The sequence below is a fragment of the Metopolophium dirhodum genome, chromosome 4 (assembly GCF_019925205.1).
Source record: "Metopolophium dirhodum isolate CAU chromosome 4, ASM1992520v1, whole genome shotgun sequence".
NCBI lineage: Eukaryota > Metazoa > Arthropoda > Insecta > Hemiptera > Aphididae > Metopolophium > Metopolophium dirhodum.
Window position 1 is genome coordinate 5,098,259 of NC_083563.1, and position 283,263 is coordinate 5,381,521.

Sequence of the window (283,263 nt, forward strand, 5' to 3'; positions counted from 1 at the left end):
GATAAAATATAATAATGTAGGCACTGTAAGTTGTAACCTAACCTTAAATATTATAATCAATTATTATAATTATTATTATTATTATTATTATTATTAATACAGCAATACTAGCTGAGAAGTGTATTCTGTTCTGACAATTATTATTTTATACTTGTATTCGTGTAATAAACTAAGATACTTTAATAAAGTTGTTTTAAATTATTCACCTATAATAGTAATAATAATAATAATACATCATACCGTGACCCAAACCAGTCATAATATCCAAATAAGTCGTGGTTATAAATTACAATCAATTTCCTACTACAGATAGGCTAAACTCTCATTACGAGTCGTCGATAGATTCTCTACACTCGTCAGTCATCACAGTCAAATATATATTTCTGGAAAGCCGACAATAATCTATACCTAACTATAAACATGAACTCCAACTTTCAGAAACTCTACGAGAAATCCTCACATCAGTCGTATCTTCAACAAAAGCTGTCAATATACTAACCAAATATATAAATGAAACTGAACTCCGTCAGATAATTTAATAATACACCCATAAATAATATAATAAATGTATCTGCTAATATCCTCGTAATCGGTACCACAAAATAAATGTATCACAATATAATATTAAATTGAAAAAAATAATAATAATAGTAATTATTTGCAATATCATTCTCTTTTATAGGGAAACAATTATTTTATCGAAAAGTATCAACATTTTTGGAAATAAAATGTTTAGATAATTTAGTCATTTATAATTAACTAAACTACATTAAAAAAAAAAAAATTATATAGGTAGTTAAGCATTTTATTTATTTGAGTGATAGTATCTGTAATTTCATATTCGTAACCAGAATATTTTCATAGAATAAATATATAAAAAGGTGGGTAAGTGGATGTCCCTCTGCTATACAGTAGGTTACAAGTGGGTCACTGTAATGGATGGTGTTAAATTTGAATTCAATGATATAATATCATTGTATAAGAAAAACGATTCTGAGCGAAATCGGACAGTCAGCCTATGATATTACCAAGCAAATTCGATGATATTATTGTGAATAAAGTAATTTATATATAACCTATTTACGTGGAGCCTTGCTTTAAATTTTCAATCCTTAGCTATAAAAGTTGAACATTTTATAAATTTTTAACTACAAAATAATTATTAAATTTTAAAATTGATAAATTTTGTCAACATTTGAACTTTAAATGCTTATAAAAAAAACGGTGCTTATGTATTTTTAATATTTTTCAACTGCTGTAAAAATTTATCAGGAGCCTTGCAATACATTTTCACGCTTTTTTACCCAACAAATAAAATTTTATAGAAAAAAAAAACTAAAAAAATTGAAAACTGACAATGTCAGTAAACAGCTCAAAAAGAGTCAAAATATTTTCAAAATCGTATGGTATATAGAAAATGAAAATATAAACATTCAGTAAAATTTTCATGTATCTATACAGTTATTCGTTTTTGAATAACAACAAAATAGCAAAAACGTTACATGAGAAATCGAGTGAATATCAAATGTTGCAGAAATATGAATTTCAAACGCTCATAAAAATTTAATTTTTTTTTCTTGTAGACATTTTTTTTTTTGATAAATGTAGACAAACTTATGGAGTCTTGTATTACATTTTAAAATCTTAGATTTAAAAAGAACATTTTTTATGAATTCTCAACTCACAATTATTTGCTAATTTTTGTGATTTTTCCGTATCTTGTCAAAATTTGAACTTTAAATGCTTATAAATAAAAACTGTGACTAAGGATTTTTAATTTTTTTCATCTGCCTTTAAAACAATAACCTAGGAGCCTTTTATTCAATGTTCAAGCTTTCTTATCTAACAGATAAAATTTTATTGATATTTGTAGAAAAAAAAATGTCCGTAAACAGCTCAAAATAAGTCAAAATATTTGGAAAATGTTATGGTGTATAGAAAATGGTATATAAACATTCAGTAAAAATGTCATGTACCTACTATCATTTGTTTTAGAGTTGCACCAAAAACCAAAATCGATTTTCTCGAAAATAGATTTTGTGAAAAATTCCCGTTTTTCCTTAATTTTTCTTTTGTTTTTCACGCCGCTTTTGAAAACTACTGTGAAATGTTTGCTTTTGACCCCCCGAGGTACCAACTAGATTCACTTTCCTATCAAAAAAGTTACTGTTGAAGAAAATCCAAGCATTTTTACTGTCCTAAAAGGTGATGACAGACACAAAAAAAAAATAAAAAAATAAAAAAAAACACACATCATTGTAAAACCAAATACATTCTTCGCTTCGCTCAGAATCTAAAATTATGCGAAAAATATTTCTTATGAGGTTAATACTTATTAGATAAAATGTTTGTATTACTGTTTACCTTTAAAAGAATCACCTTGAATATTGTCTTGTATAAAACGTACGAGTACGGCCAAAATGATGTATTGATGTTCAGTGGGTGTCAAAAATACGATATTTAATTAATTTATAATAAACTCTTTTTGTTCTACCCGAGATTTCTAGATAACTACCTATGGATGTAATTATGTATTATTTTTAGTAGTATTCATGTGAAACTGTACCACGTGTTGCCCCAAAAACCCTTCGGTTTAACATAATTCCACCGTGATCGTGTATTTTCCAATTTCCATTATATGGTAGGTATATAATGTACGTGTAGTGTGTACCTATCAATTACCCACGTGACACGTGTGTTTTATTATAATAGTAGCTTATATTTATAGGTTATTACATAATATAATAATGAACTCGTATTTTGGCGACAAACAACAAAACCGTGCAATATTACCATTCATGTTATGAGTACCGCATTGTTCCTAATATAATGTGTTTCGTAAATATTGAGTATCAATATACATTTTTCCGCACAAAGGAAAACATTTGTTGAAATAAAAAAAAACCGTTAGTTATAATAATAATTGATATTGTTTCTGTAATGACGTACTTAAAGCCTACTAATTTGTCGCTGAATGAATATTTATGAAACGGCAGAAACTCTAACGATTGTAAATTACTTGGAGTGGCTTGAGTTTATTTATTATTTGAACTCCTCCAAGGTTGTATAAAAAAATACTTAATTTTAAAGTCAAATGTACATAAACCTTCCAGAATATAATACCATAATCTATACGAATTGTTTTTTTTTGAGGCACATAGTGTTGTTACGTATAATTTAATTATAGGTAATATTATAAATAAGGTAAATTATCATTAATTCCTATACAATGGTGTAATGTAGTATATTATATGGGAGGAGGATGTCCATTGTCCAAACAAGAAATTTATTTCCATTAATTTTTGTTTTTATTATCTTGCATTTAAATATCATAATTCATAACCCTACAATGAACAAATTAATTTTTATATCTAAATTATGACTTTAAAAAAATGTAATTCTGATGTAAAAGGGGCTAAATATTTTTAACTTGGAATTTTCAAAATCGTACTTGGAAATTAATTTTTGTTAAATGTATCACACATGATACATTACACATATTTTATGAGTTTAAAAAAAAAAATAGCTACATTAGTTTAACATAACACTTTATATTTATTTTATTTTTAAAAATTTAAAATTTGAATACTAAAATTAAAAAGCGGGCAAGTGGGTAACGCTCTGCTGTACATTAGGTGTCTAGAAAATATATTGTAATGGATGTATTAAATTTTAATTCAATGATATAAAATCGTTGTATACGAAAGATGACTCTGAGCGACAATCTGTTAGCTTATAATATTACTAGGTCCCTTAGTATATTTTATGATTTTATTGTGAATTGATATTAAAGTATTTTATTTTACTATTAGTACTATACATTATGTTAAATTATTTTTTGCCGAAAAACATGACAATCGACTTAGTTAAATATGCTTTCAGTACACAACTTATCTCTTTTTTAGTTCCGGTGCAAATGACATAAATATGTCTATTTTTTTGGTATTTCATATTATATAATATTTTTTTAATACAGTAATTCAATTATATTAAAACAATAGACACGGCACTTTAGATAGGCAAATTAACTACACCACTTTTGTAAATACATTTTTTTTTGAAATTATCTCTTAGGACGAGGACAATAAGCACGACGAGTCAACAAGTCGTGGTATACCAGTTAAGATTTAAAAACCTAGATAATCAAGGTTGTATATTGTGTATAAAATACAGTCACTGTGCAACAATTATATTATTAATATTTAATATATTATTACGTCTGTAATTCACAGATTTGAATCGCGCCAAACAAATTCGTATAAAATGAGGTGACGTCGAGCGTTAAAAAGGATCGCTTAATAGCCGTTCTATGCTCGCAACGCAGTGTCGCAGTGACGGCCGTAATAAAATATATTATGGAATAAAAGGTATAATATACTCTCTCAAGCTTAATGCCGAGTGTTTTGACCCGGCCGCCGACCCATCCCCGTGGTGTGTATATATATAGATATATTATATAGTTTATACTACGCGTTTAGGGCTAAGTAGTTTTAAATTCTATCGAATTGATAGTGTAGTATGGCGTTTATTAAATCGAATAAGTCCGCCGTCTCTAATATATTATACTTGTATGTACGACCTGCAGCTGTATACCATATAATATACACGACGAAACTGTTTTCACAACTGCAAGTTCGCAGTATATATAACGGCGCCGACAACTATTCCTATTTTATAATGAGTTGTGTGTGGTCGTGTGTATATAGGACTGCTCTAGCAGTGTTTTGGCCGGAATAACTCGTTACTGCGACGAAGCGTTAATTTTATTTGAAACTTCCTGTTGTCACACATTTGGTTTTAACCGGAGAGCTGTACCTAAGTCCTGTGATAGAAGACTTCGGTGGGCCGCAAACCAAAGTGTACCTATATACTTATACGTAGCTACGTTTATACAAAAATGTAAATTATCATTAAATCGTTTTCAGAATTAAAACAAACATTTTAAAAGCCATAAGAAACATTGCAATTATTTACATGACGTGTTCACATTTTGGACAGTGTTGGCTACCAAAATTGAAAACTTTGTGATTAACCGATGGTTAAGGGTCATAAGTGTTATGCAAACATTATGTTTATTATTTAAAAATTAAAATTCATAAGTTTAATTAATTAATTAAATTTTTCAGTATCATGCCATTTAAGTTAAGTACATATTTGGCTGCAATTTCAGACCGGTGTGTGTACATTAAACACAAATTACATGATTTTCCAATATATTTTCGTTTTCAACATTAAAGCGTTTCTTAAATTCCACACCAAGTTATTACGTAGATACCTACAAAAAAAAAAGAACTATAATAACGAATGGTACAGCTATATATGGTTTCATTATATGAAACTTCAATCTCAAGTCAGTGTGAACGATTAATAATCGTCTACCGAGTAGTTAAGTCGTCAGCTTGTCATGTCAAAATGACAAAGAATGCTTATCGTCAAAGTTAATTTTTTGAAATTGTTTCTATATTTTTTAAGTCAGATAATCTTAAAAAAAAACGTTCGGTAAAATATCGATATCAATTTAAATCGTTTGTTAAAAAAGTTATTAACGATGTAATTTGTCTAAATCGATATTAACAACATAATTATTATGACATTATTTTTATTTAGAATAATTAATATTGATTTGTGAAGCATATTCAGGGTATGAAAAATCGGTAACGTTATAATAACAGATATGAGACAATATTTAACGAATATTTTCATAACATAATTTATTTGCTATTAATAAATATTTGATATTTTCGACAAAACAATATTGGATTTCGACCACACGTTATTTTAGAAATTGTGTCATTCTTTGAAAGTGACAGGACCGTAGTTGTGTTCCGTCTTCCGTGTGCCGAAAAGCATCCCATAAATACATTGACAAGTAAACTAATTGGACATTGCGTCATATTGTTTTCCATTTTTCTATAAATGTTGGTCCGAATCATGTGCTATTCACGATATGATCTTAATATAATAAAGTCTGTTCTGTTTCTGATTGTCTACATAAAGAAACTTAATACTAAGAATTCTTATGAATCCGATAATATTATTTAATCTAAAAACGTAAAATTGATATGGTTAGGTTACCTTGCCAAAGCCCTTGCCAATAGCGTTTGGTTGTGATAGAAAACCAATAGCACGCCATCGACGAGGGTATCGAGTTTTCCATTGCATGCTGTCCCATGCCCTTCAGTAAGTGCGTTCATGGAAATTCTTAGAATTATATCTAGATGGTAAACACTCTGTCTTGACGTATATACGTTACAAATTTGAAGTTATTATATGTTTTAAGCAAGGTTTCTAGATTATAATTTCTAAGAAATCAAATGTCTCCAGAAAATTGACAAGTATAAAAATTCACTGGTCACAGAAAAAAAAATATTTTTAAACATATTATACATAACTTTAGATAATACATAAATGTTGTGAATAATCTAAGTATTCGAAATTCTAGTCTTTCACAAAATTTAAAATTCCAAAATCCCAAAAATACAAAAATCGGAATTTGAATTTATGTATGTTTCAAACATAAAAATGGGGTTGGCTTGTTTAAAAAATCATGCTGTATAATAAAATATCTTTTAAAAAAATATTGGCTGAGTTTACAAAAACTTGTACAAAATGTCATAATACAATATAAAAAAGGTGGGTAAGTGGATGTCGCTCTGCTGTACAGCAACGGTGCTGTTACAAGTGGGTCACTGTAATAGATGGTGATAATTTGAATTCAATTATATAATATCATTGTATAAGAAAAACGGTTCTGAGCGAAAACGGTCAGTCAGCCTATGATATTACCAAGCATATTTGATGATATTATTGTGAATTAAGTAATTTATATATAACCTATTTACGTGGAGCCTTGTTTTCAATTTTCAATCCTTAGCTATAAAAGTTGAACATTTTATACATTTTTAACTACAAAATAATTAATAAATTATAAATTTGATAAATGTTGTCAAAATTTGAACTTTAAATGCTTATAAAAAAAAATTGTGCCTATGTATTTTTAATATTTTTCAGCTGCTATAAGAACGATATATCAGGAGCCTTTTCACGCTTTTTTACCCAACAAATAAAATTTTATTGATAATTATAGAAAAAAAAACTAAAAAAATTGAAAACTGACTATGTCCGCTAACAGCTTAAAAAGAGTCAAATTATTTTCAAAATTTTATCGTGTATAGAAAATGCTAATACAAACATTCAGTGAAATTTTCAAGTATTTACAGTCATACGTTTTTAATTACAACAAAATAAGAAAATCGTTACACGAGAAATCAAGTGAATATCAAATGTTGTAAAAATATGAATTTCAAACGCTTATAAAAATTGAATTTGACTTTCTTGTAGACATTTTTTTTTTGATAAAGGTAGACAAACTTATGGACAATTTTGTATTACATTTCCAAATCTTAGATTTAAAAAAGAAAAATTTTTATAAATTCTCAACTCAAAATAATTTAAATGCTTATAAATAAAAACTGTAACTAAGGATTTTTAATTTTTTTCATCTGCCTTTGAAACAATAACCTAGGAGCCTTCTATTAAATTTTCAAGCTTTTTTACCCAACAGATAAAATGTTATTGATATTTATAGAAAAAAAAACTAAAAAAAATGGAAACTGAAAATGTCCGTAAACAGCTCAAAATAAGTCAAAATATTCGGAAAATGTTATGGTGTATAGAAAATGCTAATATAAACATTCAGTCAACATTTCATGTACCTACTGTCATTTGTTTTAGAGTTGCATCAAAAACCAAAATCAATTTTCTCGAATTAGATTTTGCGTAAAAATTCCAGTTTTTCCTTAATTTTTCTTTTGTTTTACTTTTGACCCCCCAAGGTACCAACTAGATTCACTTTCCTATCAGATAAATTACTGTTGAAGAAAATCCAAGCATTTTTACTGTCCTAAAAGGTGATGACAGACACAAAAAAAAATAAAAAATAAAAAAAACACACATCATTGTAAAATCAATACATTCATCGCTTAGTTCAGAATCTAAAATTAAAACTTATATTAAAATTCACTAACATAAATTATAATATTGATTTTTTCTACAGTTTTAACAATACGTAGTTTGATGTTTGTATCATATTATAAGAATAAATACATCATTAATGATAAACTTAATATTATATTTTTTGCTTCAGTGAGACTTCCGTTATTTCTCTAACGGTATGTGTAATGTAACCTTTAATGCTCTGTTCAACACTTTTATAGCTTAGTGAATGCATCATTTGAGTATTTTCAGTTTATTAAACAGTTTACAAATAAAAAGACTGGGATCCAATTATAAAAATGTAATTTTAAATTGTACGTGTTTCACTTACAATTGTTGTTTCACTTTCGTTATATCAGATCGTATTATGCAGTGCTAACAATATGGATAGGTAAATTTGTATCAACAAGATATTTTAAGTAGCCACAGACGATGTATGTAAATTACAGTGCAATTTATTTTGAAATATTAGTAGAGATAACACACTCACGCGTCACACACGACTATACTCTTAGTATATTGTTATTTACCCACAATATTAAATAGGCCTGTATAAGCATGATTTTTAAGCTTACGACGGATTATAATAATAATACAGCCGATAACCAGCGAAACAGTTGCACAGAATAAAATGTATAGGTTGAAGATATGGAAACACATTATATCATTTAAATGCAGCCAACGGCACGAGATGAAGTGTGTTCAATCCGAAATAGCAGTTCATTACACTCAAGCATTATTATTCTAATTCCACCAAATACGCGAGTGGGGAACTGCAAATGACATATATAAAGTGAACCGACGTGACGGAGAACAACCCTCCATGCACGATACTAAGTACCTGTACACTGAATATGAACGCAGCTCGAGAAATACATCAGAGACGCCGCACCTGCATATGATGGTCCCGTTTTCCAAATGTATACAACACAGAAAATTTGTGTTCAGTAGTTCCAATCTTGTGTTATTAGCTGTTATTAGCTTTGTTATTATAGTGAATTTATTTGTAACCAAACTCATTCTAACTTAAATGCAAGTACATTGTTATTGTTTGTGTTCTCTCGTTGGTTTTTTACAATATTTTAATTTTTAAACTATGAGCTGTGATATTTTTAAATTTAAAGAACTAACATAGGTACTCCTTGCTTAGCAATTTAAATATCGGAAAAACAAACGTAAGAACAGAATGATGTGCTTAGCTTTAAGTTTAATAATGAGTCAATTTTAAATCTCAAAAACGGAACTGCTGAACGCGAATATGCTATGTAAATTAATAATCTATTATTATTCAAAACAAAGTATTTGATAGTACTTTATAGAAGAAATTTAGTTTTGTCAAACATTATTTTATATTAATAATCACTTATCAGTTATCACCCTTAAATACTATTGCATAAACACCTGCCTATTTATATAATAATCTATACTTTGACATAATATATGATTATTTTGATTGCCTATTGCCTTTTAATAATATTTATTATTATTATTAATATTTTCAAATTGTATTTAAAAAAAATAATAATTTTTCCTTAGTGGATTAAAGATTGTCATGCATTGTGTTAAATATACATCTCAAATTACGACCATTCGAGTTCATGTCGTATTAAAAAATAACACACACGAGTCATATATATATAGGTACTATTAGAAGGAAAACAATTTGGTATTTTAAGAATAATAGAAGGGGTCTAATTTATCTTGTAACATGCAGCCGATGAAGTGGTATTTTTGTCATAATAAGAAATAATAATGAAAAATTGGGATGTAGAATAGGAGAGATTATGCGTATGAAATTGTTATAATAATTGTCGGCGATGAATTATTATGTGGTGTGTGGATGCTGTTTGAACTGACGAGCAAGGCAACACGTCATTTCAGACTTCAGTATACCTACCTATAACTCGAGGACAGACTTCTCGATGTATGGTTGTCGAGCGAAATTGATTTTATGTCTCAGTGGTGTGTCCATGGTGGCTGCAACGGAGATTTCAGAAACAGAATATCTGCAGCAATACGTTATATAGTATGTGTATGTACGTACTTATATATTGTTTGTATAACAATATAATATATTATAAACCTACGCCTTTATTTGCTCAGTAAAGGTATTCGTCATGGACTCGACGTGCAACGTTACAAATCAGCCGGATGATCGGCGCTTTATTATATTTCGGATATTTATACTGTGGGTGCCTTTATATAATACAATATTCTCGGAGTGAAATATTTTTCTCGCCGTTTATTTATTTTGGCGCATGTGTACCGTAGCCGTAGTGAAAAATATCATCTCCTATTCAATTTAAATACATATTATATCAAATCTCCAACAAAGAAGAAAGCGTATAAGTCCGTTTTTTTATAATTTTTTTGGTTTTTCGTATGTAAGACGATGTTTATTTTTTTTTTATGATGGAAACTCCTCCAAGGAGGTATTGTAAATCGAACAAAATATTAAGTGCAAATATTATCTGGTTTACCGGAGAACAAGGACTTACTTAAATGTATGCCTGCAGAACAGTTGTAAAAATGGAGTGGCGACTTGTAACTTGTATTTTTTTTTTGAAAGTATTCGAAATTTTTTGTTTACCACTAAGTTATTAATACTACTTTATCAAATATTTTTTTGATTTCAAAGTTTATTCTATCTGTAATCCTTGTTAAATATGCCTTTGAATATCAACGTTATGACGATAATATATCACAGCCTCACCGGGTACATAATATACAGTCTCCATAGTTCCATATTTTGTGTGATATAAATTATGGTGATCGTGTAAGAACCAACACAATCTACGCCATTTTTGTTGTATGAAATATGGAAGACCTTTTATAAACTATAATTATTTATGGACTATTAAGATTATGACGATTTATTGTACGTCTTTTCTCATTAATCCCATTTATAAATTTGATGTTTACTTACATCGCGAGTGGGTATTTCAAAATGATAACACGTGCCACATATTATTTTGTGTAGTATTCGTTTTCATAGATCTCGTAATTTGTGAGAGGGTAGCGAGACTAATTACCATCGTATTTGTACTTCATATCATATCGTGTGTTCAGGTTAAGACTGTTGATTGTTGACGTACCTATTGTTTAGTATTAAAGATAAACCCTTAACATTTTGTTTTTACTATTAAAATTATTAAAATTTTTTTCAATTTTAACACAATGAGTGATTGCATTGCTTTTTTTAAAATACAATTATTACATTTCTGATTAAAATAAATTATGTTCAGTACCTTTTTCTTTGTTTTTTAAGATTATTTCAAATACTTTCTTTGAAAAGCATTTTTACAGCACTGGTTTCGACCCTCTTTGCTTCGGAGTGGGGACGTTGGTATATTGTGTGTTTTTATCCACTATGTTCAATATAGTGTCTCTGTATGATTGTATGAATACATTAATTTATTGTTGTTAGCGTCGCTGACGAACTATATTCAGTAACGGTATTAAATCTAGATATCAAGTATACATTTTACCAATCGTATAGATTATATTTTCGTCCTGTTAAATCGAGTGAAATATCTGATCACGGTGTGATTCACCTAAACGGCCAGTAATCGCGTTAGGCATTTGGTGAAAAAAGAAGTATATATATTATATAAATCGAAACAACGACGATAGTGGATGCTGCTTTTTCCGTTGCTCCTGTTACTTTGGACGACAGTCCAATTTGTTGAATAACATAAACGATAGTAATTCAATATACATCATGGCTGTGGTTTGCAAAAAACTGGAAAAGTTCATAAAATCTTCATTTCATCGTTCGTCAAACACTGTAATACCAAAAACCATATTATTTTATAATATAATAGGCACCTATATAAAACCGACCGATAGATATAACCTCTCAGAAACGATTCCCTACACAATAATAATAATAATAATAATAATAATAATAATAATAATGGTTATATACCTGTGGTACACTATGCATGTACTTGCCTAATAATACTTTATTCTCCCGATAGTGAAGATCCGGAAATCTAGTAGACGCATGTAATGAAATTAATTCACTGAATTTGGGAGCTCTTATAAGCACTATCACTCATCAACTGCTATGGTTTTAACACAGCCTACAAGTATTTATGTGTGACATTAAATGTTATGCTCTTAGCCTTGCTCGCGGAGAGTCGAAAACAATTTGTCGAGACTGCCATGGCGATCGATTGGAAATCGCTAGAGCTCACGTCATTGTCTATCATCATTTGTTCAACAGTCTATCATCGCCCTTATTCCACCACCCCAGTCATTTATGACGGGTAAAATACACATTTTTCCACAGAAATAATTTTTTTCCCTTCTTGTTTTTTTTAAAAAATATTTTCTGAAAGTGACTTGACATTCCTTTCAAGCATTTTGTTGACAAGGCAAACCACAAACACTTATTCTAACATCTAATAAACGTCTATATACACATAATATACCTCTATATAATATTTATGTTTATATTATATTATTATATATGAGTGTTATTCACCATCCGCGTTTTCGATAAAAAGATTTCTGAAATTGAATACGACCACGACGTCGTACGTACTACATCCCAATGTCAGCCAATACGTTCACGTTGTGTGCATTTTTTATACTCCAAAGTGTTCCATTTCATTGAACAATCTTTCAAAAACTAATATTTATGTATAAAAGATTTTATTTATTTCTAGGTTATATTACTGAATGGTGCTGTCCTCACCATAGTAGGTAGGTAGGTATTTTATAATATAGTTACTTTAAACAAATCGTAATTTCTTTAAATAATAAAAAAAACTAACTGATAAATTAGTATTTAACTATAAAATTAATAAAAAAAATATCACAGTACCTAGTAAAAACACTAACTAAAAATCAAATACTTGTGTTAAGTAGAATTAAAATATTTAGGTTAGTCCTTTACAGTCTTTAAAAAATCTAAATAAATCTCAGCGAGTGGTCTCAAACTCTCAACTAAGCTGGGGTTAGAATAGCTTATTTAAATACGATGGACTACCATTGCTTTCGAATATGGAACTTACATGTTACCATATCGATATCGGGAAGGTCTATAAAGGAATAGAGGTAGGTAGTGCAGGTGCAGAAGAAATATTTTTCTTTTATGTTACCAATCATATATTACGGCTTTTATATCAGAAGGCAGAAATAAAGACATTATTTAAAATAATTTCTATTTTTAACGCATGCACAATTTGTGGCTTGCCACAGAGAACAATGTTAGTGCCTTTATTATTCATTATATATTTTATAAATGATCTCCTTGAAATTGAAATTAATAATAGTACTAAATTAATAAGTTTTGCTGAATATAGATGCTTTATACTATGAGTCGACAAAAATTTCAAATTTGGTCTATGTATATGGTTTTATAAAGACAAATTAGTTAAATCTATTAAAATCGAAATTTATGTGCTTTAAGCGAAAGACTCAGATACTGTAAAAAGTAATAATTTAGTAGTTTATTCATTAAATTGTATACCAAAACTTAAACTATACGTGATCCAAAATTTACTAAGCTTGAACATGTTAAAGAGATAAAATACCTTGGTGTTATTCTAGATTATAAGGGAAAATGCTAAAATAGGATAAACATATAAATTATATTAATAATATCATACGAAAGTTTTTTTACATATTTAAAGAAGCAAGATATATTTTTATAATTTATATAAAAGAGTTATTTTTTTAACATTAGTACAATCTGTATACTTTTATTGTATATCAATCTGAGGAGGTACTTGTAATAATCATTCGTCCAGTCTTATTACTAGGGACTATAAACTGTATTATTAAATATTTATTATTTCTACCAATACGAACTAATACTATTTAAATTCATAAATAACTAGATGTGAAGGACTTTAGATTTAATTTTAATTTATCTGTTATGATTCTATTGTATAAACATAAACATTTAATTCCAACAATAAATCATGAGCACAGCTTGAAACACCTTGATCTATCTAAGATTTAAATTTCATTTCATTTGTATACAATTTTTATCATCTTAAATTATAATTAGATTTTTTTATTAATATTATTGTATAATTATATAATTGAAAACTTTTGTTTAGTTTGACTTTTCTTATGCATTCAGAAAATCGATAAGAATTGGTCCCTCAGCACAAGGAGGTACTGCACTATTGTAAACTTGTTAAAATATAACCTAATATGTATTAAGTATTGTATATTATTGTCACAAATATATTATTATTAGGAAAAAAATATATATACTATTATTATTCTTATTATTATTAATTTAAGAATATAAATATCTTATATATCCTTATTTATCATGTAGTCACACAATTTTCTCATTGTTTCAAAAGGCACATACAATTGGCTAAATACGTTAAAAGCAATATTGCATAGTATAATAATAAACCAATATGGTTACAGCCGGTAGAGGTAAAATTATTTTAAAAGTACCTTTCTACGAAAATTGAAACAAATTCACATTTAAGTAAAATGTATATAAATCAAATATGTTTGACATTTGCTACAGTTCAAAATGGAAATCATAATAATATGTTATTAATTTCCACGAATTGTTAAACATTTCAGTTGTCAAACTACGATAACTTATATAACTTAGTGAATTGTATGTATACCATTTAAACATTGTCAAAATCCTCATTATTAAAAAGAGGGTAAGTGGATGTTGCTCTGATGTACAGTAGGTTAAAAGTGGGCCACTGTATAATGGATGGTATTAAATTTGAATTCAATGATATAATATCATTGTATACGGACAGCGATTCTATGTGGAGGCGGTTTGTCAGTGTAGATATTTTATATTATATTTATATATAATGTTATTACTTATTATTATTACCTGCAGTAGCAGGTAAGTTGAATTAATATTATAAAATTACAACAAAATAACTAAAGTCGTTATTCTTGGTTATTTAATATGTGATTTCGTCCAAATTTGAACATAAAATAACTATAAAAAAAGTTAAAATTTGAAATTCGATAAATGTTGTCAAAAATCAAACTTTAAATGCCTACTCTTTGAGCTAACTGTGTAGTATGCACTTCTGCATTAGTAACTCCTAATGACTCAAATCTGTCTATAAAACTTTTTTAGTTCTAAATAAAGTAAGAAATGTGTTTTTACATGTTTGTTAATTTATCATAATTATTTGAAACAAATCTATTTCACAAAATGTCAATCATAAAGATATCAATTATAATATCATAACAAAACAATAAATTACTCTATGATGTTGTATAATATAGTGAAGTTCAGTATAATAAGTTTAATCCTAAATGTAATTTACGAGATTTATAGAAATCGTGAGTCATGGATGGTTCATTAAAAAAAAAAATAATAGTTTTCATATGTTATAGGTACTCATTACTTGTATACCTATCTCGAGTACATCCCCAATGACGTTATTTATCGTTCAACTATAACCGCAATAATAATACAATTGTATCACATTACCATACTTCGTCTCAATATATATTTTTTGGAGAAAATATAATTTTGAATACCTACGTCTTAATTTCTAAAAATCACCAAGTATCTTTACTAAATTATCTTTAGTATCTAATATAATTGGGTACGGCCGATAAAATATTCGTCCCATCGGTAAGTGTAAAATATTACAAGACATCCCTAGTCAATTATTTTTCTTGAATATATATTTCACACCATTAATATAAAGCCACAAGAATATGACATTCGTTAAATTTCGTAGTATAAATGTTAAATAACAAGTAACAAAATAAAAATAATTAAAAAAATTATTATAAATAAATATTATATAGTTGTGAATTATGTTTGTGACGACCATGCATATTTTTAAAATATAGGATGTCTATTGTCTACAATATAGCTTTTATACTTTTATCGTTAAAATAAACTTTTATTTTGAACTCAGAAATAATGTTTTTATTAATATTACAATATATTTAGTACATTATTAAAACAAATATTATTTTTATTTATTTTAATAATGTTCACAATAATAGCTATTCAATTTTTTAAAACGTGAATTTACGAATATATTGAACTATACAAATATAAATATTTAATATCTATATATAGTTACGTAAACCAAACTTGATTTTTTTTGTTGATCTTAAGCCCGGCATCTATAGCCTTTAGCTGTATAGGTTTTGTATGTTCTAATGTCGGTAGGGGGGGGGGCACGCATGTGTTGGGTTTGACAGAGTTTTTGATTGGGCACCCGTAGGTATCTGCCATGCCCGGGTGGAGGATGGCGGCACTTGTTCTCCGGACACCGCGACTTGTCCGAAGAAAAATGCCGCCCGTGACCAAGGAATCGAGCCGGCGACGGCCGCGTCGCAACCGATGTCTTAGACCGCTCGGCCACTCGGTCCCCCCAAACTTGATTATAAATTGTTGCACTAAACTAAAATGAAGCTTATTACATTTTTAAAAGTATATTTTGTTGTTGTTTTCATACAAAGACAAAAGGATTAAAAATGAATACAAAATTAATTAACTTATTGTGCATAATTATGTTTAAAAAAATTGAGAGAGGAACAGGAGCGTCTACGGGCGAATGCAGTTTAGGAAAAAAAATAATTAAATTAATTATAAAGTTATGTGGTAGTGGAAGCTGAAAAGTGAAAACTGTAGGCTATTCTAATTTTAAAAGCCAATAAATTATTTACAATTAAATTCACTAATGAAAGATTTTTCAAAGCTCATTTGAGTATCACTGGTAAAAGTAAATAATAAAATAACCTGAGTAATACTCAGTGAATTAGGAATAACTAAAACTTAATAAAATTAAATAAAATATGGAAAAAATTCAACTAAAAAATTATGTGTCAGTGGAAGGAGAGACTGCAGTCTATACTGATTTTTAAGCCTTATTAATTAAATTAATAACTATTAAGTTCCAGATAACACAGAGATCACTTAGGATCGATGGCAAAAATAAATAAATTTGAGTTTATTAAAAAAAACAAATTTGAGAAAAACTGAGGCCCCCACAGGTTAACCCGTTTTATGAATCAAAAATATTTAATTAACTATACAATATTATTGTAATTGAACAAAGACTACAATATTTGTAAAGGATCATTCACATAAGTATGAAAAATTAATTAACTTGAGTACAAAATAAATATAAAATACCTATAATAGCAAGAAGAACAGATGTGCTCGCCGGAAAATGCATTATTTATTTAATGCATATTTTGCATAATTCATAAAAATAAATTAAATCTAATGTATCTACTATAAATACCGAATCAACGAAAAAAAGGGAGAATAGGTCCAGTGGCAAGTGTATTTTAGGAGGCAACAATATTTAACTATAAAATTATGTAGTAGTGAAACTGTGAAAGCATATTGACTGTAGTCTATTATAATAATACTTTCACGGCGGGTGTGGTACTGCGCACGTAAAATGGGTTGTTTGACAATAGCATTTTTTTTTTTTTTAATTTCACTGATGCCTTGAAATTAAAAATATATTTTTAAAAACGGTAGTATTTTTATATTTGTATATAAAATTAGTGTTTACCTTTGAATGAATTACTTTGTATAGGTGTGCATCTGTAATATAATGTAACGATATTTTTTTTATGTATAAACCAAAAATCAATCTCAATTCAAATTCGGTTTAATCACATTTAGTTCCCATTCAGTCACACTTAAATGTTCTTTGTGGAGTTTAACAGCTAATGATTGTATATTTTAATATATTCATCCTCTGTGTAATTTTAGCTAGACTTTCAATAATTATTAAAATAATTAATAGATAATTTATAAATGCACTTAGGTATTTCCATATTGGTTCCATTGATTGTAAATCAAATTTTTTTTTATTTTATTATTTTCATTTTTAGAGAGTAAAAATATCAAAGTCCATCTGTTCAATTTATTGTCTGATATGAACCAAGTGTTGGTGTCACAGCATGTATTTGAAGTAAAAATGTTGATATATTAATTTCATAAAATTAATAATAAATGTAAAATAATTTACTGAAATTAATAACACGAGATTATTTTGACGTACCTGTTAGATATTATGATTATCGTAATTGTTTTCGTGATGAAACTCTAGCTATTCAACTTAATAAGCATAGTTTAAGGATGTATTTTTGGAATAAAAATGCAAATAGTACAACAGTCTCTCGTTATATTTTAATTTTCTGAGGACTGCATAATGTTAGTCGTTCCTTCTAATTTAACATCATCTTTTTATAAAGTGTAAGTCACTGTAATGTATGTGTTAAATTTGAATTCAATTAATAGCATATTGCATATGAAAAACGATTCTGAGCGGGGACAGTCTGTCAGTCTATATTACTAAGCATATTTTATATTGCTATTATAGTAATATTTATATTACTATTATGAATACGGTAGGATGAATTAATCTTTAGCAAAAATATTGGAATTAAAAATATTATTGAATGCGTAAAAAATAGTAATATACGTTACAAAATATTATAATATATTATATACAATTTAAAAAATTTACTTCTGATACACCTCATAGAAATTGTTTTACAATGCTAAGCATTGCCACTGTGCCTATAATAACGAATAATAAAAACACACTATCACACACCGATATGATAAAAGCACTAAGACAAGTTTTGTAAGACATGACTGTATAAATTCCATGTCCTGCTTCAAAATACTATTTACATTAATATAGTGTAACACGGCGTGTTGTGTAGGCAATACAGGTACATTACTTTAACAGAATAGTGTAATGTTCAATACTCCAATGTGACATAATATACTTATCGTATTTATTTCATGCTTATTATTTTAACACAATAATTTTACATTTTTGAGTTTTGAGCTAGCCAGCTGGATACTGATTTTAAAATACAGTCCTGAACAATCACGATGATACATTCTCGTAGAATCACAGACGACCACATTCTACCAGTAACAAACCAGCGGGAATAAATGCAACAATATTTAACAGAAAACTATATTACTTTGCATACCACTGATTATATGCCTATTGCCTATACATATGTAAATAGGTAATAAAACAGAATGTTATAGATATTATATTGTTTCAATTTACGAGCTTTGAGATCGGTCCCATCTCACGTTGTCGCTCTTCTTTTTCTACCGTTCATAGAGAAGCACATGGACTACAGATTTATTTACAATATCGTATTTCACGCTTTCCAATTACATAAATTAGCCACCGACTAAGCCTACCCAATTTTGTGTTATGAGTTTTATTTGATTATCACTGCTAATATTTATATCCATAATATGTTCGTAGCTAATTCTAAAATCCACAGTATTTTGGCCTTTTGAGTATTGGCTCGTAGTTGGCAACCTTTCCCAAATCGTCAGGTGATCACATGACTTTCGGTCTTGAACAGACGAATTATCAAATGGTCAGAGTGTATATGGTAAGTAATAATATTAAATTTAATAGGTAAAAAGTTACAAGACCCTACGAACAATATTTTTTGAATCATACTAAAATAATTAAAATAGATAATTCCCAATTAATTTTGACTAATTTTGACAAAATATGATATTGGAAAATAAAAAATATGTATTTTTGAGATTTTCAGGTTGCTATACGACTAACTTATGTGAAAACTTGTTTTCAACCCTTAGCTTTATCAACTAAAAATTGAATACATTTTAAAACTACATAATATTTGAAAAATGTTACCAATTTTATCTGGAATTGTCAAATTTTATCAAAGTCAACTTAAATAGCTTTATAAAAAAAAATTTCAATATCAATTTTGATAATCATAAATTTCTATAAGTAAAACGTATGATGATTCATATTTTACATTTTCAAGTTCTTAAAATTGTTTTGAACATTAATAATAAAAAAGTTAAATTTAAAAAATATGAATATTTTAAATTCCTATAAATAGCATGAAACTATTATATATATATTGTTAATTGTTATAATAGTAAGATTGAATTGTGCATAGTAAATGATAATTTATGTTATAGTTGAATGTTTCGAGTTTCTACGATTAATAGTTTTTGAAATAATAACATTTTTTTGTACTTTATATAATATGCTATTTATAAGTTATAATTGTATTACAATTTTGCACAATAATAAACCTACTTTTTATTTACAATTGTTTTTTTAAGAAAACAAACTATTCAACAAAGTTTTTAAATGTAAAATATGGAATAAATACTTAATTTTTTTTTATCATTTAAATGTTCAATTCTTATACCTGCGTCATACTTTTTATTCTTTATTTTTCATTAAGTGTTTTACTTTTTTTAAAACGACACCGTGTATTCAACTTTATATTTTAAAGCAGAATATTTTTTCAAACATTTAAATGAATAAATATGTACTAAACTAATGTCTAATTGTATATGGGTATTTTCTGATGTTAAGATGAGCGAAATAGTGAAGTTAAGTCCACCAACAGCTCACATGATATTCCCTATAGTTATGTTCTCACTATCCCCACATATTATTACTTGTATTATTAATAACTAATAGATTATAGGCAATAGCAATTCGTTATACGTTATTAATTATTATGTATATATTATATTATATAAGTATAACAAAACAGCTTTTCTCTCCTGAAATGTACTTCAAGTTATAAAAAAAATATAACAATAAAACACAAGCATTGACCGATAAATCGGCTACTTTTATTAAACAAATAACTCTAACGCCGTGTTCAATATAATATAATCTAACTAATCACTGTTACGTTTAATACTAAAGCTGCATTGACTAAAGCAAATAATAACAACTGCGTCAGTTAAAGCATAGCACGTAGCAACTCCCAATTACTAATTTAATTAATGATTAATTTAAAACTAAGGTACGTAATGATTTCCTTAATGATACATTTCGGATCCTAACTAAAATACAGAAAACGTTTTTTGGAAAACAGCTTTCACCTAAGTCTAAACTATTAAGTTTATTACGATTTACCATGGTAAACACCAACAGTGAATAACTATGTGGAAGTGTGAAGTGAAGGAATAAGTGAACATAAGTTTATAACAACTATTAGGCAGTTGTATAAACTATCAAGTCATACGATTATATTCATTCAACGAAGTACATAATAGAGCTAACTTATAGTTACACAAAATACATTATAACTAGGCCAGATGCATTGACTGATTTTATTATCATGATAAAATTACATTTATTTTATGGTGTTTTTATCCAGGGGTGAATTGGCTAGGGTAATCCTCGCCTGAGTCTGGTGAAAATTTGTGGCAACTTGAATAAATTTGGGCCAATAAATTATAAATATTTTATTTTTAGCCCAAAATTGGCCAATTTTGATTCTCAGACTGTCCCTACTTTTATCACATTTTTATCATACTAATCAACAGGTTAATATCGGATTCAAACATTTTTTCCTCATAGTTATAGATAGTAAAACTATTAACTATGGATACATGATATATCACACATAGTAATAAGTTTGTTTAGGCATTGACGTACTCTGTTAAGGTTTATTTTGAAGAGGTCTATTTAGGTAGAATGGAAATGGCTTTTTTATGAATTATAAACCTAATAAAATATTACTAATCATCATTTTCCAATAGCATAACGCCATAACTTAATAAGTACCTAAGTTTTATGTTGTATAGGAAATAATATATTGTTAGTAAGATGACTCATCCAGAAATAAACAAAGTAAATCCACATTTTCATGTAATAACTTGTAAAACTAATTATTTCGAATCCTAATACATTATAGTGTAATGTAAATTGTATATTAATACGTACGTAATGTAATGTAATGTATGTAATGTATAACGTAACGTAACGTAATGTATATTAATATGTACGTCATATCATTTATAGTATTATATGTAATCATTTAATTAATGTATAAGATAACTGACATTATTTTATTGATAAAGTTGTATGATTAATTTGAACATTTTACTGTGTAAAAATAATACGCTGATTACCTACCTACAATAGCACTATATTATATTATTATATATGCAAATATTTTTTTTATATTTCACCACGAAAATAGAGGTATTTTTTATTTTGTTAAATAGGAGTTTTAATTGTGTCGGAAACGACTGCTGTGTTTACCTTAATTTGTATTCAATTTATTTATGGTTTAAACTATAATACGTATTGTATATTTGTACCAATTCTATTGTTTTTGTGAAATAGGTATATACAGAATAAACAACAAAATGCTTCACTGGAAAAAAAATATCCCATCATGTGGTTTAGGAAAACCAATTAATCGGATGTGTTAAATTGGGTGTGCGGTCTTTAATAAATTTTAAAATAAACACGATTATTTTAACAATATATCAAATACATCCCAGATACTTGCAATCCCGTTCATAATATAACCATAGTCTGTGTAGCCATTAGCCAATAGGTGACTTATGTTTAGCAACAGTGTACTTAAATTAATTGTACAATAATTGATGACAAAGTGCCAGGAAAAATAATAAACTTATTAATTGTGAGTATCTATTTACATGGAAGAAACTGAACTATAATTAAAATTATGAACCACATATAGACACATATTAATAGTCGGAGACGGATTTGGGGGGGGGGGGAGACTTACGACACCTGGTTCATTTTAAGTCGGCAAGTCAACTATTTTGATTTTATTATGATTTATGAATTTATGATTATATTATGAATATTCAAATATTATTTATTATATGACATAATATAATAGTAAATAATATGTAGGTAATAATTTTAAATAGGTAATCACCAACAGGTGTTACTTTAATAATTCTAATGAACCTAACTCCACCTTCGGTATCCACTATATCCACTCTCAGCTAGTCTCAACTCTCAAGGGCCTCCGAGTTTCAAAGGCAGCTAGTATTAAGAGGATGTCAGCGCCACAATTTGTTTTCTTTCTCTGACCCACGCGCCAGCCACATACCAAATTTTACGTTCACAATAATGATTATAATCATTAATCATATTAATTAATAATTTGTGAAATTACTTCTTATAAAATTTAAAGGTAAGATTATTATCTAGGACATCATATAGGCGTTTTATTATATTTTAATTTTAAAGCGAGTTATGACTATTTTAAAATTGTAAATTGTTTGCACATCTTAAAATACTCTTAATTCGCTTTAAAATTAAAATATAACAAAACACCTAAATGATGCCCTAGATAATAATCTTTCTTTTAAATTTTATATGAGGTCGTTCACTTTAATTTGAGAAATTAATATGATTATAATCTTTATTGTGAACGTAAAAGTTGCTATGTGGCGGGTGGGTCAGAAAGAGAAAACAAATAGTGCGATAACATCCTCTTAACAAAATAATATTTGATTTGATAGTTGATATCAAAGTTAATAGATTATTAGCTGCGGCCACGAATTAAGATATAAGGAATATCTTAATTCGTGGCTGCGGCTGATCTAAGATAAGTACAACCACGAATTAAAATATAAATAAAGTATATTTTAATTCATGGGTACAACGAAATATGAAAATAGATCGCTTACAAAATGTTATACTATTAAATTGTAACAAAGATTTAACTGAAGCAATTGATTTCATCTCATTTGGCTCTTCTTAGAAAGCCAACTAACATATTATAAAAATTTTAATTTTGTTTTAAAAATATGGGGCTTTTTAATAAACACTGTGATCTAAAGATTCAGCAAACTTACATTAAATTATTTAGTAACTTATTAAATCTAATTGCGTGGATCATTAATTCATTAGACAGTATCTCAACGAATAACGATACAAATATCCCGTTTTCACAGGACGAAATAGTTAGATGTATTTATTAGAAATATGACGTGAAGTATGTAAATTACGTGAGTTATTGTGTATGTTGAAATAATATAGTCGGCAATCTTTTAATTATTAGTCGGCAAATAAATTATAATAAATACGACCCCTCCCCCCTGAAGAAATGTACAATGCTGACCCTGGTAATAAATAATCAACATATATCTATATTCTATATGACTATATTATGTACCTACCTATAGGTATGTATATCATTATTTCTTCTCACAATATGTATACTCTATGAACCACTGCTGAAATTAAAAACCAACACATTCCAAGCGTAAACTGGGAATCCACAATACTATATTATGGGATAATAAGAGACACAAAAGTTATGTTTTTATAAGGTAAAAGATACAGACAGATGGACAATGTTACTCATTAATCAGAAGGACCAAATTAAATAAATTGCATAATAGAATGTTTTACACATATACAAATATTAGAACTAGGACTGGTGTGCTCTATTATATGCATTGTGGAAAATATAAAACCAGGAAAGGCTGTCGTGTTAAAAAATATTTTTTTTTTGGATAAATCTAAATTAAATGTATTTATTTTTTGTTTATTTAAGTGCTTTTACTGAATTTATTGTTTATATTATTTATTTGTGTATACTTTTATTATACATATTGTAGTCACCAAAATATTACTTTCCTCTAATAAAGCTAAGATAGACTTATAGTCCATTAAGTCTTATTTGTTTTAAGCCTATGTTCTTAGTTATTATTATGCTCAAGACGTCTAAACGGATAAAGGGTTAAGTTATTCAGAATCTCAGATAATAAACCATTGTTTTCGTTGGAAATTATTATTATATTGTTAGACGCCGGTCTCAGGTCGATTAATCAAATTCTTATAAAACGAAAATCTAATTAATTTTTCAATTTAAATTTTTAAACAAGTTTAGTGTATAACAGATTTATTTAATTACCCGATCTACTCAGAAGTAAAAGATAAATAAATAATATAATGATTAAGTAAGATATGTTTTTATACACAAACAATTTAATCGCAAGGCCAGTTTGTCACCTGTCATCACCATGACTGATATTTTGTATTTACTTATAAGTTAGAATCTATAACCGATTCGCTGATATTTTAAAACTTAAGCTTATGTAATAAATAGGTTTTTTTGTTCCATGTGCAAAGGCATGATATATATTACGTAGGTACCCACTAAACCCACTATGTAGGATAATATTATGTATTTATTTTATATTCATTCATACCGAAAAAATAACAATATTTATCAGTTATATCATCATACAAATTGACTTAAAAATAAGTATGGGTTTTTTTATTTAAAATATATTGTTAAGAGAAAACTATAGTAAAAAACGTTAAGGTAAAACTATCCAAGTTTCTCGAGCTCAGTAAACATCACCCGTTCAGCGACCGTTCTTGAGTTGAAAAATCTTTCCAAGTATTTATAAAGGGATAACATATTTTCCTAGTCAATTACTTAATACAACCTAACGAGTTGAGTTTGGTGTTTCTTAATTGAAGACACAATTAATATAACATACTAGTATACTACCTGTGGACAAATTTCCAATCATTATTTTGGATATAAAGATTGTGTTGGATACATAGATATTGATGATTAATATATATATAATATGATTGTGAGTAAAGCTTTTGAAATTTAAATCAAAAAATATCGTTGAAAAGATGCATTCATCCACAACCAAATGATGCAATATTCAAGTGGGAAAATTAATAGATTTATACGGGGTGTATCAAACAAGTTTTTTCCACAAAAACTATGAAGACAATATATTTGTAAAAAAACATATTTAATTTAAGAATAATTTAGATTTCTCTTTTGCAAGACACAAATATTTTTGTGCCCAACTGACAATTTTTATGGTACCTTGTCCAAAATTCTGAAAAAGTGGTGAAGGGAAATATTTGTGTCAGCAACTCGCATTACAAGGTTGACCGTTGACCTAACTTGATATCCGCAATTTGTATTTTGATAACGAAACCTGTGTCCACAGTCGTTATATTATAATATTGACCTGAACAATTCATCCGCAACTAGTATGCAGCCGCGCGTTGAGTTGACCGGTCTCGTTTCCAGGACAGCACAGAGTTTTTTATGTCCGTTGAACAAATACGATACAAATGAACCAGTCAATTGAATAAAGAGTAAATTACGATTGGATAACAACTAAACAGTTAGCTTAAATACTTAGATAGAGAAAAACAATGTTATTTAAGTTTCCTTGCGTTCAAATAAAGAGTACCTACCTACGTTTAACAAAAATTATAATACCATTATACTAATATATGATTATAATAAATAATAATAGTTTAGTAGTTTTATAATATGGTATTAAACATGACGTTACAGGTTCTATAAGTTTTTCAGTTTTTATAATAGGCACCTATATCTATTGCCTACAAGTAAATAGTGAACAGAGTCTAAAATCAATCGTAATAATATTACCACACTAAGCAATGTTGTTTTTTGTTTGCATTATTAACAAAAACAGAAATATAGGTAGCCCTAAAATTTACCATAAGTATATACTTAAGGCTTATGGTACATATTTATATTTTAATTAATTTCTAATATATGTGTATCTACTTACTCATTATTATTCAAACACATTTTAATTTTGTATTCAAATGGTAAATTGGTTTTTTCATCCAATTAAATAACTGAATTTAATTTTAAATTTATAGAATAGTTTCTTGAAAACATGAAGAGAAATATAGTTCTTAGAGCAATACTATTGTACAATCATCCAAAGAACATGAAAACTAAAACAAAATTTGAGTATCTATATTAATAAGTAATAACTAATGAATAATTAATAAATGAACATACAAGGTTAAATAATATATAATTATTATTATTCATCATTTAGTTTTAATATATCGCCCACCGCAGCGAAGAAGGTTGTATATCCGTTTTTACAAACTTATTTTTTTTTTCAAGTTGTCATAACTTTTTTTGTGTAGTTCCCGCGAAGACGGTAGTAACTGCATTTTATTGTATAGAACGTCTTTGATTGTTTTATGCTACTATCAGTTTCGCGGGAACTACACAAAAACAGATGACAACTTGAAAACAATTTTTTCGTAAAAACAGAGATACGACTTTCTTCGCTGAGGCGGGCGATATGGAACAGGAATATAAATATAAATAAAAGCTATATTTTTATAAAAAAAACAGTACAATACTCATAAAACAAAATTTAAAATGTCATATATTGAAGTATATGTTATCTCTATCGTACACACAGGTACAAACATTCAAAATGTTTGATCAGAAGAACCAATGTTGTGTTTACATTAATATTAGGGTGAACTGGATTATTATCAAATTTTAAAGTCAGAATAAATTATTATCTTTGTTTGTATATTGTTTTTTAATATATTTAAATTTTTAAGTGAGCTGTGAATTATGAGTAAGTAGTTATGTAAAATATTACATTTTAAAAATTCTGGCAACTTATATGATGTTGTCGTAATTTTCAGATACAAGTGCATACTGCATTCATTTTGGCAATAAGCAACTACTTGTCTGTGAAATAATTTTAAAATAATAACTATTTGAATCTAAAAAAAAAATAACAATAATAATAAATAATAACACAATAACTATTTTCTGTACAAAAAAAACTATAGGATGCAATATTATGTCAGTAATCAATCATAAGTACTCATTTAAATATATATTTATATAATATATTATTCAATGTATATGGACATTCAAAAATATATATTTAATCATTTATTTTAGATTAACACAGTTTAGACTATTAATTTTCCTACCAAGATGTGGAACTGATTAATTTACTATAAAAATAAAGATAATTATTTAAAATAAAAATAACATTTTTACTGCATATTTAGTGACTTTTTAGGGCATAAATGCAGTTATGAATGATATGTTATTTAGGGTATAAAGTTTTAAATTACTTTAAGCTACAGGGGTTTTTAGAATATATATTCAGGGGGAACATTTAATTCCCAAATGCATTGTTTCAAACAATTTGTACAATATAGACAAGATGTCTATTATTTATAACTTATTAATTATTATATAATATTATATCCAATAAAAATACAATTTTTGTAAATCCATTGGGTTGCTTAGTCTAAAATGCTCGCTCATGGTCAATTTAAAGTGGACATGTACTGATGTATTCATAAATACAAATATTCCTTTTTATTGCACTGCAACATAAATATATATTCTACACACCTAAAAAGATTGTTTTGATATATGCTTTGTATCCTTGTATATCAGGTATGATACAATATGCATAAAGAAGTCTGATACATACAATGTAATTTTAGGATCGGTTGTAAAATCAATAAGTCTTGCGTAAAAATTAACATTTATTGCATTAATAATAATAATAATAATAATAATAACAAAACATAATACACTCATATGTATATAGGCTAAAATAAAAAATGAATTAGTGCGCCTGATTTTAAAACAGAACGGACACAGGTTTTCTGTGTTTGTGTGTGTATCTACTTGAACTTAAGAGTATTTGTATGGACATTTACAATTTTAGATATTTATAAATTATTTATAAATTATACAATCAAAAATAATAATATAAATTGACATACATTTCATGCAATTAAAATTTTTTAAGAAGAACAAACATTTGTGCAAAACAAAAACACATTTTATATGTAAGTATACACGAGTATTATAATATTAAAATGTTAGGTGCGTATTTTTTAAATTAGACTACCGTTATACCTATAAATTAATACTGTTAAAATAACCATAATAATACTATTATAGTCTATTATAATCAACAATATAATATTAACTAAACTTTTTTATTCTTATTTTTCCTCTTCCCGATAAATTTTTGACAAAAACACAATAGACTTTACAAAAAAGTTTAATAGACACAAGAATTATATCATTGATATAATATTAGTTCCTTATCACTATATAAATACATGCACACTTATGCGCTTTTATTCAAATAATGAGATAATGAGTACACATAGGACATTTACTTCATAGAAATAACCATATACATATCAAACAAGTGAATTGTTAAAAAAAATACTTAAAAAAAAATTATATATATTAATAGTAAAATGTATAATGCATACATTGGTTAGGTATTATTACGGTGGTAATTTCTATATGATTCGAAAATGAAAATGGAATAAATAAATGTATAATATAAAATTATATTATAATATATGCTCAAATTTGTTTGCACCGACATGTAAATGGTAATATTTTGTTAAGTTTTTTTTACTAATACACACTTAAAAAAAAACCCTTAGACTTAAAACTATGTAATAATTGTATTTACAAATTTTCGTGACGTATAGGATGAATTTTACAGTCAATAAATTATCAACCAATCAAATTAATTAATTAACATAAAATTGTGTGATTACGTCATGATACACGATGCTATTTTGACACTAGTGAATTAACGTTGTCGCGCGGAATTTAGTGTCAAATAATTATTATTAAAACGTCAAATATTAATACTTTGGTATATGCTTTACAGAATATTTTTGTTTTTTCTTAACGATTAGAAGCACAATTAAAAATAAATATAATAGTGGATTTACATTATTAACGCTAATTTTAGTAGGTAAATACAATCCAACATAGATTAATAACGATAATTTCAAATCGTTTTGAAAATAATAGTTATATAATATGTAATACTTTGGTATCGCGTTACGCTATATTATTTCCATCCTGTAAGACGAAATATTGTTATTCGCCGGTGGCCATATATGGTTGTCCCAGAAGAAATAACCGTCACAGAAAGTGAATAATTTTGCAACAGTGAGAGAAAACGTCAAGTGTCAGTTTTATCTTCGTCACAAAATCAGTAGGTATCCTGAAAACGCACAATAGTTTAGAAAATTTCAATTCACACATATGAAAATCAAACGCAACGTCAGTTCCCTGTCACATAAGAGTATAAGACCCAACTAGATTGCAAATAGACCATGGTAATGAATAATTAACATAACATTGGTGGCAGCCAAAATAAATAATGCGCCTCCTTATAGTACAATATATTGTAGTAATAATAATAATTTGAATTTGTCGAATAGTTCAACATAAATTAACAAATATTAAAAAATTGGCATAAATGTAATACAAAATGATTAGATAGTTTTTAGTAAACATTTACGGCAATCTAGTTTGGCAAAGTAAGTACATAATTACGGATTACCATTTACCTATGTTCAAACAGTCGACGAGTTGGGGTTGGTGGTGTAGTTTTTCAACAGTTCCCTCAACCTAAGAATCTCCTTGGATGCGGACGTGAGTTCCGACTGCAGCACCAGTTCCTTCTCTCGCAATCTCTTTATTTCATGTTGACAACTCTGGAATATAGATAATATAATATAAAAAAAGATAAAAAGATGAGCTAATCAAAAAGTAGACGGATGAACGGACAATGGCGATAATGGATCGTGAAGTGAGAATGTGAGTCGTGAGAGGTAAGGAAGAGAGAGAGAGAGAGAGAGAAAGAGAAAGAAGAGACTTACCACGTTCTGTCTCAACAGCTCTAGTTTGTCACATTTTAACCTGGTCACGTCTTGCCGGAGACCTTCCACCCGGGAGTCGTTGTTCGGCGCGTCACAACAGCACATGCTGCAAGGCTTGCCACTGGGCGTCTCAGCCGACGACATGCTCTCCAGACCGGTGTCGCTGTCCACGGCCCCAGCCATGCCCAGGCCGTCAAGCTCAACGCTGTTCAACGACGACGAATCGCTTTCCGACATGGCCACGCGGCTAGCTCCACTGCGAAAGCACAAGAAATCACAGAGATTAAGACCCACCACGTTGATTACGATTATATCCGCATTTACGGTGCACTATTTAATTGTATGGTGGACGTACCTGGAAGTCCTGTGCACTGGATGGATGTCCGGACTGGATATTGGTGACGAGGGCGAACTCTTTTTGCTGCTTTTCGACAACGATCTGCCAAACTGCACGAAACATGAAAGAAAACACCCGTGTACATTTCGTTAGTCACGATGATAATAATAATTATAGACGCAAAAATAATAATAACAATGGACAGGTGTGGTTCAACTCACGCTCGGTATGGACCCGTCGGCCGAACAGCTGCTAGTCTTCTTGGATAGGCCGCCCGAAACGTTGTTGTTGGCCTCTGCGTTAGACAGTGTTTGCGTCTTGACCCGGGCAATGAGCGCTTTGCGTACCGTGTCTATGAACCTGCTGCCAGCCCCCGAGATGGTACCGTTGCCGCATTCCGACGAAGACGACGACGACGAGGCCGCCGACGATTTGGTCAGCTCGGCGCCCAGGCCGCCGCTCGTGCCGGCCGCTCCGGCATTGGTGCCGCTACTGCCGCCTTCGTTGTGCCCAAGGAAGTCTTTGGTCTTGTCTTTCAGCTCCTCGCACAACGAATGCAACAAAGACGTTCGGGTTCTCAGCTGGAAACACGTGATAAATTAGTAAAAAAAAAATATTTATAACTATAACCCGACACACGATCGAAGACATATACAATCATGCTGCAACTTATCGCAAGACTCACCTCCAACTTGGCGAATTTGTGGGCCTTGTAACAGGCATTTTCCGCGTTTACAAGCTTGGTGAGAAGGAACTGTTTGAAATCTGGACCGTGTCTGAACACGGCCGGGTTGGGTAACGTCGGTCCGAAGAAGGGCACGTCGTCCCGGGCGGTCACGCTGACCTTATACCTTAAACAATAATAATAAAAATAAGTCATAACCGGTCGTTAAAAAATGTACATACTAATTTAATAATTGAGACATTAAAATTCCACATACCTAACGTTGGGAGTGTTGGGTTCGATCACTTGGACGATGATGTAGGCGTGTAGGAAATGTGACGCTATCATGTCTGGGGTGAACGGGGTGTTGGATTCTTGAAAAACTATTGCTACGATGTCATTACCTAGAAAAAATGTATTTATTATTAAAATTAATAATCCAATATCCAAATTATGTAACCATCAATAATTTTATTCATTATGTTGGCAATTATTAAAACTTAAAATGCGCGTATATACACTTACCGATATGTCTTTTCCTTTGCAATTGCTGAGGATCGTTATCGGTGTACGGAAGCAAAGAGGATACGTGGAATATGATTTCCCTGTCTTTGAACACTTGGTAAACGGCTTCGTCACCGGTCTGACCAAACTGCGTGTCTAGGCCTCCTCGGTACCTAAATCAAGGGTAAACAAATAATTATTATTAATTACCGTGTTAATGTTGCTAGTAAAGCGTCGTGTGTGCCTACCCTTTATGGTCTTTCAGTTGTATCCGCTGACCGAGTAATTGGAGAAACTGATCAAACGCGGGTGAAGTATGTTGGTTGGAAAATAATTCTTCCTCACTAGTTTGGCCATACTTTTGATATAATACACCAAATTTGAAGTGCGACACTAGTACGTGTTCGTCGTAGGCGGCAATTAGTTGAGACGTTTTACAACTCAAAACGGGTGACATATTGGTAACTGATAGCTGATCGTTTAGCAGCTAAGAAACATAAAAAGCATAGTTTATAAGAAAATTAATTTCACAGCCATTGTTAACATAGTTTATGGACTTTATCGTAACATAATACAAGTTATATACACGCAACTATGTATTCTTGAGATTAATTGATATATTATTACATTTGAAATAACATAATATAAAAATTAAAAACCTTTAAAATCGTTTCTCGTCTATAACAGAGAGATACAAAATAAGCATACAATTTTAATGGTACCAAGTTATATACAATTTAGGTAACTTTAAAAAAAAAATCACTATTATTTAATAGTAGTCGAGTGAATTTAATCATTGAGCAAGTCACTGCAATGGATGTGTTCAATTTGAATTAAATTATAAATCATTAGGGTAGGTACAAAAAACGAGCGGAGGCGGTCCATCAGCCTATTTTTCTAAGGATATTTCACTAAAGATTTATATTGCTGTTAATAATTTTTTTTTTATATACATAATACGTTATGATGAATTCATTATAGTAAAACACTTCACATTTATTATATTATTATTAACATAAATTACTATATAAGTCAAACTTACAAGTATTAAAGTTAACTAATAAGCTAGTATTGTATACTTTTCTATAGAACAGTGTAAATAAGTTCGTGGTATAAATTTCTTAAAATTAATCTAATTATTTTTAAAATATCATTAAAAATTATGTATCTAGAAAATGTTAATATAAATATTTAAAAAATTCAGGCCTCTACCTACAGTAATTCATTTTACAACAAAAAAACAAAATGTTGTGATGAATAACTGGTTATGATGCGTAAAAATTCCAGTTTTTGCTATTATCAATATTATTTACCAAAAACCCCACATAAAGTTGAAAACTGAAAATTTTGCTGCGCCGAAAGGTGATAAAAGACACAAATAAAAAAATACACACACCAACATTGTAAAGCCACTCAGAATCTAAAATGTACCCATAAAAAGGTGGTCAAGAGGATACCGCTCTGTTGTACAGCAGATGTCAAGTGGGTCACTGTAATCATTACAGTGTAATGGATGTGTTAAATTTGAATTCAACGATAAATCATTACATACCTACGAAAAACGATTCTGGGCAAAGACAGTAACTGTTTTTTTTACAAACAGTTTGTTAGCCAGTATTATTATTGTGTATAAAATATAGCAATAAACTTAAAATGTTTCAACTTTCAAGTGCCCAATAATTATATTCTTAAATTACAACAACATAATTAAAAACGTTATTCTATTTAATTTCATATGTAATTTAACTTTGAAAGCTTATAAAAAGAATTGTGCCTATGTATTTCTGATATTTTTAAATTTAATATAACAATAACTTTTAAGAAACCTTTTGTTAAATGTTTATGCAACATCAATAATAATTGTATTATATTTATTATTTAATTATTTATAAATTATCGTAACTTGGATTTGATTAAAAGTAACTCGTTATTTATTAAGTTTAGGTATATCAATAAAAATCAATGAAGTTAATGAAAATTAAATTTAAAAAAGTTAAAATTAACTTAACTGTTAACCTAACATTAACTTTTTAACTCGTTTATGCCCAGGTTTATCTAAAAGAGTCAAAATATTTTTTTAAGTATCTACGCCCTACAGTTATTCGTTTTTGAGTAACATCAAAAAAATAAAATAAATTTTGTTAAAAACTGGTATTGCGTATTTACGACTTTTTGTCTTAACATAAATAAAATATTTTTTTTTTTAACACATCCTAGTAAAATCAATAACTCAGAATCGAAAATTAACAATATAATACTGTAGTGATTTAAAATAAATATAAGCCTCATTTGTAGCCTTGTTTGCGCCCTATAGGTTTAATAAAATTGGAATAATACAATATTTATTAATTTTAAATACCTAATATCGAAGGTCACCATAAGATATTTACAACGTACATAATTGATAGACGATAGTGAGTAATAGTTTTTGTGATTTGCGAATGAAAATGACCTTAACTGGGCGTTTGAATACAGTAGTTTAAACGGGTTTTTGAAGGGAATACGACAAACGAAACAAAAATGTTTTGTACGAATCAATAAAAAAAATATGCATATTAAGTGGTCTACCGACATTTTAAGCGCAATGTAATCTTATAGTATATATTGTAATCTTATAACGGCCTAAACCTCTTAAAATTTAATTTAGTGATAACGATCGTCTATTTACATCGAAATAATACTAACTGTGCAGGGAAATAATAATAATATATATTATGACTCGTAACGTAACAGCGAGAGCACTGCAGCAGCACGTGGTACTGAAATTCAGTAATAATAATAAAAACACTAGAACGAGAATGCGCATTATTGTTATTATTAAAAACCGTCCTGCCGTCAACAGATATAGTCTGGACTATTTTTATCCAGGCCAGTGCAGAGATCCAATGATGTTTATTATGATATTTATCGTGTTTCCATTCACGGGCCGGTCGCCAACTATCCTAGAATATTGCTTTTCTTTTCGTTTATACCATTATTATTATTATTTTTTTTTTATTATGCATCTGCACCGAGTGCACCGTACGGTACTGTGGTCGTAGTTATAAAATCTAAACATCGCACGGATGGCGACTAAAGGGTGATTCTATAGTAGATGCACCCGCCTTTATCCATATTCCACAACCCAATTAGATGTTAAGAGGACATCATGATGATCGCATAAATTATCCCCGTCTTGCAAACATACAACATGGGAAATTTACGTTCAGCAGAATATTGTGTTGTTAGTTTTAATATTACCAATTAAGCTTTCATCAAAAATGTAAGAACATTTTTCAATTCAGTAATTTATAATATACCTACTCAATATTATACTAATAACAAAAAAAAAATACTCATAACTCACTTGAATGTAGCCAACGAAGAATTGTATGAAACCAACGAGAGAACACAGATAATGTTCTTATGCCTTTAAGTTTAATAATAGTTTGGGAGTAAATTATCATTCATTCTAATATTAAAGTTAACAACACAAAATTGGTTCTGCTGAACAGAGACAACACAACTAGGGTGTAATGTTCTAGCAGGAATCGCCCATTTGTGCCAAAAAAATTAATTTGTTTTTGGTACAGTCTATTTGAGCCAAAATAAAATAGGTATGTTTTTTCCGACAACCCATTTTTTTTATCCTGTATACAAAATGTCTACCAGAAGGAGTGTCTCGATTTCAACATATTATAGTTTCTTATCTTTTACCAAACTGGATCAAGATGGTACTTTAGAGAGGTCATTTTTTCGATTTTCTCAATAGATATTTAATGCCACAGGAAAAATCACCGACAAATTACGAAAAACCGCTAAAAATAAGATTTTAATTTTCAACGCTTTGTTGTTTATCACCATAGAAACGAATAAAAAATTATAATATTATAATAATATTAATTCAACTTACAGACTATAATAAATAATAACAATATAAAATATCCAGACTAACAAACCATCTCCACTCAGAATCGTTTTTCGTATACAATTATATTATATCACTGAATTCAAATTTAATACAATCCATTATATAGTGACCCACTTGTATCCTACTGTACAGCAGAGCAACATCCACTTACCCCCTTTTTTTAGTTATTATGTTTATTTTAGGGTGTTTTGTATTCAATTATAGTAATAGGAAATACAAATTATGATTAATACAAGGTATTAATTCTATTTGTTAAAGTTAAGCAATAATGTATTGGCATTCATTATAAATATTAAATGTTTTATAAAACAATTAATAATATTATTACAATAATTAGGGACGCAAGTATGTTCAAAAAAAAAGGCAAGAGGGACGTAAGTTACCAACGGTGTTTCCTGTACTTTTTATATTCAACCACAAGTAGTATGCATTGCCGTATTGGTGAAAATATTATCAATCTGAAATTTTAAGATGTATGATATAATATTTGGAATTTACTGCTATGAGTTTTACCTGCTATAAATTGTGTAGCCTACAATTGATTTTGTCTGTTTCGTTAATATTATAAAAACTTTTTCGTTTCCAAAAATACTTCAATTTTCACTTCAAATCCATTCTCCGACTCGCGAGTACAGTGTTAAGACTTTTAAAACAATTTAAAAGAAAAACTATCTCCTGAAAGACCTTGACCATTCCACGAAAATTCAATTTTCAATAACTATTTCATATTGTTGAAAAGTTTTATACGAAGTGAACCTTTATGAGCATTATGAAATGGAACAGTACTAAAACATAAATTCTTTGTCTATAAATTTCATATGACAATATGATATTAAAATACAGTCCAACTAGAAATTAAACGAAGTGTAGTATGATGTCGTTACACGAATGATGTGTTTTTAATGAGTTACTGGCACGTGTGCAATCTATGCGTGTGCATAAAACAACATTTTATATTAAAAAAATAATATAATAACGCAACAGCGTTCATTAATTTATTATTTCTAAATTTTCTCTCTGGTGAATTTTTTTAGAAATTATTAGCAAAACACATCTCTAAAGTATGAATAATATATTATAATATGATATCATCAAGACACTGAAAATTGAAAATAAAAAAATTACTGTTTCTATCATTATGATTAACATATTGTTTGATTTATAGTATATTTTTATTATCATCTTTCATTTAACGGTCTTCGAGTGACGAACCTATAATATTATTGGATTGGACTAAGAGAGGATAATATTTCTGTAAACAATTATGCGCATTTGTGCGTACAGTGATACTATATCCTGATATCAAAATTACCTAACTACGACAGAAATGATTGAAATTACCAATATGTTTCGTCTTCGACCATATATTTTGTAATAATATTATACAATATAATTGTATTACTACTTACCCTGGCCATGTGGTGAGGCGCTGAAGTGGCGCATGATGAAGGCACCAGTTCGTGCGTGGTGCCAGTCCGGAGCCGCAGCAAGAGTCTCGTTTGCTCTTGGGAAGCCAGGCTTTCGGTTTTCACGCTCAACAGCACAGGGCCCAGTTGATCGTCCGTTCCGACAAAGTTGAAGTGTTCCTGAAACCAAACAGACGACAATAAGAGATGAGTCATATATACGCATACATTTCATCCATGACCGTGGCCGGATCATAACAATATAATTATTATGTATGATTTTCGTAATCGATTGTGTCCGGGAGGATCGATGGACAGGTCGCGTACCTAAACTATATATATACATTAAACGGCTAGCTATTATAAAGTGGACTAATCAATTCTAGAGAAAGAAAGATGGATAGTTATAAATATAGAGTGAGATAAAGGAAGAGAGAGGGGGAGAGAGAGAAAGAGAGAGAGAGAGAGAACAATGAAATGGAATTGCGCTCGAGCCAATCGATGGAGACTGCAGCACTGGTTGACACACGATATCGTGAACATTTCGCAAACTTATAAGTTGCATAATAACGATATTGTCCCGACTATGTTTGTATTTATAAAAGTATTGTATATTATAGGTATATTAAGTATATTGTTGTCCTTGAAGCGTCACGTTGCGACCGTGGACTTTATCGGTACCTTTAAATATAAGCCACAAGTACGCAGAGACAACCGGTTATAGGCTTATAGCTGTATACGTTATATGTTATGAGTCACGTGAAGACGGTTTTTTACATGGATAAAATAATATATATTTATTATTCACCAACGGGACAAACCCAAATCGAGTAGAACATCCAGCCCCCTTTGAAGATTCGTAGGTGGTATATAAATTATATTTAGGGACTGTGCCAACAATTCTCCGTTAGGCAAACAGCGTCGGAAGCCATTGCGATACGGTCGTTTTCCTGAGCTTTATCCGTTAAATCGAATTAAAAGTTCATAAAAAAAAATACCATCGTTTTATTATGTATATTACGAACAATTATCTCGGTGTTAAAAATATTATGTTATTAAACGCTTAATTTTACGGTGATATTAAACAATAATAATATTATGTATATATTATATTATTATTATAACTTAAAATTAAAATATAAGTTAAAACATATTACGTGGAGCGGTGCGGTGAATAATAAGAAGATGGTTAAAACAAAAACTAATGTTAGATAAAAATAACTGTTATATTTTTGTAATATATTTTGCACTCGAATTTTGCTTTTACGAGATTTTACTACACAATTGTTTGATTTATAAAAAAAAAACACAATTATGTGTACGAACGGTTAAAACGCCAAATGTTTGCTTGTCCATCAGCATTAATTGATGATGTACCATGTACCTGTACGGTTTTTTTTTTTGGCAAAAATCTTTTTTTTATACTAAAAGTCTGAATAATATAATATATATATATATATTAGATACACACTGTTAATTATTTTTACGATATTGAATTATGAGGAGAGTATCCACTATGAATATCGACTATACCGTTATACGTAGGTATAGTTGAACTGTACAAACAAAATAACAATTTTATTTAATCGAAAAAGTGATTAAAAATTACATGAAATAGTAGATTTTTGTTAATTCAACCTAACATAATATATTATAATAATAATATGTAATTGTGATATTGAACTGTTTTTATATTTTTTTCGTGTTACACAATAATTCAAACTGTGTTGACGATTTTTGACGGCGTATGAAGTAAAAAACAAAACTATAAAATCAAATCATAAAATATGTAATGTTATAATTGTATTTGTACAGAGCAGATAATATTTGCGAATTATATTAAATTATCTACCTATAGTTAGCTAACAGCTATAAAAAAAGGTAATAATCACAAACTTATTTTATTACATTGGAAGCTTTTATTATTTTGAATACAAAAAATATGATTATTCATTTTTCGTGTAAATAATAAATTATGACTTATATCGTGCAGCGTTCACGTAACGAAGTTATTATTATTATGATTTGTTAACACTTAATATTTGGAAATGTTTATATAAATATAGTAATATTTAATTTGTATAATATAAATACAACCCGTGGATTTCGTGCAAAAGGAAATCTTAAAAATAATTTAAACTCAACGAAAATATACACTGGTATTTTCTTAATTATAATTTGTGAAAGGTTAACCTAATTTAAACGTACAACATTACATAGCTAATAGTATATATTATTATTATAGGTATACCCGAGTCACAAAGTATAAAAACGATAAATTAAAATATGCAGATATCACGTCAACCCGAATTGGTGTAACAAATTAGAGATAAATATAATAATTTTTACTAAAAAAATATACATAAAAGCGATATTATATTATCAGTTGGTAGTTGACTACGCACATTACATACAATTATTACTATCGTTCTAAAAACCATATGAAAAAAAAAAATTATTATAGCTACTTATTTCAATATTACACATGTATAACACTAATCAAATCAAGCATTTATTTATAAAGTACTTTAGTTTTTTAGGATCAAGTAAAATAGGGAAAACTAACCGCATAAATTCTTTAATTATTTCTGTAGAATAAAACAATAAGACGTATGAAAAAAAATCATTGCTCTAGACTCTAGAGTTTCTGAAAATAATATTTCAATTTCGAACGTTTCAGGTATTGCATAATAGCTGTATATAGTCAAAACCAATTCAAATTTTCTCGCGCCTGAATACATGACGTGTATTATGCATACTGATTGCAATATTTTTAATAATGACTCGCTCCGCGCGTATAAGTGTACTCAAAACAAAACAGTCTCACAAAATATAATATAAACGCAACATCTGCAGCGTATAAGTTATTTCGCCGTTAAAAAGAACCATTAAACAGTCGTCGGGAGTTCTGTATACCTGGGCGACGGTGAATGGAAACAAAGGTGTACGTACGTAATACAACGACAAAAGACCAAAAACCTAATAATTTACAATTTTGTTTTGAAAACGATCGAGACAGAGGAGTTATAGGGTAGAGCAGTATTATTCACGAGTGCACACTAGAGGATATTATAATATAATGTAATATTTATATTTAGTAAATTATTATTATTATCATTATTATTATATGGGACCAGTATATTATGTATTTATGTACGTTTTGTTGTCGTGACTAATGACTATGTTAGTATGTTATATTATAAACCAATTGTTTAAACGATTTCCCGCCAACTGAAAATCACGGAAACCCACCCTCGTCATTAACGGGCTCGTAAAAGCACTACTTCAACCACACAACTATCACGGTAATAAGAATAATGATTTAGATGAAATTTGTATTTACTTTTAGAAGCACACCGTCGTACTTATAATAATATATTGTTTGAACTCGGTAAGGTACTTTACTTTAATAGATTCAAAAGAAGAAGGAAAGAATAACGACTGGGGACAACCATTACCGTATTATACACATAATATTATGTAGACTGTAGATGTATATGAATATGCTACCCTCACCTCTGCTCGGAGGCATAACTTTTCACCTATTTAGATGGCTTGAGTTTAAAAGAAAAACAAACGGTCCTCTGTCAAATCACGGTTAAATATGTATCTCAATATCGTCTACATAGTGGGTTACCTACCCCTCAGTATATAAAAACTATACATAACTTGTAACTTGTAAGTTAAAATTATTATTATATTTTTTTTCAGTTGCATTGTTACAAGGACATTTTTCAGAAACAGCGTGGTGTGACGCATACAATAGATTTGTGGTACCTATATAATACATGGAAGGTGTCGTTATCGTATAAACTATAAAGGCATTTATAGTAAACTACGGGCAATATAGATATATGCAGTATAGGATAATAAAATATAAACGTCCGACAAATGTGAAATGATCGGAATTTCGTATTGAACAGTAGCCGAATCGTTGTGACCGGTAAAGTCCAAATTAAAAACCATCGTAGCTTTGCTGACGTTGTGTTTTTGTTTGAAACAGGAGGGAAAATGTCTATTAGGAATACTACAACTATATAATATTATGGCCTATAGCTGCGGTCTGCGATGGACACGGCGTGGTTGCGTTGTTTCACGGTCGGTCGACGATAAACGGCTGAATTGCGGCGGTATTCACATTCACGTAGGTGCGTGACGTCACTGAAACGTGAATATTCGACGCACCACCCATTATGAAAATACAATAATAACAATAATAATAAAACGAAAAAACGTACAAATATTACATAAAAAAAAAAGTATCATTATACATGTTTGGTTTTTCTTTTTTCGTCGTGCGAACCGCGTACACGCACACACGCACACACACACACACACACACACACACACACACACACACACACGCCAACACGTGTTATACTATATCACAACGTTACAGTGCAATACACATAATAATATATAGGTACATCCCATACGTGTGTAGTAATAATAGTTGCGCATAATATTATTGTGATGTCCACAAACGCGTCGGGTTGCCACGGAAATGAACTCGAATGGATGGGGAAGAAAACGGACAAATTGTATACAAACGCGCTCGTGGGTGTGTATTTTTTCTACGTGTTATTACAGGTAATGTATAGTGTTGTTATGACAGCCTACAGGTAAGTATAGTGGGTACGTTCATACTCCGTATTATTGTTATTGCGACGCGTGATATTTAATTAATTATATGAGTATGATTTTCATCGATCGTTTATGCATAGGACATACCAACTTGACAAAAGTTTACACTTTATGGTAGCTTCGCAACAATTATTCGCCATGTGTAACGCGAGGAGTTGTATGCTTACGTTTGACAATTGAAGTAATTGTCACTGTATGTTGTAGATATGAAGAGAAAATAAGACTTTTCCACATCCCTGTACAAATAATAACCAGGACCAGAGTTTATGTTCAAGTTTCAAAGTAAAAACGTAACGAAAGCGTTTCACAATAACGCAGAGCATTATTATTTATTACTTACTTCAAAAAAAAAAAAAAACGTTGAATCTATAAATCGCATCTATAAATAATGTTTACTAAATGGTCACAGTTGTCTGTGTATTTCGATCAATAAATTTTTTTTTCACAATATTATTGCTATTGTCATCGTTGTCCGTATATACGATTGCCTCGGCGGTGGAGCGAGACGCGTTCGTCGCGCAAAAATAATATTCTTTTTCTGTAGACTGCAGCGCGCCAAAGATACAAAAAACAAGGAAAATCGAGTTAGACCCGAAACGCGTGTCGGAATGTATAAAAAATCTGCAGATATACAGTTATTGAAGAGGCTAAATCGGATTGGCGAGAATCTATTATATAGGTAGCTAGGAACAATGGCCCGTCTGCACACACTCAATCAATCTTTATAGGTATAGGTTCTATACGTACATGTAAAAACCGTCTCAAAAACAAAATATAGCTATACGAATTACAATATTAATTGCCACGGGAACGTTTTTAGAATAATGGCTGATTTGTCACGACCTGGTGATCACGTAGGTACATAATATAATAGTATATTATATTATTGTATACGATTTCGAGTAGGTAACGATAGACGTTCGTCTCGTATTCGCACTCATTTCAGTTCGTTATTTTTTACAGTATATACATATATGAATAAATAAAATATATTTTAAATTATCGTTGATTTCTGTTTTAAATCTCCTACCGTCGTATAAATGACCTTCCACTCTATATAGGTACTTATTATTACATCAAAATCATCTATGTAAAGAAAAAAAAAATAGAAGAAAAAAGTGTAATGAATTGCGACATTCCGCAAATATAGTACGCTCGTGTTAATAAGACTCAATATACGCGTTAACTAGGTATAATATAATCACACTATACACAATGAAGATATAATTAATAAAAATGCGTAGGCAAAAAATTATACGCCACCAATGGCTACAACCGTATAATTATTAATAATTCTATAAGGTTTTATTACAACAATGCACCTTAACAAATTAACGAAATCGGGTATAATACACGTGTTATTAAAAACAATTTAAATTAATGTCGTATTATTATGTTTTTTTCTCATCAACCGAAACATCGCAACTGCAGGCGCGACTCTTGAATGCTAATAATTCAGTATCGCATAATAGGTACGTAATAATATATATATATATAATATTCATTCAATAAAATTTCATAATACAGTGTGCAGAGCGAGAAAGCCGCATACGAATTCCAAAATATGCGAAATGCGTTTATTCTCATGTACATTTTTACACCGCGAGATTTCATTACACGACGATCTCAATCATATACCGCACGCCACAACCGCGGTCAAACGGTCGTAGTCTACCATGTTTAGGCGGGGGGGGGGGGGGATACGACGCCGGGCATCTGCACTGTTGCGTCGGTGATGCGCCGCGATTTTTCGTCTCGGAGAATACCTAGGCAACATCGTCGAGTGGGCGAACGAGAAACGCGAGTTTCGGCTGATCTCTATATTCTCATACACGCGGCGTTCGTCGGTTAGCATCATTGCACCTTATACATTTGTATCGTCTCGAAAAGTCTGCGTACAACACAATATTATAATATAGTACAGTATATACTATTACGATATATATTGTGTACCTGTGTGTACCGTAAACGCACGGATTATTGTTGTACGATTCAATATCATTGTTTTTCGCCGTGGTACAGAAATGTTTATGGTACAATCGCACGAGATATGCACAATATAACGTTTACGATATTGCATCAAGTACGGTGTTTTTGTTTATGGGACTACCACAGAGAGGAATGAAAAAAATACGACTTTGACATTGCCGTATTATAAAAAAATACGCCCATTGTTTTGAGAACTCGGCTCTCGCCGGTCGTTGATATTACGTAGGTACCTGCAGTATATAATATCAACGACGCCGCTTTTCCCGTGCACACTCCATTAGATACTGCAGTTCTCTGTTCGATAAACGCATTGAAAAACAATAAGGCACTGCAGTACTGCGGGTATATCCTCGAAGATTGGAGAAAAAACGTACAATAACATCGGTGGCTTTTGAAAAAAAACGACGGCGAGAGACATAGTAATATAGTATAATATAATATATTAAACAAAAACCGAAAGACTCGAAGTGCTATGTAATTATGCGCTGCGACAAAATAACATAATAATATATATATATTATATTATGCACTGCGGTTTTCCCTGCATCAGCACACCCCCGATGCGAGTCAACAGACGTGCCATCCGAATAAGTTAACGTTTTATTATGTATTTATATAGGTAGGTGTATAATATAATCACGGTTGGTCCGGAAGGTAGGACAACGTTTACGACGGGGTTCGACCAGCACGACGTGATGGGGGTGGGGGCGGCGGGTCGGCGGCGGCACTAAAGGGCAGACCGACATTTGATCGTGATAATAATATCACTATTATAATAATGGCAATGTGCATAGTGCATACATATCGGCTAAATCTCACCGAAAACGGCTGTTGCGTTTGCAGGTTTGCATACTAAACAGCTATTTCCCTCCGTCCACCCCACAAAACTGTCGGGCGTGTACACCATAATATAGTGTTGATCGTGTATTATAATATCACATTGTAATCATACATTATACATAGCAGGGACTTAACCGACCTGTGCAGTAAACCGACGTGGGCCCGTTTTCCCGTGTATATATTTACTATGATGCCCTCCCGCGGTGCGCAATCAGGTAAAAGCGCATAACCGGCCACGTGAAAACAATTATGGTTGGTCAGTGGAGGGGGTAGGGTGCACTGTAACAATGGATTATATAAGACGACCGGCAAACCATATGGTGCTCGCGTCTTTATAGACAATGTCATCACAATGGGCTGTGGAGGAGGCACACATTATGTCGTCGTCGCAGTCGTGAACGCCGACGCGTGACAACTGTAGTTCGCAGCAGCAGCAGCAGCTAGCAGACATCGGTGATCACAGTGATACAGGCACATGAGTTACGTGCCACGTATACATGCCATAATAATACAATATACCTATAATTTGGCTGTGCGTCGTATCTAAACGACCCGCAAGATATCGTCGAAAGTAAGTGCATATATTATATGCCGAGGACTGCGGGTAAATTTCCATCCAAAAACTTATCAAGTAAAAGATAGATTAATAGAAATAGCGCAACGCTACATATTATAATATACGTTTTTTGATATTATAATATATGGGAGGGTCATAGACCTCCGGCATACTATACATGTAGGTACTACTACTAATACAGGTATTTACAAAGAAATCACGACGTGTGTCGGGAACGACCACGACTACAGGGAAACGTGTAGGCGCGTGTATACAGGCTGCAGACTGCTGTAGCTATATTGTAACACCACAATACTGCAGGTCGTCCCACACTCGCAAGTTTATAAATTTATAATTTACCCGCGGTGACGTTGCGTATAGTCGTCGGGCATATTATCAGTCGTTATAATATTGGTCGCCGTTGGTTACGTCCAAAAAAAGAAAAATATCGAAATTACGAACGATGGTCCACGATGGCGGTCGGCGGACACGCGGTATATATACTATAATGTATTATAATAGAAATGACAATAACATATTATAATGTACACTGGACAAAAAGGAGACGCCGCCGCCGCCCGCCATGTGCTTCATATAATGATAACAATCATCAATTACGCACTAACGAAGTCAGAACGATTACGTTTCAGATTTTACCGACCGTCTAATGAAGGACTCTTGTTAATAATATAAAATATAAGGCAATGAATTGTCGGGTACGACAAAATTATGATATATTTTTTTTAGCATTAGAAATTTTTCTACTTTAGAAAAGAATACGGTAAAAGTCTACATAATATGTTGGGTTAAAGCAATTTTAATAATTAAATAAAAGAATGAGATAATTTCAAACTTTAGATGCCTAACTGATTGGTAATTACAATTTTTAGATTCTAAGAGAAGCGATGAATATATTTTATGTTCTCATTAGGCACATGCATTTAAAAAGTTATTAATATTTTCTTTGTTCGATAAATTATTAAGCTGCAATATTATAACCCACAAAAACGTTAAATTAATTAATTTATGGTTTAAACCTTGGGAATATTTGAATAAAACGATATAAAACGATAGTAAATCTGATAAAACTAACCCGAAATATTACTATTAATTTAACAAAAAATATATCTTCTATAACGCGAAGGACCGACATTGTATGACGCGTATTGATAAACTATCACTATTGATTATAAATACTAGTATTTACATTTTATAATTATTGCTTCATTGCTACTGTGCTGCAGTGGCGTGGGGTTTCATGGCGCCTGGGTTAATATGGTGTAATTTTTTTTTTGTTGGGGATGAGGTTGTTTGATTTATTATGGTTAGGAATAACATAATAAAAAAATTAAAACATTTACTGTCCCATAATAATTATATCTATTAAGAGTAGTTAGGGGTACTAAAATACGTAGGTAGTATATTCCGAGCATTATGGTTTATAACTGTTCACCACGCCACTACTACTATGTATGTACATTGGAATTTAGAAAACGCACTTAAATAAATAATAATTAATATGCATTATGCATACATACCATACTTTAATTATATGTAAGATCGACTAAATCGTGCACCGAGTATCGAGTACCTTGCTGATTTATTTTTACCTTTACTCTAGCATAGTTTAGGATAATTACCTATACGTATCTCATTTTATTTATATAATAATATCTATAACGAAATTCACTTTGACTGTCGTTTTAATATAGCTGCTGTATTGTTTAGACTGAGTTTAAATTGTCACATTACCTCTGCAAAAAAAAATCTCTGCAATTTTCATTATCGCTGGTCTATTTCATTTTATTTTGTATTTATAAATAGTATATTATTATAAGCCATATTTATGGTGGTGTAATGAGAAACCCGTGTAGTGTGTACATCACGTTGTAAGCCCGCTCCGCACGATTTAATATAATATTATGATTTTAATGAATCAATATATTATCATGGCTGCACGTCATTATTTTCCAACCCCGACCTGTCTATTTGCGATAATCAAACTATAAATCATTAATGCGGTTTAGAAAACGAGCTTTTGTGCATAATTAAAGTTCATTGTTCCCTATGTAAATATATACATAGAGCTTTTAACGATTAAAAAAAACTAGAGAAAGAAAGAAAGTAATATATTATATGTTTAAAGTTTTATATTTATATACAAATATAAAAGTATATGCCTATTATACATCCAAATACGGTCGAAGATAAAAGGTCGTTAAAGAATTTCAATTCGAACAAAGGTCGTTGTTCAAACAGAGAACTTGGAGCGGGTTTTTCACAGGGTCGAGGGACCTTTTTTTCTGGGTCACCTAGTGTGCCACGGGGTTAATACAATTTTTATTCGAATACCTACTGAGTAGACACTCTACGATCAATAATATATTTATACTTTGCCTTATGACGAGCAAACTTTAAAAAAACAGTTTTTCATTTTTTAGGGAATGTTCGAGCGTTTTAAATGCGTAAACAAACGAGGAAAACATTGAGCGTGTACAGCATCTTCCTACCTGTATAGGCTACACCGTTTACCCTCGATGATGTTGCCTGCATTAACTTAATTCATTATCGCAATGCGGTAATCAGGATTTTTTTTCTGGTTGGTGGGGGGGGGGGATTGTTAGAATACTACCGGCTTATTACAATAAAATAAGTTGGTCAACATTTAAGAATAAATGATTGCTAATTTAAAAATCTCCCATACTTAATGATTTCCCACTACTGAAGTTAAATATTACCTTTTTATTACTTACTGTCAATTTAAACTTTTTTTTTAAAAAATACATGACGTGTTATATTACGTTTATTGTTTATATGTATTATTTCGTATGTCTTATGTATTTCAGTGCTATCGCCTATCGGATTGTAATTTTTTAAAGATTCGTGTCCGCGATAGGGAAATATACAATTTCCAATTTGATATTTAGGGGGGGGGGGCTTAACTGCCTAAACTCCTACACCCCTCCCTCCCCAGCTACATATCAAAGGCAATCGGCCACTTAACCTATAGATGGACTTCCGAGACATATATTTTTGCTGCAGGTGGAAACCGAAGAAAAATTGTGAAAAAAAAACCGTTCTGTCAGCTGGTGTTCGAAAAACGTTGATCGTAAAACCGAACAAACGTATATAATACGCATCGTATATATATATATATATAATGTATATAGGCAACTCCAACCACCCTCTACCTGCGTCTTAACATACTCCTATGTATATACACATATACAGTATGCACGCATTATACTTCGGCGACTATTGTACACATTGTGGCGATAGCATACGCCGAGCACGTTCTTGTAGACGATATTTCTCGCCTAAACCCGATGCACACAAACACCACCTGCCCCCTTTGTGTGCGCAAACACTGCAGTACCTATCTATACCTTGTCCGTAATACCTGCTCGCCGCTCCCTCTTATCCGGCCGGAAACGGCACGCACTCACCGAAAACGCCGACCCGCGTATATGTGTTTACGTTTACTGGAAACCGAAGAAAAACCAACCGATTTATCAGGTGAAAAATGGTCAGTGCTGGTCGGTGTACCGCGGTGGTTGTAACATCTAGTTACGACGAGACGAGTTCTCGTCCAGCCTATATTGTGTAGAACCTAAATAACGATTGCGGAGAACAAAAACGCGTATTGTCTGTAGTATATAAATATTATAGTATCATCGACCGACGCCGGACCACGCGAGGCTATAGATTTATATTATTTTTTATCGTCTATTTAAGACAACGCTGTCAGCCTGCAGAATACAATATCTAATACCATTATTATTATTGTATACCGTCCAAATGGCTACCATTTAGAGGATTATTTTTCACATTTTTATTATACCGTAACCCAGAAACTATATTCGGTGAAATAAATAATCAAAAAAAAAAAAATCTCTCAGCCATTATGAAAATAAATTATTCTTGACCGTCTTAACTTATTGTCAACGTTAATTCGCTTTGTTTGGTCGCGGAAGCTTGCACGCAAACACGACATTATAACGAATGACCACAGATAAAATACAACGACGAACGAGAATTATTGTAGGGATTACGACATTTAAAGATGCGTGTGATAAATGCTCAAAAGTTGACTGGGTAGTAGCTAGGTACACGACTCGCTTAAACTATAAACGGGACTCGAGCTATAATGTTATATCAAATAGAAAACAACTGAAAATATAACTGAAACAATACGTTTTTTTTCACCATTTACTTTTTAGCCTTAATTTGTCGTTTACGAAAATACTGTACGCCAAGTACGAAATACTTAATACACGTTCTATAATATATTGAAATCGAAGTTTAATCCGAACATTACATAATTCTGCATATATTAATAATGCGTGAGATGTGAAGCCATAATTTTATAAAAAATATTTCCATAGCGCCGTGTACTAAGTGGAAAACACAATCAGATAAATAATTATTCACCGGGCGGTTAGAATATACGCGGGATTCTTATGGAAACACGTCGTGTTCCGTTTCGTTTAATTTAGGTTTACGTATTAAATATAAATTGTTATACAGTATACTAATTAAATACGCATTAAATTATGGTTTATTTGGCGTGCGGCTATTAAAAAATCGTGAGCTCTGAGTTACGAACCGTATGCGCTGTACATAATCGTTTCGTTTCGCTACGAGTACGACGTCTCACGTGACAGCTTACAGTAGGTATATTAAAGGCGGGGGGCGGCGGTCGAAGAGGAATAGAAACGTTTCTGCAGACTTCTCCTGTCTGTCTGACGGCCGGTGTTGTTGACGCGTACGAAGACGGAGCGGAGTAAGACAACGTAATATATAGATATCATGTAGGTGCACATTCGGTCGGTCATCGGTGTTAAAATATTAAGAGTGGTACTTCGGTACTTGTGGCGGTCGGGGTTTTAATTAAATTAAAACGACCGGTCGGTATAAAATATAAAATTAACGCGAGCACATACATAGTATTTGAACACGTCCGTGTCGAAAACTAGAAACTACAACTGTCGTTCGCCGATCGCCGATCGTGATACGAGACAAATAATAACCACGTGGGACGGACAAAACGATAATTGCAGTTTCGAGTTACCTCTCTTCAAGAGACTTCTCTCTACAGTGCTATATAAGAATTAAAAAATTACGACGAAGGTCGGAATAGAAGTGCGTTATGGTATGGAAAAAAAATGTTATGATATTATAATATAATTATTATTATGTATAATGTTCTCGCGTGCGCGCGGCGGTCGTTTGTAGCGAGGTTTAACATAATGTGGACCCGACACGAGCGTTATGATATATTATTATAACTGAGTGTGTGTGTGTGTGTGTGAACGAATAATACATATGCTCTTCCGAGTGTGTTCACTAAACATTAAAACCATCCACACAAACCGTACTAACGCTCGAACGGTCCCCGGCAGGCAATAAAAATGCGTCTCAAATATGAAGTGGTTATATTTTTTATTTTTGAAAATAAAATAGAAATTAGATGAACGCGATGCCGAGGTCACGGACCTACGAGAACCAACAAAAATCGTTTAACTAGGAAATATAATATTATACTCTGGAACGAGTCATTTTTTCTATATAATATATTATTATAATATTATGATTATTGTCAGGCTGCAACGACCGATTATTGTATTTAATATTTAAACTGGCTACGTCACTACAATATAGTATAAAATGACTGTAGTCTTTAAAGACCATAATATGTAGATGTATTTAAAGAGCCGTCCGAACGAATTCACATAATACCATTCAAAATAACATTATTTACTCGAAATTCTTAAAAAAACAAACAATTTTTTTTAGGAAGTTATTTAAAATTAGACTCGATTTCGAATATATTAGCACTTTTCGGAGTAAACATGGAGAAAAACATTAGTCATTACTGAATGTTTACGAATACACTTTTTTTTTAATACACACGTTCTACTACAACAGTACAACACGTTGACTACCCGATACGCTTTTTAAGCACACCGTGATTTAACTTATCGCAACGATCCCAATCGAGGACATAAACAAAAATCCTAAATTATGTTTGTAAAAACTGAATATCAAAACCGTGCATGTTTCTCCCGTAGGTAAATAATTATAAATTGCATTCGTTCTCGTTTGAGTTTGCGCAACACGTTATCAAAAAACGCGATCGGTGCACACACGCGGGTGTGAGGTCATCAACTTCTATACGTGTGCAGAGCAAGTTTGACCTGTGACGACGAGGTCTATATTATCATCAAGACAATACTAAAATATATAATATATAAATAATATATTATAATTTATATAATAAAATTTATAACAGTATTATATTATTATTATCGTCCATAACTTGCGCTTGGAACATAATGTATTATACATAATATAATACTGTATTGTTATATTATATAAACGCGTTCCCCTAACGGTCTATAATAATATTACGTACATAATATAATATATAGGTAAATAGGTGATATACTTCGTCGTAAAGCGCGAGTGTTCGAGCGGTGAATTATAATGATAATAATACACCGCAAAACGATTAGTTCGGACAGCGCGGGTGCGCGCACATAAGTCACAGTCACGCAAAAGGTAAAACACATCACGTCATTAGATCGGAAACAAATTTTAGAGCTGGCAAAGTTAATCTGTAACGGCGAGGCGCGGGAGAGCTCATAAATCATTCCTGCATCCAATGTTGTATACGATGGCGAAACGAAATTTTAGCGCGGTAATCGACTCTGTGGAGTGGGGGGGAGGGGGGTGGGGGGGTTACGTGAAGGATTCCGATATATATATAATATTACGTAGGTACACATTACATGCGTCATGCCGTCATGCATATAAAATATGAATGGCGGCGAAGAAAAAATTGTATCGCTTGTATAAGTTGTAAGTTTAAAAGTCTACATCGATTGCTCGTCCACGCCATCGTATAAATATTATATTATTATATCGCATACGTTATGGCCCAACTCACGATGGAAAAAGTATTAAATTGAATGCTTGGCGTGTTTGTTATTCATTTAGCCACAAAAAAATGGATTTCTCGGGAAATGCGCCGTTTACGGTAAACACGAGACACCGTCTTCGGCAAAACGCACGTTCAAATTTATGAGGTCGCAGAACAATATTTTATTGTGTCTGGGGCATACGAAAAGCACGTAAAATAAAAGCAATTACCTTGGACTAAATCGAACGAGACGTCCATAGAAGAAGGTACCACTATCATTATACGTTATTATTATGAATTACTAATAATTAATCTAAATTGTAAATAAACACACCACGCAGACTGACTACCCGCAGCGGTCGTGTCCTACTTTATCCCGTGCACCACCGATATGGTAAGCGTTTTTTTATTTTCAAAATCATTGTTATTATTGTTTGTCCGCAACTATAACTTAACTAATGTTTATGTCGATGTTCGGAATTCGATTCGATCGTAGGTCTTCAATATACATTTATCTATAATATTATATATATTTTCCAATCCAGCCATCCAAAATTTACTTTTATTTGGAAATAATGGTTATACTATGTAGGTATAAGAAAAAGAAAGAACTAGCAATTTTGATAAAAAAATTATAACAAAATAATGTTACTACAATAATATTATAATAGTTAACGCGAAAACATAATAAATGCGCTCTATTTGATAAGTGCAACACTCACCCTTCCCATGTAGTATCTGCGATAAGCTTTCGCCGTGTCATCGGTTTCGATTTTATTATTCCACGTACAGGCTCCGCCGGAGGAAGCAGCAGGCTCGTACTCGTTTTGGTCCTGGCCATCAATCCAGAAACCACCACCGGTCGGTAGAACGATGTTGGGATATGGTTTGGGACCCTTCAACGTCTCCTCTAAAAGTTCCCGGGATCCATTTCCTACCGCTTCCGGCGTCGGGACGCTACTCGTCCGCTCGTCTCTAGATGCCTGTAAACAGTTTCACAGTAATTATTATTATGATTAAAATTTAAAACAAGTATTATACATTTACACGTAATAATTACGTACGATTTACATAAAAACAATAATAACATATATTATTATATCATAATGTTATATTTTAGAGTTCATCGGCATAATATTATTTAATTATTATAATTATGTTATATTATAACTTATAAGTATATTAGAAGGACGCTTACACTACAATAATAAGATGTCCGATACTGTAAATAATAATATAAAAAAAACCTTGAAACGTGCGTTGTATACATAATAATATTAAATTATAACCTAAAATTAACCATCCAACTATGTTCAAAATTGAATTAACTGTAAAACAAATGATTAGTATTAAGTATATACCAACAAGTCGAATTGGCCATTGCCCGTTTCAAATGACTGTAGTAAGCAGCATAATATTTGTATTTTACACAATAGTTATATACTTATATATACATAATACTTAAACACCCGCTGTCCTTGTGTGAAGTTGGTTTCCATTAAGCATTGAAATGGAAATTCACGATAATTAACATTATTTATTTTACTCATTACACCCTAATTTATCTCCAGTAGTTTTTTATTGTTTATTACAAGATGAATTGTTTTTCTTTAGTTCTTGTTAATTCAGTTAGATTTTATTTTCATTTTTGAACATCTGAATTCAAAAATTCCAAACAATGAGGTTGTTAACATTAAATTCTCCACGAAGCTATTTGATTTGTATCTAACGTTTAAATAGAGTGCATACCTACAATAATATTATAACTTTAACGTCAGTTTAAAAACGTACTATGGGAACAAAGATAATATTTTACAAACACAACAGACCCCTACCTGGTTACTAGACCGTGAGCTTGATTTCCTGTGCCGCACAGGAAATCCAGGTACTTTGGTCAGATAAAAAACTAAAAAGGTAAGTTAGTTAATGGTAATGCAGTTGTTAGCAATTTCCATTTGTTATTCACTTTTTATTAGTGCCCCGAAAGGATAACTTTTATTTTGTCCCTTTTTCAGTAATTCATATTTAAAATGAAATGTTTCTACGAGGCAACCATGTATATAGGTATTATATTCTAAATTATTATTTACATTTTTAACAAATCATTTCATCGCCATAAATATTTATTATTTAACAATTAATTAAATTTTAACTCAAAGATTTTACATAATCTGTGTGCGTAAAAAGTATACACACCGATTTATCGGGAGGTATTACACAAGATGAATTTTATTTACTTTATTAATAACAGTAATATGATACATACAGTATACATATTATATTTCAATGGAAATAATTATTTTCAGTGGGCGTGTACACTGTATCTAAGTGAAATGTTTGAATTATTAATATACGTATTATATATGTATACCTATATAATAATTGGGAACACGAATAAAATGATAAAAACAAAAAAATTAACACAAATAAACTGTTCGTCTTGTTTATACTTAATTTATAATATACCAAGCACAATTATACGTCCGGCATATATTTAAACGACACCAAACTATGTTGGTGAGTACAGTAATTGTTAGTTAAAAATGTTCCCCATAAGCCATATCAAGTAGTAAGTACGAATAACGTATTATTAAAGTGATTAATGAACATAGGTATGAAAAACGAAAATATCCGTACTCTACGCGAGTATTATACGTTTTAACAATATTGTTTCAACTCAAAATATCCCGTCGTACCATGCATGACGAAGGCAGGAAAACAGGTAGGTATGTGGCTCCCATAATGTTGTGTTACTTGGTACATGTGAAATATTGCTTTAATACAATTTATACGTATGCAGTAGTATTTTGGTCAGACATTTTACGCATATTACAGGACCACGGGGTGTTTTTCCTAGGTTAGGGAGGAAAACATATATTACCCACACAAAGTACCCGTGTCACGGGCGAGGCGCGTGTGCTATCGTAACTGATATATTATTTTTCCGCGATGGAAACTGTCAGATATTTTATATACATTTGGGTACGATTGAAAAATGCTCCTTCTTATCGGAATAACCGTATCGCTTTTTCACTATACGAGTGCATAGAGTACCTACCTGTTCATGCAACATTCGGCAAGCCGACACTAATCAATTATTATTATGATGGTGGTGGCTGGCTAGTGGCTACAGAAAAGTTTACCAATTATTATAAAATATAATATTGTTTCGAAAAAAGACTATTTTTGCCACAAACCTAAAGATAACAAATTACATAATATTTAATACCTATTAATACTTATAGATATTTATTATGTAATAAATTTATACTATTATTTCATGTAGGTACCTAATTTAATGGACATTGAACAGTAATCGTCATAATATAACTTATAAGTATATTTTGTATAGTGTTATTATTTTACCCTATTGACCGGTACGTAACTAACTTCGATGTAGGTATGAAATTTTTACAATGGCTAAAAAGTTTTTAAAAAGTTAATAATTACTTGTTATAAATAACACAAGGCATGCCGCTTTCAAAGTATTGTTGTATTGATTAAATTCAGACGAATTGTATTATTTATAAAAAAATAAAGATAACAATAGCTACTAGTTTTTTTTAAAAATTATTTCGGATAAATCGCAACACCGCCATCGGTCGCAGTTGGTTTTCATACGCAATTTGTGTGTGGAAAATCGTATATATACTTTCCTACCGAGTATCTGCCTTACCGACAAACGTCTAGATAAGTATTATTATAATAATTTAATAGAAAATCATCCTTATACCGGTTTACAGCGGCAGTGTCTCGCGTAACGGACTTGTGGGCGACGTGCGTATACCGGTGTAGCGCGAAACTAGTCTTTTACAATTATTTAAATGTCCCTTCTTTAGAGAAGACAGCGAGATGCGGTGGCGGGGAGGGGCAGTCGACCCCGGTGTTGCAGATGAGTGTACGGTGGCGGGTGGACGAGAAGAAATGAACGCGTATCATAACGACGTTGAATTATTCATGGGCACGTAATCGTCACCAGAGAAAGAGCGGTACGTTCGTCGTTCTGAATATAATGTATGTGTAATTCAGTTCGCCAATATATATTTTTTATACCGCTGCTTCAGTTCCGAGAGAGCACTAGCCCACTAAATGATTGTGTAACAGTTTTATAGCACGTTGAACGCACGAAAAAAGAAAAAAAAAATAGAAAAAAGAAAAACCTCATACCTACATTATAATATTATACTGCACACATCTACATAATATATGTGTAATAATATGAGTATAATTTTCCGGTTTCGCGAAAATATTGTGTCAGTGGAGGGGGGCAGTGTTGTAAATATAAATTGCACAGTCGGAAACCGAGAAACGCCACCGTAAAAGAAACAATATTGAACGACAGGGGGTGGGTGGTGGCGAAAATAATAACGGGGGATTTTAATAAGAAGACATCTGGAAAGCGATGCCGGGGGATTGTGTGTTGTGTGTATGATTTATGATGAAGCTCGGATAAACGAAATTGTTCCTATATATGTATACTAAAAGATATATATGAAAAAAAGAACTTGGTAAAAATCTCATCGTGCTACAACTGCACTGTAAATATTTCTTATTCTTATGTGTAATGAGAAAAGTTTTCTTTTTATCCATTACCGATTGTCCGCGTCACTACGGAACATCATTTATAATGAATTTGTGCCTAATTTTTTTTTTTCATAAAGGTTTTTTCCATTTAAAATAATATAGTACAAAATCGAATCAACAATATTTTTTGTACGAACCATTGTAATTCTTGAGTTGAGCTAATATTTACCTCGGTGTTTATTAGAACAAAACATAAAACTATTTTATGAGAACCAATACGTCCAATAATCAAATAAAATTCAAAAACAACATAAATTAACAGCTACCGGGTTCGGATGTTTATACCGAGTGGTTCTGGTTCACTCTTAGATGGAACAGAGTATAGTATCAGATTTCCCTATATCATACAACGTATTATAATATTATTTAAACATTCAACGCTGAATATAGAACCTAATATTATGTTTATTAGGTTTCATATGTGATTCTAGTGATTTTTAAAACTTTCTCTAATGATATACTGGATTAGAGCAGCAATATAATTAGTTATTATTAGGTACCCATACCACCTACTTCGTAAATCAAAACAAAATATCGTTATATTTTATCTCAATCAGTCAATTCCACACGTCATTTCGAGTGTTGGCAGTAATAATAATAATTATAGAATATGGACTTTTGCTGTTGAACAGAAAATAGATAGTAATATTAAGCCAGTATTCGGAACTCGGTGACGGCTACCGGGAAATTGATAACAGCATAATTAGAGATAATTGTATGTGCTACATAAATTGGATAATATAATATCTATGGCTCCGGTTTCAACAGGAAATTAAATTGATTTTCACTATTGTTGTTGTTATTTACAGTACGGCGATAGCGTCTAACGTGATTCTATATCAATAATAGACTATATTATTATTAATATTATAATATTACATGAATACATATTATTATACACTAAGTGCCACAAACTATGGGAGTACTGAAACTCGTGTATGCTATGTGCATGGTATAAATACAATTTTTGACTTATAACGACAAAATATGTAGTAAATATTGTAATATATTATGAATTTACGCGACACACTGCAATGTCTGTAGGGGGTTACCCACGCGCTAAACAAAACGAGCAACTCTTTCAACAACGGCTGTTTGGTAGATTAAATTTATCTCTCGTATACCTAACTTACCGTATAAAATATAAAATTCGGCTGTACGTTAAAAATAACACTACAAAAGGAATATGAGTCCCTTGAGTCCCAGTAGTTACTGCACACAACTGATATTTCATTTTAATCCTCGTCTTTTGTATCTATGCTTTTTCTATTTTACTGTCCATACGGTATTATTAAAGGGGAACGGGGATTAGGGTCGCATGTAAGTTTGAACATAACGAATAGCTCCCAATCACAGACCTACCTATATCAATACCTAGCTAGTTTCCATTTTGGAATTATTACAAATCTTTTTTTTCTTCATTTAATATACATGATCTGCAGGTAAAATAAGAGTTGGTGCTTATTGAACAATGAACATGTATTTCTTGACAAAAGAAGACACTGGTCACACTTCCTATTTGTTCTTATTTTGTATTTTTTTTATTTATTTAACTTAATAAGTCTCTCTTATTATTATATAATAACACCTAAGTAAAACCAAAATGTTGTTAAAATTATCGAAACCAATGAAAACACCTGACGGTTAGGTGCACCTACATCGTATAACGGTACGCAGGTCGCAGAGGTATAGCGTGTAGGTTATACCTATGTATACCTATACTCTCGAGACACGACATTTGGCCGGATGTATTCGGAGTACAACCGTCTCGGATGTCCTGATAACTCGTGCGCGCCAAGTCTCTCTCGTCAACTGTCAAGTCGTGAAAAAATAATTAGTACGACACTCGATACGTCTTGCAGCCGTAAAACGTTGACCGTCCAAACAAACAGTTTCCTTAGGGCGATAATGGAATTTCGCTTAATTAGGTACTACATTACTACAAACGGCAGGTGTGTTGGCCTCGTGCTCGTCGAAGGGCCATAACGCATAATTTACCGAACCAACCCTCTCCACCAACCCCGCGAGATACGAGCGTCGGATTTCAACCCGTGCTGTACAAACAACTGGTCTGTTTTTTTGACTGGACTAAATATGCATGAAACGCTACAGATCTACATTACCTACAATACAATATCCACCGATGACATGCATCGAATACTATAAGACATGAGCAAATGTGTAAAATATACTTTGGATTTAGAGAAGGGGAGGGGGGGGGTGTTAATGGTTTTGTAAATATTTATGTTTTTGAGGATCCGCGGACTGGGATTACTAGCTGCGGCGAACTGCTGGTGCATTACTATATATAGTATTATACCGTAGCACCGCGAGCATATGATATTTTATTGTGTTTATTTTGTTGCTCTCGGTTATGGCGAAATCTGACAATGCACAATACGCGTTGTATATGTATATTAAACGAACCTTTCACGCCGATGTATACCCTGATACAGTTGGTATAGTAGTTTGCCACTTCATCGGCTTTCTCCGAAATCCCAATACTAATGATAATTTTTTATTATCATTATAATTTTTTTTTTTTTAAATATATCGTTTCTCTTCTCGGTTCTCGCTACTGCCTCCATACGGCCGTATAACATTTATATACCTGTGTTTACGTTTTATATTATTGTACTAGATCAATTGTAGAGACTATAGCGAGTTGTTTGTCGTTCTAGTTCGCTGGTTACCTACCGACACCATCACATCGCCATAACAGCGAACATCAGCTTCTGTGCGAGATACGACTACAACGACAATGGTGAGAATCGAAACGTGAGAAACGCGCGCGCCAGCGCAGCTGGGAAACGTCGACCGGATACACATTACCCCTCTGCGCTAGCTACGCATATAATATTAATACATAATAGGGGTGGATAGGAAATATTATTTTATACGTATAAAATATGTATAGTACACAATATGTAATAATATATAATATATATTATGTGTAGCAGTTATAATATACTTAATGGGTCTAAGTTTTTGATTCCAACACTTTATGTGAATAAATCGCAATACGAAGTTTAACAATACGATTGTACTTGTGCACTCTCGGTACCGGAAACTGCAATGGGTATATTATAATATAAAGGTAACCGAAACGCAGAATAGAAAAAAATGCCCATTCTGCAACACCTCGCGCTTTTAAATCGCAACGGCCGATCGGAACACCGCGATTTCAGTATACGAAATTATTATTCAAGTGATACACTGTTTATTCATCAGACTTCGAATCCAGGTCGAGCGTTTGATAAATAAATAAATAAGCAATGTAGGTAGGTTGGAGGTATATTATACATATAATTTATGTGTTTCCCCGTCCGCTGTTAGTACAGTCGGTGTATAGCCGTATAGAGGTGTCTATGCTATATACTACCTATAAATCTATACTATTGTACAGTAATGTTTGATTAAACTCGTCACGAATGTTGTAGGTGTACGTTGTGCGACGCTGTGTGACAACAAACGAAAAATGTGAGGCAAGTCACGGTGTGACATTATATCGTGTTATTGATATTATTATTATATCATGTGTCTGCCGCTGCAGCTGCGGCAGAGATTTTGATTGGAAATATCGACTAACCTACACGGAAAACATTAAGTCGTGTCAAACTCAAAACGTATATTGTTGTATTACGTAATTATTGTGAACTTTGAAGTTATCGGAATAGGTAGGTCTTCGATGAATATTTTATTAGTTTCATACTAATTCGAGGAGAGCTGGTTCGATTTTTGCATTCCGCATTTCCGCTGATAGTAGTATTTGGGGACGCCGGACGCAATTACATCGAATAGGATTAATCGCGCTACATCATACAGAGTCATTTGAATTCCAAATCATACGTCACGTAGGTATACATATCGAAGATTGAATAAGAGCTGCGTATATTAATAATGTATAATATAACTTATAACGTACAATTTGGACGACTTTGGTGGGTAATCACTAATCACCAGATCACCTGTATAAAAAGGCCGCACGAGCACTAAGTATAAACTGACATTTTATTCGCACGTGCTACGCACGCATTCAATAATTAACGCGTTGACGCATATTGTAAATTATTATTAGGTATCTTTATCTGGTAGGCATAATAGCACGACTTATGAGGCACGGAATCACTGAAGATATAACATATTATATTTTCTAGGTACCTGGAGTCCTTTGACGTTATCCGAACTCTGACTGTGCCGACTGCCATGCCTCTCACGCCACTTTAACACACCCATGACCGAATGAATCCAACCCGGAGAGGAGTCGCGGACGTCCACGCAGGACGTTTGCCGTGCCGTTTTCAGCGCCGTCGTGCGTCCGTCGACCACAACAATGTTGAACGAGACCGAATGACGATAATTGATTGAATTGAATAAAATAAATAAAACACACAACGCCACAATAACCGTGTAAAATAACGATCTGTACAACGTTGTACCGCACTCGGGGGACGTTTGTAATTTAAATCTGCGATCGGCAGCGAAATAAAAAAATTCTACGGCGTCGGACGATCGGCGAACGACCACAAGCACGACATGTCCGGACGGGTACGTGCGCGCACGAAGGACACCGGTCGGGTAACTAGACCAGCCGGCACGAACAACCCGGCACCCGCCGCCGTCGCCGCCGCCGCCGACGCTGCTGCGCGTCCCCACCACGGCAGGTCGAAGGCGATAAAAAAGCGACTGGTCGCGCCGCAGACGCGACGGACGGGTTCACACTGCACGCTGCAGGTACGACGACGACGACGACCAGGTGACGTGTACCCCCCTCCTCCCACCACCGTTTGACATAGTTGAGCGCCGGATGCGTGGGCGACCAACGCCGTTCTCCACCGCGACACGCTGCACTAGCGATTGACACACAAAATAATAATATCATACTTAACAATAATATGTTCCGTCCAATGTTGCGCTCTGTTTTAATAATATGATAATATTATATTATTATATTGTTATTTATTATGTTGTTATAACTCCCTACCACCGCGCTCGGTCGCGAACATGTACCAACTAAATGATAATAATTAATAACGATAAAGAACCGTTCCGAAAAATCTTGCCGAGTTGAAAGTGGTTGGTTTGACGAAACTGCCATTGCTACCTCGCGCGTACTATATGGGTATTACAGCGACGTATCACTTTGGTACAGCTATATGTGCGATACAAGTCGTGTTTGTATTTCGATTGCTGCGCCCACAAGGCGTAATACAACCCTACGGCGGTTATATAAGTTAGATGGCTATAATAGGTGACTTACCATTATATAATATATATATATATATTATATACTTATATAGGTCACGACTCACGACGATATTATATGTTTTGTATCATGGTGAAAAATATTATAATCTGTTGCCACTACTATTATAGAATCTGTATAATTTGGAATCCCTATTAATACAAACTTATATAATAATAGTATTCATAAAATACGCTGCACACTGAAGAGATGTATTGATCGAGTTCAAGAAAATATTATTTCAACTGACTTTTAATAAACACATATCTATATAATATAGAAGTAATATATTATAGTACGTGTATATAGCATGTATACGCGTGACTTGAAATAGATTATTAACGTGCATGCGCAACGGTGTGGCTTGGTGAAGAAAAATCAAATTGCAATATACTTCCATTTTTTTTCATAAAAAAATTAAATTAAATAATGAACCTATTATCTAAAAATTTCATAATCTGAAAAATTAAATTCACATGTTTATAATCAATAATTAATTTAGATTCTCGGCAGATTTAAGTTTCAACATTCCATTTTATATACGATATAAATAATATTCTACACATTTTGATGAAATTGTTTGTTTTAATCATTTTTTTTTCTCATCAAAACGTTTGTATTACAAAGTAACTGTGGCGGAATAACGAATACACAGTGTACAACAGGTGTAGGCGTATAGCCGTACAGGTTTAAAAAATGAATATAATTAACTTACAATCAAAAACATAATATATTATATGACAAATAAAAATTCAACTTGTTTACATTAGGTGGTTTGGATGTATGCGGGGTACATGGTACATTCAGCGCGTACGTATTATGTTATGCATATAATATAATAAATTAATATTTTTTTTATTAATTTTAGTGTCTATACTACGTCATAATAGAATTCTTATACCTACGTGGTAGTTACTACATTATATTCAAGTGAAAAAAAATACTTTAATCATTTGCTTATTGTTAGTATAATTAGATCTTAAAAAATCGTATATAAGAAATAAGAACTATAACGGAAAAAATATATAATACGAGTTCAAGCGAAATAGGTAGTATAACACATATTATACGCGTATGGTGTAGAATGCACAACGCGAGTCTTGACCGCGTCGCACATTTATCCGTACCGCGCGCGAAAAGAAAGAGTTAACAATATACCTAGTATTATTATAATAGTCGCTATATTGTTACTATAGATCCTGCTGGCGGACCGCCAGATTTTTGCGTTTGGTTTTATTCCATGACCATTTTTTTTTTCGCGGGACAGTCGCCACCGGGGGGTTTACGTGCACAGATTGCAGCTGCGGTGTACATTTTTTTTTGCAGTTTAATCTCGCAAGACCCACGGGGGGGAGAGGGGAGGGTTTACGGGATCGAACCGCGCACACTTCAGCAACATTGTAATGTTTATAATATATATTCATATTATATTTCTAAACGACGTACGCGTCCGACGACGTATTATAAACGATATTGTCACGCGATGAATAATATTATATACGTACGACATATCATATTAATATATTATACGCTCGACGGTTCGAATGTTTAATAATAATAATCGATGAGCGCGGGACAGTCGTCGTGGTTATGGCTTGGCGTATAATATGACTTTTAGGGATGACGGTCATAATATATTATAAATGTTTACGATGAAATACAATTATTATCATATCCAGCTCCGATGCGTGTACTGTGTGCATAAGCTGATATCATAATCATATATGCATATAATATATTATATTTTATAATGTACTGATAGTACTGACCTACAACGTATTATGTACAACGTTGCCTACCTATGTGCCCTATATATGCCACTCGTGAAAACGCTCAATATATTATAGTATACAGGATGATCCATTTAACCTGCCACGTACACTTCCTCGCGGTTCAAATTTGTGATTTTGAGAAAAATTGTTTTTAAATAATTAGAATTTGTATTTATTATAGGTATAGTTACTTCGTTTATAAACATCGAAATCTTCACACAAATATTGTGCTTAAAATTATGAAATTAACCTATATCTGTCATCATTATGGCATCCACCCAAAAATCAATTTAAAACCAAATACATCATGATATCAACTAAAATAGTTTTTTTATGCTCAATATTATAAGTATTTTAAACTAAAAAAATTGAAACCGCATAAATGTTTTGAAAAAGCTGCTTGGTAAGTTGGAGTGTTAGAGCATCCAATGTTTGAACGAATCCGTAATCACACTGTATATTATAATATTATACCACCGCGATGTCCCGTCGGTGTATGGTACAGCGTACGTTTCTCACGCGTACATCGCGGAGAGTTGTGACGATATTATAAACATTACAAGCACATGGACACGCGTGGGAAAACGATATTCCGCAAAAGCTCGTCGAGAATCGTGTTTGTTCAGCCCGCTTCTAGTTGTTATGCACCCTACAATATGATTACGCAACCGTGTGGTATTAACCGTATGTACCTATATGTGTTATATTTATAATATCGCGAACGCATCACAATATGTATCGTGCAGTATAAAACACTGTAAACAATAGTGCGTATTCGTTTTAAAAACAGTATTATATATAGTGTTAATAGTAGACACGGTAGTTATTACTAGACTATGCGTAAGATGCACACGAAAAGGAGAATTTATATTTCTCAAGAAAAACAAAAGATATTAAATGTTATAAATTATAATATTGTGTTGTTGATGTTTTATAAACATAGATACACCGTACACACAACCACGTTAATTTTATCACGCATTATGATTAGATTGTATTATATAAATTATGTAAATAACCATTTTTCAGTTTTTCTTCTCTTCGTCAAATTAATATAATACGGTGATAACTTTTCATGAACTGAATAGATAGTTTTCGACATGGTAAATTGTTTAAACTTATACCATGCGGTTACTGGTCACCCATGCACATTGTTAACACTGCTGTTTATAAATAAGAGTGTAATATTACTCTATATACGTGTTAACCTAATAATAATTATTATGTACTTCAACAAAATATTATGCAGGCGTTTGCCAAAATTGCCAAAATAATAATTTCAATTCTGAATTTTCAATAATTAGTATGTATAGTATGAATAGTATGAATATAACCGAGGTTTCGGCATTAGGTAACGTAAAACTAAAATTACTATAACAAAGAATCAATATGCAATAAACGTTTTATACCAAATGGGTAATTGCAATATTTACCAAGGATTTTAAAAGTAAAAATCATCACAATTACACAATGTGATTGTAAACTACTGGTAAATTGTAAAGTAAATTAAAATAGATTTTTGATATTATCCGTTCGTACAAATAGGTAACCTAGTAACGATCGTAACTATACTAACAAGTTTATAAAAAAAAATATCATATGTATATTGGTGTATGTTATATTATACTTATATATTATATATAGGCTGTAATATATTATGTTAAGAGGATGCCACACCCACATGTGTTGTCTCCGTCTTACAAAATGTATAACATAACAAAAATTGTTTTGAGCGGGACAACTTTTAACTTTCTGTGTTTGTAGTAGTGGCTCCAAAATTTCTGAACATATAGTGTGGAAAATTATCTATGCAACAGTGTGCCCATATTTTAGATAACATAAATACAATACAAGTTATTTGCTTCTAAACATTTGGTTTTTTTTTCTTTAGCTTATAAAAAATGATTGGATAGTGCTATTAAAAAAAAGCACGCTGTTGCACAGATAAAGTTCTTCTTTACGTGTTGGGAAAATTTGGTAATTCTACAAAAAATATGGTGCGAGAAAAGTTGTCCCACGCAAAACAGTTTTTGCTATGTTGTACATTCGTAAGACGGAGACAACACATGCGGGTGTGACATCCTCTTAACATAATATATTACAGCCTATATATATATAAGTATAATATAACATACACTAATATACATATGATATTTTTTTTTATAAATTTAATCAAATTACCTGATAATCAAACATAATAATAATTTAAATTTTGACTAAAAGTTGACTAAAATATTAATGGATATATTGTGTATGTTCCATAGTGATGAGTGATGACTTATAGATAAGTCACGATGAATAACATATTTGGTGTTGACTGTTTACCTATATTATTGATTATAAAATAGTATAGTCTTTATTATAAAATCAATGCATCGTGGATACTATAGTATACTATTAAAAAAAAAATATTATTTATAAACTCATTAAGTTGTAAATAATAATAGACGACTAAGTGCCCTCAAAATCAATTGTTAAGTGTTTTTATTATATTTAATGATGCAATAAGTAAAAACATAATTACCTATATATAAATCATAATAAAATAATTGTAGCACGAGTAAAATCTGAACTAAATTAATAAAAAAAAAATCCATTTTATTGTATTTATCATTGTCAAATATGAATTCAACACATAGATTTGTCAATGACAGTTTAATAACAAGGGTGCTAAATCTGTATGACTGTCTAAAATCGTTATAACATAATTATATTTTTAGTACAAAAACCAAGTAGTCAATAATTATGTTACGTATACGTAATCTCTATCATGACATAGTTTATATTATATATATGTATATACAATAGTATTAACAAATAATAAATAAATCATTTTCCATTATACTATTTCAGTATTAAAAGTTCAGATCATATTATATCGAGTTTTTATTTTAAAAAGTTATGTTAATATTTCATTATTTGCAGTGTTGGTAGGTACCTACCTATTAATAATAATAAACAAACAAGTAATAACAGCTCATTTTTACTTGACTTGCACTCCATAGTATATATTATAGTGCTATAGTAGTACGCGTATATCATATATATGTATAATTCAGGAAACCATATTTCTTTAAACAATTCAAATCGTGACAATAACCATTCAACTTCACTACTTCAGCCATGAATAAATCTTACGTATAAGTAGGTATCTATGCTGTCATTCGTGTAATCATGTCTGATGTCTGAAATATGATAGTATATTTTATTTTCGTTTTTTCTTCGTGTGCATATAGTATTATATACTATATATATTAATCCCGCCATCGCCCGAGGTAACACGTAAGTCTAAATTACTTCCTATTTAAACACAATGCTTATGCGTGGATAAATGCAGGACAGAATGAAACGTTACTATAGTTTGTCCATACGCAACGCCGCGGCCGTAATAATTACTATCCAGACCATTCATTGATTGTGATAAATTTATGGCACAACTCGAAAAGTCGAGTGTGTCTACTCTATGTAGGTTAGGTTGCCACCAACTACTTGGTACAAGTATATAATATAGTAAACAATAGGTAGATACCACCGGAGTACAATTCATCGTTTTTCTATATATTATATTATTTTTATCGAATAAATAATAATTGTCCCATCCACAATAAAATAATAGATTGTAAATATACCTAGTAAATATCACCTACCTAGTATAATACAATATTATATAAATATTGAGTATTTTCTCTAGTGAAAAATAATTATTATGTGCAATTTAGTATATATTACTATTCACTGTTACAAATTTCAATCGTACAATAGTAAAATTGATAGTTTTTATTTGAAATGTTTACGCATGCGATGATGGATTATGATAAAACACGTGTAATATATGGAGCATACTGATAAGTATACAATTATTATTTGCAATGATAGCCACGTGACATATGGTAAAAAAATATTATTGATTGATAAGTTGATATTATGAACTATTTATTTACTATAACTTAGGTACTATAAAAACATACCAAAATATACTAGGAAATAAATAAGCATAATATATTTATATATCATTATATATTTATATAGCTTACACGGAGTCCTTCAATATCAGTTAATATCAATAAAGTGAAGTAAACCAAACGAGATCCATTGAATGTTCTTAGAAAGACAATTACACCGTAGATTCCGTGACTAAATTGAGTTTACTACTTTTTAAATAAAATGCCTCTCGGCAGCTTTTGGTTTTGACATGCTATTTAATGATAAAATAATTGAGCATCTAGACAGTTTCATTAACTAAAGTAAATGGAAAAAAACGAACGTTAAAAAAACATTATGATATTAAAACTATAAAATCGATATTTTCAAATTGAAAAATATTAATTGTTATATTATTATGATAAATTAATAAATGGTAACACCTAACAATCATAGAATTTAAATGGTTAAAATAAATCAATTTTTATTTGTCAGTTTTAATTTAAAATTTAAATATATTATTTCTAAAAGATACTGATGTTTTGAACACTTTATAATAGATTTTATTTCAAAAAGTTAAAATAGTTTTGTTTACTTTTTTACATGTCTTATTGAATACATTTAATTATTGTGCCATCGAAAAATATTCGTCAAGGTACCCGATAGTTGAAACCTACTAATATAAACGGCATTCAAAAACAGTATTAAACATACTAAAATAAATATTATTCTAATAACGTCAGTTATATAAATTTGAAATACGTTATTATTATTTAGGTACTTACTACCTATACGCTAATAAAAAATTAATTCGTCATAGGTAGTTCATTATTCGGATACTTAAGTTCTGAAAATAATGTTTATAATGTTTATACAAAATGGTTGACAGTGAAGTACTTACTATATTATATATTACTTAGTAATAGTAAATTACTGTACACTAAAAATTCAAATAAAATAAAAACGTGAACCTTTGAAAATGGAATTGATTTTTTTTTTTATGTGGTTGTATACCTACTATTTTTGAAATTGAAAAATAAAGTATACCTTATTTTTATACTTGTTTTGTCAAGCGTGTATTATTATTTATTATTATTATTAAAGTGTTTATGATGGAGATGACGTGTCTCCTTCGAACATTTACAAACAATGAGGTGCAACATAATAAAGACATGTTGAAATAACGGATAACGGTAGGAACATATCAAAAACTAACTACTGTATAAGCAGTTAACCTGTAATCTGTAAGACTACACTCCTAATTTATGTACTTTTGTATAATATTGTATCTTATTGTTTAATAAATTTGGTAAAACGATACAGATATGTTATAGTTAAAACGTAAAGAACAATAATATTTGTTTTCCTACTGAAGTCGATGCACTGAATTTTCAAAATATATATATGATAATATTATGTACTGAATAACTGAAATAAAAAGTGGATAATTGCTCAATAAAAACAAAACATTATAAACTGATAACATTGTAGTTTCAAACAATGGTGAACAATATACTAAAATTACTAGTTTTAATAGCTTTAAAATTTATCTTCCTCAACTTTTATCTTATTTTATACCATTATTATAACAACATTTTTTTTTTTAGTAACTTGGTAAACGTAAAACGAAAAACGGATATAAAGTCTAGATGCCGCACAAATAGTCCAACTAACAAACTTTTTATTAATATCAACGGATATACATAACTTTTGTTTAACGTCAAGATTAGTAGTATGTAGGATGTACCAACTTATATGTATAATGTATATATATTTTATGTGTAGAAAAGTTTCTAAGTTTACGAAATATTAATTCATTATTAAAAATTAAAATAGTAGGTAAATTATAATAACGCAGCAATACAAAACAGAAGAAAATACTTGTATGTTATCAAAATAAATCGTTGATTAAAATATTATCATTTTAAATAATTTATTTAGATTTACAACGACTGCGTGTTTACAAAAGACCACTTTGCGGGGGCGTTGATGGATGAAAAAAGTTACTTGGGATAAACTCGGATTAAATGACGCGTTACGGTAAAAGTCGATAGGGAAAGAAAATACCCGCAGTAAACAACGGTTAGCGCCCCTGCAGTATAGCTGACGACGACAAACAAGTGGCTCCCTAAAGTATTATATAGGTACTATTAGCCATTAGGCAGTTAGGTATATTATACTATATAAACGTTTACAGCACGGGAAGCTATTATAACGTTGGTCGTTACGCCTTCGTCCCCCATATATTATACTCGTTTTATAAGAACTCAAAACTGCGATATTGGTGGTGATGATGGGTGGAGGCTGTAAATGGGGTTGTTGTTCAGTGATGATTGCTCGCGAGCCGAATAAGTCCCGCGCACACGAACACACGGTTGTGCAGGTATAATGCCGTGGGAACTGCAAACAACATTCAAAGTTCTCTACATACCCGTATAATATATTATTAAAATTATTGAAATGCAGGTACAACTTGCAACTGCAGTTACAGTTGCGCGAGTCGAAATAGTATAGGTGCGCCACCGGGTGCTATTGAAGTAGGCAGTGAACTGTGCACGACGTCGATGGCCGATTATTGCAATCAAAATACGCGTATCGGGTTATCTATCTGTACTCGTCGTCGGCGGAAGATAATTTTATAGTGTATACGCTAAAAAAACCGAAGGTAAACAAAATAATAATAAACCGTTCGAATTTACCTATGTGCATTGTGCACGCCGTACTTTACATACCTAGTGGTTTAAAATAAAAAAATTAACTTTACCACGGCGGCGATGACCGTTAGAGATAATAATGTCGCTATATATAGTGGGCATCTAATATTCGTGACCATTGAGCTGCACCGACGGTTAAAATATTATTATCATTACATATATATTATAACTAAGTAAGTTAAATCATGTTATAACTATACATGTTGTATAGTGCGGTAGGTGTATTATAACCGACGACGCGGACTTGTACTATACACACGACTATATTAGTACGCATATACACGGTCTAAGGACTACATAATATACACCTATACTCTATTCTGTTATCTCTGTTGTAACCACTTTTACTTTATTATTGTTATTACTATTATACAGTGCTGTTGCGGTGTGGCCGCGTAGGTATATAGATATACTATATTGTAATACACTCGCCGCCGTAAACAACAGTCGAAGCAATATTATCCTCGCACGTGACTGCGCTGCAGATGTGCGCCGTATACATAATACACCAAAAGTGCCGGTTTCGTTTTACCTAAACGCCGTTGCTTTTAAAGGATGATATAATATAACATCCGACAAAGAACAACTATTCAAGTTTTGTATACCGTATCGCATGTACCACTTAGGGGGAGGGGATATTTGGTTGTGTCGGGTACAACTACGTGTGGCTTGCGTATATATATATATATATATATATATTATTATGTACGTGTTATATTATATTATTTTAAAAGTATTGTGGTTTTTTTATTTTTTTTTTGTTTTTCGGTCACAAAAACCTAATATGGGTACGCATTCATAACGCGGTGGCGTCGCGGCGCGCCCAGTGGGGGAAAACTAAACTTTATTGCGCTTAATATAATATGATACTATAATATACGCTGCAGAGAGATATGCTCAAACCCCCCCGGGAGTGTTGTCTAGATAAGTAGGTACTACAGTTGACGACATTAGCTGATAAATACCAATATAATGTCGTTTTTATCGTATTAAATCTTTTCTGTGAAATCACTTCGTATGTAGGTGCGTGAAACCGAAACGTCTGACGAGTAACGCAACCGCCGCAAACTTCAGCAGTGAAGCACCTACATAATGTATATAATATAATGTATAGTGCAGTACACCAGGAAGTTAGGTTTCGCGCGTACCATGATATTAATATATACCTATGTTCTATACGTATAAAAATTATATGGCATCGATAAAACGCAATTTGAAACCGCGATTGTAATTTTATCCTCTTCGAGAGCAGTCGAGGGGAAAATTCCAATCGCTTTTTATTCGATATTCCGTAATTTCACAGCTGCAGGTTCTCAAGTATCGACTACCTTAACAGTGACAACACCAACTCGTGCGAACTACCAAGTGGCAACTGTGAATATATTATTATGCTTCCTGTTATGTTTGATAGGTACTGTACAATTACAGATTGGGGTCATAGCCAATATAGTTTTATACAAACACACTATACACTACCTATATACCTATATTATGTTTATTCTTGAGCAATAATTTTTCTAGTAAAACGTCGTTCACGAAGTTTCCATGGGACTTCCACTTAAGTTTAAGAATTTGGCTCGTATCTTAACTCTCTGAAATAATTATTGATTATTATTTATTCCGGGATGTCCCAATAAATTCAAATTTCAATAAATTAGTTTCTGTAGTAGACTGTAGACTAAGACTGTACACTGTTAAACAATAATTACTTATTATTGAATATTTGTGTTGATTATTAACTCACAGTTAATAATTATTATTAGAAAAATGAAGCTAAGCCGAGCTGAACAAAACTATTATGTTATATTAATAATTAAAACATTATCAAATTAAAAAATTAATTTATCCGTTCTGTTGCATAAAAGTATAATGCAGGTGAAAACCTTTTCATACATTTTACTTAGATTTTACATGAAAATATTTTTATAAATATATCAATATTTTTAATTAATTATTATAATATTAGGAATTACATTTATTACTATCAATACTAACTGTTAAAAAATAATATAACGAATAGTAAAATTTACATTAGAAAATGTTAAATCGAATAACAGCGTAACTATACTTTTATAAATTATATATTACACTAAACATTGACTATTTGTACCAACAAATCTGACTTCAGACCACCCAGGCATTAGTAATTTTTGTTTTGACAAATATATAACATACTCGTATAAAAAAATTGGTTTCTATGAACAAAAAACCACTAAAATCATAATAAAATATTCATATTAGGTATAATATATTTTGACTTTTTATGTTGATAACAATATGACTAATAGATTTACGGTTTTAAATTAAAAAAATATGATAATTTATAAATGTACCTACGACTAGCTTACTTAATAGTGTTAATAGATTAATAGATCCGTGTACGATATTATACTGTAATGTTAGTTATTCACGCAGTATTTTAAAAGTTCTGCACTTTCCTCATATTAATTTAAAGACTGTAAAACCCTGTGACCGCAAAGGTGATGTTGAAAATGTTGGAAGACGACAATGCGCGTTTTAATTAACTGCAGATAAGACAAGAGTTTCAAAGTATAATTATATTGCCTAGACGCTTTGTGTGAGATACATTTAATATACGCTTTGCCGCGCAATTTGTTTCGGGAGCATTACTTCCTTTGAAAATATGTCGTTAATAATGATAACAAAAAAAAAAAAAAAATGAATTAAAAACACCCCAATGCTCTAGTAACAAACTGATTACCTTCTCGGCAAAGCTTTTACATTTCAAAATAAAATGAGATTCGGAAAATGTATAGTTTGCTTCCCCGCAAATACGTTACTAATTTTCCGGGACAGATGAAAAACTGTCAGACATCTCGTGAAATTAATGATGTAGTGTCCGAGATTGGCATGCCCATGGGAACTCTTTTCTTATTCCTAAATTAATGGTTGTTCAAAAACAATATTGGCTAATCAAAAGAACAAAATAAAAACAATACTAGTGAAGAGCTGGCGAAAAATATATTTTGGGCATCTCTAGTGAAGTCATAGAAAAGGAGAAGCCGGACCGATCTACTCCCGGCGTACGAAACGGGTCTTGTAAAATATAAATTATAAATACATCAAACGAGATTGTATGCCCTACTAAAGGTTGCAATTGTATACAAGTTGCACATTCATTTTAAATGTATATACATCGAAAGTCTTAAACAAGAAGTTTCCTAATGAATTACTGAAAAATTAAACTTGGCGATCAGTTTTAGTGATAGAACTATAGAGGGGTCAACGTTCGTGCCATTGTGGGCAGATTCTTATTGTTTTCGGAAACAAGCTATAGGGTTTAAGTTATTAACGATACACGTGCTGTATTATTTACTGTAAATATGATTCGAATGTATTAGAGGTGAGTTTAAAGTGTTTAAACCATTATTACTATTATTGTTGTGACCCGCGGAATTATAGGCCATTGAGATCCAAGAAGTCTTACGGTTGTGTTTATAATCACTAATTAATAATAATAGTATATAGGTAAAAAAAAATAATTAAATAACAATTACATGATATAGTTGTAGCTTTCAGTTATACAATAAGTAATTATCATAATTATTTGTTTAAGAGTTTTGAAGTGAATTTTAAATTGATTATGGATCTGATCGAATTGGGGTGTATATTATATAGTGAACAATATATTTCATTGTACCTACCTATATTACGTGCGTGAGTACAGTGTACACCTACTATATTTTACATGTCAGATAATAAAATACAAAATTATATTTCCGACGATGTAAATTTGTAATCATTAATCATCCTAACCATTACCGGCATTATACCTTAGCTTTAGGTATTATATTAATACTATAATATCATGTTATAATATTGTTTAGATTCATCTAAAAATAAATAATATAATAGTTAGGTATCACCTGCAAGTAATGGAGATATTCGTAAATTAAAACTAAAACTCCCGAAAAATAAAAAATTGAAATAAAAAACGTTAAAAAATGATTTCAATAACATTATAACAATATAAACATAGGTAAATTATTTGTAGCAAATTATTATTATATAGGTAGATTATTTAGGTCTATGGATAATAATATGAATTTGATGTGTAATACGTAAACATATTATTATACAGTTACACCAGATGAATGTCCTAAATAATATATGATTGCACTAAAAATGCGTTTTACAATTTATTGTTGCTCAAAATACCTACTATTGAAAATAAATATTTAAAAAAATGCGAAAACTATTAGTTCATTTATCACGCTTAATTTGAACCGGTACTAACAACGAGTTCCCATTGTTATTATTTTTCGAACAATACATCCTCCATTCCTTCAGAGTCCTGGGGTCTCTATAATATGTAATTGTAATAAGCTACTTATTATTTGAGGAAAATCACTATTCCCTATTTAATACTATTTTTTTTTTTGTACAATGAAAAATAAGAAAACTACGCTACCGGTACTATTTAAATACTGTTGCAAAATATATCCAAGCAGAAGCAGTTAGATACATTATTATAATAGTTTGTAGTTAGTAGTTACCGTTATAGATGTTATTTTTTTCACACGAATTAAAAAAGATTTTACTCAACAAGTAACTATTGCGAATGAAATTGATTCAATTTATACGCATTACAACATTAGCCTTGGAATTTTTTTTCAATGGAAAATTGCAGGTTTGACATTAAAGTAACTATTAAAATAAATATTTAATCACTTATTAAGATTACAAATTAGTATATTATATTTTTTAAGCTTATCAATATAAATGATATAAAACCATCTATAAAGAGAGAATAACAATAATTATCTCATATAATTTGATAAGAATTAACCAATTTTGTAGAGTATAATATGTAGTTAAATATGTAAATTTGTCGTATACATAATAACCCATTAAGTATCAACTAAAAAATTCCAAAGAAGCATAAAATTACAAATATTTCCAATTGAAAAAAATGAAACTAAGATAAACCAAATTTATTATGTTGTTTCTATTACTTGCTAATAACAAAATTGACCTTGTTTAAGACGCGTGAAACACCTAATGAAATGACTCATATCGGAAATAAAATATAATAGCCAAGCTATTTCCATATTATAAGTGAATGTTATAGTATTATATAAGAACAAAGAACATAATGAAACCAAATTTAATGGAAACCTGATGGAAACAAACATCATCAATTGGAGACAATTTGAAGATTTAATAAATTTATTGATATTAATTGAATGTTCTTAATAAAAAAAAAAAATCATCTAATATTATAAATTATAATGTAACAATAAAGAATGGATTGGCTATTTTTTGCGTTCCTGAGTTAACTAGGTTCTAACATATTTTCATTAATATTTCATACACGAACAGAGACTAAACTTTATATTATATTACGTTAATGTATGACATGAAAATACGATTCAATATTAAATAAACAACTGTGACTTGTGAGTTACCGACTAATTAATGTGTTGTATGTTTAGGCGCTCATCCCGCTAATTTTAAAAGCTGTCCGTCATTTAAGAAGCTAAAATATTATTACGAAAAGAAACACTTTATTTTTTGAAATAAGGTTTAAGCAAATAAAAACTTATACAAAAGTTCCGTTAGCCAAGGTTCTAAATACTCAACCCAAAAAGAAATCATAAACCGAAACAACACGTAGACAGTGTACAAGTACAAAATTCACCTTTAGAATCTATTTTATCAAATTTTATCACCATTCTGAATTTATTTTAAATTTAAATGCAATAATCATAGTCTACTATAAGTTCCTTTCTTTCCTCTGTACTACATTCTAAATGCATTTATCACTAAAGGCACTATTTCTCCCTAGTCTATTTTTGTTTAATATTTCCACATTTATAATAATCTCCATCGCCGGCTATTAATGACGTTATTACTTATGTGAGTTATGACTTTATGTTATACGTATTGTAATAAATGTTGAACTATCATGATTCATAGTTTTTTCTAGTAGTTAATAATAAAAAAAATAAAAAAAATAAAAGTAAAATATAAACAACAATATAATAATATGTACACACACGACTATGGCGAACTATAGTGTGCGGGGAAGTGCGTAATGCTATCGGTTTTTAATTTATTTCCAATGGTAAACGAGAACGACGCCATCGCCGCGATATGATGTATATAACAAAATACGTAAATCATTGCAATAACGCAGCACAGTCGGCGCAGCAGCAGTCAAAACTCGCCGAACTTTCGGGGATTAGAGTCGACGAAATAATCGATGGTCGTTTTAATATCGCGCGCTGTTCTATTATAATATTATATAGGTGTCATTAGCTATCGTAAATTATGAAGCGCTAAAACGTCCGCGCCACACAATACACTACAGGTACAACCACTCACTTCGCAGTTTTGCTCTTCGGCGTCTTCGAACAGCGGATGCTTGATGGACGATCTCTTGATGGAGCCCGTTAGGGACTTTCGCGTTTTGGGCAACATATCCTGCACCGGTGCAGTGGACCAAATTTAGCGTTTAATAATACGTGGGTGTGACGACGACCGAATGCACAGATATTGTGGCTTTAACGTCGACTGCAGTCTCGGATTGCACTCAGTCGTATTTAATATTATATTGTTGTACGTGTACGGTCGTAGAGTTGCGGTAAATCGTGTGTTTCTGTGTGTTTTTTGTTTCGCGCGACGGCGAGAGACGGTGCCGCCGCTGATATCAGTCGGGTTACTGCGCGGAGAACGATAATAATAATAATAATAATAATAATATTACATGTTATAATATTATTATTTACCTCCACAACACGCGCGTGTAATACCATCGTTGTCGTGTGTACGTGGTGCGCCGGAAGGTTTCCCCGTAAAGTGCCCAGAAACCGTTTTGCGAACCTCTCGGTGCCGGCCAACTGTGCAAACGCTGCAGTGTGTCGCGTTCCTGCTGCTGCTGCGGAGGCGGCGGTGATGAATGGTTCGCCGCAATAGTATTATAATATAGGTAAAAATATATTATTCAATTATTGTTCATATACGTGTACACGGCACGTACAACAGTCGTATTATAATGCTGTACATCGCCAAAATACCTATATATGCGAGTGTACCGCGTGATGCGGATAGTCGGATTTTTTGCCTTCCGAGACACGAGATGGTTAATCCGGTGAGATGCCGAGATAAGTCGTCACGAGCGGGCGTATATTTAGATATATAGGTCAGGCAATAATAACGAATAATATGTATATACCTATAAAATATTATTTTAGTGATATATCGTCAATTATGCATTTCTGATGCATACGCAGTACGCAATAACTGATGCATAATCATAACAATAATATAGTTTAGGTGACGAGGATAAATGGATGAGCATGCTACTATATTTTGCACACCGAACCCCGGAAATTATACGAAGCAGGATTGTGTTCCCCTGCGCAGTATTGGGGAAGAAATATGATAATATTCATGGATTGTTGTCATGGAATAGGCATATATTGTAATGTACCACACGTACCTGTATAATTAAAATATAGTTTTTAGTATGAGTTTGGCGAACATGCTCAGAGATAGGAAAAATTGCTTTTCGGCTAGCACGCCTATTTATTTATCCATCCACCCACCTGCACATTCCGAGATGACGCGATCAAGTCGTTTTCGCGATCCGGCGGCACAGCATATTATTGTACATATAGTATCTAACTATACAGTGCATACATACTATTGCACATAATTATAACATTCCCCGCGCAATAACACTTTCTTTTTTTTGAATATACCTCATTCGATTAGGCGCTGACGATTCACTAATACTCAATAATATGTACAGGCGTCATTCTGTAAATATTATAGTATTATTATTGTCTATTTTCCATTTGGAATAGTACAAACTTAAACATCTCCAATATTTCCTAATGGAATTCGTATTATTCGCATCACATAAATCTGGTCAGAGATTATAAAATACAATGCGTATTATTACAATATTATACATTTCGCGATATGTGTTGCAGAATATTACACTCGGTTTCGATGTGATTTACAGAACATTAACAGTGTAGTGTTATTATAAGAGATAAGACTGCGTCAAAATATTTTCTTTTTGCAAACCGCACAACAAGTCAACAAAAACAAGCGCATCTCATTCTCATATAATATTAAAACAATTCAATGGAAATATATTCAACTGTATGAAACTCGACGAATTACATTTACAAAGTTTCCGCACATTTTTATTAAATTCGTTGTTTTTTCGGGAAAAATAATAAAGCCGCAACATAAACAGTCTACATAAAATAAGTGTTTTTTCGACAGCTGAGTATACAGCGATTAAAATATTGATTCAAAGCAGTGTTCGGCAATATTTTCTTCAACACGTATGTACGAAATGTTTGTCCCGAAATCGATAAAATACCAATGAGAAATAAAATCAAGTTGTTTTCGTAATAAGTTTATTTCAATATATATTGACAAATTTCAGCATAACTCATAGTCGAAATCGGAAACTTTATAAATTTAAGAAGGTGACATAATTTAACTAGAAATTGACACTTTGTATTCTAATTCAATACAGAAGGCCAATGATCGATACCTCTATTGCGTAGGTAAATAAAGTATCCATATATTTCAAAGAGCTATAACTATAATAAATATATACCGAGTTGTTTATTACCTCGATGGCTCGATCGTCACTAATATCATATTTCTATTTGACAACACATATTGTATTAAGGCACCGAGGCGCCTGGTGCTAATGTAATTTTGTCTTCAAAAATACGCACTCTACGGAAATAATGGTCCCGTCCTGTAGAATCAATCAAAGTAGATATTTTTTTCAAATTTTATAAAATGTTTTTAAAAAAGATATTTTAAGCTTTTTTTACAAATTATTTTGTACAATCTATTATTTGCAATAAAATAAAAACCAGATATCAATGTGGGTTGTAAAAAGCCGCCCTTTTCAGATAAAAAGAACCGTTTTCAAAAATCGAAATCCGACTATTCCTTTAGGCCCGAAAGTTTTTTCTCTGAATTCGTTAAAATAATAATTGTTAATACAATACACCGTGACAATTCCTTTCTAAATAGGTATGGGGCAGTAGATTAGTGGAAAAGTATTATAAATAAGGTGGCAACCAATAATCAGACGATCTTAAATGTAGAATATTGGTAATGTATACCAAAATCCAATAAATTTCAAAACAGATGTATTTTTAGACACTAATAGGTAGGTAAAATATTCATGGTAAAAATCTGTTACATTTGTATTCAAACACACAATGTGAATGACATTATTATTTCCTTTCGGAATTGTGCTATTGCGGACAATTTGAACACAGGTTCTACTAAGCTAATTAAATGCAATAATGATCAATTTAATACATCAGTAGTGTAAATTGATACAATAATTTTAATAGCAATAAAGACTAAAAGTAACAACTATGACCAATTGAAGAATTTTACATACTAACAGACATTCGTCAATCGTCAATAGGTACCTAATAATATTATATTTTCTATAGTTTCATTTTTCATGTTATCACTTTAAATAAAATATCTATCACGCAATTAAATTTATATAAGTAAAAACTGATTATGATTTTCGACAAAATTATGAAAACACGTATTAATTGTTATAATAGTCAATATAAATCTGGAATGAAAAGTATTATAAAAATATGAACCCAAGTAAATAATGCTCAATTTCTCCTATATGCATACATCAATACATGTATTATAATTATTACTTATTAGTTATACTGACTGCTGTGGTAAAAATAACTAAAACAAACGTGAGTATAAATATTTTTTTTAAACGCACATACTAGAATAATAAATTGTTACCTATCGACAATGTGTGTACTTAATATTTATTATCTATCCAAATACTAAGTAATTTTCGCATTTCCTTGTAGTGTTAGGCATCAAAAAATAATGTTGATTTGATGGATTGTTAAAATAAAAGGTATTTTGTGGAATGTTTAACGAAATGAAATGGAAATATTCAAATATGTCGGTTAGCAAGTAAACTTTGAAACAACTTGATTATTAGATACTCTACTAGGTAGGTACTTCGTAAGTATTACGCTTACAACACAGTATAAGCAAATAAAAAATTAGGACAAAGAACTTTTTAATTTATTCTCGAGTAAAATAATATAATATCATACTTCGATCTAACTATACAAAGAAAACCGTTTATCTTCAGGAAGTCTCGTTGTTCCGCCAAAATGTATAAGTATATTATACTTAAAATAGGATAGTTGGCGACTCGAAAAAATTCCTTTTTCCAAACCTGCTGAATTCAATTAACTTTCCGACCCTGGCCCGACGACATCATAATATTATGATCTATGTTTTGATGTTTTATATTTATAATATTTTTCTTACGTGTTTATTTACACAACGGCCATGCCTATAATAATTGCCTGCCAATTCCCGACTGTTCTTATCAGTTTTCGGATAACGGCTCTTCAGTTGTCTGTAGTTACCTACTATACCACGTGTATTTAATATTTTATTATCGATCTTTATAGATTACATTTTAAGCAAGCCACGACGGTCTTTGATCGATGATACATAATTGCAGCACTTGCTAGCTACTATCTATTTCCAAGATGAAGATGTGCATCACTTTGTATATTTTTGTCATATCATATTCGCGTTAACAAATTCTTAAGATTCGGTACAGGTTGTAGAATATTTTTTCATCTAGTCACCGGAATACCTAGGTTAATATTGTATTATAATAATAATTATTATCATTATTACATTGTGATCTTCAAAAAAAATGGTAAATAGAGGATGCCGCACCCACATTTGTTGTCACCGTCTTATACAAGTACTTGTACATCTCAAATTTACGATAGGTAGTTCACATATTGTAGCTTCGTTGGTTTAAAAATTAGAATGAATCGACATAATATCATATGAGACTTAATGGTAGGAAAATTATCTGTGAATTTTTTACGATAGTTCGATTTTTTAGCGAGTTCAGCGTACATTAAATATCGAAATTTAAAAATGTTCACAACTCCCTTAAAAACTAAATTATCATCGTAAAAAAAGACACACGAACTTGCAGAAAAATGAATAATCTATTACCATTACATTTCGATCCGCTCTAATTTATAGACTGGAACCACGGAGACAATCGATGCGGGTGTGGCTTCATCTTGATAATAAAAATATCGTTACCTCTAACCACTGATATAGATAATATTATATACATAATAATATATATTATATTATCTAGTGCCTATAACCATTGAATACTACTGTAGTATTCATAATCAATGGCTAACGACTTGTAAATAATTATATTTTACAAAGAGCAACGTAGTGCGCGCTCTCGCGGACGACTAAACGAGTAACGACGGTGTAACTGCGGCAAGACCGTCAGAGGGCGCCAACGAACTGTTACCGTCAACAATTCGCCGCGCCGCTGGCTGTGAATATTTCGAGACGCTACGACCTCCGCGATGGTTGACAGGGTGAGCGCTTCTGGGGGTTTTTTTTTTTTAAGTATTTCTCAGTAGTTGCCCGGTACAGAATTTAATTTATGCACCAATGTTTACCCAACTCTACACTGCAGAGTGACCATATATTTTGTCATGTTTCGTATTACGCTGCACGTTTATTAGTATCATCTTAATTTCTATATAAACGCGTCCGTACACTTGGACGCCCAAATATTTTTACAAATTACAATTACTCATCAATTTAAATCCCGCCATGAATTAGTAATTACTGATTGTGCATTGCACTGCACTTTATGATTTCGTACTACACAAGTGCACTACAACTGCCATCATAATCTATCGACTATTTCTTGTATTATCACACCACACCGCGTTCCACACAAAAACAAGCGCCGTTAGACTTTTCACGGGGGCAAATGCCCAGGACTCTGGTTCGGACATTGTTTTGTTCTAAGCGGCGATGTGAACATAATTTATATAGTTTTCGAGGTGGCCTGCTGCGGCGAGCTGCGATTCGTCCGGCGCGCTTTTAAAACGAATCGAAATGGCGCCCCCGCGTCGTCTTCGTCCAAATTACTGTGCAGTAACAATGAGACGCGTGTATAGAGAGTGCTTCAACCCCGATGTGATTTCGGTCAAACCGAAGATTTATCGGTATCGTGTAAAATATGCTCTGTACGACAGAATGGATGCGAATCGTATACGGTGCGCTCGCACAACTGCGTTGAAAGTATAATTTAATAATATTATACACAGCAATATTATACTGTATACGCTACGACGATATGGAGAGACGCAATTTAATGGACTGCGCGGGGAGTGGAATTAATGCAGCAACGAACGACCGGCGGCGATGTCATTGCGATGTACATAATAATATAATATTATAGTCTATTGTATTCCGAAAAACGGCGGGGTGACCAAAGTTTTTTTTCTCCTTAAAGTTTTGTGATTAAAACAGACTAAACACAGAGCAATGCGGATGTCGTTGTACGCGTTACGTTACTATATACAATATATTGTTGTGAATGTAGTTGTCTGTTGACTGTTGTACCTATATAATACGGTATGACTGCGAAATAAAAATGAACGGGTCGCGCGCCCTGCTCGAATAAGCGTGTTATAATAATAATAATAATAATGATCATCGACTAGGATAACATTATTATGTCATGATACAACTACGTGACGACGATGATGACGACGGCGACCTGTATAATATAGCGACGAGACCGGATAACGACGTACGATTATTCCGGATAGATCAATATAATATAATATTTTGGAGGTGTAGACGTATAGTAAAAGATGAATTAATTTTCGTCTAGATAAATTCGATTTTAATTTTGAAATATTGTTATTACTACATTATATTTTTTTAATATCGAATAGCTATTATTAGGGTTTTTTGAAAATACCTGTTGTTTTTAATCTCGAACTCCAAAAGTCAATGAACATATTAATATGTATAATAGGAACATTATATTGTAATCATTGAATATTGAAATGTATGTATAAATAAAAATATATTATACAACACTTGTTCGCTCTCTTATTTGTGTATAGAAAAATGTACAGTAATTTTAATCTTAAAACAATAATAATAATAAAAAATGTTTTTATATAATTATATAATATATAATGTGTAACTAGCTAAAACTGTATATCTAGTCTCTAATATATAAATAAATATATAAAATAAAGATACTGGAACTTTAACAAGAGTTTTGTTTAGGTGACTTGATAATTATTTATAATAAAACTATAAAAGATAAAAATTATTATCTTAGAGTTCCAAACTTAACTTATTCTTGCAAATCGTCCGTCGTCTTAGAACCACGAGCGTTGAAAATAAATCGTTGAAATTTGTTAAAATGATAACCACAGTTGGTATTTGGGTAATGTAGATATTATAATAATAATAACCGTGTGACGTATGTCACTGTTTGAATACCAAAAGTCGATAGGCACCGACGACAGGCTTATTATTGTATTACGTCAACATGACAACGTGGTTATGCACTTATGTATATTATCTCGACGGGGTACACACACCGCTCGCTTTTATGTTGCAATTCAAAAGCCGAATTAGTATACGGACATACTACGCCACTACGGTATACTCATCATGGCGTTCAAATTTCGAACAAAAAAACAAAATTATATTCAAATCGGGTTTTTGATAAAATTAAGGTCCGAATAATTTGGTCCGAGTCATTTTGCGTGGGATTCCCTAGAGCTTGCGGGAGTATAGTATTCGTAATACTTTTATTTCGTATATATGTATTTTATAGTATATATTATATATAGGTTCCTACACAGAATAGGCCACTCAAATCAATAATCACAACTACTACCACCACCCTAACAACACCTTTCCGCGAAACGAATAATTATTGTTCGCAAATCGCAATCATATATTAGTAACCGTCGATCGGGAAGTACCTACAATGCATTCGCACGATGAATATTATTTACGATTTAGTGCAATATTGTATTTTGTGCACACGGGGTCCGGGGGATAGATTTTTTTATCATAACACATTCCTACCGAATATGCATGTATAGGTTTATGCTCTGCCACTCCATCTAATCCAACTGATGTCTTTTTAACCAACAGTCCGACTTTAAGATGATGTTCGTACGTACAGTTGAGATTTTCGAATAATTATAGTAATAAGACGAATATAGTGAATCCGTTTACCCACCGCCCTCCAAAATTATCCCGCCCGAGGCTGTGCATAGACTAAACGGACTATATAGACGGTATTACGAGATTAATATTTAGTCTGATGACGTGCCCCTATTATAATAATACATACCACGTTCCATAATACGGCGCCTATAATTTGTGCTTCGCTGTAGCTTTCATATATATATCTACTTTATGTCGTGGTACAACAACCCGTCATGCGGCTCAGAATTTTCCGGCGTCTGAATATTATTCGTTCCTCTCGACGTCTATACATATACACTTCCAAATCGTACGAATAATTAAATTCCGCGTGCACACTAGCTACAGCAGACAGCGTGTTATGGCACAAAGAAAATTGTTTTGACGCACAGCTCTCGGCCCTTCAAATTCATCCCCCCCTCCTCCCCCCACCACACAACTCACCGCCATGAGGTAATTTTTGTGCAGCCAGGTACGCCGAGGTAGGCATAAGCTGCGAGCGTCGTCGTGCCATGATATAAAATAATAATTGAAAGTTTATTGTTGCATCGCGGAGGCGTAATAACCGGGTCGTGTTCGCGAGCCACGAATGACACCGGTACCGCCATATAATATTATCGTGTTATATAGATACGTGACGAGAGTGTATAAAATAACGACGGGACGTATAGCGTATTATAATGGCACATAATATTATATTATCTAGGCCGATTTGAGGACGAAATCATCGAGGCGAGCGCACTCTAAATAAATACGATTATTACGCGTCCGACGTGTAAAAGACTTGTATATAGGAACTATTATCGCCATTATTGTTGTACAGCGTTGCATGCCGTCCATCGGCGAGATAGTAATTAAACGATAAATCGCGGGCAGGTACTTTATTCCTCGCCCCCTCGATCGAAATCAGTGTCCGCGGAAATCATATTACTACGCTGCCGGATCGATATTATATTATGCTTTCCCGATACGAACGGTGTGCGGAAAAACACATATAGCTGTGTGCCTACACATAGTACCACCGACGAGTGTTTCGCAGTCAGTTTCGATGGGCATCGGACGCCCCGCGCAAATTAATTGCACGCCGTTCGAAAAAAAAAAAATATATTTCATAAGAAAATTAATTTCAAAAGAAACGTCTCCCAATTATTTTTAGTACCTCCGCCGCGCCGTTGGTTTAATTACACGGTTCACAGGTTCAGTCTACTCGGCGGACCGGAAAGTGGCGAGTTTAAATATTGTTACACTCCGCACAAAATAATAATAATAATAATAATAATATCAAACGGTCCTTATAATTGTATTTATTATCATTGTTATTTGTGCTGGAATAAGAAATTACAATAGTGGTTCAAAGTAGTCGGGAAAATGGGCAAAATGCTTTACGTCGAAACCCGCGGTGGTTAGAATATTATCATTATTATTATTTCATACCACATTCGGTTTTAAGTTTTTTTCACATTGCTGAGCATAATGTGTTACGTAGTGTATACCTTATAAACATCGTCTGCCAGCACGGCCACACAACACGCGTGTAACAATTTATTATGTACCGCATAATAATAATTATTAATATTAATTATTCGTAACGCAAACCATATCGTCGGGGTAACGAACATAATATTATTATGCGGTGCAGCGACTAAACTATACATATTATGCGTTTTCGCCGTTTTCGGCAGTTTTCCGTGACGCAAGTCACAACTGCCAAAATTCAGAAATGTAATTACAATTAAATGCTGATAATGAAATGTGGTGTTCGTTTTGAAACTATTGTTTGTCGATCGGGTTTAAAAGTGTTTCCGATCGGGAAATCTCTTCGAGATACGATAGTATAATAGCGTTTGCAATATGTCAATACAAATAAAAAGGACAAATTAAATGGATTCGGCGTGGTTTAATAAGATTCGTATTGTTTTATTAAATCCTATAATATAGAATCGAAGAAATGCCAGCACCGATCGCAGGTTGAAAATCCAATGTAACGTCGTTTCATTTCCTGGGATAAATGTCGGATCTACACTGTGACCCTGTCGCTGATTCCCGGTAAACCTTATTTGTATTTTTCATCTTACCGTTTTTATATTATCAGCACACACACCCCCACACGCTGTAATCAGTCGTTTTTCCCTCAGGAACGTTGTAAATACGAAGGTAAAACGAACAATTGTCACTACTACCCATATAGCTGTCATTATAATTGGCATAATGCGCTTTGGTAACGAAATGACACCCTCAGTTTTATACACGTAAATACTATAAATGGATAATTGTCTCGCAGGTGGTAACCATTTTTAACCGGGCTTCAAATATACTTGTCATATTATTTATTGTTTATTCAAATGCGATAATATTATAGTAGCGTACAAGTTCAAATTAATAACGATTGGCCCCATTATCCTGCGCAGGGATGAGCGAGACGAGACGAGTCGCCTAAATATAATAGAGTAGATGTGATTTTTTTATTACTATATTCTGTAGTGCTGGTAATTTCTAATCGATATTGTCCGGAGCCATTTCATAATTTAATATAAAGAACGCCAAATAAACCAAGCCGCACGTATACATACATGCGTGGGATAACTTACCCAAGGAAATTGAACATTTTATACTATAGACGCAGTAGATGGCCGTGTTTATATGAATTCCTTTCAACAAAGATATCGTTAAAAATAAATCAAATTTATTATCAAAAATTATATTTTCATAGATTTTGTTTCTTTAGTGTTAATTAAAAAAAAAAAAATGATCCAAAAAACAAATCGCCGTAGACCAAATCTGGGAAAACGTTACGTTCTCATTATTTTAAAACCAATATTTATCATGCGGTTTTAAATTTCATAAAATAGAGAAAGATAAATATTGTTTATAGGCTTATAGCCTTTCGAGTGAATTATGAATATTGACATATTTTATATTGAGAAGTTTTGATACCAAATACTTTGGACCTTGTAAATTAAAGAGAGGTAACTCTATTAGTTGTTTATCTATAATAATAATACAGCTTATAATAATATAAGTTGACTATACTATAACTATATGTATATATCTGATATACTCGTAAACTAATCAGCATATATTTATTTTTACTAAAACCCCTAAATTTAAGTACCTATACGGCTATACGCTGTCTAAACGAGTTGAGTCGTCTCCGTTGTTTAATAAACATATTATTCCATAGCGATATCCGATACCGTGACAAGACTAAATATTTTAGTTGGCGCCTGTTACTATAAATACATAATAATATAATGCATTTCAGACACACACGAGCTGTTTAAGATAACAAACATGTTATACGACTATAATATTATGCTGTATGTTGTGCAGAATATAATACACATTATTATACAGTCGTACTCACTCGGGGTATTGTAAAAGAAAATGAAAAATATATTTCAAGAATTAATAAATAAAACTATATGGTATAATATGCGTCTTAAATCTTAATTGTATAGTTGCATGCAATTTAATCAAGTATAATATAAGAGTATATCTGGACGTGATGTTTGCTTACTTGAGCGAAGTACGGCGGTAGAACACATCTCTGGTCATCCAATCGGTTGCTCTGAACTCTTTCGAGTAATTCGAATAAATCTTGAGTCGCACACTGAAACACATCAAAATCGATTTACTTAATACATTTTATTATTTTCTCCAATAAACAACATGAATACCAGAATACCTAAGAAGTATTAATACATTTATAAACGAATTGAATTAATCCCAAAACCAATTTCCCGTCTGGACTCGAAATTCCAGATTAGTGTAGGGAAATGACCTGAATAATGCAATTAAATGGCATTTTGACCTGTATAATTACTCGACTGGATCGTTCGTTTTGAAACATACCTATGCAATGCCCTTTCCAGAAAAGGTTATAATTAATAATGCCTTTTGATTATACAGATTTTTATTAGCAAGTATTTCGCGAGCGTTTGTTATAGAAATGAGTGGAAAATCAGTTTTTGTTTTTGCCCACTCAGGCAGTTATGCAAAGCCGCTTTACAAAATAAATGGAGTAAATGGAATTTTCATCGATGTCCCTCATGATGATGGAAAGCATGCACGTACATATTAAACAACATTCGTGAAATGTTCGTTCACTCACAATTTCATATATTCACCGTCATCGTCGTTAACGCAATAAATTAGAAAACCTTCCAAACATTGCAAGAGTTTAACCATTGTACTAAAGTTCTGCTCCTATACGATCGACACACGCAGCTACGATTATTTAAACATAATATAATATTTATTACACACTGTGTCTGAGTATAGTTAAAGTATATAATAATTAATTGATGACAAAAAAAAATACCGTCGATAGGTAGGTCTGTCCGCACACAAACGATTTGTCGTCCGTGATTAATAACCGCGTAACTATAGGGTAGGTAATTGCTTTTATTGAAATATATCGCCGCTCGTTTAAACGTTAAACAACGCGTTTACATTGACAGTGACGTATACAAATATATTGGATGGATAAAATACATTTATATTTGGACGGCGAGAATTTTTGACGAACACATCCAAATTCGATATTTCGATGTACTTTGTTGCGGCCCAGTGCCCAGACAAAGGTATATCGACATATCGTATAATAATATGTAGACACCTATATACGCGGTTGTATTTTATATTTACTCGTACGAAGAATGGCCATTTTACAAAGGTGCAAATTGTCCATTTTTTGCGTTTTATTTGTATAAGAAAATGTTTTTGCGTGTTCCAAGGGGTCTGACTGCCAGAGCAGCAGACATAAATATATAATATTGTGTACCTATGTATTTTTATTTGCACCGGATGTCACGCGCTCAATCGAAATCTCAGCACTGATGTAGATATATTGTGCTGTGCTGTCCGGTCAAGCACCATAATTTATATATTATTTATTATAATACAACAAAATAATAATGGTTCTGACCACAGACTTATCGATTAAACGGGACTTCACTGCTTCTATGAAATATTTTTCCAGCTCGAGTGATACGTATTGGAATAACTAAAAAGGCATAGCGGAGAATCATTTTACAACAATGAGCAATTTTTTACCAACCAACTATTTCCTAACATTCCCATTACCGAAAATTCGGTACAATAGCCAATTGGTGTGTAGAAGGGGAGGCAACAACTTAAAATAACTAAAAATATTTATTTAAAGTAAGTTAGTTTTTTTAATACCAATTATACCTACACATATATTCCCAAACACAAGAATTTGTAAATTAATTTGTAAATAAAATTCATAAATGTTCAATTTCAATACATATAAGGCTTGAAAATGTAATATGTTACATTTAATATTTCTACAAAATGTAAGAATATAACCACAGCATAATATTATTAAGTCATGTCAAGTTTCTATAGTAACCTTAATCACTATATTATATTATTCTTTCGACCGCTTGCCGTTGAGGCGCAAATCAATAATTTTGTTTTCCTTATTTTTATCATATTAGAAATTAGTCATGATGTTAACTAACAATTTGATGAAAATAATTTTATAATATAAACACTAACTACTACGTATATTACAATGAATATTACAATATTAAATAATATTACTAATAAGTGATGTATAGAAATATAAGTCAGTAAATATAAATAATAAGTAATAACCACGATTAGATAGACACAGCCCGTTATTTGCTAGATACCATTACACCTTTACCATGATTATTGACCACTGCTAGTTGCTGTCAACCCCCCCCCCCCCCCGGCCAATGAAAAATCGATCCATGACTAAAAAAGGCACCTAGCTACGCCACTGAATACGGCCATACCTCTAATGTTAAATAATACTTATATTATATGGAATCATAAATATATTGCTTGATGAAATGAAGCCATATTATCCAATATCAAAATTAAGGAATAATAAAATTAAAAATTTACAGAAAGGTATCTTTCAAAACACCAAACCTTTGAACTTTATCAGTTATCACTCGGGCTGAATATGTGTGTGTGTTTTATTACGCATTTCTAATTTAATTAAATACATTTATAGTTTCAACGTTCAACCACAGTGTTTAATACGCTAATACCCTATATTATATGTTATAAACTTCTAACTTATAAATAAACATATTGATTTTAATTTGATTCTAATTTTTATTTTAATAAATTATTAAGTTTTTATATTTTTAATAGCAGGATACATTTTTAATTGTACATCCCGAAGCAGAATTTTTCTTAATGTATCAAAATCATTTTTCAAATGAGGAGTTTATCAGGTGTACCGTATACATACTCATAACTCAAAAATATGTATTTAAATTTTAAAGTTATGATTAGCTGAGCGGGGTGGCAAAAGGTTACTCATGCGATTATGCGAATATGTTGGTCCACTACTCCGCTCGTGTAAACTTAAATTACTTTTAACTTATCAGATTCGTATAATATATTTAAGTCTAGTTAAAGTGTTTGCGTTCACTTATAAAAAAATCACTTTATATATAGTTGCATAGTATGTATAGCATATACATAAAATATTATATATATAACGATTCAAAGTCCCCCTGAACGGCGAGAGGAGCATTTTCGATTCTTGGCTGGGCCAGACTAGGTGAGTTAGGTTAGAATTTTGTTTTCTAATAGAGAAGATAGGTATACAGTGATTGGTCGGGGAAAAAGAAAATGTAGATTTTTGGCGGAAACGGATGATGCCGATTTTACCACATAATTTACGTTATATTGTTTCGCAGAATGAACAAGCGCCGACCCGTTCGGGAAAAAAACATACAATAATATAATACCTATTATATTAACAAATACAACAAACCACCGCCTACAAGGACACAATATGGTGATGGTGTACAGCATATCAAGTGTTCCGATATGTGGGACATGGAAAAAAAATAAACCGATAAAATTAATTTCTTATTTCACGGGCATCGTAATCGTGAATGAACGTGGACGTGTGTTCCGCTGCAGAGACTCGTCATCGTCGTCGCCGACCGCCGTGATTCTTTATTTATTCATTTATTTTAAACGTTGTCCGGCTGCAGCAGTATCGTGTGAGGTATAATATCACATTACGCACGACGTATAATATTATAACTTGTAAGTTATAAATATTCTTATTTCTTAGACGAGTCGATTATTATCTTACCCACGTGTATACGGTGAAGATAATTTCAACGTTATTAGTTATTAATGTAGGCGCTGCAAACGAAACAGCAAAAGGACCCTTTTAGAATATACACCGAATGATGTCACGAGTACCTTACCTACCTATATAATATTATAGTAACCTGCGCGAGACCTCGTCCCTAACTCTCTGTACGCGCGGTGTTTTGAAACGAAATTTACCATAAAGAAATAATTCAAATAAACGCACTGCGATAGCAGAGTTGTTGTAGTACCGACGTATAATAATAACGAGAAAACCATCAATAAGTTTTCAAAAAATAAAAGAAAATAATAACAATAGTATAAAAAAAGACACACGAATACTATTATATATAGCCATATAGGTACCTGTAAAACCATTTAATAACGCTTCGTCTAATCTTCTTGAAAAAGTTTATATTCGATATAATATTATAAAACTGCAGGTATACACAACTGGGAAAACACAATGAATAAATATTGCGGTGAACTTGCAGCCTCAGCGCAGCGTAACGAAAAAGTTTTTCAATAGATATTTGCTTTATAACTTTAACAAAATGTCTTGTATTTAAATTGCCAACTGCAGTGTAAGACATAAGATCGAAACAAAAAAATGCGCTGGCTCAATACCTTACGGAATATTGCGAATCGCGACAGTCACGTTTTCTCTATTAGGACAATGACCGAATTCGCTGTTCTGAACCTTCGGTGTATAGGAGGTTACTCGTACTAAATAATATAATAATATGTACATAGCGTATGTTTATATACAAAAGCTATATATATATATACTATGTATACCTATTTATTATAGACATAGCGCAGGTAATTGGTTTCAAAGCGCGTCAACGAGTGTACACGTGTGTGCGTGTGTGTGTGTTTTTGTAACGGTAATGTGTGGGTTTAAATTTTGCACTATGCCCGTTAATTGATATGAAAGCCACAAATTTTAATTATGCAGTCGTTAAAAATAATATACACTCGCACATAATGCGCGAGGAGGTTTTTTCAACGTAATAGTCGCTAATAGACACATGGGTTGTTTTTCGTTCTATTTTTATGTTTTTGGAAAAAATGTTTCATGTACCTACCTAATATAAGTATTTTTTAAATTATAAGTTTCGACATTACATTTTTGCAAAAAAATACCATTATTATATTATAGATGTGATGAATAATGAGAGTATTTTACATTTTTTTCTTCTGGCAACTAAATATTATTAACATATTATTATGGCTGATTATTTTTCTGCAGAAAATTCAGTCTTCTTACAAGTACAGAAATATTTTTCGGAAAAAAAGCTGCGGTGCACTCTGTAATGGGCATCGACTTTCGAGTACCTATCTATATACCATCAAATAGTTGCCATCTAAATGGCATCTAATTATTAAGAATGAACAAATGATGTTTAGATATTATTGAAATAAAAATAACTACTAATTAGTAATTGCTAATTAGCTATGTATTATTTAATAAGGTTTTAAAAACTAAAATAGTAATAATATGAACTATAATATAACTGTTCTTATTTTTTATCTTTTGTGAATAATACAATTTAAAAATGGGATGGTGTGGTTTTTTAAAAAATATTTTGATAAAAAACAACATAATTATTTACATATTATACAGAATTTGTTATTATATACAAACGCACACCTTAGTAATAACGGAGAAGACGTAATTCAAACGATATATCGATTTGGTTAAGATAGGTATATCGTATATCCATCACGATGATGTCATCGGCAAATTCGTAAATAAAAAGAAAAAAACTGTTTTAAAATGAAATAATAACAAATATTTATTTAAATAATTGCTATACATTCGATATTTCAATATTTGCAAGTATTTAAAACTAATATTCATTATTATTTTAATTTGATACAATTAATAATTTAAAAAAATATATATATTACGGTACACACATTGTCGACCACACTTGGTATACAAAAATCACAAAAATAAGTCGAAAAAAAACCGTGATTATAAAACGTTAATAAAAAAAATACGCCCTTCGTGCGTGTTGTACATTTTCGGACATGCAGCCGAAATCGTAAATTTACCACTCTTGCAGTATAATATGTATGCTAGGTATATTATACTATTTAGTATGTAAATACCTATTTTTTTTTTGTAGCGTCCCAGCCACCTAGGCAATAATATTATATCATTCCCAGCCGCAGCCGAGACGTCCGCAATTCGTTTCACCATCTCTATTCATTTTTTTTATTCATTTTATAATCATTAGTGAAAAATTAAGTGCATGAACACACGCGCTCGCGTCTTACAAATAATAACACCGTTGTCCGTTGATCATCGGACGGATCTAAGCCGCTTAGCCACTTATATAGTTATAATATAGATGTACATACATACAAACACACACACGCGCGCGCGCAGGACGGTGACATCTCTTTTTTGCCGCCACCTCCCCCTTCAACTTAGAGTCGTATTTTATCGAATATCATCACACACACACACACACACACACACACATGGGACGCGCTTATTATTATGTTATTTTATGTATTCTTTTTCAATTTTCTGTCGCTACACACGATGTTATACAGCTCCATATTCTCGTCGATACTTATCTAGTCGCATAAATCCATTGGCGAGCGCGCGACAAACGACCGTTGTACAACAAGACCGACGCACACAATTTACTCCACGCGAGTACGCACCCATCTATATATAGGTACGTACTACGTACACCGCTGAGATAAGCAAACGGGTTTATGTTTGGCCGTGGCGTGATATACAAACTGTGTATATAAACGTTGGTATATATATATATATAATATAATATATAATATTATATAAAATACGATCCGGCCGGTGTCGCCATTACCGCATAGTCTGCTAATGGGTCTCTCGGTGGACGACCACGAGACAAAGGCGTGGCGGTGAGGCGGGTTGCCGGACAGCGGCTTCGACAATCGCGAAGGCTTGGATCGAATATTACATAGGTATTATTATTATGTATCATAATATTATTATTATGTTCGCCGACGATTTAATGATATCATTGCAATGTGTGCGTTATATTATGTCATCACGTTATACGAGCCTTTAATATTATTATGTTATATTTACAAACGAAACCAGAATCCGGGAAAACTGGATAATATGCACCCAGTGCCACCCACCCCTCTACACGCGACTCTGGGGCCGCGTGTAATTTCGTAATAACTATCGAGACTTTTTCTCGGACAATAAATTATTATTTTAGGCTTTATTTCTGAACGACGTATTTTTTTATAGAACTGCTAGATTTACATGGAAAGCTTATAATTATTAATTAAAACGAATTCAAATGAATATATAAATTAAATTCAGAGTGATTCACCAAGCATGCTCACCCCCATTTTTTCCTTTTATGATGAACATTTTTAAATTCTGATTTTTGGAATTTTTAAATCAACTAAAAATAATATTTTTTCAAATTCTTAAACTTTTTTGTACTACTTAAGGAGTGTCCCGAAGGCTGTGGCTATACAAACTTCTTTTACTACCCCTTTTTTACTGTAAATTATTTAGTGGATATTTTTTTGAATATGTTGATGTACCTACTTTATTCAAAATTCGAATGAGTTTCATAGTTATTAAAATGTTTGTATACTATAAGGATAATAATCCTCAAAATGGGTCTTACAAAATATAGAATAGACGTAATACTGGAACTAGTACCTATTATTATTATACTTGAGCCATTTTTACAAATTATTAATGTTGATAGATCAATGAAATATTCAAATCATCATATCTTATAAACTCATTACCACGGACCTTTTATCCTTCGCACACAAATTTAAATAACTCAAAAACGTCGTTTTATGACGTAGTACAACTTTTGAATTTGATGCGTCAAATTTTTCAGAAAAAAAATGTACCGTTGAAAAGGTTGTTCTTATTTGAAAAACGGAAGTTAGTGTCTCCAGAAGATACTAGTCTTCTTAAGTAGTACAAACAATCACAAAAATTTGAAAATATGTTCTTAAAGTATAATATTTAAAAGTTCTAATAATCAGATTTTAAATAACTGCATTATTGAAGAAAAAAAGTGAGTGAGCATATGCTTGGTGAATCAATCTGTATGCTATACGAATAGCTGTCATCTCAGAGCTAGTGTTAATTTTGAAAAGTTATGGCACCTGACAGAAGGGAGTGTTCAATGTTCTCGCTATCCATCTAGAAAAACTTGCACAGTATTAATGTGTTGCCGCACTTGCCATGTACATTTAATGTTAGATCCTCAAGTTTCACAAGTAACATTAGATCATTCACAGTCCATTATTTTAAAAGGTCGTCGTTCTCATTTTTATAATCTGTACAAGAATTCGTTTTTCTGTGTTTAGTAAATCTTTTTCATCGTGTTCATAGTTTTTACAACAACACTGAGTACCTAAGGATTACGATTGCACTTCAAGTGGAACTCTTTTTTCAAACTTTTATACAAACTATAAGGCTTTGTATACAATGATTGTTTGATGCCGGAGTAAAAAGCACTTCAGTATTTTTTTATAATTTATAACAATATTTTAAGTTTTTACTTCAGTTTCTTGACCAGTTTTCGTTCAATCAGCATGAATATTATTGAATAACATAATATTTAATTTTATACTATATAATATAATTTTATATTATTTTCGAATACCAGTAAACTAACTTATTTGGTCAGGAATATGATTATTGTGATCTATAATTATATAGGCAAGTCTAAGCAAAGTTTTAAAATACGTTTTGTCTATGTATCTAGGCTAACGAATTTTGGTTTTGATGGTTTTGTCCTTAACATATAATATTATAATATGTATAGTCAGTACTTGCGGATTGCTAACGGTGTAAAAACAAAAGTAACTATCTGACAAAGTTGTTTGTTTTTATTTTTAAACGCGCATAGAGTAAAATATAATTCCTAACTGTTAGGCAGTACTTACTATATAATGAGATTAAATGTCGAGCATTTGGTTTTATTAATTTTTTTCAGTTATACCCGCACTTATACTTACATAAATGTGTATATTATACTGTCAGAGATCGACAGTATTTTTGTTTTGTATTTCTAATACCTAATGTAATGTATTTTCCCCATTCCTGTATAAAACAATCTACCAAAGCTAGATTAGGTTGTTGGTTTATGGAGTTTTATAAACACTACTGTTACGCAAAAAAATAAAATGCTATTTAATCCCTAACGCGTAACCGAGACAAAATTTATTAAACATCTAGGTGACATTTGTTGTACGCGTATATATATTATATATAATATATATATATATTTATTTAAGAACTGGAGTTCATTTAAAACTACCCAAGGGCCAGGATAAATTATTACAACACGAAAACAAAAGAATAAAAAGTTTCATTATAATATTCAAATCTCGGATAACTGAATTATGCAAAAACGCACATAAAAAGCAAAACAAATTGTTGTATCACTAATAAATTAAATAATGTCGTTATTATTAAATGTATATTTTACCTGTGTATACTTAGTACATATTATTTAATGACGAATGTATTGTTTATAAATAAAATTAACTCTGCCATTGTGGAGGTGAAGTTTAATAAACACTATACAAGCAATTTTTATTTTTTACTTTCATGCTATTCATCATTTAGCCATTTAGGAAAATTAAAAAAAAAAAAATTTCCATTATATTATACAGCCATATTATAGGAATCTTAGTATCTAACGTGATACATACATTTTAGATAAATTACTTACTTTGGCCTTATGATGTCCAGTGGTGGCACAGGTCCTGACGTGCTGACAATAAAGCTGTCCATCAGATTGCTGCCGCCTGTAAAATAATTAAAAGTAATGTCAATACAGTAGGTAAACAAATTAAAATGCATAAATTAATTATCATTATGTGATTTAATTTCAATCTCTATATTATAATTGTTATAACATGATAATATTATACGGTTTACTATTTAGTCTTTACGAAAAATAAAACGGCCCAACTACATAATTTCTATGATGTTTGTACCAAAACATTAATACATAGCCTGCAGGGCGAGGAAGAAATTATGTTATTTAGAAAATTCAATTTAAGTATTTAATATTTTTACTATACAAATTAAATAACTACATGTTTCAATATTTGTCTTATCACGTCGTGAAAACCATTATTCATTATTTCGACGTACACATTTTGAAACGCATTAGTTAGGTATCGGTTTATATATGGGATTTTTGTTGGAATATGACAGCCATAACAATGAAAGGGTAATAATATGGTATATAATATTATATATTACACTTATATATGTTATCTATCTATTGGTACCTAATATAAAATATTGTGAAGGTTACAAAAATGAATTCGGCTACGATATATAATATACGTTTGGACATGCTGCGATACGAAGACTATCAAAACATCTGAATACCTATTCAATAACATGGCTTAATTCCTAAGTCGTGCTGTCTCAGTACTATAATGTCAAAGAAAATGGAAATAAAATATCCTTGAAACGGCTGCTGGCCGAATACAACCCATATTTGGATATTATTTATGGCAAAACTTTTGTTTTGAAATATTATACACAGTTCCGACAAAAATCGTAAAGTATCTCCATAATTTTTGGCTTGTACGAAAACAACTCCATGCCACTAGGTGTTATTTATTAGTCTGCTAACTGCACGTAGATATTTTATCTGCACATCATCTCACACTAATTCCAGAAAGAACGAACGCATTCACTCATTATATATTAACTACCTATACTACATTATGCACATTGCACAATGTAACGATGCGAAATATTAGTCGTTCCTCGATCACATTCGAAAACAAGACAAAATGAAAATAAAATAAAAAAGGAGAAAAAAAAACCCGTAGGTACATAAATTGCATTGTATTGCGTATTGTAGGTTGACCTACAACAAAGGTGTTCCATTAGGAAACCATGTCCGAGCGAGCAAAGACAACATGTTCTCTGTGTTTCAATTCATTTATTCCATTTACACATATAAACCATAATAATATATTACCTATATAATATAAAATAGGTGTATTCTTGGCACTTAGGAAAAAAAATAAATAAGAAAAGCTGTAAACAACGTAATCTTAAACAAACACACATACGATGTTTTTTATATCATATTTTTTAATCTTCAAACGAAAAAATAAATAAGATCAAATTTTCCCACGACGCGCGCTTCTTCTATCGCGCATATACACAATAAGTATACATATACACTGTGTTAGTATTGTGAGCCGTACATTACCGGATATAATAACACGTGTATTTTACAGTATTTTTAATATAATAATACACAAGTATAGGTACGAGTATAGATATCGTGGGAGATTTTCGTACACCGTGTTTAATCGATTAAACACTCATCAATTTATTGTTTGACGTGTTTAAATAAATATAAAAGCGCGAGCCATCGTCATAATATTTTACAATGAACTGTGGTATCGTTTATATTATTATAGTCCGTTTAATAATTAAATTAATTAAACTTTAATTCATTATACTCCATGCGGGTTTACCCTATTTACACACATCATTTGTATATTGTATGTGATCTAAACATTGCGTGCGTATAATATTACGGAGTTACTAATTACTATATTAAGTCCTGCAAATGTCGTACTTTATGATTTGATATTCATAATATGTTAATATGCTTGTGAATTGTGGTAACAATTCATGCAGGTACTATAGATACTCAATAGACTAATATAGTACCTATTTATAATAATGTAATATAATGTTGAACAGGGTATTTAACATTCGATAATAATTACTGTCGAATGAAATAATATGTCACATTGTCACATGGTGCACTCTATGTCAGAGACTCTCTATACATGGTAGAATAAATGTAAAACATTCGTCTATTAGGTAGTCAAAACACAAAAGTTTACCAAATACTATATAATATACTATATCAGACCTCATGGCTATTTATAAAAGAAACGATCCGTTACCTGTCATATAAGAACTTTCAGGTAAAACGACCTTTTCCTACTGAATATACATTTTATCTTGGATATTATAGTCATACAAATAATGCAATGTAATATATCAATACAATATGATCAGACGACGTATTAGATGATAAAACGTCAGGAATTGAAGACGTTTCGCGTTTCACTTCATATAATTATTACGTAGGTACCAGGTACCTATTTATACCGTGTAGATGTTACGTGATTGAAAACGAAAGAGATAGTGTGAGTGTATATGTACAGAGAGGAAGTAGGCAATTCGTTTCTATGATATTATTACCATTAAGGACATATTAACAAACTTGTAATAAGATAAATACTGTATACCCATAGATTATTAAAATACAAAAAGATCTGTTTGCTGCAGGAACATTGCAGTAAATTATTAGAATATTTTGTCATGTTTCTGCCCACCGCCATGTAGATAATAATTAATTCGAATAACACATGTATGGCATATATATAGCTGATATACACATTTTACGAGCTAATGTAAGACTCTTTCTATTATAACTGTGTACAATAACTTATAAAATAACAACGACATGATTCGATATTATGCATTATTAATTTACCCACGCGGGTGATTTCTTAATCCCATTTTTACCTCCATGCGTATGCCTTGCTGACATAACGTATGTTGCTCAATCTGTCGACCTTATTAACAACAACAACAGTCTGATGAGGGCAAAGGGCGAGTCCAACAAACAAACGGTGGCTTGAGCGATTTTCACCGCAGTGCTCGGTGAACCCGAAAACTCACATGAAGGACACACGCTCGTTTGCGTCTGTCAGAGACAGACACGTCCCACAAACGAGATACACAATGCATCCTCCCGTGGAAACCGCACACAATTGGTCAGTTTTCCTTGAGAACCAGCTCGGCGCATAGGCGTCCTTAAAATACCGCACAAAAGGCTTTCGAGGTTAAACGAAAATCGGTTTAGGGCTATTAAAGACGTGAGGACCGCATACGTATATATACCACTTATATGTATAAATATAACGCATGTATATATATTAATATATTATGCATATAGTATACAATAAATATGTCATATATACAATATACATGATGTATACGCACGTACCTATATATAAATGCATAATATAATAAATATCGAGAACAACGACGTATATAAACCACTCGATATACACATTATTATAAACACAATATCGTCATGGTCGATTATACTTCGTTAAATGCGTACAGCAGCGTGCTTAGACGCGATATTATAGATATTATATACGTATAACTAATTATTTTTTATCGTCCATGGAGTTTAGCAATTGACCGCACGACCGCCGCTGCAGCTTACTGCTGCAGTACGCGATACGCCATCCACTGACATATAATGTTTCTTATATATAATATACGAACGTGCCTAGACCGATCGTAAATAATAATTAAACCGACTGTGCCCGATATATTTTATTGTTGCCTGCAGATGCCAGGCCATCACCATTACAGCTGCTTAGCGTATTAACGCCTACGTCGTCATCGTGCGTCCGCAGAAATTGCATTATTTTTTTCTATACATTTATGATAAAGTCGCACTCGACCGTTTGGACCGAGAACCGATTAGTATTGAGTTGTATGGCTAGTATTTTGGTGAATTACACCAGGTATCGAATCACTGTTATAATAATATTATAAAGTGTGGGTTAGATAACGCGTGAGATTATAATTGTTACACATTGCAAACAACGTGAAATTTGTTCATTTCTTTATTATCCTTCGAATTAATGAATTGGCGAGTTTTAACGTATCCATTCATCGTGCCAGCGTATTTTGATTTTTAATTCGTTTACAGTTTAGTTGAGCCATTGCGATGGTTTATTTTTCAATCACTACAATATATAGGTACTATCAATAGTATAAGTACACAACTGCTGAACTGCAGTGTATATACATACCTACTTATTGAGATTTGTGCATCATTTTGTATATGTACCGATAAAGCTATAAAACATGACGCCCACTCAAACCTGGGACGTAACATGACAAACAAGGCAGGTACATACTAAATCTCCTTGAAAAAATATAGTGTGATCATAATATAGGTACTTCATAAATAATACAAAGTTTTATATTATTAGTTTAGTATTTTTTCCCAACATAAATCAAAATCATATCGAGTCGAAATAAAAATATAAATCAATCGGCTATACGATTTACGATAAAAATTAATCACTACCCATATAGCGCGACTCGTGGTTTAATTCGCAAATGGAAAACCAAGATCGAATTTCACTGCAGAGGTAAAAAAGGATCACGAAAAAAGTATCAGATTTCGGGTTCAAACAATAATAATAATATGTATAGAATTAACACCCGACTAGGATAATAGAAACCATGCATTAAAAATCGAAACGTTTTGTGCCTAAGTATATAGTATATTATACGTATAGATATTTCAGTACAATATGTAATACGATGTGCGGATATTTTGAAAAAAAAATACATACATTATCTTTGTCGAGTTTGACCTTTTGGCCGAGGTCGGTTTTCGAACTCGAGATGGTTAATTGCATTTTTTTTCAGTCGATAGCCATTGCAGCCGCAGCGCATCTTCATCGTCTATCGCCTGCGTATATTGTGTAAATCGTGCGGCTGCGATTTCAACTATAGGTGTCATCGGTCCCAAGGCTAATTATTAGCGACGACGATAAGTCAGATTGATTAATTAAAAACTACCGTTTGCATATATATATATATATATATATATAATACATCGGTGTGATTGGTGTGTATAGACTATTATAGTGTATGTAATACGTATATACACAATGGTCGAACGCGTGAAGAGAGGAAATATTCTGCTGAGGTCTTGTACTGCCACGGCAGAGTGCCGGTACGTCCATTGTTCGCGAGTTCGACGCACTCAAAACTATGATACGCGACATAGGTATATAGGTATACATTATATACAGTATTATAATACAGCTCCGACGAACGATCGATATATTGCCGGGGGTACTCGATTTGGAATATCGGAAGAATTTTCACTACTGCAGACGCGAAGGCACATGTATAGGAATACAATATGTATATGAAGCATTATTATCATCATCATCATCAAATCTATATTATTATTATTTTTCTTATATATAGTGTTTTTTGTGGATGTGTATTCTTATATGGGATCTCTAGATATGCTGTGCCACGCAAACGACTGGACGTTTCCTGCTCGTGGCGCGCATGGTAACCGTTAGCTATTGCCTATTATACCTACACGTAGACGAGGTTTCCGACGTCACGTCGCACGCCGGAGATGCACAGGAAACGTCGGGAAAGCGAACAGTGTATAAATGAAAAAAAGAGGAAAACCGACCGACTTCGCTCTACAGGCGACTGGGATTTTCGAAACGTCCTTGTAAAACGAAATCGTAAAATACAATTTGTGAAAACCGCCCGACAGATCCGACGCATTAACAGCCGCGCGCGTGTGATGTGTGCGCTTGTCCCTTAATCCCACCCTCCACGTGACCACGTACAGTGTTTGAATACGGTTTGCACTGCGTAAAAAGGTATTTTTCACTACGTAATATTATGGCATTAAATGCTTAGGTGTATGCACGTAACAATAATTTATGTCAACTCAGACCATAATGATATTATATTATGTACCGGCGCGGAGTCGCACGTGTCACCCAGCCGGTGTCCGCTCTGATCCGAAAGCATCCGCTAGGTTTAGTTTTTTTGGTTATTTATAACCGCTATCATTGCGGCGAGCGCCAAGGCGTAATATTTCAGTCATCATCGCCGCAGCGGTAATACACTAATAAGTACATAAAAAACGGATTTATCCGTTGCATTAAAATAATAGTAATATTTGTAACGCCCCCGTCGCGCCAAACAACCGCCGACGTAGGTATATAATGAAAATAATAATATAGTACTATATACCTTATACTTGAACACTGCACACAGACACAGACACGTGACTGCAGACCGTAATAAGGTTTTATTGTTTCGAGACGACGAAGATTACTTAGCGTGAACCCGTCGCCAATACGGACATCCGGAGCCGGAGGGATTAGCCGGGCCCGAGCGCATGTTGAGCGTGGCGGTCGTTTCTTATTGGATGGAGTCGGTCCAGCGCGTGCGCGCCAAAAATGTTTAAATATTATAACAACAACGACGATAATAAATAATAATAATTATGAGATGGTAGAAACGTGTAATAATATTATACATATTTTATACCGTCTTCGTCGTCGTACACCTTTACGGTCGACTGCCGAGGCGTTATAGGTTAGATGCAGCTCGTAATATTATTAACAACTGCAATATTATTACCTCCGGTGTAGCCGGTGTAGGTACCTGAGGAATACGCGAAACGTTTCATTCCAGCCGTTCACGTGCGGTTTGATTTGGCCATCTGATTTTATTGTAATCATCTTCTTCTGCTTTAGACTCGGGTATTTCGTTATAAATTTATAAATAACTAAATTTTTTCAGTCTTTTTTAGATTTTTGGAGTTGCAGGAAAATATCTCGAAATATTTTTTATGAATTACATCAACGCCAAGAAACCGTGAAAACTACAAGATAATAACTGCTGTTTTAAATAATATATACAAAACTATTAGTTATTATCTATAAATCAATCAAAACTCATCTCCGAATTATTATTCGTATGTCCCACATTTTCTGTCACCGGTCTGATATCGATTTCGTCGGTGTTCGTCCTGTATACTGTCCTAACTGTCAACTGAACACGTCATCAGGATTATTATTATCACCATCGTTATAGTCCGAAAATTGATTGATTATGCCGCTCAAAAATTAAACTGCGCTAATGCGGTCACGGCAGTTGTTTCAGCAACAACAACAGCTTCGCGTGACATACGACGTGACTCGGGGTGACGCGGGTACTTCCCACGACTATTCGTTAGCGCGACGGAAGGGCAAGTAGCTAGGGAAAGTGATAAAGAGAGCGGGGCGGACGCAAAGAGGGAGCGAATACGGTATATTAATTACGGAAATTGATATTTTAAACCGGAACATGACAGGTGGCCATCATCCTCATTCCTCACCGCTCATCCAAACAATATAATATATAAAAACACGAGTATATGATGTGGTGGTGGAAGAAAGAAAAAATGAGTAAAGATAAACCTCCCCCGATAACCCAGTATTATATAGGTATGATAATAATAATCATAATAATATAATAATAGTGTTATAAAGCGCAGGATATCCATAGGAAACGATGAAGGCTATCGGAAATCGACGGTTGTCACCGTCGCCACGAGTAACACTGAGCACGAATTATTAGTACCTAATATAATCATTTTTACCGAGGTCAGTTGTAGATTCGTTTAATGCTTTCCTGCGCGTGCATAATAATGGTGTAAATTTCTGGTTCAGTATAATATTATTAGCGCGTATACAATCTATATTTATAAAATATATTGGCGTTAAAATATACATGGGCACGAATTCGGATGTAATATTTCATTATAATGGCGTAGCGATGTGGCGTGTTGCCGAGAAGCGTTTGAGAACTCAGTCAATCTTCGTAGAAAAATATTTATCATATTATATATTATATAGATTACAAATAAACGAAGACAACAAATGTACACGACGCGTACAGTATGGTATAATATTTATGTGAATATTATGTCCGTGCTACACACTACTATCACAGAACACTACGTATACAGCCCAACAACTTCCGTCGGGGAAATACGATTATATAAATATCAATAATTATCATTATTGTTAATAATAATATAATATTATATCTTGTAATCGGACGGGCGCTGTTATTTTTGATATGCCATATGCATATTATTTATAATTTATTTAAGCGCGTGTGGCGGGTGAATATAGTGCACAGTAAACGCCGCACACCTGTTGTACGTTTGCACAACGCGCGAATACCAGTTTAGCTCGGGCGTGAATGCGTGATATATATTATAATATTTATATTCAAATAAGGGAAGGTATGTAAAGGCGATTAGCGTCATCGCCGCCACCCCCCAACTACGTACCTATATAATATATTTTATGTACCCTGCACATAAAGGGTACGAAGCGGGTGAAATGATTATTGTGACGTCATCCGCGCGCGCCGCACCGAGTCCAACGTAATTATTATATCACGGCACACCGGTTAAATCAGATAATGATATATTATATTATTATAAATCATAATCATTATTGCTATATAATATTATGGAACAGCTGAGAGCAACCGGTCGAATTTCATACGCCACCGCGATTTCGGAACGATTATTTTATACATCATAATCGCTATATCATATTATGATATCGTATTCATATATAATATTATATATTTTATGGATTTAATGTGGAAAAAATATTTATTATATTATTATTCCACTGCACCGCATCCGTCAATCAACCTAACACAATCACGAGTACGATCGTACCATACATAATGTACCACTGAGGAGGGTTGAGTTTTTTCTATAGTCCTTTTCCATTGTGGTCGTCCGCATTACGGACGTGGGCGAACGGCGTTTAATCGATCCACATAAAACGAATAATAATTAATTGTAATAATATTATACCGCGTGATGTGAAATCGGTCGGAGAGATGAACACAAGTTTCAGCCCATTTTTAATTATTTTTTTTTTCTTAGAGGTTTTTTTTTAACATCCACGCACTCGACATTTGACAATAATACGCCGCTTCCGTGTTGCAACGTAAGTAACATACTAATAATATATTAAATCGGGTAAGTACAGTCAATGCTGTGGCATAGGTACGTTTATTTTTAATTGTCATACATAAGTTAATGTGGTAATGTTTTTTTTATAAAAATTATACTCGACCGCGCCGCGTGTACCTAATGATCCGAGGTCCGGTTACAATACACTATGGTTATATAGGCTCCGATGACGTTTCGCATCAAACGCAAATCCCGTCGAAATCGCTACATCCGACGTTGTATAATATAAATATTACTGTAAGTGATAAGTGCACGCTGTGATTGTGCAAGCGCCGAGGTGTATTATATAAAAGGCATAGGTTTATTATGTACGTGTACAATAAGAGTACTGAGTAGTAATGTCAGGTTAACCTCGGCGTACGCGTGTAATATATTTGAAGTGTCGCCTAATAATATCAATATATAGGTAAGTATAATATATTATTATAAAACTGTTTACGTTTGTACTTTAATCGTGTTGTTTTATTTTGCTATTATAATAATATGCACTGCTAAACGAAATAAGCGTAAATCGGAGTTATTTTTATCGTTCGTTTACACAAGCGATTTTGACGGGTAGAGTTTTATTCTTTAACGACTCAGTTCTGGCTTGATCGACTCACTATAGTCACTTGACGACGGTTTTTCTTGGAACCTTTCTCGCGCGTCGATGTTTTTCCCACCCTAATTGCAATTATTATTAAAATGTCATTTTTTTGAAGAAAAATAAAGACCTCTAAACCAGTAGATTTATATACCTTATGATATAGACGTTTAGTAGTAAGTGTACAATGTACACAGTGAACAAAGTTGGTTGTTGAAGTTTTGACAGAATTTTTCGAGTTTACTTATATACACAACACGCCAAGATAAATTCAAAGCATTAAAAAAGCTAACGTAACTGGGAGAAAAATGATTACAAAGTCGAATGAGAATATTATATACATAATGTGAGTCTAAAACATCACGGTACATATCACGCTATGATAAATTGTCATAAAAAAAAAGTTTTGAGACAAGTTTAGTAAATAAATTGAGGTAAAACTGTTCACGTAAAAATGTATGCAAAATAATATATTTGTTTATTGCTTTAATATTCGTATAAGAATATAAATAACTTTAATAACTTAAAGTAAAGTATATCATAATACTACGTATGCAGGTTATGCAAATATCTATAGTATTATAAATTCAAATTACCTAATATAAAATTATATGTTTAAATTAATTGAATTCATATTTAACTTAAAACTTCTGACTATTGCTACAAAATTAAACTATTAGTATTTAAAAAATAATAATAAATTTAAAATTATATTTAAATACAACATCAAATTCGTATTTATAAAGTTCCATTGTTTAATAAAATTAATTATATTGTATTAAAACTAATAAAAGTTAATATAAATTATAAACAAGTACCTAATAAGAATTTAAAAAAATATTATTATACCTACTTTATACATAAGTATAATTATTAAATAATAAATATTATGATATTGAAAAAAAACGCTTTTATATATAATAGGTAATTAACTGGATTCATATTTTAAGATCTAAATTTATATATTAGAAATATCGAGGTTGACTAGCCCCATTATTTGTTTATTTGTATAAAGCTGGTTTACTTCGTAATTAATTTGGATGAGATAATCAATAGTACTTTTGAAAAACCCGCACTGTTGCATTGATAAGTAGTTGTGTTATTTTAATATCCAAGTTAGTTTATAATTTATAATTTTTTCCAATATTGTGCACATAATATTGAAATTGAAAATGAGTAGTATAAGTTGAACATTTATTTTATCAATTGAAAGTCAAATGTAATATTATATTTTGCATATTTTGAGATCTTCAGGTTTTAGTGATAGTATGTGTTATTATGTTTTATTACTTATTAGTAGTTATTAATTATTTATAATTCCATGTAAATGGTATATTATCATAGTTTTATAATAAATTCATTTCCTTGGACAGTTTTTAAATTATGCATATCAGATTATTTAAAATCGTAACTTCAGCATTAATTAATTTTAAATATTGCGATACCAAACCTTGTTTTGACATTTTTATAAATAATACATTTCAAAATATTTATTTTATTTTACAACCTTGGACTTTGATAATATCGTAGGTACTATTATTAATAGTATATTATATTATAAATTGGCACGTATAAGCATGTAGTATAATGTTATACGAAAATAAAACTATAGATTTTTAATAATAAAAAAAAATACGCAAAGTTCTATACATAGAAACTAGTTTTCGTTGCAGCGCAACTATTTTTCAACGCGTATTATTTTACTACCAAAAAAAAAAAAATAATACTTATTATAACTTTATAATGTGACGTCTTTTTAGCCGGTTGAAAAAATATGAATTATATTACGCGTGCATGACAAGCGTTCGTTCAGTTTTAACCGGAGGGCGAAGAGTGTCGCGTAATGTAAAACGCATGTTCTAATTAAATGACATTACTGTGTGTAATAGACACTAGAGTGATAATATTCTACATGATGTACGGCGTCGAGCACGCATCTATAAAACGTAATGATGATATTCTTCCGCGGAAGATCCGCCCAGTCTGCTGCCAGATAATATTGAACCAGCGTTGTTGTGTAATCGTAGACGTACCTGTGTCTGTCCAGGGAGTACGAGTCCTTGCGGCCGCCGGTAGAAAATTTCATCGGACCACAAATTTGACGATGTCGGGTTAAACGCGAGTCCAAAACGTCACATCGGTCACGCCTGCCGTGTAATATCGTTATTATTCACACTCGCGTCGGGATGGTTCGATTACGATAATATTACGCCATCTCGAACAATTACAACAATTACAATAATATAAACACGTTGACGCGAAACGTCAAGAAGACGAGCACGGTCGAAGGCGACGACGACGATCTGCGAACACCGTAGGAAATATTGTAATGACGACAATGTTATTATAATGACAGTTTATAATGTTACTACGTATTTCGTGTCGTCGCGGCGTGTATGCTAGGCGCGCGCGCATCATCCGCATGCACCGAACAACGTGTTCGCACTGTCAATCCCGGCCGGACGCAGCGGCAGGTCCCGCACAATACGAATGCAACGCGCGTCGTGCACGGATTTTCGAAAGAGGGGAAACCGACTACAATGTTTTACGGTATTAATATAACCGTGGCGGTAGGTACCGACGCATCGGCCGCGTAGACCATATTATTATTATTATTATTACAGTGGGCATTATATTGTACGCGGTTTAACGTGTATAAAATATATGGTAATTTTATAATATGACACAATACTTACCTATATTATTATTTTATGTTAAAACCGCGTACGGTTATTGTGCGCAGTGTCTCCGGATAATCTTCCGGCCGTTGAAAGCCATTGATGCTCACGATAGAGATATTATAACGGCGGTTCATGGACTAGCCCCCTAGGGATTCGCGACACTCGTGTCCGGGGCCCGCGGCGCTGCGTTGGTGTGTCCAGCCATGGACGATAAGCGTGCAATAATGGTATTTTTGGGCGTTATACATTTTAGAGTATATTATTATATTTTTCAAAAGGTGCACGCGCGTGCTTTTACAATACATGACAATAGTAAAAGTGTGGATAACATTCCCGGTGTACACGATACTATAACGGTGTACCAACGATTTTTTTTCCGATTGAATTTTTACGTATCCTGCTCAAAAATTCAATGTAATTATATTGGCCTTCTCGTGGTATATAAAATGTAAAAATACAACTCTTTCCTGTCCAATAGGACATGGAATACCGATAATCACCGTTCTGTTGTGTGCTCAAAAATTATAAGAACTCACCAAATTATAGGTACATGATATCCCATTTAACAAAAGTTCTCCGTACCTATATGTACTTACTTGCAACGGTCGTTTTTTCTCGCGAAAAAAGAAATAACGCATTTCATTGTATATGAAAATCATTTAAGGTACCTTTAACCTACCTTAAACATTGCGGTGACGATTCGTTTTTATGTTACCGAAAATTGAGAAGGAACCGGCCCCGCTAAACCAAATCTTTTGTCAGATATAATATATTCACGAAAACCTAATCCTAATGATACTTCCTGATCATCAGTTTTGCGTTCGTAAAATCAATCACAGCATGTTTGTCACGCGAATAGGGTTGATTCGAGTACGAGCAGCATTAGTAATGGTTATACCTACTTATAATAATATACACCTATATTCTCTGTGCGTAGAATTTTGAAGGGCCGATTATAAATTACATCAAGACCCCACGTGTGAGTAGGGATAACGTAAATAATAAAATCGTATTCACACACTAATGTAATGTATGTTTGAACCATAACATTGATTGTCGCCGAATATATTTTCGGTGCTATACGCAGTATTGGAAAGTTATCTCGCATCACCAACATATGAAAGTATAATAATTTTTTTTTTACGTCAATAAATCGAAATATTATTAAAGTTTGAGTGGCCGATCTTGTGGCGAAAGGCGTGTATACGAATGTCCAATATATTCGATGAGATAGTAGTGACCAACAAGATTTAGTACCTACAAATAATCTCCTTTTTATGTGTCACATAAATTTTATATCCGACCATTCAATGCATTCATACCATAACGTAAAAATCAATGAAATACCTCTATTCGGTAATATATATTATATAATTAACTTTTTACATATAGATGACACTTTTATATTTTTATTATTTACTCACGCGGAATAACACGGACTTTAAGACTTTTGCACCTTTTTTCGCTATAATGTGCACATTTTTGTCCGCAAATTTACACATGATATCCACATAATAACGTATGTGAAAAAAGTCAGTACTGCTTGCTGATGAAATACAGCTACTGTATACATTTAAAGTGTGTCAAGAATAGAGACTAAAACAAACATTTTGTAGATTCTATAACTAAAAAGCAAAAATTAACATTTATAATTGTATTTTTATATATAGATAGAGAAAAGTATACGGCCATACGGACGATAATTAATTAAAACGAAATTCTATGGAGCTATTTTAATTGAATATTCTATTATTCAAATAAACCTACACCTCTGCCTGATGTAGTACCTACCTACGGTTGAAATCGAAAAAAAACTCCTAATTGGTGCAGTGTGCATAATTGCACAAATACATTATACGCCTCAATCTATTTAGGTAGTTTAATATAACTATAAATACTGACGTTAATATTGTCCGTCTGACGCGACTCTCATTACAATAAATTAATTAAAAATAATCAGTTCTGATATTCGATGTTGAACACACATATGAGTGGTATTTACTATACGTCTATACCTGATTGTAATGGTATTTGACAATACTGTTTGGTGTTCACCTAGATAATATTATGACATATTATGACATCACATAAAATTATGTAAGTTGATACTTAAATGTTTTTATTCTTTGAATTTATTCGAGTGATTTAATTTATAGTACTAAAATACTAAAATAACAATCATACTCGATACTCACTGTATTGTCATGCGAGGTTTAAATGTACCATTTTGAATTTCGATTACATAGGTATATTGAATTTGATTGGGTTGAAATGCTTAACATTGATTTTATTCATCTTGAAACGACTAATAAATAATCTTTAACGTATTTAGTATTTGCGTATAATAATACTATATAGTAACCAGGATTTTGTAATGCTTCTATTAGTTCAGTTATATCCTTCATTCGTTAGTGGTTGTTCCCTCTCGTACGGTTTGCTAATTTGGAAGTTGTGTATACACGGCAAAAGCGGCTAGGTATAATAAAATATTACCAAGTGTTGCACGAGACTATATAAGTACACAAGTAAGTATACAAGACGTATGCTATAGAACGGAATAATTTGAAACGTGACATTCGATTGAAAAACAAGTAAATAACTTTAATACCGTCGAAGCCCTGTAGTAATGTTTACCTATGGTTTTGAGTCGCATCTCGCGGATGACATGGTGAGCGACGAGCGTAAAATGAATATTTTAGATAAACACAATCGTTTGTCTTGTACATAATTTATATATGCGTTGGTTTGCCGTAAATCCTATGCATGCATATATAAATGGCACAACTTTAGTAGGCACGTCGGGTTGTCTATGCGTTTATTTACAGGGAGGAAAGAACTTTTTAATGTTTATTTTAATAATGCGGTCTTGGGAGTTGTGATTTTTCGACCAGTCAAATTTTTAAAATTTACATTTTTAGGCCAGTGATGATATACGTTCTGTAATGTTTAAATAAAATTTCAAAATGTCATCGTTGTATTATTTTAATGACGTTTTCTCGTATTTTGATATGTACCGATCAGATGTCGCTTGTTAATGCATGGATTACATATTATACTGATTTATAAATTGGATTGTCAATGTCGCGTGTTGGATGTTGAGCATGGACGTTGTACCGCCGTCGTACCTACCTCTATTCGTAAGGGCTGGCCGAGAATAAAACTCGACTAAAATATGCTGTCAGAGAAAATCCGAATCATACAACTGCAGCGAGAGGACACCACAATCATGTCGGCAACTGTCCGGACAATATTATATCTTACTCTGTGATATGTATATATATATATATATATATGTATCTAGCAGCTGTCATCTACATATTATATTATTACGCAGGTCATAATATATTTTCTAAGACCGTAGGCGCCAGCGGCTCACGACAAACAACCCTCCACCCCCCCCCCCCCCCCCCACTCAGCGACGATTGCGTTGTGTTACACATTATAATAAGCATACTGCGCAGTTCAAAGGTCATAATTTGCATCCTTATACTCTCGGACGGATAGCATTATGGCAAGTATATTGTACATAATATGCAAACGATTCAGTGCGTATTCGCGGTATCCCAACTAACGTGGGCGTACCTATGTAGACGCGCCGCCTGTGCATAATATAATATAAAATATAATATAATAGACTCCCGCGAGTACGACGAAATGATATGTTCCACGCTAACCGGTAGACTGCAATTATTATTATTATTATTATTATTATCGTTTTGACGGCTGGGGCGGACGTGAACGAATATTATAATATTATGTACCAGCTACCTACCTACCTAAACTATATATTATTATGCTATAATGTAGAGTCTACATTATATTATTGTACTGTACACTAATAAATAATAAGTTGAATACAAATATCCCGCCTGTATGATTCGTGTATTATTTTAGTGTTCCGAAAAAGAAACATATGCATTTCACCCCGCAAAAGGCAAAACACCAAACAAACAACAATATACATTATATACATTTAGTTGTGTGCGGACCGTACGTACCATTACACACACACACACAACACACAGGCATAATATATTTGCGTATTTCGTGTCAATGGTATTGATATAAATGAAAAACATATTATATATGTCATAATATTATTGCAACGATATTGTTTACGACATGAAATTCAGTTAATTTCATATACTATTGTAACGAATTGTAATATTTTATCGTGACGGGCATTATATTTATCAAAAGTATCTAATAATAAAAATCGTTGAAAATTTCAGTTGGCTATATTGTATATAAGTTCATAATATAAGTTTGTTTTACAATTTTCTAAATTATACATGACTGACAGGGGAATCGATAATCATTCTGACACGCTACTAACATAATATTTGTGTGCAAATTGCTTATAGTTCGAAAGACTCTTTTTAACGAAACTATACACCCTCCCGTCTAAGAGATTGAAACGGAGTAGCAAGTAAAAAAAAACAAAAACAAAACAGACTACAACTTCAGTGGCATGAGAATACAGTAACAAAACGTCTACACGTATTTTCGTCTATATTATACCTGCGGCGAAAACATTTTTTTTTTTTTTTCAGTCTTCAGTTTTATTTAGTGTACCTATTTATTATAAAGTGAATAGTGGAAAAATGTGCTAATCTTTATTAACATGTTAAGGTTTATCTTATTATGATTTTCCTCTATCATTCCGACATTCCATTCCGTTTTCATATATTTAATTTAACTGTACATCACGTGTAGATTAATTATTGTTATTGAACAATAATAGTTAAAAACGTATTTATTATATAATTATAATATTATTATAATATAATATAATTTATATTGACACAAGTAACGGGATGAACGTGATGGGACCGTGTTCGACGAACGGACACGCAAGAGCTTTGCGACTTGTTCACCAAAAATAACAACTGGTTGCCCTGTCGCTCCAGTCCCGGACAAATGCGCCGCAATTAACGTTAGCGCGCGCTGCAGATACTCAATGACTTGATGTGAGCTGATGTCGACATTTCGGGTACGTGTTTATACTGAATTACTCTCACAAACTCATTTTTCCAATGTAGCAGTCAATCAACGCCTCTTGCTTAGCGGACTTTTTTCGGACCTCGCTCAGTTCGATTTGTACCTCGAGCTTCCGCGCTTTGGCCCGGCACTCGTTGGCGATCTTTTTATTGCTGGCCACAACGATGGCCGCCACCACGGCGTCGTACCGTTCGACGAGCGTAACGTTCTCGCAGTCAGCTCTCTCCACTTCGGACCGCAACCACTGGAGCGCGCACATCAATTTCTTCTGTTGCATCGCGGCGTCATCGCCATCCCCGTTCGTCGACGGCGCCGCATCCGGTTCTAGTCCGGTCGCGTTACCCGTCTTCTTTGCCAGCAACACCTTGGTCACGTGCTCGTCGGGCTGTTTCAAGAACTCCTCGTACTGAAACGTCGGCATCAGCTCGCGCACGTGATCCTGGAGTATCTGCGCGCGGGTGAGCATCCGCTGCGCATTGGTCCGGTACCGGAGCAACAGGGCAACCTGTTCCTTGGCCAATGCGTCGCACAACTTTTGCGTCCGTTCGTCGAATACGGCCCCGGCCGTCCGGCCGAAATTTTCCAGGCACTCGCCGGCCACGTGGCTCAACAGCTTGGAGCCGTCACAAGTCAACGGGCTCGTGGCCGCCAAAAACTTCTGCACGGACGTCGTCTTGCAGTCTGTTCGGCACAGCAAATCGGTCAAGGCGGCGGAGGCAGCGGGCGACTCGTCCGCGGCCGTCTCCGATAGATTGATGTCTGACGTGTCAACGCCACCGCAACCACCGCCGGCCGAGGTCCTCCACTTGTTACCACTGACACACGCGGCCACCGAGTCGACCAGGGACGACCTGCTCTTCGGGTCGGCCAGCAGTCTGTCCAGCGGAGGGCTGGTGAACGGTTCTCGGAGGCCTTGGCCGTCGTCTGCACTTTTCAACGCATACTCGAGCAATCGCAAGTAGTCCGTCTTGCAGCTGCTCGGCTCGCCCGTCGTCAATTTCATCACCCAATCGTGCACGTTGGACAAATGCACCGGGTCCTTTATCTTGCACAGCAAGCTGGTTATCTGGTCGATGCACTGACTGTCTGCACCGTTATACTTGCACTTGTCCAAATCCATCTCGTTATTTATATTCGTAAAATGTTTGAATGAAAGCGGTAAATTTTCAGTAAAATTGTTTGTGTTTGTTTTTGATGTATGTCGGGTTTTGTTATACTTTCGTGTTGAATATGATTTATATGACGACGATATAGTATGATTGTTTATTTTGGTTATTTCGACGGTAATTATAATTATTGCTCAAGGCAGCTGATGCGAGTTGGTATTACTATATTAGTGTAATATATGCACAAAGATATATATTATATTTTCAACCTGTTTATATTTTTCATTAACCAATATTATTATGTTAGTAGAGTATAAAATATGATAATCTATAATTGGAATTAAAAATATACATATTTAATAAAAAGAAACTTTCATGATATTATACAAGGAAATTACAAACAAAATCAAAATAATAATTTATATAAAGTATAATAAAACGTATTTCGTTTTACAGGAATGTTACAACTTACAGGTACATATAATAAATTATAATACAGAAATGTAAATTGAAGTTTCAATTTGAATACTCTCAACAAATTATTTTCGTCTGAACAGTTTGAACGATACACTATACGAAATAACACAAATATTATAATATTATACTTCACGGATTCATAATTGCACATGAATATTACAGGATTTTTGCAGGAGTTGTATACATAAATATGTGGAAACTAGCCCACCACTTTGTGCAGATAGTATAACTATTATAGTTATGTCCAGAAGAATTGTTTACATTACCTAAGTGGCTAGGTATTAGAAAAGTTTTGTATCAAGTGTTATAAATGTTATAATATAGTTATATAATATAAGCATTCCAACATCTTAAATACATAATTATCAGAAAAGAACCTACCTACCTATCTTATTAGTGGAATAATGACTAGTTACTAAATTCCTAAATCATTTTTTACCATAATATATTATATAATAGTTAATTATGTATATAACTAATTTAATTGTCTCGTACAAAAGACTATTAAAAGCCAACTTTATATAACAATGAAAATATGATAATTTCACTATATTATTCTTCACACAAATCATTTTTTTGTACAGTACCTTCCTACTTGTACAAATTGTTTACCGCGTAGTTTTATATCTTGTTTCTTCTATAGTAAATGAGTACATGGTGTTACTTTTTGGTTAGGCTTATTTATATAGTTAAATAGACAATGATTTTTTTATTTTTAAATCGATAAATAAATGCGTATTTAAATTAGAATTCTTCCTAGTTACTACATCCTACAGAGAAACAGTAATAATTATATTATTGTTTTAATAACCTTTAGAGTTAGGTAATTATGCACTATTAATGTTGTTTTTGTTAATGACACTTAAATACTTTGAAGTTCCGAGTTCAACTTGGCGTAATGCTTCAGAGTGCCGTCGTTAACAGCATATTATAACTTCAAAGAAGACCGTGATTTTATTAGTGCAGGAAATTAAACTCATGCGTTTTGTTCGAATTTATTATTATAATATATATATATTATAAAAACCATTTTTAATGTTTAAATATTCCGTCTTACGTATACATATATAATACATATAATACCAGTCTAGGTCATAGCCCACAAGTACTTGTGCATATAATATATTACATAATATGTATTACTATTATAGGTGGTCGTATAATATGATGCTGATATAATACCTACTATAATTTTGAGACTCGTTAAGAGTAAAAATTAAAAATGTGCAAACATTGTCTTACTATTATACTAGTACATTTTGCACATGGACGAGTTTTGTTTTCTGAATTTATAACATTGAAAATGTGTGCCGATCAGATGGATATGAAGTCTGTGGCCGGAAAACGAACATCAATGGAGCTAGATTCAATGTGTTAGCGCGCATCAGTTGTAATTGAATTGGACGAGAAACGTTTGGTCGAAAACGAATATAATTGGCACGAATTCCAGATTCCTGCAAGAGCAAAATAATATGAACATATTGTCGCACGCGTTAGACGCACGCCTGAATGATCTGAGACTTACACGACAACGCCGGAAAGTTTGAAGCCTTCGAAAACGAATTTTGATTAGTATATTTGAGCGTAAGATGGGATCTTAAAGTTACATTTCTATCCGTTTCACCGAAGGAAATATGTGAATTTTATATAAATTCCGCATGGACAACTCGTCTCTTATACTACAATCGTAATGATATGTCTACAACCGAAAATCTATGACCTATTATTTTGTTGTTAATATTATTATTATTATTATTATTATTATCATCATTACAATCATCATCATCATTGTAGCTGGGACAGCGTCGTTCGTTACAATATTATATTATATAATGCACGTATATAATATTATGTGTAACGAATAGATACGAAGTGTATTACCAGTACAGAATAGTGGTAAATCTAATTGCAAAATAATATTAGATCGTGGCACGCGGTCGACGTCGACAATCAACGGTTAAAATATATTGTGGCGACGAGCGAGAACGGCGTATAGGTCGGCGGCGGGTGGGGCCGCAGAAAAATCGAATAAAGGCGCGGAATGCATAAAAATGTGTTTCGCCCTGCTGGACAAAACCGACGCACGTTCTCGTTACGAAATGAAAACAAAATAAACTCACCTCTAGCATAACTGCACATTATCTCACATCACACCCACTCACCCGCACACCCACACGGTAAAGTTTTAGGTACAACCTAAGTTCTATATAATATTCACCGCGTGTAATCGTATAACACGCACGTATATAACACGCCTTTTACATACTCGGCCAAACAGTGTCAGTCCGTCGCCAAATTCGTTGTCCAGGTAAAAACTGTTTACTTAATCATATAATTGCTGGCCTACGGTCAGCCGGTTATAATAGTATTATATTATCACAGTTTATATGTCATTGTTTTACTACACATCATAGTTAAACCATTTAAACCTTGTATTATTATAATATGTCTGTACAAATATATTATAATATATCTAATATAATTATCTAATATACACATAAAAGCTAGTATTTTAATAAGTGTTGTTTATGTATGACTACCCCTTTTAGCGAGTAATGAATAAATTTAAAAAATAATAATGCATTTTTGAGGCAACATAAATAATTGGTTATAACTTACATTATTTAATATTAAGCTCATAAATTATTTGGGATATAATAATTATACTAAATTATTTATAGTATAACAACTGGGTGTTGGAGTGTTCGTAAAGAGTGATTTTTTTGTTTCTAGTTTTTTTATAATTGTAGACGTATAATGAAAATCATTCCATCGTCTCGTTTGGCAAAAAGTGTATCTTATTAATGCTTAATAATATTTTATACAATACCAGATATCAAATATTTAGTGCTCGAGGCCAATCACAGTAAACTAAGGAAATCGTCATCAAAATAAATTAACTGACAGTCGTACACATTTATAGACAAATGTGAACCCGTTTTAATCGTGGGCGTAAACTGTAATACAATTTATTGTATATCTTATAATTGGGAAGATTAAAACTATAATGGTTATATTTAATCAAGAAATAAGTCCAAATAAGAGTTTTTACTCTACATTTAAAATGTTAATACAATAATATATAGTATACCTATATATTATTGTGTTTAGTTGTAGGCGCAAGTATAGTGAGCAACATGAATGTTTATATTTTTTTAAATTTTTTTTTTTAAAGTGTAATCTGTTTGGGAATTTCGGAGTGGGTGAATATTTTTGTTTCTTTTACGGATTCTTCGTCTTTATTTTTTTGTTTTTAATTTTTTGGTAAAGCCACAGCGGCGTCATTATCCCTTCACTCGCTCGCCGACCCTCTAGATTAGCATTGCAAGTATACGCGTCTCTCATCGCTCGAAAAGATAAAAAAAATTAAAAAGAGCTCCATTACACGGTTCACGGTTGTGGGTGGAAAACACGTGAACTCTAAAATATTATATAATATGGGCATATAGTATTATAGTACGTACATAAAAATTATCATACAATATAAAACACAATAATATTCGGTCCATTAGCCGGTATCGTATAGGTACGGTTAGATTATTATTGTTATCATCTTCACATACTATTATACATCGGAAGGAAGAGGGATAATTGATAAACACATATATTAAATATATATATAACATAACAATATAATATAATATAACCAAATAGCATAAACGTTTAGTACATGCATGTGATGCACCTATTAACCTATTATATAAGAACGTATAATATATAAAAGCCCGTCCTGCCATCGCCTGATGTAATATATAATATATATATATTAATAACGTTTTTAGTTAGGTATCGTGTAGGGGGAGGGTGTTTTTATTTGTGTATATAAATCAGCGTCTGTTTGTTAGTTGAGTTGATTTTTTTTTTTCGGTGGGGATGTGGTCCAGACACGTTTATTAACTGATTTAAAAAAAAAAATCCCCCTATTTACGATAATATACTAAAATGTGAAATTATATTATGCCGCGGGTGAATAGATATACCTAACCATTGTTATTAGTCAGTTGCCGAAAGGCATTTATTGCATACAACGGGCAATGCACATTTGGAGCAGTCAGAAATAAACATATTGAAAAAATTCAACCAGGTTGGACCACTGACTTATATATGAAAATTATATCTTTTTCAGAATGCTTTTAATTTGTATTATTTAATTATTACTTAGGTAATTATTTTATTATTAAATAGCGTTGCTACGCAGTTTAATTGATGTAAAATATTAATGTAAAATGTGAATAATTTATTCATTCCATTAAAATTAATATATGAAACAACAAAAGACTTGCTCATATCCCGATCATTGATACTCTATTAAAGTATGGAGTTAATTTTTTATTTATATTAAGCGGTAACATACAAAAAAGTACTGTAATGGCTATAATCGGATCGGAGTATTTTTATCTTTTGCACTGCCAAAAATGCGCACTCTCTATATCCAATTATATTGTTTTCGGCTGCAGGTATATTACCTACGCGATCTAAGGTTTTCCTTGGATTTTCCTAACGTAAATACAATCAATAATTATAAGTAACTGCCGTAGGCGCGTATGAAATCTTCGGTGTTCTTACAAAGAACCTGTGAATAATTTAGGTAGGTTGAATGATGTGATACTATACCTTTACGATCCGCGTTCAGCGCGGCGTAATCTACGAGAAACGGTCGGCGGAATTTTATCGGAATGGTGGTTAATTATTTTGAAAATTGTTGCACTTTGTCAACTTTACGTATGTGCCAATATAAATGATCATTCAAGACTATAATGTAATAGTTATAGTTTAACAAAATCTCGTTGCAGAGGCATATTATCATAACGAATTCGTAAGTCGTGAATCGATCGGCGGCGAGACGAATTGAGAGAAAATGATGGACGACGACTGTTGTGGTCAGACTGTTGACCTAAGAAAAATATCGTGGAAACGCGTTCACATCGAGCGTACCATTATATACAATGATATGGACAGCGGTTGTCGGGGCTGAATTTACCGTGGTCACAGACGTAACCTTTATGAAATCTCACTAGGTATGCAATTTGCGGTCGAGTACCTAAGCGTTTGAAAAGTTGTCACAGCGTCATGGGCGCAAATAGCGTTTGAGACCTTGATGGGGAGCACTGAAGCCCCACCATATAATAATATAGAATAAGCTTATAACAAATTTAGGAAATGTTCGGGCTAAGCCGCCAATTTGTCACAGGAAAATGTATTGATGAAACACAGAAAGGTTCCATAACCACGCGATCCGGCAGTGGTAAGCACAGACTTTTTTGTTTACGGTTAGGTACTATGAATCACAGCCATATCGGTCGCCACGTCCTTCTCCACCGTCCGAAGATCGCTCCGTTTACGTGTATTTTTTCGTTTTCCTAGTTTGTAAGTTGGTGTATACATAGTGATGTGCAGTGCAACGAAATTCTGTCCCAAAATATGGACCTACAACCAACTGCTCTTGCGTGGCCGTTCGCCAGTGAGCAACATACTATAATAATATATAAAATTGTACTGTGGATAAACGAGTCTTGATAAATTCCGACCAGGCGACACACCGACACATATTGACTCCTGGTTTTAGAGAATTAGATACGTGCGTTTCGATGTGCCAAAGTAGGATGCACAGTCCCCTATATAATACACAAATTCTTTGCGTTGGACCGTTGTTTAGAAATAATAATTTGTTGTAAATTGTAATGGGCAGTACCGCAAGGGGCAAGTCACTGTACCATTTGTATTTTGATTCGGGGCACGGCCGGTCCGAACGTTTTTGGTATTCTGACAAACATCAAAGGTTGTTTAGGTAATATAATAATTATAACAATAATTGTTATTGTTATTTGTTGCGAAAGTGTGGCTGTCGCACCCCGAATGACCCATAACGCACGCTGCATTAAATACATGGTAGGTATATTAATAATTAAACAATATATTTTGTATGTATTTTTTAAATTATATGCATTATTATTTATTGTATCAAGAACTTGCATTCTACCAGTTATATAGGTACCTCAATACCTGTAATAAACATAGGTAAGTACAATTAATAATATATTATTAATTATAATTTATGATGAACTGACTATATACAAAATATAAAATATGATTCAGGAGCAACCAAACATTACTTATAATGTCTTAAAATTTTCAAAATAGTAGATAATTCGGGTAGGTATATGCCAACTGCCTAAGCAGACGGTGTTATACGCTGTCACACTGATAAATCGAAATATTATGGGTTTATAACTTTTATATGCTGGTGCATTTAAGTATAATGAGGGAAATGTCATGTAGACACCTAATAATAATATTTGTTCTAATCAAGTCCTCTACAATTTATCCAAAAATGCTGTGTTTATCTTGTAATATTGGTTGGTACAGACAGATCTAGTATTATAAATCAACGTATTATATGCATACTATAGGTAAAAATTACGCGTTGTTTTATAATTTTATTTTTACGTTATTGGGCAATGAAAATACTATTGATTAATCATTATTATTTACTCTCTAGCCACTTGCGTCACGAACTACAATCAATATCGTTGTGGATTCTAGGGTCGTTCTGTAAGTTCTGCTATTTGGTCAAGCAGCCGAGAGAAGTAGTTTGGTTAAAGTCAGACGTGTTTAACTTATCAGCACCGCTAACATAATTGACAAATACACATTGTTAAATGTTAGGTTTGTATAAAATACACCCCTCTATACGGTACATTGTCTATTTGGCATTTGCTTTGTTAAACTTCAAATTTTCCGACAACTATAGTTTAGATTTAAGTCAATAAAAATCATAGTATATCACCACAATAAGTATATTATTATAAACTATTAACTGACATGAATTTAATCCATAAAAAAAAAATTTATTTCAACACTACTGTTATAAATATAATAATATCTAAACTATAGACAGATTCAAAAAATCAAGAGAGCATATTTTTGAAGTAGCTGTTTCTTACTGGATATATTTTCCCGTAGGATTGACCTCGGCCGCTCCATTAAGAGCAGGATATTGGGGCTGAGATGATATCGCATTTCTTAAAGACATCATGTCTTTCATGGTATATTATTACGATGGTCATTGCGAATTTATTTCTCGTCTGGTATCATGATTTATCATTGTTAAACTTCACGCTTTTCGAAAGATAAGGCACAACCCCATAACACCCTACGATGATCAGATTGATCGCATTGAACGTTAGACGAGTGAAGATAGAGCTGTTGAATCTAATAATCTATAGTTCAGGTATTGTATATTGTATAATAGTAGCGTCGAAAATAAAATGATTGGTTCATTTTGGTGGATCAGAAACGTCTTGACTTTCTTTCGACAACCGTTTGCATATTTCAGGTTGCCAACTCGACTGGCTGCACTCTTCGCAGCCATTGGGCATCGAGTTTTTTAGGTTCTTGATAACGGCATCGGTAAATTGCGAGCAGGACGCGTCACCACCCATATCCTGGGTACGAATGCCATGCCGTATGGTGTCTTCCACGGCCGCGGCAATGCAGCGCCCAGTGACCACCATGCCAGCGTGATCCAACATCCACGCGGCTGTTCTAATGATGCCCGTCGGGTTGATGACCTGTTCGTGGCCGCAAACCGTTTTCTTGAAAAGCCCGCCGCCGCCGTCGCTATGACCGTAGTTGCTATAACCGTAGTCACTCATGGTGCTGAACACAGACGCCTTTGGCCCGTACGCAACTGTCGGCACCGTAACCAGGCCGCCCGACATCGTGCCGCACACCGAGCCGGCTAACGTGCCGTACAAGCTGGTCGTGAGCAGCACGTCGTACCGGCCAGGGTTAGTGGTCACGTTAAGGCAGAACGAGTCAAGCTTCTCCTCATTGTATTCCACATCCGGGTAGCAGGCGCTCACCTCTCGGCAGGCCTTCATGAACATCCCGTCCGACAGCCGCATCACGTTCGCCTTGTGAAGTACAGTGATCCGGGAGTGGCCGTGCTTGCAAGCGTAGTCGAACGCCAACTTGGCCACTTCCACTGAGCCTTTTCTCGACACCGTCTTGATGGACTGCACGACGCCTGAGTGTTGATAACAAAGTGACCGTGTATCGTTACAATCGTTAGTGCATTATAATATTATCATGTACTATACACGTGGAAAACGGTCGTAATCAATATTGAATATGATAAATATATCTCTATTCATATCAAGCAATACGAATGACTGATGAGACCACCGTTGTCATTTTTGCATATAATGCTATATAATATAATAATATGTATATTATATTTATCATCGTTATATAACGCGTCTCGCCGAACCGCACCACCACGGCCGTTCGTTACTATTTCGTCGCGCCCCTTATTTACACATTGTACACCGGCGAACCCAACTATATTGTACTTTATAAAATATTATATATTTATGAGTACTACTACCCCGCGTAGGTTTTCATTGATGTTAACACCCCCCACTCCCCCCCCAACCGGAAACTAACTGTTTTGCGTGTCTCTGAGGACCCTTCACGCTTACACGAGTATCTTTTAGTCGGAGGGTTACCGAACACAACGTACCGTGATTACAAGAATAAGTCTAACCATATACTGTCGTATGTTTCGTACCATTTTCACCGTTCGCAAACGCGAAGTAATAATATATTATAGGAAATGTAATATAATATACTTTAATACCTATTATACATAACATCATTAGGATGGACGACGGTACGAGAAACATTTTGTATCATATACGCGCGTAATGAATAATATAGATTTAAAATCAAACTTCTACCAATCAATAGTACGTGAACTTAATAATTTTATATTATTATATAGTGGCATAAAACGTATTAAATATTTAGTTGATTCACCACATAATTTTATAATTTAAGAACAATATTATTTAAAATACTACCTACCTACTAGGATTGAATTACGTTTTGTATGCAATAAAATTAAGTACGACGTGTTGTAGGGCAAGATCGGATCTCAAGGCTCATATTGAATAAATAAAAAAATAATATAAAAATAGACATCAGTGAACTAACAGATTTTTTTAAAAATGTAGGATCATCATGAATCTTTATAGATATTAATCTAATCAATTCGAGGGTTATATAACTCTCTAAACTAATATTATACATTAACAAATTGTACGTTACATTCAAACAAATTTGTATACATTTATGTTAAAATGTTATCGTAAAATCTAAAAATAAATGAATACAAAATGTACTATTTCTTTTTTATGTTTGTCAGTTTGATACGAATGGATTTTAAAATATTTGACTGCACGCCACATACACTCTGTGCTATAATATTATATCGGTGTTTTATTTTCTGCAGTTGACCATTAACCGATTTTATTTATGAAATGCACCCCTATATCGTTGGTTTTGAATTAAACAATATATACGTTTGTGAATTTATAGTGAAACAATTGAACTAAAAGCTTAGTATATTTTATCACCAATTCGATGACCTCGGTGATCCTTACACGCGTTCACATTTTGGTGTTAGTAAAACATTGTAAACCAGTTTAAAAATAAAAATAATATTTTTCCCCTCACTATAGACGCGGTAAAGGTTATGCAAATCTGAATAACGCCCTGTCTAAGAAAACGTCATTTGCCGTACATAGCGGAGACGCAGATTATTGTACGATTTGCGTTCACGCACTGAATTCGACAATAAATATGTAAATGTATATTTTTTCCGTGTACAATATTAATATAAAATATGTGAAAAATTTAAATCGTGTGATTTTTTTTTTTAAGACCATAATATTATATATATATTATTGAGACGCGCGGTTGTGTGTTATTATACGTTTTCTACATACACACAAAATTACGTTACAGATTAGTATATTGTTTATAATATTACGTTTCCGCACTAAGCCACACCTTGGTTGGATAATATTTAGTGGCTGTATGTTATAAATAATTATAATGCATAAATCGAATGAATTCGGTGTAGGACATTCACCACGACGTCTGTATAGGTTTAATTTGCACATCTTGATTATAAATTCTGAATTTGTTTTTTTTTTTAAATATTATTTTTTAATAACACGCAATAAATGTGACTATGATAACAGTATATTATGTATAGAAGTTTAGAGAAACACGAATGTTTAATGTTTAAAAATTGAGTTATTTATTAAACTTTGTCACTGGCGATAAACGATTGCTAGGGTCGGGGACACTCTTTAATCGCGCTATCTTCTGTTACAAGTGTTTTCGCCGTTCGTTTAAAATTAAACCCAAATTATATCCCTCGGGTATCCCAATTATAAATTAAAGTAAAACAAACTTGAAAAATAAAACTCTCATTAATTTTTAACGTTAAAGCAATATTTTCAAAAACTTTTGTTCCTTCTGCATGAATAGCAATTTATTGTTGCATAATACTTCTTAATAAAAAAAATAAATTAGAAAAAAAACAATAATAATTTTTTACTCAATATGAATAATAAAAATCACTTGAATACAAGTAAACTTATTCAAAAGCGTATATCTTTAAAATAAATTGTTATTAAAAAAAGCAATAAGTTCCAGGCATACAAGAATATAACAGAACCAATCAAAATCACAAAAGAAATTTATTGAACGTTATTTTTCATCAAAAACGACGATTAAAACATTTTGCATGAAAATGCAAATAGGTAAATCATCAATCAATCTTCATAGGAACAAAAAAAAAAATGAAAATAAAATCTAATATCCATCACAAATACAACAACAATCTGAACAAATAGTATTGGTAGGATGAAGATTATGGATTATTCTCCAATAACTTTTATAAATCGTTATTTTGTCAGTATTCGTAGTTAAACCAAATAATTTAGAGAATGTGAGCCAACTTTTGTAATATCTAACACACTGATTATTCGCGGAAGTATTATCGATTTTAAGTGACATGACATCATAATATTATATGGCGGCAAACGTGACCATTACGATTCTCCTTTTCTGTTTTTGATGTTTTCGATGATTAATACGTTTTCGTGTACTTCTTTAAGGACTATTATTCATTTCTCTCACCAGATCGTTCCATTACTTTTTCTCCAGACCCACGTCTCAGAAACATCCAATTTTTCATATCTCATTACAAAGTTTTAACACTGATGGACCCACCACCTGCACCTTTTGGCCAAATTATTTTCAGCCAAAAATTTTGTTGAACATTTTTGTATGTAATAGTGAACACATATGAACACTGTTGTTTATTATTATTTATGAGTTTATGAACAGCGACCGGTAGTATTAACGGAAATGTACATATTTGATACAGTATTTTTATTCGTGTGAAAGATCAATTGTAAAAGATATAAATCAACATTAATCATATATAAGTATCATCTCGCGCAGCTATTTCCTATTGAGAAAAGTAGATTTAATGGGTAATAGTGTAAGCAGAATGCATTAAAAATAAAACAAATTTTAATTCCGACGGTGTGACGAATATTAGTAACAAAATAAATATCTACATTTCATTATAAGGTCTAATTGCTGTACCCTGCAGTATCTGTATCAAATAAAAAAATGCTTGTAATAATTCAAACACGTACTCTGGGCTCTGTTTAAAAATACAAATCCGAAAATCCTGATTATCCGGCTTCATAAATTATATGAAATTCAGATATTTTTACAAAGCTACTATAGCTTAACCGGTCGACGGCGATGCTTGTTTGTGGCCGGGGGGAGCTGCAGTCGCATGGTTGAAGTATGATATTTTATAATAATTTACCACCACGGAGGACCGTGTCAGTTATATCATGAAAATATGTGTTTGCGAATAATAACGTACCTTTGGTGGCTGGGTACCTGAGACCTATCCAATAATTGACCGGTCTAGAGAGACCGGGCCGAGAGGTAAGTATAGGTATAATTACGCGACGATCGACGATGGAATAAATTTATATTTATATATAGCGTAGATGATGATCGTTATCATTACCCGGGGAGACGAGGTGCTCGATTTCGGAGTATTCGCCGCTCACGTTGTCGCGAATGTTTATCAGGTTGACGGGACCGTACGGCTCGTGTCCGATGGAAGAATTGAACTTGCGCACGCCGACGAACGCGTTGAGCGCTTTGTTGAGCGCCAACGAGTCCGACCACAACGAGTCGTTCTGTCCCGGGGTCGAGTCCTTGGCGCAAAGCACAAGTCCCGTCTCGATCGCAGAATTCAGCACTTGCGGGTTGACGGTCATCCGGTTGGTTTTGTGGTCCCGGTACACGCTCAGCGTTTGATAGTCCCATTCCACCGGCACGAGGGCCGCTTTGAAGATTTTTCTAACGGCCGCGAACACCACGGGCCCTGTGCCCTGGCCCTCGATTACCGTCACGCGCACGGGCCGCTGCTCTTTGCCGTTTCCGGCGCCGCTCACAAGACTCCCGCACAGCTCAGCCGACCGTCCGTAATGTCCGAATAAATGTCCGCCTTGGACATTTCTCAACAGAGTTTTAAGCGCGTTGCACATTTTTGTATATTTTTGATAATACAAAACGAAAATCCCAAAAACTGCTTTAATTGTTACGATTGTAAGAATACATAAACAACACAATGGGCATTAGATAATAATATTAGTAGGTACGTCAGTAACTACATAGTATATTATTTTTGTTCACGAAAACTACATAACGACAGAGGTCTTGACGACAAGAGAAGTTATTATTATATCGTCCGAGCTTAATACAAATTACTTGATGGTTAAAAAAAATTATATCCCTAATATTACCTATATAATATTATTTTAACTTAACTATATGCATTTTTTAACATTTTAACGGTAAATCCTGAAGTTGTTTCCATTGCAACAAATTATAAAAACCTCTGAATTACCCAAACGACTGACAAGTATTTGAGTCATGAGCGGGTTAGGTTGACTCTAGGTAGGTATAGAATTTTTATAGGAACAGTGGAATTTAAATGTTAAATAATTAAAAATAAAATACGTTGTAAAATAAATGCAAAGTAAACGCTCGAATAATGTTTTGCCGGTTGCTTAATAGAAGTGTACTAATTTATAGAACCTTTCTGTTGTACATAAATCAAAGGAGATTACTGGATAAATATAAAATGCTAACACTTAGATTTATGAGGTTAAAGGACAATTTAAAAAAAAAATCTCATTCAGACACATATAGGTAATAAAGCATTTTATTGGCATTTACCATAAAAATATATATACGTATTTCAATGAGTTATTACTTATTATTGTGTTTTGGATAAGGACGTGAAATGCTATTAAATCAACGTTAGCATTTAACCTAATCGATGACGTATACGTAGTACGTCAATAAATGAGCTCCCCTTCTCGTAATTTTACGATTTATTTTATTGGAAAATAAATTTTCAACATTAGGTGCATTACTGCTGGACACTACAGTGAGATAATTAAGACGCCTGTGGTCCTTGTATTATGTAGTTACTATTAACTTATAGCGAATATTAAATAGACAACAATGTGTATGTTACTTGGGAACATAACAAGGAAAATATAAGTGTTATTTTTATTTTGTGCTATTTAATTCGATAAATCAAAAATATATAGGTTAACCTCACTTATAACAATAAACGCACACACCTACTTACGTTACTGTAGAACCTCACTATAACTCAAAAATCTCACTGGTCAACAGTTGAAAAGTGCACTTTTGAATAATATTCAATTATGGATACGACGAGTGACAGACTTATACGCTTACGTTTTTCATAATCACGAGTATTGTAAAATCGGCTTATAAGACAATAGTTTAACAATATAATTATTATAAATAATAATAACATGTAAAATACCTACACCACTACAGACATCAATTTTTTACGTTATAATATAACATATATCGATTACTATAGCTACTCGATAACTTTGTAATATTATTTAAGGATCATATAAGCATTAACAGTAACTTATATAATTATAATATATACATATACTAATAATATTTAATACTGTTTACTCAAGGCCCATAATATAGAAATGTTTACAATTTATGTTCCTTTTTTTGTTTAACTATGATCAGAAGACTACTAATGCTAGTATTTATAACCAATGATTTATGATTATACGTTTTTATTTTGTTTTCGCAACAAAACTACGCTTTACGGTTTTAGTTTTTAACTATATGCTTGGCCGCACTTAAAAATTAATTTGTGTACTGCAGCATTCAGAATACTTTTTAAGCAAACAATTCAAAAATGTCAAGAAATAGTTCTCTATGATTCATTGTATAATAATACTAATAAAATATTAACGAAAATTACATTTCCGAGAATTCAAAAAAAGTTTTTAAACTAAATAAAACATATAGGTATATGTATTGTAAATACCTATACATTAAACATTAATTTTAAAATCGTACCGTTTAGGTTTTAGTGTATGTTTGTATGTTTATATGATATTTAATATTGTTATCCAGAATAATTGTATTTCTATAATAATAATAACAATGAATGTTAGGTATATTTTTTTTATATTGAATTATAACAAACAATAAATTCTACCGTTTTAGAAATGTGAAATTTTAAAAATATACATTCGCTTACTGTACATTTTATAATATATTATGTCGACATTTTTAATTTTATTACTTGGCTATCACGTGACTTTTTGAAATTTATTAAACTAACATTACATTCAGAATAAACAATCTACTGCACGTAATTGAATCTCAAAAAAGACGAGCTTCACCACTAAAATAATGGCTAGAAACTGTTGATAATACAAATGTTTTCCCTAAGAGTAGGAACACTGTATCCGACTGTTTTATAAACGATCGAATATTTCTCACAGGTCTTGACAGCCACAGGAACCACTAACATTTGCTACCGCTGAAATACGACTTTCCATCGAATTAAATTCTTCTATTTACGAAATTGGCACAATTTTGAACAAAATAATCTTACAATGACACTCTTAATTTTTTCTACGAAACATAATAAATAAAAAAAATAATTCGTAGGTACAATTCCTTAAAAATGTTAATACAAAAATATAGTTAACTCTTTAATATTCATTTATTCCGTTACTTTTATCTTCATTATTCAATATCAAAATGAATTAAATTAATTACCATGGATTTGGCTACTTAAGTTATTAAAAAAATAAGCGCGCAAGCTGATTATGATATTAAAAGTTCATTTTATAAATGTTTAAACACCTAAGTGATAAAATAATACGTTGAAAGTTATTTGAAAACATTTATGTTTGTATCACTAATTACCATAAAACAGGGCAACTTTTCATTAGTATTTAATACATTTTCCTTCGTATCAGCTATAAAATATTATTTTTATAATAACTTTTTTGTCCTCCGGTGTTTTAAATTTTTCATAATCCATTTTCTCATAGTATTAAAATCACATCAAGTCCCCCATGGATTATAAAAATAAAAATAAAAAACCTGAAGCGCTTACTTCTCTCTTCTTTTGTCGGTCTTCGTCCTTAATGAAATTATTACAATAACTATATCCTCCATAAAAGAATTATTCTTACATTGTCTTATGTGCGCAAAACATATTATAACTATTATTATTACTATCGTGCCTACTACCGGAACCGCCCATATTATCTCATGATGTTGAATACTGTTAAATGAATCTTATAGGGGTGAAATCTCGTGTGTGGTGTGTCATTTATAATATATAAGTTGAGTGATATTGAGAAGGTCGAGAGACAATTTGTAGGTATGTAAATAAATACGTATTTTTTTTTTTTCATTAATGAGAACTCTTGACAAATATAACCGTTATGCAAATATAGTCGTGTCACCGCCCCATACTGTAACACTGACGACCGAGGTGTTGTCTGGTAGATTGTTATAAAAAAAGACACGTCGAATAAAAACGAACGATTGTATCATTTTCGGGTTATTTAATTCTTATTCTTATTCTTCTTCTTCTTCTTATTATTATTATTATTATTATTTTCATAATAATGATATATAATGTTACTGTATACAAAGAACAGGAAACTATACTGGTTTCAAAGGCTTGCCCCGTATAAGAATTTCCGTTTTATATATCCTATCTCCATGTGATACATTGGGGATTTTATACTTAGTTGCATGTCAGTCGATCATTTGTAATGAAATTATATTGTGAAATATTGAAATTTTAAAAATAATAATAGTAATAATAAACGTTCGTTGTCTACCTGTCTAATATTTACTTTATGTACCTATAACACTTCGATTCTCCAAAAGATCTTTCTCAAGAACGGTATTATAAACGTGTTCCTTAAAATATATAATATGTATGTACTATAATATATTAATCACTGCAACTAAGCGCATAGCGTGTGAACCCTAATTTTATCTAATCTATCCTCGTGCAACACACGTTGAACGGATATGGCAACAAAATTGAATTACAATTCAAATCCCTATAAAATCGCTTGTGTCAATAAATTAATTCCGAGAATCTTACTAAAAAATCTCTTTGCCGTGCTTGTGTTACATAAATAATACATAATTATATTATATTATATAGTATATTCTTACATTTGTTACTATTATATTAGTAACATTATAGTTCGCTGTAATCGTCAGCCGGTTGATATGATATTATATGATATCGTGTACAGAGAAATCACCCATTCACGCCAAAAAATATTAATTCGTTTTGGGTACAGTCTATTTGAGGCAAAATAAAATAGATGAGTTATTTCCGAAAGCCAATTTTACCTGCGTATACACATTTTACATTAACGCCTCGGTCTAATAAATATTTAAAGACATACAACATAACTTTTAATAAGGCTATACTTTTACAAGTCTATATTATAAATATTAAAGTTTTGTATATTATTACGTCGATAGACTGGCAAGACAGTACAGACATACACAGTGGGAACACACAGCCCTTAAATTAACGGTTCGATTTCGCCGCGAATGAGTAATGTTGTAGTTTAGATAATATTATGCAGGTATATAATAATATGATTATATTGAGCGGTGAAAAGCCCAGGCACACACTCGCCCATACTCGCACGCAAGAAAAAAAAAATAAGTACCTAATAAAAAACCAAATTATACTATAAATTATACTATAAATTCGCGATCTCGCGGAGAGCCCGTCGCGAGAGTCGTAAAACCAGAAGGGCAGGGGGGGGGAAGGACAAAATCGAAACGGACGACACTGCGAGGTGTATATACACATTATAGACGATACCGTATAATGCATTATAATAATATAATGGACCGTATACAAACGGCGCGGTTCCTATTGTACGTGCGGTTTACCTAACGTAACCGACTATTACCATTCGGCGACAGCGGCAGTGGACGATTAAAGCTCGGGCCCACGTATATACAAATTATTATTAACAGGGAGCGAAAAAAAAATCGTTGGTTGCGCGCTCCACGGCGGCGGAGGATTTACCGCATGGGATTAAGTCTGTGTAGCGTGAAAGGGAGGGGGGGAATCGAGGACCACGACGACTGTGCACCACATAATATATTATATGGACATAATATGTTATTAGAATATCAGCGATATTATGAGATAAATATATATATATATACCTACGCGTGTACCATGTATGGTAATGATGTGGTTGCAATATATTTATATGCATTAGAAATATTATAATGTACACTGGCGACTCGCAAACCTAATAATAATTATACATAGGTGATGGCAGACTGGCAGATATTTTCTAAACTTCTGTGAGAACTTGTACTGTCTTATAACCGTGACTACACAAGACGCATAATCTATCGTCATTTTGTATTTTGATTGAATGAATAATAATATTGAGAATTCTAAATTAAATATTTATGATAAATACCGTCTTGATATGAATTGTTCGAATTTCAGTTACCTACCTACATTATACGGTTACACCGATTTTATTTTGATGATATTGTGTCGTTTAATATCACTGACTGATCAAAATATAATAATTATTAACATTTAGTGTTTACCTCTGACTGTCTGAGGTAATATGTTTTCAGTTTCATTTCACCATATATGTTTAGCCCTCCTTTAATCTCATATTTTTTGGATTCTGAGCGGAGCCTAAGTTTTATTTGTATTCGTCAATGAAGACAAGATTTTTTTCGACTCACTAGTGGTGATGAGTAATGATGGTAATGAGCTGCATCACGACATCGATGACTGGTAATGGATTCACAGTTGTTGATATAACTATCCGGATTAATTGATTAGTAAAAATTACCAAAAATTGAAAAAAAAAATACAAATAATTATGCAATATTTTAAATTCTATAAATAATTTGTGAAATGTGAAGAAATATTATAATGAAAAATATGTATTTAAATATTTATATTTTTGTTTCCTAGTTTCCTAGTTTCCTTCTCTATTATATTAGAGGCGAGACCTTGTTAAAGTATACTGTGCATAACAGGGAGGCCTAAATTGAATTTATTTGTGATAGACTTTCGAGCTTTACATTTTTATAACACTGAATGACGAAAACGGTCAAACCGTGTAAGTAGGTGGGTTTTTATAACTGTATGATAAACAAACATAAAAAAAAAAATCGAGGAAAGACGAAGAGGGTTGCATCGATTTAAATCATGCCGTAATCGACCTCTTTGCCACTTCTGGTCCTAAACACATGGACAAAACAGATATTCGCCAACTATGGCAATGATTACATGTGACAGTCGGTATATCATATATTATAAAAAGGTAGGTATGTAGAATAGCTACAGCCATTATATTATTTAATTCGATCAAAATACGATGATGGTTATTATTGTTATTTTTTTTTTCTTCCCCCTAACTATTCAAACGGACCACGCGTGCAAACACCGAGCCCAAACGGCCGGCGACGTGGCTGACCGAGGGTCGTCGTCGTACATTAACTATTATCAGCTGCGCATGACCGACTAAGCTCAACATAATGATACCGATAACAGCGATTCGGCGATTATAATATCGCGGTAACGAGACGGTATAATCATCAATGTATTTAATACGGAAAGAAATTTATTTGCCATGAATTATTTCTGAATATATTGGTTGGATTTTAATAACTTTTTTTTTAATAAAAACTTAAGGCCCATATCATATGGTTGAACAAATATAAAAAATTATTATTTTAATAAAATTTAAGGGGTTTTGATACAAACGTAAGTATAGCTGCTGTTGAGACCGATCATATTATTAATACAATAGTTTACAATTAACATTGCATAATTCGTTATCTAGGTACTGATTTGCTCGAGAATTTAGCAAATTGTAATAGTGATACTCAGTTTTTTATTGTACCTGATCATAATTCTAACAAATAGATTGATATCAATATTATAATATAATATATCGATATTCATATTACGATTAAAAATAAAAATATATATAGTTAGATGATTAATTTCATTTATGTCCAATTGGAAACGTAGTCAATTACGTAAAACATATTTCCAAATCACCAAATCTGTAACAAGTTAAATATATATTAAATGTATATACAACTTGGACGTGTACACAAACGTCACATACACCACATGGATTACAACTTACAAACCTACAAAAATGGATTTTAATGATGTTGTGGCTCTCTCTCTCACTCTCTCTCTCTCTGATACGGTAACGGTTTCCAACCGTGTTTCCAATAGAATATGATAATGATACCGATCGGAAAAAATGCATTGACAGATAGTGTCGAACTCGTCGAGAGTTAGGTACTACCCTGTACAATAACTATAATGTGCGCGAGGTACCTACGCTTATAATCCGGTTGTCACTCGCGTGCATAAATTATATAATATAATTGCATATTTTATTCCATAATCTCAAAGGATCGCGAAGTCGCGGTGCTATAATAAATTGACGTACACAACAATAATATTATTATCGTGCTCGCGACATGCGTGTGCAACCGAATTATTTGTCGTCGTCGTCGTCGTCCTCGTCACGCGCTATAACGACAAAGCCCCTCCGACTGGCCGCCGTAGTTTCCTGGCCGGGGTCGAAATCCGTTCGCACAATGCACGTCAAACCACCACCGCCATTCGATGGGGTAGGTGACGACCACGACGACGTCGACTGATTGACGTAATCATATATTACGATTATAATAATAATAATAATATAATATTATATTATATAATTCAACACACGCGAACGGATTATCGTTTATACACGCGCGACGACGGTGGCGTGTCCGCTGCAGCGGTGTCGCGTAGGTATGATATTATGTGTTGTACACTCGTACAATGTAATAATAGTATAATGTAATGTTATGTAATTGTGCAGCCGCCTCCGAATCCTCGTTTAATCCAAAAAAATAACACGTGTCTATTACGCAGCACCCCTCCCGCCCATCGCTAACGCATCCGCCGGAGCTCCTAAACCCCACCGAACGTGTTTTCAGAATAGCCGCCTCGGTATATTTGTATACTTACACATGTATGCGTTATAATTGAACAGTTTATATTATTGTTGGGATGCCGAATGATAGGGGGGCCGGGGGGTGTGTTTGGAATAGCGAGTAGTAATTGAAAATTGTATATAAAAATCAGTGATTGCGCGCTCGGAATCTTGTTCAACATACAATAATTATTATACTTCATATTATTATTATATAATATTTTTCCCTGATAGAAATTTTGTAACGATAATATTATAATCACGAATAATATTATTATAATGTTATAATAATATTTTTAGTCGATCATTTGCTATCAGGGTTACATCGCTTTACCTATATTGTACTGCAGTTATTTAATTTTAAAATCAACCTAAATTACTATTAACTTAGAATTTCTTTTGTTTATTTAAAAAATAAAACGTTAAGTTATAATCATGCGTTAGGTTATTATACAAACAAGTTACATTTCTATATTAGTTACGTATTACTATATGGTTAAAATCGTTTATCAACTAATTGTTTTAATAAATATTTTACCTATTGTATTTATAAATTTTATTGAAAAATATAAATTTCACGTATTTGGCATGCTGCTTTATGATTCACTGAATCACATTCTTTACAGAAATCAGTGTAAATTACGTCGGCCTGAGAGTGGCACTGAAATTATTCAAAGATATAACTGCTGAATATGATATTAAAGGTGGTAGCGGAGAGACAAGGACTAAATCCGTGTTTTGTGTTTATACAAAAATATAAAGCTATAGGATGTAGGTGAGGACTGCCGACTGGTGTTGGGTTGGGTTTAGTGAAATAAAACTAGGGCTGATATAAATTCCGAGAACAATTTCTCTGACTGTAGCAGCATACGAACAGTACACAATTGACACGTTTTTTAAATGGAATAACAATATTAAAAGTATTAAACGTGTATTATTTTTGGTTACAGAGGGCAGAGACTAATAATAACAATCGACAAACGGTATAACATAATAATATAGCTACTTAATACTTATGTTATATTTGAAAAGTTTTATGAGTGATAACTTCATCCACCGAGGACTTACATAATATTGTTTTAAAGTATTGAAATGTAAAACAGTTATTACGAGTGACGGTCAAACGCTGTTCGTTCATAAATAAATAAGAAATTGGTTTTATATAGCCACTTCAATTTCTCACAACAAACTTTGAATAATGTTGTATAATACTTGTACATAAAAAAACTAAACTTTAAAGTTTAATTATATTTAAAAAAAATAAGACTAATTAAAATGAAGCTTTTATACTCGTAAGTTTATATAATTTTTTCTGTATTTTTAAATAAATTTAACATTTTTAGATAAATATTTAATAATATTAATTTATAATAGGTACCTACATAAAGTTTTGATAAATAAATTAATATAAATTCATTGAGAATATAGTGTTGTACGTTGATTATATTTGACGTTTTACATTTTGTACAAATTAGTTTTAATTGATTTCACTAGCAAGTTGCAATGCACGTCAATCACTTACATCACTTAAATATTACATTTCAAGTTTCAACCCTATATTAGATCAGGGGGACAGTTATCTACTAGTGATCAGGTTAACCGTGATCAGGGGTCTTCAATCCGCGGCCCATCTTATCATTATTTGAGGCCCGTGAACACATCTTAATCATAGTAGGTATGTATTTTTTAACACATTTTTAATCATTCAATACATGTTTTTATCACAAATGTAACTCGCGATATTTCAAAAAAATAATAGGTGGCTTGCTGCCTGCGAAAACGTTGAAAGCCACTAACTATAGATACTATCAATAATTGTGTAATATGTATGGTGTACTGGTGTTTTTTCTTTATCAACTGTTACAAATGCAAAATAATATTTAACAGCCAACAATCGTTTTACTATTGATGTCTAATTTGTATGATTGGGTGACAATTATATCGTTTGTTAGAATCTGCACTGGGAACGAGAACAATATTAAATTGTGGGGTGGGTACTCGATGAAAATATTTTACATGCAAGCGTTTTTTTTTACAATATGGACACACTCTTTAGTACCTACCTATACTTAACGATATTATGTGTAGGCTGAGTACAATATCATAATCTGTCTATACACTTCCACAGTGTCCATTCTGCATTAAACGACGATTCACCCATCTGAGATAATTGGGAAGCAACTGATTTTAGAATGATATCGCTTAAGCTTAGCGGTGATTTGTGAATGCACAATCGTCATGCGTCCATGCAAGTTAGGTCAGTGATATCAATTGGGGGAATAAATCATATTAAAAGCCCGGTATACTACTGTGAGTTGTAAATAAAATCCAGAGAGGGAGAATGGTCCAGCTGTATAAAATAAAATAATAAGTAGAAATTGACTAGGGGGATGTCTTTGTATTTAATCGACTATCGATGGGGTTGCTAAAGAAGGGGAATTGTTAAAAAAAAAACACGTGTAACCATATGTGTAATCTACCTCTTATGTTGATTTCGAATTCGAGGAAAAAAGTATTTACGTACCACGTACCTTTATATTCCCGCGAGTTTTCGGGGGTAGATGACATACTGTTTTTTCTCATCACGTCAGTACATATTTGGAAAAAACAAACTCAACTAAAATGCTACTATACCCACGGTTATATTATGTAAATAATGTGTTGGGTTATGTTTTATTGGGTTTTTAGTTTTTATGTTTGACCATGTTCGAAAGTTTGATGATAAAAATTGTAACGACCTGTGAGCTAAAATCTTTTTTTTACTATACAATAATTTACCAATTGGTACTTACTCAAAAATGTATTATGTTATAAATCTAAAATAATGTAAAATTATTATATTTTAGCCGGTTGAAATGGATACATTATACTTGAAAACTAATTAACAGTAATCTTATTTCTCAGAGTAAAATAACCTCTTAAAAGTTATATACGTTGTTTATTTTATAACTCTCTCTCTCTTTTTTTTTTTTTTTTGTCAAATACCTACCTAACTAAATTAACTAAATTACAACAATAGTCATTAGCATTAGGGTTACAAATTATTCAATTAAGGTTGGTACTTTTACTAACGTTATTTGTAAAAAAAAATAATGGCAAGCAATTTTTAAGGAAAATAAGAATTATTCTCGAAATGGGCGTAAAAGTAATTTATCACATTTCATCATTTAAAACATTTTGTTCAATAATAGAAGCTTGGTATAAAAGTTGTTCGGTCATACTTCTTTATTATTAAAATTAAGATTAAACACTAACTCTTTCATAATACAATGTTTTTATGAAAACGATTGTAACTCCTTAAAATGTAGCAAGCAGGCAACTCATTTGACGTTTAATAAATCTTTTCAGATTCAAAATAAGGGGAACATTAACCATTCATTGTATTACTTGAATGATTGTAACTGTACAGGATATTTTAATTAGAGAATTATTATTGTAAGGTACGCACTTTTGCCTTTTGGCTACCTACATAATATTATTTTGTTACGTAATTATTTATACTTTTTAACTTTTCAACCAAATACATAATATACAAACAATAATAACGTTAGGTATAATATATTTTTATTTGTTTTGTATTATATTTATTAGTTAAAACAAATAAAAAAATTAATATCTGAGTGAAAAAATATCACATAACAATATTATCAAAACTCTACAGGTTTCCATCAAAAAATAAATAAAATGTTTCAAAAGTATAATTTATTTTAAAAAATAGGTACTTATATTAAAATATTTGATACTGCAGATTTCCTAATCTAATTATCAAGTGTTAAAGTATTTTTCAAAAATTATTTGTATGAACCAGTTACCGTGATTTTACGTTAGCATATTATACACAGTAAAGGAAGACAGAGATTTATCTAAAGAATATTCGTAACCACATGCTCCCCAAATTCACTCTACAAATATACAAAGAGATTTTTTTGTACCATGCTCAGACCTGAAACGAGTTTGACAATGGTACAGTATAATATGTATGCATACATAAAACATAGCTACTAACACTTGTTTGAAAATCAAAGGGTCAAGAAACTTTAATGGTATACGGCCGTTGACGTTCTAACGCGATGCTGTTTTACAAAGAAGGGTTGAAAATCTGAACAGCTGGGAAAGTGACCATAGAAGCACACTCGCATTATTATTATTTCATTCATCGCTAAATAAATTCCGTTTCTCCTTACAACTTAACGCATAAGAAAATTGTTTTCGCTTAATCCTGTTCTTGAGTAAAATTTGAATATACACGTGTAAATGTGTAATATATTTTAAGTTTAAAGATCATCAATAAATTATTAATTGTGTACTTTTCGTTTGTCTTGTTAGGTTTATAAAACTATTAACTTAATTTAAATAATATCATAAAATATTATTATCAAATATTGATTACAGAATTAAATACTGCTATTCACGTGATCATGTATAAATTGTATGTTATAAACTTATAAATAAATAGTGAACAATGTGCAAAATTCAGTTCTAAAAAATAAACGGGTTTACATTGACAAAATAACAGAATATTATTGTTACTGCCTATATGCGCTTCCGTTATCCCTCTCATTAACCTGTTAAAACAAGGCTATAAATTAAGGGTTTAATAATGAAAATGCTGTTATGGTCCATTGTTCAACAAGTGAATAAAAAAAAAAAAAAATAATAACATTTAGTTCCTCGATATGTTTATGTTTTGGGGACAACGAAAACAGTCGTTTTAATGAGTGACTTTCTAGTTTGCCGACTTTTTTATCATGCTGAAGAACCTGTCTTTCCACAATGTTTATTTGATATGGAAAAAAATCTAACTGTGGTACTTTAACTTAACGAATAAGTTATAACGACTATAACAATGCCTATTCAACTACTTCGGATGCAACAATGATTTTAACTAGCCAATTTGTTTTTATTATTTTAAAATAAATACCTCTTAACGATAGATCTGAATATTTTTATTTTTTTTAAAGAACCTATAATTTACAAATACTGAAATACTTACACTTAATAAGAAATTTGTAATACTCCTTAGTAAGCAAAATAACTAAATTAAAGTTATGTGTAATATTTCTTATACATACAAATGTTTTTTAGACTTTGTGAAATATCATAATGTTTTATCTAATCTTGTGATGCAATATACCTAAGTCCTAATGGTTTCCACTTCCGACAGTCCTTGATTTAATAAACACTTTATACTTAGTCAAAAATAATATTTTGATAACAGTTTTCACTGCTTGTTCAATATTGATTTAAAATTGTAATATACAATTTTAAAATTAAGATTTAATAACCTTGGTATAGGTATTAAATCTAACGAATTATTGCTTAAGTTAACAATGAAAAATTTTAAATGCAGATAAAATCAAAATCATAATATATTAAGTCATAAATAAGAGTATACATACATAACACTTAATAATAATAAAAAAAATAGTAAGAAAAATAGTTTGAAAATTACATTTAGCAAGATTCGAAATTTACTAGGCCATAAAGAACGGGGCTTCAAAATGATTAATTTCCGGACCCTAGGGAGAGGTTCATCGCAAACACATGAAAACGGTTAGGCATAGAAACGACTCGAGATATAAAAAGAGAAACTTGTTATGAGCAAATAAACTATTAAATGTGTCAATACTAACGGTAAATAAAATGTTATTGACTTTAAAAATAAATCACTTTGATTAAAAATAATAATATAATAATTTACTTAGTGCTAATTGAAGATATTATCCACTGGCAAAACTTAACTGATATTTTGATTAAATTTGATTAGATTTAATTTTACAGTCTTTTTTGAACGACGATTTAAGGTGAAATATATAATATTGTAAGTTATATTATTTGATCAACACTAAATTATCTCTTTTTAAATGAATGACTACGTTAAAAACATAATACAATATCTATAATCACTTATGCACTAATATTTATAATTAACAAAGACTAATTAATTCCATCCATATTATTCACAAAATTCACAAAATATATAACATATTGGTTTGTTTATTGGAAAAAAAAACTTATTTGCCAACTATAAATTTTATTTTTATAAAAAATATTTAGTTTAATGTGACTAACAAATCGTCAGAATAAAACCGGAAGAGCGATGAGTCAATGTTGGTTGTTATTACCAATACGTATATAGATTACCTCAGATAATATGAATATCACTAGAATACTAGAATTCAGAAGTATATAAATGACAAGTAGTTCAAATATTCATTTCAATATTTAACAATTTTTGTTTTAATAATTAATAGATTTAGATTATATAAAATATTACAATACATAGGTATTGAAACAAATTCTAAATTAAACATTCTATAATAATTTTTCAAAATACAATATTAATCTAGTTTGTATAATATTTAAATACCAATGGATCCCAATATTGACAGTTTTACAAACATAAGAAATCCAAAGATATTTACAGATATCTCTGGTTTTTATTTGTCTTTATAACTGTAAGCTTTTCACTTTCGACGTATAAAATATATTTAATTAGAAATAACTTTGAAATGAATTCAAGTTTACTAGATCTGAACGAAAATTAAAACGTAGGGATTCAAGAGTAGAAACCCTTCATATAGCTCAACTTATTAAAACACATACAATTATTTATTTATTAAAAATATACAGTATGACACGCTTAAGTAGTGGAATTATTTACATTTGCACAGGTATATAGTAAGAATATAATAAACTGTTAACTCTTAATTAAATATTTCAAATTATTCTTAAGTCTTGAATACACAGATCCAGAATTTAATTTCAATTTAAAAAATCTAAATTTAAAACTTTTATCTCAAACCAATGTATTTTCAAATAGTCTTAATTATTCTTTATTATGAAAATAAATGAATCCAATACACCTACAATTAAGATTTTTTTTAGATCAACTAGAAACTGTTACTATTTTTAACGATCAAAGTTAAACAATAGCAATCTATAAACTTTTAGGTAGTTCAAAATATAAAAAAATAGTCTTTCTGCACCCTTGGTTACGAGTTTACGACATTTGGACTCCCCTTTAAACGTTAAGTACTAACCATAGCGGCCGTCACCCTGTCTAAGGAAACACAATGAACTGAAGACAATGAAGCTGCCCGAGGTGTCTCATTAGGCGAACAAACGAACCGTGACAAATGGAAGACCGGAATTTAGGTTCAAATAATATGAACTAAAGAAATCGGAAGTTGCAGCTGTCGAAGAAGAATTAAAAATTTGTTATGCATGTAATTAAAATACGAGGAAAACATAATATTATAATGGTTCAGTAGATGCAGTGTGGTTATTATACACGTCAGATCCAATCAAGTGAATAACTACTCGAATGACCATTACAGTGTGTAATCATGAAATCTCGTCAAATTTCCGCCGTTCCTCAACTATAGATATTACATTTTCCAATAATATTCTTCATTTATTGACAGTAATTTTTGAAAACGCTGTCCAAACGATTCGTCACCTCACTGCATGTGGGTTGTGTGGCCCGTTGTACATCATGGCGTGATTAAAGCGAGTGTCCTTGTAATTTGTTTTGGTGTCTCATCCATCGTCAACCCAACTGGAAGCCAGACAAAATATAACAGAAATGCCATAGTAAATTGGAAAAACTTTTTGAGAATCCTAGTATCCTCTACAGCCCACAGTCATTCGATATAGCATCACCAATTATCAATGATCAATAAAGAGCATATCATGTTCTATAAATTAATTAAATAATTAAATCAACTAAATAAAAATATTGATTCATAAATAATATAACAAAACGCATACAGTAACATATTAAACTGATTAATATTTTCAATTTTAAAATGTATTGTTTTAACTAAACGCCATCAATAATAAATTAATAATTCATAGAAAACTCGTAAAGAAAAATACATGATCAACTAAAAAAATATAAACAAAATTATTGTAATTTAAAATGTATTTTGGTTATTTGGTTTGAAAGTAGATTCGTTGACAATTCATGACTATAAGTATTTGAATAGGTATTCATAAATTTACGAGTACATAATAATATTTAGTGATTATGAGTTAACTTTCGTTCAATGATTTATGATTCATCATTTGAGATCATTGATATTTGCTGGGTGTTACTTGTTCCACGTGACAGCAACTATATGTGAGAATCGTCCGCATTCCAATCGAGAAAAAAGCCCCTGGCCATACATTGTCCACTGACAGGTCCGGTTATTTCAAAGTTAACACGTATTTACAATATAATACAAACTCATATCTCCGTCAGAAAAGTTTGAAAATGTCTTATTCAAAACAGTGACGAGCGTTTTCATAAATCAACAACAGCAGACGTCTGATGCTCGGTTCACGACAGCCCCAGACATCGATCATTGGTCATCAACAGTTAAACGAAATACTGACTGCCTTACGGTAAAGATAGATACAATAATATGATGTATAGGAAAAAAACGAACGTAAATAATTTTAAATTTAAACGCGGAAATAATGGCCAACATTCAAAATATTATATACATTTACTATGGTATAACATTCTAAATGACCTGTGACACGATTCATTTTTAAATGATGAACCATAAATATATAATGTATGGTAACTATGGTTCATTTTATTTTAATCAACACATCAAAACGTATAACACTATTAATATTTTAATGATATAATTTGTCTATATTAGTAAAACAAAAAAATATGATAAATACAATTAATTTCTTCTTCGACGTTTTAACGACATTACTAAAAATACCAGATGTCAATTTGTTTGCTTAACAAAATGTAAACGATTTTCCAACATGCTTTTAACTTGACTATAGTAATATTAGCACTTTTAAGAAGGCCATTAATAAGCTTTGTCGGACTAATAATGCTTTTGCAAAAATCGTAAACATAATTGCTAGCGTCATCGTATATGAACGTTTTCTTACACTAGCTGAATAGGTACAATATAAAATAATTTTTCGAAATCCAAATGTTTGCGTTGTGACGACATTGATTGTTCGCAAGTTCACAACTCATAATCGAAGCGCAGAAAAATTACCCTTCTCATGGACATCGATTGAAAGAAAAAGAAAAAAAATGTAATGTACGTCGAGGTCTCCGAAAAGTTTTTAAGTGTGTGAACGTCCGAGGACAAGCTTATTGCGATGACAAAAAAATGTAATAAAATTAATTCACAAGTATGACGTTAATGCGCTATTAAGTCATCTATGTTTGGTAAACATTCTGCGGACCAATCGTTAATAAGACGTGTTGGCACAAGGTCGAGGTTTATGACGGTTCGGTGGGGTTATGGTATCATTATATATCATAAAGCCGAAGGCAGCGTACCTACCCATATATCTGGCGTTTGTCAACGAAACTATATAATATTAAATGATATAAAATTTTATTATATCGTTCCATCGAAAGCACTGTCCAATGTCCAAATAGTACTTCGTATTTTACCAGAATATAATCCATGGTAGTGTAAGGGGCCACTATGGTCAGCTGATCTGCATGGTGGAGGAGAGCCGCGGGATATGATTATATGCAGTGTGTGCGCGCTGCACTTGTGTGTACTTATACATAGATAGGTGCTAAAATTCAAATTTCCTCGTCCTTTTCCACTCGGAAACCTCCACACCGCTCCCGCCCCCGTTTCGTACCGAATAACCGGATTAAAACGGCCGGCATAAATTATTCAAAACTTCTCTGAAATTATTATGCATGCTTCGTTAATTGTGTGGTTTCTAAATAACTCTCCTGGATGCGGAATAGCTACGTATTCACTGGCGGATGTGCCTTCCTTCATTCAACCGACGCGCAGATCTACTGGCAACTTATTTATTATCGACTATATAGGTATCGTAATGTTTCTTAAACCGACGGCATTGCGCAGTAATAACTCCTAGGTAGGTATTGACTGTAATTGAGGCAGGTAGGTGCACACAGTACGAGTACAGGTACCTATTACTTAACCGTGTTGTCGTAGTTGCTATAATAATATGCTCAAATATAGTATTGTGTGATGGCATTATAACCGTTAAAAACCGTGAAATCCTAACGATTCGATGAATATATTATAATATTATATTTATACATCTCCACAACGAGTCAATACAGTTATTTAATTTATTAATCAACAAAGTGAATACTTTTGGTTTTCAATGGTGCAGATGCTCTCTTTCTAGCTAACATAATTATTCAACAAAATTTAAATATTTAATATAAACGTTCAATAATTCCATGATAATTGTTTTAACATAATATGAAACAATATTATATCTTCATTATTCATTCAAATAAAATATCGATTTGCCCGTCACATAATAATGCCCGTTGAATAATGTTTTCCTCTAAAACTTACAAAACAGATATAACATAATAATATATTTATACATAGGACGTATATTAGCCGGCACTATAATATTTTAAGTATGATTGACAATTTACTCCATTATAAGTATAATAAAACGAACATAATTTTTTGGCCGCATTTTATATTGAACAAACATACTTCCGGTTTTGGTGATAATAATTAACGAGAAATCACAAACAATTATGCACTCATTAGTCTAACGGTTTGTTTAAATAATTTTTCGTCGTCAACTATACTATATTTAGTGGCGACCAACTTTTCACACGTAACGTAGATTAAGCTAAGCGTTTGGTAATTGTTTTCAATCATATCTAATTCCGCAGCAAATCAAAATATATGTAATACACATATTCGTATTGGTGGCACGTATTCGACACACACGCACACGGACGGTGCGCTCGACGTCAGGTTTCTCTCCAAACAATCGCTCAAGGCATTTACTATAGAGTATAGACACACACACACACACACACACACACACAAGGCATATGTTATTTCGAAGGAAAAAACGGTTTGCCAGGAATTTAAACGACGTAATTAATGGCGCAGAATGCAAACGGGAATCTCTTCCACGGCCGCCTCGGGGCGTACGTATAAATATAATATTATATATAGGTACCTATCCGCCATACAAGTACAGAGTGCACACGCGAGTAGAGTTTCTTTATTCTCGAGCGTCTCTTTACTCTGGTGCCCTATATACTCGCATGTACACACATATATACCTATATTCGAACGGATGGCCCGGTCCAATTTGTACAACCGCGGAAGATGGTCACGGCAGTTAAAATCAAAAGAGAATCTCGAACAGGGGTGAAAAATGTATAGTGCTGGGACTGTCGTTTTCGGGCCGCTATATCGGTAGCTGCAGAGTGTACAGGTGTATTGCTATTAACACGTTCTACTGTACGTGTCTGACCACTCCCATTACATCTTCAAGCACGTGCACGTCAAAATCGGTAAGCTAATACGACAATAAGTACCACCGCGTATTAGTAGTAGGTACCACGTCGGCTGTCGGTGAATTATTCGGGTTGGAGTGACTCGTGACTGACTATACATAGGTGCTTGTTATCATATTAAACGCGAATTAAAACCAGGTTTGCAAATTACCAACAGCATAAAATCGCTAAACACGACTTTGAAACTAACAAAACTATGTATAAATGACGTGTGACGTATTCAATTATATTTTTTAAAAACTCTTGGTAGGTACTCCTCAATAGAGTCTAGACATGTGATATCTTGCGAGCAGTAGCAGGTAACTGTACATTTATGTTTGCATTATAGAATTTAAAATTATAAATATGAGTAGTGCCAGTATAAAACACATTATATTATATAGACTCGTTTTAAAACAGGTACTTGTTTTTTTTTTTGTTTTTTTTTATTATTTATCCATTATGATGCTACAAAAATAATACTATTTTAATGAAGTACAATTTTTCGCCATGTAGAGTAATCATCCAGTACGAAAGATGAACGGTATTAAGTACTAAAGACATTCTACTCAATGGTTTCATTCTGTAGAAGGATATGATAACGTTAACTTTTGAAGATTATCAAGAAAGTTTGACTTTATGAACTTTTAACATTTGACGGCAAGAGTTTAGATAGTGAACGTAGAAGTTTAATATCTGTTTATTCCTTACTATGAACTTTCATTATTCGACCTATCGCATAGACCGGTTATTTTGCGCTGGCATAAGACACTATACACACTACTGTATTGAAATAGTTTTGTAAAGCCAAAGCAGTATTGTATTACTCAAGTTATTATATTATGTATAACCATACTTGGTTCTATAAAACGCCAATACGGCACGAACATTAAATTATATAATATGAATGGCAGGACGTGGAATGTATTAATGTAAAATGTAAATGTAAATCGCCAAAGTCCATATGCGTCAAACGATATGTCTGTACTGATTTCCATATATGACTGAAAACAACAACAGCTAGTGCTATCAAACTTAATAATTATTTGTTATATAATGAACATAAAAAACCCATTGACCGAACATCATTTTATATCATTATTTAGTGGGTGGGTAATTTATTTATAGTATTTTATTAATAATAGGTACATTAATACATGGATCAAATGTACAAATTATTATGAAATACAAATGACTTTGACACACATTTTTCTATTATTGTTGAAGAGTGACGTCAGTAATACATTGAACACATTTCCAGAAAACTGAATAAGACTCATCACGGTGTTAAACGTATAGATCCAAAAATCTCTTTTTAACAAAATGATACATCATATTAAACAATAAACTTAATTAAATAGATAATATGATATTATAAAAATGTAAACTTTCCTTATACAGTTAAACGTTGTCTTAGCATCACATTAGGTATCTATAATATATTAAACAATTATTATTTCGATATACCTATGGTAAATACTTAATAATAATAAAAACTTTATATTGTCAATAATTTATTATTTTTTAAGTTTTTTAACACATAGACATTGATAAAAAGAAAATTTAAGCCATTAACAACGCATTAATTTAACACAATATAGGCTAATAATCTATTTCATTGAAGTCTGTATTCCTTTTAATAAAAAAATAGATTGTTATTTGTTCTTAAAACATATATTATTATTATTATTTATAATTATGGTTAGAACTTGGAAGTGTAAATTGTTTATCATAATATTATATAAAAATACATATTAAACGATACGAATTACCTGTTGTTTATTATTTGATTTTAAAGCTTTTTTTTATTTACATATACTTACATAATTAAATATATAAATAAATAAAATATTTCTATTTATTTCTTCTACATGTGCAAATAATTTAAATTATAACCCTATTCAATAATTAAGTTAAAATGTTACGTAGTAAAGTTATTATGATACTATATTTTATAAAACACCATAAAGTAAATAAAAACGTAAAATAAATATCCACCGGTGGTTAATAGTAGGTGTCAGCATAATAAATGGGTATATAGAGATAATAAAAATAATAATAAAACACTCGATTTTATTTTTATTTAGTTACCCCTACACCTACAGTGGCTTAGTCGAAACAAAACTGTGATGCAAGTACAGCGCTTTCGGACAGTTAAATTTAAAATTAACATTTCACAATACTTGACGTTATAACATCAAAATAATAATTAGTTTCCGGTTTAATCTATAACTTCATTTTCCGGGACATTTTATTTAATATTTTACACGTCCACTCATTTTATCACCTCTCGAACACATATACGCGGCGAACTGTATATTGCAAGAAGTGTGGGACGGTAATAAAATGTCAAGAAAATTATTAATACAAACCGGTTCGGAACACTAAAACCTCCAACATAATAAAAACAATACTATATCAATTATTATGTGGTTTTTTCGTGATGGTAAATAATTGTGGCTATATGTATAATACAGATTAACAACTATATACATTGAATCATAAATGCGACGTTAGCTTTTTTTTTTTTCGCAAACCGTCGGGTTGAGCGTTTGAAAATCGTCATTACGCCCTCGTCAAGTGCACACTTGAATTTTTATTTTCAACTGTAACAAAAGTCCAATGGGCTTTGATCGAATGAAATATGAATATACAGACATATAGGCCACTCAAATGTGAGAAACGCTCCCCGTAGTGTATATGTATTTCGAATAAAAGGGTTGAGTGAAATAAAAAAATAACAATAAGCGTACATTATTGAAAAACTAACGAGTCATATAAATACGTACCTAGTTCACACATCGCTTTCAAGTATAGTCAAAACGTGAATCTAGAGTCAAATGAGAAGAACGACACACATACGTGGAGACGAGTATGTATATAATACTCATGTATATAGCCTATATAGGCGTATAATATTATTATTGGGTTTTACGGCTTCACGAGTCATATCGTGGTCAATCACGGTAAATTGAAAAATAAAACATTCTAGTATATTGGGTGTTTGGGTGGTAGACAGAGATTTAAACAGGTTTAACCACGAATGTTCAAATAATAAATAGTCAGACTAATCGCATTAAAAGAACTACTTATCGTCGTATATGTATCCTACTGCGGTCAACCATAGGGAGTTATAGGACTTAAAAAAGCCGTTATCAGATTTGATAACTGAATAAAAATAAAGCGAAAACATTTAAGTAATAAATTCAAAAAAATGTTTTTGCGATAAGTATTAAGCCTCGTCGCGTGGATGTGCAGCATTTCATTTTTACTTATGGCGAAAGACTGCACGTGCTCTAAAGGCATACGACGACTATACTACACCTACTTAGTTACGTATACTATTTGATCCCATTTTATTCTCCGTCGTTAGGTTTTTTTTTTTAGACGCTATCCAAACTGTTGCGTCATTTGCGGTGTTCGCGTAGAATTGTGTAACGGTCATGGGTGGTTAGTTTTTAACACTTGTAGAATGCCTTTGAAAAGCTAGCGGGAGGTCGATGGCCGTTTTTTTTTTCTTCTCGCCACTCCTGTAAGAGGTAGTAAGTATTATAGCAGTGGCTTTCGTCCGCGATATACACAGACAATAACGAATCATACGCGGCGCAAACACAATCGCGAGGGATATAGGGCCAGAAGAAAAAAAGTCGAACACTCATACTTAGACGCTGAAAATGATGAAAGGGAGCTCCTGCTTTAACCCCTTTTTAGTGGCCAACTGTGACTTGAGTTTTTACGAAACACACCTGTCCAGGCACGGGGGAATCGCGCACATAAGCGGCGAATGAAGGGGAACGTAAATTGTTTTTTCTTTCCTACACATATTATATAAAGACTAGGATCAGTAATTGTGTCTTGGCCATGAATATATTTGAATAAACATGTGGTAATTTTTATAAACAAAAAAATGTCCAACCGTCTACATAGGTGCCTAACTCTTCTTCTATATATTATTATCCTATTGTCACTGGTTGATTTTTTTTTATTCAATTTCATACTTAATAATTTTTTTTCTGTTTTATAGAAAGTAGACTAAAATTACTTCATACACAACTATAACACAAATTAACTTTGACAAATTTTTAATTTTTTTTAAATTGTTTTTGTAAATGAATTCTGCATACCTCATTGTATAAAATGTATAATTACAATGAAATTTTGAATTTTATTTAATTTAGTTTGAACAAACACAAAACCTATACTTATACAAAACATATTACATATTTTAATGGCCTTCTAAAATATTTGAGTAAACATAATAACTTTATTAGTTACCAACTCACAATTGAATACTGGATATTTGAGTATTTTATAACCATAAAAATAATAGATAGTACCTTATAATAAATTACAAGAAAATAAATTTATCGACAAACCAAAAATTCAAACTATAGGTAAACATTTGGTTTTGGGCCTGATAAAGTTGGTAAATCTGAAAAATTATATTATAACTTCAAATAATTTTGATTAAACTTTTAACATATTCAATTTATTAATATCAAAATAAGTATTTGAAAAACACTGAATTCATCAAAAACCAAAAACTCACCCTAATTACATTACCCAAGGCTATTCAATATAACCAGTTCGGCAAATAAATTATCGATTTTTAAGTTTTTTATGATGAACCCGCGATTTTTAAAAAAAGTTTTATGATTTATTACTCGACTGAGAATCATAAACATGTTACATTCTAATAATATTACGACGGTATATTATAAACTTTAATAAATGCCTTGTAGATTTATCAAATCTAAGTCTATAATATCGTGGAAAAAAATCATTATTTTCATATTTTGGATTTTAAGTTTACTGCAATTTCCGTTGACTTGGTTACTTAAAAACTACAAACGGTATGTCTACATTAAAGATAAATAATATTAAAATTCTGATCTAGTTTAAGTCTATTACGTACAGGTAGTTGTAGTAACCCACACAGTTTCGTTCCCATTGCGTTGGCCGAATCAAATTAACCATTGCAAACGATTTGCGACCATAAAGCAACGTTGACGGCCGACTACTTAAGCACAACACGCGCACGTTGTACGTACCTATATAATATGTTATGCATAGGTACGTGGTAGCCGAGATTTATTTATTTTTTATTATTACTTATTCTCTTAAAAATTTCCCCTCTGCCGTTGTATAGATAACAATTTATTAGCCACTGTCAAGTGAAAACCGAAACCAGCTCCAGGCACGTCCCCCTCGTTCCCTTTACCCGTGTGCATAATATTATATACACAAGCTCATCAACATCGGGACCACATCATTGGACCACGCGCATATAATATAATATAATAAGTAATAACACCCATCGTCGTCCGGGGGGTCCTCGTGTGGTTTAATCGGATCAGTTATACATGTTAATAGGTAACGATGAAACGTACGCGCGTATTGTATAGTAACCGGTGACGAACAAAAAAAAAAAAAAAAATAATAAAATTCAACCCAACCTGCTATAATGTGAATCCCGTTCTATGAGTCCGCCTTTGTAGTGGCACAGACACGCGACACGGGACATACGACAACCCGGCTGCAACGGTATATGATATGATGTCACCTCGAGATTATCCAATTCGAGATTCACACGTTTTCCAATACAATATTTGATTTAATTATTATTATTATTATTGTTATGTGTATCGTATATATATATATATAATGCACATGGCTCAAAACATATTGACCGTAGGTTCAAATTTCAAAAAATATTTGATTAGAAAAAACAGAACCCGACATCAAAGAAAACGTTCGACATAATATGTCGCTCTGATTTTTTATGACGCAACTGGTCCACACAACGACAAAAAAAAAAAATAATAATAAAATAAATGTAGTGACCCGTAACACAATATCCCCACGGAGATTTCGGACCGCGATAACCCGTTGGGTGGACACAATTCAAGTAAAACGATACCGGATGTGTTTTGACGTGGGTTATCGCGTGTATTAGCATTTGTCCGGCTCTTGGCGAGTACCGAAAAACACGATTGCAATGTTTTGCACAATCGTTTAATGCTTTGTATTAAATACAATTTTAAATGGTCCAATACTCACATTTGAAATGATCGGAGTTTTTTATTTGAATTTATTACTTTCTAGTTTTGTTTTATTTATAATATACCATATAGTAGTGCACAATGAAGACGAATTTTATCATTTACTTTTCATCCCGTTAAAACTACGTTTGATTGACACTTTAAATCTGTCAGTATTTTAATTGTAGGTACCTATATAGATAGTCATTGTGTATAAAATAAAATGTAAAGTATGTTTTTAGAATTTTAACACATCGCTTAGTGAATACATAATACTATTATAGGTATAATAGGTAATGATAAAATACAAAATAAATCACCACTGACAAAGTTTTAATCATTTTATACAAAAGTTTAATAATTGTTGTGTTTTGTAAGGCTTTAAAATTATTGTTGAAATTAAATTTACAATTGTAATTTAGACCGTATATGAGTTTATGACACTAAGACTAACTGTAGTTTTTAAATTAACGAATGATGGATTACAGTATTACATATTTACACAAAATATGAGAAATTAATTGATGTACAATTTTACTAGGTTTAAACTATAAAATTGCAAATATGTATCAAATTTTTAGTTGACCTACATAAGGTAGTTCTATAGTTATTTTATAAGTCATCACAATTGTGAGAAGAATTTCAAATGTACAGTAAGTATACATATTTTTCTTTACTGTGTGAAGTATTATTTTATTACTTAAACCCGTTATTTATTACACATTTAGTTAAGTAAATGATTTTCCTTAAGGATTATTTTTTTTTTATTAAGGTTTAACTAAACATCTAGGTATATAGCATAATATATACAATCATTATAAAGTAGTTTTATTAAAACTTATCATAATTTATGAATTTTAGATGTGTTGATATGAAATATCTAATTTAATGTGATCATGAAACTTATTATAATAAAAGTTGCATGCACTTAAAGTTTTTCTGAGTAAATCAAGAACTATATTAAAGAAAATAACAAATTCTGGATTCCATATCTAAATATAACTTCAATATCTACCAAGGTATACTTCTTTAATTTACTTCAAAAATAAGTTTACTTTAGCGATGCAATTTGGTATCGTTCCACTTTTAGTGTAATTTGCATAACATTCTATATGCCCTACGTCATATTGTCTTATCGAATTATTAAAACGCAATAAAAATCCATTTTTTTTCAAATAAAAAAAGCTTTTTTGTAGATTCTGTTTTGTTAATCTAAATTTGACTATATGCATTTTATACATCTGAGCGAAATTCGTTGTTCAAATTTAAATGAAAACGAATTTCATTATAAATTTAAAATTGCTTTTTACAATATAATAAGTATTTATTTTAGAAAATATTTTTTCGTATTATTTACAAGCCAAAACAATTTAACGCAAAGAAAACCATTATAAATACATGACCCGAATTTTAACTGGATTAAAAACATTTATTACTTTGTTTTGATATTATAAAAAACTAATAGGTATAGCGTAAACACAAAACAACGCGTTAATACAACTTTACCGATAAAAACAAAATTCCTTAAACAATGACTAAATACTATTGGTCATAAATAATAATTTATCATATCATTATATTTTGTAATAATAATAATAACATTCGAACGGTTAGCACAATCCGCGGTAAAACAGTCATGACAATAATAATAGCACCTATAACTAAATTAAACCAATTCCTTACTAACAATAATAATGAAAATATCATATTTGTTACCCGTCTTGTTTGCCGTCTTGGGCCAGCCTGTCGATCATCTGCATGTCGATCATATTTCGCATCAGCCACCACCGCACGCGCGCCAAACCATGATCATCTGCATCGACGACGATCACGGATCGCCCCCGCAATTATCGCGTACACCCACGCACGTCACTCGCGCCAATAAATTACGCACGATTATTGGTCGGAAAGTGACCGATGAAACGAAGTCTTGAAAAGCGCACGCTCGACAAGAAAAAACGAACAAACAAACGGTCGAGAGAACGAACAATCAGCAGCCACGGCGGAGTTTCGTTGAGCGGGAAAAAATGTCCAAGACAAATCGATTACGATAATCTTTAAATAGAATACGTGGATCGAAGTGATCGGAGTTTGGTCGATTAATTGAAAATACAAAAATCTACAGTAATAATAACAATCGAATTATGAGTTATGATGTTAATTGATATAATATAACGTCGAACTTATCAAAAGCTCGCCACTGTCGTAAAAAACAAAAAAAAATCGCGATCGGTATATTAATAATATAACAACGGACCGAGTGCACGCGTCGCCCAGTACTCACAAAAGCACACTGACACCGCCGGCGAACCGGTGGACGTGGATGGATATAAAAACACACACGCACACACACACGTGTTTGTATATGTATATATATAAATAGTATATTGTGTACGTATAAAACGAAATCGCTACAAAACTGGTCTTTATCCCCGCAACGACCAGCGGTGCGTGCGTGCGTGCCCACTCTGGTAGTCTGGTTGTATGCTTGCCCTCGCGTGTGCGTGTGTGCGTGTGCGTGTGCGTGTGCGTGTGCGTGTGCGTGTGCGTGTGTGTGTGTGCGTGTACCTACATAATAATAATATTATAGTGTATAGAGAAGAGCCCCTCCAGGCTCGCGACCAATGGGGGAACAACAATAATAATAATAACAACAAAAACAACCGTGTGACGTGACCCACAATCGGTTCGACTGCGCTTCCGACGCGGCCGCCGCGGATGTCAGATTAATGCCGTCGCGGAGTCCGGATGACGCAAAACGATTTTGAAAATAATAAAAAAATAATAATAATCATTTCGCGGATTTAGAGCAATGGCGAGGGGTGTGATTGATTTCCGACCACCCTCTGTGGCCGATTACGGATTACCGGCGGGTGGTTGCCGGATACGCTGCACATTATCATCAACGCGCTGCAACAGAAACCGCGGGGGAGGTTGTTGAACTGGATTAAGCGCGGCCAATAATACAAAAACACACATTATAATATTATGATGATAGTACTTAGCAGTTACCTACGTTTTGTTTTTCGTTTCCATTGCACCGAGCCACTATTGTAATTGCCACATGCATGTGCGTATTGTACATGCTACGTGCACCATTATTGAGACATTATGACGTTTAATCCCCATTTTTGCATTGTCCGCGACACAATTCAACCATATACGAGCTTATTGGCTGTTTTATTTTCATAACAGTGGGCTTATTAAATATATTGTTATTTCAACCGTCATACCGTGTACACAGTGTTAATACTATTTCTTTACTTCGACTGTCATAATCATAATAATGTACAATTTATTATGTAAACCATGTTCGACTAAACATTGACAAATACCGTGTAATTATATCATGATATGAGTAGGAAGAATTGCAGCCATTTTTCACATTAATTCTTTAATACGATAAGTATACCAGTACTGTAGTCCCGTATGAACGTCCGGACGCATAGATGAAGTAGCTCTATAATGTTCGTATGCATAGTCAATTGACAATTTGTGTGTCACATAGACTTGGTTTAACATGTCTTACGTGACACATAAATTGACTATCCGTACGGGCATTACGTCGATAGTTGAACTTTGAAAAATATTGGATATACCGATATAATTTCTTTTCAAAAATGTTATTTTCTTACTAAGTATTTAAAAACATACATTTCACAATACCCCCCCCCCCCCCCCTCCCCAAATATATATTTTTGAATTTATGGTTAAATCAGTATCACTAAATAGTTTTTGAAATAATGAATGCTCTTCGATAAAATTCTCATCCGGTTGTACCTATCGTATCACTGTAACAGAGAATACCTATTTACTGCAGTGTCAACGTTACTAAATAGTTGATTTTCGATAGGTTTAGGCGATAGGTGTGATTCGGAAAGATCGTTTCATATCGACTAAAATAATACTAATTTGTGAAATCATATTTTATTTTACTTTTATACAAGTTATAAAAAGCTTTTTCAACATGAATATTTTAGTAGTTTTTAAAACACAGTCAAGTATAATATATTTATATGGTTTTATTTGTTAGGATATAAACAGTACTGAGTTAATTTTAAAATCAACTGGTGTTCCATATTAACCATTTAACCATTATGAGTTTTACAATAGTATTATAAATCAACTCAGAACTGTGTATACAATTAACACTGATGCGTGTAGAATTAACTACAAATTTCTAACTGTGTAATATGTATTATAAATGATCTAATCACAAATAAAAAATTTAAAAAAATTATCCATCTACCTATAGAATAAATATTTTTTAAGAATATTATTCTTTATATTACTAATCTGTAAGAAACTATAATCACATAAAAATAGTAATTATCGAAAATTTTAATGGAAAGTATAATAATTAAAATCCTTAAGCGTTTTTCTTAATAATCGGTTATCGCTAATATTAAAATATCCAGCAGAGGGTTTTCAAAATATGCGTAAACATATTTAAACCTACAGAAATTGGATAATCGATTATTTTTTTTTATAAAAAGTATTAAGTGCAATTATTTTAAAATGTTCTGAAAATAATATCCTCATTCAGGTTCGAATCAATTATGTATAGTTATTTATAGAACTTAATATATACTTGTGAAGGTATACTTATTACACAATTTTAAATTTGCCTATAAACATTTTTTTTAAACTTTATTTTATATATAATGTATAATATATAGGTATACAATCTGTTGATTTAATATTTACAGTAAGCTTATTATAATATGCAGTTATAATGTGATATACCTACATAAATAAAGTATATAGCCACCCAATGGTAAGTGGTGACACTTTAAAATAAACACTACATTTAAGTAGTCTGGGATTTTTTTTCCCAAGAATGATGGGTTCGTTGCACCTCTGCATTGTTTTTTTTATTAATTCTACGAAGAGGATTGGCTGGAATAGTGTCATGACCAAGAGCGGATATTAGGGGATTTGAATGTTCTGATACAGTTCCTGACTATAGGAGCGATATCGTTTATTTCTATAAATACAAAATTTGAACAACGAATAATGTTGTAAACACACACACACACACAATTATTATGATCATAAAGTCCATAAATCGTACATTCTTATGTATCAGTATATTTCCATAAATCATAAAAAAGATAGATTTTCAACAAAAAACCAATATTTCGTAATTCAATAATAATATATTAAATAGAGAATAATAGAATTGTTATATATTATTATATCATCTCCAGTGTTCGAATAATTATATAATAATATAATGTCTACGCTGTAAGACATATCTCACGTTTATTAAGTATCTTTTTTTCGTTTGAATTACGTAATCTTCTATTTAAACAATGCCACTAATTAGATACAAATTATTATTTATGTGTAGGTATACAAGAATTTGTTTTGGTATTAACGTCAGTTAATTTATAAATATTTTCATGTTCCAAAAACATTTAGTAATGACACCACAGATTTTCGCTTGATGCGGGCGATGAATTTAATACGCTTTTCAAAAGTTTTAACTTGGAATATTGGATGTAAGATTTGTCAACCAGCTCCCTATTGCAATCCGTCAAACTTGTCTTCACTTAAATGTTACATGGTGGAATTCCAATAATAGTAGTTTTTGTCATTATAAAAAGAACATTATTTAAATATATTTTTTGAATGACGCATACTGTTCTCATATTTGATGCTCACAATATTTATTTTATAAGATTAATAATACTTAATTTTTATTTGGTATAATTTATCATTTGCAGTAGTATAATAAACAAGCTGAATAACCCGGTTTCGCCGTTGTGGATCTAGTTGAATTTGTTAACGAAAATTTTATGAAAATCGGTCAAAAGCTGTGAATTTGTATAAAGTTTATCGGTTTTAGACCTTCGGTGTTATATAGTAGATAGCTGTAAGACACTACTTCAACCAGAAAAAAATTAACAAACATAAAATACAACTCTATAATATACAGCGTGATAAACCAAGCATGCGCACCCCCTTTTTCTTCAATAATGCAGTTATTTAAAATCTGATTTTTGGAATTTTTAAATATACCAACTATAAAGACCATATTATTTTCAAATTCTTGAGATTTTTTGTACTACTTAGAATAATGTGAATTACTGTGACTATTGATATTTGCTAATGTATACATATTATGTATATGTAAATCAATTAGGTACTTGAAAATAGTTTATGTCTACTGAATATTGGTATTAAAAATGTTTACCTTTACAAAATAGAATAAATAATAATTTTGTAACAAAGAAAAGTGTTAGTGGATATTATTACTGAAAGTTCTGCCGTTTTCTTTTTATTAGATATTTCATTTTATGTATCATATGTTTTGAAATGATTAAATGCGTATAATCCCGAAACTCCACATGGTACACTTTTTTCCTTCCGGTGTTACTTTATCTAAGTTATTCGATCTAAACCTATTTAAGGGGAAAAATCACACAATAGTTTTCATTGACATTCATAATATAAAGAGGGGATAGAATTGAAAATTACTCTCTATTTTTCGACATAAAGTAATTTCAAAAAAGAGCATCAACTGTACTCGTATTTTAGATTCTGAGCGGAGCGAGGAAGCTAGTGGTTTTACAATGGTGTTTATTTTTATTTTATTTTTATCCTGTATACAAAATTTCTACTAGAGGAAGTGCTTCGATTTAAACATATAGTATCTTATCTTTTAGCAAATTGCATCAAGATGGTACTTTAAAGATGTAATTTTTCGATTTTATCAATCGTTATTTAATGCCACGGGAAAAACCAACGATAAATTACGAAAAATTACGAGATTTTAATTTCTAGCGCTTTGTCTATCACTATAGAAATGAAAATTAATTTAACTGACAGTCTATTTTAAATAATAATAATATAAAATATCCAGACTGACAATCTATTTCCATTCAGAATCGTTTTCTTATACTATGATATTATATCATTGAATTCAAGTTTGATACAATCCATTACACATTGACCCACTGGCCACTTGTAACCTACTATACAGCAAAGCGATATCCACTTACCCTCTTTTTATAGAATAACATTCAATAAATTCACTGTAGGTATGTATTTCATAAATCTGAATTTTATAATCAAATATTTGTTACACATTTACATTATTTGTCAGGTATTAAGTACCAATACTATATATAAATACGTAATCCGCTTTAAATTGATAAAGTAATAATAATAAAAAATGTAATATAAAAATAAACATTTTCCGAAATAATCAATTTTAATTTAATAAAAAAATCAAAAACGGTATTGAACAATTTATATCAGTATTATAGGTAGGTACTTCTCCTTTTTGGCATCGCCGACGGCAGAGATTCCAATATCACTGTATAAGTATAAGTACCAACTCAATTTATATAATTATTAATTGTGTAGGTACATAATATAATATAGTTTACCAAGATATCAATTTAGAATCAACATTGGACATTTCTAGCTTAATTTTATTATATTGTTATTTGACATTAGTCGTCAAAACATTTGAATGGCAACTACAGTCGTTTGTATTTTCAGCGTTAAATAAATGCCCATCTATGTATGAATATTTTCTTACAATGTAAAACATTTTTTTTTTTTTTTGAAAAGGTCAAGGGGGATGCATCCAACATACCGCCCTCTCCTCACCATCCCTTGGCACTGATACATTATTACATGGATTATATTAAGATGTATACAATATTATGTGGCCTGTATAAGTAGATTCTCTATAGACCTAAGAATTTTCTAAAGGATAAAATAACGATTTAAGGCCACAAATCATCTACCACATAATTCACTTTTTACCTACAAATATCAATTAATCATAGTAGATACGTACTGTGTATTATTTAATGACTGGAAAAAGTAAAAAAATAAGTAGGAATATATATTTAATATTATAAAACGATAACCATGCCATAGTCATTTGTATAATATTTTAGGTAATCTAAAGTTTTACTAATATAAAATATGTAAGTACTTATATACTTTTGAAGAATATATAATTAATATTTATATTTATATAGAAACAAATGTTATTGAAATAACCACAACTATATTATATCATGTATTCATATCATTATCATTATTATTATCCCATACCTATCTGTTTTTTGAGTATTTTAGTAATTTTGATATATTGACAAAAACCTTAGGTCGCATAATCATACTACGAAATACGAACATGGGATAATCTGGTTATGATCTTGGTTGATGACTAATGGTTGCAATAAAGTCTATGCAGGAAAAGCATTGTCAACTTAAAACAAAAAAATCAAAACTAGTTTACTATTTAAATTTAAATAAAATATTATGTTTATACTTCTATTATGAATCTCGTAGGAGCTTATGTCTTAGAGTAATAATTATTAAATGAAAAAGTTTTAAAAACTATTTATATTATTGTATATTTGTATTGTTTATTCAGTTACTCGTCAAAGATTTTTCTTACAGGAAAGGGATAAAGTTATATTTCGTTATTTGTACATCGATCATTATTCATTTGAACTCTGTAAACCGGTAAACCGTAATAATTTTTACTGAATGACCTTATGGAAGTAAACTTTGTGAATAAAACTCATTAACCCTCAGCTGTTGTGTAAATATAATATGTATAGGTACATATTATATGCGAGTTGCGTGTCTTGTAAGTTGTAAGTAGGTACCTATGCACTCCAACTGTGAATTTTTAATTTGATCATGTCCTAACCGAGATTTTTCTTTCATTTTATAAGTCTTGTTTCTTATATCAGCAGGAATCTCAACTGTAATAAATAATAACAGTTTGTTATTTTTGAAAATATCGGTATTTATCAACGCCAATATTTTCTGCTAATCTATTATATCGTTACTCTTCATTTGTTTACTATATATGTATATTTTTTAGACTTATAACTGGCATATTATTGTATACACAATACACAAATGTGCTGAATTTGTAGAGCGTGAATGGACGTGGGCGACAAAGAAAAATATTATGCAAGCCGAATTATAGAAATATTCAAACTCATTATCCGTCATTTTATATAACCTACCATGTAAAATAAATACGTTTCACAGGACGATTTTCAAGTACCTATGGGTGGAGATCAAACGTATATAAGAATTTACAGTAGTTTTAGTTTCGTTGATTCGGTTCATCGGATTTTTTGGCAATTTTCACCGTTACTGGACCGAAATATATAGCGTATCTCTGCACTAGGTGGTGGAAAGGAATAGAAACACATAATAGTATAAAGATAAACTATTGAGTAATTTCTATAACACACTATACTATAAGTGTAAATAATAAACATATTTTAGACGTATTATCATACACATATGAAAATTATCTACCTACTAAATGTATTAACAATAAAGGAAATTGGGTCGTTGGCGATTCAGTTACATTTTGTAATTCTGACATCCAAGTTTATATTAGGTATATTATATACATACAGTACGGTGTGCTATATAATAGGTAAACACAGTAAATGTTCAATAAAAATAATAATATTTTACGGTTGGTTATGTAACATGGAAATCTGTATATCCATTTTTCTAATCCATATGTTTAAGGTATTTTCAATGATGACAACTCACCTAAAACCGATAAAAAAAAAACAAATCATAAAAAAAAATAGTTACTGAAGTAACAAATAGTTAGAAACTAAAATAATATAAATAACATAGGATTTTTATTTACATTTATAATTGTAAAAGCAATTTTATTTCCAGTAGTTACTGTATGTTAATATTCGTTAGGTAGTTATAAACTATTAACAAATAATATTGCAGTGCTTTAATATAAGTTTGTTAAAAATATTGTAATTTATATTTTATCCTTTACTAGGATAATTTATAATTAAACATTTTTAATATTTTTATTAAACACCCTATGTCTGTATAAAAGTTCATAATTAAATATTTTTCTAAATGTTTATTTTACATTTTGTTTGAATTTAAACCTTTTCATGGAATTTAATATTTTCAAAAATGCTATTCGAAAAAGGCCAACGGAAAAAATGAAGTCTTCAAAGTACAACAAAATATGTTAAATTTTGAATCTATAGGTTATTTACATGACATTGTTACCACTCTAAATACAATTTTTAAATCTCTTAGACCACAAATTCACAATCAAAAAATTAATCATTTAAATAAATATATTATAAAGTAATACCTATACAAAATAATTCAATTAAAACTAATTACTTTTTAAAACAAAAAATTTAAAATTGATTTTTACATAATTTTTCTTTAAATAAAATAATTGTATCTAATCAATATCCCAATTAATTTAATCATAATATTGCTATATAAACCTTAATTTTTATTAACATGCACAACATAATACATAGTATATACCTACTGTTAAAAATAAGTGATAACTTAAATAAGTAAATGCAATTTAAGAAAAAAAAGTTATAATTTACTATAAAAGTTATTTTATTATATTTTAATTCATACTATATAGTCTCAACACCACATTTCCCACCTATATATTCTAAACTGATAAAAATATACCTTTAACAACTCTATGCTTAAATTAATGTCACATATAGTGACAATTTTACAATACCCTGTAATTATAAATGAAATGTGCAGTGGTAAAAAATGATTTCACCCTTTCATATTATATCCCCCCAACGTTTTTTTTTTTCGTATCACAAATTAGTTATTCTATTACATATAGGCACCTTTATCATAAATGGCCTGAATTATAAAATGGTAACACCTTTATAATATACATTTCGGGATGTTCACACTTACTACACTTAGCTATGTAAATCAAATTTGAATATAATTTTTTTATCAAAATGTTGTTTCTCAATTATTTGAGTTTTAATTTGATATATTTAATATAAATGTTCAACCATTTTAAGTTTATTTACTGTAGATCATAATATAGATGATGAGGAACACAAAAAACGTAGTAGATGTGTTAAGATAATTTGCAGGAATGTATCTAAATATCGAATTAACATTTTATTTTATTCATATAAATGTATAACCTAGCAAATATTTCAAATCGTTTTTCAAGATGAATTCTTTTAATGCTGCATATATTTCATCAAAAGTACTATTAACTTCTATGCTAACAACATTATTAAATGGTTAATAAGCTCATTAGAGAACTATAATAAGAGATTTATTATAAGTATAATTACATATTAAAATTGCAAATATAAAATATATAGGTATATATTATTTTACTCATATATAGATTTTCTGGTGAAAATTTTGTTAACACATAATATTATATTTGTCATATAAAAATTTGGACTTACATATATTGTTATGTTAATAAGTTATAACATTGTTTCATGTTATTGATGAAAATAAAATTTCAAAATGTATTATAAAGTAGGATATTATTATTATTTATAGTAAAATATTCAAAATTTAGGTCTAGTTATTTTTTTTTAATCAAGTAGCAAATAAGGGTTAATCTTGAATTAGGGGCCAACCCTATGATTTAATTGTGAAAAAAACATGTTTCAATTGCATTTGATTATAACAATCTATAAAAAGAATATGGCTCATCTGACTGGATTCATCCCCATACCTGACGGCTGTCACACCTTTGAGTCAATTTGTCATGCATTTATTTTCACAAATCGGATAGGGGAGTGGATATCAGACTTCATTGTTCTATTTTTATCTATTGTCAGTTATGAACAATATGATGTAAAACATCCAGCGGAGAGTTCTTTTATTCATATTATTATGCATAATAAATAGAGTTCCGAATAGAATACTTCATTTATCAACGAGTTTAAAAAAATTAGTCATCCCCTGTAGGGGAATAATTATTCAAAAACTGATTCTAACTAATATTAATAAATAGGTACAAAGAATAAAACTTTACCAAATCGTTATAAACTAGTGTAATACAAAAATTGTAATTACTAGGAAGTTTTACGATCAAGTTGGTTTTAAAATTTAGTCAGATTAAAATATATTAGTATATTGCATACCTATTTATAATCATAAAATATCAGTGTAAAGAGTTGAGATTGACATTTTAGTGTGCATAGATAGGTGGTCAGTGAGGACATAATATTATATAGTTCAATAATCATATTTTACTTCGGTAAAAAGTCATTATATTATTATACTTATGAATATGTGAAATAACTTCATAAATATACTTTAGTTCACTTCTACGTATGTATTTTATTCTACTTTATTTAGCTACTTTTCAAATACCAAAAGAGTTTGTTGTAATTTTTAGAACTGCCTAGAGTGAAATCATTATATTTCCCCCTTCAATACGAAGCAAAAAAATGTCACAATCCATTCACATACAAAATGGTAGTTGGCATTTCACACTTCACCGAATCCCCATACAGTATAAAAATAAACATTTATGTAACAGATTTGCCATATATAGGTGTTTGGTGACAATTAATGTTATTACCAAAATCATTGGTGTGTGTTAAAATACCCGTGAGGGATATATATTATGAAAAGGTAGCCAAAAGGGATGTAAAAAAAATTACAACACGATAATGAAGTCCATATGCATACAAAATAACATGATAAATAACATTGGACGGAAATCGATCATTTGCTCCGCGAACCGGAAGGACCCCTTGTTTCGGTAACGTCTATTGTTTTCTTTTACATAAAGGATGATCCCCTACACGGAACAGAAGAAATAAAAGGATGAGCCACGTGTAAAACAGCAACAAAGTCAAAACTATGCCTATAACGGATAAGTAGGTAGGTTCAAATTAATTTCGGTTACACTTCAGCAAGTATATACAAGACGATATTTCTTAAAACTATCATTAAACAACATAAGGCATTTTAATGCTTAGAAACTTCAAACTGTTTGCCCAAATTTAATTATTTTTAACTTGAAAACCAGTAGCTGTAGTCTATTGATTGTCGAACATAAATTAAACAAATAGACATACAATTAAAATATACAGTTTTATATAATAATTTGTACCTATTTTAGATTCCTAGCGTTGATACCTACTTGATTGCATTTATTTTCAAAACACATAAAGATTCTAAAATTAATTGCTTATGATATATATTTTTCAAAATCAGTAAATTTAATGTATACCTCTAATATCATTGGAGTGAAATTAACAGAATATATAGTTTGTATTGACACTTTGTAAAGAAATGAAAAAAACTGCTAACTGTAGGTACCTAATTTAAAAATTGACGTATATTAATTTATTGTTAATTCATTAGATATTACGTACATACATTTTAATTTAGCTACTGAAAGAACAACATTAAAATATTTAAAATACCTAACACATTTTAACCAGTAGTTAGTATACAATAAGTATGTACTACTATTATTATAATATAATTTTTGTAACTTTAGTCTCAAATAGTTCATTATTCAATGCACTTAAGTAAATTATCATTAAATTGTATTTTATATTATAACTCTTTTGAGTTTTTTCTTGGAAATTTACAATTATAATAATAATAATAATATCCAATAATTGAGAAATAAAATTAATCAATTATTTATCGTATTCTTTTACCATCATAATATTATTTAAACCAATTAAAATACGATATAAGATACGATTATAATGATTTTAAAGAATACTTATATTTACACTTTAACAGTCAAAAAACTAACTTAATATCCTAAAAACTAAACTACTAATTTATAAAACACTCTTAAAACCAATATGGACAAACTATAGATAAACTATTGCTAAAAACCTAATTTAAATTAAATTAATATATTTCAAAAGAACATATCCTAGAAAATAACAAATGCTCCACTCTTTGTCACTAACTTAGCCCTCACTTTAACCTTGACATAAAATTAATTGAAGAGGAAGCTACATTTAATTTTTAAGTAGGCATTCAATTTTCTGTATAAAAAAATATTGCCCTGAACTTGTTGAGCTTTTTAAATTATCAAATGAGTATTATCAGAAATTATAAGGGAAAAAACCACACATTAAAGCTGTTAAACGCAATAAATAGTTATTATCGCAATCACCTTGTTTTAGTTAAAAATGTAATTTAATAAATATTATTTAAAATTTTAAAGTGCTGATAAATCTATATAGCTAATATAGTAATAGTTGTGTAATTTGCATGAAATTAAAATGACATCTAATAGATGGATGTTATACTTTGATACATTCTAAATAATTCGTTTTAAATATGTTTAGATGACAATGTAAATGGACACGTTATTATGAATTTAAAAAAAAAAACACCATTATTATGAATAATAATTTAAAAAATGATTATCTACGACTTTGCAAGTATGTTTCCAAATAAGATAAGACGTTTTAATTAGTTCCAAAAATCGATAATTTCTTAGTATTTAATAATATGATACTAAATAACCTTGCATAGTTCCATAGATGTTTATAACTGTGGTCGTTGACTGACGATTTTTTTTTATTGCTGTATATATTGATTATTTAAAAGGCAATTAAAACTACTAATTCATTTTTGCATTTGCCAGCTTCCAAAATTTAGTATAAAACATTTCTAACGTTTTGACTACTATACTATAAATATAAAATACTTAAGTTGCCTATTTTACCTATATGTACCTATAGTGTACTAAACGTTAATAATCTAAGTTGCATAACGACTTAAACAATAATACAATAATTCAAATTATTAAATAAATTTAACTATGTTATTCTGGCAATCATATATTTCTGGTTGGGGGGCACAGAGGCCTGGATACTCGAGGCGTTAAAGCCCTAAAGTTTATAATATTATGTAATAAACATATTATTATATATTAAACCAAATCATTAAATATTATATATTATACAGCTATTATGTTGTTTCTAGAACATAAGCTGATTATGATTTCTAAAAAAATGTTAGGGGATTTTCGAAAAAATTATTATTATGTCACAATTATAGTAAATATATAATTAAGGCATTATTTATATAATATATTCAATATTCATAAACAGTTAATAATCCAATCACAAAAATAAAATACATATTTTTTTAGATAGATAGGTATTAAGATTTATTTTGCAGGTATAATATTACTTATAACTTAGGATCTTATATTAAATAGTCGAAAACCTCAATTATTGTGAGTAATGGCCGTAATGAAGTCTGAAGACTCTTATTTAATTTTTTTTTTATAATAATAATATTAATAACCGATATTACAATTATTTACAAGTAGGTATAATAAATATAGAATTAATATTATGCCGTAATTAATAATTATATTGTAAATATTATATGAAATACGAGTAACATACCTATTATAGATATTATAATTTATAGGTAATAGTAGCAACACTGATATACACAAGACATACGAAATGATAATAGAACATAACAAAAACTGTTTTGCACGGGACAACTTTTCTCGCACGATATTTGTTGGAGAACTACCAAATTTTCACAACACGTAAAGAAGAACTCTATCTGTGCAAAACAGCGTGCTTTTTTTTTAATACGACGATCCAATCATTTTTTATAAGCAAATTAAAATAACAAAAAAACAAAAGGTTTAAAAGAAAATAACTTTTATTGTATTTATGTTATCTAAAATTTAGGCACGCTGTACCATAGATAATTGTCTACCCTATATGTTCAGAAATTTTGGAGCCACTACTACAAACGCAGAGAGATAAAAGTTGTCCCGCGCAAAACAGTTTTTGCTATGTTGTACATTTGTAAGACGGTACCAACACATGCGGGTGTGACTCTTAATAGTGAAGTAGGTAATAATTGTTGAGGACTTGAGGTAAAATATAAATCTGAAAATTCTAATTTATTGAAATATTCATTTGACATTTTTTAAGCCACGTTGTGTTTTTTTCTGATAAAAAAAATTTAATTAACAATTGCGTAATATTAGTTCATTATAATTATTTGTTGGTTTTAGTTTGGTTGTAAACATTTTGTTGTAAAAGTTTTAATTGGGGTTATTTTTATTATTAATTTCGCATTTCACTTATAAGTTATAACTTAATGGAAAAATCCATCAATCAATAAAATTATATAATCAGATAATTACTATAAAGATAATCAAGCCATGAACTCGTGTTTATATTTATTAATATAAAATACTTTCGTTAACAATAACATAATATAAACAGTATTTATGTATATTACTGTCACGTATTTTTGTTTAATTAAATATATTTATAGTATAGGAAATGTATTTCGAGGTACCTAACCTCTGTGTAATACCGATACGGCACTTCGGAGTTCAGCTATTGAATATACAATTTTAACTATTATAGATAATAATATATAGAATATCCAATTGAATATTAAAATATAAGGGACTATTAAGGGTGTACTTATAGAATGCAAATAATATGTCTAGTTTAATACGCTAACTCACTTTTACTTTCGTTGTATACTACATTTTTAAAAAAACAATTTAAACAAAAAAGTGATATTTAGAATTCACTTATACTATCAAATATCAATCACAATAAATAAATGTTGACATTATTTCAAAAATTAAATTTCCCTGTGTAAATGACATAACATCTAGCCTCACTGGCGTGGAGAGCATATTTCAAACCCTAAGCAAAGTATTTGAAAAATCACCCACCCACTACCCCCTACTACATAATATATAATTTATATGCTAATTTAGAATTTTTGTTATAGAACGTCATCAATAACTTAGCATAAACAAAATACTAGAATAATTAATTATAAGTACAATGTATAATGAATGTAATGCGCAAATTTTAATTTAAAAAAAAAATAATAATAAATTTCTAGGGCTAAGCAATTTCATTAGGTAAACGTCGTTCACCACTCCACTGCATCTATAGGTACTTACTTCACTCATGAAAATTATTTAAAATGTATGTTAGCAACAACAGTTAGGTATGACTGGAATAAACTTTTTTATATTAAATTTCTTGTTATTATACGCTATATTTGCCGGATGAAATGTTTCAATTTATAAAGTCGATTTCGCGAGGAGTGAATTTTATACCAAACTAAATGTATAACAGAGCGTGGTAATGAATAGAGAAAAAATAATAGTTCTCCAATCTTCGACGAAGATTATGTGTCTGTATTTTATAATGGGTTTCTTATATGAAACATTTTTTTTTAACTATCATTTAAAACGTGTACCTATATTTCTGTGAGTATTTCTATGTTTTTTTACACTCATACCTACTTTTATTTAATCCAACTACAGAAAATTGCAATAATGACAAAACACATTAATAAACGATTTTGTTCTATACCTATAATAATATACTTTATTACATATAATTTCTTAGTAATACGATCACGTGATAAAAATGTTTTGTTTCATACATCAATGCAGTCTGTAGTCAAAATTAACTTACTGTTTCCTAATTTTAATGACCATCTCACGATAAAAAAAATCCAAAGGGCAAAGGCTTATAAAAATCTTTAAATATGTAAGTTAAAACTTTATGAATTTTAAAAATGTCCACCCAATAGGTATATATGTTGAAAACTATTAAGTACAAAATATTCATCCAGATAACATCTTAGCAATTTACATAAATGTTTTTATTTTGATGAAATGTTTTTATTAAAAGTCGTTTTAAACTTTTATAATCGCTCAAATAACTTATAAGCTAATATAGGTAGGTACTGAAATAGTGTTCGCTAAATAAATTTAAAATTAAATTACTTGTAAAAAAATGTACGAGGCTTTATCTGAATTTTTAAATATAAAATAATTTACAAAAATGTTCACGATTTTTATAAATTTCATCTAAAAAAAAAAAAATCAAAAATTTCAAATGTAAATAACTCAAACAATTGTGTAAGTCATTTTATACAATTTTAAAAATTAAGCCATATAATATATATATTATATATCATAGGTATTAATATAAACATTTGGCGAAAAGTTTCTATGGGTATTGGTTTTTAAATTACATAATAAAATAACAACATCGATAAAAACTATAGATCCACTTTATTACCATAAAATATATAGAAGTTACAGACATTGAAGCATTTTAACTTCCGCAAAATCTCGTGAATATCTTCAAAAAAAAAAAAGATTGTATAGTTAATATTTCTCCTCTAAATGTGTAAAAAAAATGTATAAAAGAATATCAACAGTTAGATATTATATTATAGAATTTATTTCAAAATTGAAAATTTTACGACAGATCAATTATAATTTTTTCAAACTTACCTACTTATTATATTATTTATATAGATAAATGTATCATAGTAAGTATTATGGAAATTAATAATTTCTGAATGGCAATTGAGCTAATTAGGTAACTTGATACGTAAATGGCGAAATATACACATTAAGTAAACTATTATACATCTAATATAAATTCAACATAATATTTGGTTATTTAGATTAACCCAATAACTTAACATGAATGCGTTGGATAAATGCTCATATCATATTTATATGTACCTGCCCATAATTGGGGTAATATGATCTAACGATGAAAGGTTGTATTACTATTTACTTGTATTGATTAATAGGTACTATATACTACTATAAATACATAGTTAGTCAAATTTAAAATTATTGCGTATTTTTTCTATATTATGCATTTTTTTGAATTGGTCATTTAAAAATAAATTATTTCTGAAATCTCGTACAAAATGTTGAGGGGTTGATCAGATTTAAAAAAATACATAAAACTTTATTTTTTTTTAGGCTCTATAAAAACCCCCTGCTGAGCAATATACAACAATAACTTACGCTTTATATTTTCAATGACTTTTATTGGATTTAGCATCCTTGACCATGACATCTTTATGTCTCTGCGGAAGCGTTGGTATCGAGTTCAATCGGATGGGGGACTATTGTATGGTGCGGTGTCATAAAAATAAAAGAGAGAGTACAGTGAGTAGGTATAATAGGCCGACATATATATACAGGGTGCACATAGTGAAAAGAAAGACATCACTCATCAATTTTTGAACAGCACACCGGTTCGCGGGTGTTCCGGTTGCCCGGTGAACAATTCAGTCAATCAACGTTGCATTGTATTTGTTCTGAAAAACATTTATGCCCGACGCGACGTGGCCGTTTGAGACTGTATTTCAAATATCAACAGAGCGAAAAAAAATATAATTTCTAACCCATTTAACTGTTACGAGAGTTTTAATAGTTCTGCTTTTATATGAAAATCAATTTAATTTAAAATTACAATTTATTGCGATTAATGTATACAGCTTATATATCTTACCCCATTTTTACTACAACAGCTGATGTCCCGATGTCCGGTTTACGGTTAAATTGCACGCCGCTATGTGGCGTTTATGTAGGTACATTATAGCTACATACGTGTAACAATGATCGATATTATTATTTGATTGTTACATTATTGTTACGCCTTTTTAGTTTTTACACACAATTCTATACTTAACAAATTGCGATGATATTGTAAAAAATGAACTTTGTGAAATAAATTATTTTAAATTATACGCGGTGATCATATTTAAAACAGAATTGAATGAATGAATGAATAGGTACCTATAATATTATAATTTTGATAACAATAGTTTTGATTAATTCAATATAAATTTATACATACATTGGCTTTAAAAAAATACTTTTTATATGCCTTAAACTAAAGGCACATAAAGAAAAGTACTTATGTATGAATAAAAATATTTAGAAAATGTATTTACATACTCTTCAAGTCTTAAAATACTTTTTAAATTTAATATTCGTTGAGTCTTTTATTAGCACCCAATTGTACTAAAATCATTGGAGATAAAACAAAAAAGGTGGGTAAGTGAATGTCGCTCTGCTGTAGAGTAGGTTACAAGTGGGTCACTGTAATGGATCATTTGAATTCAATGATATAATATCATTGTATAAGAAAAACGATTCTGAGCGAAAACGGTCAGTCAGCCTATGATATTACCAAGTATATTTGATGATATTATTGTGAAAAAAGTAATTTATATATTTACCCATTTACGTGGAACCTTGTTTTCAATTTTCAATCTTTAGCTATAAAAGTTGAACATTTTAAAAATGTTTAACTACAAAATAATTATTAAATTATAAATTTGATAAATTTTGTCAAAATTTGAGCTTAAATGTTTATAGAAAAAATTGTGCCTATGTATTTTTAATATTTTTCAACTGCTATTAAAACGATATAACAGGAGCCTTATATTAAATTTTTTTTTTTTATAGCTCAGTATCTAAAATGTTATAAAATCATTCTCGAATATTTATTAACTTAAATATAATTGTGATAGCATTTATCAATAACTAAGTCATCAGTTTAAACATTACTAGACTATATTTAGGTACTTGAGTAATTTTGCATTTATGTCCAAAATAATTATTTATTATGATATAAATATAACAAAAAAATTAAATTATACTTTAAATGACACACATAGTATAATGTAGATGTTTAAATTAGTATTCCAAAATGTTGAGTTGCGTTTTAAATAATTCAAAGGTAATATGAGGTAATTATTGTCAGATAATTTCCCCCTTTCTTTTGTTAGAACGGTCTGGAAATACTTTACACCTCTTTCAACACCTATAGGTACATTCAGTGTATTGTATTTTTTTTTCGTTTAAGAACTAATATAATGTCCGATCTCGATAATACAATAATTGTTAAATATTATTTTTTAAATCAGCTACAACATTTTTGGTAAAAATGTAAGATATAAAATGTACCAAATACTTATGGAAAAGTTATTAAAAATAATCTTTTGATATTGATGATTGATGATAAAAACTAAATATTTTGAATAGAACGAAAATTTGCCAAACAAAGTTTTTTTAATGTAAATTGTGTTCATATAACAAAAAGAGTAATTATTTGTAAAACATATTTTATATCCATTTAGTTTTTTTTTCATAATACGTTAAATAAAACTCAAGCGAATATTGGTTGATAGGTTATTTTATTATACTCATCACAGGTGCACTGTTGCGTTTTACGGAACATTGAGCAAGTTTTTCAAGCAAGACTTTTTCATAAATGTTATTCTCTCTCATTTTAAATTTTAGTAAACAGTGTTGAACGCACCATGAATGTTTAAGTGGAGAACCTCCGGGTAAATTATTTTACATTTTTATCTAAGTTCATAATATATATTCTAGTACCTTTTCATACATAATCATAATTTAGTTACGTATAACTAATGTTTTAAACATTGGATTGATTGTGCAAAGTCTTAAAGAATTTGTTTTATAAAATTATTGAGACATGAATATTTATAGGAATTTCATTCAAGCCTGTTAAATATAATATAATAAGTTAGATATTAAGGTATAAAGTAATATCTTTATATTATTAGTATAATATATTTGAAATTTTTTTTTTTTAAATGATGTTGTGTATGTAAATTTTGTTTATTGTTTATAAATATTTAATAACCTACAAAATAAAAATTTTATTATTTTGAAATCTTATAAAATCTGTTTGAGTAATAATATTAAACTTGGGGGACGGAGTGGCCGAGCGGTCTAAGGCGTCGGTTGCGACGCAGCCGGCGCCGGTTCGATTCCTTGGTCACGGGTGGCATTTTTCTTCAGCAAGTCATGGTGTCCGGAGAACAAGTGCCGGCATCCCCCACCCGGGCATGGCAGATACCTAAGGGTGCCCAATCAAAAATTCTGCCAAACACAAACACTCACGTGTAAAAACCCACCACTTCAAAACCCTACCACCACCACAATACATTCCTACTAACAACTAATGGCCATAGGTGCCGGGCTCAAGGATCAATAAAAAAAATAAAATAAAAAATATTAAACCATAACGTTTTTCAGTAGGTGTTATACTAAAAATATAGGTTATCATAGTTATCATAATTAAATAAAGATATTTATTTTAATTTTCATACTTAATAATTATTATATGCTATGTCTTATACAGATATATTAAAGTATATGTGTGTTATAAATTGTAATCGGTTTCTTTTTTTTCTGTGTCCAGACAAATAAGATTCATGGATCCTGCCATCTTGGAATATAAGTTGTACCTACTGTCCAATATGCTAATCATATTATTATATTGAAAATACATTTGTTGACAATTTTTTTGGATGTCAAAGTATATTGTTTTGTAAAATTGCAACATATCTAAATCAAATTATTAGAAAGTGCGCTTGAATGCGTAATAACCCATATATTTTGTAAAAGCAGGAAAAATAACACTAAATGTCCACAGTGTAGTAGATATTCATGGAACCACACTTATTAGAACCCGTATAGTAATAATAAAATTAAGTTTAACTGTCCAAAATGGCCTAAAATAAGTTCATGAAATAGAAGTTTCCACAATGTATTAGGTTTTTTTAATTCTAGGTTAGCACATGTTTATATTAAAAAGCGTTTGAATATTTGCTTTTTTTTAACTAGAAATCATAATAACTTAGTGATGGACAGCATATAGCACTACAAAATACTTCGTTGTTTATTTTAATAAAATCCAACGAAGAAATATTGTAAATTTTTTTTAATTAAAAATTTTAAAATATATAAGCAGGGTATATACAAAATTATTTTTAATATTAATAATAATGTATTTTTAAGCCAAATTTACTACACTAGATACTTGTATGATGATGTACCTGAGGAATAATTCTGGTGGTTTTTTTTTGGGGAAGGGGGGATTTCAAATAATTAATTTATTGGGTATTAGATATTAGGTAATATATGTACCTATTATTTACATATATTATGAAATAATTGTGTATAGAACATAATGTACTTATGAGCGCATAGTGTTTATAAAAAATGTGCACACGATAATAAAAGACTAAATTAGGATGGACTAGATTTTTTATTACAAAGATAGGTAAAAATATTTATATTTTATAAAAGCTCAAATGCAAGATGAATACTGAATAGGCTTATCAACTTTACAATAATATAATTTGGAGTATGAATGAAGCAATGTAAATATTGGTTGATGAGTTCAATGTTTACGTAAATTATCAAAAGTAAAGCAAGCCTAGTACTATTCTAAACTATCGAGAAAAACAAAAATATACATTTACGGAACAATGCGATACTTACCTAACCAGTTTTAGACGAAATTAATTTTAATGTAATTTAAAATTGAATAATCATATGAACTTATAATTTTCAACAAACATTTTTTATTGGCATTTTTTTTAGAAATTATATGATTTTCAAAATATTTTAGATAATTTTTTGGTAATTATAAACATAACACTTTTTTTTATGGAATTATGCATTTTACAATTTTAGGATATTAGTCAAAAGGCTTGACAATTTAAGAGACATTGTTACTCGTAATTTTTTCTATCGTTAATTAAAAAGTTTCAAAAATACATATAAAAAACAATTTTTTTAGAGACATTTGAAGTTCAAAATTTGATAAAATTTGATATTTTAACGAAAAATAATAATCTTTCCTTTTATAGTAAGCTTTAGTTCTTATGTTGTAATTTAAAAATTATTTATCTGTTAGGACTTGAAACGTTTTTCCATTACATAGGTACTATAATATTAGTTTATATACACAATGTAACTGTCAAAATATTTAAACTTATCTTAAACTATTTATACCACTGCAGACTTAGGTAAACCGTTCTACTGTAGATACAATGTATATATGTATTGACTTAAAGTTAATAACAATAATACATCATAAAATATTATAATAATAATCATATAATAAATACGATATTTTCGGCAAAAATAATTTCAACCATATATAATATGTATTTAAAATATTTAACAGATTTTGAAATTCATCATTCGTATGTACATCGTACACTATTTATGTACTCAGAGTCTCAGATACCCTCCGAGAATATTTTTGCGATATCAACTACGATAATTTATCATTGCTTTTAAAATATGCAATAAAAATTTAGATACAATATATTTACACTACAATGTACTACACTATGCAGAATTTAACGATGTAAGGCATGTAGGTACCTTGTACTTTGGCTGCTTTTTCATTATTTTTTATCCTAAAAATATTTATTATTTTTTAAATAATTTTTTTCGCAAGTGCATTGTTTATTTTGTTTCTTATAAACAATGTATACCGTGTTCATCTCATTCTTTTTATTCATACAATTTTATAAATAGTTAACTAGTTTTTACAAAGATTTAATGGAAAATGGTTGTACCTATTAACATGACGTGTACAAATCTCATGAATATACCTCCATATTATTAGACACCTATAATAATATATAATGATATATATTATAATTTATAACTTATAAGTTATAAGTATATAGGACTAATGTGCAGTGCTAGACTTGAGGAGAGGACGCAGGGGTACAGAGTACTCCAACTAATTTTTCAGAAATTTTAGCGTACCCCTACTATTATTTTTAAGGGGAACGCTCTGTAAGCTTCATAATTCTGCATTTTTATCAAAGTGTGTGAGACATCATTATAATTTGTCTTTTGGATCATTTCATAACCGCGGATCTATAAATTATAATACCTATATAATATATTAACTTTAATAATTTAAATTTTTAAATCGATTATTTATAAATACTTTTTAAATGATTTAAAAGTAAACAGAGTCCCCCTACTTTAATTTTGTCTAGTCAAGCACTGATCATGTGTCTATGAATAAAAACAAAAAATAAAAAATAGTTTGTTCTTAATTTTATTTTAACATTTATGAGAAGTTATATTTACATTTGAATTTACCTACTCAATAGAAATAATTACCTATAGGCTATATTTCTATAATATGAATTTATAAATATACAATATTCATTTATTTTTTGAATTATTAGTTAATTCTTTAATATTATTCACACATTGAATATAATGATTACTTTAATGGTTATGTATATAACTTATAACTTATAGCGGTTATCATCCATAAATCATAAATCATAATTATATTGTAAATTCAAATGATACCGATAAGTTTGATATGATAAGACAAATGATAACATACATTATCTGGAAGCATGTTTATTAAAAGCAGCTATACAAAGTTCTCCAAAAATAATTGTAAAGGTTCTAAAATATTAAAATTATATAAAAATATGATTGAGAAATTAGTATTTATAATCAATGGTTTTAGGTAGTTAATTAGAAAAGTGAATTAAAAAATATGGATTTCTAAAACGTCAGCGAAATTATAATCTAGAAATATTGAAATTTATTTTGGCGAAGAAGGAGGATATACAATGCCTGAATAAATCTTTATTATATTTTTTTAATTAATTTACTAATTAAAATTCAATGTAGTTTTTTAGAATGATTATATAAATAGGTACAAAAGCTATTGGATAGGTTCATTTATTTATTTTAATTAAACATTGAGATAAAAATAAGTATTACTTTTTAAACCTTTTTCAAATGTAACAATAATAAAACGATAGGTACCCACATAAATATATTTTAATCACTAATGAGAACAGTAAAATAATTCAATAAATAACCTCATAAATACTAAATAGTCACTGATTTAGGATTTAACAATGATTAGCACAACTCGGATAAAATATATTATTATATAGTATATACTATAATATTATAGTATTATATTTGTATATTATCGGTGGAAATGTGTCTCTCTGCCTCTGGAAAATACTTCACTAAATAGTATTTGCGGAAATTTAGAAATTAGTTTAGGAATTTATTATATTACTGTCAAAACAGACTAATAAACTTATATAATAAGTATTATTATGTATATAATAATAATAATATTTTATAATCTAAACGTATGGACACTGAACTGTAATGATATGACCATAAATACCCGTGACCACTCCTTTTGCTTATTGTTTGCATAAAATCCGTTAATATAATATTCAAAGTGACTAGAATAAAATTCTAGTTTCGCCCTTTCATTGTCGACAAACCGAGGGTGCGTCCAAGCTGTTACTATTGTTAAGGTTTATGATTTATGCCTGAAAAATAATAATCATAAGTGTCGTGAGCAATCCAGTGGGGGTTTAATTACAAATACACTGTAATAATAGTATAAATACCGGGGAGAAATTTTTTATTTATGTATTTTTAATGCGAAGTGGGGCGGGCTGTTTGTTTTGTGACAGTCCAAACATAAGCAAGGGTATATTCTACGCACATTCCGGTTCCTGTTTTAACCTCATTAAAATTCGGACCATGGTAATCCTCATAACTCACGTAAGACTTAATGTGAACATAAGGGAAGCTGTCCTATAGAGTATATAATTTTATAGTACGACAATTTTTACTTCAATTTTTATTAACACTTTCCCGAGCATTGTATAGGTACCTCGCTCATTTTATCTCACAATATGTTTTACTACCTTTCCCTAATGTAGGTATATAATATATATATCTTAATTAGGTATATTGATTTTCTCACATTTTATTAAACTCGGCTGATATATTAATGATTTGTAAGAAAATTCAAAATTACTTTAAGGCGATGCAAACAATAAATTACATAAATAAAAAAATATATTCATTATTTTATTTTTCAGTATAAATATTAAAAAACATATTTTTTTTCTATTTAATATACCTAGGTACTTACTATATTATATGGGTAGTTCATTAATCATGTTAAAGTACCTACGCTTTGTGGCACTTTCTTCTATCTTACTTTTTCATCTAAAGATATTATTCACTACGTCCTAATATATATTTTTCTATACAACTATTATGCTATCATATACACCTTATTATCAGAAATAATAACCGATGTTTGCATTCAGATTCAATATTAAAATTGATTGATTTGCATTAATAGTAAAATAAATACTAAATCAATCTGACTAAGTAAATAGATAAATGGTAATTACTAATTAACATAGATATAGTTTAATACCTACATGGTGTGTAAGATAATACATTTTTTTGTTGTTACTTTTAACCTTTAAGATTAGTACAAATCTTTAACCTTCAACTATGAGAGAGTTTTGGAAAAACAATTTGATATATAATTAATACATCGAGGAGTCAAAAATAGAAATATTTACAAAACATCAGTTTTTGGCATAATATCGATTTTCTTGTTTTTTTTTTAGAAATCAAAAAATAATAGCTGTTCATCTTTAATATCTTTACTATGATATAATTTTCATAATATTTTGGCTCCTATGCTATTTATATAGTTATTTGTAATACCTATTCAACTTTATTTCAATTATTTTTCAAAAAGCTTAAAATGTTAGTAGAAGGTTCCTCATAAGATGTCTTACAGAAACTAAAAAATATTGAAAATATGATGTAACTATTTTATTATAAACATTTCTAACTTCATATTTCAAATTTTTTGTCTTGAAAAATAGTATAATTTTAGATTCTAAGTGGAGCGATGATGATGACAATGATGTAGTGTATGATTTTTTTTTTGGAGCCTGGGAACACTTCTTACTATAGTAAAAAAATGCTACGATTTAAACCTTCGATTCTCAACTTAAGCATCTTAACTGGTAGGAAAGTAAATCTATTTGTTACTTCTTTGGGAGTAAAAAGTAAATAATTCCAGGAACTTTTGTTAACAAAAAAATTAGGATTTTTACAAAAACCCGTTTTTGACAAAATCGATTTTCTTACTTTGTTGTAGGTTATTTAGAAACAAATAACCATAATTAGGTACTTGAAATGTTCACCAAATGTTTGTACATATTAGCACATTCTATACATGATATAGTTTTAAGGTGAAACTGTCCCAATTACACTGTTATAATGGTATTGACTTTTAAGAATTTATAACAATAATATATGATAATATAATGTTATAACAGTAATTATGTATCATATAATTTACTAATTACTATCTAAATTCCTCTACCCATGTTGAAAATTGAATTTAATCTTTCTATCTATAGTTTTCCGCTTATTTTAATGAAACATATAATACAATAGGTACCTATGTAAGCCCCATTAAAATAGGTTCATCCTTAACTTCATTTCGAAGCCATAATAACTGGACAAACAGACAGACAGGCAAATGTATCTGTGCGTGTGCAGCAATATTACATTTAATCATGTACCTACGTTTAAAAATCACAGCGTATACAATTTGAACATTTTTCATCTGTGATACGCAAGATAAATCAATAATAATAAGATCGTATATAATTTCAAAAAAGTCAATTTTTAAAGCTGTAAACATGATTTTTGTAATTTTATTAGTAGAATGTGCGTACGAGTGTTTAGCCTTGCCTATACCCTAGAATAGGCGACATATACTTTATTGGCCATCAGAGAAGCAAGGTTTTTCTAAATAAATTCTCACCACCTTTAGAAATTGTCCTTATAAAGATATATAAAAAAATATGTCCAAATTAACATTTAAATTAGCTATATTTATATCAAGTAACCAATGGCTGAGTAGGCTTAGATGTGAGCCAATCTTTAGGGGTTGATTCTTGGATGAAAAGTATTCTGTGACCCGCTCGAGAGCACAAAGAACATGTGTGCAAAATTTGGTCAAAAACTGTGGATTAAGGATTAAGTAACATTATATTGGATTTTATTTTATATTTTTATATATTTTATATGTTTTTATAGTAAATTAAATCAACAATAATAGTAAAAGGAGTTAGGTACTTACTTATAGTAATATAAATACATTATAAAATATGAAGTATCCTTATAAATCCAGGCTTCTGCTCAGAATTGTATTTCGTATAACTAGATAATGATTTATTATTAATTTCAAATTTAATACATTCGTATGGATATAGTCTGAATAGTGAATACGTTATTGACTGACAATGAGGTGGACTCGAAAAAAAACGATACAACAGAGCCACCGACTTCCCCGATATTTTTATAATTTATTCTACTAATATTACGGAAATGTATTATTAATAACAATTAATATTGAATTTTTTTTTTTTGACAAAACCTCGGCTAAAATTTAAGATTTAATTTTATGACAAAAAGCGCAATTTTCGGTGAAAGTTTATAGATTGGTTAAATACTTCAATCTAATCTGGTGGACAGTTAATGAAATTTAATTAAGCAAAGCCATCTTGGTACTTGCACAGTTGCACGTGATCACAAATGTCATAGCCTATAGACTTATTTATAAAAATTATTTAACTTAATTTTAGTCTTAACATTTATGGTTTTTATTCGAAAATACAAACTTTATGTAATTTAAAAAGCCATTAAAGTATTAAACCATGATACATACTAAAAATGTTTTGTAGAAATAATAGTGATACTTTATAATATTACAAAATAAAAATAGACAAATAGACAAATCGACATAAATACTTACCTAGTATTAATATAATAGATAACTATATAGTATATATAATTACTTGGGTATATATCAATCCAATATGCAATATAATTTTAGAATAAATTAAGAAAGAATACTTAAATATAAATATTTATACTAACAAATTATTATGATTCATTTAGATTCTGGGTTAAGTGAAGAATGTATCGATTTTACAATTATGTGTGTTGTAAAAAATATAATTCTCAGTACTCTTAAAATAACCAGGAAAAAGAAATTATGAAATAACTGGAATTTTTAACAAAATTGATTTCATATTTTTGTTGTAAATTGTAGTTAAAAAATCAATAGCTGAGAGAGTTTTCTCGTGAGTTTTCTATAAGTATCTACCCCAAATAAAAATTATCGAACATAGATTGTCACAATTTTTATTTTATAAGCATTATTAATTAAAACAATATGAGAAATTCATCAACATTTTTAATTTTGACACTTAAGGTTTGAAAATTGAACACAAGATTCTTCATAAGTATATTACTAAAAATTAAAAACTGCAGTTAGTGTAGAGTCAAATAAAATATTTATGAATGATTGAGTTCAAATTTTCACAAAATTAGATATTCCGAAGTATAATAAAGATTAATACCGAGGTTACCTGGCTACATTACCTGGTTACCTACACTTGATGAATAGGTACCTGCATAACGACCGATTAAAAAAAAAAAAGTACAAATTAAATAGTAGTTATCTTAAAATATTATAGTATCAATAATGATTTCAAATTTTTAACCAACTAAATTTTAACACTCCACAAAACCTTACAATCAGTTAAAGGAAAGTTTAATATTTCCAAAAATGTATTAAACGTTTTATTTTATTTTGAATAAGATCTTAAAATGTTGATCATTTACATAAAGCCTATTAACAATAGAAATAGTTCGTAACAAAAAAAAATTACAAACTTACATGTCGTCTATCATTGTCACCTGGCATCAATACATTTGTGGCGGAAGGGGGACGAAATTGTTTGCACAATTTTTTTTACTCAACTTCTTTGTTAATTTTCACATCCAAATCAAATGTAAAATTCTGATTTTGATAAATGGCTTCTGAATCAGTGATGATGAAATACAAAAAAAAATGCAATAATAAAACTGAACTTTTTATATAAGAGAAGGGTAATCGCTTAATTGTATGCTTTTAGATTTTTTGTAGTCGTGATCGATTGTCCTAAATTGTCGTTACAGTTTAATATGAATTAAAACTCGGTTAGTTTTTCACTATCATTATTATTGTTATTATTTATACATTTTTTTCTTTTGATCTGACCCTTCAAAAATACTACAAACTGGACCCTCCAGTAACGTAGAGACGTAGAGTACCCTAATGGATTTTGAATTAATTCAGTTTTAGCACGTGGCTATATATTATATAGTACAAGGGTATATTATTTGATTATTCATTCTATTGAACTATAATAAATTCATCATTATAATATAGTTTGGAAGATTCATAATACAAGCATAAAAATATTTAAATATATTCCCATTGTATCTGCATGCGTTATTAATTATTATATATTGTCATAGTCTATCATAGAAACTTACAATTTTTCATCAACGTATTATGACAGAAACATAATATAATGTACCTAGATCACTAATAATTTTTCTCACTTCTCGTAACATATAGTTATCAATTATTTATTAATTTTTATATTTTACTTAATATCTGAAACAAAGACGGATAATGTAATAAAAAAAAATTTCAATTTTTAAATTAGCTGAATATAAATTGTTGAATTGTATTTGTATAAGAAAACTATGACTGGCGTCACATTTTCAATTTTTAAAATGCGATGGTATAAAGTATAAACATGAAGTTATTACAGCATTATATAGTGATAGAAGACACAATAAATTAAAATATTAAATATAGCTATCATAAAGACTAAACATACATTTTAATTTATTATCTTTGATTTCAGAATAAGTTAAAGTAAATCATAAACCTAGTCATATAGATAATTAATTTTTTTCCCGAGAGAAGATTCTATTTAAAACAAATTTTAAGGAGTAAATCTCTATTGTTGCAGGACTAGATACCTATATAATAAAACTATTATAAATAACTATTTTACAGACGTTATCCTAAATATTTGTCGAGTACTCAATTGTTTGGTTTCTCCTGTCTATATATTTGATTACTTGCTGCTGCGTGTACAAACATCTCTTTGAAAATGAAAAAAAAATGAAAACTTCCTCTGATTGGCATTGGCTTTACAGAAGAAGTAAGCCCTTAAGGGTTTCACTCCTCAATTCGCGTTTCGTCAAACAAAACCACGTTTCATCGTCTAAATTAAAAACGTGATTTACTAAGTCACGTTCTTATATTATATGAGTTTTGTTTAGATAATTTGTATTCAATATTCCTCTTGTTTTTTTTCCAAGTACAACTTGAATTGAAAAAATTTATAAACAAAAATTGAACTTCCCGAAATAATTTTAATATTCGATATCCAATTCAAGAGAAAAAAAAGTTGTGTTCGTGCACGAATATGAGGGAGATTTTTATTGTTGTCCACTCGCCACTACCAATCCAGTCAGCCAAAGAAATGTTCTATTGTTATAGTAGCCGCCGGGGGAATATTTTGAATAATGTGAATAAAAAATGTGTAAACCCCTTTTTTAGGGGATACACAAATACTGCAACAAAGAATCAACACTCTGGAGTGGTTTTCGGTCGCGCATCAGTTGACCTCTATTATATTATTGTGACATGAAACGCGTGTGTGGTTCGAAAATAATAAAAGTAATATTTTAAAATTTTAACGGTAAATAAAAAAAAAAATCACGCATTAATAATTAAATATATTGTAAACATTATTTAAGTTAATGTTCATTGGTTAAAATATAATTTTCAATTAATACACAATACTATAATATTCTAATATCATCATATTTTGATTATGATGATAAATTTTTGGCGTAGTAAAGACAAAAATAACTAGTATTTTACAATAACTATAAATATTGTGATTTTTACTATCTCTATTGTTGACTATTGTGCGTTTTAACACAAATGTATTTATATATGTTAAATGTTATTATGTTATAAACGGTTTATACTTAATAAGTTTATTATAATGTTATTGTTTCTAAGTTGCTATCGGAAAACATAGTTCGGCTTCGCTATAGTATATATTTAACAAAATGTCAGAATCTATAGTTTGTAATTTTAACCAATATTTGTTCAAGAAATATAGTGTCAAATGCCAATACTTACTTATAACCTTGTTGGGGTAGTCATTGCTTCAATTTTCTTCAAATTAGCATTTTCTAAACACAATAAAATTTTCAAAATATTTCGACTTAATTTGTGCGGTTTACGGAAATTTTTAGTTTTCAATTTGTTTAGGTTTTTTTTCTATAAATGTCAATAAAATGTTATTTTTTGGGTCAAAAAGCGTAATAATGTAATACAATACTCCTGATATATTGTTATAGTAGTTGTTGAAGAATATTAAAAATACATAGGCACAATTTTTGTTTATAGTGCCTATATAAAGTTCGATTTTTCCAACAGTTATCTAATTGAAAAATGATTTTGTTGTTAAAAATGTGTAAAATGTTCAACTTTTATAGTTAAGCATTGAACATTTAAAACAAGGTTCATAAGTAAGTAGGTAAGTTATCCTGTAACCAAAAATTCTAAAAACAAATTTTTTTTTTGATTGTTGTTTTGTGTTTAAATTTGGACAAAATTACATATTAAATAACCAAGAATAACGATTTTAGTTATTTTGTTGTAATTTAAAAATATTATTCGTAGGAACTTAACATTTCTCAAGTACCTATATTGTTATATAGGAACAAATATTGAAGTATGATAATATACAAATAAATAATAATATTAATTCAAGATACCGGCTACCATATTAATCATAACCATAAAAATATAATTATATAAAATATCCTAGGCTGACAAACCGTCCTCGCTCAGAATAATTTTTGTGAAACATGTCTGGACATAGTCTCTAGAGCTACCTTTGTCTATAATATATTATATATAATTGTTCTCTATTTTAACTATTTTTAAGCCGTTAAATTGTTTTTAGTGAGTTGTAAGTTTGTTTCAATTATTTATGAGCATTCCTTATTCGTTAAGTTATTATAATGTATTATCATTCAACGTATTTTCCCGCGATTATTCGAACAATTATTTAGGAACTAATCAATATCAGCATTCAACTTTATAGTTACTTCACAATTCACTTATCTAATAATATTATTAAAACATATACAATAATGAACACTTGGGTGGGTACCTATTATAAATATAATACCAATGAATGACAATTGTTCACATTCAAGTATCTAATAGTATCATCATTGTGTTACCCCCTATTATAATGTATTGTGCATCGCAACGAACCGATTAGGCCAATAAATAGCTTGCTAAAATGAAAACTTGATCTTGTGTGTATATTATATTATATGTATCAGTGGTATCATAAATGTATAGGTACTTGTGTTTGTTGGTTATAAACTTTGGTGACGTTTCATAAAAGTATAAAAGTATACAAACAACAATAGTCATTACCACGGTTGTAACTTGTAGATATATACAACCGTGGTTATAAGTTATGACAGTGATATAAAGATAATAAATATACATTATATACAATAATCATAATGGATCATGTTTATATATGATATTATACATTATATATCAACATTTACTATTTAAATTAGAAATTTACAGTTATATTTAAATTTTATAACTTCTTAAAATTAATTTGATAATTTAATTTAAAAATCGTTTTATACGACGGTTTGATAACATTCTATTGGGTTCACAATATATTATATTTTAGTGAAAAGATATTTCATACTTTGTTTTATCACTATTTAAAACATTGTAAAATGTATCATTGAAATGCGAGTTCCATTATTTTATATAATTTATTTATAATATATGATAAATCCTATACCAAGTCTATGTTGAAGAAAATCTTATTTAAGAAAATATAAAATATGTTAAATAACTATTACATATACCTATATGAAATAAAGAAACATAATGGTATATAATATTATAAAATTTGAATATTATATAAATATGTGCATATTCACTCTTACATAAAATATTTTTTAAATTTACTGAATTTACTTCGTAAATATAACTTAATAATTTGATGGAATGAATTAATTAAACATGTATTGTTACTTGTCAGTTAAACACTTTAAAGCATGTTAAGTACATTATATTGGATTCAAAAATATATATTATAAATACTGAATTTTAGAATCATGATTACAAAAATGACCATTTTAGGTAAAAAACTAAAGTTTAACTAAAAGTTTAAAACATAATAATATAAAAGTCAAACATTTTAGATTTTGAACGGAGGCACTAAATGTATTAATTTTACAATGATAATGTTTTTTTTTGTGTGTCTGTCATCACCCTTTGGGGCAGTAAAAATGCTTCGAATTTCTTCTTCAACATTTTTATAGCAAGGAATCGTATTGGTACTTTAGGTGAATTTATATTTTTTTCAATTAATGTCGATAAAATATTTTACTCAGTCAAAAAACTTGAAAAATGAATACAAGGTTCCTTGTAAGTTGTTATATTTAGTTTGTTACTTAAGATAAACATATTTTTATTAATATTTAATTGTTAAATAAATAATTTAGTAGCTTGATATTTATTAAAATAAGAAGTTTATGACACATAGGTAAGATATTTTAATATTAGCAATATTTATTATGGAATTAATCTTAACTTATAACAAAAATATCAAAAATATGTATATAAACAGCCTCAATAGCAATATCGTAGTACCTAATAATTGTATATATATTTGATAATCTCAATAACTTACTATATCAATGAACATTGTTGGTACTTGAATATTTTAAGATTCTAGTATTTTTACTTGTTAATATAATACATTTACACATTATACTCAATCAGTCTAGGACATAGGAAATATAAGAAGATATTAAAACAAATTAGATAATAAACATAACAATAACCTCATACTCTATAATTAATGTTGTCTTATTCACCCAATTACCACATAATTACCATATAATCACATTTACGCAAAACTATAAATTTACAATAGCGTCAATAACCATAAAATATGTGATGTTGGTGGTAATAATCAGAAAGTCACATTATACCTAAATATTGAACGTATACGATATATATAAGTAGAGTCCTAATAACTAATATAAGCATTAGTAAAAACTATGTTAAGTCTGGTTATTTTTTTCCTTTTGGACCCTACTATGATAAGTGTACTGTTTTGAATTATCACAGCATTTCCTATCACTGTCATCGTCCAAGGAAGATAAGGTCAATCATGCCCCTTGTGTTCCCCTCCGTAAACACTAAATCACCTTGGGATGTAAATTGAAAATTTAAAGTACACGCACTAGGCATTAAAATGTAGAAGTAAGCTTAAGTAGGTTTACCGTATACACCATGTACACCAACATAGAAATAATAATAACATAAACATATTTGCAATGCTTTCTGAAATATTAACTGGCAATAAGTATAATATTTAATAGCAAAATATAAAGGAACATCAAAGAATCAATTCAAAAATACAGTACTTGCAATATAATAAAAATTATTATTAGACAAAAACGTTCGATAGTTATAATATACGCATGAGTAAATATTAGTTGTTATAACAGTAAGGACAGTTGTAGGGTACTTATATACCTAATATAAAAACATATTATATTCTAACCAAATAGGTACCTACCGTTCTACATAATGAAAAACCAACAGTATCGACATAAATAGATTGAGCTAGAAAATGTCCCATACATAATATTTTATTCTACCTATACCTATACATTTATACGTAGTTTATTACATAAGAAATATTATATTATTTCCAATATCAAAACATTATACATTTTTTTAATAATTTGGATTAAGAGGACGCCACACGGGCATTTGTTGTTTCAGTCTTACAACATGCCAAATTTTACGTTCACAATAATACATATTACTCTGTAATTTCTAAAACTAGTGTGAATATATCTTTTATAAAATGTAAAGGTAAGATTATTATCTAGGGCATATCTCAAAGGGTTTTATTAATATTTTTATTAAGAAGCAAGTTATGACCATTTTTAAACGATACATTTTTGGTAAATTTTAAAATGATCATAATTTACTTAAAAATAATAATATCAATAAAATCCTTCAAGATGCCCTATATCATATTCTTACCTTTAAATTGTATAAAAAGTAAATTCGCTTTAATTTTAGAAACTACAGAATAAAATAAATTATTTTGAACTTAAAATGTTCCATGTTGTACGTTTGTAAGACGGAAACAACAAATGCCCGTGTGGACAAATATTTTGCAATTGTCTTTATAAATATCCTGTTAAAAATTTAAAAAAAGTGAGTGAGTGGATGTCGCTCTGCTGTACAGTAGGTTACAAGTGGGTCACTGTAATGGATGGTGTAAATTTGAATTCAATGATATAATATCATTGTATAAGAAAAACGATTCTGAGCGAAAACGGTCTGTCAGCCTATGATTATATTACTAAGTATATATTTTGATGATATTATTGTAAATAAAGTAATTTATATTAAATTTACCCATTTACGTGGAACCTCGTTTTAAATTTTCAATCCTTAGCTATAAAAGTTGAACATTATACATTTTCAACTACAAAATAATTATTAAATTTTGTCAAAATTCAAACTTAAAACGCTTATAAAAAAAAATTGTGCCTATGTATTTTTAATATTTTTCAACTGGTATTGTAACAATATATCAGGAGCCTTGCATTAAACTTTCACACATTTTTACCCAACAAATAAAATTTTATTAATATTTATAGAAAAATAAACTAATAAAATTGAAAACTGACAATGTCCGTAAACGGCTAAAAAAAAATAAAATATTTTCAAAATGTTATGGTGTATGGAAAATGAAAATATAACATTCAGTAAAATGTTCATTTATGTACAGTTATTCGTTTTTGAATAACAATAAAATAACAAAACCGCTACATGAGAAATCAAGTGAAAATCCAATATTGTAAAAATATAAAATTCAAACGCTCATAAAAATTCAATTTGATTTGCTTGTAGACATTTTTTTTGATAAAGTTAGACGAACTTATGAATAATCTTGTAATACGTTTTCAAATCTTAAATTTAAAAAGAAAAATTTTTATGAATTCTCAACTCAAAATAATTTGCTAATTTTCATGATTTTTCCGTGTTTCGTCAAGATTTAAACTTTAAATGCTTATTAAAAAAAACTGTGACTAAGAATTTTTAATAATTTTCAAATATCATTGGAATAATACAGTAGGAGCCTTGTATTAAATTTTCAAGCTTTTTTACCCTACTAATAAAGTTTTATTGACATCCATAGAAAAAAAGACTAATAAAATTGGAAACTGAAAATGTTCCTAAACAGTTCAAAACAAATCAAAATATTTTTTAAATTGTATCGTGTATATAAAATGCAAATATAGACAACCATTGAAAATTTCATGAATATACGTTCATTTTTTAAAAATTACACCAAAAACCAAACCCGGGTGGGGGATGGTGGCCTCTCTCTCCGGACACCGTGACTGCTCGAAAACATGCTCCCGTGGCCGAATTCGTACCGGTGACGTTGCGCGTCGCAACCAACACCTTAGTCCGCTCGGCCACTTCGTCCCCCTTAAATTACATTATACTATAGTTATTTATAAAAATATATTGTGAATTGGACATTTTTCCGTACCTATTAATAAATAAATAAATTATCATTTTTACGTTCAAAATATAATAACTCTAGTTCTACTTTTAAACATTTTGGGGGGACCCTTGAATGCCCCCTTAGATACGGCCTTGACACTGGTATACATCGCAAAATACACGGAAACAATTTATCCGGGAAACACGCAAACAATACAGCATTATAAGATGTTCTCAAAACTAAAATAAAATACAATAATAGACATAATAATATAACATAAAAAATGAACTAAGAACAATATCTGGAAAAACAATAACTGGTCAACCACAACACGAAATTACGAAAAATAAAACAAAATCATAATCCCGGTCGGGTCTGGCAACAGTTCAAAATACCTAGAAAAACAGAAATAATATTAATCCAACTTAGAATCGGACACAACTGTCTTATACCAAACCTATACACATGGATACCTCTTGCAAAATCAACCACCAACTGAATGCTCTTTATGTGGAGTACCTAGTACATATACTGTTAGTAAAACATAAAATGACGGATTGCAGGTTCAATGAATGAGAAAGAAAAGAGCTCAACATAGAAGATAACCTCTACGAAACAATCGATCCCGATTACCAACCGGAATAATATGTCATTAAGTCATTTCATTTCTCAAGAGTATCGAAATAGAGAAATATAAATAATACAAACAAATAGCTAGGTATCTTTTTTATTATTATCAAATTGTTTGTCATAATTCTACAAAATGTACCTAAAATAGCAAATAAAAGGTAATGATCCCCTCAGTTGAAGCTTATGATTAAAATAATTTATAATAAAAATAATAAATAAATACAGGGTGTAACAGAAACATCAAATAAATTTAAAAAAGAAAAAATAGAATATATAACACGTTAAACGTATGAAAAAAAATGTCAAAAATTATATCTATGGATAATAAATAAACTAAGATTTACTTATGTCTGAACATTTTTAAAAAGAAAATTTAAAAAAATATTATAATGTTACGAATTAATTTACTCCAAAAAAATTAATATTTTAAAAAAAATTAAAAAAATAAACTATTTGACTTAAATAAACATTTTTTACCATCAATTTTTTCTAAAAATTAGATTTACGAATTGGCTATTTTGAATTTTTCCAATTTTGTATTTTCTGCATTAAAAAAAAGGGGGTAAGTGGATGGCGCTCTGCTGTACAGTTGTAGGTTACAATAGTGGGTCACTGTGATGGATGGTGATAAATTTTAATTCACTGATATAGTTAATATCATTGTATACAAAAAAACGATTCTGAGCGGAGACGGTTTGTCAACTAAGGATATTTTTATACTATATTGATATTATTATCAATACGGTAGCCGGTAACTTGAATTAATATTATTTGCATATTATCATATTTCAATATTTGTATATGATAATATACTTGAGAAATTTCAAGTACCTACCCACGAATAATATTTTTAAATTACAACAAAATAACTACAATCGTTATTCTTGGGTTTTTAATATGTAATTTTGTCCAAATTTGAACTTAAAATAACTGTGTGCATATATTTTTTAGATTTTTTAAATTTTTGTTATTTTAATGAATTTTGTCAACATTTTAACTTCAGACGCTCATAAAAAATTATTGTGGTTTTACGCTCAAATTTCTTTTTAATTTCCACTAATAACAACTTATGACGAACATTGTAATATATTTTCAAGATTTTTGACCGAGCATAAAATATTTTATTGACAATAATTAAAAAAAACTAATAAAACTTAATATTTTCTTATGCCTATAAATAGCTCGAAAAGAGTCACAGTATTAAGAAATTGTATGGTCCATAGAAATTGCTAATATAAACATTTAGTGAAATTTGCATGTTTCTAAAGTAATTTTTTTTTAGAGTTTTTACGATTTTGTCGATTTGTTTTTCCAAGCGTTTTTTAAATTTACTGGGAATTTTAAACTTTTACCACCTCAATGCATCAACTAGATTTACTTTGCCGTCGAAAAAGATACTGAAGTTGAAAATCTAAGCATTATTTAAATTACTTACCGTGTAGGTAGCAGGTACACCAGTGGCGTAACCATGAATTATCCTTTTTTTTGGGGGGGGGGGAGGGCTGATAATGTGTTAACACAGATTTGGTATAACTAGTATCTCCCATAAGTTTAGCATATAAATGCCAAGGTTTTATTTTCGGTTTCGGTTCTTGTACGGCTATACAAATTTGTATTTATATATCATCATAAGCACCCCATACCAATGAAAACAAAGTTATGTCATAACGCCAGAATAAAATTATACAATATCACAATATTTACTATTGCTACATAATATTATTATTATTATGAAGTATTTTATTTAGTCGTCGACAGACTGACCTGTTGGCTAACGTGACCGTGGCAGCCCTCCTCGGCGGTTCGTTCCGGTACCTGGGTCTGTGCCCTTCGGACAGGTACCGGTACAGCCTGGACTGTTGGTCGTCCCTGAGCTCCAGCTCCAGGTTCAGGTCCAGGTCCCAGTCCAGGGCGTCCGGTGGTTCGCCGCCGTCGGTGTAATCGCGGCGCCGCATCCCGCGCACCTGTTGCCCCCCCAACTCCCCGACGCCGTGGCCCAAGGGTGGATCGCACGATCCCCAATGCCGCCAGCGACGGGACTGTGTTTTTCCGTGTGGAGCCGGTGCAGTGTATGCGTGCGTGTCGCCGGTCCCGATGCCACTGGTGGCGGCGGCGCGCCAAATAAATAAGGCCCTGGGCTGCGGTACCTATACGCATATCGCGCGCCGTCGCCCCGGCAACCGCGTACGGCCGTCCATGTTCATGATAAACGCTGCACAATATATATAGTTACGTGTTGCGCCTGAAATAAGTGTCGGCGGTGTATCGATGATGATAAATATTATATTTATACATAATATAATTTATTATATAATACATATAGGTTGTAGCCTGTATAGGTAACATACATGTATTGTTGATTGTTGTTCTTATTACTATGTTATCGTCGACTATTATCGTGCATGTTAAGTTAAGTATATACAATATATATATATATTTTAATATACTATGTATGTATAAATATCTATATTTGTTGTACATCAAATACATTTGAAATAGATAGGTACGTCTCTGTGGTCTTAGATTTAAAAATACAAAATACAACATTAATTAACAAAATAAATATTGATACATAAAAAAACTTACTCGGAGAAATACTCATTCTGCAGGAGAGACTTGCAGAAGACAAGTATAAGTACGTAGAAGTATTCAAAATAATTCTTACGTATTTTTAAATAAATGTTTACTCAAATAAATACCTATTTGAAATAATTAACAACCTTCAGACTACCTATATGTTATACTTATACATCTCATGTATTCTACGATTGTATGGTCACAATGTCACAATGTCACATAACATAAAATATAAATTTAAAAATACTTATCCCGTGCAGATACGAGAACCAGCTACCTATAGAATTCAGTGGCGTATTTACGGGGGGTCAAGGGGGTCAAGGGGATCAATCCCCCTATCCATAGGCTGTATATAATATGCAATAGTTTTCGGAGTCCAAACTTAAGGTTTAAAAATTACAATCCCACTCAAACAAATACATTTTAAATCTTACAACAATAACACTAGTAACCACTAACCTGATACCCTAGTATGACGCGTATAAAGAGACATTAGTGCCACGATCTCTTAAAAAATAACTAACCTAAACTCAACCTTAATAACTTATAACTTCAGATGTTGGGGACTAAGGACTAAGGTATTGACATTGGATTACCTCTCTTTCTGTTAATTGCTCTTAAATGTATTATTTTTACAGCCAATTTCCCTTATAATATACGTAGGTATATAATGCATTATTTTTATAATTTTATTACCTATTCATATTACATATTTTAGTTTTTGTGTATGTTATATATTTTCATCGAATTACCTTATTGGGCTATGGGCCTGTAGCATAGTTTATTGAATTTGGTAAAAAAAAATTTAACTGATCTTCTACAATCTATAGAATAGAATCTATATAGGTACTATAGATAAGAGTTAAAAATTAAAAATTGCTTTATACTTAAAACCTCATTGTAATTTTCCTATTGGCGATAGAAAGCGCATCAATTTGTTGGCCGAGGTGGGGTGGATCTGTAACGGGCCACTGGAGAAATAACATATAAATTATACACAGCGTGCCCATTACAGCTTATCACTTTCTATCGCAAATATTAACTTAACTCGACAAATTAAAAAAAATAGTGAACTTGTCCAGCTCTGATTTTGGTATATATTATAAAAATTAGTCTTAAGATTAGTTACCTACAATTGAAAGTTGTATTGTTAAAAAGCGTCTGGCGTTAATTATTTCTTCATAATACCTAAATAAATAATATTTTACATGATAAATAATAATAAATAGGTAATAGCTATATTACATTATATTAGTACTACTATACACTAACTTCTATGTAAGCTATATTGATTTGTAGTATGCAGGTGATTACTAATTATATTTTTTCCTAAGAGAAGATTACGATACCTAACCATGATTTTTCGTTGAAGAATGTTAAAAGGTATTAGGTATTTAAGTGACTTTTTATACGATTTCCATGCACCTATAAAATGTATTTTTGGTATATGTCGTGGGCCATACCAATGATTATATTGGCATTATTAGCACATTATCAATAGACTTCCAGTGCGGTAATTTAATCACTCAAAAAAACAAATCTGATTTATATATGATATGTAGGTTATACAGAATTTTAAAAAAGAATATCGAAAGCGAGAATATCCAATGGAAATAGTATTTGACAATTCTCTACCACAAATGTGATGTAAATTTATTTATATAATCCAAAACTACCCTTCGTGTATGCGTACCTACAGCAGCACTGCATAAGGTAAAGGTATAGGCAATTTAGCATTAAAATGTAGAGTATATATTTATTTATAACCGAAATAATAACTATTAGGGTGCAGATTTCAATGTAAATTGCATTTATTTTTTATGTCCCTAAATATTGATTTATTTACTTATAAACCCAAAATTCTTTTGATATTTCAAATCACTTCAAAGTTAAAATTTTGTATTTTTTATTACGTTTTTCATAATATATTTTATAAGAATGGATAAAATGCTACAAAAATGTGTCGTACATTTTTGGCGTAGGTTTACCAACATACATACAAAGAAACAAATATTAAATACCTAGGTGTTATTTATATTGCTTCATCATAATATTATTTCTATGACGTATGTTTTTATACCTATGTACCTATACAGTATACGGCTATACCTATATAGTACCTACCAGACCATTATTCGGAGATGGCTGTACAAGTGTAGGTAATATACTATAATATGTATAGGTAACGGTCTTAAAAATGAAATTTTTGTCATGTGCAGGCAGATTATTTTAATAGATACCTACAGATTACAGTAGTAGGTATACACTATATAGGTACAGTGTGTTTGAGACTAGCAGTAAGTGGTAACACTAAATATTTCAGCTGGAAGACCTCAGATCGAAGTTTGGTTTTCGGGGGGTTATTATATACTATAATTTTGGCATACGCATTCGCAATACAACTTACTTTTTTTAAAAAGCGAGGGCAATTCTTTTTCTAGAGATTCAGATATAGGTAGGTAGGTACTATTGTTTTTTTAAAACATAATTTATGTAAATAATTTTTATTTAATTCCAAAAATTTACAAAGTTAGAGAAAGTTAAAATGTACGAATAATAAATAGCAAGTAATTAGTTTTTATAATTTATCCTAATTTGACAAAAATTATCACATTAAAATATGTTTTATTTATGTTTTTTTATTTAATAAGCGTTACATAATGTTTGTTTACGTCTTATCTGCTATTTGTATAACAAATATAGTAAATTAACAATATCGGAAATATCTCGAGGAAGCTGTTAAACATGGTTATAATAGGTACCTAGGTGCAGTACTTATCACTAAAAACAGCAATTATTTGTAAATTTCAACTTAGGTACTACAACAGTACAACTTGATACTCTACAAAAATTTAAAATGTATTAAAAAAAATAGTCATTCTGAATCCATACAAAAAAATAGCGTTGCCATTAACAAAAAACTAAGTTGTATTGAGTATGCGCAATAAATTAAGAGGTTAAAATATTGATCTTTTCTAAAAATGTGTATTTTGGTACTATTTTTATCCTCCCAAAAACTCCATTTAGATCTGAGGTCGTTCAGAAAAAATATTTAGGTACCAGTATTTACCACACAAGGTAGGTTATAGTTATAATAAATGTGTCACATTATTTACGACTTGCATCAATTGCGATAACGCTAAATTGTATAAATTAAAATAAAACAAATATATTAGGTGCCTAATGTTTAATTATTTTTTAATTTTAAGTTAAAATCCATTTTTAAGGGTATATTTTTAAATTTTGTAATATTGTGCAAATTGTTTATGCATTAATAAAATAATAAGTCAATTTTTTTAAATGAATTTTTCTTTGTTTTTTGGACTTTAAAATCCGTGTCCTAATAATTATTATCATAAATAATTAATTAAAAATTATTAACATTTAAAACGATGTCTATCTCTGTTGTAGTATATCAGTGACGTTTCAATACCAAACGGAAGAATTTGATAGGATTTTTATGTAAATAAAATTAGAATTAGGAAGTCAATAGTTATATCCAGTACAATTTAACGTACCTGCCAGCCTATATTTAAATAAAATGTTAGTATATCAAGTATATGTATAACATATTATTTTACTTTTCGATGACTTGGTAGCAAATATCAATACAGGGAGCAAGCGATGAAACGAGACTACTTCGGCACACGTGTATGTAGGTATAGTATAGGAAGCTGGACGAGGGATTAAGATTATACATTTTGTAAACTAATCAAAAATAGTTAAGAGGACGCTACACCGCAACGCATGTGTTGTTTCAGTCTTACAAATGTAAAACATAGTAAATCCCGTGAACCCTCCCCTCCCCCGTGAGTACGCCCATGTATCTATTTAATTTATAATAATAATACAATTTAAATACTGTAATGATATTTTACAACAATACCTACCTCAAATCTGTATTTAAAGTTATAAGTTTTTGTGTTTATCATTTAATATGAGAGGTTCGAGTGTTATAACTTATATTTTTTTGCCATGTTACTATGTCAAGTAGGTTATGTAAATAGGTACTAGTTCACCAAAATCTCGACAATTTTTAATTTAGTTTTTAGTTAGAAATTCGTATAAGTTTTTCTTTTTATAGCTAACAATTAACATTATACATTTAATAGAAGATGCCCCACAGATTTTTCTACCGTTAAAAAAAAAGTTCACCGGAAAGTTAGGTAGGTACGCTATTTATAGCCATGAGATATTGCCGATTTTTTTAAATTATTAAATTAGATAATTCAACAGGTTTGCTGGGATGACACGTTTCCGCTCAGAATCGTTTTCGTATATGCAATAGTTTATTAATTATCAGAGTTGATGTATTTTTTCATTTATGAAAAAAAAACAAAAATAACTGTATTTTTTGTTTTAAACTGTTTTAGATTTGAAGCAGAGCGATGATTGATGAATGTATTGATTTTACAATGATGTGAATTTTTTAAATTTTTTGTGTCTGTTTAGGTACATGATAAGTAGTCGAAATAATGGTTCGATTTAAACTTCAGTATCTTGTTCGATGGGAAATCGAATCTAGTTAGTGCATTGAAGAGATCAAAATTTAAAATTCCCTGTAATTTTTAAAAGCACAGCGCCCTTGATTGGTTTATAGTACAATTTGGTTTCAATAACAAGATATGGTGTCTTTTTTTAGTGACATCAACGACGCTACCGGAGCTGCATTAGGTACGTATTTACGTCATCAACAAGATGGTATATCTTTTGTTAACTAACTTTGCCACTATTGTAACTTGTCTATTGTTGATGAAGTTCACATTTTTTTGTGTTAAATGCAGTACCTATCTAATATCTATACGGTGCCTGAATTCCTGATTTATAAAATAATACATTCAGAATAAGTAATATATTATTTTACAACATTGAGCTAGTCATTGGTTTTATTATTTATATTTTAATTGTAATAACTAAATAACTAATAATATAGTCTATAGATATTGTAATATTTATATTTTTTTAAATGTTAATAACAAATATAATTCTGAAATAAGTGTGAAGCCAAATCAATAAGTAGGTACTTACATACATCTTGGGAACAAAATTAATAAGTAAAAATATTGACTACTTGAGTTTTGGGAGTTATTTCAATAACTTTCCTACATAAGATACCGTTAATTTTAAAATTGTTATTATTCACCTTACAGTGTTAAGAATCTTAACTTAAGATATTTTATTAGATTCGGAGCGTAACGAAATAGTAATTTTTACGCAAAATGATTTTTGGAAATATCGATTTTATTTATTTGTTTCAACTCAAAAACTAATAACAGTAGACACTTGAAATGTTCACCAAATATTATTATTAGTATTATCCGTTTATGGAAATATTTTGACTGTGAGCTATTCATAGCCTCGAGAATTTTTTTTGAAATTATTGTCGTTTTAATCTTTTTTATTTATTAAATAAGCTTAACAATTTAAGGGTCCTCATTAGATTCTTTAATAAAAGTTCATAAATATGAACAGGCACGATTATTTTTTATATGGATTTAAAGTTCAAATTTGCAAATTAGTTTTCAGTAAGAAATTCATAAAAGTTTTTGTACTTTTTCAAACCAAAGTGGAAATACTGCAGTTTCCATTTAAAGAAAGCAGAAAATGTTCCACTTCAACAAATTTTTTAATACGACTTAAGAAAGCTGTTGTATAATTATACGTAGTACGTTGTAGATATGTATTCATATCTACATATTATATTATAATGTAAAATAGCACAATAATATGATAATATAATATGTATCCTTAATCATTTGTAGGAAGTGAGGCGAAAACATGAGATTTAAACTCAGTTTTTGCATGTCGTTTTAAATTGTTTATTATAAAAAAAATATTTATATTTAGAAGTACCTACCAATGTTTTAATTGGACGTCGTCCCTCATGTGTTGTCTAATGTCTCCCTCTTGGCTCTTACTAACGCAAAATATATCAAGTTTTACGTTTAAAATAATCGATTTTGCTCTGTTTTTAGATTCTGAGCAGAGCGAGGAAGTTAGTGGGGTTTTACAATGGTGTTTTTTTTTTATTTTTTTTTATCCTGTATACAAAATTCCTATTATTAGAAGGAGTGCTTCGATTTCAACATATAGTATTTTATCTATTAGAAAATTGCATCAAGGTGGTACTTTAGAGAGGTTTTCGATTTTCTCAATAGTTACTTAATGCCACGGAAACTACTGACAAATTACGAAAAACCGCTTAAAATGGGATTTTAATTTCTAACGCTTTGTGTATCACCGTAGCAACGAATAAAAAATTATATTATAATATTAATTCAACTTAAAGGCTTTAATAAATTATAAAAAATCCTGCCTGATAAACGGTCTCTACTCAGAATCGTTTTTCTTATACAATGACCCACTTGTAACCTACTATACAGCAGAGCGACATCCACTTTCCAGCTTTTTTTATATTATTCTGAACATAAACCGCGTTAGAAACTTGCCTGTCAGCACGGTTTAAGTTATCTTAAACCGTATTTATCGGTATATATCAGTAATAACTAATAATTAATAATATTGTCAATATTTATAAAAATATTTTTTTATAGTTACCAATTTTGAATATCTTGAATTTTAAGGGTTACAGCTAGAAAGGTTTTGAACGCTCGTTTAAAAGTTTATCAACCTCAGTACCACCATTGTATTTTTGTATTGATGTCGTTATTCGTTTGCTACCAATATTTGCCATATTTAAAGTGGTTATCTAATGGAATTTTCCTTGTACAGTGAAATCTGACTTAACGGGTGACAAAACATCAGTGATCACTGATTATTCTCAAATTACCATCCAAATGTCCGATATTAAAATTAAATGCATTGAGGAGGTATTTGGAAAGGTTATTAGAGTATTAGGCCCAAGGTTTTGTAGAGCACTAGAGCTAGTAGAGGACTTAAACATATTACAACTAATGAATACTTTACCTATCTATTGAGGAACAAGGTTTTCGTCATCTAAATTAACTAATACAAACCTATGTAAGTAGGTTAAATATTATCCACGTTTTATTCTAATCTGGTAGACATAGGTAGTATCAACAGTTGGTAAATATTTTGATGCAGTGGCGTATTTACAGTGAGGCTGTGAGGGGGGGATTGTCTTTTACTTACGAATAAGCTGCCTGAATTGTAACATAATATGTAAAAGCAACAAAAGATATGTGGGATACTATGCCTCCAGAAAAATATAAAGGAAAAAATTGGACCCAATATAATATCATATACATAATAGTTAATACAAAATATAATGGGAATTTGTTTGAGGGGGGGCGTGCGATCCTACCCCTTTGGATCCACGCCTGAGTTGACTTCTAACAGATATTTAAAAAATTAATTTAACTCACATAATTATGTAATAAATGGTCCTAATAAGATGTATGATAAAATCATAATTTGGTTTTCTCTTCATAATTTTGTCAGTTATTTATGCATAATGTTTTTACAGGCACTATTCCATCAATAGTTATATATTTTTGGATTTAAGATTTTATGTTTTGTACAAATTTAAAATAAATTGCTTAAAAAAAAAGAAAAGTTATTGTGAAACACAAAATTGCTATTAGCAATGCAGGTACCTATAATTAATGCTCTGAAAAATATTCTTAGTTACAGGTAAAACTATAATTTAAAGGCATTAAGTTGGTACTATAATTTGACATAATATTGTAAAAACTAAAGTAGCTGATAAGCACTTATCTACCTATAGGTCAAAAAGTAGTAAAAATATAAGCTACCTTATGACTAAGGATGAGAAGTTATAGGAGGTAAAATTGACAAAATATGCACAAAAATAAAAATAAAATATGCCAAAAAATAGGTATAAAAAAATTCACATTCTAGTAGAAAATAAAGTAATATAGTACCTATATTAGTATAATATATAATATAAATAAAGCAATTAATATTATGTTGCATTAAACATCAATATTTTCAACTTTTAAATGACTTGTTTTATGGAATAGATTGTATCAAAAAAAGAAAATTTTACTAAAAATGCATTTTTTATGAACAAGTCATTATTTATGCTATTCTTAAAAAAATAACCAAAATATACAAAAAAAAACAATACATATGAACTCAATATGTAATGGAACAGATTTTTAGCTCACTTATCTATAAATAGAAGACAGACAAAAATATGGAATTTCCATAACTTCTCATCCTTACTCATGACATATGAAGACTATATAGGCTCCTATAACAGTATAAACTACCTACTACCTACTATAAACTACCACTATAATTACTATTATTGTAAGTCATATTTTAAGTAGAATATAAAATAAGATAAAACAATTTCATAAGATGAGGGTCATAAACAACATAAAGCAAGTTTTTAGGAAAATTGAGAATTCAAAAATATAGTTAAACTAAACAGTTATAATTTTATTAATTTAATAAAATAATAAGCAGGACTAGATTAAAGATTTTGGTTACACATTTTGTTGGTTTAATAATTTGTTGAATTATTATCAGATTAAACTAAAAAAAAAATACAATTTATTTTTCATTGTTTAATGTGCGTATACATATTAAATATACTGTAAATAGAGCAAAATACAGCAGATCATTTTCAATGTACGTTAAACTTGTAACGCCAAAAGACTGCAGCTATTTTACTGACAAGCAACATGACTAGGTTTTATATAATATAAGTAGTGTTAGATCGGAATTCGCCAAGAACGTATTAAAAATAATTTAATATTTTAATAATCTATTGTTTAACTTTAATAGCACATTAAATTAAAACTGAATTCTATATTTGTTTGGAGTAGGCAGTGACCGGACACCATTCTTATTGTTTGAGTCTCCTTTGTAAATCCCATCTCTTTGCAATGATCCTCTTCTTCCTTGAACCCCCCCCGGAGAGAATATTCTCAATTTGGATTCAATGTTTGATATCTTACTCGAATCCGGTGTGCCCAAATTTCCAAAATCAATTTTTCTAGGTGGTGGGATAAAGCTTCGTTGTGTATCTTTGTAAAACGAACGGCCTGGAGATTCTCTAGCCATTACTCTGGGCGGATCAAGTATACTCTTTCCTGGCGAGTCTCTAGGTCCAACCATTATTGCTCTAGTTGGAGATTCTCTGGTAATACTAGATCTTGATTCTCGGTTGACACTATTTCTAGATGAAGACTCCCTAGGCCCAGTCCAAGATGATTCTCTAGAGGTAATTACATCTGATTCACGGCTAGATCTACGGTAACGTCCATCTGGTGGTAAAGGCGATTGCCTGAGTGATCGTTCTAATGGTTCAAACTTAACAGAAGAGGGACATTCAGTAGGTGTATTTGGAGCTGTGCTAGCATCACTAGATGTATCCAGAGAATTCAAAGAATTCTTACGGCTATCATTGAAATGACTGTATTCACCTAACTTTTTCACATCTTTAGACTTGACGTCCGAATCGCTGAGTCGACCATACTCTCCGACTTTGCTGCTAGATTTCCTGTGTCGTTTTGGCCGAGGAAGTGAACTAGGAGGTAAACTTCCACAACGGCTTTCTTGTGTTTGGCGTTGTGCTTGTGAACACAAACCTTGTTTCTCCAAAAGCATGATGTCATCAGCCCGGTGACCAAGGAAATTTCCAGTTACACCCTCCAGTAGTGGTTGGGGTGTTTTTGTTTTTCGCGACAAAGAGCCCGTATGAGAGAAGCCTGGAAAACAGCAAAGACCTCTCTGAAAACAAAAACAAACACGTCCCCCCATCCAGGCACCCAGTAAACGTCCAATTCTCTTGCAAATTTTTATTTTGTTTAATCAAACCGAAATTCAAATGAAATATAACTCATGCCTGATTAATTCACTCAGTAAAACGTTAAAACTTCAAAGAAATTAAAAATGTTCAAACACATTAAGATACTTTAAAAATTAGAAACTATACATAATTATATTTTTTCCATCACAAAAGGGATTAATAATTTTGTTTTATTTTTGGTTACACTTTTTTCAAATATATACATACAATTTAGTTGAAAATCAAACTCTCAAGTAGGGGAGAACGTGTTAGTTACGTTACCTTTCAGGCTATGCCAATTAACAGCATTTAAATCCTGGTTATTTATAAAATTAACACCCACACAGATACAAATATAGTAGAGTGAGTACAAACTAAATAGACAAAACGAAAAACGTTTGTTATATATTAAGACAAACAAGACAGTGTTCAACAATCAAAACAAATAGATAACATCAGAAACTGAATCAGTGTAAGATGATTCTGCAACAGTGTTGTTTACCTTGTTCAATAGCTGCGAGTCCAATTCTTTTAGTTGGTCATCTAATGATTTATGGTCAAAACTCTGATTTGTAGATGAATACTTATTACCATGGTGGTGATGATAAGTACTGTCCACACTACTTGTATATGAATTGTTTGAGCCAAAACCTAAGGAATAAATTAAATCTTGATGAATAAAAAAAACATAAAAACTAATTGATAACAAATTATAATTCTATTTTATTTTATAACTTATTCATATATATTACTTTGCCTCAAACTAAATTGGAAAATATTGGCTGGATTATGAATATGAGTTCCATAATGTCAAGAATAGTATCAACCAAGACTTAAGACAATAAAGGTAAGTAAATCACATTCTTAAGTTAAAAGTCTATAAATTACAATTTTCCATTTATATAGATACTTTTAATTAACCAAATAAAACAACACTGTTTAACAGGCATATGCAATTTGCAGTACATAGAAAACATTTACTAATCTATATACTATTATATATACATATAATATAAAATATGAACAACCCACTATACAGTACACTTACAAGTTACAATGCCAACGCCATATTTTAAAAAGCCATCAGACCATCTTCAACTTAAAAGAAACAGGACTTGATAAATAATATTGAATAAAGACTTATATTTAAAAGAAATTAAGTGCACAATATTTAATAATGGTATTTACATACTACCTAATCATCTGCACAAAAATTAAGCAAAATTATGCCACATAAATATTATCTGGACTACCGGTTTTTTATCTGTTGCAGTAAAATCCTACCAGCTGATGATATTTATTTTTAAATAATTTGATATTTTTACAGAATATATAGAAGAAACCTGTAGAATAGTAACTTAGAATATACATGGGGAATCAAATATTCAATATATTTTTTTATATTTTATACTTTTATCTACCTCCATACTGTTTATTCACTAACTTTATACTCATACTTGAAAGTTCTATTAATTTTTGTTCAAATTGTGTTAATTTAATTAATTAATATGGATTTGTGATTGTTGCCAAAAAATGAACAAGATTCAGTAAAATTGTTTCAAAAAAGCGTAAATTTACAATTTTAGTTATTCGCTTCAAAATCAATCACCAATCAAGTGGTGGACCATTTAAAAAAATATATATTATGGGTTAAGACAAAATGTAATAAATTAAATAGTTGTTTAAGAGAAGTTTGTGTTATGTCAATTGAGAAAACCACAAACATGATAAATTATTCTATTATCAATAATATAATACTATTTTAATTATAAAAATCCTCGAGTGACCAAGTTTATACTATCTTGTATTCTATAGGGCATATACAATATCTTATACAGTCAACAATTATTTAAAAATAAGTATTATCTACCACTAAGATTTTATCGCTGTTAGTAATACATTTAAATTTAAAAAACAGGCAATCCAGATTTTATGCTATGTCATATGAGATGTGTCATGATCAAATTTCCAGTACATTTTCAAACAGAGCAGGTAGTAGTAAATAGTGCAGGTAGTACATAAGTACTAAATTAAAATTATAATACATTTTTAATATACTTAATAGGAATATAGCGTAGTGTGAAGACTGTTTTGTTTTTAACCAAAAATAATTGAGAAACAAATTACAATAATAAAGTACACAATATTGTCCATAAGTTATCAGTCATTATTTTAAACTATATTATATTTAGTATTTACCGAGGTCATCAGAAGTTAGGTCTGTAGTATTAAGACTTGAATGTGGAGTATGATGACTGAGACATATACTTGGATATGACCCGGACACATCCTTTTCAAAACTATGTTTCTTTTGCAACACTCTAATCATTGCATCACGTTCTGCCAATCTAGATTCCAACTCTTTCATTCTGAAATAAATTATTAATACAACAAAAACTCAATCGTTACAATACAATAAATATAATATACAATAATTATAGAATTTTATATTTAAATACCGCGATTCCAATTCGCTGACTTTTTTTTGTGCTGCATGAACTTCTTCCATTTGTTTTAACTTGTCTGATCGTGCTTCTGCAATTAGTTTTTCACTTTCTTGACCTGTCTTTTCCAATGCTGCTATTTTTGCATCCCTAAAATCGTTTATTTTATTAAGTAATATAAAAGTAGATTTTAGAGATATATCACTTACTTTGGTACACTGGCTGCATCTATAGCAGCTTGACGTAATTCACTTTCTTCTAGATATCGTTGTTCCCATTTTGCAACTTCGCCTTCTAGTCGCATTATTTTTTCATCTTTTTCCCGTAGCATACGCTTTAGTTCAGGTAAGCTTTCACCCGGTTCATTTTCTAAAATTATTTAATATAATTTTATTATTATTCATAAGGGTCCCCACACAATTGATGCAGGACACATTTCACCGCTCACCGCGGCGGTAAGACCAAGAAAATGCTGCAGTGTCTGTGCAGACCTTAATAGTATATACTATTTATATAAAAATAAATCAATAATTTTAACTCACCAGCTGAACCATCTTGAGAAGCGTTATTATTGCGTGAACGTTCGTTCCGCAGTTCTCGCTCCAGCTGAAGTCGAAGTTTACGCTCAGTCTGCTCACGGCGGTCGCTAGCCAATTGAAGAGAAGACAATGCTCTTTGAAGCTGGGCAACTCTTTCCACATGAACTTGCTTCTTACGACATTCTTCTTCTAGGCGAACAACATTAGACTGAGCATTAGTTAATGCAGTATCTAAAATATCAATATGAGTGCGTTGCTCTTCGAGTGTAGCACGTTGTGCAGCTAATTCAATTTCTTGGCGATCTTTAGCTGCTAACAAGTCTTTATCTAAAAATAAATAATAATATAATAATAAAATATTTATTGTAAAAAAATAATAAACGAACATACTCTGGGTTATCAATTGAGCTATCATGTTCTCCCGTTTTACCATTTGATTACTATCTACTATGTTTGAGGAAGACAATGATTGATCACGTATTATAGAACGGTTTGCTTCTTGTAAACGCCTAACTTCTGCTTGAAGTTTTAATCGAGCTGTTCGTTCAAGTCTTTCACGCCGTTCACTTGATTCTACAAGTTCTTGATGAGAACGATACACCTTGGAAACTTCTTGTTCAAGCTAATAAATATATTTTCAAAATAAAAATGTTTTTAAAATAAATATAAAAATGTTGAGAACCAATTGGATCAATTTTAGGTCCATTTAGTCATCATAACATTACAAACACGTGAGTAATTAAATATAAACAAGTAAATAATGTTTACCCTGTACGATTTGGCAACTTTTTGATGGCACGATTCCAGTTCTATTTTCAGACTTTTGTTTTCCATCATCAAACAGTCCACTATGGACAACATTTTTTGATCTTTTCTAGAACCATATAAGATATAGAATTGATATTATATTAATTTTAATTTTAAATGTATCAGTATTCAGTAGTACCTAGTATTTCCTAGTGTGTGTCTCATAGGATCCGTATCAGAACGTTCAATTTTTAACAAACCTGTACCCAAATTTGGTTGAGACTTTGATTTAACCAGATTTCTAATAGGAACTGGTCGATACTCTGGTAACCGCATATTCTTGTCAGTATCATGCCATCGAGACAAGTTAGTGTCTCGTTTCGATGGATCCACCTTAACTTCTTTAGCAAGGTGTTTTAAGACCTAAAACATAAATACTTGAATATACACTATTTTAATATATCATTAAAATATACAATAAATCATACATGAGATTGACTGAGATAATCATCTGGTATATTGGTTATTTCCCTAACACCCATGTCAACGATCTGTCGTCCACCATTTTTATGTCCTTGACTTTTTATTTCTTCCCTATTTCCATAACGATATTTAGGTATGCCAGAACTGAACCTAGACCCATCATCATTATGAATTATTAGTGTATCATAAGCGGAAGGTGATGATATGCTGAAGTCTTTATGTGTTTCTTGTCCCTGTGGTTCTTGTCTAATTGCTGTTCTGCGTCCATCGTTGGTGTCATCAAATGATTCACTCTCACTACCGCTATATTCACCACTCAACACTAAAATAAAAACGTTTTTGTTTTTGTTAATAATGAAGTATATAACACAGCACATAATAGATATTAAATAATTAAAAAGAAAAAATTATTTGTGAAATATTCAATTTAAAAAAAAATAGTGGACAAGCTAGTTACGTGGTGAGCATATTTTATAAGCCACGATGCACAGCATATGTTTCAGTACCTACTCACTCTTTATCTCCTTAATATAATATATAATTCCTATACATAATTATGTGACTGTGATTATTAAAAGTGTTGTTTTATGTTATTAGTTACCATAATGTATCCAACCACAACACTCCCAAAAAAAAATTTCAACCATGACACATAGGCGTCATAAAACCTTGTTCACAACGCAACTGCCTACTGGTCTGCTGTATAGTAGGTGTCTAGAAGGGTCAATGTAATGGATGTGTTAAATTTAAATTCAATGATATAAAATAATTGTATTAATACGAAAAACCATTCTGAGTGAAGACAGTCTGTCAGCCTACATTATACTAAGTATATTCTATGATATTATTGTTATTTAAGTACCTAACTTATTTTGCTATTAATTATTAAACATTAGTAATACAGTAGATTGAATACATTTTTACCATAAAAATTGCATTTGAAAACGTCATTGTGTGTATAAAATATAATAATATACTTTAAAAGTTTCAAGTACCCACGAGTAATATTTTTAAAATTTCAACAAAACAACATATTTATGTATATTATTTGTTTAAATATCTATACAAATAAACTGTGTTTATATATTTTAGATTTTTTAGTTACAGTATGAATTACTTATGAGAAACCTTGTTTTAAATTTCTAATCCTTAGCTATAAAAATTGAATATTCTTAAAATTTTTAACTACAAAATAATTTCTAACTTTTTATGAATTTCATGAATTTTGTCAAATTTTGAACTTTAAATACATATAAAAAATATCATGCCTATGTAGTATCTTTAAAATTGTTCAACTGCTATTATATCAACTTATGAGGAGCCTTATATTACATTTTAAATTATTTTACTCAACAAACATTGTTCTATCAACATTTATAGAAAAAAAACAACAAATATTAAATATATACAACAGGGGAGTAGCACTGCTTACACTTGAAAAAGCAGTGTTTTTGAATAAAATCAAGTCAAATAACAATTTAAATAAAAGTTAACAGTTATTTTTAGGACGCGTAATCAGGTAATAACGATTGTAATAGAAAAATTACTATTAAAATCATTTGGATCAAATATCATGATGATTTAAATATGTGATTGACATTTTCATTAAAAAAACAATAATAATTGATTTGATGTATAAATAAAATGTTTAATTATGTATGTTTTTAAAAAATATAAAATTGTAAAATTCATAACTAAATTATACTACTCACTCACTCACAGCCTATGCCACCGGTATACATATAATGTATATATAATAATTTTAATCGTTCAGAAGTATGATTGATATATTATTCACACTATGTCCGTTATAGTTAATTTGATTTCGAACATTTGACTATACAATACGATACACAATACAATGTACCGATAAGACTTGTATTGATATCAATGCTGCTCTGCGTATTTAAGTAATTTTTCTATTTTGCATATTGAACATTTAAGTCTGTTAATTGTATGTTATTTTATTTTTATTTCCATACATAATATATATGTGTAAATATAATTCAGTTGAAGTAAATCTTAACTCATATATTTTAAGCATTACAGACGTGCTAAATAAGTTAAAAAATATCATAAATAAAACGCGTTCTGGTCCTGACCAGATTTCTAGCTGTTTCTTTATTACGTTTATATAACTTATCTCTGTGGTTGTTTTTCATCTAATTGGAAGATTAGTTTTGTAAAGCCTATTAATAAAGGAAAAGATGTAACTAATATAATTAATTATAGGCCTATTTCTATTATTTCAATTATTTCAAAATTATTTGAATCCATTGAAAATATATCCAATACTTACATCGCTGGTAAATGATAATCAACATGGTTTTTTGAAAGGCAAATCAACTACGACAAATCTTTTAATTTTTCAATGCATTTGCATAAAGTAGATGTAATTTTTACAGATTTTGCAAAGGCATCTGACAAAATAAGTTACCATATTATTTCAAATAAGCTGTGGTATTCATGACCCTTTTTTTTCTTGGTTGATTTCATACTTAACAGACAGAAAGTAAATTATCAAATTAAAAATGTTCACTCCGATCCTTTCAATATTCCATCAGGCGTTCCACAAGGATCCCACTTAGCCCCTTAGTGATTTTTATTATTCAATGATTTACATTTTCATTATTCTAAAAAATAATTCTTCTTCAAAATGATTTAACTACACTATCTGTTTGGTGTAATAAAAATTAATTACCGTTAAAAATGTATAAGTGCAAAGTAATGTCTTTTACTAGGTATCGCTCTCTAGTTAAAAATGATTAAACCATAGAATATAGATAATATTGTATTTCAGTACTTTTTTAAAATTTGGTATTTGGGCGTTACTTTTGACTAAACTCTTTAATTCAACAAGCATTATTTAAACATCACAAAAAAAAAAAACATCTTCTACTCTAGGATCCAAAATTAGGACTCGTAAATATTTTATTAATCCCGAATGCCTTAAAAATTCTCTATTCTTCTCTGTTGCGTTCTACTCTAGAATACAATTCAGTCATATGGGTCACCCTTTAGTGTTGTTCATACTTGTAAGCCTTGAAGCTATTCAAAATCGATTTCTACAATTTATTTCGTACAAATGTAATATCCCTCGTCAACCACACTCAAAATTACACTGTTATTAATTTAATTAAATATAACCAGTCTAGCTGAAAGGAGAAAAATTATTGATTTGAAGTTTCTATATAAAATAGTAAATGATTATTTATACTGTCCTGAATTACTCAGCCGCTTAAATTTTAATGTCCCTCATTATCGAGCTAGATCTGCAAAAACATTTTACAGTCTATTTCAAAGAACAAATTATGCACTTGGTTCACCTATTAATAGATTAATGAAAGATTATTTATAGATTGATAAAAGTAGCTAATGACGTCCAGGTAGATTTATTTAATTTTCATTCTTTTGACTGTTTTTGTAATTATATTTTTGTATTGTTTTCAAAATATATTTTTTTTTTTTTATATATATCATTTTTAGAATAAAGTTCACAAAATTTGTGAACTTAATACATTTAATGTAATAACTATAAAAATTGGGTTCATCCTGTATGAATTAATAAAATAAATAAATATTATGTGTCTTAATGGGTAATAACTAATAAAGAAATGTTATACCTGATCGCTAGGGTAGGTATATCAGTATATACAAGGGGATATCTTAAGCAAGTTCATCCCTATTTTTATGCTTAAGCTATACATATACTCAAATTATGATTTTTGGAATTTTTAAATGCACTTGAAGACCATATTTTTGAATACACAACATTTTTTTTACCACTTAAGCAGTGTCCTGTGGAGATACAAACTTGTTTTTACAAATGAGAATCTCTCTTTCCCCCTGAATTATTTAGTTTTGTTACCTATTATCATCTATATCAGGGTGGCAAAATGGTCGATCTTGAACGATTTCTAAGTTGATCCCAATTGTCAGAAAATAGAATGTATTAATAAATTAATCTTATACATTTGTCATTTAGTACATACAGTTATAAAATAGATATATTTTGGATTAACCCGTAAGTGTGAAATTACATTTACTTCACATAAAAGTTATAAACACTGAATAAGTACCAAGCTATACTTTCTGATGATCATTTAGACTTTAGCGCAGCGTCTTAGTTTGGCAGTTAGCAAATTTTACCAAGATTATAATTAACTGGCCATGATATGCAACAACACACTTCTACATCAAAAATTATTTAGAAATTGAATGTTAAACACTCTTTTTAGATAAATTTACACTTTTATTTTAATATTTATATAAAATAATATTTTTACATTAGTGATCTTAAAAGAGAAAATATACCCTCAGTAGATCGTAATCAAAAAAAGTTTGCCACCCCTGATCTATCTATATATTTAAATGAACTTGCCCTGACTCTCTGTTTCATCATCGCCCAGCCAGAACTGTCAAAGCTATGAGTATGCAATTTGATCAGTAATTTTGTTTTATGATGTAAATCCACTAAGGATTTTCCAAGATTCACATTTTAAAGATGTCCTCAAACACGGATTTGTGATTCGATGGAAATTAAAATTTTTTTTTTTTGATATAAATGGTTGCAGTTAAAGAGACTATATAGATAGGTACCTATCTTAAAACCAAATGTTTGTTTGTAGCTTATAATAAACTCAAAACTACTCGATAGATTTTGACGAAAATCTCAGATTGTTTTTTAAAGATTTTAAAAAGTTAGAGAGTAGTTGTTTAAACCATGTAAAAAATATATACCAAGTGCTAAATTCTCGACTTACGGTCACCCATCTAGGTCGAATTAATTCACAAAACTAGGTAGGTAGGTAGGTACACTAAAACTGAGATGCACTCAAACCAAGATACACCTATATGGCGTATAATATACTAGGATTTGCCGCAAAAAAAAAAAAAACAGCACACGAGTGAAGCAGGATTAGCTAGTAATATATAAATATTAAATGGAAGCATTTACTACTATTTCGTGAGTCTTCTATTCTTGAGAAGTATTAGGTAGGTAAGTACCTACTAAGTACGTTATCTTTTTCAAATTTGAAAAAAATTCCCCTGACTTTTCAAAATAAGCGGAAAAACAAAAAAAAATTAAAGAAAACGGGTATTTTAACGTAGAACTAGTTTTCGACAAAATCGATTATGTTTTTTTCTTTGTAAATAAAAAATGAATAGCTGTATATTCTTTTAACATAATATTCATATTAATATATTGTAGTATTTGAAGTAGACATGAAATAATTTTTGTCCGTTCTACACAGGTAATACATATTATAATAATTAAATATTAATAATAAGAAAAATGAATTCAACCTACCGTATTATAAAATAAATTATGCATACATAATTGCAATAGAAATACATCATTAAATATACCTATTGGCGATCAAAAGCTTATCAATTTACAGGCCAGCGGGGGGTGGTCTGAAACGGGCCAGATGGAAAAATAACATATAAATGATACACAGCCCGTTTCAGCTTATCAATTTGATAAGCTTTTGATCGCCAATACTTGGGTAACATAGGTCTTATTTTCCCCCAGAATCGTTTTTCGTATTTAAAGATTTATCATTGAATACAAATTTAACACATATTATAATATTACAGTGACTTACTCAATGGTAGAATCTACACCAGCTATACTATATAGAATAGGTACAGCAGAGCGGTTACCTACTTCCCACATTTTTGTATTATAATAATATTATAATATATTATATAACTAGAATTTAAAATTAATTTTGAAAATTATCGTTTACAAGACTGCCAATATTAATAAATAAATAATTTGGCCACGAATAATATAACACAGATGGAAAATTGAAAAATATCAAATCCCTTATTTTCTAGCAACTAAAAGTTTTTATGGTTTGTAGGTAATTAATTTATTGTTTCTAGTGATCCATTTTTTATCATTTCGATGTTTAATTTTCAAATCGCTAGTTAAAAAATATTACGTAAGTGCATAAATATATAATTGTTTAACGCACAGAGGTCAAGTCGACTACAGATAATAATATAACGCATTAAACATCGGTTTAACGTAGTAGAATAGAAGAATATAAACTTAACATATCTATAAATTATTATTGCAAAACGATTACACAATTTCATGATACATTTTAATGTTTGAATTTTCAAAATTACGGCAAACTTAAGACGAGCTGGCGTAATTCAATTACCTTTTGTTGACTGTGTTTTGGTCGAGTATGAACGGTATGCGATTGGCTTACTTCTCGGCGAACTCATTATTGGACATCACATGCGTAAGAATATTCTGTAAAATCGGAAAGAAACAAATCGGTAAAAATCAAAACAACAATATCATGTTCGATGCGATTGGCAATTAATTGGACGCAGAAATCGGTTTTATTGTTTATTTGTTATAATTAGTTAGCACGTGGCATCGCAGTAATATAAATTCAAACGCCTAAAATGTATAGTACTTTGCTATAGTTATTATATTGTTAGGTACTTATCTAATAAACGTAAAATGGAAATACATTTTAAATAGCTGTCGAAACAAACCACTGACGGATGCGGTACACGCACAGATGGATTGTATTATTATATTCCATCATTTAGATCTAATCGAACAATATAAAACACACGCCTAAATACCTGATAAACAAATTACGTCTGTGACAATATCACGGTCCACTGAACACGGGACAAGTCGGAAATGAAAATAGTACAAAATGCATTAACGCAGAATCATTTTTTTTTGGTTTTTGAGTAATTTTTTTTTATATTTTGAGTCTATAAAGTCAAATTGTAATAAATTATAAAAACCGATATATCAAACCCTCATTAATATCTCTAACAATAATTACTGTAATGGATGGTTTTATTCTAAGATTATTAAAAAATCATAAAAAACAATTTTAGGTGAAAGCGTTTTATTTATAATTATGTTGCGGGTGGGTTTGAGAAAGAAAACACATATTGCGCTGAAATCCCCTTAACGGAAATAATTTCAAATGTTAGGTAGACATACAGTTATCTAACGTAAGACCGTTTTTAAAATTTAAGTAAAATATTTATACTTGAATATCATCAATTCATGTTACCAATATGTTACCTACTAAAAATTTTCAAGGCTTGATAATTTGTTTTAATTGATTCAAACCAATCATTCAGTTTAAAATTAAGTGTTATAATAACCATCGTTTTTTAACTACATTTATCATATATACAGATTACACTCTGGGGTCCTAAAAGACTGTAGTATATAATAGTATATAAATTTTAAATTTAAAAAAATTATCTAGGTATGTCTTATTAATCCCAAAGTACAAATTTGGTAGTTTTTATTTTAAATTTGTTGTATACATTATATTAACAGTTTTTTTTTTTTATAAATATAACTTTCAATCAACTGCAATAATGTATAGAAAATAACCTTAAGTTAGGTAGATTTATACAATTAATAAAATAGGTACAATAATTATTGTTACTATTTTTTTTTTTTATTAAACATCAAAATCAGTATGAAAATTATAATACAGTAGTTCAAGTTTCTACAACAAAATAAAATAAATGTACATATTATTATTATTTTTTTTTATTTACAATGAAATTTCATAGCATACAAATTAAACAAATTGATCATTTATGAAAAAACATATAATTAACATAGCAGCAAATGTATATAATAAATATCTAAAATTATTTTTGAATTGTTGGTAAACCTAATTTTAACAGTAAAATTAATATTAATAAAAAACAGTAAATTTAATAAAATTTATCACCAATTAAAAAAAATATATACATCTATTTAAGTAAAATGGAAACTTATAAATTATGTAATTAGGTATTTCTATATAAAATAACCGATTTCCATAAAAAAAAATAAAGTATTCACACAATTATATTTCAAATTATTTTTTTATTACTTTTTCAAATTACAATTTTACTATGAAAAAGCGCATAAAATTGTCAGTTTATGCAACATAAAAATAAAATAAACAATTGACACTCAGTTAAATTTTATGGACAACAAAACAAATTTAACAAGAAAAAATGTACACATGGAATAAAATTAAACATAGCTGTCCAAAAAAATTACTGAAATATTACCCATTATTCAATGATAGACAACCACTAATATATTTTGTGTTGACTACCAATATATAGTATTAAAATTAAATTAAATCGCAGTCTTGGTCATAACATTTAAATGTTAGTTAGTGGATATATTAGAATTTTTAGTGTATTATATTGAAAAGAAGTGGATATTATGAAAGTTACAGAAGGCAAAACTTATTTGAATAATATCAATTTAAAAAAATATATATTGTGGTACATTGTTATTATTAACAAAAGAAAAACAAATTTGCAGAAGGTACTTCTTAAATAAGAAAGAATTGTAAATAAAACAAGCATTAATGATTTTCTTTCTTTCAAGCTTCAACTGTGTAATTTAAATAAATTTTTATTTATTAAAATAATAAAAATTATTCATCAAAAATAAAATTAAAACGATAAAAGCCAAAGTAAACATCAACTCAATAATAATATTAAATGTCACAATTCTAACTTAATGTATAAACTCTACTTTGTACTAATTTTAAGTTACCACTAATAGGTGATTGGTAGATACAGAAAAATAATGAATATAATATAAATCATGGTTACGATAATGACAATGTATCTCGTATAAGTTTTTGAACAGCTGATCCAACTGATGGACTACTTGCGCCACTAGTTAGATAATTTGTCTTAAATAAGTATGGTTGAATATCAGCAAATGATGTGTCAAACACTAAATCCAATTCAGACTGTGGTGGTATACTTGGCAAATACTCATGCCTGTTCATTATTTCTGCTATATAAATTATTTTTTCACTTAAAGAGTCACTTATTTTTTCCTTGGATATTTGTCTATTAGTTTCATTACAAATTTTCAGCAAATCAACGCGCACGTTCCACACTTCCCAAGGTGTACACTCTGGTTGGAATGGCCACCTAGCTTTTTTTTTTTGAAAAAACTCCAATGTGATTTGTCCAAATGTGTGATTATCACGCCTGAGACATTCAGAAAATTCTGAAATGTCATTTCGAAGTTTACGATCTAAATGTGGTGATGAACAACATATATATGTAAAGTCAATGAAATCACAGTCAACATCTTGTAAGCCTACAGTGCCCATAGTGTATGTGCCATCAGGGGCAAAACAAAATTTTCCAAGCGATCGATGTAGAAGTACAGTATGAAAAAGACAGGAGACAGCTTCATCGACTTGAAAACCTTCAACGCTTAACTCAAGGCAGTGGGAACGTGCATTCATTTTGAAGAAGCGATGTGATCATTTCTTTTGTGCAAAGATTGTAGAAAAGCAGCATACACACTGCATACAAAACTGTAACAATACATATTATAAATATTATTATTCTAATAGTTTCATTGATTGTATTTATAAAAATACAATAAATGTGATGTGATTATCACAATCAAATAATAGATGAAATTACTTTATATAAGAGACTAAAAACTGGTTTTAAATTTTAACCTAAAATATTACAGACTTTGTCAACAAACCAAAATCAAAAAGTACTGTAAGTACCTACGTGGGAAATTAATGACATAAAATGGATATCAATTAAGTATAAAATTAAACCTGCCAGCGGGTGCGCTATTTATTATGTAACAATAGAAGTCACGGCATCACGCCTTGTAAAATTTACAACATAATAATATTTAGTAGTTATTGTCCGTCAATTAAACAAATATAAAATACCAATACATTGACTGTATCATAAACCTTTATTTATAGTCCATAATAAAATAAAATTTTAATTAATTCAATTGTTATAGAATTTGACCCAAAGTTAAATATAAAAATAATATAGATCTAAAATATTTAAATAATACCACAAAATAGGTATATTCAAATAAACATTTTTAAAAAATGTTATAATAAACAAATGTATAATATCTAAATTATTATGTAAGCAATATAGAATAATGCTTATACTTTTTTATTATTATAACTATTGTTTAAAAAATAATAAATTGGGTAGATACAAAGAACAGAGCGAGTAGTATTTTGTGGTGACACACTAAACTTGTCTGTGATAAAATAACAACTTCAACAAAAATTACTATTGAAACATTTCAAAATTAAACCAAAACATATATAATAACATTCTAAAGAAATACATATATGAGCATAATATGACCATCAATAAAATAAAAATAGAATTAAGTAAAACAAAAAATTACAAAAATACAATTTTATTACTGTACTATTTGCAACAATGCACCCACTGGAAGGTTAAGAATATGCCCTAAAGTTAAAAAATTAAAATTAAATTGAGAATTTTGTAGCTACCTACCTAACATTATCTATTTGTTAAATTTATTTAAATGTTAAAACCATAATTAAAACTTAATAACCAGAATAAAATTTGTTTGTATATCATATTATATATTTAATTGTATATTTGGATGAAAATAATTTATAATACAATATTATCTAAGAATATAAATAGCAAAACATGTATGCCATAATTGCATACTGTATATGAGTCAAACATAAGACAGCAAGCATAAATATTAAATACAAAAACATGGATTTTTTCCTTACTTCTAATCGAACTAGGTATGTTGTGACAAAAATTTTCATGCAAAAAATTATAAAAAACCAAGAACATGTAATTTACCAAACCCAAATCTAATTCAATGCACAGTTAAAAATATAGTCAAAATGGGCCTCCCAATTGTATTTAATTTACAAATGAAAATAAATAGATAGGTACCTAACTATCATATTATTTATTATTACTTGAATCTCTTAATTGTTTTATTAACATCCCGAGTATAATTCCAATTAACCACTCAATAATGTAAAAATAGATTTAAGTATCTTATATCTTTTTATACATAATATAAAATATATATTTTTTTAAGTACCTTTGTCAAAAAAATCATATAATTGATTGGCACATAATCCAGTGTATAATAATTAAATTGGGTTATTATTTAATGATAGGTAATTAAATAGGTTATTTTTTTTTATTTTTTATTAATTTACATAGGTATTATAATATTATAGTAGGTAATTTTAATTTTATAAAAAAAAAACAAAACTCAATTGATGAGTGATTATTGCTATTAAGTTTAAATATTACGATTAAGTGCTACATTTGATAAATAATTATTAATTGTGGTTGCGTTAACTTCCGTGCAGAAACTGTAATTTATCACTCATTCATAATTTGTCTAAAAGATTTTCATTAAATATGTAACTCAAAGATATTAACATACTTGTAAAATAAACTAATTATAGGAATACTTAGGTTTATTTTTTAAATACAGTAATAAAATATAACATGTTATAAGTCATAACTCTATATATTATAATATATCTAAATCTATAATAACCTACATAAATTATCATAACAATTATTATGCAACTGGTTAGAATATGTAGTAAACAAAAATAAAAACTAGTGTTAAGTACCTACAGAGCTTAATTGTATTTAAGAACCTTAGTAAAAAGTATAAATATTTTTTTTATTTCTTCATATTTTCAAGAACAACATTTAAAAAATTAACAAATTTGAAATTATAAGCCATAGGTATTACATTTTTAGTTTTCATTAATAAATACCATTTAAAGATAATAAATATAAAAACCAACAAATATAGTTAATCCCGTAAGGCAATTTTTCTAATAACACACATAACAAATTACCTACTAGAAAATGATTACTACAATAGCTAATTTTAAGAAAATTTGTAACAAAAATGTGGTTTTACTTAGATAATATAAAAACTTTAAAATCATTAGGTGGTAAGATTATTGTCATATGAGAATATAAGGAACTATAATAAATATGGCAGGTATATCACCCTAACATAATTCACATCAATGTATCTAGTTATTTGAATTTTATTCAATAAATATTTTAGTTCAAGTAAATTAATTATTAAAAATATAATTGTAAGCAAATGATGGATTTTAATCATATAACGTATACCTACCTAGTATGCTATGTAACACAGATGACTCGTTTTTTTTTTTTAAACATTAATTTATAATATAAGATCCGTACTAACCTAAAATGACGGGGTCCACAGGATTTGTGTTTCTGAATTTGTGTTGAGTTAAAAAAAAATGTGCACACATACTTTCACTGATTAATGGTGATAGCCTGATGGCTATTTAATAAAATAATGACACATATTATATAACAAATGAATATCAACATATAAATACAATAATAATAATAAAAAAAACTAATGATAAAAATATATAAGTAAATAAATAAAACCAAAAAGGTTGAAAAATAATTTTAAAAAAAATCAAGCAATAGATGCAAAATGCAAACAAAAGAAGCCTCTCTTAAATACTTAGTACCAAGGTTATATTAAATATTTAAGTAGGTATTACAAATAAAACTAATGGTAAGTGAAATAAAACTACATAAGTTTCTATTTCAATAGGATATTTAATAACAAAACTTTAAGATTTCTATCAAAGTACACAGTGCCTACTTTGTAGGTACTAGTTAGTGTACATTCCAATATCAGATAACCTTTGACTGAATCAACTAAATATTTACTTAGATAAATTACTTATGTACCTATACATCCTATACAGTATACATATTTGTTACTTATTAGTTGGTTAACTACATAATCAATCATTAATTTGAAGATGAATATTATAGACCGATATTAGTACCAATAGTAAACTAACAGAGTTTCATAATAATATAAATGAAAACATTTACCTATTGAATCAATTAATTAAAAAAATACATGAGTTAAATATGATGTACCAAGGTACCAAGTACCTAACATTAAAAAGCATATTATATATATACAATCAACAAACATTTTAAGTTATAAAATATAATTATTTTGTATAAAATAATATGAGAATTCTACCAATTTCATTTTTAAGCAGGTTTCTATGTAAGTATTATGTTTTTTTATGGATTACATCAAACTTCAAAATTGTTATACTAGTCTCAAAGTTCTGAATTATGTAATCGTAATTTTAGTTTCAACATTCTTGTCATTTAAACTTAAAAGTACCGAGAATATCAGAAAAATTATTTAATGGTATCTATTATATTCAGACAATTTAAAAATATTCTTAGGTCTATATAGTTTTGTGATAAGACAATTTGGCAACATAAGGTCTGTTTCTAAAATATATTAAACTATAAACTGAATTATAGTTCATAATAATATATTACCTCGTATATTACTTATTTCTCTACTAAATTTTTACTTATTGAGTTTATATCTATATAATCCTTGAGTAGATTCAGAACTTAACAAGATCCAGTTTGAAGACTTCCTACTTTTCAAGGTAATAATATATTTATTTATATCTACCTTATACCTATATGAGTATTTTTATTATTGATTGTATTGACAATTTAAATGAGATAATGATAAAAAGAATTATTGTCTTTAAAGGATAATAATAAAGTATTATGGAAGAACTATCGAAAGATACAATCATGGAGCACGAGGTTTGCGACGAATCTTCTTTGATCAGAAATACCTTGAAAATTCCTATACCATGATTCAACAACACAATATAAAGAATGCTTTATTTTTAAACCTAATTTAATTTAAAGTGTTCGCAGTAAGAGGTTGATAAAAGTTAAAGTGTAAGTGTAGTCGTGTAGATAAAAAATAAACAAAAACCGACAACATGGTAAAAGTACAATGATTTTAAAACACACAGTGACAGGCGCAACGGTCTTTACTAAACGGTGGTGACGAGATCTGTCAAAACCATAGTGTTTATCTACTAGATATTTTATGATCTGTTGTAAGAATTATACCGAGCATTAAGGTCCACGGTTGCAACTTGCAACACACAAGATGGAGTAAAAGAAACTGAAACCTAAGTCCGTACTACTCCGTAATAGAGCTTGTGAGCTTTTACATAGACAAGTACCTATATATTATTATATAATATTATAAAAACGCAAAAACGCAGAAATGCGAGACGTGCAGACAACAATATTAATATTTTCATTCGGCGAACGGTCGTTATCACGGTGTCGATAAGCCGCACACGGTCGATCGAAAAAATGAAAATGACAAAAAAATATTTTTTTTTTTTTTTAATTGGTCGTGCGAGGCCCGGACGGGGTCGAGTGTTATTATAATGTTGTAATGGCAATAGCGTAGCAGTAGTAATAATAATGACGATGATGATCTACAACCACGATGTTATTATCTACGTCGCGTATACAACACCAGCAATAATTGTGCCCGTTTTAATATTATTATTATCATGATTATGTGTGCACAAACACACAATGGCCGAACAGACCAATACGGCGTTATGGAATGGAAGTACGTACAAACTACAAAGGTTACGAACAAAACCCCGACCAACAACGTGTCATTGTTTTATTGTCGTCTAATGTAACACCGTCGACCGATTGCGCGACGGCATCACTAAACAAAGATGATTGTGATAAAACACGGCCGACGGTGGTGGTCGGTGGACTCACGACTGCCGACTGGTCAGAGCGATTTCCGACAACAGCGTTTCGCCGTCGACGAACGGACGGCGAGCCTCCTCCCCGCCCGCCACTATGAAATCGGATGACCGAAAGAAAAACGGCGAAAAAGAAAACCCGACACGGTCGTGCCAAGAGCGGTGTTTCCCCTCCCCTACCCCCCTTACCAACGCAGATGGCGTACAAAAATGTACAATGAATTAAGAACGCGCATAACGTGCGAATACCAAAAACAAAACGTCTAAAATTCCAAACCCCAAGGTCATATCCATCACACGATTTGGCAATTCACGCTTCCACTATTGTATCAATTGCAATCACGTTGCCACTTGCCATTACGTTATACGATTATACCTAATTGTTGATTTCTAAATTGTTTAACCAGCTCGATCGGTCGGCGATGCGAACCGGACCAACGGGCGGCACATGCGCAGATACCCGAATTCCGGAATGCACATTGCACGCTCACGATAACAGTACCGCGGTCAACACTAAACAACAACAACAATGTTTTGGTATTATACTATTATCGAATACATAGCGCAAAGGAACACGTCGAATGTTCGGGTCGAAAGAAATATAATAGAATAATCGTTTTAGACTCGACGAAGGTAGTACTGGTAGTAGTAACTAGTAGCATAATATGAAGTACTGTTTTAGCAGTTTTAGGTAGTAGTCGAGTAAATGGGCAAGTAGTATTATTACTAAGTTAAGTAACGTCAAACGTGTGACGATCACATAGCTATGAAAGACAACACTTACGTGCACGGCGGATTTGTGTCAGGCGAAGGCGATCAGATGACAATCGCTTCGAAACTGTGCGTGGCAGTGGGGCATAACAACAACAACAACAGCACCGCCAAGGGTTAACCAAGCACTAGCGTTGTACTCGTCGTTGTCGGTACAGCCTATAGGTACCTAGGACGATTACTGCTGTTGTCGTCGCGGTGATAATTGCTGTGCTGCCGTAGCGTTCCGTCGGTATTATCACACGTACGAACTGCGGAGACGACGAGCACACAAAACGCTTGGCGAACAGGTGAACGACGGCGAACGGCACTCGATCGAGTACTCGAGTGGTCGACGGCTCGTCGCTCGTCGCGACCAGGAAACAAAAGACGACGGAGCGTGGACTGCGCACAAAGGTTACGGTGCTGCCAATAGACGGACGGCCGAGCCGTCAGCAATTGTTATGTCGTGGCAGGGGCGGCACTGCGTGATAACTATTAAAAATATTAGCGTCTCACTCCAGCGTCCAGCCTCCAGCTTGTCATTTTACGAGTGTCTCACACTCTCACGCGACCATCGATATTAAAGAATTAATGTTAATATTAATTTATTAATTTCTTTAATATCTATGCACACGACTACGTAGGCATATTTTCATTTTGATATCCGGTGCGCGCGCCACGCGCTTCACGGCGGCCCTAGGCTGCTGTTGTTGCTGTTTGAATATCGTCCTTCAGCATCACCATTCACCATAGTATCAACTATCAAGCCATCAAGGTGACAAGGTGTATAGTATTACACCTTGCATAGTATAATAAATAAGAAGTATGATCAACACGAACCGTGTTTCGTCCTAGTTCGCGCATGTGCACCGCCTTGTGTTTTTGTGCATACTGCATTGCAAGAATAAATGTATAGCATGACTCGCCTCTTGTTTATTGCTGGTTGCCTAACTGCCTGTACATTGTTCCTTAAAAAAATATGCGCACTCTCATCATTGAGCATACTTCTTATTCCTTACACCATATTACCATGGGTATGGCGGCTGTGTCATGAATTTATGCTATTATGTTACCATGTTTATGATATTGTGTAAATGTGTTTAAACTTTAAATTAAATAGTATAATGGTTTACAGCCACCATGGTTAAGAGAACGTGATACCCGTCATACGTTGTCTCCGTCTTACAAATGGCATACTACCAAAAAGTCCGAAGTAAATAAGTCCTAGGAAAAAAAGTCCTAGTAAAAAAGTCCGTGGTTAAAAAGTCCGAGGCATAAAAAGTCAACGGTGAAAAAGTCCGAAACATAAAAAGTCCGTGGTGAAAAAGTCCAGTACATATAATTAGGTAAAAGGAAAAATACCATGTGATGCACAATCAAACTTCCAATTAGTATAAATATAAATTGTAACTAAATTATTTAACTGACAAAAATAATAAATAATCTCGTATGTATCAATAACTAATTTTTGGACTTTGAACACTGCTTGTCTTTTAGTTGCATGTAATATCAAAAAATTCAACACATATCCGACTAGTTACTTTATGCCAAAGAATAACTAATCATTCAATTACCATTGAACAATTTTTAGAAAAAGTTGGTCATAATATCAGAACAAGGCCTAGATAAACATAATAATTATTGAAATTTTTTTTTAAATATATTATTTTAAATATTTTTATACTATATTATTTCGATTTTTTTTTAGGTTAGTACATAATTATAATCATTGAATTTTTTTTTTATATAATATCTTGTATGACGATAGTTAATATTCAATTTAATTAAGAAATCATTATCATTATAATATATTATGTATATTTTATTTGTGTGTAATAATTATGTCGATTTTTATTTTAAGATTATTATACTAAGTACTCGTACGTAACAATAATCATTGAATTTTTTTTAAGCTAATTAATTTAAATATTGTTATGTATATAATATAATATTCCGGACTTTTAAACCGCGATTCCTTACAAATGTACAACATATCAAAAAACTTTCCGCGGGATAGAACCACTCCCTCGGCATTTATAGTAGAATTACCAAAATTCCACAACGCATAGATAACGACTTTATCTGTGTCGTGGCGTTTTTATTATTTGGTTAACATAAATAAAATCAAAGTTATCAGCTTGAGAGCATTAGGATTTTTTTTTTTCATTAATTATTAAAAATTATTGGTAAATGCTATAAAAAAAAATAAAAACGCTGTGACACAGATAAAATGAAGTGATTCTTATGTAAATACCATACCAAGGGAGTGGTTCTGTCTCACACAAAAAAGTTTTTTGGTATGTTGTATATATTTTGTAAAACGATGACAACTACACATACGGGTATCACGTCCTCTTAAAAATCCTGAATCGTATGAATCAGTTAGGTATGATGACAAAAAATTGTATGGAAAATCATAAGTCATAATATAAGGGATAAGGTGCAACAAATGAGTTACTATAATTGAACACGAACATATTATTTATTCTTAAATAATATATTACAACAATTAAATATTTTTCACATTCAAGGACGGATTATAGGGGGCGCAAGATTTTAAAGGCATACATTTTTTAAAGAATGTCCTGTCTAGAGAATAAAAAACTATTAGTGATTACTGATTAGTGATTACTGATAACGATGTGTACTCGGCGCGCCCAGTCACATACCTACGCGTTTCCATGAATTTACTTCGACTTTCACAAATATTTTTTTGTTATTATTGATATCTACTATGATTTTTGAATTGACTAAAATAAAAGTTCTTCACGGTAAAATGTATAATAAATTTGATTTTTTATTTTATCTTTGAAAAATAAAAGCGGATGATATTGAAAAGAATGTAGATCACTTTCAAAATATATATTGCGATGATATAGAAAAAGATTTTATTCAAGAAGCATTGCAAAAATTGAGTTTTTTAGTGAATTCTACTTTTCCCAAATCAGATGAATCAAATCAAGCTAAACCAAATATATAAAATTTATTGACAATTCTGAGAAACACAAAATTGGATTGTTCGTTTCCTAGTATTGAAATATTACATTGCGATGTATAACTGTAGTATTGTATATCTTAAAATACTCATAAATCGCTTTAAAATTAAAATATAATAAAAAGCCTATAGGTATGATATTACTTGGATAATAATCTTACCTTAACATTTTATAAGAAGTCAATTCACTCCAATTTTTAAACTTACGTGATCTGCTGTACGTAAAATTGTTCGTTTTTTTTTTTTACCTTTTATTCACAAATATTAAGTGAATCATTAAAATCGTGCCCACATTACTTTGTTTTTTTTTTTAAATTTTAATATTTATGTGGCTATGTAGTTAATTTAATACAATTATTATAGTAATTTTATATGATGGTTTTTTGCTTACCTAGGTATATCCATTCACTGTGTAGGTCAGTGGTGTATTTAAGGCAACTGGGAAAGCCCCATAGGCCAGGGTCTATAGTGAAATTCCAGGATCAATTAAAACAGTGAATGCACATTGCTTATTGTGTATATATATATATATATATGTAACGTCTCCTTTCCACCTGTCGCTTCGCATATACTACTTAGGTAATTAGCAGGGCTAGGATTTATATGCAAAAGCATGTTTTTTTTGCGACTCCTGATTATTGATTTAGTCAGTAATGTCCACGAATCACCTCATGATGAGATAAATTATGGTATTTTTATTTTGCATGTTTTTGCATATTTTGGATGAAATGCATATTATTGCATATATTGAATAAAATGAATATTATTGTACATTTTGATTATAAGAATGCGAAAAATAAATGTTTTATAGTAAATTTCATAATACTTGGTTTTTTGTCAAACATAAATTTTATTTTTATAAATACAATCCTATGGTACAATAGGTATGCGATAAAAGATTAAATAATTTGACATTCATTTTCGAAAATTTGAAAAAATATGTGATCGTAGCATGTAGTGAATGTGAATTATAAAATTTATTTCTAATTATTTTTTTTCTCAATTATATTATATTAAGGCGCCCGATGCCGATGCCATTTTGTCCTCAAAAATATATTCTGCGGGAATAATGATACCACCTTATAGAATCAACCAAATTTAATAATTTTTTATTTAATTGCTAGAGAGAAATATTCTACAGCCCGCATCGATCTCTGTTTTTCAATATTTCATTCTCAAACTTTATAATATGTCTAAAAAAATACAAGATAAAAAGCATTTTTTTTACAAATTTTTTAATACAATTATTTGAAATAAAATACAAAATCAGAGATTGGTGTAGGCTGTAGGAAGTCTTCTTCTTTCAGATAAAAAAAAAGTCATCAGAATCCGACAATTCTACAAAGCTTGAGCGTTATTCCCGTAAAGTCGTTTTTTTTCGATATAATACACCCTATCAACCCCACCCCCCTAAATAGGTATCAGGTAGTAGATTAGTGTAAAAGTCTTATAATTGAAGTGGCAACTAAAATATAAAATTTAATTTTCAAATTTTATAGAATTGTGAAAAATTTGAAAAACTGGTAACGTGACCCTAAAGACGAACAGCTAATCACTGATGTATTTCAACAAAAAAATATTTTTTTTGTAACTATATTTTTGTGTTTATCTTATAAAAATTTAAATGCATATTTTTGCATATTTTGGTAAATAAAATGCATATTTTACCGTTTTTTATTATTGCATACAAATCCTAGCCCTGGTAATTAGGTGTCGTTCTGTTTATATTTACGAGGTCCCGGAGACTCGACCTCGGTGTGTAAATATTATTACTAGGGATCAGGGTTACCTTATGTAAAGCAAACTGCAAAGTACTCAACGTATATATATAATATATATAATATATGTGTCTGTTATTAAATATTAATATATTATTATTACTACATCATCAAATCTTATAATACATCGAACATCAAATGATATGTATTAGCTAGGTATTTATAACTTTTTTTTTTTATTGATCGTGAAGCCCGGCAACTATGGCAATTAGCTGTTTGTTTTTTTTTTGTTTGTAGGGGAGGAACTGCATCTAGGTTAGTAAACACGTGTGTTTTGGTTTGGCAGATTTTTTAGTGGGCACCCGTGGGTATCTACCATGCCCGGGTGGGGGATGGAGGCACTTCTCTATACGGACACCGTGACTTGCCCGAAGAAAAATGCCGCCCGTGAAATTAATAAATTATAATATTGAGGGTTACCGATCGGGCCGTAGTGTGTCCTGGGTGCCGATATCCAATGTACATTGAGCCGGTCGTCCGTGGGTCCTCTTCAGGTCGTTGTCACCCATCGACTTCCACTATCAACTATTGACTCTCCATTATATCTATCGATTGGGAGTCCCGGTCGGTCATTAACACGATGCGTGCTAAACCCTAGTCAGCATAATATATATTGCGTGACCACATTTGCCATTACTAACACTCAGCATATTAACAGTGCCCAACGTAGGGAGTAATGTACGGTTTCGATGTCGACAATCGTTACATATTATATGCGGTAAAAACCGAATTTCTTACCATTTTATATATACTATGATATCTGTGGAATTCTTTAAGAAAATTATAAATTATAAATTAAGTAGGCATGGGCGTACCCAGAACCAATTTTAGGGAGAGGTGGGGGGAGGTTATGAAAATTAAAACCATATAACTTTAATGTTTAATTATTTCTAAGATTACATAATCTGAGAAAACTTCACGAGGGGTGATGGTTTAGCCCTCCCAGGGTACTGTCTTGTAAATAGGTAAATCAATTTACTATCTATTTAAATGAAAAGTCAATGCCACATTATTTATTATTTTGAGGTTGCGGTAACATCTTAATAAAACACACATTTATGTCAGAACGAGAAGTTCTAATTAAGTGAAAAAAATTATATTCACAACCAAAAGGTTCTTTCTAAAGGACTCTGTTTCTTATCGGACATTTTTTACTTTGTTTTTATTTTTACGTTACATTTTGGTTTAAAAACAAAACAAATTGCCAGTGTTAACGCAGAAGAACTTTGTGAAATTGTAGATGTACCAATCATTAAAAATAATTCATTATACTAAAAAAGATAATATAGTTTCAAGTTTAAAATGGCTTTCCTGAACAATTTGATATTTTGAGATAGCACCTCTTGGTTCTGAGCCCTCACGAGTGGTAAATTGTCCCATATTGAAAATAATTCTTATACATATTATACACTACTGGTGTATAGGTACTAAGATACTTTAACTACTATAGGGCGTAGTAAATGAATCTTGGCATAGCCAATAACGTCTAACATAACTATTGCATATAGTTGCATATATACATAAAATATATCTATAATATATTTATTCTACAATATGATATATTGGTATGTCTATATTCTACAGTAAAAATTCCAATAAAATACGAACAAAGAGAATACAAACTTCGTGTTTGTTCTTACTTTTACATCATCATGTTTTCTTTAAGTTAAATAAATTTAAATCCAGAATACCTAAATACTATTATACCTAATTTTAGTTTGTACAGTTAATGATTTTATTTGTATACAATTTTTGTAAACAAAATATAAAATGTAATAGGGGTAAGTAATTTAAATTTACATATTATTTAAAAATAGAAAAATATATAACGGTTTGATTTTTTATGGGTAGGTCAAAATGTAATATGTCCAATGATCTTAAATAGTGTATACAATTTAAAACTGTATATAGGTACAGGGATCTTTCTTTTTTGTATATGATGACTCGATGACTGGTGTTATGTACTTAAACCAAAAAAAGGTGGTTAAGTGGATGTCGCTCTGCTATACAGTAGGTTACAAGTGGGTCACTGTAATGGATGGTGTTAAATTTGAATTCAATGATATAATATCATTGTATAAGAAAAACGATTCTGAGCGAAAACGGTCAGTCAGCCTATGATATTACCAAGTATATTTGATGATATTATTGTGAATAAAGTAATTTATATATAAACCTATTTACGTGGAGCCTTGTTTTCAATTTTCAATCCTTAGCTATAAAAGTTGAACATTTTATACATTTTTAACTACAAAATAATTATTAAATGATACATTTTGTCAAAATTTGAACTTTAAATGCTTATGAAAAAAAAAAATTGTGCCTATGTATTTTTAATATTTTTCAACTGTTATTAGAACGATATATCAGGAGCCTTATATTAAATTTTCACGCTTTTTTACCCAACAAAACTGACAATGTCCGTAAACTGCTCAAAAAAAGTTTTATCAAAATTTGATCGTGTATAGAAAATGCTAGTACAAACATTCAGTGAAATTTTCAAGTATCAACAGTCATACGTTTTTTAATTACAACAAAATAAGAAAAACGTTACACGAGAAATTTTTAACTTTAACCAATTTACGATACATATTTTTTGACATGAAAACAAAATAGACTGAAATAGTGAAATATTATAAAATTAAAAACAAAATAAATTAACTTAACTTACTTCTTAAAATGAAAAATTAACTCGTTAATTTCACGTTAATTAAGAAAAAAATTTAGTAAGTTAACAGTTAAATTAATGAAAAGCCAAAAGTAACTAGTTAAGTTAAAAAGTTAAAATAAAATTAACTTTTTAACTCGTTAATGCCCAGCCTTGCATATTATTATTATAACCTCCATGCACGACGCTTAAAATAAATAAAACCAAATAATCGTTTCTTTCATAATACATTATTTTTGCAGAATTGGGTTGTTGCATAGATCCCTGCATCACCATTTCCGTGATCGATGAAATCAGAGGCGTGACAAAAAATAGTATGTCTGGCTCGTGCGGGAAGGCAATTTCAGTCTTGGGCGACTGTGGCTCGTGCCTCACACGTCGCCCGCGACTGAAATAGCTCACTTCCCACCCTTACCACACAATAGGGATTCAGTATGATATTAAACTACGTTTATGTTACTTAGATTTGAAAGTAGAAGGAGTTTATTCTGAAGCCTAAAACTGAGCTTTACAATTTATTTAAATGGTTATATAGGTACTATGTAACGATTATTAGTGTTAAAACGTATTAATAAGACTGCGGTGATAGTGATGGTATAAAATATAAATTTAAAAACCATAATACCTGCTATTAGGTTCCTAATTAATATAAAGGTTAGGTTAGGTAGGTAGGTATTTTAATTTTAGGGAAAAATGTAAATTTCTTAAATAATAAGCCTTTTTGTATTTCTTCGGATAACATTGATAACCGTCCGTATACACAATATACGTAGTTGTAATAAGTAATAACTAATAAGTCTTTTATCTATTATTGTGTCTTATAAGTTGTAACTTTAATAGCCACTTAGTAATATTTTGCTTCAATAAATTTGTATTCTGATATTGGCATATTGCAATGGATCTATCTTCATAGATTATAGGTTATAGTTTTATAGATATATAAGGGTGTTTATTTTCTATTATAGCCTATATATTAGTTATTATTATGTCTAATGAGTACTGACTACCTATACCAGGGATGGGCAACTGCAGGTGGCCCGCGTACCATTTTTCACTGGCCCGTGCTACATTTCAATTTAGTTTATAAAAATATAAAATTTTAAGATTTTTCTGTATTTTATTTTATTATAATATAAAATTATTAAAAACGATAAAATGTTTATCGTAAAACGTAGATATAAATTCTTATCTAGTATTGAATTATTAAATATTTAAATGTAAACAATATTATATTAATTATAGGGGCCGTATAGTTTCCATATTTTTTTTTGCTTTCTATGTTTTTTGGCCCGCTAGATTTTTGCATATTCAAAATTGGCTCTCTAGTAGCATTGAGTTGCCCATCTCTGACCTATTATACTATAATATTATATCAATTGGAAATCAATAGATTATAGATAGTTATAAATTAACACATTAAAAAAATGAATCGTCTATTTCAAAATAGGTAATCCAAAAATGGATATAGGTATTATATCTATAAAGTATAAAATAAAATACACGCATATGTAGGTACTTTTTAGAATACTATCATTTGATCATCGCTTTTATTTCTCCTAACGTTTTCGACGGTTGTCGGTGGTTTTCCTTAGACTTAGAGAAAGTAATGAGAAAATTAAAAAAAAAAAATAATACCACTTATAAGTACACGATTTCTAATCAATATACCTAGGTAATATTGGTAAGGCCACACACGAATATTGTGTCTAACCAATCCCAGAGGACAAAAAATACATAACCAAAATAAAAAAATACAAATAATACATCATTGTATTTGTATACAACATAAAAACTAATAGAATCTATGTGCGAAGCGAAATTAAATATTATTATTAGGGGAGGGCCCTAATGTATTGTATGCTCTATTAATTATTTTAATATTCCTACCTACCTTCAACCATAGGCATGAATAATAATAGTATATTATGGGCTATGGTACATAATGGTATATTCGTATATCTACATATATCTAAGTATCATACATTTTTTGCTACAATACTTTCTATAACAATATAACTATATAGGTGTTGTATAATATTGTAGCTTCAGAAAACATTTTCCTTAGTAATATGTTGAATGATATACTGAAGTTACAAACTATAAGTAAGAAATTAAGTAGGTGTAGCTACGTGGACCAAGTCTCCGAATGTTTAGCTGCTTAAAAGTGTGGTGACAATGGTCGCATTATATATCATTGTGATTTGTGGTTACCATTTGGCCTTTTTCTAGCAAACGAACCGCAGACTTCGAAATCACTATAATAGTATAACATTATGTAGGCTAAATCCTGGTTTCCACTATATCGTGTCATGACGTCATGTATAGTTGAATATTATATTCAACTATAGGTGTCCACTGTCTAGGACTCTAGGTAATAGCAGAAATAGTCTGCAGTCAGACAGTTGTTCTTTGACAGTCGCAGTAGGTAACATGTTAAATAATATATTTTATCATAACATTAAATTTAAGAAATACAACACAAAATTATGTGGGTAATTAGTGAAACCCAGGCTATACCTACGTCTTACTGAGGTGATTAATAATTAAATACCTAAGTATAGTGTATAAACGTATATAGTAGGTACGTAATGAATATATTACATTTTACTTCCTTCTTAAAAGAGTTTTTATACAATTATTTATTTTCACATACCAAAATTAAATTGTTTAGTCTCTTCAACATTTTAGGTACTTACCATATAATATTAAAAGCACAATGGGGTGAAAAGTCCATAATATATATTTTATAATAATACTTGCGTAATTTTATTTGATAATTTCGTACATGTATAACTATATAAAATATATTTATATATATCGTATTGTACATTTATAAATATTTAATAAGCAGCAATAAACAAATAGTTATTGAGTATGTATATAGCTTATACCTGATTATATATCTATGAATATAATTAAATTATATTAAAAAAAAATACACATACTACATATAGCAGAAAATAATGCAATTTATTACTACACATAATTATAATTAAAATTATAAAATACATTTTTGGATTCAGAAATTGTAGTAGACCATACAATATTATACTGTTTGGTTGTAAAATCATTCAGTCATTTAACCATACAATAGTATACGTTAATATTTAAACTACACTAGTATTACAATCTATTATTATAAAAAAGTTTAAGAATAAGACTATTCAAAATTTAAATGTATTAATATCACGGTCGAAGACTGACGTAAGCATTGAATTCTCCAGGTGAAGGAGTTACTCCATCAACGCCTAAAGTGCTTGGCGGTGCTTGACCATCGGGTACTGAGAAATTAAAGTTTTGTAATAGACAAGCAGAGAATAAAAATATATTTGATCTAGCGAGCGTTTGTCCCATACAACGGTGTTTACCTAAAAAATATCACATTTATTTTTAATATAACACATTTTTCTTTGGGTTTAAACGCATGATTGCTACTATTACCGTATCCGAATGGCAAGTATTCGTCTGGAACAATTAATTTTCCATCGCAACCAATGAATCTTTCTGGCCAAAATCTATCTGGGTTATCCCATACGTCATCGTCATTAAGTAATGCGGCAAAATTAGCAATCACCATTGTATCCTAATAAAAAAAGTAAAATTATATTATTTTTGGTTTATTTTGTTTAAAATATACGATTATCATACTTTAGGAATATGATAACCCTGCAATGTGGTATCTTTCAGAGCTCTATGTGGAATGCTGAAAGTTCGTCCCATAAATACTCTAACTGACTCCAATACGAGGGCTTCTAGATAAGGCATACTAAAATAGAAACGTCATGCGTGTTAATACATCAATGTTTATGCGGAAAAATTAAAACAAACATAATCAAAATGGGTAAAAATTCTTGGAGGGACTAATAGAGACATTAGTATAGAGAGAGACATTAGTATCCATATAGTTTAAGCGTTCCATATATAATTTTATGTACAATGTTTAATGGACCTATATGTAATGTATAAACAGTGATTGTGTTAGCATACATATCCCACTCTTAACCCTTACTAGTTAAAGGAATAATTAGTTTAAGGGACTAATCCCCCTGCGTCCCCCCAATTTAACCCCGGAATAAAATTACAGATATTAAAATAAGTTATAATCTAACTATAACTTTGTATGTACTTAGGCCTATCATTTAAGGTGGGAAGTCGGTCTCGACCAACCACTCTATCGATTTCCTCTTGAGCCTTCTTCTGAACTTCTGGGTTTAGAAGTAGGTACAGGAAACCGAATCCTAAAGATTTACTGGTAGTCTCAGATCCAGCCATAAACATATCCATACAGATAGCTAAGAGCTGAGATTCTGAAAACATTAAAACACAAAAAAATATTTAATAATACATAGGTATAAATAAAAACGTCAGTATATATAATGTACGTACCTGAATAACTTTCTTTCTTGTCTTCTGAATGTAGCATTTGTAAATACACATCCATTAAATCTCTTGGTTGATTTATAATAAATGTTTCCTTATGATCATCGAGTTCTGCTTTGAGGAATTTCCATACTTGTTGATGAATATTGACAAAAGATTTATATCCAGATGCTTCAGGAGCAATAAATCTTAAAAACGGGAATTGACTAAACAAAGCGCCTACCATATCGATGTTAGCAAAAAGTTCAGTTAACAAAGCTTGTAGATTTTTTAGTTCGATGTCATCTGCATTGTATCTTTTGCTGGCCATCATTGACCATAATGTGTTCAAGACTCCTACACTGAAGGCATCTCTCATTTCAAATATTTCACCATTACCATTTTTAGACATTGCGATTTTTTCTTTGAAATCTTCGACTAACTGAACGGCTTCATCTTGTACAAGTTCAGCCATTGTTCTTTTTCCAAAACCAAATTCTCGCAAATGACGCAATACAAATCTTCGTTGTTCTACCCAAAATTCTTCGTCTGTTAGTAGAAGACCTGAAATAGTGATTGCAATTTTGCAAGTAATAAATTTTTAAAACACAAAAATATTAATCTATATATATATATTACTCAAACACATTTTTTACCGCACTCAACTATGTACATAACAAGGGAAAAATATTGCCGAGTAGTTGCAAAAAAAAAAAATTATAAAATTATAATTTAATAGGTATGTTGACGTTATAGCAGATAAAATACGGTAATAGGTATACGCTAATGGCGCCATCTGTTCAATGAAATTCTTTTTTTAATATTAGAAAAAATTGGTCTTGAGTGAAGTCAGGTAATACGAAATATAAAAAGCAGGGACATATCTAATTTATATAGTTATTTATTGTTTTTTTATTCAAATATTCATCATAAAGTATGTAATGTCCGTATGTTTATAGCTTATATTATATAGTCTCAAAAACTAAATTGCGAAATACATATGTTTTCCCATATGAAATGTCCATATGAATAAAAGGTGATAGTGAAGTATAAACGCCTATACCGAACAACTGTGTGAGGGCAAAGAAATGTAATATCTTAGAACGTGTTGATTTTATAATTGAAACGGTTTTTCGACCTATGTGCTATATTAATACTAGTGTTTATAGTTATACCTCTTCGTGTGCCCCATGTTCTAGTCTCATAAAATGGCCCTTGTGGTCGTCCATCAAATTCTTCTTTTGTCAACATTTCTTTAATTGCATTATATCCACAACAAACCACTTGTCTATCTTTTCCGACTTTCAGACCAACAATTGGCCCATACGATTCCGCTAGACAAATAGTAGCACGATACAAATACCCGGTTTGTTTCCTAAGTGAATTTACAGTAAGAGCACTTCCCAAAATCGGCAACCATTTTGGACCTAAATCAAACATGTTTTTAATTTTTAAATATATATAGCCGATTAAGATAATTGCAATTACCTGGTGGATAGTTTTTTGGTTTTCTCATGTCCAAATATGACAGGAGCGCTACTACAACGCTGAATAGTACTAGTACGAGTATCCACATCCTGTGTACATAAACATAATTATATTATCAATGATGTAATAGCAGTTACTTTATTATTTAATAAATGCACGTGTAAAGTTTGACCGTGAAAAAATACCGAGAAGTTAAATATGTGACGACCTCAATTAATAGTTGATAATATAATATACGTATATAACGATTATGCATGTCCATTAATGTGTTATATAACTATATAAGTAAGCTAGCTATACGGGAGGTGGAATTTAAATTGCCTACTACTTTCGCTCCTCGGAAGCGGACAGAACCGGTCATTCACTTTCCTTTTCCTATATTCTCTTACAAGATTTAAAACTGGTCTGTCCGTAAACATTGTGTAATAGGTACCAACATTATATCATGTTCATTTAACATCTCCTACTTAAATAATTTATGTACCTATTGGCTTCCCGATTTAAATTAAATTTTATCCCAAAAGTTATCTCATACAATTCAAATTACTTTTTTATTTGTTTTGGAATTCTTTTTAATATTTTAATATAATAATATGTATATATTTAATATGCGATTAAATAATGAAAATATCATATTGGGGTCAATAATATATTATTGTGTTTACATTTTGAACAATTTTTTGGATGAGAATATTATATTTTATAAGTTATAACTATAACAATTAAAAATAATTATTTTGACTTCAAGAATATGTTAACCATTGTGTTTTTATCAATTATTATATTTCGATGTTAAAAGTTATACCGACATATAAATAATTAAAATAAAAGGTAATAATGTAGGTAACAATAGTTACTTTTAAATGTTGGTGTAGGTACTTAGATATGTTTTTTCTGTTGTTTAAGATAATATAATAAAATCAGTTTATTAAATTTAATAAATATTATTCACAAAAATGTATAGTTAGGTATATTGTTATAAAATAAAGATAATATCCTCTATTAATGTTATATAGGTAGCATACCTATATATCACTAGACATTAATACCTAAAGTTACCATATTATGACAGTTTAATGTATACCTACTTAGGTATGGATTAAATTAAAATCTTTCTCACGAACTAAATTTTTTTGTTTGTATACCTACTCTAAACTTAATAGTACGAAAATGTATAAGAACCCATATTTTAAACGCAGTTTTTAGATTATTATTATCTTATTACATACTATATATAAATATGAAATAATTTAGTTGTTTAATTTAATTTAATGTATTTAATTTGAATGTGTGTATACTTTAAAATCAAACTTGATTTTTTCATATTTTGAATGGTTATAATAGTTTTAATATTAATTTAAATTAACTAACCTTAAATACCTACACAATAAAATAAAACAAAAATAAAACTAAATTTACTACTTGTACATAAAGATTTAATAATATTATTTAAGTCTATATTCTTAATAAATATACAAAATTACCTGGTACGCTTGGAGTTCACTTGTTAACGAAGAGCTGTGGAAGAGATTTCACTTTCACTCACTTCCGACACACTGATTTTATACTCGGCCCCACCGTGGTTTATCGATGTGTTATATGTAGTTTTGTGAATGGCTCTAAGTAAGACGCGCATGTCATCACGTTAACCAATGCAGATGGGGGGGAAAATAATACTCCTTTTTAAAATATTTTTATGTAATACCATGCGAACAAACTCCTACCCCAAATTATGTTTTTGACCCTGGTGTACTGTTAAATAATCAGAGCTTTCATTAAGAATTGTGTAATAACGCTTCTACAAAATACAAATTAACTTTATATGCCTTTGAATAAGTAAAATATACTTATGTACATTAACTATTGATATTCAAGTAGGTATCTGGTGCATTGTATATTTATATATTTGGTGCACCAATGGTGCATCAATGGTTATATAACGATTAGAAAATTTAAAGGTTATGAGTTTATGACTTATGATTAATATATACCTATTTAAATTATCGTATATCTTATCACAATACTATCTAGGTAGTAAACTATTATTTTCTTATATTGTCATGATAATTAAATTAAAATGGAGACTTGAAGATCGTCATACGATAAGTTAATCATTATGTCCTTATAATTTCATTATGTTTTAAGTATTTTCATAATGATAATATTATATTACCTATGTATGTATAATGTCTGTCTCATATTTGAGAGAATCCTGTAGGTTCCAAAGACCAACACTATGGATCACACTGGCTCAATCATTTTAAGGGACTTAAATGCATGTTTTTTATCGATTGCAATGGGATGAAAATATTTTTTACAAAGTGATACATTTTAAATATTTTAATTTTCTAAACATTTCAATATACTGAAAATGGAAAATAATTTATTCTGTATTTTTACTAATTATTTCAGCAAAAACATCTAATAACACGTGCAATGTGTTTTTATTCGTTGTAGGTACGTACGTTGTATAATTAAATTTATTGATTATATAAAATAGAAATACTATTTAGTAGGTATTTATGAGTATCGAGAATATCCTTATTATTGTATATATACAATTATAAAGGTATAATTATATGTAATATGTGTGTGTGTGTGTGTGTGTGTGTGTGATGAAATTAAATAAAAATATTATAAATGGAAATTAATTTAAAATACCTATATAAAATATAATATTACAATCATAGCCCATAGAGAACTGAACAACTTATATTTTATATTTATCACGACCATTTATTTATAACTAACACTATACCTGCGACCTACCTACTAACTATAGTATTAATAGTGAGCTGTTTAACTTCGAAGATATATTTAGTTTAATCTAAATAAATAAAACGAATTAAAACAAATCCTTATTAACTACCCGTTAATTAATAATTAATATTCATTGAGTACAATACCACCAATCACCACAAATCATAATATTTGAAATGCGTCATTACTTAATACAGGGTTATGGATAAAACAATTAAGGTTTAAGCTTAATATTTATTAATACTACATTTAGACGAATCTAAATATATTTAGCTAAGCTTAAAGCTTGAACAAATTGATTCGATATGACGATATATAAAATATAAACTCGTTAGTTCATCAAGCAATTATAATACACCCAATAAAAATTGTATAGCTTTGCGCTCTGTAAATAAACCTAAATACCTTGGTATAACATTGGAATATTGGACAATCAATTTAAATGAGACCATCATATAAATGCAGTAACCAATACAATACTTACGAAAATTCTTTTATAATAAATCTTTAGCGATCTAAAAAATATATTTAATATATAAATAATACCTAAATCACTCGTCCAATTAATTCTGAATAATTACGGGATAATTATATGAGAGTCAGACCTATATGATCTATCAGACCTACCACTTAATTAAAATCAACTGTAAATAGAATTATAATTAAATTTCTGTTAATTAAGCCAAAATATACCAATAGGCAATAATGATTATGTTTATTACGATTTAAAAGTAAAAAAATCAAAGGCCTGCATTTAAAAAATATTAAAATAGCTTTGTATGAATATACATGTCATACAATAACAAGGGTTCCTCATGAATACTGTACTAGATACAAAGATGATATAAATAAATGGTTCCTAAGTATAATAAAGTTTGGAGCATAAATATATATCTCTGTAGCAATACATTTATTCAGAATTCTTAAAACTAATATAGGTATTTGATTTTTATGATTTAAAACATTTTAAACTGTATTTAAACCACATAGATTTAAATAGGTTGTATTTAAATTGTATAAAGTATAAACACAATATCTTTATATTTACTATTTAGTGTTATGGGAAACTCTCCACCACAAGCATTTAGCTTTCCGAAGGGTTGAAAATATTACAAGCTCTTCTTTTATTATTATTTTAATTTTATTGTATTCATAAAATGTAAGTTATGTCATATAAAATGTACAACATAGAAATTTATTTTCAAATAAACATATTATTATTATTATTATTAACAAAATAGTTAATATTGTTATGTGTGGAGTGAGATATATTTTATGTACCTATATAATATACTATTTATGTAATCTTAAAATTAAAAAATACACTTCCGTATACAAGACAGGACAGAGTGACTATATTATGTGTAGGCCACTCGTTCAACTTCGAATTACGAGCCAGTATTGCGTGTTATTCGGTATAATATACGATTACGTATGGTTTTAATATTGGTATACGATTGTCGGATTGCGCAAAGAAAAATTGGAATTTCTATGCAAATATGATGAGCAAACAAATGATATTGGTACTATAGTACTATACATATCTAAAACAAAAAATAATTTTATGTGCCTAGTATAAAAGCAGTAGCTTATTTAAAATGATTAAATCCACAGCTATGGTGGTTAACTAAGCACGTATAATTTCTATTAATTATTTTGATTTCATCGAAGAGTACTTTTAGTGACAGTAAAAAGCTAAACAATTTCCATGTAGATGCACTTTTATTATTAATTGATAGAAATTGAAAACAAATGGTTATTTAAATAATTTGCTGTTCTTAAAATGTATCAATAATTTTAGAGACAATCTCAAGACAGTAGTAAAATAACGCTGAAGAAATATGAACATTTTTAACTAAATCTTGACCATTTTTGGTCTTTGGATATACCTTATACTCAATACTCTGATTTCTGTTCAAAATATTTTATGATTTCAAACAGAAAATCACTCACGAAAATCTATAGCACTTTTATAAATGAGTAAAAGTTAATAATAGTGCGTGGCCAATTTATTTTTGTTTAAGTTGCTGTGAACAACCTATGAGAAATTTATATAAGTATTAAAATATCATGTTACTAGAAATATTTTACAAATGTTCGTAATTTTGACATAACAATTTTAAAACCAAAAGCTTATAAAAAAATTGTTTCTTTGTATTTCCAATATTTTTATTATTAGTAAAACTTATGAGAAATTTTGTATTAAAGGGTTAGAATAGCATTGAAAAATTCTATGAAAATGTACTTTTGTATTTCCAATAATATGGTTTATTGAGCGGTTTGAGAGTAAATACACCTATTATCAATATTGTAGAAGAGAAGTTAATTTATGCCTGTATAAAAGTCAATTTTAAAGATTTTAATTACTAAACTCAATAATTCAAATTGAAAAAGTAAAATATCACAAGTTTTTAGAGTTAAATATTGGACTTTGAAAATAAAATATCGAAAATCGACTCCTATATAAGCCTAGATAAACTTCTTCTCTTCAATTTGTATAATAGGTGTTCATACTGTAATGTCACTCAGTAAGCTATATTATTGGAAATACGAAACTAAGTTTCAGTGTTTCACTAAAATTCACATTTGTAATATAGCGTGTAAAATGCTGTTACTGACATGTGCGTGCGGGTGCGGGTGCGCTTCGCTATTTATTTACACACAGTCACTCACACTAATGATCACTTACTACGCACACATTTACATGACCCGCATGCACATTAATAGAAAATTGCCTATATTGAACTCCTTAGAAACGGTCAGTATGCATACCCCTTAACTTGAAAATGTCAAATGCCTATTACCTATACAGCACAAAAATAATTATTTTAATTTTATTTTTAATTTATTTATTAATATTTTTTCATTTTTATTAAAATTATAGCATGTGTAGAAAATTATAGAATAAATAAATGGTGACAATTTAATGTATCTAAGGAGATTTGTTTTTGGATTAGGTAAACCAAAAAAATGAAAATTGACTTCGTCAAATACTAGTTTTACGTAAAAGTTCCCATTTTTCATCAATTTTTTTTTTTGTTAGTTTCGGTTATTTTGAAAAGTAGGATTTTTTTACTTCTGACCACCCAAAGTAGCAACCTGCAGATTTAGATCCATTTTCTACCAGAAACCATCCATAAAAGTTGAAAATGGAATATTTTTACTGCTTCAATAGGTGATGAGTGATGAAAGTCGGAAAAAAACACATATCATTGTAAAATCAATACATTGATCGATCCCCTCAGAATCTAAAATATATATCGTGCAATGATCTAATAGTTACCCTTATTAATTATACATGATTAACGTCATGATTAAGTAATATTAGGTAGGTAAAACTAATAATATACCTAAAGCTATGCCAGTTAATAATACGCAGATGTGAATAGTTGACTTTTCATCCATATGTTGACATATGGCATCAATAATTGGGTTTATGAGTCATTATTGGATACAACAATTTTCAGTTATGTAAAAATAATACAATTTATTGTTCAACAAAAGCATTGCATTAATTGTTTTATGTTACAAAAACTCTAAAAATAGAAATATTGAAAGTAGGTAATACGTATAATACGTATATATATCTAAATAATTGGTAAAATGTCTACCATTCAACTTGTGACTAATTATTTTAATTTTGTTGTTTGGTTAAATGAAAAATATTTTACTGTATTGTTTTATTATCAATAACAATAATTACATGCACTAGGTATTTGAGGTAAATACATTTTAAATGATTTAGGAGGTATGGATTTAAGTCAACTCGTGTTGATATTTAGGTTAGTGGTTTTTGGAAATGATCTCATGGCGATAATATCTTGTTTTTACTCACTCACACTTTGTAATTTATAAAATGGCTAAAACAATTTATTTCAGTTTACTTTTACTAGTTTTGTGCTTAATATATGAATCGTAAGTATTCAATAGTAATGTTTGATTAAAATATATCAATCAAAGAATACTAAATAATTGAAATGTATTGTTTAGGTATGGAAATCATCATATAGTTAAGCATATAAGATTGCCTTCGCGTAGGATTTCTAGCGATAACGATCCATATGTTTCATCATCGTCATCATCATCAACAACAGGAGCAGAAGCAAATGGAGAGGTAGCAGATGCAGCAGCAACATCAGAATCAGCAGCAACATCATTATCACCGTCATCTTCTTTGAGGAGTAACATACAACTTAAAAACATTTTATCATACATATTTTTATATATATTATCATCAATATTTATTTATTTTTGTTTTAGAATCATTTAGTTTGAACAATTCCTCAGGGTATGGAAGAAATCGCGGATTAGGTCTAAATAGTAAATCTTTGAGTGGTAAATATTATGAACAACAACCAAATGATATGGATTCAGACGATCTAAATAACAGACAAATACAAAATAGTATGAGTTCTAATTTCCTAAATAATAAATCTCTAAGTGGTGTACACAATAGAAACAATGGAATTGATAGACAAAATAGTATGACTTCAGGAGTTCTAAATAGTAAACCTCTGAACGGTCTATACGATATAAACAATCAGAATGATAAGACTTTAGAAAATCTAAACATCAGGAAAAGACAAAATAGTTTAACTTCAGATTTTCAAAACTTTCCAAACTCATCAAAAACAAAAATTATTCCATTACCAAGGCATATGGTACGACAAAAAACTTTGTCCTCATCTTCTAATGAAGATAATAGTCAACAAATCAGTGTTGATAATGATAACTCGAGTATGAGGATGAATTCTATAAAAAAACCATTAAATGAACAACATATTGTTTTCAAACAATTTAGAAAATGTTGTATAGGAGGTGATTGTCGTATGCTACAGGACGGGGAGGAATGTAGTATTGACGACTATTTCGTAAGTAATTTAGATTAAATACAAGTTACATTACATTTAAAAGTTGCATAATAAAATATTGTCTACAGTTTTTAGTTTTTTGTGATAGTATTAATAGTATTATGATTATTGGTATGACATTAGGGTTCATACCGATTACGATTTAATTAAGAGCACGACTATAGACTTGGGCAGACTGCTAGTAATTTTTTTCGAGAAAATTCAACTATGCTGCGCCATAGTAAAATATGTTTAATCATGGCTACTTTCTTAAATTAAATTAAATGTGTTCATCTACCCAATGAATAAAATATTTTAAATTGAATGCTTATAACAATACTAAAAAATGATGCCTAAGTCTGAAAAAATTAAGCATTATTAATCTCTAAAGAAGTCTACGAGCTAGGTGAATAAATATTATGTATCCTGTATAGTGTATTATATATTATAATTATGTATTATCAACCATTGTAACAATAATAATTTATACATTTTTTAAATTATAGAAAAATATGAAAACTAAGCAACAACCAAATAATCCGATGTTCAAAACTTTCAGTAATGGAGACAATAGTCTGAACGATATTATGTTAAAATTCAAGTCATTTGGTCATAGCTCATCCAATAACTTGGGGGGTGATATGGGCGATTTTCAGGAAACGGGAAAACCAACAATTATGCGATTGGGTTCAATGAGATATTCGACAATCATTCCCTCCATTGGTTCGAGTAATGGTATAGGGTCATATGTTATGCCACAAAAAAGAAAACCAATAAATTACCCTCACTCCAATCCTATGGGTGTGAGTGAAGACGAAGTTAATGAAATCCGAAATCAAGTCCTTCAAAAATCTAATTTGTATAGAGAAAAATATGAGCTTGAACCATTTACTTTGGATGATCAGGTAAGTGGACTGTTACATTGACTCAATGTATTCAATATACAATTCTGAAATAAATACATATAACCATAGGTCTATAAACTAAAATAAGTATTGGAAATAACGAATATTAATATATTAATAAACCCGGGTGAATTTTTGGATCTTTATCAAAAAAAATAACGCATTAACACATTCTGGTTAAACAAAAAATTTTATTAATTAAGGAGCAAGCAGCTTTGCTATATCGGTACCAACGATTACTTGGTGCTCTGGTGTATTTATAGTATTAATTTTTTTTTATGTTTTATTAATTTTATATTTTACAAGTACATATACCCGCTAAAATGGTCAAGACAAGAATCCAAAAATAGGTACCACTGAAAAGCGATAAATTAGTAATAACCTATAAATTCTAATATTTTAACAATTTTCAAAAATATCAAAAATAAAATGATTTTATCATAAAATAAGTCTCAGAAGTTTTGAAAGTAAGGGAAAAAACGGGATTGATATATCCCGTATAGGGATGGACTTGACAAAACAGGATAAAATGTGTTAATATAAATTTATAAATTTCGTCAGGACGACGGGACACACAGTTGAAATACGATTACTCGTATTCTGCAGTATAGTTACAACTTACAAACATAATAATGTAATAGTCAACATAAACCCCTCAAGATATGGGAGGGAGATTAAAGCCATAAGCGTGCATTTCTCGATATTTTCTCGAATTTAGTGCGGCCATTTTGACCCCTATAATAATACCACGCATAAAAAAAGGCTTATTGATTTTTATATTTATAAAAACGTTCATTATTTTGGTTTAATCAATTTCATTTTAATACTGTACACACTATTTTATTTTTATTGTACAACTATTTAGTCAATATTTCCAGTACTTAATACAATAATACCTACCATATAAGACGACGTTTATGTTCTTATATGAATATTTATATAAAACAAATTATAATTACAAGGCGTAATGGATAGGCCATTCAGGTACACCATTTTTATGAGTTCAGTTTTCAAGTAGTTATCTCATAGTTATTGTGGTTTGTTAGTACATTAAAAAGTGACGTACCCAGAATATTAGTATTTAGCATTGTGGTCTATGGGTTAGCCTAAACTACAGTGAGAGCAACATGTATAGCATCAACCAACTATGCATTAGTTATAACAATAATTTCAGTAATCTAACTAAAGAAATAACTTTTTAGAAATTACATCTTATGACATCTGCGGGTGTTGCAACCTTTCAAGTTGTAAACGTATCATATTTGCAAAGAATAATTAACACATTATGTATAACAGAGTATTTATACATATTACATAATTTATAGTGAATACATTATTATGTAAGTTATAGGTATTACAATATAACTATATCATATATATTTTATTTCCCAATGTTCAAGCTCTTTAAAACCAATGATAAATTATATATATATTAGACTAAAGATATTGGTAGAACCTAACTAAAAACAGAAACAATTTAAAAAAATCAATCCATTAATTAATGACAAGTTTATAAAAAAAACTTCTTTTATTGTTATCCATCGAATAAAACTTAAATATCCATGTTTAATATGTCACGGTATTTGTGTATGTTTTTTAAACATTTATTATTATCTTTCCATTATATCTGCATATTGGTTATAAAGATTCGAGAGAGGCCAGTATACAATTTTTAAATGACAATTAATTATTCAAACAAAAATTTACCTTTTTTATGACACTTTTCTTTATTCTGTATTTTTCATAATCTTAAAATAATATATATTTTATTTTAGTTGAATAACTGTGCTCAAGACTGGGCTAATCAAATGGTGAAATTGCAAATATTTGATCATAGAAAAAATAACGTATACGGAGAAAATCTGTTCTTAAGTCTAAATTTCAATAATTTAGGTGAACAAGCGGTCGATTCATGGTATAATGAAATAACTAAGTTCAACATCGCTGACGAAGAAACTGAATTGGATAACAATATTGCAACACGTAAGTAATTAATTTGAAAATAACTTACAGATATATGTTTTTGGAACAAATGCACTTTACCGACCCCCTTACGATTTTCAATTTTTTTTTTTTTAAACGATTTGTTTTTGATTCTGAGCCGAGCGATGAATGTATTGATAATACAATGATGTGTGTTTTTTTTAATTTTTAAAATTTTTTTAATTTTTGTGCCTGTCATCACGGTATGGGGCAGTAAAACTGCTTCGAATTTCTTCAACAGTATCTTTTTCGATGGGAGAGTGAATATTGTTGGTGCATTGGAGAGATAAATTTTTAAATTCCCAATAGTTTTCAATAGCGCCTGGAAAAACAACATAAAAATTAAGGAAAAACGGGAATCTTTACGTAAAATCGGTTTTCCACAAAATAGATTTTGGTTTTTGGTGTAGGTAACTCTGAAACAAATGAACGTATATATATGAAATTTTTACTGGTTGTTTATATTAGCATTTTCTATACAGCATAACGTTTTCCAAATATGTTGACTTATTTTGAGCTGTTTACATACATTTTCAATTTCCAATTTTTTTAGTTTTTTTTTCTACAAATATCAATACAATTTTATTTGTTGGTTAAAAAATCTTCAAAATTTAATAGGAGGCTCCTAGTATATTGTTTCAAAGGCAGATGAAAAAAAATTAAAATCCATAGTCACAGTTTTTTTTATAAGCATCTAATAAATATTGTATCAAATATTGACAAAATACGTAAAAATGACGAAAATTTGCAAATTATTTTGAGTTAGAAATTCATGAAAATTTTTTTTTTTAAATCTACGATTTGAGAGTGTAATACAAGATTCCTCATAAGTTTGTCTACTTTTATCAAAAAAAAAAAATGTCTACAAGAAAGTCAAATTACTTTTTTATAAGCGTTTGAAATTCATATTTTTACAACATTTAATATTTACTCGATTTCTCATGTAACGATTTTCTTATTTTGTTGTAATTAAAAAACGTAGTGATATATATGACTGTAGATACTTGAAAATTTCACTGAATGTTTATATTAGCATTTTCTATACACGATAAAATTTTGAAAATAACTTGACCCTTTTTGAGCTGTTTACGGACATTGTCATTTTCCAATTTTTTTAGTTTTTTTTCTATAAGTATCAATACAATTATATATATTTTCGATTTTTTTGTCCGAGCGCAGCGCAGCGAGCGAGTGGTAACGCGGGCATCACTTTTTTTTGCAACAGTAAAGCTAATGAAAAAAGTAGCATAATGAGTATTTATGGATTATAATAATATGAACTGAAAACTTCGATTAACTATAATTATACCAACATTTTTTTATCGAAAAAATTACTGTCCCACAACTTGTTAAATAGTTAGATACGTAAAAAATTAAAATTTGGGAATAAATGCAGTTTAGCTCCCCAGCGATTTTTGTACCTCTATAGTCTATATTATAACCTTAGTTTACCCAATTTTCGTAAAATTAAACACCATGTGTGAGCGTGTGGCGAGTGTCCGTGATTAAATGTTTCAGTTGATAAGGTCTTTAAGAAAAAAATACACAGATAACTTAGGTATTATTTTTAAATTTTAGATCATATGACACAATTACTATGGAAATCATCAACTAAAATGGGTGTTGGTGTTTCAAAAAATTCGGATGGTACATACAATGTTGTGGCAAACTACGATCCCATCGGAAATGTGAGAGGTTTTTTCCATGAAAATTTACCCGAAATCAAACAAGAAGACATTGAAGATGCGGTGGAATCACATAATTCACAAACGAAATCGGAACCAAAATCAATTAGTTGGTCTTCGAGTTCAATACCTCCATCAGAATCAGAATGGCATTACGAGCCATATTACAATTAGAATTGTTAGGTATACCTATATCTAACAGCAACGGAAACTTTCTAAAATAGTTGGAACCAGAATTATACATATTATAATATTATTAAAATATATAATACCAATTTAAATGCATTTATTTAAAATTATAAATTGTGAATATTTATACTTTAGTTTATTATTAAACAATACAAAATATTGTGTTGTTAGTTGTCAGAATATCAGAGTTATTTAAAATCTAAATAACTTCATAACTCATAAGTATTTATAACGTAATCATTTATCACTAATCAGTAGGTACCAGTGGCGTGTATCATAAAAAAAATTGGTACGTATCAAAATGGGTAGTAAAAAACTACCTCTCATAATACTGTTTTACTGACCTATAAAATTTCCTATTTTTCTTCTATCAATGCTCACTTACCCATATTTAAGGTGTTGCCTGAGTAACACTTTGACCCTATGTTACACACACATTGAATTTTTAATTTAAATTATGTATTAGATAAATGGTTTAATTAACTATAACAACTACATAGAACCCAAAACATTTTTCAATTCCATAAATGGAAGTTTAAAATCAGTATTGTGAGAATTTTTATTATAATTCATTCAACGATATTTAAATCTAGCCTATAAATGTATATTTGTATTAGTCAATACGCTTTGATAATAGATACATTTTAGATTCTGAGCGGAGCTCAACGTATTAATTGTACAATGGTGTTTTGTTTTTTTTGGTCTGGATATCATTTTTATGGTAGAAAAAAGATTCAATTTTTAACTTCAATATGTATTCTGGTAGGAAGTGAATCTAGATGGTCCTCTGGGGGTACAAAAGTGAAATATTATTGCATAATTGACGTATTGTATGTCGATTGTATATCTATACTAAAATTATAAAGCTAAAGAGTTTGCATGTTTGAATGCGCTTATCTCTGCAGTTACTATCGGACCGATTTCAATAAAAGTTATAAGAATAGACGGAAGTATCGTTGAGACTCAGATGGTTTGGTTAGCTTCTTTTTTCAATACTTTTAAATTACAATAGTAAGTTACTATAGTTACTACCTATATATAAGTGGCTCACACAGGAATTTAGTTTTGGATAACAAAAATCGAATAATGTTTTGTTTAGAATTTATATAGGTACACAAATACTAAAAAATAGATTTAAATAAAATATAATCTAAATAGCTATCAATACAGGACAGTCAATTTTAAAATACTTGTGACATAGGTATCCCCCCCCCCCCCCAAAAAAAAACCGTAGTAGTCGCCTGTATGAGAAGTTCTTGAGCGTAATCGACCTCAAACATTATATAACCAAATAATACACACATATATTTATACTATTTTCCATTACGTTTAGACAACTTAATAACATCGGTACGAGATGATAATCTATTTCTTATAGATGTTTGAATCAGGAACTCATGGGTACTTGGCGATATTAGATTTGACGCCGTAAAATGTCTACCCTAGATTTAGGTTATTAATAAATATTATTATATTATAGTGAAATCATGAACATTAGAGGATAATGTTCATGAGTGAAAAAAGGGAATCACATCCTGATATTTTTGTTTTTATTTATTCTTCGTACCGTAATCAACACAACAACTCTGAAGACATTTAAAATAAACAAGTCCCATTGTATATGAATAATTAAAAATATAAATTTATACTTTAGATAAATTCTATTATGTAATCTTATAAATAATAATTATAAATAAATTTGTTTTTAAATATGTCTTATGAAATAACCACGATAGTGTTTAACACTTTTAAATTGTACATATTACTATAATAGTATAATGTATTAGGTTATCCGTATTATGGGATATTTACAGATTTAATATGAAATTAATTTATTTTCATTAAAAAAAAAAAAAAAAAATGATTTTCATTATTCTTTAATCTTTATAATTTTAGCAGTTTCTGCATAGATCGTCATTGTTTCCGCTATGGTGATCTCTTCTTACTTAGCGAAATTCGAACGTTTCATTAAATGAATAGTATATAGTTTTGAATCCAATCGTTGGGGTAAATGCCAAGGTAATTGTCCCGGTATTTATGGCCCAGAGGTATCCGGGTCTTCGACTACTACGTATGGTAATGGCGTTGAATGTTTAACATAGCCAACGTTCTTAAACAAGCCCAATGAAACTTTGTTCTTTTCATTGATAAGTGCATGAGGAGAGACGCCATTCTCACCCATTACCTTTGTCACTGCCAACACAATCAGCTTACCAAATCCACGTCCTCTGTAATCTGGCTGAACTATCAAAGTACTAAGACCTCCGTAACTGCCACACATGGCCCACGCCAATAGCTCTCCATTATGCCGGTTGAATACACCTAAACCAATGTTGAGCCTTACTGTATCCCAAAGGTCGGACTTGGGGTAAACGTCGCTGTGAGTCCATAGCGAATAAATAAAGTCTATATGATCCACGCTCAATTGGTCAATAAAAACATCTTCTGGAATCCTAGAAACAAAAATAATTTATAGATAACCGAATTTGAACCGAGAAATTAAAATTCATATTATAATAAGGTACATTTTTTATTTTTAAAAATCTAATAAGTTTCCTCTTTTTATATAATACTTATTGTTTTTTTTTTATATTCTGTAAAAGAAATGTATAAGTTTTTTTTATCTTATCTTGAATTACAATGCGTTGGCTATTAAACATAATTTAACGGATTGTTAAAATGACCTTGCGTCAATTAAATACTCTCAATAAATATTAATTATAATTTATAACTATTATAAATCACAATTTATAACCAGAACTCAGAAATTAAGCATTTATAGGTACATATTTTTTTCACAAAACACAAAGACATATCGCCTAGACACAAACATTTAACAGATAAAGCTGTTTAATATACATAATTTGGGGATTTTCTTACCATAAATTTGTATTTCACATATTATTTTGCATTTTTATTTTTTTATTATACACAATATTGAATATAATTTTATTAAAAAAGCGTAATACCAGAGTCATACCCATCCCAGATTATTAATCAATGACCTATGAAGTTTCGATAATTGTTAAAATATAATACATAGATTATAATTTATAAGTTTCAAAATATAAATTCAATAATTATTGAACCTTCGTATAAATTGACTGTCCGTATTTCATGGGTTTTATTCCAACTAGGTACGAAAATTAAAGAATACTCATATTTAAGTGATTTTAAGCGCATCAAGTTAAGTTGGTTAATATTCAAAGATAATATAATTTATAGAAAAATAGAAAATGGTTTTATTACTATTAAATTAGAATCACGGACTACCTATTAATATTATCACGATCTTAGAATTTATGTAACGGCTTGTTTAATCTAAGCCCATTATGTTTATAATATTGTAGTTAGGAACTCTTATAAATGTTATTTGTTAATATAACTTTAGAAATATTCAACAACAATACTTTAGTATTTAATTGTTTCTATCCATTCGCTAATATTTCACATTTCATTTAAATAGGTGTACTCGTGTTGATTAAAGGAAAAAATGATTGCTGTCTTAACACGCTAGATATATAAAAAATATTAATTTTTTATGTGTTATACGTGTAGTTTACAGGTTGAATTATTGCTGTGCATTTATTGTAGCCTTATTTACTATACAATTTTAGCAACAAAATAAAAAACTACAATATTATAGACAAATATAAATTATGGAAAATCTTTTAATTAAATATTTAAAAAGTTTCAAAAACCTAGTACATATAATACCAGTGAAATTAATAACTGCACATGAAAGTTTTGGACTGGGTTCAGATGTTTGTTGTCACTGTCTTTCGAATGTGCAACATACTTAAAAGTAAAAACTACCCATTTCGAGTTAATAAGTAAAATTATTGTATTGATAAATATTATAATTTATGAATTCAAATCTGTATTGATAAATTATAATATTTATCAATACAGATTTGAATTCAGCGTTGAAGTCATGAGATCGATCAGACAACGTATTTCAATTTTAAATCAATTAAATTTAATATAATGGCCAGATCGATCTCATGTACACTTCACGCTAAATTAATATCTGTTTTTGTAATATTAATCGCTTTATTAATTGTTTAGTGTAGGCAGTGTAGTTGTTGCAACATTTTTTATCACTTAAATAAAAATGAACGTTATTGACTAAGTACCTTTCGTCCCTTCGCAATTTATAACCACTTTATCAATGGCATCAAGACAGTTACATTTTAATGTGCACATATTTAGGCAAACCATTATGAAATAGTATTATTATCTTAATAATTATATTAGATAAAACATTTATCACGTATACGTCCAAAATAGATAATACAAAAATAAATAAAAACGTGCGCAAAAGATTAAAATTACGAGCCAAATTATACTATGCATTAGTATAGTACTTATATTAGTATTTAGTATCTATAGATTCTAAATACCTACGCAATTGTGAATAATATCGTGTATATATACTCACAAGTTAAAAACTGAACTTTGGCTTTCATGCAAATATATAAAAAATGTAACTAACAATAAGTTCCGAAATCAAAGATCATATTATATAATTCAAATAGTTTGACTATATTACGTATACATCGTATACACTAAACAGTAATACATATATAGGTATGTAGTTTAATAGCATATCTTACTCATAATCTAATCTGGCGGCCACATCGGCTGGCATCCACTTAAGCACAGCATTTGAGTATAGTTTACTCTTCAATCCCTTTTCCTCAATCATTGTTTCCACGATGGCCTTCATCCTGAACGGTATAGCTTGGAACAGCGGTTTCTTCTGCCAGTTGATCAACTCAGTGCTAAACAGCATCCTTCGGAATTGTTCTTCGTTTCCAGGGCAAGTGTATGTAACTACGACGTCGGGATATTCTTCTTCCTGAAATTAATATTACTGTGCAATTCGTATAATGTATCTTCCAGCGTCATGGATGAAAAAAATCCTAGAATTAAAAAAAGATTCTTAAAAATAACATCAACAATCAGATGTTTGGCCGTGTAATAATCTAAAACATCCGAACCTTCAGTGTAGATCACATTAAAAATCATAACAATTTATACAGCTTATAAAACAAACATTTGTAACCAATAAGTACTTTTTAAGTTTTGCTGTATAAAAATAAAATGGTCATCACATTGAAATTTTTCTTATTAACATTCAACGAATATATTTACTATTCGTACTTACGGGTCGTGATAATATCCCAATAAATGTTCCATTCTCAACGTCATTAGAAATATAGTATAATTTGTAACTCGATGCCGAATTTTTTCGCATCCATTGAAATGCATTTTTGATGAAATAATATGCCTGAAAATTTAAAAATATAAATTAATAATTATTTCCGAAATAGTTCTTAAAATTAAATAATCTTTTTATTGTTATGTATATTATACAATTGAGTATACCATAGACCATACTAACTACGTAGTTTAATTGGGAAGTTCAATCTATTTTTTTATTTTTTATTTATAGTAAATACTCTAAGACAGTTAAACTGAATGAAAAAAGTTTAACCATGGCCTTTGCACTTGACAGTTGATTCATAATCTTAAAACGATTTCAATAGATACACGAAAATTAATTTAGGCATAGAATAAGCTATATATGTAGGTTACATGTTTTGTAATCTTGTACGTTGATATGTCTAGTGGCAACTAAAGGTACATTGAAGACGTTATTTTTCGGGCTAAAGGCTAATGCGATAAAGAAAAACTATCAACAACCGTCAACCATCAGGCAACAACAGTTTAAAACTTTAAAATTTTAAGATATCTTAGCAACCGTTATTTTATTTTACCAGAGTACTGTTCAAAGTCGAATTTTTCCAACGTAATTATTATTGTTATTGCTTTCAAAATTATAATTATAATTAACTAATTATGCCGAAGTACTTACACGAATAAATAATAAATACTGATGCAAAACACTTGATTTTGGTTTATATCTAGTCAGAAGGGCTTATTATATATTATATTACTTTGAATAGAAGCTTATAAATTAATTTATGTACTTAAAATGTATTTACATTAATTTAAATTTATTTTGTTGTGTATTATTTAGTGGGTATTAATTGTGTTTTGCTTGTTTGTAACAGTTAACAAATAAGTACTTGAATCAAATATAGCCATGCGATTTGTTTATATAGTATGCATTACATACAATTTATTGGACCTGTAATTTAACAATCTAATTACAACTATATGTATTTATAATTAAAATTTTTTTTCCGGTTATAAATAAAGTGGCTCAAATGTTGATCTATAAATATCTGTGAATATCTGGGTGTAAACACTGTAAACTATACACTGTGTTTACTATAGTAAATTGTACGAATAGATGATTAAAAAATAATAAAAATATGAACTATTTTATATAATGACATTTAAATAATATTAAGTACAAAATTGAAAATAAAATATAGAGTTTGAGCCTTTGATGTACTTTATTAATATATTGTAAGTATTATGTAAGTATATAAGTAAAACCTAATTTAATTAAATTAAAAAATAATTAATATAATTATTTACACGTACACATATATAGATATATATGTGAAGTTGTAATTTGTATCAAGACACCATAGTGCCACTACTTATTGGGCGATAGAATAAATATAAGTTGGTACCGACCTATTAAACGTCGTCAAAGAATAATTTGCAAACATTCAACACAAATATAAATTACCTAATAATAATTTGAGCATACGTATTATTATATATTTACTCTAATAAAAAGAATAGGCACTTGCTGTTTTTATTTTAAAAAAAATCAGAATAATATTATTTTTTTTTGATAATCACTGAAGTTTATTTGAAGCTGCCTGTGTACACGTGTGCCGCATGTGTGTGACAGTGTGGCACATCGTCTAATCAATAAAAACGTTGCACCGTCATCATATAAACTTAGTAGTAATTAAAATTATATAGGCCCAACTTTGGATACAAACTGTGGTAACTACTGAATGATAAACTCGCGACGTCAAATTAAATGAATCCTATAGTCATCATAATAATTTACCTGTTTAATATATACACATTTACATATGTGTGCTGGTCATCAGTTTTTTATTATATAAGTAGGTACCTATCTACAATATGTATACTTACTTATAACATATGGATGTACTTTTTACCAACCCAAACTAAATAATTTAATATAGAATACATAATATGTATCGTAAACTCGTGATATTTATACTTTAATTTTTCATACTCTTTATTATCTCGTAATGAGTATATAATAATATACATTATATAGATATGTCTATTATAACTCGTAATTTAACACAGATATACTTGTCCCTATTTATATACAGTTATACTAAAATTTAGGGAACCTATATTATTTTAATATAAAGGTTCCAAACACTACATGGAAATCCTGCAAACTGCACCACCAAATAAATCAACTTAATGAATTTTGATTTTAAATCTAAAAGTTATATCTTTCATGAAGTTCCATCAATGGAATGGATGGCCTCACTCAAAATCAATGAGCCTTTATAAAATGTATTTTATAATATTTTACTTATTCTATATTAACCTTATGAACATAATTTATGCTTAATATTATAAAAATATATTTACAGATTGTAACTACAACACTAAAAATTTTTATTTTTTTTTTTTTTATACTATATACTCACGTGAATACAGTTCGGCCAATCGCGTTTCAATACTTGTTCACAGAAATATTCCATCATTGCTTCGGGCATTTCTTCGAGAACTTCGCTCCTCATGGTGATGCTCGTGTATTCTTTATCGACGTAGTAAAGTAATAATATATAATATCGTGAGATGAATCTAACGATTGGGCGCACGCTGGTATACAGGAAATATTATATTTACTATATACGGCTACAAAACCGGTGTAGATAAATACCAAATGGTACAGGCGTAAGTTTAATATAAACTAGTTAGTAGGTTCAGCTGATAGAGTAGTATAGGTACGAGTGTATCGGACGACCAGTAAAATGTAAAATGGACGGTGCAGCAGTAGTTCACGGACCCAAGTGTTCAACGTTCACGAAAAATACAAAACTCATATACGCGCGCGCGCGCGTGTGTGTGTGTCTGTGTCTGTGTCTGTTTCTGTGTGTGTCTGTGTCTGTGTCTGTGTGAGTCTGTGTGTGTCTGTGTGCTGTTGTGGGGTGGTGGAGGTGGTGGCGGTGGTGGCGGTGGTGCACGCCTCGGAAGGAATCTGTGACCCTATTGCCGCCGTTAATATTGTGGTGGGGGTAGTCCCGCGGTGATCCGCTACAGCGGTAGCTGTAGGTTTTCTGCCAAATGGCCTGAGTGACGCGTATAATACACTTACATATACTGTACACTCCGACGAGGTTATAATATTATCCGAGGCCGAACATTACGTAGGTAGCCAATGTGACTTCCACGCGTATAGTAACTCTGCAGGGTATGCATTTACCGAACGGAAATTTGCCGTAGGTTCACGCATACGTTATTTTTTCGAGCCCTTTTTTTGGACAGACTTGACAAGCTCAATTGAGTTACTCGCGCGATTGAAGGCCAACAGTTAATACTGCGACGGTCGACTGCAGTCAGCGATAAAGCGTAGATAGGTATACCTACATTTTCACCATGTCGATTAGGTATACAGTATGTAGTAAGATAATGATAAAATGATAATGAAAATATTATTATTATTATTATTATTTATCGCCGGCGTGGGTGATCGCTCAATTATTTACGTTGTAGTTAGGACGTCATACACGTTTATGTTTGACATAATATGCATGACACCATAACTGTTTTGGCATAACAGCACATTTTACGTTCAGTAGAATCCATTTTACTCTGTTAATTTTAATGACTTATTATGAAGTTTAAAGATAAGAATATATTATCGAGGGCCCTAATTTATGATGTTAAAGTAAGTGATAAGTATTTTAAAATTGTAAATTTTTTGTAAATTTTAAAATGCACAAATGCTAATAATTAGATTTTTCGTTAAAGTATCAAAAATAGTTTACTACGTGCAATGGCCGTGGGGCCTTGGAAAATATTTTATTTTTACCTTTATAAATTTGATAATAGGTGAATTTATTCTACAAATAAAAATAACAGAGTAAAGGGATTCTTTTGAATGTACTGCAATTTTCTGTGTTATATCTACATTATTAATCCTCTTAAATAAATAATATTATATTGTTTCGTTATTTAAAATTGTATATCCTATGACACACAGATAGCTAATTATTCCAACATGGTAAAATATTGTCCATAGGCAGGTATATCAAAAATAAAAAAAAAAGTTTTAAATACCTACTTTTAGTTTTTCGGTGAGTATTTAATATTTTTATCAAATGTATTAACCTTTATATAACTGGAAAAAACAACACAGTGCATGAATAGTATTTTCACCTGTTCATTATACCTATTCAATATTCACAAAACGTTTAGGCACTATGGTTCTCTGGTTTCCCTAAAAAGGATACCACATTTAGGAATTTAAATTATTGGGGCCTGGGTCGAAGCTATGTATTTTGATAGAAGTATATAATACATTTAATAAATTATAAATTACATATCTATCATATAGACTTTAATTGTTTGTCCAAACGTGCCACACATTACATGGTATAAAATGCTCCAATAACGTGTTGTAGCCCGCTTATAATATGACGGAGTATATCGGGTATGTGCCCGGGTACCTAAATACAATATATATTTCAATATTTGTATTTATATGCTTTCTCTGTTTATTGGTTTTAAGTATACCTATCGGCTATCATATAAATTACGTTTAAAATAATCATATTTTTGTACTTTTATCATTGTATGTCAATTATAATAGGAATAGTAAATATAATACGACTATCAAAATCACAAATTTAAATTTCCAATTTCGTATTGTAAATAATTACGCATAAAAAAAAATTGTGACCATGTATTTAAGATATTTTTTAACTGTAAGAATTGACAACTTAGGTAAGTATATGCAGAGGAACGATGTATTACATTTTTAAGCTATTTTGAATAAGAAACAAAAATAAAAATAGTTAAAAATGTTTTAATATTTAAACTGCAGAGCCAAAATATATTTTTTTAAATATTTCATATCTAAAAATACTAATATAAATATATTGTGAGATGTCTGCAGTACTTTTAAAAATCGGGGGAAAAGCAAATTGGAAAAAACAGGGATTTTCATGTAAAACCAACTTTTTTTTCGACAGTAATGTTTTTGTTTTTAATTTTGTTGTAACTCAAAAATGAATAACATTTTATGTATGTATATAAATAAAATTAATTTTTTAGAAAATATTTATATAAGCATTTTCTATACCATATTAATATAACTGTCAGTATATGTTGGCTCTTTTTGTGCTATTTATAATCATTTGACACTTTCAACTTTTTTCGAATTTGTTTGAATTTATCTTTAATATAATTTTTGTTTTTGAGTAAAAAAAATTGAAATTTTAACTCTAAGTTCCTCATAAATTGTTCTGCCAGAAACCTAAAAATTTCAAAATACAAATGCACAATTTTTTTTTCTAGATATTTCAAGTTAACATTATGATATGATGTTGAGGCCTAGCATTTTGGCGTGCTAAATATTTTATAGTATTATAACATTAGTGTATGAAACTATAGTCTATATTATAATGATGTATATACCTATAGGTTATATATATAATATAATATGCGTATGAAAATGACGAACTATAATAAATAATAATATGTCCAGTAAGCATTATTATTTAGTTATTATGTCTATAATATATACTGACTAATATGATCTATTTAGTATTAGGTACCTATATATCACTTATGTTTATGGTTTGTATAAAGGTGTCACACATCCGCCGTGGTCTGTTCCATTACCTCCTCCACCCAACCAATAAAGTATTATTTAAAAACATTAAGTAGGTACATGGAACAAAAAAAAACCAAAATACAATATCAAAAGAATCACATAACAATTCATTTCAACTTAAAGCGAATACATTTTATTTATATAACATTTTTATTAGGTACCTACTAGCTGAGTCCACGCAATTTGTTGACCGTAAAAAAATAAAATAGTAGGGTTTGACTTACTGCAGTAAGTGCAACTCAGCCACCTTGGTAGATAATGTGCGAAAATTCGATTTGATGCATGCTTGTACCTGATCTGCTCGATTAACCAATGGCAACCAATATAGAAAAAAAAATACTGTTAAGTAATTTCTACTAATTATTTCTCTTATAACCAATAACAATTATTTATAAACAAAAATTTCCATCATAAATCTCAAAATCCCTGTTTGAACACTACCCCGGGTTGGACCTACTGGGTCCAATTGTAAATCTAAATCATCCAGGGAACTTCTCTAACAATCTCATCAAAATCGGCCCAGCCGTTTAGGAATGCATAAAGATCATAATATACAGACAAAAATTCGTTTTTAAATGTTATATAGATTACGGTTTGTTCTTTCTTAATCGTTTATGTTGCCTATCGTTACCAATTTGCTATATTATTTATAGATAATAGTTATGAATAACTAAATTTGAAACCATTTCAATTTTGCTCATTTATTTGTACAATATTGTTTGTTATTAATCTATGCTCTGTCCATGGTTGATTTCCAGGTAGATTAATTTATTACCTACCCAAAATTTCTTAGGTTTTATAAATAATCTTTAGTTAGGTCACAATATATACCAGGTTGTTCATTTAACGTGAACATTAATTATATTGTTTCTAAAACCATTAATGTTTTTGAAAATATTTTTTTTAATAACTTCGTCGTTATAAAAAAAGATTTTTTACTATTTTTATTGTTATCAAGGTTTTTAATTTTTTAAATACGACAACATACATTTTTGATATCATATTCTGACGACTGGCGTAGAATATTATTCGGAGTATTTGGATATGTTAAGGTGAATGACGACATTTGGTGAATGTCAATTTCTTCTTAGATGTAGACATTCACTGGTGAATGTTGACATGCACCATCTGTTTTTGGTGAATGTTAACATGTTGTAAAAAAAGATGAATACCTAGTGATAAAATAATTTTTACAAATTAATTAACCATAAGTTAGGTTAGACTTTCCCCTTAAACTTGAGAACGTCTTAAACACATTTGTTATATTTTTCAGTACTCAAATAAAAATTGTTGTCTTCTTTTTTTGTATTTAATATAGCGTTAAATTTTTCGTAAAAAACTTCTCGTATGTTCTCCATTATACACGTGAACAATTAGTAGGTAACTCGAACGTATCACAAATTCAATCAGTCACAACAGTCTACCTTTTCGTTCGTGTAAGAAAGGTAAATTAAATACGTCGACACTGGTCCATATAAACGTATTTTTCATCACTACTAAATTAGGTACGATGACTGACGTATCGCCAATTATGCGACTAAGCAAAAGCTTGGTGCGTGTGAGAGAGAGAGATAGGTAGTGGGTACAGGCAGACAGATACATACCGTAACGTTAAATGCCTAAATGTCTATGATAATATTATATAGATCATTAAACACCGTTAGATTAAATATTGTGTGAACAATATCATATCTATAAACATTTACTATCTTAACGTATGACACTATAACGTCTATACTCCAATTTTAACTAAAAATGTCTAACATTCACCAAAACTCAATTGTGAATGTCAACACTCACCGATAATCGTTGCGAATGTTGACATTCACCGGTGACTGTTGGCAAATTTTTAATACTCATTCAAAATGTTCACATTCACCAAAAACAGCAGTGAATGTCAACATTCACCAAATGTCGTCATTCACCTTAACAGATAGATATATAAAACTAAAAAACGAAGTATATCGAACGAGAAGTTAGTTACTAGTACTTAAAGTTATGAGCAGGTGAGTAGTGGACCAATATTTTACTGGGTCCCTACCTCTGTAGCCCTGTTTTGTCTATTCCTTTTCGGTTATCTATAAACTTTTAATATATCCTACTAATATTATAAACGCGAAAGTTTGTAAGTATGTTTGTTACTCTTTCACGTAAAAACTACAGAATGGATTTTAATGAAACTTTACGATAATAATATAGCTTATACATCAGAATAACACATAGGCTACAATTTATAAAGATATATTGTGTGAATTTTTAATTTTAATTTTAATTTAAAAAAATGTGTAAATTGTATACCTATACCTTTTTTAGTAAGAAATAGTCGCTGGCTGAAAATAAATATCATTCAAACAATAAATAATTCAAACAATTATTATAATTATTTAGTTTATATATAAATATATATATAAATGAATGTTTGTGTGTAGATTATAGATTAGACCTCTGGGAAGAAGACAGGCTAATTTAAAAATGGTTAAATTTGGTTTTTTTTTATTCATCTGATATTAGCACGGTTAGGTTAGGTTAGGATTTTGTATTAAATGATTATATAATAATTATATATTTATAATTAATTATTAATCCACCATAGGTGGAATACGACAAACTTGATATAACTTTGATACTTTAGAGTTAAATCATACACTTAAGTACAAACAGCACGGGGTCCGCGATCTACCGCAGGTAGATTGCCTACCTGATAATATATTACTGCAAATCAGAATTTTTATTCCGGGCAACGGGAAAGTTAAGATAAATTTTGAACACCATACACTGAATGGTAAATAACGAATTGAACAAAGCTTGAGTCATATAGGGTTGGTACATTTAACGAGCAACGAAGTGCACGGGATCAGCTAGTATAACTCATAATTCATAAACTATTTGTCCAAAATTCGGTTTTTGGTACTCCAAAAAATATTCTGCTTTGAAATGAGAAATTTAAAAATGTGATGTCTTTAGAAAAGATAAACATATCTAAAATAAATTTCTATATTTTCATTGTTATTATCATATTTTTACTTTCATAAATTCTATAAACAAGAGCATACCTACCTACATATTCATAAAAGGTAATGTAAAAAATCACGGGTAATAAGTGATACTTATATCTATTTAGTTTGAGGTATATTTAAAGTTTGTAATTGTGTCACACTTCAATGATCTGTTACAGACTTACAGCAATACAGATAATAAAGCTAGTAGGGATATCCATGATGTATAAAATGTTATACTAAATAATTAAATAAAACTAGAACCGAAAAAAACCAAAAAATTATCTTCCGACAAATATCGGTTCCGGTTTAGGTTCCTAAGAAAATCAAAAAAGGGTTTCGGTAAGGTTCCGGTTACAATCTTTTCAACAGGTTCCGGTTAAAATACCGGTATTTTTAATTTCGTTTCCAAGCCCTGCCCACAACAGTAAATTTCTCTTAGGTACGCCATGGTTATGACCACGGTTAAAACAAGTTATCGTGGTTCAGTGGTTGTACTATTATGTTGTGTATATACCATGGACTATGATATTAATAAATAAAATATAATGAACTGGCATCGAAACGTTTTCAGTGGACCCCAAATGTTGTACAAGAAACAAATTCGGGATTCTTGATCGAAAATATTCGAGTGATAATCGTTCACGCCATCTAACAATTATTATTTGAAGTAAACCACAATTTTATCACCAGAATTCAACCACAACACTCAATGTTTGCCTACGTTAGTGATTATTGGAGCTGAGCAAGACATTTTTTTTTAGAGTTGTTAAATTAACGAATCAAGCAACCCCCCCCCCCCTCCCCCATGATAGGTCTTTCAGGACATCCCTGTCACTACCACCCACAACCAAGACGATGATTGTTCATAATAATATCTTAGTCGTGGTGTGTACTATGCATTGAAATAAACTTATGGATGCGGCAAGTAAAAATCTGTAAGCCAAAACAACTGGTACCACTGTTAACCTGTATTGCCATCAATATATCTATCTTCTCTCTCGTTTGAGTATTAGTTTATTGATCACTTAAAAGCTTCTGCGAGATCGAGAACCATAATTTCTCCCTCCCTATATTGAACTAGTAAAATTAATTTAAAAATGAAAAAAGTCATTTTCAAGTAGGTAAATTGCAAGACTAATTCAAATATGTTTTCAAATATTTTATTGGATAATTAATAGGTATTGGCCAACGATTGATATTTTAGACGAAACAACAATATAATTAATGTTCGTGTAATTACTGAAATATTATGCATGCAGCGATCCAGTTCTCTATTTTTTTTTCTACACAGTCGATAGTCACACTGTAATAAAAATTTACTACGCACACATTTACATATTCACATACAAAATTGCCTATATTAAACTCCTTAAAAACGGCCCGTATCCAATGTACCAAGTAATTTATATGGGTACTATATTATATGGGTGATGGACCACCAGAGCGCGCTGTGCGTAGCATATTGAATAATCAAAATATTACAAGGCCGTTTCATATTAATATTATTAAAAATATAAATTATAAATTATATAATACATAATTATTGAATTATTCTTTATACTGTATACCCTATTGCCTACAAACGTTAGTGTTACAGTTACCGTTTCTGACACATTGGGTTATTGTAAAACAATACAATTTATTGTACCATTTGTACCTATATTAATATTGTATGTACCTATTTAATATAATACCCAAATCATGCAGCATGATCCAATGACCTACCACCTACTCAACTAAAATATTTAATGCGAAGAGGATATAATATAGACATACTACATAGTACACACATAATATAAACAAACATTAAATCACGAACAAATGGTAAACGGCGCTTGTGAGTAATACACGAATTTTTATTATATAAATAAGTCCTGTTTGCCAATATTTTGATAAGTGTCAAATATGTTTTAAAAGTTATAGGTCTATTACACTTTCCATCGCTAAACATTGGTGTGATTAGGAATTTGTCTTAGGGAGGGATAGACATTTTTTTACACACAAAATACTAAATAAATATAATGAATAGGTACTACATTTGTAATTACAGTGGTGAGTGTAACTGAGAATAGGTACTATTTTATCAAAAATCCTAAAACTTACATAATATACACAAAATTATTAAATTTAATTTTAAAATTCTACACAATATAGTACCCATAGGGCCAGTTTCACCAACTACTTTAAACTTCTATTACGCTTAATCGACTGATAACAGATATTTAACCGGGCAAATTTGGCCGATTAAACCCCGGTTAACTTTAATCGAGGTTTAAAGTAGATGGTGAAACTAGCCCATAGAATATTATAATTTATTTGGCATACATTTATTTTAGCTACCCAGCATTTTTTTTTTTTTTTTTTGAAACATGCGTATTTTAACGAGTTGAGAACGATGGAAAAAAAATTTTCAGGAATCAATATTTTGGAAGTTATATCCTTCCAATGTTTGTGATTATACGTTTACACGTAACAACACTATACTTTACCTCGCACATGCTGATAACGATGGTGAAGTCAGAATTTAGCGGTCGGACTTACCTAGTTTTGAAGTTTTTACTATTTGGAAGTTACCCGTCAAAGGTGGTTTTACATAACAAGTCGAAGGATGTTTTCAAATAGCTATAACTTTAAAACTAAGTCTGACCTCCAAATTCTGGCTTCACCGTCGTTTTCGCATGCTTAACTTTAACTACATAGGTACGTTAAAACAAGATTGTCATAGACCATAGTCCATTGTAGGTATACTGATTACGATGCGTAAAAACATAATATTTCGATAAAGTCAGAATATAATGTGTTGTAGAAATAAGAAGACTAGCTGATTATGCAAATACTATAAATGTAATAAAATATGTAAAAAAAAAACTAAATTTCTTCCGTTAGTAAAGTACAGTGGTGTGCGAATGCGTCACATGCGTGCATAGTTTTTTTTTGTACAGTTTATAAAAGAAATTCTAATATTCTTGTACATACCTATATGTTATAAAGGCTCTGCGGGATCTATCCCCCTCATCCCATCTCTTAATTAGGCCCCTGTCACCCAAAATATGTTAATTATAAATCTATAATATAATATGTAAAACACTAATAATATTATTACATCATTTAAGATGACGCGCCGTACCAGCATGTTTTAACTTCGTCTTGCAAATTACAAACGTACGACATATTATATAGCATTAGAAAAATATGTCATTGTGTATAATATAAAATACGATAATACGTATACGTTAATGTTTAAGTCCTCATAAACAATATTTTTGAATTACAAAAAAATAACTAAAATCGTTCTTCTTCTTTTAAATTTCTAATTCGTCCAAATATTAACTTCAATTGTCTATAAAATAAAAATGTGTACTTACATTTTTTTAATTTTTTTTTTTTGGTTTCATTATGAATAACATATGACGAACCTTGTATTAAATTCAAGCTTTTGACAAGGTGAAACATTTTTTATTAACATCTATAGAAAAAAAAAACTTAAAAATTCGAATATTTTAAATTACTTTAAATGTCTTATAATGGCTCACAACAAAGTGTTCAAATATTTTTTTAATTTAACTTGTATAGAAAATTCTAATACAAACACTTGGTAAAAATGTTAAGTGGCTATACAGTAATTTGTTTTTGAATTACAGCAAAATAAGATGATTTTTCGTTTTGTGTAAAAATTCCAGATTTTCCCTAATTTTTTTTTACCAACTATTGATACTTTTACAGGTTAAAATGTCAAGTATCTATGAATATTCGTATTTGAATTTTTAAATATACTTACTTAAAAAAACTGATAATAGGTCTATGATAAAAGGTTTGAAAGGTATAGGGATTATGTTGAATTATTAAAATTTAAGTACCTAATTAATATTAATCCATCAACATTTATAATTACTAGAATATTAATATACATCTATATTACATCTATTATATTTTTTAGTAAAATCATTTTAAAAAATTATTATCTTTAGTATAAACATTTAAATGACTATAGAGAAACTGGTCTTTTGATGTTTTAAATTTTTTGAGAATCAACATTTTTTAAAATATTATCGATTAAATGATTTACAGTAAAAATGAAGGATCTAGTTTTAAAAAAACGGAAGTCTGTATCACCACAGCGTTCTGTATCCTCAAGTAGTACAAAAAAATCTCAAAATGTTGAAAATATGGTGTTAATAATATAATAATAATAACAATATATTATACTTAAAAATTCCGAAAATCAGGGTTTGAATAAATTCACTATTCACGTGTACAAATGGGGGTGAGCTTAATTGCTGAGCCCTTCTATGACCTATGTATAATGTAAAAGAGTATCAAAATAATACAAATCATAAAAATATAGATAAGTTTTTATAATCAATTTTAATTTTGAAATGTTCCTCATTAAACTTTTGGTTGTCATTAATATATTTAATATAATATTATTTATCTACCTTATAAAGAAGAATCACTATTGATTTTAAATAACGCGAGGAATTTGTTTCCCGATAGTTTATTAGTAATTATTGACAATAAACATAAATACAGTTTTAACATTTATACAATTTTTAATTACCCCAATAGTAAGTTCTTTATCGATGTATCATCAAACTCAGAAAACTGTTTAAACATAATTTTGTGATCTGCCATAATATAATAGAATATACTTTAGTATATTATTATATAGTATATACTATGAATATCTCTTTCGTTATGAATACAATTTTATGAAAAATTACTGAATTATTATTTAAACGAAGTAATAAATATCGAAAATATTTTAATAATAATGATTTGTCATTGAAAATCACGTAAAAACAAATAATTGGGGACATTGTAGTGAAAAAGATTATAATATTATTTAGGTATAGTTCAAAAAAATTACATATAGAGAAGTTAACTCCATATGTCCCATAGACCATAGCGTACAAGAATAATTAAAAAAAATGACAAGCCCTAATCAATGGTTAAAGGATCCACAAACAGAAATATTTAAATAAGCTGTGTGCCTGTGCCAATAATGAACTTAAACTGCAACTTTCAAACATAGTATTTTTACTTAACAATTAATGTTATAATATGTCACGAATAACTATGGCAAAGAAACATACGAATTTAATTTTAGGTAGATTAAATTATTTATATTTATAAGTATATTAGTAATATTATATAGAATCATGCAAGTATAATATTGTAATAAAAATACACAATTTTTTTAATTGCTGAAGAGTTTGCAACGTGAGAAAATACAAAATTAGCATTTGTAACACAGAACACCTACAATAGTACATCCATAAAATATGCTTATAATTACATAATATGTTTGTTTATCACACATAATATAGTGTATAATTTATATCGTTCAAAAATAAAAAGCATGTACTTACAATTTATTAAAATCAGTAAGATAAATGTTATATAGGTAATAGGTATACACATGAGTACATGACACACCAACAAACCAATAAAAGTTACCCTCCCCCCCACGGTTGTAGTAGTGATGATTGATTTATTGACTTGTCACTCATTTACCCATACATTGACACGTACACACACACATACATACATACATACATTCTATACACTCATTCGTTCTGATAAAAATAGAAAGCATTATTAAATTGATTGTATGTAACAGCTTTTACACAAAATTACATAGGTAAACAAATTATTTCGTTATCTTTCTTTTACATGATGTGTATACCAGCTATGTTTTGATATTAGTTATATAATAATATAATGTGTGTATTGTGGCTCTATTATGATTTTTCATCTATCTTCATCTCCGGTCTTATACACAGTACTCACCGATGTCGGTCAGAGTTCAAAAAGATCAAAAAATAAAAACGGAAACACTATAAATCTTACCACACGGTGATGATAACGACGACGTTGGAAGAAGAAAAACCCGTTCAATCTGATAACGGGAGGTATACGCTCTCAACCCTTCTGCTAGGAACCACCTTGACAACACTCACTTTTGTACCGTCATAATAACAGTACGTAAAAACACAACAGAACATTCAGTATTTTTTGTTCTTTATGGCATCATTAAAACGACAGTTATACACAAGAAAACACACACACACGAATATGTACTGGACAATAAATTTATAATTTCCGTGTGGTACCTACGCAGCTACATTTAATTGATGCGGCAGTTTTTTAATAAGACGTCTAAAATATTATGTTTGTACAATAATTATTTGTACACATAACTACACAAGTTCAGTTATACGTCTAAATAATATTATATAGTCTGGTCGAGGGGTGTTTTATTCTTGTTTTTACATACTACATAGCCACATAGGCATGGTACCTACAGTATAGTATAATATAATAAGGTGCCTTTTGAAATTATTATGGTGTGTTCATAAATGTATAGGGGCGCTGAGCAGCCGCTAAATTTTCACACACGATTGCGTCTGCTATATGAAGTAAAAACGGACAAGCATTGAAGATTGATACGTTATAACTTATAATAAAACGTTTTTCTGTACTTTCTAACATTAGTTCTATTTGAAACTTTTGTCATACGTTTAAACTTTAAAATACGTCTTGTACTATATTGGCTAATTGCTATAAAATTATAACAGCTCTACTGCAAAATAAATCAATTACACCAATATGTCATATTATAGAAAATATTTAAATGGATTAATTCGATAGATAAACCATAAATCTATAGCCTATAGGTAATAGACACAATCAAAAGCAATATTTCTAGAGTTGTTGTAATGCTAAGCTGCCAAAAAAGGACAATACAATTTAGTTGGTTGAGTTCTATAAAAATTATTTAATTAGCTACCTATTTATTTCTTCCATTTAGTATTTTAGTGTTGAGCTTTTGTTAAAAACTATTTAAAAAAAATAAAATACGAATATTACGAATTATTGGTATATGTAATTACTAACCTATCTATAGAAACCTACTCAATGTTTTCTCAAAGCGATCAATCTATATATATCAATATATCATATATGTGTTTGTTTTTCAATCACCAATCACCATAATATCTAATTATATGCTATTTGAAATGTATGAAATGCTAATAACAATTACTATATACTGCTTTAAAAAGAGATTTATCCTAATAAATAAGAATACCGGTATCTACTTAATTACTATAAAACCAGTAGAAGTAGCTTACCAGTCAATATTATGAATTTATACATATAGGTTGTAGGTATTGTAAGTGTAGAAATAGCGTAGTGTTACGGTATTTTTTATATCTATTGTCATTTTTATACTTGGGTTTTGGATATAAGTATAAATTACAGTATTTTTGTGCACTGATATATAACGGTAAAAAATCTAAACGAAAAAAATGTGTAGTTCTTTTTTAACAATAAATGTTCCATTAAAGTTATATATGAAACATGTGTTACGTTTTTATAAGTTCGGAAAACTAGCGACGGCAGCGCGTCACGGACGATCCTCGATGGACCATATTTTGCCAGTTATTTCTCATATAACATATAACAAACGACCCTCTGGCGATTTATATTTCACCTGTGTCGTCACCAGAGCCCTCGTATAGTTGCTCATTAATCATTTCACTCATGCCGGCCAGTATATGTGTGTGTGTGTGTGTGTGTGTGTGTGTGTGTGTGTGTTGTTTTTTTAGGTTTTTTTTATTAAAAATAATAATACGTACGTAATTTTGTAACTGTCCTTCACACAGTCTTTATTTCATCATTAGTAGTCCCCTTCTGAACGGCAAAGGGATAAGATCAGACTGTACATCCACAGATGCACAAGGAAACTCCAGACCACGGGTAAAATGAGGAAATATATTGAATTGCGTATATTCTTGTTTCCTGTTTATCATCCCCATACACACAAAATAATATATGGACATGTCTGTTTGACATATGCAAAATTCGAACGAATTACCCGTGAAATCACTTATTTTGAAATGATGAAAATATCGGTAATTTGTCTTTTTTTAACGCACCCTAGGGACAATATCGTCGCCATGTATTAACTGTTTCGACAAAAATCAATGAGCCGACAAAACATGTCTAATGTAAATTTGTTCTGTATTTTTTTTTTTTAGCTTTTATGATTGGAAAATTGCAGAAACTACCTACCGCTTTCATACATGATCATTGATCCTGATAAATAATGGGTCTCAAGACTCAATTAGTCATTACATACTTAAACATTTAGATAACAAACAGGTATAATATTATATTCCATTCTTATATAGTTAATAAAATATTCACGTTTTGGTACAACAAAATAAAATATAAACAACCACCGAGCCCAATCTTTAGTAAGATAATTTTGGTATGACAAAATATATAAATTAAAAAAATAAAAAAAAAAATTTTAAAAACACACTTTTCCATAAAAACATTTAAAAAAAAATTTTAAAAATTGCACTAAAAAGACAAAAATAATTCTCTGTACTTAAAAATAATGAAAAATTTATTGATGAAAAATTTAAAAGTGTGTGGTGCATCATACAAAACATTAAAAGCCGAGCTAAGTCTCACATACACTTCTTTGTTCAATCCTGTTTATAAGATAGTGACTGGCAGTATATGTCAAGTATAAGAGCAAAATAATGAAAAATTTACTGATGAAAAATTTAAAAGCCAAGGAAAGTCTCACATACACTTCTTTGTTCAATCATGTTTATAAGATAGTGACTGGGAATATATGTCAAGTGTATGAGCACCACACACTTTTAAATTTTTCATCAATAAATTTTTCATTATTTTTAAGTACAGAGAATTATTTTTGTCTTTTTAGTGCAATTTTTAAAATTTTTTTTTAAATGTTTTTATGGAAAAGTGTGTTTTTAAAATTTTTTATTTTATTTTTTATTTTCTACTTTTTAGTTGAAAGTAAATATTTTTATTAAACGTTTAAGAAATATGTTTGTGAAACAAAAAGAATCAAACTACTGGTGATTATGATTTATTTATAAATAAATAAGTTTATGTGGTCGTGAAATGACAAGACATTTATTTTGTTTGCCACAACCAATTGAAATTTTTTTATATTAACAATTTCATTATGAGACCATTATGTGTATTAATGGATAGGACACGCCTATACTTGCTTCGTAAGAGGTTGCGGTTTTTTTTGGGGAAGAGAGAAAGTTCAATATCTGCGAGAGATATTACGGCGACGTCGTGGGGACAATCCTTTTTTTTTTTTTTGGTCCATGTCCCAAAATGACAACGGATTATTGTATTGTCATCCAAGACCAAGGTCTATACCAATTTTCAGAATTTTTCATCTTCAAAAAGTGCCTCAAATCGAGCGCGCAAGATTTGATCACAGACAGACGTGAAACCAAACTTAAGAAAAGTGTTAAAAATTGATTAGAGTAATAATAAATTACGTATATTTAACACCAGAAGAAATTGTGTTTTCATAATCACATTTAAAATTCAAATATAACAGTAAAAACAATAGGTAGCCGGTAGGTACGTGTTAAATTATTATTTACTAATACAAATTAATAATTTTTTCCAATGGATATTTTAAGAGTATGTTTATATATATTAACATTATATACCTTTATTACCTATATTCTCTATATTGATTATTATATTAGGACCCGGAACTTGATGACCTAAAAAATCTTTAAAAAAAATGCACACCAAAAAGTACTTTATAATGACTTGACATTTTTAAAATTTACGTTTTATACAATTCACGTATCATACATCATAATTATTATAAGTGTTAACTCTTGAAGGAGACTTCAAAAATATTTTTTTGCTGTTTGAAATAAGTTGATCGACTTTTGCTAATTTTTTTCTGATTTACCAGGCCTAAAATAGTATCTGCTTACAGTTTATTAAATAATCGTAGATTGTTACAACAATAACGATAAAGATAATGAACGTCGATAATCGACAAGCTAATGGAAACTAAATGTGTTACAATAAAGTGTAACTTTCAACAAGAAAAATGCAAATATATGTAAAAAAAAAAAGTACAAAAATGAATAAAATGCACCAAAAATACTAAAAAATTACCGTAAAGCGTAAAATTCTCTGGAAATGCAAAATATGCAAAATAAAAATATTGTATCATTAAATTCTATATTCCATGAATCAAATTTCTGTAAAGACGAGCCTCGAATGTAATCATTAGAAAAAAAGATGCAAATGCATCAAGTTCCGGGACTAATTATTATTTATTTTTGAATATATAGTGCACAGTTCCATAGTGGCGCAGTGTATACATTCCTATATGGAGGCTAGCATTAATTGATAATAAACGAACCATTGAGTAATTATTAACTAAGAAATATTAAAATAAATTTTTTTAAAGTATTGATTTATTTCATTATAATATGTACATGTTATTGGCTATAATAGCATTGTAATTGTAGATTTTGTGATTTGATGTGCTCAATGTTGACAGTGATCTTTTAACCCTCCTGAAGGGAGTATGCGTTGGGTACATTTCATACTTGAATGACTACATTATGTAACAGGATAATAACGAAAGAATGGCAAACCGTAAGGCTAACACATTTCGATACATTAACAGCCGTGAAATGATAAAAAAAAAATTCTCAAATGTTTTGTGGTTTAGCGTTGAAGCGGATCGAGCTACCCCAAAGCATTTTTTTATTCACAAGACTAGATTTTTTGCACACTTTTTTACCCCTAAAAACACTTTAGTTATTGTTACTGAAATTCTTTTATACATAAAATGCACCGCTACCGGAAGGAAATACGTTTAAAAAGTACAAAAAGGTCCTTATACCCAAATGCAATCCTATTACGATACGTGCTAATTCACAGCTAAATATTCTAACTATAAGTACTCCATTTTTATATTATTATACATCGATCCGGATCGATTTATCCAGGTGAGACTATCGCGTAAGCTTAAAAATTAAATAATAAATAGGTATGTACATAAATTCATATTAAAATACACTACACCTAAAAGTCAAATTTTTAAATTTTGCATTTTAATGTGCGGCTCACACAGGGCTCATTAATACATAAAATCTAAGGCCTATAAAACGGATGAGCCTATAACAAAAATGTACAGTTTTCGACCGATCTTCATAAAATATGCGCCAATAGATTCAGCAAGATAGCCCGGGCTACCGTATGGGTCATGGGATAACTGTTTTAGAAATCTGTGCAGTTTATATTTAACGAAGTTAAGGAGTATCCACAGGCATTTAATTTGTCACCACGGCCCGGGGGCAACGTCGACACGTCATGCAGGATCAGCTATAGTACACAATAAATATTAAACATATATTTGTGTGTTAAATATACTGTAAACTTCATAATATGATGTCCTTTGTTTGTTTGAAATATACTACAGTACATGGTTGACCTAGGTACAGATTCTTATGATTTTTGTTACTGAACAGTAAATGCATTAAAATATCAAAATATTTAGGCCCTAGAAAGTTAAAAAATTGTATATACTAATTGTCAGTATATTATTGACATAATTATTGTAACAGTTTTGACTATTTTTTTCTTCTACGACTATATATATATATTGAAATATGCAGTTTTGATATTTTTTAGTAAAATATTTTAGTTTTATAACTTTTGAAGACCTAAAATCTAAATAATGTAGTACAATAGACAATAGTACCTATTCATGTAATGCATGCATTTTTAAATGTGAAGATTATTTTACAAGACGTAGGTACCTATTTGAAACTTTTAAGAATGAATATTACGCATTGATAATAGTATTAAAGATTAATAAATTAGACGTATAGGTAACGATACGATACTGTACTTAATAATTATAATAATATTCAAATAATTATTAATATATTTGTCTATTCGGATACTATATGTGGGTCATTTTATAAAAAATATACTCCAACAATCTTAACCAGAAATAAATGTTATTTTAATTAAGAAATATTTTTAATTTTAATTTTCAGAATTTGTAGTTATTTTGGGTTACAACTATAAATTATGATAAAATATTACACATTATATGATAGATTGTATTACTATATTGAGGAGATATATTCAATACCTATTAAATATATATTATAATTACTTTTACTGAGTCTTACTGATAGCTTTTATAAATATTAAATAATATAGTTAACAGAGGTCCATTCGGTATTAATTATTAAATTATTCATTACTTAAAAATTAAAAATAATAATAAATCACTGATTTATGCTGAAGTGTGCAAAAATATTACAGATATTAGCTACGGTAGGTAGGTATTAAGGATGTATTATATAGTGTGCTGTGCGTCCGCGGCCACGGTTATTTAACCTAAGTAGATAGATAACCGTGATGTTTAATATCAAATAAAGTATAAACTGTATATTTCTGTATAGGTACCTACTCCCCGATGCGTGATGTTTTCTATTACAATATAGATTAAAAATAATGCTTAATACTTAATAGGTAGGTACTATTATATTTTTTTATCTGAAACTTGTTAAATTGAACACGATTTTATTGCATATTGTACTCAAATTTATTTTTTAGAATTTCAAACTTTTTTCAAATCACCTACCTAATAATATATTAATTTCTATTCTGGATTTGTTTAATAATGTTTTGAAACAAGACATGACAACCAACAAATATACAAACAGTGTAGAAAAACTATATTATTTTTTGTATCACATCGCCAACTCCAACACTATAAACTACGTATTAAGTTTTAAAGTTACCCTAATTATATTAATGTCGTAAGTTATAACTTATAATCATAACATTCATAAGCTATCATAGATAACCTATATCTATTAATAATTAGTTACGTCGATTATTGGAAATAGATGATATAATATAGTATATGTACCTAAAGTTCATACTTCATATTGATATCATATGTGGCGTTTAGTATAGTACCTAATAATGTGTTACAGTTACTGTAAGTAAAACGTCGTTAGTTGTTCGTAACGCGCGTTACGTAATTTCGTTGAAAATTGTTTTCATGTAGGAAAAAAAATTGTAATGAAAATTACTTTTGATAAATAATTTTTATAATATAACACATTGACGTTTACACTTGTTTCGAGTTTTAAAAAAAATTAAAATTAAAATAATCGAAATAAAATAGGTATAGGAAGTACCTAATTTCGCAGGGGTACTCCGAGTAAGTAACGGGCTCAATGAACCCGCGGATTCTCCAGTTTCTATTGGACCCTCCATTAATGGTGGTTTCTCGTAGGGCCGATGTTTGTAGGTAGTATAATAATATTCCAACATAAATAATATCACAAATCGATTAAACTTAATATATCTTAAAATATAGTTTTTGTACTTATTTTTTAGACGATATAAATATTATACGTAAAACAAAATATAATATGATTTAATGATCATTTTTCGATACCGAACAACATTGTTTGATAAGATCATGGGATCTGGGTACGAATAAACGTCCGTCGTCTTTTACATCTGGCTGACGGGTATGGGTATCTATTGTTAAGAAGGATTATAATATTGAAGAACCCTTTGCGTTATGTTCCATAATCCTCGCTATAGTCTGCAGTAGTTGGGGTTTACTCACATAAGCACCAATTTCCACTTCATTGGTCATTATCATAGGTAACCATTATTGTGAAGAAACCAGCACGAAGCCTGCTGAATTTCTGATGTGTTTTGAAAAATATTCCATAGTAATCAATGTGGGAGATGGCCCATACCGGGTGGGTACTGCGTATTATAGATGTGATTGGAATATAGGAATATACGTCATACAGCAATAATAATATAGTTAACCATTTACATAGTACATAGTAGTTGATAACAACATAATATATTAATATTATTAATGATAAGATATAAGATTTATTATTTAGTAAATTAAACCAAATTGCTCGACTCATATAGTTACCTATACTTGATAACTATATATTTATCAAAAATAAATAGGTGATATATTTCTACACGTTTTATATAAAATAAGCCATATTGTTTACAATTCATCGAATTATTTTAGTAATAAAAAATGTAACCCCCATCGTTTAGCATGAAATTGAGGGGTAGTAGTTTAGAAATTAGTATTCAAGATACATAATAATAACACTTTAAACAAATTATAAATTATTATTACATCGACCATAATGGTGCGTTAAAAAGATTATGACATATCATAGTATTCTTTAAATATTATTACTATAGGTACCTACTCATATAATTATTATATTTATAATCGATATTATTATAATTTTTTCTTGTTATTATTATTATAAATTATAATTAGAGGTTTATTGTTGCATGAATTTATTTGTTTTGAAAATTACAAAATATGCCATGACAGATATAATTATTAGTTATTATAAGTATATGTTTATTATTTATAAATTATATAATACCTACCAAAAATAAAAACCGGGAAATGGATGTCGATCTGCTGTACAGTAGCCAGTAGGTTTTACAACTACTTACAAGTGGGTCACTGTAATGGATAGTGTTAAATTTGAATTTAATGTTATAATATCATTGTATACGAAAAACGATTCAGAGATGGTTTGTCAGTCTAGGATAATTTATATTGTTAATTCTTATTATTAATACGGCAGCTGGCAGCTGGTAAGTTGAATTAATATTATAAAATTACAAAAAAATAACTAAAATCGTTATTTTTGGTTATATAATATTATGTAATTTCGTCCAAATTACAACTTAAAATAATTATAAAAAAAACCATGTTTATGCATATTTTTAGTTTTTTCGGTTACAGAATTAACTACTTACGTGGAACCTTGTTTTACATTTTTAATCCTTAGCTGTACAATTTGAACATTTTATAAATATTTAACTACTAAATAATTTATGCATTTCTAGTTTGATAAATTTTGTCAACATTTGAACTTTAAATGGTTATAAAAAAAACGTGCGTATGTATTTTTAACATTTTTCAACTGATGTTGTAACAATATATCAGAAGTCTTATATTACATTTTCAAGCTATTAAGCCCAAGGAATATAGTTTTATTGACATTTATTGAGAAAAAAAACTAAAACATAGAAAATGTCTGTAAACAGCAAAAAACGAGCAAAATATTTTGAAAATTGTATCAAGTATAGGAATTGATCTTATATTTAAAAAGAAAAATTTTTATGTCTTCTAACTCAAAATAATTTGCACATTGTCCGTGATTTTTACGTATTTTGTCAAGATTTGAACTTTAAATGCTTATAAAAAAAATATGACTAGATTTTTAATATTTTTCAATTGTCATTGTCACAATATATTAAGAGCCTTGCATTACATTCTCAAGCTTTTTTACCCAACAAATAACATTTTATTGACATTCATAGAAAAAAAAAACTAATAAAAAAGGAAACTGAAAATGTCCGTAAACAGTTCAAAACAAATCAAAATATTTTTATCGTGTATTGTTAATGCTATAAATATAAACAACCAGTGAAAATTTCATCTACGGTAATATTTGTGTTAGAGTTACGATAAAAACCAAAATCGATTTCGTCAAAAACCGATTTTGCATAAAAATGCCCGTTTTTTCTTAATTTTTTTTTTTTGTTTTACCCGACGCTTTTGAAAACTACGGGGAACTTTAAATTTTGACCTCCTAAAAGTATCAACTAGATTCACTTTCCCACCAAAAAAGATACTGCAGAAATTGAAAATCAAAATATTATTTTGACTATTTATCTATAAACATTTAACATGATTTTGTAACAGACACATACAAATATAATTTATTAATGGGTTTATCAATTTTCTAATAGCATTAGAAAATAATATAACTCAATTTCTCGTGGTTCAAATTATATTACTAGAGTTAGCCGTTCCTACAATTTATACGTCGTATAACGAACATTAATGTCTATAACAATCGAGGGGTGTATATATTTTATGGAACGATTTTGACCACATGATACACGCTAATTGCTTGCTTTTACGACCACCTCGGTTGAATTTGACCCCGATGTATAGTGTCTTACAGTGTGTATAGCCATATATATGGATAAACAAACAATATTGTGTAAAATGTAAATACCTATTTATATAGTATATACTCTCATTTATTATATATACTTAAGCAAGTTTAATGTTTTGATTTAAGAGGACGCTACCCATACATTTGTTGTATCCGTCTTATACACACACGACATAGCAAATTGTCGTTCACTAGTTTCAATAGTGTGCTGTTAGTTTTGATACTAGAGCGAATTGACCTATTATAAAACTTATAGGTAAGAACATTATCTGTGCTTAAACGTTGGCGATTTTTAAAAATTTCTATTTTCAAGCAAGATATAGGTATGTGAGATAGAAATTTAAAATTTAAAATTAAAATAGCGAATAAAAGCCAACGCTTAAGCACATATTATAATGTTATTATAGTAGGTATAATATAAACCGGGTTAATGATTTCAATAATTGTATTCTAATTATATTTAAGTGGTACTGTTTGATCGTTGTTTTATTTATTGTGGGCTGTAGTACCACTGTATCAGTATAAAGTTACAGCAGTGGCGGTTATACATGCTGTTCAAGGGGGGAGGGGGCGAAAATAAAACCAACCCTTATAGCATTTTTATATATTATATAGTATATATATATAATATAAAATATACACACGGATTATAGGTATAAAATATAAAAATATATAATAAAGTTTATAAATTAATAATATTAAGTTATTAGCACACTTTAACATTAATGTTTAAAAAAAAAAGATATCAAATCATAAAATTCAAAAATTTGTCAGCAATATAAGAAATTTAAAAAAAAAACCAAATCCCAAGGGGGGGCGGTCCACTTTTCGCCCTCCTCCCTTGTAACCGCCACTGAGTTATAGTAACATATACCTATATTGTACTTACATTTCATACAGACTGCCTACCTACAGTGATGCGATAGAGAATATAATAAAATGAAAGGATATCCGTTTGCACTTCGCGGGGCGTGTGATTATTCCGACTGCAATTTTTGAGTACATTAATTCAAAATTGCGATGATTGAGTCACATTTATAAATAATATATTACACATGTAAATAATAAATTAAAAGCTATCCCTGTATTATTTATTAATATAATAATTAATAAGTAGGTGATTAGTGAGCACTTATCACAACTTATAAACGACAACTATAGTTGATATATCAATACAAAGCATTATTGACAAGTGTTGTAAACTTCTATGAAGTTAAAAATTAATTTAGATTTCGTTAAGTATATATCTACGTATTAAAGTAATACTAACTAGACATTGTTATAACTTATAGTCTTTAGTAGATGTTTTTGATACAATTTCTTAGCTAATATAACAACACCATCATTTAGACATTTGATATTATGAAACTTTATAAAATTGTATTTCCTGATAAATGATTATGTACTTATACCTACACGTTATATAATTCTTAAATATAGTATCACATACAATTAACGTGATTAATGTATTTTTACATAAATAAAAAATAAAAAGTATTTAAAAAAACTATGGTTAGATGATTAATTAAAATGTAAATCATATGTATTGCTTATTATTATTGTTTCTGCTTATTAAAAAAAAAAATCGTATAGGAGAATATTTAAATTGCATTGACCTATTTATTCATGCATTTGATTTTTAAGTTACCTATATCTATTAGAATTATAACAATACCTACCTATAATATAGGTAGTGGATGCTACGTGGCCTTTTTAATCTAATATGTTGACGAAACAGACAACAGACAAATTATTTGTATGTTTTATACATACAATATTTTATGTAGTATAGGAACTAGCGTATTAATACCTATATTATTGATTAATATTTAATAGTTAGGTTAAAAGCAAATTAATTTTGGGTATAGGAACTGATTAAAAGTAATTCATTTTTTAAACATAGATATTATAGAATGGATTGGCCATTTGTGATTAATGATTATCATACGGGAACAAACATGAAAATATAGAGGTCTTATGCTTATCACAAATATATTGATGTACTATTATGTATATAATATTATATTATGATAAGAAATCTGCTAGAATGAGAGGCAATTCCCGGGGAGCTGTAATGCAAATCGCGGTTCTCTCCCCGGTCCTCGATAATACGAAAATGAGAGGCAATGATAAAAATAGTCTTTCTCTCTTCCCCATTCCGGCACGCTTCTTTCCCTCTATTTGACAAATAAATAATAAAATATAAGTTAGTTCTTTGTATTTCTATGATTATGACCAAAATAGGAAAATTTTGTGAAACTTTGTCGTACTGAAGTACTGACGTAGGTCAGGAAATGACGGATATATCTACCATGCAATTGGGATTTAAGTTATACTAACGTTGACATTACAATAAATTTGATAATCGTGATATGTGATAATATATTATTATTCTAATCTTTTTGTACTAATGTATTTCTAATGTAATATTTAACTAACCAAAATTAGAAAATACCTTGTTTTATTGTCGATGACTAAGAGGCCAAAATGTGTATGTCACAAATCACGCAACTCACAAACACTACATTTTACAGGAGAGCAGTTTTAAGATTTTAAATTATTCTACAAGAAATAATTTGTGTTGTAGATTTTTGTTTTTTGGTGTTGCAAATTACGTTTTTGCAAAATATTTTTTAGATTAAATAAATTATTACTTTTAGGTCCTAAAATATTGGAACTTTTTATTCAATGTGAAATATAATAAAGTAGCGTTTTACTTCAAATTTTTTGTCAAATAAAACCAGGTCTTTAATATTATTTTATACTAATTAAAGATATCACATTTTTAAAATTAAGAAATATAAATATATATGCCATACATAATCATATTTATAATTTGTATTCAATATAATTTATTGACAAATACTAAAAAGAAAATTATTTTATTTTATCAATTCTTCAGCAATGGTGTAAAAATAACAAATACAAATTAAAAAAATAATAATAATACCGTAAGCTATCCAACCGAAGTTGAAATGTTTACTAATTGTATTGACAATTAACCAATTAAATAAAAATAAGAAACTCATAAGTCTGTAAACATACAACTACAAGTTACAACACACCATGACTGGATTGTCACACAAATGATAATAATATTATGATTTATGACGTATCGACAAATCATTAGTGATAAAAACGGCATATTAAAATAATAATACGTCCAGACATATTAATTTTTATAAATAGATTAACAAATTCAATATGATCTTAAACACTACAACATTACGTGAATGAATTGTTTTTGACAAAATTCACTAGTCCGGACTTGTTATGTTTGTCCGCTTAACATTTAAATCATGTCGAAATATTTATTGTATGTCTCATTAATTTGGGACTTATTATATTATGTGTGCACTAAAAAAACCTATCTTGCGCTAAAAACACAACAATTAAATTATAAATAAAACATGTTTTAATATTATGATATTGATTTATATAATGTTTTACCGAATCAAAAAGACGACCCAGATTAACCCAATAGACTTATAAAACGATTTTGAGAAAAATTGGACACACAACTTTTGTCCTCTTAGCCATCGTTATACTGATCAGTGATCATTGATGTATAAGAATTTCACTTAATGTAGCGTTATGGTGGTTGGGGGGCGGGGGTGATATTGACACCAAAAGAATTTTGTACGCAGTGAGCCAATTTTCAGCGGTCGTCCCAGATTATTATCATAAACGATAATTAAATAGCTTATCAGTGATTGGTACCTACCAATGTGTAGAATGTAAATATAATATTATAATAATATAAATTTGGTCCCGCCCGCCGAATGGATATAGCGTAAGCCCAATGCAAATCATAACGCGCACGCGTATTAGTGTGCAGGTGTACGTCATATTATTATATTAGTTTAACTATAACGCCAGGGTGTTTGGGGGAGGGGGGGGGGTGTGGTATACTATTTTGTGTAAAAAACAAATAGAATAATAATAATCAATAATAATATTGTTAATACATGATAAAATTATTGTTATACAACCTTGTCACCACCCATAATAAACACAATAATGTTATCACGATCACAACATTTT

At 30.0% G+C, this 283,263-nt stretch overlaps 5 protein-coding genes across 13 annotated transcripts; 1 reads left to right on the forward strand and 4 right to left on the reverse strand.

Moving 5' to 3' along the window:
• Nucleotides 1–28,090: 28,090 nt before the first annotated feature.
• On the reverse strand, nucleotides 28,091–194,174 carry LOC132943805 (rap1 GTPase-activating protein 1). 5 transcript variants are annotated; one of them, XM_061012910.1, is made up of 14 exons: nucleotides 193,854–194,174; nucleotides 97,223–97,298; nucleotides 87,895–87,987; nucleotides 52,761–53,021; nucleotides 37,091–37,267; nucleotides 32,020–32,258; nucleotides 31,793–31,944; nucleotides 31,545–31,671; nucleotides 31,289–31,454; nucleotides 30,825–31,184; nucleotides 30,622–30,713; nucleotides 30,267–30,522; nucleotides 29,955–30,101; nucleotides 28,091–29,605 (listed from the first exon to the last, which is right to left on the reverse strand). In XM_061012910.1, the coding sequence occupies exons 1-13, from the start codon at nucleotides 194,042–194,044 to the stop codon at nucleotides 29,961–29,963; spliced, it is 2,331 nt and encodes a 776-aa protein (XP_060868893.1). In that variant the 5' UTR covers nucleotides 194,045–194,174; the 3' UTR covers nucleotides 28,091–29,605; nucleotides 29,955–29,960. The 5 variants fall into 5 exon arrangements, with proteins under 5 accessions (XP_060868893.1, XP_060868894.1, XP_060868895.1 ...); XM_061012911.1 differs by lacking the exon at nucleotides 193,854–194,174 and adding an exon at nucleotides 155,361–155,937; XM_061012912.1 differs by lacking the exon at nucleotides 193,854–194,174 and adding an exon at nucleotides 108,794–109,203.
• An 8,856-nt stretch (nucleotides 194,175–203,030) lies between these two features.
• On the reverse strand, nucleotides 203,031–224,319 carry LOC132943986 (autophagy-related protein 101). 5 transcript variants are annotated; one of them, XM_061013184.1, is made up of 12 exons: nucleotides 223,880–224,319; nucleotides 214,798–214,892; nucleotides 208,627–208,943; nucleotides 208,338–208,561; nucleotides 208,160–208,265; nucleotides 207,782–208,013; nucleotides 207,395–207,718; nucleotides 207,062–207,221; nucleotides 206,868–207,002; nucleotides 206,608–206,777; nucleotides 204,911–205,059; nucleotides 203,031–204,350 (listed from the first exon to the last, which is right to left on the reverse strand). In XM_061013184.1, the coding sequence occupies exons 2-12, from the start codon at nucleotides 214,862–214,864 to the stop codon at nucleotides 203,412–203,414; spliced, it is 2,823 nt and encodes a 940-aa protein (XP_060869167.1). In that variant the 5' UTR covers nucleotides 214,865–214,892; nucleotides 223,880–224,319; the 3' UTR covers nucleotides 203,031–203,411. The 5 variants fall into 5 exon arrangements, with proteins under 5 accessions (XP_060869167.1, XP_060869170.1, XP_060869169.1 ...); XM_061013186.1 differs by having other exon boundaries at nucleotides 204,117–204,328; nucleotides 223,880–224,258; XM_061013185.1 differs by lacking the exon at nucleotides 203,031–204,350 and having other exon boundaries at nucleotides 204,788–205,059; nucleotides 223,880–224,255.
• Nucleotides 224,320–234,238: 9,919 nt separating this feature from the next.
• LOC132943395 (probable cytochrome P450 303a1) lies at nucleotides 234,239–238,754 on the reverse strand. The gene is made up of 8 exons (XM_061012369.1): nucleotides 238,621–238,754; nucleotides 237,137–237,225; nucleotides 236,824–237,075; nucleotides 235,676–236,212; nucleotides 235,416–235,596; nucleotides 234,938–235,055; nucleotides 234,731–234,872; nucleotides 234,239–234,657 (listed from the first exon to the last, which is right to left on the reverse strand). The coding sequence occupies exons 2-8, from the start codon at nucleotides 237,222–237,224 to the stop codon at nucleotides 234,476–234,478; spliced, it is 1,500 nt and encodes a 499-aa protein (XP_060868352.1). The 5' UTR covers nucleotide 237,225; nucleotides 238,621–238,754; the 3' UTR covers nucleotides 234,239–234,475.
• A 4,900-nt stretch (nucleotides 238,755–243,654) lies between these two features.
• On the forward strand, nucleotides 243,655–249,635 carry LOC132942843 (putative uncharacterized protein DDB_G0282499). The gene is made up of 6 exons (XM_061011500.1): nucleotides 243,655–243,811; nucleotides 243,887–244,077; nucleotides 244,157–244,767; nucleotides 245,253–245,651; nucleotides 247,427–247,634; nucleotides 249,213–249,635. Exons 1-6 carry the CDS (start codon nucleotides 243,753–243,755, stop codon nucleotides 249,491–249,493), a joined length of 1,749 nt encoding a protein of 582 aa, XP_060867483.1. The 5' UTR covers nucleotides 243,655–243,752; the 3' UTR covers nucleotides 249,494–249,635.
• A 1,619-nt stretch (nucleotides 249,636–251,254) lies between these two features.
• LOC132942844 (uncharacterized) lies at nucleotides 251,255–257,575 on the reverse strand. The gene is made up of 4 exons (XM_061011501.1): nucleotides 257,140–257,575; nucleotides 254,679–254,801; nucleotides 254,125–254,369; nucleotides 251,255–251,961 (listed from the first exon to the last, which is right to left on the reverse strand). The coding sequence occupies exons 1-4, from the start codon at nucleotides 257,230–257,232 to the stop codon at nucleotides 251,544–251,546; spliced, it is 879 nt and encodes a 292-aa protein (XP_060867484.1). The 5' UTR covers nucleotides 257,233–257,575; the 3' UTR covers nucleotides 251,255–251,543.
• Between the last annotated feature and the right edge of the window lie 25,688 nt (nucleotides 257,576–283,263).

Excerpts from the sequence above, each read along its gene's own strand:
- LOC132943805 (XM_061012910.1), bottom strand. The coding sequence starts at position 194,044 with ATGCGGCGCCGCGATTACACCGACGGCGGCGAACCACCGGACGCCCTG. Across the intron at positions 31,185-31,288 it reads ACAAATTCGCCAAGTTGGAG|CTGAGAACCCGAACGTCTTT; the intron begins GTGAGTCTTGCG and ends ACGTGTTTCCAG. Across the intron at positions 30,714-30,824 it reads CCGACGGGTCCATACCGAGC|TTTGGCAGATCGTTGTCGAA; the intron begins GTGAGTTGAACC and ends TGTTTCGTGCAG.
- LOC132943986 (XM_061013184.1), bottom strand. The coding sequence starts at position 214,864 with ATGAGTTCGCCGAGAAGTAAGCCAATCGCATACCGTTCATACTCGACC. Across the intron at positions 208,014-208,159 it reads AAGTTGCCAAATCGTACAGG|CTTGAACAAGAAGTTTCCAA; the intron begins GTAAACATTATT and ends TATATTTATTAG. Across the intron at positions 207,719-207,781 it reads AGCTCAATTGATAACCCAGA|ATAAAGACTTGTTAGCAGCT; the intron begins GTATGTTCGTTT and ends ATTTATTTTTAG.
- LOC132943395 (XM_061012369.1), bottom strand. The coding sequence starts at position 237,224 with ATGTGGATACTCGTACTAGTACTATTCAGCGTTGTAGTAGCGCTCCTG. Across the intron at positions 237,076-237,136 it reads ACCAAAAAACTATCCACCAG|GTCCAAAATGGTTGCCGATT; the intron begins GTAATTGCAATT and ends TGTTTGATTTAG. Across the intron at positions 234,658-234,730 it reads ATACTTGCCATTCGGATACG|GTAAACACCGTTGTATGGGA; the intron begins GTAATAGTAGCA and ends GATATTTTTTAG.
- LOC132942843 (XM_061011500.1), top strand. The coding sequence starts at position 243,753 with ATGGCTAAAACAATTTATTTCAGTTTACTTTTACTAGTTTTGTGCTTA. Across the intron at positions 244,078-244,156 it reads ACCGTCATCTTCTTTGAGGA|AATCATTTAGTTTGAACAAT; the intron begins GTAACATACAAC and ends TTTTTGTTTTAG. Across the intron at positions 245,652-247,426 it reads CATTTACTTTGGATGATCAG|TTGAATAACTGTGCTCAAGA; the intron begins GTAAGTGGACTG and ends ATTTTATTTTAG.
- LOC132942844 (XM_061011501.1), bottom strand. The coding sequence starts at position 257,232 with ATGAGGAGCGAAGTTCTCGAAGAAATGCCCGAAGCAATGATGGAATAT. Across the intron at positions 254,802-257,139 it reads ATTGGCCGAACTGTATTCAC|GCATATTATTTCATCAAAAA; the intron begins GTGAGTATATAG and ends TTAAATTTTCAG. Across the intron at positions 251,962-254,124 it reads GCCGCCAGATTAGATTATGA|GATTCCAGAAGATGTTTTTA; the intron begins GTAAGATATGCT and ends TTTTGTTTCTAG.